Source organism: Bombina bombina, chromosome 5 (assembly GCF_027579735.1).
Source record: "Bombina bombina isolate aBomBom1 chromosome 5, aBomBom1.pri, whole genome shotgun sequence".
Classification (NCBI taxonomy): Eukaryota; Metazoa; Chordata; class Amphibia; order Anura; family Bombinatoridae; genus Bombina; species Bombina bombina.
This window is the reverse complement of record NC_069503.1, coordinates 835,977,661-836,255,784: the sequence shown is the minus strand read 5'-3', so window position 1 is coordinate 836,255,784 and position 278,124 is coordinate 835,977,661. Positions and strand designations below refer to the sequence as shown.

General features: G+C 37.8%; 1 protein-coding gene across 1 annotated transcript; it reads right to left on the bottom strand.

The window, feature by feature from the left end:
* Positions 1–44,067: 44,067 nt before the first annotated feature.
* On the bottom strand, positions 44,068–241,804 carry LOC128660878 (mitochondrial enolase superfamily member 1). Its single transcript, XM_053714960.1, has 16 exons — positions 241,654–241,804; positions 215,831–215,939; positions 184,056–184,171; positions 183,382–183,468; positions 180,822–180,848; positions 179,604–179,676; positions 179,475–179,513; positions 120,566–120,648; positions 111,479–111,513; positions 110,302–110,389; positions 95,019–95,153; positions 79,163–79,204; positions 77,166–77,295; positions 72,197–72,296; positions 60,425–60,506; positions 44,068–44,302 (listed from the first exon to the last, which is right to left on the bottom strand). The coding sequence occupies exons 1-16, from the start codon at positions 241,735–241,737 to the stop codon at positions 44,195–44,197; spliced, it is 1,338 nt and encodes a 445-aa protein (XP_053570935.1). The 5' UTR covers positions 241,738–241,804; the 3' UTR covers positions 44,068–44,194.
* Between the last annotated feature and the right edge of the window lie 36,320 nt (positions 241,805–278,124).

Genomic DNA, 278,124 nt, shown 5'->3' with positions numbered 1-278,124 from the left:
TTTAAACTATAGTCACCACTGCACCCTATGGTTTCTCCTTTCTCTTGCTTGTCCTTCGATCGAATGACTGGAGATGGCAGTTAGGGAGGAGCTATATAGACAGCTCTGCGTGGGGATCCTCTTGCAACTTCCTGTTGGGAAAGAGAATATCCCACAAGTAATGGATGATCCGTGGACTGGATACACCACAAGAGAAATAAATTTATCAGGTAAGCATAAATTATGTTTTTTTCAGTTCTTTTGACAGACTTGCAGTCTAGGCCAATCAGTGCCTGCTCCCAGATAACTTCTTGTGCACGAGCACAGTGTTATCTATATGAAATACGTGAACTAACACCCTCTAGTGGTGAAAAACTGTTAAAATGCAATCTGAAAAGAGGGTGGGCTCAAGGTCTAAGAAAATTAGCATATGAAACCTCCTAGGTTAAGCTTTCAACTAAGAATACCAGAGAACAAAGCAAAATTGGTGGATAAAAGTAAATTGGAAAATTGTTTAAAATTACATGCTCTATCTGAATCATGAAAGTTTATTTTGGCCTAGACTGTCCCCTTTAAGAATTGACTATTGGTATAATAATGAATATTCCAGCATAAATGTTAGAAATATGTTAGAAATGTAGGAAATGTAGTTTCTATTGGTATGTACTATTCCAGAGAGGGGGCATAATAACCCCATGCAATCCACTAGTGAAAAGGAGAAAGTGCAAACAGGGATTCAAAGGGTTAATACACGAGGGGAAAAAATGAATGTGCCCACAAGAGGAGGGCGGAGACTACAGGCAATATAAGAGGAGCATTTTGGATCCAAAATGGCATCTTGATAAAGGCTTTGAAGCCGAAACAACTTGAGGAAGCCATACGTTTGATCTAATTTCCATAATGGAACTACAAGGAGTACACTCGCAAAGAAGTGTGGGATCTTCAAGTTATACAGTGAGCGCTCACATAAATAATTCCCAAATCAATCAAGGGGAAACGAAAATTTTAAAGAAACCTGGAGGATCCAGACAGGGACGTAGGTGAACCTAGGGACTGATTAGCTACCCGCGTCATGTGATCCATCCAGGAAGTACGGAGGAAGACGGAACAGAAACAAAAGTACTCGCTACATATCGCATCCAACCGAGAGGTAAAGGATTGAGACGACCGAAGGACCTACGATATAACAGCACAGTGGATCCTACACAGCTGTGTATTGACATGGTCACGACGGTAGGAGAGAACGTGGTAATTCACGGACGCCAAAGAATGGCTGACTGACAGGTACTGTTTTTTTTCCTTGCTGAAACGGAGCAGAACAAGTAAAAAGTGAAAAGTACTTTTTTAAGATACGAACATTCCCTCTAAAGGTTTTTTATTTGGTCTTGAGTCCCCTGCACCTGTAATATTGAAGAATAGAATCTGATAGAGACTGACAACTAGGAAACTAAATGAAAATTAATGGAAGATTAGGTGTCTGGTGGCATTGCGTGTAGCATATATTGCAGATTTTGGAGTTTTTTATGTAATTGGCTTTCTTGATTAAGGTTTGGATGAGAGTGTGAATGTGAACATCGGTGAATGAACCCTTCATTATTATTATTTTAAGTCAATGCTTATTGCATTTAAAAATGTTTTTAAACATTTCAACACATTGGAGTATTTTTTAGACATTTATTTTTTAGACATTTATTTTTTAGACATTTATTTTTTAGACATTTATTTTTTAGACATTTATTTTTTAGACATTTATTTTTTAGACATCTATTTTTTAGACATCTATTGCATGGAAATAGATTTTGTATAATACATTTTCACATTAACTTTATCATTAAATGAGTTATAGATTTACTTTGTAGCTCTCAGATTAGAGCATTTTTCTCACATTTATTAACCCTTTCCAGCAAGGAATGCACCATCTTTTGTGATTATTTGTACTTGTTTTTTACAAATTAATTTTGGGATAATTTGTATTTTTTAGGTGGCAGAGTTTGGGTAACTTTGGATTTGTAGAATAGAAATACCCCAACTTACTTTATACCGAATGGGGACATGACTATTGGCAGCTGTGGGGGAGACCCAGATATAGATCTCATGGCTTCTGTGTCCTGAATCACAAATTACTGAGGTATGGTTCGAAGATCAAGGGGATACTCAAGAGGGAGTTTAATAGATGCATTGACAGCTCCTTGGCAGTACAAACATAATATACTTATTTCCCTCCGATTGTGCTTCTTCCAAGTGTGGTAGCAGCTCTCAATCAGAAGCATGTTCCAACTACTTCTGATAGCTTTATCATGGCCTTGCAGGACCTGGTTTGCGGATCTAGTGAGGATGTCTAGTCTACCATGCCTCCTTTTGCATCTACCACTGAGATCCGACCTGCTGTCACATGGTCCCGTTCTATTCAAAACCTACAATCTCGTCAACCTAACTGCATGGAGATTGAATGGTTGATTCTTTCTCAGAGAGGTTTCTCTGATTTGGTGATTGGTACATTGATAAGACCCATAAGCCTGTCACTAGAAAGATTTACCATAAGGTATGGAAAGTATATTTGTCCTGTTATTCTAAACAGGGTTATTCCTAGCATTCTGAACTAGTACGTTGAATCCTACAGTTTTTTGGCCTTGTCTGTATTACTACACTGAAAATTAGCTTGATTGCCTGACATTCAATCATTTGTTCTGGCTTTGAACAGAAATCATCCGCTCTTCCATGGAGTTTAAATCTAATTCTGAAGGTTTTACAACACCCTTATTTGAACCTACGCACAATTTGGATTTAAAACTACTTACTTGGAAGGTACTTTTTTGTTGGCTTTTCTGCACAGAGAGTGTCAGAATTATTGTCCCTTTCTTTCATGTAATTGGCAAGAGTCCATGAGCTAGTGACGTATGGGATATACATTCCTACCAGGAGGGGCAAAGTTTCCCAAACCTCAAAAATGCCTATAAATACACCCCTCACCATACCCACAAATCAGTTTTTACAAACTTTGCCTCCTATGGAGGTGGTGAAGTAAGTTTTTGTGCTAAGATTTCTATGTTGATATGCGCTTCTCAGCATTTTTGAAGCCCAATTCCTCTCAGTGTACAGTGAATGTCAGAGGGATGTGAAGGGAGTATCACCTATTGAATGCAATGGTTTTCCTCACGGGGATCTATTTCATAGGTTCTCTGTTATCGGTCGTAGAGATTCATCTCCTACCTCCCTTTTCAGATCGACAATATACAGGGAGTGCAGAATTATTAGGCAAATGAGTATTTTGACCACATCATCCTCTTTATGCATGTTGTCTTACTCCAAGCTGTATAGGCTCGAAAGCCTACTACCAATTAAGCATATTAGGTGATGTGCATCTCTGTAATGAGAAGGGGTGTGGTCTAATGACATCAACACCCTATATCAGGTGTGCATAATTATTAGGCAACTTCCTTTCCTTTGGCAAAATGGGTCAAAAGAAGGACTTGACAGGCTCAGAAAAGTAAAAAATAGTGAGATATCTTGCAGAGGGATGCAGCACTCTTAAAATTGCAAAGCTTCTGAAGCGTGATCATCGAACAATCAAGCGTTTCATTCAAAATAGTCAACAGGGTCGCAAGAAGCGTGTGGAAAAACCAAGGCGCAAAATAACTGCCCATGAACTGAGAAAAGTCAAGCGTGCAGCTGCCAAGATGCCACTTGCCACCAGTTTGGCCATATTTCAGAGCTGCAACATCACTGGAGTGCCCAAAAGCACAAGGTGTGCAATACTCAGAGACATGGCAAAGGTAAGAAAGGCTGAAAGACGACCACCACTGAACAAGACACACAAGCTGAAACGTCAAGACTGGGCCAAGAAATATCTCAAGACTGATTTTTCTAAGGTTTTATGGACTGATGAAATGAGAGTGAGTCTTGATGGGCCAGATGGATGAGCCCGTGGCTGGATTGGTAAAGGGCAGAGAGCTCCAGTCCGACTCAGACGCCAGCAAGGTGGAGGTGGAGTACTGGTTTGGGCTGGTATCATCAAAGATGAGCTTGTGGGGCCTTTTCGGGTTGAGGATGGAGTCAAGCTCAACTCCCAGTCCTACTGCCAGTTTCTGGAAGACACCTTCTTCAAGCAGTGATACAGGAAGAAGTCTGCATCCTTCAAGAAAAACATGATTTTCATGCAGGACAATGCTCCATCACACGCGTCCAAGTACTCCACAGCGTGGCTGGCAAGAAAGGGTATAAAAGAAGAAAATCTAATGACATGGCCTCCTTGTTCACCTGATCTGAACCCCATTGAGAACCTGTGGTCCATCATCAAATGTGAGATTTACAAGGAGGGAAAACAGTACACCTCTCTGAACAGTGTCTGGGAGGCTGTGGTTGCTGCTGCACGCAATGTTGATGGTGAACAGATCAAAACACTGACAGAATCCATGGATGGCAGGCTTTTGAGTGTCCTTGCAAAGAAAGGTGGCTATATTGGTCACTGATTTGTTTTTATTTTGTTTTTGAATGTCAGAAATGTATATTTGTGAATGTTGAGATGTTATATTGGTTTCACTGGTAAAAATAAATAATTGAAATGGGTATATATTTGTTTTTTGTTAAGTTGCCTAATAATTATGCACAGTAATAGTCACCTGCACACACAGATATCCCCCTAAAATAGCTAAAACTAAAAACTACTTCCAAAAATATTCAGCTTTGATATTAATGAGTTTTTTGGGTTCATTGAGAACATGGTTGTTGTTCAATAATAAAATTAATCCTCAAAATACAACTTGCCTAATAATTCTGCACTCCCTGTACTCTCATATTCTATTACCTCTACTGATAAACGTTTCAGTACTGGTTTGGCTACCTACTATATGTGGATGGGTGTCTTTTGGTAAGTAAGTTTTCATTTACTTAAGACACTCTCAGCTATGGTTTGGCACTTTATGTATTTATATAAAGTTCTAAATATATGTATTGTACTTATATTTGCCATGATTTAGGTTTCAGTATATTTTCTTTTGCAGATTGTCAGTTTCATATCTGGGAAATGCATTTTTAGGAAAATATATTTCTTACCTGGGGTATAGTCTTTTTTACAATTGAATGTCATTTTAAATTTGCGGGCAGAATTAGGCTCACGAGGGCGCAAAATGCCAAACTATATTGCGTCATTTTTGGCGCAAGATTTTTTTTGCCGCAAAATTTACCTTCGATGACGCAAATTCGGAATTTCCGGCATCTTTGTCGACGCCGAGTCCTTTCACAAGGTTGCGTCTTCAATGACGCGAGTGTGTCATTTCCCGGATTTTGTTAGCGCCAAAATATGTTCAGTTTAATTGTGCGTCATTCTTGGCGCCAAATATTTTCATTAGTTAAACCCCATTTCCTATATGCCTCTTGCCTTTTTTCTCTATAAGAGGGCTATGCTGTTGCATTTTTTTCCCATTCCTGAAACTGCCATACAAGGAAATTGATAATTTTGCTTTATATGTTGTTTTTTCTTTATATGTTGTTTTGTCAGACTTTACATCCAGGGGAGGGGTCTCTCCATCCAAAAGTGTGTGTTTTCTCAGATTGTTCAGATGTGGGGTCTTTCAGAAATAGATCTGATGGCTTCTCATCTAAACAAGAAAACTTCCCAGGTACCTGTCCAGGTCCAGGGATCTTCAGGCGGAAGCAGTAGATGCGTTGACACTTTCTTGGTGCTACCAACCTGCTTATATTTCTCTTGTAAGGTGTATCCAGTCCACGGATCATCCATTACTTGTGGGATATTCTCCTTCCCAACAGGAAGCTGCAAGAGGATCACCCACAGCCGAGCTGTCTATATAGCTCCTCCTCTTCCTGCCACCTCCAGTCATTCTCTTGCAGCTCTAGACAAACATGGAAGCAGTTAGAGAGATGTGGTGTAATTTAGTTTGTTTTTCTTCAATTTAAAAGTTTATTATTTTTAAATGGTACCGGAGTTGTACTATTTTGGTCTCAGGCAGAAAATAGAAGAAGAATCTGCCTGTGGTCTCTGATGATCTTAGCAGGTTGTAACTAAGATCCATTGCTGTTCTCACACATAACTGAAGAGAGAGGTAACTTCAGCTTGGGGAATGGCGTGCAGGGTACCCTGCTATGAGGTATGTGCAGTCTAAATTTTTCTAGGAAATGTGTATGCAAGAAAATGCTGTTAAATACTGGATTTATCTGAGGTAAGCCTGATTACAGTGATTTAACAACAACTAGTATCATGCTTGCTGTTAGAGGTAATACTCTTATTATTTTTCACAATTCTGACATATAAAAAGTTTGCTGGAAGTGCTTAAACGTTTTTTATATGCATATTGGTGATAAAACTTTATTGGGGCTTAGTTTTTTTCCACATGGCTGGCTAATTTTGGCCTAGGGATAGTTTTTGTTGGCCTCTCACTGTGAATACATGAGTGGGAGGGGCTAATTTCGCGCCTAAATGCGCATAAGATTTTGCAGTCTGAGACATCCAGTTTCCCTGAAGGAGTCCCCTGAATGCTTAGGACCTCTCTGAAGGGTTTTTGGGCTTTCCAAAGTTGATTGAACGGGAAGGTAGGGCCACAGCAGAGCTGTGGCAGTTGTGACTGTTAAAAAATGTTTATTTCGTTTTTTTGATCCGTTTTTGAAACTAAGGGGTTAATCATCCATTTGCAAGTGGGTGCAATGCTCTGTTAGTCTATTATACACACTGTAAAAATTTCATTTGATTTACTGCTTTTTTTCACTGTTTTTCAAAGTCTAAGCTTCTTAATATTCCCTTTAAGGGGCAGACCCTATTCGGGCCTGGTTTGAAGGAGATCATTTCTGATATTACGGGAGGAAAGGGTCATGCCCTCCCTCAGGACAGGTCTGATAAATCAAGGGCCAAACAGATTAATTTTCGTGCCTTTCGAAACTTTAAGATGAGCGCGGCATCAACTTCCTCTAATACAAAACAAGAGGGAACTTTTGCCCAGTCCAAGTCGGTCTGGAGACCTAACCAGGCTTGGAACAAAGGTAAGCAGGCCAAAAAGCCTGCTGCTGCCTCTAAGACAGCATGAAGTATTGGCCCCCGATCCGGTGACGGATCTAGTAGGGGGCAGACTTTCTCTCTTCACCCAGGCTTGGGCAAGAGATGTCCAGGATCCCTGGGCGTTGGAAATTGTATCCCAGGGATATCTTCTGGACTTCAAAGCTTCCCCTCCAAAAGGGAGATTTCACCTTTCACAGTTATCTGCAAACCAGATAAAAAGAGAGGCATTCTTACATTGTGTTCAAGACCTCCTAGTTATGGGAGTGATCCACCCAGTTCCAAAGGAGGAACAGGGACAAGGCTTCTATTCAAATCTGTTTGTGGTTCCCAAAAAAGAGGGAACCTTCAGACCAATCTAAGATCTTAAGATCTTAAACAAATTTCTCAGGGTCCCATCATTCAAGATGGAGACCATTCGTACCATCCTACCTATGATCCAGGAGGGTCAATACATGACTACAGTGGATTTAAAGGATGCTTATCTTCACATTCCGATACACAAAGATCATCATCGGTTTCTCAGGTTTGCCTTCCTAGACAGGCATTACCAGTTTGTAGCTCTTCCTTTTGGGTTAGCTACAGCTCCAAGAATCTTTACGAAGGTTCTGGGGTCACTTCTGGCGGTCCTAAGGCCGCGGGGCATAGCAGTAGCCCCTTATTTAGATGACATTCTGATACAGGCGTCAAATTTCCAAATTGCCAAGTCTCATACGGACATAGTTCTGGCATTTCTGAGGTCGCACGGGTGGAAAGTGAACGAAGAGAAGAGTTCTCTATCCCCTCTCACAAGAGTTTCCTTTCTGGGAACTCTGATAGATTCTGTAGAAATGAGGATTTACCTGACAGAGACCAGGTTATCAAAACTTCTAAATTCTTGCCGTGTTCTTTATTCTACTTCTCGACCTTCGGTGGCTCAGTGTATGGAATTAATCGGCTTAGTGGTAGCGGCAATGGACATAGTGCCTTTTGCCCGCCTACATCTCAGACCGCTGCAACTCTGCATGCTCAGTCAGTGGAATGGGGATTACACAGATTTGTCCCCTCTGCTAAATCTGGATCAAGAGACCAGGGATTCTCTTCTCTGGTGGCTATCTCGGGTCCATCTGTCCAAAGGTATGACCTTTCGCAGGCCAGATTGGACAATAGTAATGACAGATGCCAGGCTTCTAGGCTGGGGGGCAGTCTGGAACTCCCTGAAGGCTCAAGGATCGTGGACTCAGGAGGAGACCCTCCTCCCAATAAACATTCTGGAATTAAGAGCGATATTCAATGCTCTTCAAGCTTGGCCTCAGCTAGCGACAATGAGGTTCATCAGATTTCAGTCGGACAACATCACGACTGTAGCTTACATCAACCACCAAGGGGGAACAAGGAGTTCCCTAGCGATGTTGGAAGTTTCAAAGATAATTCGTTGGGCAGAGTTTCACTCTTGCCACCTATCAGCTATCCATATCCCAGGTGTAGAGAACTGGGAGGCGGATTTTCTAAGTCGACAGACTTTTCATCCGGGGGAGTGGGAACTCCATCCGGAGGTGTTTGTACAATTGGTTCAACGTTGGGGCGAACCAGAACTGGATCTCATGGCGTCTCGCCAGAACGCCAAACTTCCTTGTTACGGATCCAGGTCCAGGGATCCCAAGGCAACGCTGATAGATGCTCTAGCAGCGCCTTGGTCCTCCCACCGTTTCCTCTGCTCCCTCGTCTGATTGCCAAAATCAAGCAGGAGAGAGCATCTGTGATTTTGATAGCGCCTGCGTGGCCACGCAGGACTTGGTATGCAGATCTAGTGGACATGTCATCTCTTCCACCATGGACTCTGCCTCTGAGACAGGACCTTCTACTTCAGGGTCCTTTCAACCATTCAAATCTAATTTCTCTGAGACTGACTGCCTGGAGATTGAACGCTTGATTTTATCAAAGCATGGCTTCTCCGAGTCAGTCATTGATACCTTAATTCAGGCACGGAAGCCTGTCACCAGGAAAATCTATCATAAGATATGGCGTAAATATCTTTATTGGTGTGAATCCAAGGGTTACTTATGGAGTAAAGTCAGGATTCCCAGAATATTATCTTTTCTCCAAGAAGGATTAGAAAAGGGATTGTCAGCTAGTTCCTTAAAGGGACAGATTTCTGCCCTGTCTATTCTTTTGCACAAGCGTCTGGCGGATAGTCCAGACGTTCAGGCGTTTTGTCAGGCTTTAGTTAGAATCAAGCTTGTGTTTAAACCAGTTGCTCCACCATGGATTTTAAATTTGGTTCTTAAAGTTCTCCAAGGGATTCCGTTTGAACCTCTTCATTCCATAGATATCAAGCTTTTATCTTGGAAAGTTCTGTTTTTGGTAGCTATTTCCTCGGCTTGTAGAGTTTCCGAGTTATCTGCCTTACAGTGTGATTCCCCTTATCTGATCTTCCATGCAGATTAAGGTAGTTTTGCGTACCAAACCTGGGTTTCTTCCTAAGGTGGTATCTAATAAGAATATCGGGAGATTGTTGTTCTGTCATTGTGTCCTAAGCCTTCTTCAAAGAAGGAACGTCTTTTACACAATCTTGACGTGGTTCGTGCTTTAAAGTTTTATTTACAAGCTACTAAAGATTTTCGTCAAATATCTGCTTTGTTTGTTGTCTACTCTGGACAGAGGAGAGGCCAAAAGGCTTCGGCAACTTCTCTTTCGTTTTGGCTAAGGAGTATAATACGCTTAGCTTATGAGACTGCTGGCCAGCAGCCTCCTGAAAGAATTACAGCTCATTCTACTAGAGCTGTGGCTTCCACATGGGCTTTTAAAAATGAGGCTTCTGTTGAACAGATTTGCAAGGCGGCGACTTGGTCTTCGCTTCATACTTTTTCAAAGTTTTATAAATTTGATACTTTTGCTTCTTCGGAGGCTATTTTTGGGAGGGAGGTTTTACAGGCAGTGGTACCTTCCGTTTAAGTTCCTGCCTTGTCCCTCCCTTCATCCGTGTACTTTAGCTTTGGTATTGGTATCCCACAAGTAATGGATGATCCGTGGACTGCATACACCTTACAAGAGAAAACATAATTTATGCTTACCTGATAAATTTATTTCTCTTGTGGTGTATCCAGTCCACGGCCCACCCTGTCATTTTAAGGCAGGTATGTTTTATTTTAAACTACAGTCACCACTGCACCCTATGGGTTTCTCCTTTCTCTTGTTTGTCTTCGGTCGAATGACTGGAGGTGGCAGGAAGAGGAGGAGCTATATAGACAGCTCTGCTGTGGGTGATCCTCTTGCAGCTTCCTGTTCGGAAGGAGAATATCCCACAAGTAATGGATGATCCATGGACTGGATACACCACAAGAGAAATAAATTTATCAGGTAAGCATAAATTATGTTTTTCTCCCGCCTCTAGTTCTTCTTCCAAGAGCGATATCCATAATTATCATGGAACAGTCATTTGTATTGCTGGTAGTTCCAGCATGGCCTCACAGGTTTTGATATGCGGATCTTGTTCGGACCTCTTCCATTAAGGTCGAATTTTCTGTCTCAAGGTCCGTTTTTCCATCAGGATTTCAAATCATTAAATTTGAAGGTATTGAAATTAAACACCTAGTGCTTAGTCATAGAGGTTTCTCTTACTCAGTGATTAATACTATGTTACAGGCTCGTAAATCTATTTTTAGAAAGATTTATTATCAAGTTTGGAAGACTTATTTGCATCGTGTTCTTCATATAAGTTCACTTGGCATTCTTTCAGAATTCCTAGATTTTTACAGTTTCTTCAGGATGGTTTAAATAAGGTTTTGTCTGAAGGGACAAATTTCTGCTTTTTCTGTCTCATTTCACAGAAAGATTGATAAGCTTCCTGATATTCACTGTTTTGTACAGGCTTTGGTTTGTATCAAGCCTGTCATTAAATCAATCCCTCCTCCTTGGAGTCTTATTTTGGTTTTGAAGGATTTACAGGCTCTTCCATTTGAGCCTATGCTCTCTTTGGACATTAAAATACTTTCTTGGAAAGTGTTGTTCCTTTTGGCCATCTCTTCTGCTAGAAGAGTTTCTGAATTATCTGCTCTTTCTTGTGAATCGCCTTTTCTGATTTTTCATCAGGATAAGGCGGTTTTGCAGACTTCATTTAAATTCTTACCTAAGGTTGTGAATTCTAACAACATTAATAGAGAAATTGTTGTCCCTTTCTTGTGTCCTAATCCTAAGAATTCTTTGGAGAAATCTTTACATTCTTTGGATGTGGTAAGAGCTTTGAAACATTATGTTGAAGCTACTAAAGATTTCAGGAAGACTTCTAGTCTATTTATCTTTTCTGGTTCTAGGAAATGTCAGAAGGCTTCTGCCATTTCCTTGGCTTCGTGGTTAAAGCTTTTGATTCATTCAGCTTATTTGGGGTCGGGTCAAGCCCCGCCTCAGAGAATTACAGCTCATTCTACTTGATTAGTCTCCACTTCGTGGGCTTTTAAGAATGAAGCTTCAGTTGTTCAGATTTGCAAAGCAGTAACCAGTTCTTCTTTGCATACATTTACTAGATTCTACCGTTTTGATGTATTTGCTTCTTTAGAAGCAGTTTTTTGGTAGAAAAGATTTTCAGGCAGCCGATTCAGTTTGATTCTTCTGCTTACGTTTTAAGTTTTTTCTTTTCATTTTATGAGAATTAACTTAGATTTTGGGTTCTGGATTAATTTTTTCAGCCAAAAATGCCTGTTTTTATTTTTATCCCTCCCTCTCTAGTGACTCTTGCGTGGAGTTCCACATTTTGGGTATTGCTATCCCATAGGTCACTAGCTCATGGAATCTTGCCAATTACATGAAAGAAAACATAATTTATGTAAGAACTTACCTGATAAATTCATTTCTTTCATATTGGCAAGAGTCCATGAGCTAGTGACGTATGGGATATACAATCCTACCAGGAGGGGCAAAGTTTCCCAAACCTCAAAATGCCTATAAATACACCCCTCACCACACCCACAATTCAGTTTTACAAACTTTGCCTCCTATGGAGGTGGTGAAGTAAGTTTGTGCTAAGATTTCTACGTTGATATGCGCTTCTCAGCATTGTTGATGCCCGATTCCTCTCAGAGTACAGCGAATGTCAGAGGGACGTGAAGGGAGTATCACTTATGAATACAATGATTTCCCTAACGGGGGTCTATTTCATAGGTTCTCTGTTATCGGTCGTAGAGATTCATTTCCTACCTCCCTTTTCAGATCGACGATATACTCTCAATTTACCATTACCTCTACTGATAACTGTTTCAGTACTGGTTTGGCTATCTGCTATATGTGGATTGGTGTCTTTTGGTAAGTATGTTTTTTATTACTTAAGACACCTCAGCTATGGTTTGGCACTTTATGCATTTATATAAAGTTCTAAATATATGTATTGTACTTATATTTGCCATGAGTCAGGTTCATGTATTTCCTTGTGCAGACTGTCAGTTTCATATTTGGGTAATATAAACATTTTTTGAAGAAATATATTTCTTACCTGGGGTTTAGTCTTTTTTTCAATTGACTACTTCTTGCAAATTGCGGGTGGTATTAGGCCCACGGGTGCGTCAAATGCTAAACTTTATTGCGTTATTCTTGGTGCGAAAAAATACATCTATGACGCAACTTCGTCATTTCCGGCATCATACTTGACGCCGAGACCTTTCACACAGTTGAGTCATTAGTGACGCAAGTGTGTCATTTCTGGTTATTTTTGGCGCCAAAAAAGTTTGTTACGTTGTGCGTCATACCTGGCGCCAAACTTTTTCATTATTTCAATACTCCATTGATGTTTGCCTCTTGCCTTTTTCTCTATCAGAGGGCTATGCTATTTGCATTTTTTCCCATTCCTGAAACTGTCATATAAGGAAATAGATCATTTTGCTTTATACAGTATGTTGTTTTTTCTCTTATATTTTGCAAGATGTCTCAATCTGATCCTGCTTCAGAAGTTTCTGCTGGAACATTGCTGCCTGACTAAGTGCATTTGTTGTAAAATTGTAGAAATTATTTCACCGAATGTCATTTGTAATAGTTGTCATGATAAACTTTTACATGCAGATAGTGTATCCATCAGTAATAGTACATTGCCAGTTGCAGTTCCTTCAACTTCTAATGTGCATGATATACCTGTAAATTTTAAAGAATTTGTTTCTGATTCTATCCTGAAGGCTTTGTCTGCATTTCCACCTTCTAATAAACGTAAAAGGTCTTTTAAAACTTCTCATTTAGTTGATGAAATTTCTAATGACCAACAACATAATAATTTATCCTCTTCTGATGAGGATCTATCTGATACAGAAGATCCTTCCTCAGACATTGACAAATCTACTTATTTATTTAAAATAGAGTATATGTGTTCTTTATTAAAAGAAGTGTTAATTACTTTGGATATTGAGGTAACCAGTCCTCTTGACGTTCAGTCTAATAAACGTTTAAATGCTGTTTTTAAACCTCCTGTGGTTTCTCCAGGGGTTTTTCCTTTTCCTGAGGCTATTTCTGGTATGATTTCTAAGGAATGGAATAAGCTAGGTACTACTTTTATTCCTTCTTCAAGGTTTAAAAAATTGTATCCTTTACCAGCAAAATCTATAGAGTTTTGGGAGAAAATCCCCAAAGTTGATGGGGCTATTTCTACTCTTGCTTAATGTACCACTATTCCTATGGAAGATAGTACTTCCTTTAAAGATCCTTTAGATAGGAAGCTTGAATCTTATCTAAGGAAGGCCTATTTATATTCAGGTCATCTTCTCAGACCTGCAATTTCTTTGGCTGATATTGCGGTTGCATCAACTTTCTGGTTGGAGAATTTAGCGCAACAGGAATTGGATTCTGACATATCTAGCTTTATTCGCTTACTGCAATATGCTAATCATTTTATTTGTGATGCCATTTTTTATATTATCAAAATTGATGTTAGATCCATGTCTTTAGCTATATTAGCTAGAAGAGCTTTGCGGCTTAAATCTTGGAATGCTGATATGACATCTAAATCTAGATTACTATCTTTCTTTCCAAGGTAATAATTTATTTGGTTCTCAGTTGGATTCTATTATTTCAACTGTCACTGGGGGAAAGGGAGTTTTTCTGCCTCAGGATAAAAAACCTAAGGGTAAATCTAAGGCTTCTAACCGTTTTCGTTCCTTTCGTCAGAATAAGGAACAAAAACTCAATCCTCCCCCCAAGGAATCTGCTTCCAATTGGAAGCCTTCCTCAAATTGGAATAAATCCAAGCCATTTAGGAAACCAAAGTCAGCCCCTAAGTCCGCATGAAGTTGCGGCCCTCATTCCAGCTCAGCTGGTAGGGGGCAGATTAAGGTTTTTCAAGGATATTTGGATAAAATCTGTCCAAAATCAATGGATTCAGAGCATTGTCTCTCAAGGGTATCGAATAGGATTCAGAGTAAGACCTCCTGTGAGAAGATTTTTTTCTCTCACGTATCCCAGCAAATCCAGTAAAAGCTCAGGCTTTCCTGAAGTGTGTTTCAGACCTGGAGTCTTCAGGGGTAATCATGCCAGTTCCTCTTCAGGAACAAGGTTTGGGGTTTTATTCAAATCTATTCATTGTCCCAAAGAAGGAAAATCTATTCAGACCAGTTCTGGATCTTTTTGAATCGTTATGTAAGAGTACCAACTTTCAAGATGGTGACTAAGGACTATTCTGCCTTTTGTTCAGCGAGGACATTATATGTCCGCAATAGATTTGCAGGAGGCATACCTTCATATTCCGATTCATCCAGAACATTATCAGTTTCTGAGATTCTCTTTTCTAAACAAGCATTACCAATTTGTTGCTCTTCCATTTAGCCTAGCAACAGCTCCAAGAATCTTTTCAAAGGTTCTGGGTGCCCTACTCTCTGTAATCAGAGAACAAGGTATTGCGGTGTTTCCTTATTTGGATGATATCTTGGTACTAGCTCAGTCTTTACGTACTGCAGAATCTCACACGAACCAACTAGTGTTGTTTCTTCGGAAACATGGTTGGAGGATCAATTTACCAAAACGTTTCTTGATTCCTCAGACAAGGGTCACCTTTTTAGGCTTCCAGATAGATTCAGTGTCCATGACTCTGTCTCTAATAGACAAGAGACGTTTAAAATTGGTTGCAGCCTGCCGGCACCTTCAGTCTCAGTCATTCCCTTCAGTGGCTATGTGCATGGAAGTTTTAGGTCTCATGACTGCAGCATCGGACGCAATCCCCTTTGCTCATTTTCACATGAGACCTCTACAGCTTTGTATGCTGAACCAATGGTGCAGGGATTATACAAAGATATCACAATTAATATCCTTAAATCCCAATGTACGACACTCTCTGACATGGTGGATTGATCACCATCGTTTAGTTCAAGAGGCTTCTTTTGTTCGGCCAACCTGGACTGTGATCACAACAGATGTGAGTCTTTCAGGTTGGGAAGCTGTTTGGGGATCTCTGACAGCACAAGGGGCGAGATTACCAATAAATATTTTAGAACTCCGTGCAATTCTCAGAGCTCTTCAGTTTTGGCCTCTGTTAAAGAGAGAACCGTTCATTTGTTTTCAGACAGACAATATCACAACAGTGGCATATGTCAATCATCAGGGTGGGACTCACAGTCCCCAAGCTATGAAAGAAGTATCTCGGATACTTGCTTGGGCGGAATCCAGCTCCTCTCTAATCTCTGCAGTACATATCCCAGGAGTAGACAATTGGGAGGCGGATTATCTCAGCCGCCAGACTTTACATCCAGGGGAGTGGTCTCTCCATCCAGATGTATTTTCTCAGATTGTTCAGATGTGGGGTCTTCCAGAGATAGATCTCATGGCCTCTCATCTAAACAAGAAACTTCCCAGATACCTGTCCAGGTCCAGGGATGTTCAGGCGGAAGCAGTGGATGCGCTGACACTTCCTTGGTGTTATCATCCTGCTTAAATTGTCCCACCTCTAGTTCTCCTTCCAAGAGTGATCTCCAAAATCATCATGGAACAATCATTTGTGTTGCTGGTGGCTCCAGCATGGCCACACAGGTTTTGGTATGCGGATCTGGTTCGGATGTCCAGTTGCCCGCCTTGTCCACTTCCGTTGCGGCCAGACCTACTATCTCAAGGTCCGTTTTTCCATCAGGATCTCAAATCATTAAATTTGAAGGTATGGAAATTGAACGCTTAGTACTAAGTCATAGAGGTTTCTCTGACTCAGTGATTAATACTATGTTACAAGCTCGTAAATCTGTCTCTAGAAATATTTATTATAGAGTTTGGAAGACTTACATTTCATGGTGTTCTTCTCATAAATTCTCCTGGCATTCTTTTAGAATTCCTAGAATTTTACAGTTTCTTCAGGATGGTTTGGATAAGGGTTTGTCTGCAAGTTCCTTGAGAGGACAAATCTCTGCTCTTTCTGTTTTATTTCACAGAAAGATTGCTATACTTCCTGATATACACTGTTTTGTACAGGCTTTAGTTCGTATTAAGCCTGTCATTAAATCAATTTCTCCTCCTTGGAGTCTTAATTTGGTTCTGAAGGCTTTACAGGCTCCTCCATTTGAACCTATGCATTCTTTGGACATTAAACTACTTTCTTGGAAAGTGTTGTTCCTTTTGGCCATCTCTTCTGCTAGAAGAGTTTCTGAGCTATCTACTCTTTCTTGTGAGTCTCCTTTTCTGATTTTTCATCAGGATAAGGCAGTTTTGCGAACTTCTTTTCAATTTTTACCTAAGGTTGTGAATTCTAACAACATTAATAGAGAAATTGTTGTCCCTTCCTTATGTCCAAATCCTAAGAATTCTTTGGAAAGATCCTTACATTCTTTGGATGTGGTAAGAGCTTTGAAATATTATGTGGAAGCTACTAAAGATTTCAGGAAGACTTCCAGTCTATTTGTTATATTTTCTGGTCCTAGGAAAGGTCAGAAGGCTTCTGCTATTTCCTTGGCTTCTTGGTTGAAACTTTTGATTCATTCAGCTTATTTGGAGTCGGGTCAGGCCCCGCCTCAGAGAATTACAGCTCATTCTACTAGATCAGTCTCCACTTTGTGGGCTTTTAAGAATGAAGCTTCAGTTGATCAGATTTGCAAAGCAGCAACTTGGTCTTCTTTGCATTCATTTACTAAATTCTACCGTTTTGATGAATTTGCTTCTTTGGAAGCAGTTTTTGGTAGAAAAGTTCTTCAGGCAGCTGTTTCAGTTTGATTCTTCTGCTTTTGATTTTAGTTTTTTTCTTTCAATTATGAAACTAAACTTAATTTTTTGGGTTGTTGATTATTTTTTTCAGCGAAAAATTATTGTTTTTATTTTATTCCCTCCCTCTCTAGTGACTCTTGAGTGGAGATCCACATCTTGGGTATTGTTATCCCATACGTCACTAGCTCATGGACTTTTGCCAATTACATGAAAGAAAACATAATTTATGTAAGAACTTACCTGATAAATTCATTTCTTTCATATTGGCAAGAGTCCATGAGGCCCACCCTTTTTATGGTGGTTATGCTTTTTTGTATAAAGCACAATTATTTCCAAATTTCATTTGTTGATGCTTTCTATTCCTTTCTTCATCACCCCACTGCTTGGCTATTCGTTAAACTGAATTGTGGGTGTGGTGAGGGGTGTATTTATAGGCATTTTGAGGTTTGGGAAACTGCCCCTCCTGGTAGGATTGTATATCCCATACGTCACTAGCTCATGGACTCTTGCCAATATGAAAGAAATTAATTTATCAGGTAAGTTCTTACATAAATTATTTTTTATGTAAGAACTTACCTGATAAATTCATTTCTTTCATATTGGCAAGAGTCCATGAGGACTTTCTTCATCACCCCACTTCTTGGCTATTTGTTAAACTGAATTGTGGGTGTGGTGAGGGGTGTATTTATAGGCATTTTTGAGGTTTGGGAAACTTTGCCCCTCCTGGTAGGATTGTATATCCCATACGTCACTTGCTCATGGACTCTTGCCAATATGAAAGAAATTAATTTATCAGGTAAGTTCTTACATAAATTATGTTTTCTTAGGGGGTTCCTTATTTAGTTTGCCATCAGGATAAAACAGTTTTGAGGACAAAATCGGGTTTCCTTCCTAAGGTAGTGTCAACTTGAAATATCAATTAGGAAATAGAACATTTTACCAACGACATCTAAAGATTTTGGTCAGTCTTCTAGCCTATTTGTGTTGTTTTCTGGTAAACGTAAGGGTCAAAAGGCCTCAGCTGTGTCCTTATCTTTTTGGCTGAAGCTGGCCAAGAACCATCTGTCAGAATTACTGCTCATTCTGCTCATTCAGTATCTACTTCATGGGCTTTCAAGAATGAGGCTTCTGTAGAACAAATTTGCAAAGCTGTGACTTGGTCTTCTCTTCATACCTTTACAAAATGTTACCATTTTGATGTCTTTGCCTCAGCGGAGGCTGCCTTTGGTAGAAATGTTCTTCAGGTGGTGGTGCCTAGTAAATAGGTATCTGCCTTACTTTTTTTCGCACCCATTATTTTTTGTGGACTTCACAACTTGGGTATTGGTTCCCAAGAGTAAGGATTGTGGACTTTCACTACCATTAGAAAGAAAAATAATTTCTTTCTTGGTAGTGAGAGTCCATGAGCTCACCCCAAAAAAATTTTTTTTATGGTGACTGCAGTCCTGGTTACTCGTTACCCTACTGTGTTTCTTACTTTCTTCTTTCCTCGGCTATAAATACTACTGGGAGAGAAGGGGAAGTAGGAGGGATATATGTAAAAGCTCTGGTAGGGTGATGTAATCCCAAGACTGAGGATTGTGGACCCTTATTATCAAGAAATAAATTAATTTATCACGTAACTATAAATTATGTTTTTTTGAGTTATCAAGGCTCCTGAAAATGTATTAACTGCATTAGAAAGTAATCTCCCTAACATACAAGATGGGGATAATATTGTGCCATATATTTCTAATTGAAAGGTGCTTCTATGGGCAAACTGGTAATCCCTCTCCATTGGAGACATGTTTTTGGGATCATGCTTTGAATGCTAAGAAGATGATAGCTACAAACCTGTGCCCTTATGGTTTCAACTTTAGGAGGCAGATTCTAGTTCCAAAGTTAACCTGTTTAATTTACAATTCAAACTGTCTATGTTTTTGTGAAAATAATTTTAACAATAAAAGGAAGTAAACATCCATTTTTTTATCTTAGGCTTTTAAAGCTAAGAAAATCAGTCTCCTACTTTTACTTCCAACATCAGTAATTGTGTGACAGCCCAGCTTCTAAAGAATCATTTCATTCTGTAGGTTGGAAACTATGGGCCAGATTATGATTAGCGCAAGAGATAAGGAGTTTGTTGCGGCTGTTTGTGCACGTCAGGATTTTTGCTCTTATTACAAGTTGAAAGTAAATGCGATCGCTTGAGCTCAATTGAAGTTAACGTGGGTCAATTTAGAGCGATCACAGAGCTTTGGTTAACTGTTTCACAAAACAAAAAAGTGTCACAATACACATCAAAAGTATAATTACTGTACAATTATAATAACACCATCTAATAAAATTATTTAAAAAATATTGCACAAAAAAGTTATATGGGGTCAAAGATATTAGGTCTCATATACATGTCTAAAGATGGATATGTGTGCATATATATATATATATATATATATATATATATATATATATATATATATATATATATATATACACACACAGATATATATATATATATATATATATATATATATATGTATGTAGTTACAGTATATTTGTATGTATGTATTTACACACATATATACTGTACACATATACATATATACTGTATGTACACATATTTAAGTGCATTAGAGCCCTTTTCAGTTAAGTAGATGAAAACAGTATAGATATATATTTTAGCAAAATACAATCATATATATGTAGAAACATGTATTTATGAATACATATAACATATTCTTCCATGTGAAGAACATTGTAATATGAAATATTCTTATTTTCATGTCGGGTTAGTGCACTTGAGAATATGCAATCAGGTTTGCGTGCGAGTAAGGTGTTAGATTTTCCCACTTTTTTGCTCCATTGACCTTCATGGGGGAATAGGTTATTGTGTACGCAATATCCTAAATTTAGCTTTTTACATGCCTCGGGTTAGTGTGCGAGCACATTTTTTTTACTTTCCACGCAACCTGACGCGCAAAAAGCTTACTTCTAGCGCAGTTAACGCTCGAGCAGGAGCGTTAAATAGAGCTCCACTTGTAATCTGGCCCCAATGTGTGTAAGCAAACGTTAGGCCCTCCTCATCATGGTCCAGTATAGGAGCTAGTTTATCAAGCTTCAAAAATATTTGGGCCTGGTCAATCTCAGATCATTTGGTACTAAATGTCATCTCAAGAGGTTACTAGCGGAAATTTAAAAAAAAAATCTGGGACAGGGGTTCTTGAAACTTTGGCTGCGCTACCATCAGGTTAACCATTATATCAATTCACATAAGTATAGGTCAAATTTTATTAGACACCTAACCAGTTTTAAAAAAAATGTGTAGTACTGAATTTCCACAAAAATGAATTATTTCTCTCCTATATAAATCACTCCAGGTTAATTCTACCTCTAATCCACAATGATTCATAAAAGCATGGGAAAGCAAACTTGGGGAATCATTCTCACCAAAAATATGGCAAAACATATTTCGAAACACTGCACAATCAACACATTCCACACGAGCATTAGAAACTAACTATAAAGTAACTTATCGTTACTCCTTCTCACTCTCCACCTGCACTGTTCATTAGCCCATCTCTCTTAAACTCACATTACTTTTGTACTCATGAACTTTACCTATTCCTAAACACTCTCTCACCCCCCTGCACCTTGTCTCAAAAGCAGTCTCACTACTACAAATCTGTATCTCATCTTATGTCACTCTCCCTCTTGCTTCTACTAACTGCTGGTGAAATCTCCCCTAATCCTGGTCCCCAACAACTGCCTAGCCGTGCACATCCATGTATACCATCCCACAGACTCAAAAAACAAAACTCTGACAACCTTACTCACATTCCTCTTGCATCAAAAGCCACTTCCCCTTTCACTTGTGCACTTTGGAACTCTCGCTCTGTTTGCAACAAACTCACTTCTATACATGACCTCTTTATCTCCCACTCCCTCAACCTTCTGGCCCTAATGGAAACCTGGCTCTCTCCCCTAGACACAGCATCCACTGCTGCTCTGTCACATGGGGGTCTCCACTTCAGCCACACTCCTAGGTCTGGTAATAGACAAGGAGGTGGTGTAGGTATTTTACTTTCCTCTCATTGCACCTTTCAACAAATACATCCCATCTCTTCCCTCACATTTTCCTAATTCGAAACCCACATGATTCGCTTATTCTCTCCTCTTTCTATACGTGTCGCAGTCATATACCGTCCTCCTGGCTCCTCAACTCAATTTCTAGATCACTTGGCTGCATGGCTACCTTATTTCCTTTCCTCAGACACCCCTTCCCTCATTCTTGGTGTCTTCAACATCCCTCTTGACAATCCCACTGCCTCCTCTGCAAAACAACTTCTGCAACTCACTTCCTCTTTTGGTTTGTCACAATGGACTGATTCTCCCACTTACAAAGATGGTCACTCCCTTGACCTGATCTTTAGCTATCGATGCACCCTCTCAAACTTCACAAACTCCCCCTTTCCTTTTTCTGACCACCATCTCCTTACTTGCAACATATCATCCCTCCCTACAACTCTCCCTCCTTCTGCTCCTCACACCAAACTTCACAGAAGCATTACGTCATTAGATCAACAACAGCTTTCTAATTCCCTCAAACCTCTCCTCTCATCCTTCTCCTCCTTTTCATGCCCTGACCAATCTATCTGCCACTATAATTCCACCCTTACATCCGTCCTTGACAATCTTGCCCCTCTTTCCATAGCTCGGAAATTAAACACTCATCCTCAGCCCTGGCATACTCCTCTGACACGATACCTACGCAGATGTTCCCGTACTGCTGAGTGGCACTGGAGAAAATCTAGGAGTTCAGCTGATTTTCAACACTACAAATTTATCTTGAACTCCTACTACTCTGCTCTTAATTTCCATAAGCAACACTACTTCTCTACTCTTATCTCTAATCTTTCTTCAAACCCAAAACGTTTGTTCTCCACTTTCAATACTCTTCTCCACCCTCCCCACCTCCTAATACAACTTCTCTGTCAGCTCAAGACTTTGCCAACCACTTCAATAACAAAATCAACTCCATCAGAAATGAAATCAGCTCTCAACATAATTCCATTCTCTCACCCCCTCAAATGCTCTCAATCAACCACAACCCACATAACCTTAAACTTAGCTCATTCTCCCCTGTTACTGAGGAAGAAGTTTCGGCACTTATACTGCACTCTCACCTCACTACCTGTCCCCTTGACCCTATCCCCTCACAGCTACTCCCCTCCCTCTCTGCCACCCTTACCCCTATACTCACACACACTTTTAACCTCTCCTTCAGCACCGGTATATTTCCCTCATCGCTGAAACATGCACTGGTCACACCTATCCTCAGAAAACCTTCCCTTGATCCTACCTCCCCATCCAACTACCGCCCTATTTCCCTCCTGCCTCTTGCATCAAAGCTTCTAGAAAAACTAGCTTATGCACGCCTATCCCATTTCCTTACAATAAACTCCCTCCTTGACCCATTGCAATCTGGATTTCGTCCCCATCACTCCACAGAAACAGCAATTGTTAAGGTTACCAACGACCAACTTACAGCAAAATCAAAAGGCCACTTCTCTCTGCTTATTCTCCTTGATCTGTCCGCAGCCTTTGACACTGTTGACCACCCTCTCTTGCTCCAAACCCTCCAATCCTTCAGCATATGTGACACAGCCCTCTTGTGGCTCTCTTCCTACCTGTCAAACCGTACCTTTAGTGTAGCCTTCTCTGGGGCCTCCTCTGCCCCGTCACCACTTTCTGTCGGAGTACCGCAAGGCTCTGTCCTCGGTCCCCTTCTCTTCTCAATCTACATGTCATCACTAGGTTTCCTAATAAAGTCCCATGGTTTACAATATCATTTGTATGCCAACGACACCCAAATCTACTTCTCTGCACCAGACCTTTCTCCTTCCTTGCTAACCCGTGTCACTAACTTTCTTTCTCACATCTCCAACTGGATGTCCTCTCACTACCTCAAGCTAAATCTCTCCAAAACTGAGCTCCTTATTTTCCCCCCTTCTTCAAACCTCTCCACCCCCAATCTCTCTATAACTGTCGACAACTCCATCATTACCCCTACCCTGCATGCCCGATGTCTCGGGGTCACATTTGACTCAGATCTTTCTTTCACTCCTCACATTCAGTCTTTGGCTAAAGCCTGCCGCTTCCACCTTAAAAACATCTCTAAAATTAGACACTTCCTTACACAAGACACAACCAAGATTTTAATCCACTCTCTCATCCTCTCCCACCTCGATTACTGCAACTCTGTCCTCTCTGGTCTCCCCACCTACCGCCTAGCTCCTTTACAATCCTTAATGAATGCCTCTGCCAGACTCATCTTCCTTACAAGTCGCTCTTCATCTGCTGCACCTCTCTGCCAATCTCTTCACTGGCTTCCTCACTCTGACATACAGAGCCCTCAACTGCACTGCTCCCCCCTATATCTCAGATCTTGTCTCCAGATACTCTCCCTCCCGTCCCCTTCGCTCTGCTCACGACCTCCTACTCTCCTCCTCTCTTGTCACCTCATCACACTCCCGTTTACAGGACTTCTCCAGACTTGCTCCCATCTTGTGGAACTCTCTGCCTTGATCCACAAGACTCTCTTCTAGTTTTAAAAGCTTCAAGTGCTCCCTAAAGACTCTACTGTTCAGGGATGCATAAAACCTATGCTAACCTTTCTTTATACCAGTTCCTCTCCTCCATTGCTATCCCCTGAACCCCCCTAGCATGTAAGCTTAAGAGTCCAGCTGTTTGTTGATCACCTTCTCAAGAGCTGACTACAACAGTGCAACTCTTGGCAGGGCCCTCTACCCATTTGATCCCTATAACTGTTTTTTTTGTACTCCGCCTTTATTAATAGCGCTGCGGAATCTGTTGGCGCTCTACAAATAACCGATAATAATAATAATAATAATCGTTGGTACTTAACACCAAAGAGAATTACATTTATGTTCCCCAGGGTTTCTGATAAATGCTGGTGGTGCCAATCAGCTAATGGGAACATGGCCCATATATGGTGGACATGCCACAGAGTTAGAGACTTAAAAGAAATCAACTTAATACTATCTAGCGATCTATCACTTAAACCGCAAATATGCCTATTTAATATGTTGATAGACATAAAATGTTCCCTTAAAAGAAAACTTTGACAAATATTACTTTATGCGGCAAAACAACTCATATCTTCCAAGGGGAAATTAGCAGACACTTCTACATAAGATATTTGAAAGGAAAATGTACAGAAAACCCTATTACTCGAGAGATACCATTATTTTAAGACAAACCGTTTAAACACATACAATGACCTCATGTTTTACTGGGAATCTTACAGGGGACAATTGGACAAAAAAAATCTACTATTTGATCTCATCCCCAAACTCTGTCTTATTTAACAAACAATAAAAAAAACTATAAAAATAGCCAAGCTTCCCCAATCACTTCAGTTTTCAAATATAAGAGTACAAAAATGAGGGGAGCGCTACAAAAAAGCAGCTATATAAGAGATTAATAGTGCTAAGAAATAACACTATATATACAATTACAAAAAATCTTAAGCAATACATACATACAACATTAATTAATCTATTTATAACAATATTACATATAACCACTGGTGGTATGAAATGTATTAAAAAATGTATGGCCTCTAAAAAATATATTTTCCTTAAAAGTCAATCAAAAAGATGTAGGCTTTCCGATTGTTAGACACTCAATGTCCAAACATGTGTTCTAGAACAATTTCATGAATCACTGTAAGCATGTGATCTTTAGTGGTATTCCCATATAGGTAGCATGTAAGAGGGTATATGGGTGAAAGTTCTGCTGTTAATAAATGCAATTTAGTGTGATACTTGGTTTCAATACTTAACGTTCCTGATGTCTGCTGAGTCCGTGGCTCTCACTTTCCCCGGAATCCGAAATCCCTATCGATGTCTGCGCTCTTCGTGTTACGTGACTTGGCTGCCCTTAGATCCGGCGTCCGGTGTACCACCTTTCAAGATGCTGCCATTTTCTATTGCGGTTAATTGTTCCAGATCCTAGTTCCGGGTCACGTGTTTCAGTCACAAGTTGCGAATGAACAAATGGAAGGAGCGGATTACCGGGTTGATGAAAGATGATCCTTAAGTAAAGTATACAAAGTGTCCAACGTGAATGTATCAAACACTTATTGCATTGAACTCATCAGAACGCTCTGATCCTGGAGTTAGAAACAGCTAATCATCATCTACGCGTTTCAGCTTTACAGCCTTTTTCAAGATGGAACTTTTCTTACACATACTCCCCTATTTATCTGTCAATTTCTTAATTGATGATCTTCTTTCATTCTTTCTTAAAGGTGTAGTCATTTTTTATAGTCACACTCTGAAAGTTTTTCCTAGGGCCAAAGAACTTATACCATTCAGTCCTTTTGCATGTTAAAAACAACTCTATCAAAGACAACTCTTACAGAACAAATATATTAATAAGAGAAGGGGTTTAAAACGGTTAGATATATTCAAATGCTAATACAATAAAAAAGATGATAGTGGGCTAAATATTCACAATAAAAAAATCTTAATTTTTAAAAAATTTTTTTTATAAAAAATTAAAAATAATGAATGAAAATAAATTCATGTCTTTATAAAAGTGAAAATCAGTGGTTTGTGAATATATTAAAAATACTAATGATAATATATTGATCTTGTAAAATTATACTTGTATGTATAAGAAATATATATATATATATATATATATATATATATATGTGTACATAAATATTTGAACTAAAGTTTTATTTTATTTTATTTCCTCAATAGTGTGATAAAAAGTACAAGTGCTCGAAATGTGACATTCCCTCTATTTATATTGATCATTCCATAATGGAATTCAAATCCAGCTCTACATTAAGTCCCCGTGGTTTTAAACTTTTAAATAAGAAAATTTGTTCCGCTTCTGCCCTTAACAATTTTTTATTTACATCTCCCCCCCTTGGGTCCCCTTTAATTTTTCTTATACCCCAGTATTTAAAACCCCTTGTACTCTGGTTGTGACACTCTTTAAAATGGCAGGATAGCAAATGACCCTCAAACCCATGCTCTATATTGAGGAGATGCTCCCTTATTCTATCTTTCAGGGGGCGGGATGTCTCCCCATAATATTGTTTTTTACATGGGCATTGTGCTAAGTACACCACATTCCTGTCTATGCACCTGATGCAATCTCTTATCTCATACTCTTTGTTTGTTGTGCTTGATGTTACCTGTTTAGATTTATTACTAAAACTACATGCTTTACATGCATATGCATGGGAAAACCCCATCAGTTTTTTATTGTACATATCAACCTCTATATATGTATTGCTTGACTTCCTCGGAACACTCGGTGCAAATATAGATTTTAAATTCTTGGCCTTTTTAAAAACTATCTCTGGTCTATCTGCAAGGAGTTCACCCATAATAGGGTCCCTTTGGAGTATGTACCAATGTTTATTAAAAATATTTCTTAGTTCTTGTTATGTTATAATCAGTAATGAAGGGTATCCATAATGTATCCTTTTAAGGGCTATTTGTAATTTAGTGTAGGGTAGGGCTTTTCTTATTTTGGGGGGGGCTTTTTTATTTTGTTAGGGGGATTAGAGTAGGCGTAATTAGTTTAAAAATCTTGTAATTTCTTTATTATTTTCTGTAATTTAGTGTTTTTTTTCCGTACTTTAGATAATTTTATTTAATTGTAATTAATTTATGTAATTTAGGGAATTAATTTAATTATAGTGTAGTGTTAGGTGCAATTGTAACTTAGGTTAGGTTTTATTTTACAGGTAAATTTGTCTTTATTTTAACTAGGTAGTTATTAAATAATTAATAACTATGTAATAACTATTCTACCTAGTTAAAATAAATACAAACTTGCCTGTATAATAAAAATAAATCCTAAGATAGCTACAATGTAACTATTAGTTATATTGTAGTTAGCTTAGGGTTTATTTTATAGGTATTTGGTTTTAAATAGGAATAATTTAGCTAATTGTAGTAATTTTATTTAGTTTTATTTAAATTATATTTAAGTTGGGGGGGTTAGGGTTAATATGTTTATTATAGAGGCAGCAGATTAGGGGTTAATGAGTGTAGGTAGGTGGCGGCGACATTGGGGGTGGCAGATTAGGGATTAATAAATATAATGTAGGTGTTGGTGATGTCAGGGGCGGCAGATTAGGGGTTAATAAGTGTAAGATTAGGGGTGTTTAGACTCAGGGTTCATGTTAGGGTGTTAGGTGTAGACATACATTTTCTTTCCCCATAGGAATCAATGGGGCTGCGTTAGGAGCTGAACGCTGCTTTTTTGCAGGTGTTAGTTTTTTTTTCAGCTGGCTCTCCCCCATTGATTCCTATGGGGAAATCGTGCAGCGCTGGTATTAGAGTGAGATGTGGAGCTAAGTTTTGCTCTCTGCTCACTTTTTTGCGGCTAACGCCGGGTTTGTAAAAACCCGTAATACCAGCGTTGTCTGTAGGTGAGCGGTGAGCAGAAACTGCTCGTTAGCACCGCATAGCTTCTAACATAAAACTCGTAATCTAGGCGTTAGTTTCCAGGCTTGTTTATGTTCATTCTCTAGTGGTGTAAATCTATTCTTTGTTGGAATTCTACAATTACTGTTACTTTTATTAGGTCCTTGTTTAAACCCTTTTCTTGGAGTAATCCAATCTTCTCTTTTATTGAATTCATTTACATCTGGCCTATCATAATGTATATGTTCTCTATCTTTGTTTTCCCTTTGCTGTCGATTGTCATATGTGTTATTTGTCCATTTATTAATGTTACCTTCCTTTCTCCATGTGTTTTGGTTACATCTGGATTGATACTCTCCAAAATACCTTCTACCATGATGGAATGCCTTATTATTACTTCTCTTATAATTATCAAATTATTTATCTCCTCTATGCTCCCTTATTTCTTTCTTAATTTGATTTTTTTTTAGAAAAAAACTTTCCAATTATCATTTTGTATTTCCTGTGAAATGTCTATATTTTCCCTTTTTTTTCTTCTGGTTTTTCTATAGAATTCCTAGGAGTGATGTCATTATCAGATTTACTAAGGTTATTATAATCTGAGGAGTCTCTGTTCATCTTTTTATTTTTTATCTCTAGAGTATCTTTTTTATTGATTTTAAATGTGTGATAATTTCTTTCTCAATGGATTTAAACTCTTCTTCTTCTCTAAAAGGAGATAATTAATTACTAAAATATTCAATTGTATTTTTAAAATCTCTTAGTGATTTAATGATAATTTTTATTGTTAGTGGAGGCTTCCCTTAATGTTACATACCATTCTTTCTGTAGGTTTTCCTGCAACTCAAATGTACAATCCTTTATTAACCTTAGTCCTCTCGGGTTCATATTTAAAAAAAAATAATAATTATTTTAATGGTCAATTTTATCTCCAATTTTATCTCCAAGTTCAGGGTACAGCGATAGGCACCAAGTTTGCCCCAAGCTACACAAACCTATTTATGGGTTATCTAGAAGATAAGGTCGTGTTTAGCAAAGCTTGGGTGACAAACTTGGTGCTCTATCGCAGATTCATTGATGACATTTTTATTATTTGGCGGGGTGACATAGAATTATTCGAGTATTTTTATGGATGATCTTAAAGATAAATATTTTAGTCTAGATTTTACCTATGAAATCAGTAAAACCCATATACATGATTTAGATATATATATCATAGATGGCAATTTATACACTAAAACTCATTTTAAAGCAGTTGATTCAAATAATTATGTACATAATGACAGTTGTCATTTTAAAAGATGGGTCGAAAATATACCTAAGAATCAGTTCACAAGAGTGAGAAACAGCTGCTCTAGACTCATCGACTTTGAGGCACAAGCTGATCAACTAGAAATTAAGTTTGAACAGAGGGGATATGCTAGGAAATTGATAAAGGAAGCTAGGGAATTAGCAAGAGGAATGGAAAGAACTGAATTACTTAAAAGGAAACCCAAAACAGATAAAATTAAGGATACATTATGGATACCCTTCATTACTGATTATAACATAACAAGAACTAAGAAATATTTTTAATAAACATTGGTACATACTCCAAAGGGACCCTATTATGGGTGAACTCATTGCAGATAGACCAGAGATAGTTTTTAAAAAGGCCAAGAATTTAAAATTTATATTAGCACCGAGTGTTCCGAGGAATCCAAGCAATACATATATAGAGGTTTATATGTACAATAAAAAACTGATGGGGTTTTTCCCATGCATAGGATGTAAATTGTGTAGTTTTAGTAATAAAACTAAACAGGTAACATAAAGCACAACAAACAAAGAGTATGAGATAAGAGATTGCATCAGGTGCATAGACAGGAATGTGGTGTACTTAGCACAATGCCCATGTAAAAAACAATATTATGGGGAGACATCCCGCCCCCTGAAAGATAGAATAAGGGAGCATCTCCTCAATATAGAGCATGGGTTTGAGGGTCATTTACTATCCCGCCATTTTAAAGAGTGTCACAACCAGAGTACAAGGGGTTTTAAATACTGGGGTATAAGAAAAATTAAAGGGGACCCAAGGGGGGGAGATGTAAATAAAAAATTGTTAAGGGCAGAGGTGGAACTAATTTTCTTATTTAAAAGTTTAGAACTACAGGGACTTAATGTAGAGCTGGATTTGAATTTAAATTATGGAATGCTCAATATAAATTGTCACATTTTGAGCACTTGCACTTTTTATCACCCTATTGAGGAAATAAAATAAAACCTTTAGTTCAAATATTTATGTACACAAATATATATATATATATATATATATATATATATATATATATATATATATATATATATATATTTCTTATATATACAAGTATAATTTTACAAGATCAATATATTATCATTAGTATTTTTAATATATTCACAAACCACTGATTTTCACTTTTATAAAGACATGAATTTCTTTTTATTCATTATTTTTTATAGAAAAAAAATAATATTTAGCCCACTGTCATCTTTTTTATTGTATTAACATTTGAATATATCTAACTGTTTTAAACCCCTTCTATCTCTTATGAATAGATTTGTTCTGTAAGATTTGTCTTTGATAGAGTTGTTTTTACATGCAAAAGGACTGAATGGTATAAGTTCATTGGCCCTAGGAAAAACTTTTAGAGTGTGACTATAACAAATGACTACACCTTTAAGAAAGAATGAAAGGAAGAACATCAATTAAGAAATTGACAGATAAATAGGGGAGTATGTGTAAGAAAAGTTCCATCTTGAAAAAGGCTGTAAAGCTGAAATGCGTAGATGATAAGCTGTTTCTAACTCCAGGATCAGAGCGCTCTGATGAGTTCAATGCAATAAGTGTTTGATACATTCACGTTGGACACTTTGTATACTTTGTATATGTTAATTAAGGATCATCTTTCATCAACCTGGAAATCTGCACCTTCCATTTTTTCATTCACAACTTGTGACTTGAACACGTTACCCGGAACTAGGATCTGGAACAAGTAACCCGCAATAGAGAACGGCAGTGTCTTGAAAGGTGGTACACCGGACACCGAATCTAAGGGCAGCCAAGTCACGTAACACGAAGAGCGGAGAAATTGATAGGGATTTCGTATTCAAGGGAAAGAGAGAGTCACGAACCCAGCAGACATCAGGAACTTTAAGTATTAAAGCGAAGTGTATCACACTAAATTGCATTTATTAACAGCAGAACTTTCACCCATATCCCCTCTTATATGCTACCTAAATGGGAATACCACTACAGATCACATGCTTACAGTGATTCATGAAAGCTTGCGTCTTTTTTATTGACTTTTAAGGAAAATATATTTTTTAGAGGCCATACATTTTTTAATACATTTCATACCACCGGTGGTTATATGTAATATTGTTATAAATAAATGAATTAATGTTGTATGTATGTATTGCTTAAGATTTTTTGTAATTTTATATATAGTGTTATTTCTTAGCACTATTGATCTCTTATATAGCTGCTTTTTTATAGCGCTCCCCTCATTTTTGTACTCTATCTTATTTAACCATTAGAACAGATCCTAACCTAGGGATAATGTATATAAAGTCCAGATTCTCTACTCTAACCAACCAAGTTTCTTATAGGTTAATAACATAATCATATAGACATGGTTTCTTTCCTTGATTGAACACTGCTACCTTTCTCACATTATAACAATGCAATTGTTGACTGCAATGCATCAGAGTTTACTATTTATTTTATGGTTTTGTTCATATTTTTCCCCACTTTTTATTAAAGTTCTTTGTTCTAAGTTTTAAGGTTTATATGATCTAAGCGGAGTATCCAACAGAAACATTTAACTCACTTCTTCAAATCCTTATATGACTTCTTTGTTCACTTATCAAAACATTTCTGTAAAGAACATAAGCTCTGTAACCTTATATCTCTGTAATTGCGATTATATTTCAATAAAAAAAAAGAATTGCAATATATAGCAAGCCTTGTAAATTCAACACTTTTAACAGGTGCAGAGAAAAGAGCCAAATAATATTCCAACTGTGATCAATTTTAAAAGTAATACAAGACGTTAAAAAGGTTTTAATGCTTCACTTTATCTGTTTAAGAAAAGGAATTGATTTTGAAGGCCAGTCCTAGACTTGAGACGTTCGGGTCCATTTAAGAATGGACGGACAAGGTCGGACATCTCCACCCCTGTCCACCGGGCATCATGGCTAGCGGGCAGCAATATTCTGCTTGCATTTATCATTGCACAAGCCCCATCCTCATGTGCAACCTATCACAAGCAAGCAGGGTCTTTCAATTACTGCAGTAGACAAGTTTGGGGAATTCAAAAATGCCAATATGGAGTTGGTGTAGTAAGTTAAGAAGCAGTGGCCTAATTGCTGCCATTTATTAACTATTGGCTGCAGCCATAGATGCTCCAAAGCATTTGTAGCTTCTTAAATGGAACTTTGAATACATTTTTGGTGATAAAAAAAAGTCTAAATGAAGTCAATTATAACTGTCATGAAAGTTTCTTGCAGTGGGGGGTTGTGGAGGTTAGGGGGGGGGGGTGGCGGTCTAGAGATTAATAGGTTAGGGGGTTTCTTGTGGTGTGGGGTTATGCCGGATTAGGGGTGCATAGGTATATTTATTAGGCTATCATAAGGCTATATTTCAAAGCGATCCTTTACTATACATCGTTAATATGGGTGGTGATGCTCATTGGAATATATTTTGCCAGCACCGCAACCCATTGGAATGAATAGTAAAACGCCTCTCTGCAAAACTGCCTGTTAACAATGATGTCGGCAAGTTGGAATATTTCACTGGCTTGCTCGACATCGCTGCAGATCCCTTTGGAATATTTTGCCATCTCTGCACTTTCGATCATAGGAGCCTAAGTATTTTTGCATTATCTTTTTATTATGCAATGGTTGATTATGCAATTCTACTACATTTAATGGTCAGTTTGTCTATAGGAAACTGATTTGTGCAGTACCTCCAGTTCACATTAGGAACACAGCATTAGAAATGTGTGGCTTTTATATTTTGTATTTCCTAGACTCTGAGGATTTTCACAAATACATTGGTACCTCTAATTAAAGAAAATCAGAAGGGATTTTTTTTAATTCACTACCTGGACAATATTCTGCTTGCGGCCAACTCAGAGAAAGTATGTACAGACACATGAAGTACTGAAAATTCTCTTGCTTTGACAGATGGAACATGAGCCCAGAGAAAAAATGGGAAGTCCAAAACTATCTTCAGTATCTGAGAAGGTGTTTCTTCCAAAATGAAAGATTCAGGTTGTAATTTTTACTTGACCATAAATCTTTCTCTTGGCCAAGGTCTGGATAAAGATGCTATTAATTATGAATTTAAATGAATGGTCAACTGGCAGGTGCATCCATTGCAGTAGTGTTTCCTTAAGCAATGGGATAATAAATCAGTCTGTCTATGAGAGCTCCCTTTCTATCTCAAGATGCAGAATTACAATCTCAGAACAGGCTTTTTATTTTCAGATTCTAGAGGAACATCTTTTCTGGGATAATACGTACAAGAAAAATGGAACCAAAAAAGATTAATTTTGTTCTCAAACATTCTGAATTCTTCAAAATGTGTATATTTACAGATAGTTACACAGAACTTACAGCTGAGCTGAGGAGATTGTGAGGTAAAATAGCTTCCTTTTTTACATAGAGATGCTCAGGTGATATTTTCCTGTCAGCTTTTTACAGTTATACTGCATCAGTTTCAAGTGATTTAGCATATGAGTATTATGTCCCTTTGTTTGTTTAGTTTTAGTAAGTTTCTGCAATGGTTTTGTTAGTTTATTTTAATAAACAGATTTTCTATTTCCTTTTTTAAATATTTTAATTTTTTATTTTAATTTTGGTTTTGATTTTAATGATTAGTTATTTACATGAAATTTGCCAGACCTTAGAATTTGGGATTGACAAAACCTGATAGAGGAGCATTTAAATACACTTAAAAAATGTATAGGAGAGGGGGGGTGGCATGTCTGCACTGCATTCTGGAGAGGATGCTTATCCTTACAGCTCCTGATGAACTTTCTTTAATCTGCTAATTTTTTAAAGATATTGGCAGTATCTTATACAGAAACAACATCCCTAATATCTATTCACTTTGTGGGGAACACATCATTTGGGCATTATTTGCTGTGTGCATGAATCAGAAAATGCGGATCGGACAACTTTGGCCTATAGCGCCGGCTATCTACTAGGCAGCAACTCCCCCCCCCCCACAGCACTTAAAGCATTCACCTCACTTGTTTGTAGTGAGCATACGTAGCATACATACCAGCAATAAAGATAATGGCAGCCATGAGGAGTAAAACATTTACAGAGCCAAATCGATGGGATCTACTCAAATCTTTAAAATCTACTGCTCTCTTTGATAGAGAAGTCACTGTCAACTCGATCACAGTTCTAGAGGTTGTACTTAATTATAATATAAGAGTGGCGGAGAGTGCTGATCAACCAGGCCCTCTAAACAGAGATCCACTGCTAAAGATCTTTGAGATGGATAAGCTTGGGGCCATTATTTATCTCACCAAGACCTGAAACTGCACTTATAATTAAGGAAGAAAATATCTTTGCAACCCAATAGTTATTTGATCCTGTTTCTTCCAGACGCCTATAGCTACAATATAAATAATAATTATATTGTAGCTATCTTAGGATTTATTTTTATTTTACAGGTAACTTTCAATTTATTTTAACTAGGTACAATAGCTATTAAATAGTTATTAAATATTTAATAGCTACCTAGCTAAAATAAAGAGAAATTTACCTGTAAAATAAAAACTAACCTAAGTTACAATTACACCTAACACTACACTACACTTAAATAAATTATTCCTATTTAAAACTAAATACTTAGCTGTAAAATAAACCCTAAGATAGCTACAATATAATTAATAATTACATTGTAGCTATTTTAGGATTTATATTTATTTTACAGGTAACTTTGTATTTATTTTAGCTAGTTAGAATAGTTATTAAATAGTTATTAACTATTTAATAACTACCTAGCTAAAAGAAATACAAAATTACCTGTAAAATAAATCCTAACCTAAGTTACAATTAAACCTAACACTACACTATCATTAAATTAATTAATTAAATAAATTAAATACAAATAACTACAATTAAATACAATTACATAAACTAACTAAAGTACAAAAAATAAAAAAAGCTAAGTTACAAAAAATAAAAAAATAGGTTACAAACATTTAAAAAATATTACAACAATTTTAAGCTAATTACACCTAATCTAAGCCCCCTAATAAAATAACAAAGCCCCCCAAAATAAAAAAAATCCCTACCCTATTCTACATTAAAAAAGTTCAAAGCTCTTTTACCTTACCAGCCCTTAAACGGGCCTTTTGTGGGGCATGCCCCAAAGAATTCAGCTCTTTTGCCTGTAAAAGAAAAATACAACCCCCCCAACGTTAAAACCCACCACCCACATACCCCTAATCTAACCCAAACCCCCCTTAAATAAACCTAACACTACCCCCCTGAAGATCATCCTACCTTTAGTCGTCTTCACTCAGCTGAGCCACCGATGGAACCGAAGAGGAGATCCGGAGCGGCAGAAGTGATCCTCCAAGGGGCGCTGAAGAAATCTTCCATCCGATGAAGTGATCCTCCAGGCGGCTCTGAAGAAGTCTTCCATCCGGGCGATGTCATCTTCCAAGCGGCACTGAAGAAGTCTTCTATCCGGGCGATGTCATCTTCCAAGCGGGGTCTTCAATCTTCAATCTTTATCCCGCTGACGCGGAACATCCTTCTTTCCCGACGGACTACCGACGAATGAAGGCTCCTTTAAGGGACGTCATCCAAGATGGCGTCCCTTCAATTCCGATTGGCTGATAGGATTCTATCAGCCAATCGGAATAAAGGTAGGAAAAATATGATTGGCTGATTGAATCAGCCAATCAGATTGAGCTCGCATTCTATTGGCTGATCGGATCAGCCAATAGAATGCGAGCTCAATCTGATTGGCTGATTGGGTCAGCCAATCGGATTGAAATTCAATCTGATTGGCTGATTCAATCAGCCAATCAGATTTTTCCTACCTTAATTCCGATTGGCTGATAGAATCCTATCAGCCAATCGGAATTGAAGGGACGCCATCTTGGATGACGTCCCTTAAAGGAGCCTTCATTCGTCGGTAGTCCGTCGGGAAAGAAGGATGTTCCGCGTCGGCGGGAGGAAGATTGAAGATTGAAGACCCCGCTTGGAAGATGACATCGCCCAGGTAGAAGACTTCTTCAGTGCCGCTTGGAAGATGACATCACCCGGATGGAAGACTTCTTCAGCGCCGCCTAGAGGATCACTTCATCGGATGGAAGATTTCTTCAGCGCCCCTTGGAGGATCACTTCTGCCGCTCCGGATCTCCTCTTCAGTTCCATCGGTGGCTTGGCTGAGTGAAGACGACTAAAGGTAGGAAGATCTTCAGGGGATTAGTGTTAGGTTATTTTAAGGGGGGTTTGGGTTAGATTAGGGGTATGTGGGTGGTGGGTTTTAATGTTGGGGGGGTTGTATTTTTCTTTTACAGGCAAAAGAGCAGTTTTCTTTGGGGCATGCCCCACAAAAGGCCCTTTTAAGGGCTGGTAAGGTAAAAGAGCTTTGAACTTTTTTAATGTAGAATAGGGTAGGGAATTTTTTTATTTTGGGGGGGTTTGTTATTTTATTAGGGGGCTTAGATTAGGTGTAATTAGCTTAAAATTGTTGTAATATTTTTTAAAAGTTTGTAACCTATTTTTTTATTTTTTGTAACTTAGCTTTTTTATTTTTTGTACTTTAGTTAGTTTATGTAATTGTATTTAATTGTAGTTATTTGTATTTAATTTATTTAATTTATTTAATGATAGTGTAGTGTTAGGTTTAATTGTAACTTAGGTTAGGATTTATTTTACAGGTAATTTTGTATTTCTTTTAGCTAGGTAGTTATTAAATAGTTAATAACTATTTAATAACTATTCTAACTAGCTAAAATAAATACAAAGTTACCTGTAAAATAAATATAAATCCTAAAATAGCTACAAAGTAATTATTAATTACATTGTAGCTATCTTAGAGTTTATTTTACAGGTAAGTATTTAGTTTTAAATAGGATTAATTTTTTAAAGTATAGTGTAGTGTTAGGTGTAATTGTAACTTAGGTTAGTTTTTATTTTACAGGTAAATTTCTCTTTATTTTAGCTAGGTAGCTATTAAATAGTTAATAACTATTTAATAGCTATTGTACCTAGTTAAAATAAATTGAAAGTTACCTATAAAATAAAAAGAAATCCTAAGATAGCTACAATATAATTATTATTTATATTGTAGCTATATTAGGGTTTATTTTATAGGTAAGTATTTAGTTTTAAATAGGATTCATTTAGTTAATAATAGAAATATTATTTAGATTTATTTAATTAATATTTAAGTTAGGGGGGTGTTAGGGTTAGTGTTAGACTTAGGTTTAGGGGTTAATAAATTTCTTACAGTGGCGGCGGTGTAGTGGGGGGCAGGATAGGGGTTAATAAATGTATTATAGGTGGCGACGGTGTAGGGGGGGCAGATTAGGGGTTAATAAATTTAATATAGGTTGCGGCGGGGTCCGGGAGCGGTGGTTTAGGGGTTAAACTATTTAGTTGCGGCGAGGTGCGGGATCAGCAGGATAGGGGTTAATAACTTTATTATAGAAGGCGGCGGTATAGGGGGGGCAGGATAGGGGTTACTAGGTATAATGTAGGTTGAGGCAGTGTCCGGGAGCGGCGGTTTAGGGGTTAATACTTTTTTATAATTGCGGCGGGGTCAGGGAGCGGCGGTTTAGGGGTTAATATGTATAGAGTAGCTTGCGGTGGGCTCCGGGAGCAGCGGTTTAGGGGTTAATATGTATAGAGTAGCTTGCGTGGGCTCCGGGAGCGGCGGTTTAGGGGGTAATAACTTTATTTAGTTGCGGCGGTGTGTAGGGGGGGACAGATTAGGGGTGTTTAGACTCGGGGTACATGTTAGGGTGTTAGGTGTAGACAGCTCCCATAGAAATCAATGGGATGTCTGGCAGCAGCGAACTTGTACTTTCGCTATGGTCAGACTCCCATTGATTCCTATGGGATCCACCGCCTCCAGGGCGGCGGATTGAAAACCAGGTACGCTGGGCCGGAAAAGTGCCGAGCGTACCTGCTAGTTTTTTGATAACTAGCAAAAGTAGTCAAATTGTGCCGCACTTGTGTGCGGAACATCTGGAGTGACGTAAGAATCGATCTGTGTCGGACTGAGACCGGCGGATCGAAGTTTGCGTCACAAAATTCTACTTTTGCCGGTCTCTAGCCTTTGATAACTAAGGCGAATCAGCCTCGCCACAAATACGCTGCAGAATTCCAGCGTATTTGAGGTTGACGGCTTGATAACTACCCCCCTTTACATGTTATTTTGGGGGAAATTGGGGGACAGTTATTATTTTTATTATTTATTATTAATATTTTTTATTGCAATGTAAAAGAGCTGGTATCTTTGGGGCATTGCCCCGCAAAAGGCCCTTTTAAGGGCCATTGGCAGTTTAGTGTAGGCTAGGTTTTTTTTATTTTGGGGGGCTTTTTATTTTGATAGGGCTATTAGATTAGGAGTAATTCATTTTTATTTTTGATAATTTTGTTTTTTATTTTTTGTAATTTAGTGTTTATTTTTTTTGTAAGTTAGTAAATTGTATTTTATTAATTTAATTTATTTCATTTTATTGTAATGTTAGGTTTTAGTCCAAGGCAGGTTAGGTTTTATTTTATAGGTAACTTTGTATTCATTTTAACTAGGTAGTTAGTAAATAGTTAATAACTATTTACTAACTAGTCTACCTAGTTAAAATAAATACAAACTTACCTGTGAAATAAAAATAAAACATAAGATAGCTACAATATAACTATTAGTTATATTGTAGCTAGCTTAGGTTTTATTTTACAGGTATGTATTTAGTTTTAAATAGGAATTATTTAGTTAATAATTGTACGGTTTATTTAGATTTATTTTAAATATATTTAAGTTAGGGGGTATTAGACTTAGGGTTACGTTAGGGTTAGGGATATGTTAGGGTTAGGATTAGGGTTTAATATATTTATGTAGAGTTAGTGATATGGGAGGTCAGAGGTTTAGGGGTTAATAATTTATTTTAGTATATTTTATTGTGGGGAGCTTGCGGTTTAGTAGTTAATAGGTTTATTAAAGCGGCGGTGTGGGTGGACGGCAGATTAGGGGTTAATAATATTTAAATAGTGTTTGCGATGCGGGAGGGCGGCGTTTTAGGGGTAAATAGGTTCATTATAGTGGCGGCGATGTTGGGGAGCGGCGGAATAGGGGTTAATACATTTTAATAGTGGTGGCGATGTCCGGAGCGGCAGATTAGGGGTTAATAAATTTATTATAGTGTTTGCGATGCGGGAGGGCCTCGGTTTAGGGGTTAATAGGTAGTTTATGGGTGTTAGTGTACTTTTTAACACTTTAGTTATGAGTTTTATGGTACAGCTTTGTAACTCATAACTACTGACTTTAGATGGCGGTACGGATCTTGTGGTTATAGAGTGTACCGCTCACTTTTTTGCATCCCAGGCAAACTCGTAATACCAGCGCTATGGAAGTCCCATTGAAAAAGGACTTTTTAAAAAGTGCGGTACTGACGTTGCATGACTGCCAAAAAGGTGTGCGGTACACCTATACCTACAAGACTTGTAATACTGACGTTAGGGAAAAAAGCAGCGTTATGGGCCATAACGTTGCTTTTTCAATCATAACGCAAAACTCGTAATCTAGCTGATTGTTCCAATTATCACCCAATATCTTTAGTCTGAATCTCTAGATGAAAATACAGGTACAAATCCCCAAATCAGGAATTCCAAAATCCAAACATTCTGAAATACAAAATGTTTAATTAAAGGGATAGTAAAGTCCAAATTAAAATTTGATGATTCAGATAGGGCATGTCATTTTAAACAACTTTCTAATTTACTTTTATCATCAAATTTGCTTTGTTCTCTTGTTATTCTTAGTTGAAGGCTAATACTAGGTAGGCTCATATGCTAATTTCTAAGCCCTTGAAGACTACCTCTAATTTGAATGCATTTGACAGTTTTTCACAGCTAGAGGGCGTTAGTTCATGTGTTTTATATAGACATTATATAACATTGTGCACATGCACATGAAGTTATTTAAGAGTCAGCACTGAAATGCAAGTCTGTCAAAAGATCTGAGATACGGAGGCAGAAGTTTAGATACAAGGTAATTACAGGGGTACAAAGTATATTTATATAACAGTGTTAGTTATGCAAAACTTGGGAATGGTAAATAAAGGGATTATCTATCTTTTTAAACAATAACATTTTTGGTGTTTACTATCCCTTTAATATTTTTTAAAAATAAAAAAAATAATATTATTTTTCTCATCCTGTAAGTCACAATCTTTTTTGCCTGAGTCTTTGGTTTGGTTTTTGTGTTCTAAAATGCAACTGCTAGTCTATATTTATTTAAAACAACAAATATTACCTTTGTGATTACAGTACTGTGCTATCTTTCTGAGGGTACTGTGTATACAAAATATAAAACGACCTTTAGGTTACATGTAGAAGCTGTATTATTACATGTAATTATCCTAAATGACATAAGATACTATTGTTTATACTTGGTTTCATCTCCTCTCTAAATTGTCCCATTTTACAGATACAAATATATACAAATATTCCAAAATGTAAACTTCTCCAAAATCCAAACCATTTCAATTTTTAAGCAGTTTGGATAATTGGTTTTCTACATGTATTGCCATTAAGATTAAATCCAATACTTTTCAAGCTAACTGGTAATTATTTGGTTTATTGATTTAGATTTGTTCCCTCAACACCAGGATGTTCTAACTTTGCTTCTCTTGTTAGATGCAAAATAAGGGGCCGATTTAACAAATGTCTGTCCGACATGATTCGCTCAGCGGATCATGTCCGACAGACATCGCTGGGCATTTAGCATTGCACAAGCAGTTCTGGTGAAATGCTTGTGCAATGCCGTCCCCTGCTAACAGGTGGTGTCAACTGTCAATCAACCCGATCGTATCTGATCGGGTTGATTGCTGTCCACCACTCAGAGCAGGTGGACGAGTTAAGGAGCAGTGGTCTTAAGACCGCTGCTTCTTAACTCCTGTTTCCGGTGAGCCAGAAGGCTAGTGCGGAAACAAGGGGAACAGGGGCCATTCGGCCCTTGTTAAATCAGCCCCCATGTGTGACAGGAAGGACATTTATAAGAGCTTTGGTTCAAAGGCCATTTTATGCCTATTATATGGTTCACTTTATACACATTCATCCTACTGCATATGAGCGTATGAGAAACTTGCTTTCAATCCAAAACTGTACACATTGACCTGATATGCAACAGGGTATTTCACTTTGATAGTTGCTTAGCGTATAATTGCCTTTTTGTGCATTAAGATCTCAAAGATATATTCTGGGCATAACCATATGACCAAACAATGTAAAATTGTCTTATTTGTGTATTATACTCACCAGTCCGTAACCTGTTAATTCAAGTTCAAAATTGTAGAATGCATTGCTTCCAGATCATACTTTTAAACTATAATAGTGTTTTTTTTTATTATTTTAAATGGGCTATCTGCAGTGCTAAACAGGTTGTTTAAAAAAACAAATACAAGACAGAGAAAGGGTTATACAGTCCTGCGCTCTCTCTATAGAGATTACAGTTTTTGTAGATGGGACCCTTTCTCTACTGATTTTTATACTAATGTTTCTTAAGTGCTCAAATCCTTCTTATATGTTTGCTTTTAAATATTTTCCTATATCAGAGGCTTAATCATTGTGACCGAATCATCTGTGATCAAGTGGGGTAATCAGTCAAATCGCTTCTGTTAAATGGATAGGAAAGTCAACATTTAACTTGCAGGATTCAGATAGAGCATTTTCTTTTAAGATACTTTAAAATTCTCTTCTATTTTAAAATGTGCTTCGTTCTCTTGGTATCCCTTGTTGAAAAATAATACGCACATATCCTCCACTAGTGGGAGCGAGCTGCTGATTGGTGCCTGCACACATTTGTCTCTTGTGATTGGCTAGCTAGATGTGTTTAACTAGCAGCCAGTAGTGCAATGCTGTTCCTTCAGCAAAGAATAACAAGATAATTAAGCAAATTTGATAATAGAAGTAAATTGGAAAGTTGTTTAAAATGTTATGTTCTATCCAAATCATAAAAGAACATTTGGGGATTTCCTGTCCCTTTAAGTGAATATTATGAACACTGATCTATAGCTCCAAATACTCACAAATGCATTCATATCTTCTTCCTTTACAGTACATTGTATTGTACCAATGTTTCTTAACTCCAACACTCAAGTGCCAATATTAAGCCAGATTTAAATGATTTCCCTGTCTGAGCACAGGTGACCAAACTTAATGATAAAGTTATTGAACACCCTCGGACTGAAATACTTAAATTGATAATGTGTTTAAGTAAGCTGCTAAGTTTATTCAAAGATGCTGCAGAAGCATCCTTTCAAATTGGCTAGTTGCTTTCCTTCTGCTCCCCCACACACTTGAAGGTGTTTTCTATAGCCAATTCTGCAGTTTTGAAATTTTGAGGTATTTATTAAGTGATAAGATAGAGGTAAAGGAGTTATTTGTAAATAAATATAAAAAAAAAACGGTCAATTTGTATTAAATTAAAGTGGAGAATATTTTACTGTACAATGTTCTTTTAAAATATGGCCAGTTAAAGGGACATAATACTCATATGCTAAATCATTTGAAATTGATGCAGTATAACTGTAAAAAGCTGACAGGAAAATATCACCTGAGCATCTCTATGTAAAAAAGGAAGATATTTTACCTCACAATTTCCTCAGCTCAGCAGAGTAAGTTCTGTGTAAAAAGTTATACTCGGCTGCAGCCCAGCTGCAGGTAATAAAAAATGAAGAAATGAACAGCAGCCAATCAGCATCATCAGTGCTGAGGTCATGAACTCTTTTATTGTGATCTCATGAGGTTTGACTTAACTCTCATGAGATTTCATTGTAAACTTCCTTACACTGAATAGGGAAATAACATGAGAGTGCACGAGGCTCATCCCTTCGGCTGTCCCGGGACAGACATACTGATATGCTGCTTAGAAATCCTTTACGATGGATGTGGCTACTGAGGAACTTTTGAGGTAAAATATCTTTCTTTTTAACATAGAGATGTTCAGGTGATATTTTCGAGTCAGCTTTTTACAGCTATACTGCATCACTTTCAAGTGTTTAAACATTTGGGTATTATGGCCCTTTAAGGACACTTGAGGACTGGAGTTGACAATTTTTTTTTATACTCAGCTTCTCTCTTTGCCTTTTACACTCAAATAGCAGGCAACCAATAGGATATTTAACCTTCAACTTGCTGTTGACAGTTTCCTGTTTCTTTACATCTAAATTTAGTTATGCTAAATCATATTTTATAGATAATCTCCATTTATTTATTTCAAACACATTGTTCAGGAAAGGCTGAACTAGAGGTCAAGTCTACCAAACATATAAATGGACACTAATCTTTTGATGGTTCCTTTATGTCAGTCATATTTTTGGGGTTTTCTTAAAGGGACATTAAACACTAAATAAATGCTAGATAGAATGACACATTCAAAGAAAAGATTAGTCTGAGAATAACATGTTGATGTGTTTTTAAGGTTTCATTAGTTGTTTAAATATTTACCTTCTCTGCTATGGCCAGTTAAGGACGGTTATAAATAGGTCACTAAAGTGTGCAACCAATGGCTGCATAGAATATAACATTGTTCTGCACTTCCATTTCTAACAGGAACAGAAAAGCAAGCAATTTCAGAATGGCATTACAGGAAAAGGGGACAAAATAAATAATGAAAGTATGTTCCAGATTTTTATTTATATATACAATTTATCATTTAATTTTACCATCTCAAAGTGTTCAATGTGTCTTTAAGGAAGAGAAAGCAAGAGAGTAGCCTGACCCTAAATCTCTATATTAATTACAATGTGAAAGGACTATTATAGTCTAAACATTTTCTGAGTATCGACCCTGGTCTACTGTGTATTGTGATTATGCACTATCTCAACACTTAACTGACAACTTGTAATATGAGTGTAATTAGCGAGCTATTACCACTTCCCATTGAAAGTATAGGGTGCACTATATAAGTATCAGGAGGTTTAAACATAGTTTGGTTAAACATTTTAACAACGGTAACTTTTAATACCCAATCGTTCATTATTGTTTGTGCAAGCAAGAATCAGAGCATGTCATTTTGTCACTATAATATTTATTTAAGCAATATTTTTAGCTCAAACTTTCAAAGTAATATATAAAAGTATGAAGTCAAATATTGCCCCCGAAATGAATGGATCAGAGTGTCTGTAACTATTTAAGGTTTCAGTAATGAGTTTCTATAAACATCCATTTCTGTATATTGTTATTGTAAAATGATATGAAGATCTATGTATATATTGGGCATGGTTTTAAAATGTGGAACCCTCATACTTATGTTTATTTAACAGGGTTTGAATTTAATTAAACATTTGTTGGTATTAGATAAAAAAATCTAATTTAAGCAAATGAAAACAAATTCACTGAAATTATTTTCCTAAACCTGTATATTTTTCTCAAAAATAAGCTGCTGCCAAACATCTCCTTCAGGGAATTGATACTGTGTTACAGACCCTTCTTTCATTTCTGTCGAATATCCTGGATCCTTTGAAGAAAAAATAAATAAATAACATTATAAATATTTATGACAAACTTGAAGATTTGATTTAATTTAGAAAACTTCTCACTGGTTTTATGTACAAAAATCTTCCAATGCTTTAATGTTATAGAAAAAAAATGTGTAAAAATGTACTCAAAAGTTCTCCAATTCTTTGGGGCTCATCCACTTAGAGTTGGCTTGGGCTTTAGGGACATTAAACACGTTTCATGCACCTCCCTCTAATCATGGGTGCTGCCATTTTGGAACCTAGGTTACACTACAGTTATCTGATGGAGAGTTGCTGCATATGTGTAAATACATGTAGTGAAATATTTCAACAAGGAGGCATCCATGACTAGAGGGCGGTGGGGAATAAACTCAATACTATGTTTATAAAATGTATTTAGTGTTTAATGTCCCTTTAAATCAACCCCACAAATAAGATAGAAATTGCAAAGCTGTCACGCTGCTGAGTCAATGGGGCCTATCTATCAAGCTCCGAACGGAGCTTGACGGACCGTGTTTCTGGCGAGTCTTCAGACTCTCCAGAAACAGCAGTTATGAAGCAGCGCTGACACCGCAAACACCGCTGCTCCATAACCCTGTCCGCCTGCTCTGAGCAGTACGAGTACGATCGGGTTGCTTGACACTCCCCTGCTGGCAGCCGATAGGCCGCGAGTCTGCAGGGGGCGGCGTTGCACCAGCAGCTCTTGTGAGCTGCTGGTGCAATGCTGAATACGGAGAGCGTATTGCTCTCCGCATTCAGCGAGGTCTTGCGGACCTGATCCCCACTGTCGGGTCAGGTCCGCAAGACCTTTCATAAATAGGCCTCTTTGAATTTAAGTAAATCAATGCACATTAAACACCTTGAGATTTAAATATAACGTTTAGTTATTTGCAATCTACTTTTATTATTTATTTCCCCATTTTCATGTAATTTAGCTCTGTAAATTGGGGATTGTCTCAAAGTTGGGAAAGAACCCTGCAAGACAACAGGCATGTCCATCTAAATCAGTTTTAAATCATTCTGATGTAAACTGTGTGTTTGATCATATAGGATCTCATGAAATTATTATAACAGACAAAATATTCTGACTGGAACTGATTGGCTTCCCTTGTACAATATGCAGTTGTTTCCTTAAAATATTACATAAAAGTGTTTAATATAGATTTTAATATAAGATTGTATTCTATATTTGAACACAGAAATATACTTGCATTATACCACATCTGTAACAAATAGAGATTTAAAAAAAAACCTGCATAGGGGTCGATAACAATCCTTTATAAAAGTTTATCAAATTATTTATCTACAAAAATCCCCACAGACATTAATGGCGGTTTTCTGTAGAAAAACATTAGATATCTTTTTCTAAAGTATTGTTATCAACCTGATAGATAGATATATAGATAAATAGATAAACATTCAGACATTTTACACAGAAAAGTTAAGTTACATCTAAACTAACAGGACATAGCTGTTAACAATTCATTTACAGGATAGTTGTCAAAGCCCTAAGCATGGCCAACGCTAAGCTATATTTACAAGATTGCAGCACGATCAGGGCCGCAGTGTGTGGAAGTCAGATGATGCATCACACTAAAAGTTACACTCTTCAGAGGTCCAGGGCTGGCAGGCATACTGAAGATGGAGATACTGTTGCTGCAGGAGCCAAGGGCTGCACTAAATAGGTTCAGATTAGTGCAGCCAGCTCCCTAGATGCTACTCATGCCTGCTCTGAACTTTTGTTGTGGAGCTGTGCACTGTTAGCACTCTTTTTATTAGCAGAAAAAATTCCAGAAACGTTCCAGCAAGAAACATAAGTGCTTGTTCAATAAAAACAGTTCTTTATTAGGACATGATAAAACAAGTACAAAAATAGGCAGACTCCATACAAACGAAGGGAGTATCAAAAATAGGTCTGACCGGTTTCAGCCATGCTGGCTGTAGTCATAGACATGTTTCACCTGTGCAGGTGCAATAATTTAAAACCCTTAGCTCCTCCCTAGGGAGGTGGTAAAAGAAAATGTAAAGTATCTCCCAACGTTAACCCTTGAAAGAGACTTATAACATGGTGCATATAAAACGAACTGATATCAGTAAGCATCCCATATGGATGGATACTGTGTTACTTAGAATATGACCAATAAACACAGTTAGCTGATATGTTAAAGGGGTACAAAGTCTAATAAAGATAATAATGTTAGTGATGCTAATGTTATAAGTGGTTAAATGAGCACTTAAACCTATAAACTAGTAAGCATCACAGAGTATTAAGACTCGATGGAGAAAGCCCTTATCTGTGTTGTCAAAAAATGTATATATGTGAGGATAGATAGCATAATAGAGAACTACATAATAGTGAGGATAACAGAGGTGTATATATGAATCATATTTATATTATGCACTTGCACCTCAGATGTGAAAAGAATGTAAAAAATTAAATTGAATGTAGAACATTGAAAGAATAATAAAGAAGAAGAACAACAGTCAAATTGGCATATATATAATTAGTCTAAAAGTTGTTTCGTATGTTATAACCTGTACGTAATAAAGGGAACAACCCTTAGATACTACCCTGTTGCTTACAGGGGCAAATAGACCCTAAGAAACTGACCTGATGCTAGAAGGGGCAAGATGATGTTAAGCGAAAAGAGTAGGTAGAATGCCCTTTAAAAACCCTAATTCCAGGATTGAGTGTTAATACTCATATATAAAAGAAAGAAATAGGGTTCATCAATGTTGCCAGTAGTTTATAATGTCAAATTCTGAGTTGAATCCCCCAGGTAGCAGGCAACCGAGTTTGTGTATCCAATAGATCTCTTGTCTACATAGTATGCAAAATTTGTCACCTCCCCTAGGGGGTCTGACTATTTGCTCGATTGCCTGCCACCTGAAGGACCCAACTTGACCATGATGGACTTCCAAAAAATGTTTAGACAGAGCGGAGACTGCTCTATCATGAGAAATATGAGCTAAGTGCTCTTTAATTCGTGTCCCTACCTCTCTGGTGGTTCTACCCACATACTGCCGTTGGCACAGGGTGCACTCAATGAGATACACCACAAATTTACTGCCACACTTCACGCAGCCCTTGGTCTCAAAAGTTTCAGCCCCGGTGGCTGAAGTGAAGTGTGTAGCAACTTTGATATGGTCACATGAGCCACAAGACCTCTTTCCACACCTAAAGGTGCCCTTGAAATGAAGCCAAGAGCTCCTACTGGGTTCTTCCTTCAGTAAACTAGGGGACAGCAGATTCCCTAGAGTCAAGTTCCTTCTATATACAAATTTACATCCATCTGTTATCACTTCACGTAGGGTTTTGTCCCAACGCAAAATAGGAATGTTCTTTCTGACTATGTTGCATACTTGATGGTATTGATTGGAGTAAGCTGTAATAAGAGTTGGGGCATTACGTGCTCTAGGTGTTTTGGATGTATCCCTATCAGAGTTTTTAGTTCTATGGAACAATCTTGATCGATCTATCTGGTTTACCTCTTGTCTTGCCCTCCTGACTACCTTTGCTGGATAATTTCTTTCCAGTAGACGTTTATTTAGGTCCTCACTTTCTCTGAAGTAGTCCTCTCCCCGGGAACAATTGCGTTTTGATACGCATGAATTGACTTTTTGCAATTCCTCTGAACACATGTTTAGGGTGACTGCTATTTGCATGTAACAAGGTGTTTCCGGAGATAGGCTTATGATAGAGAGATGAGGTAATTGTGTGTGTGTCAACATCACCCACCAGTGTCACATCCAGATAGTTCATAGTTGTATTGTGCCACTGGTAGGTGAATTTTAGACCCACTTCATTAGAATTCAATTGATCCACCAATTCTCGTGCTTGTTACTCACCCGAGGACCAGATGATCAAAAGATCATCTATGAACCTCAGGTATGTCTTGATGGACATAGAGAAAGAATTTCCACCCCCATAGACGTGGAACCGCTCCCACCACCCCATAAAGAGGTTGGCGTAAGAGGGGGCAAATTTTGCCCCCATTGCGGTTCCACGTCTCTGGAGGTAGAAAGAGTCAGAGAACTTGAAGAAATTGTGTTGTAACAAAAACCTGATAACTCTCAACACAAAGTCTTTGTGCTGAGAGTCCAGGTCCATGCACATATCCATAACAAGCACTTCTGTTTCTTGCTGGAACGTTTCTGGATTTTTTTCTGCTATTTTATATGGAGTACTGGGACTCCATTCCTACATTTAAGTTCACAGCAAGTCTGGACTGCCTTGCCGGGTGACGTCACAGCCGGAGGAGGAGTTGAGCGGCGTGTCACTACAGTGGAGACCAGCCGAGCAGAGTTGGAGCCGGATACACAGCGCCAGAGACCACAGCTGAAGCACTCCAAGTAACAGCCAAATAGTCCAACAGAGTACGAAGACTGGGTAGTGAGTAACAGTTCATTGGTTATTATTACGGATTGGAGCATATTGTATTATACCACCAAATGTGGGCCTGATTACACTTTGCCATTACATCTTTTCCAGCCAATCGGAACCTGGTTTTCCGCAACAACTGTTCCCTACCTCATGTATGGACTCTAAATTAATTAAAAAATATATGGTATTAAACTATTGCATGAACAGTTCGTCAGCAACACATGCTTCTTATGCTTGTCTCTGTATTAACAGCCATGATTAGCGCTTAAATGATTAGTATGGTATCTGCAGCATGATTTGAAGCAGGATTACACGCTCCGCATTTCTTTTCTTTTCCTTTTGCTTATTCACACATATCATGGTTTGTGGTTTGGATGATTCAACACACCGAATGTGATTACAAGCATTTATATATGCGGCATATGTGTTCCTTCCTGATACCTGCTCTAATACCATTTCTCTATGCATCATTTCATTGCTTTGCTAAATCAAGCTGTGACTCTTTACTCATACATCATATGGATGCTCTTTATGTGATATACAAGAAGTGGTAATATTAACCCTTAAATGTTTAACTCACTCTGCATGTTGCGACAGTAACAGCTAGGTCTCCACTCACGCCTGCTTATTTCATCTGCATCATTTGCTTGTTCTCTGTTTCATTGAATTTTTTTCCCTGGATTGGTGCAGTGAACTTTATACATATATATTTCTACATTCTTATATGTGTATATATATACCCCCCGGAGTGACCAACATTTAGCCTTTTTCCTGCTGAACTATTAGGCTGCCCAGTTTAAATATATATATATATAATTATTCAACTTTTGATATAATTATTCGAGTGTCTTTTATATATCTATGGATAATATGGCAGCAACAGACTCCTTTTACTCCCTCAAAGAGTCTGATGATGAGGATTTAGATTTACTGGAACTACAGGATGTGTTTGATCGTGATACACCCAATACCAAATTAGGGGACAACTTTTATGACATGGAAACACTTAAACTAAAGGAACAAAGACTCAAATGGGACAAGTGGATTCTTTCTAAGTATATCAATATGCAAATGGTGCCTAGGGGATTAAGGATTAACAAGTTCCCCACCTATGATATCAAAGATTTGGACTTTATTGCACGCTGGAATCAGACTCTAACTGACTGTTCCCTAAAACTAATCGCTTTACTAATTGAATACAAAGATATGTTACTCAAAGAGGTTAAAAATAAGATCATACTGCTCCAAGCAGATATGAATAAGTTTAAACAACATGAAATCTACCCTCAATTTGATGAAACTCTTAAGAAAGTGATTGAAGAGTCTAGAAAGCTTATTATTCAAGTGAAACATACTAAGTTCCTTAGGGACCAGAAAGATTACTCTAGGGGTATGGTCTATATATGGAGACGTAAAGAGAAGGGTAGGATTTTGTCCCAGACACATACTAACAGATCAGATAATCAAGCCATAGGTCAAGGGGGACACCAGGACTACCCACAGAATAAAACACAACAACAAAAGGTTAAAACCACTAAGAGAGTTGCCTTCTCTGACTCAGAGCCAGAGCTGACAGACGAGGAGAGGTTTGCCTCCAGCTTTGATTCAGATGGATGCTCTGGCTCTGAGGGGGATGAGGCAACACTAACCAACCAATTATGTACAGCATCTAACCTGATGGTAGATATACCTCCTAGAGGCATACTTAAGGAACATGTGAATCCAGGGGCTGTCCCCAAAAGGGGTAGGGGCAGGCGCCAAAGAAGAGGTAGTTCCCATTATAATATGACCGCTAATCCCCAAGGAACTGGTGAGAGTTCAGATACTACTCATCAGGTTTTTCAGTGGGCCCCGAGACGACCCAGGGGAGGGGGGCGGGGCAATACACAGAAACTCAACACTGGGGACTTCCAACAGCAGAGATACCCAGTGAGGGAGAACAGGGGAACCCCACACCACAGGTATCAATGAAGGATAATACTGTCATCAATCTGTCAACTTATGACCTTACAAACCTCGAAAGAAAAGTGTTAAGCTATGGCTTGGGATTTGTCCCCTCCAGGAATTTCGACTTATTTCAGACTATCCTGGACGTAAATAGATTGGTCAGGGACTTAACTCTTAGAAAATTCTTTCCAGAATCAGAGACAGATTGTTCCCACTCCATCACCGACCAAACAACAGAAACATCTAATTATGCTAATCATGTTGACGATATGTCCTTCACTGACATATGTGCACTCACAAGTCTAGAGGACTTATCAGGTAGTATTAGCCACAAATCCCTGGACAATCCACACAAACATAAACTTAAATCAACATCTAATTTTTATCCCTTACAAGCTAGGGGTAAGAGCCTTGAGGTGTTCCATAAAAGGGTTATGGAGGACCTCACTACTCTCTCTAAATCAAACAATAATCATACCTCAAACTTGAATAGAAAGGAGAGAGAAGCCATTACCAACCTACAAAATAACACTAACATTGTCATTAGACAATCTGATAAGGGCGGTAGCATCGTCGTTATGGATAGGGACGCATATGTTGCGGAAGCCCTGAGACAACTGAGTGACAATGAAGCATATTCTACTTTGTCCAGGGACCCCACCAATTCATTTGGTCATATCTTGAGGGACCTTCTGGATGATGGGTTGGAGATGGGCATCATAGATAAACACACGTTTGATTGTTTATCAGTTGACAATCCGGTGATGCCCATCTTCCACCACTTCCCGAAGGTCCACAAGAGTCTTCAAAACGTACAGGGTAGACCCATCGTGGCAGGTATTGGCTCATTATTGGAGCCACTATCAAAATGGGTCGACAACTTCCTTCAACCATTGGTACATAGATTACCCAGCTATGTACGTGACACAGCTCATGCACTATCCAAACTAGAAAAGATCAGATGGGAGCCAAACTACAGCTGGATTACCATTAACGTGGTGGCACTGTATTCCAGTATTCCCCACGAATTTGGACTCCAAGCTGTCAAATTCTTTTTGGATATGTGCATGGACCTGGACTCTCAGCACAAAGACTTTGTGTTGAGAGTTATCAGGTTTTTGTTACAACACAATTTCTTCAAGTTCTCTGACTCTTTCTAACTCCAGAGACGTGGAACCGCAATGGGGGCAAAATTTGCCCCCTCTTACGCCAACCTCTTTATGGGGTGGTGGGAGCGGTTCCACGTCTATGGGGGTGGAAATTCTTTCTCTATGTCCATCAAGACATACCTGAGGTTCATAGATGATCTTTTGATCATCTGGTCCTCGGGTGAGGAACAAGCACGAGAATTGGTGGATCAATTGAATTCTAATGAAGTGGGTCTAAAATTCACCTACCAGTGGCACAATACAACTATGAACTATCTGGATGTGACACTGGTGGGTGATGTTGACACACACAGAATTACCTCATCTCTCTATCGTAAGCCTATCTCCGGGAACACCTTGTTACATGCAAATAGCAGTCACCCTAAACATGTGTTCAGAGGAATTGCAAAAAGTCAATTCATGCGTATCAAACGCAATTGTTCCCGGGGAGAGGACTACTTCAGAGAAAGTGAGGACCTAAATAAACGTCTACTGGAAAGAAATTATCCAGCAAAGGTAGTCAGGAGGGTAAGACAAGAGGTAAACCAGATAGATCGATCAAGATTGTTCCATAGAACTAAAAACTCTGATCGGGATACATCCAAAATACCTAGAGCACGTAATGCCCCAACTCTTATTACAGCTTACTCCAATCAATACCATCAAGTATGCAACATAGTCAGAAAGAACATTCCTATTTTGCGTGGGGACAAAACCCTACGTGAAGTGATAAAAGATGGATGTAAATGGGGTGGTGGGAGCGGTTCCACGTCTATGGGGGTGGAAATTCTTTCTCTATGTCCATCAAGACATACCTGAGGTTCATAGATGATCTTTTGATCATCTGGTCCTCGGGTGAGGAACAAGCACGAGAATTGGTGGATCAATTGAATTCTAATGAAGTGGGTCTAAAATTCACCTACCAGTGGCATAATACAACTATGAACTATCTGGATGTGACACTGGTGGGTGATGTTGACACACACAGAATTACCTCATCTCTCTATCGTAAGCCTATCTCCGGGAACACCTTGTTACATGCAAATAGCAGTCACCCTAAACATGTGTTCAGAGGAATTGCAAAAAGTCAATTCATGCGTATCAAACGCAATTGTTCCCGGGGAGAGGACTACTTCAGAGAAAGTGAGGACCTAAATAAACGTCTACTGGAAAGAAATTATCCAACAAAGGTAGTCAGGAGGGCAAGACAAGAGGTAAACCAGATAGATCGATCAAGATTGTTCCATAGAACTAAAAACTCTGATCGGGATACATCCAAAACACCTAGAGCACGTAATGCCCCAACTCTTATTACAGCTTACTCCAATCAATACCATCAAGTATGCAACATAGTCAGAAAGAACATTCCTATTTTGCGTGGGGACAAAACCCTACGTGAAGTGATAAAAGATGGATGTAAATTTGTATATAGAAGGAACTTGACTCTAGGGAATCTGCTGTCCCCTAGTTTACTGAAGGAAGAACCCAGTAGGAGCTCTTGGCTTCATTTCAAGAGCACCTTTAGGTGTGGAAAGAGGTCTTGTGGCTCATGTGACCATATCAAAGTTGCTACCACCGGGGCTGAAACTTTTGAGACCAAGGGCTGCGTGAAGTGTGGCAGTAAATTTGTGGTGTATCTCATTGAGTGCACCCTGTGCCAACGGCAGTATGTGGGTAGAACCACCAGAGAGGTAGGGACACGAATTAAAGAGCACTTAGCTCATATTTCTCATGATAGAGCAGTCTCCGCTCTGTCTAAACATTTTTTGGAAGTCCATCATGGTCAAGTTGGGTCCTTCAGGTGGCAGGCAATCGAGCAAATAGTCAGACCCCCTAGGGGAGGTGACAAATTTTGCATACTATGTAGACAAGAGATCTATTGGATACACAAACTCAGTTGCCTGCTACCTGGGGGATTCAACTCAGAATTTGACATTATAAACTACTGGCAACATTGATGAACCCTATTTCTTTCTTTTATATATGAGTATTAACACTCAATCCTGGAATTAGGGTTTTTAAAGGGCATTCTACCTACTCTTTTCGTTTAACATCATCTTGCCCCTTCTAGCATCAGGTCAGTTTCTTAGGGTCTATTTGCCCCTGTAAGCAACAGGGTAGTATCTAAGGGTTGTTCCCTTTATTACATACATAACATACGAAACAACTCTTAGACTAATTATATATATGCCCATTTGACTGTTGTTCTTCTTCTTTATTATTCTTTCAATGTTCTACATTCAATTTAATTTTTTACATTCTTTTCACATCTGAGGTGCAAGTGCATAATATAAATATGATTCATATATACACCTCTGTTATCCTCACTATTATGTAGTTCTCTATTATGCTATCTATCCTCACATATATACATTTTTTGACAACACAGATAAGGGCTTTCTCCATCTTATATACTCTGTGATGCTTACTAGTTTATAGGTTTAAGTGCTCATTTAACCACTTATAACATTAGCATCACTAACATTATTATCTTTATTAGACTTTGTACCCCTTTAACATATCAGCTAACTGTGTTTATTGGTCATATTCTAAGTAACACAGTATCCATCCATATGGGATGCTTACTGATATCAGTTCGTTTTATATGCACCATGTTATAAGTCTCTTTCAAGGGTTAACGTTGGGAGATACTTTACATTTTCTTTTACCACCTCCCTAGGGAGGAGCTAAGGGTTTTAAATTATTGCACCTGCACAGGTGAAACATGTCTATGACTACAGCCAGCATGGCTGAAACCGGTCAGACCTATTTTTGATACTCCCTTCGTTTGTATGGAGTCTGCCTATTTTTGTACTTGTTTTATCATGTCCTAATAAAGAACTGTTTTTATTTAACAAGCACTTCTGTTTCTTGCTGGAACATTTCTGGAATTTTTTCTGCTATTTTATATGGAGTACTGGGACTCCATTCCTACATTTAAGTTCACAGCAAGTCTGGACTGCCTTGCCGGGTGACGTCACAACCGGAGGAGGAGTTGAGCGGCGTGTCACTACAGTGGAGACCAGCTGAGCAGAGTTGGAGCCGGATACACAGCGCCAGAGACCACAGCTGAAGCACTCCAAGTAACAGCCAAATAGTCCAACGGAGTACGAAGACTGGGTAGTGAGTAACAGTTGATTGGTTATTATTACGGATTGGAGCATATTGTATTATACCACATGGGTTGTGACCACCAAATGTGGGCCTGATTACACTTTGCCATTACATCTTTTCCAGCCAATCGGAACCTGGTTTTCCGCAGCAACTGTTCCCTACCTCATGTATGGACTCTAAATTAATTAAAAAATATATGGTATTAAACTATTGCATGAACAGTTCGTCAGCAACACATGCTTCTTATGCCTGTCTCTGTATTAACAGCCATGATTAGCGCTTAAATGATTAGTATGGTATCTGCAGCATGATTTGAAGCAGGATTACACGCTCCACATTTCTTTTCTTTTCCTTTTGCTTATTCACACATATCATGGTTTGTAGTTTGGAAGATTCAACACACCGAATGTGATTACAAGCATTTATATATGCGGCATATGTGTTCCTTCCTGATACCTGCTCTAATACCATTTCTATATGCATCATTTCATTGCTTTGCTAAATCAAGAAGTGACTCTTTACTCATACATCATATGGATGCTCTTTATGTGATATACAAGAAGTGTTAATATTAACCCTTAAATGTTTAACTCACTCTGCATGTTGCGACAGTAACAGCTAGGTCTCCACTCACCTGCTTATTTCATCTGCATCATTTGCTTGTTCTCTGTTTCATTGACTCTTTTTATTACTTTGTTTCGGAAGTGACCTTTGGCCTTGTTCCTGGTGCCAAGACCAAATGGGAGGTATTAACGGACACCTCAGACTCCCATTTAGTGCTTGATTTTTTTTTTTTCATGTGAAGACCAAAGCATTCTTGTTCCTTGCCCATTATGCTGATCTTGACCTTGGCAAAGTTTATGGATTGTGCTACCTATTTTACCCTACCATTGAGATACACTACCTAAGGACTGACCATCTAGCTTCTGAACCTTGGAACCATGACCTGACCACCGCTTCTGCTTTATCCTTCTACTTTGACGCAAGTTTTGGACTGATCTCCTGGTTTTGACCCCTTGTCTACTGATTGTTTCCCTGCTTAATTACTGCTCATTCTTTGTACAAGTGGTTACTGCCAACAAACCAAGTAATTTACCTATTATATTATAAAATAACTAAGTCAGTATGGATCCAGCAGAGATGGTGAATATTATTACCATGCTGTCACAGCAGCTTTCTACTTTGACACATACTATGTAGGATTCACAGGCCTCACAGATAAACTTGTTACAGTGAGTGGAGAGTTTCCAGACATAAAATGTGACTGTGCTTCTAATGTGTCTCCAGCCACGGCTTCTGCAGCTGCAGAGGGGCCTAGTTTGTTGCCTGCTTCCAGTCTACAGCAAATCCAAAAATGAGATATGGGTGACAGCAAAGACATTTTATTATATGTTACAAAGACAGAAAAATAGTGACCGTTTCAGGAGCCAATCCCTTAGTTATGACTAAAGGATTGGCTCCTGAAACATCGCTATTTTTCTGTCTTTGTAACATATAATAACATTTCTTTGCTGTCACCCATATCTCTTTTTTGATTTGCTGACTTTGCTGGCTTAGTTGGCAGTAGCCCATGGTTGACGTGCATGTATCCCGAGTGCTGCATTACTTGTGTTTTTTTATATTTTCCAGTCTACAACAATCCAGCTATTTTTCTCATGATGATTTAAGTCTACTTTTACCAGGAAAGTTTAATAGAGACCTTAAATGTTCCATTCCTTCATCCCAGCTTGTCAAATATTGTTCTGTCTTAAGTCTGGTACCTATTCTATAGACTTTGTTAAGGTCCGTACAACCTTAGCTTTGCTTCCTGGAGAACCTCAGAGCTGGGTCCATAATTTAGTACAGAAGAACGGTGAGATTCTTAATACTTGGGATTGCTTTGTTACTGCAATGAGTGTTATATATGATGCGCCAAACTGAAGTTCTTCTGGTCAGTCAGCTCTAATAGTTTTTCATCAGGTAAGAGACCTGATGGTTGTGCTTTGGGAGGGGGACTATATGAAAGACCTAAAAGGGGCACAAGCTATGCTATACTTACAAGATTGCAGTGCAGTCTGAGCCGTGTTGCGTATGCTAGAGGTCAGATGTTACTGCACGGTAACTGCTGTTCAGAAATCCTGGGCTGGCCGGTGCACTGAAGATGGAGAGATGGTTGCTGCAGGAGACAGGGGCTATGCTAAACAGGTTTGTGTTAAAACAGTCAGCTCCCTGGACGCTACTTATACCTGGTGTGAACTATTGTTATGGAGCTGTTCGCTAAGTTAGTGCTCCTTGTATTACTTTGTTTCGGAAGTGACCTCTGGCTTTGTTCTTGGCACTTGGTTACTTTTGTATGGAGACCAAAGTGTTCTTGTTCCTCGCCCATTAACCTGCTCTTGCCAAAGTTTCTGGATTATGCTACATGTTTTACCCTTCGATTGAGATAAACTATCTAAAGAATGACCTTCTGGCTTATGAACCTTAGAATTGTGGCCTGACCACAGCTTCTGCTTTATCTTTCTACTTTGGCGCAAAGGTTTCAGGCTGATCTCCTGGTTTTGAACCCCAATTTGTTTTCCTGCTAACCTGATAATCACTCGCTGTGCAGTCTCTGCACAAATGGTCCTTGCCAACAAACCAGGTTATTTGCCTATTACCTTATAATGGTTTAGTTACTGGCTAATACAACAGCTCAAACAACCCAATTAGCAGACTGTGGGGAACATACAAACTAAACATATACTGTTTTACAGCAGAGGATCATTATTGTTTATTTTTTAATTAAATAAACAAACAAATAAACAAAAAATACCTTTTTCTGCAGTTATCCATGTAAAAATAGGATATGGTTGATGTACTAATCAGACAACATATCGGGGCCCATTTATCAAGCTACGGATGGAGCTTGAGGGCCCGTGTCTAAAGACCGCTGCTCCATAACCTGTCGGCCTCCTCTGAGCAGGCGGATAGACATTGCCGCAATTCAACCCGATCGAGTACGATCGGGTTGATTGACACCCCCTGTTGGCAGCTGATTGGCCACAAATTTGCAGGGGGCTGCGTTGCACCAGCAGTTCACATGAGCTGCTGGTGCAATGCTGAATACAGAGAGCGTATTGCTCTCCGCATTCAGCAAGGTCAGGCGGACATTTTGTTTTTCAAATACTACTTCAAATACTTAAATACTTCTTACTAGAGTAGACAAGACACTGTCATTTTGCTTGTAAAAAATGCTATGTTTTGAATCCCATTGCCAAATGACATGTATGTAGTAGGGTTATGATTGTAAAGTCAGGAAAATTGATAAAAATTAAATAATAAAAATATTTAGCAAATAATTAAGCATTTTATATTACAATCTCAAAGTGTTTCACATCCCTTTAGTTATTACTTAAACATTGTGGTGCATTGTTTTCATTTTTTTTAATTAATCAGGATACATTTGTCTGTCTCAAAATTTATTTGTATTCTTGATTAATTTACTGCTTATTACTCAGACAGAAAATATATTACTATTGTCTGTAAGAGTAAATTACATGTGCTCTTAATTAAGCACCTATTGCTCTCTTCCTTCACTTTGCCTTTGGGGACGAATTATCAAAGTGCGAGAGAACATGATCCTCTGTAGCGGATCATGTCCGCCGCACATCGATAAATGCCGAAAGCATACGCTGTTGGCATTTATCATTGCACAAGCATTTCTAGTGAAATTCTTGTGCAATGTCGCCCCCTGCAAATTCGCGGCCAATCGGCCACTATCAGGGGGTATCAATCATCCCGATCATATCTGATCGGGATGACTGCTGTCCGCTGCCTCAGAGGTGGTGGACGAGTTAAGGAGCGGCAGTCTTAAGATCGCTGCTTAACTCCTGTTTTCGTCGAGCCTGAAGGCTCACGTGGAAACATATAGATTTGGCCCTATTGACGGGTTGATAAATCGACCCCTATGTATTAATTTGAAATCTCTTGATCCATTTAAATTTGACAATTTTCTCTTACTCTAAGGGCAACAAAATCAATATGTACACTTTATATTGTCTTCAAAGTTATTCACTGAATGGTCTTAACTTCTATATTTATTTATTTATGCATTTTTACATCATATACAAATATTAAGGGCTAGATTACAAGTTGAGCACACACTTCTGTGCGTTTGGGCAAATTTGCGACTTTACGGACACACCCGTAATTTTATTTATATTACAAGTTGTGAGTAAACGCAATCGTTGTTCGTGCTTTGGTTAACACTGCTTCTGAAAAGCTGGTGTTAACCAAAGCGCGAAACCTAAAATGTTTCACAAAACACTGTCTGATAAAAATTATAAATAAATTGTATTGCATTAAAAAGTTATAAGGGACAAAGTTATGATCCATAGGAATCCATTGGGACACATATATTAATATTTATATCTCTTAAAACATACACAGTATGTACAAATGTATACATATATATTTATGTATTTATATGTGTATATATATATGAATATACATATATATATATATATATATATATATATATATACATACACATAAAAATACATATGTATACATTCGTACACATATATATTTATGTACTATCTAGAAAAAGAATAAAAATTGCACATGGTGGTGACATTATTAAAGACAGGGAATACAGCACTCTTTTAAAAAATACAAAGACACTTGTATGTTGAAATTGCACACCCACCCTCTTAGGGGTCTGAGCTGACACACAGCGCAAGATTAGACAATAAAGAAATGTCAAAATTATACCATAAACTCAAACATAAGATAGAAAAAATAATAATGAATATAATACCTCATGTGAAAACATTCAAACACCAAAATAAACAATAGGACCGGCCCTATGACAATCCAGACTATACAGTGTTAAACAGCAAAGGCTGTTAAAAAGTAAGTACCCAGTGTAGGAAACATGCAAGTGAGAATATTGTTCCTCAAGATAGTATTCAGACCATGTCGGTTTTAGTGTAAACTGAACTTTTTAAAACATGATTAACAAATCTCACTTGCCATATCATACCTAGATAGATACTACTATAGAAACAGGTTATGCGGAACTTGAGCAAAACAGCATACGTAACATTTAATTATGCATGGATATGAGTTTGCAAGAGCGGATATATCAAATAGCATAACTTAGTAAATTATTGCAACATTGTTACACATAAGCTGTGGTTGTGTGGCTGTTATCATGAAAACAAGGCTCCATTAAACTCTATGGGTTTGCATCCGCAATTACGCTTTGCGTGCGTAATGCGTTTGCGAAGTCGTGAAAAAATAACTTTCAACCCATATTCTCGAGCTCAGTACCGCTCACATAAAAAAACAAAAAAACGAATTGCAGATTACTGGTTTGCAGAAGCACAAAGTTGTGCTCCATATGTAATCTAGCTCTAAATAGGTAGAAAATTATTTAGCACATAATAGTGGTTCCCATAGGAAATGAGGGCAACATCCTCTCTAGCATTCTATATATTTGTTTCAATACTGAATTATTGAGACTGTTTATATTTGAGAGCTGACATGTTCATTTATTATTAAATTACCTTGGGGGGTATGTAAGCAGCCCTGCTAATCGTCACTGGGTATTTAAAGTGTTCGTGCAGATGATCTACATATTCACACATCCTAAAATGGCATAAAAGAAAGGATATAAATATTCAATATGCATACATAAAAAATACAAAACAATATAAAATGTAAACACATAAAATCTGAACAATAAAAGATTAAATTAGGTTGATTACTTCCTGCCAGTTTTGCGTTATGAGCGGCTCGGTGCTAACTTGCAAGTTATTGTCACCGCTCACCTCCCTATAGCGCTGCTATTACAGGTTTTCATAAACCCGGCATTAGCAGGCAATATGTCAGCGTTGAGCAAAATTGAGCTCCATACCACACTCCAATACCAGCGCTGCTTTGCTTAACGGTGAATCAGCCAATAGGATTGAGCTCAATCCTATTGGCTGATTGGATCAGCCAATAGGATTGAAGCTCAATCCTATTGGCTGATTGCATCAGCCAAAAGGAATTTTTCACCTTTAATTTCCGATTGGCTGATAAAATTCTATCAGCCAATCGGAATTCAAGAGACGCCATTCTTGGACAGAAGAGGATGCTCCCCGCCGGATATCTTGAAGATGGAGCCGCTGCGCGCCGGATGAAGATAGAAGATGCCGTCTGGATGAAAACTTCTGCCAGCTTGGATGAAGACTTTGGCCCACTTGGATGAAGATTTCTGCCACTTCGTTGAGGATGGATGTCGGGTCTTCAAAAACTGTAAGTGGATCTTCGGGGTTAGTGTTAGTTTTTTTAAGGGTAAATTTGTATTTATTTTAGCTAGGTAGCTAGTAAATAGTTAATAACGTTTTACTAACTAGTCTACCTAGTTAAAATAAATACAAACTTAGCTGTGAAATAAAAATAAAACCTAAGATAGTACAATGTAACTATTAGTTATATTGTAGCTAGCTTAGGGCTTATTTTATAGGTAAGTATTTAGTTTTAAATAGGAATTATTTAGTTAATGATAGTAATTTTTATTTAGATTTATTTTAATTATGTTAAAGTTAGTGGGTGTTAAGGTTAGACTTAGGGTTAGGTTTAGGGGTTAATAACTTTAGTATAGTGGCAGTGATTTTGGGGGCAGCAGATTAGGGGTTAATAACAGTAATGTAGGTTGCGGCGATGTTAGGGACAGCAGATTAGGGGTTAATCATGTTTAACTAGTGTTTACAATGCGGGAGTGCGGCGGTTTAGAGGTTAATATGTATATTATAGTGGCGGCGATTAGGGGTTAACAATTTTATTTTAGTGTTTGCAATGCGGGAGGGCCTCGGTTTAGGGGTTAATAGGTAGTTTATGGGTGTTAGTGTACTTTTTAGCACTTTATGTTACGCTTTGTAGCGTAAAACCCATAACTACTGACTAAGTTTACGGTACGGATCTTGACGGTATAGGCTGTACCGCTCACTTTTTGGCCTCCCAGGCAAACTCGTAATACCGGCGCTGTGGAAGTCCCATTGAAAAAGGACTTTTTGAAAGTTGCGGTAGTTACGTTGCATTACGGCCAAAAAAGTGAGCGGTACAGATACACCTGCAAGACTCGTAATACCAGCTGCTTTTTCACTCATAATGCAAAACTCATAACCTAGTCGTAAGCTAATAGAATCTTGCACTTGTTTTCCACAGATAACGATTTCTAAATTTCAGGTGATATTGTCAGTGTGTTTTCCACTAAACGCAATCCCAAAATACTTTGGCTGTTTAGCACCTCTGATGTTCGAAATCGTTGCCTCTAAAAAATACCACAAAAAAAGATATCTGTGTGATTAAAGGGACATGAAATCCAAATTTTTTCTTTCATGATTTAGGTAGAACATACAATTTTAAACAACTTTCCAGTTTACTTCTATTATAAAATTTGTTTCTCTTGATATCATTTGTTGAAGGAGCAGCGATGCACTACTGGTTTCTAACAACACATCGGTGAGCCAATGACAATATATATATCTATATATATATATATATATATATATATATATATATATATGCAGCCACCAATCAGCAGCTAGAACCCAGGTTCTTTGCTGTTCCTGAGCTTACTTAGATAAACATTTCAGCAAAGGATAACAAGAGAAGGAAGCAAATTAAATAATAGAAGTAAATTGAAAAGTTGTTGAAAACAAAATGCTCTGTCTAAATCATGAATGTCTAATTATGATTTGGGGAGTTTACCAATTTCAACCGCTCCAAAACCATAGAGATTTGAACAGGGGCATTATGGGGTAAGTGGGCATATGTATTTGTTGTGTTATTAATTTAGCTCATTTTTATTAGTTTAAAAGTGTTTATTATTAATTTTGTAACTTTAACTGATTTAGGAGTAAGTATTGTATCTAGGGTTTTATGGTGATTTATGTCTTATTTTTATTTCTGCTGTCTTTTTTCAACGTTATTTACTATGTCACTATGTTACCATGACACCATACCTGACACTAGCTTGTGTATGTGTATATATATATATATATATGTGTGTGTATATATAGCTAACACAGAAGTACAATTGAACGGAGGCTGTTTTCACACACAAGAAATTGCTAGGGCTGTCTCCTTAGAATGCCCATGTGGGAATAACAGCTGGGAATGGGTGAGATGCTATTACCAGGTGTGAAGGCCTGGGGGGTATCAGTGGCCCCTTAAAACTTTTGGCAGGCAAGGAAAGTGGTGGTGGGTGGTTGAGCCAAAGGCCAGGGGGCTGGGTTCCAGGGCTGGTTTGATTATCCAGTTCGGCCCTGAGCCAGTACGAATATTTAGGATCCAAACAAACTTTTAGTAGCCAGGCAGTAGTATTTGTATATACATATATGGAGAATAACCCAAAAAGTTAGGAGCCAGGGTTAACAAACATACACCGAGTTTACGAGTTTTGCGTTAGCCTTAAAAAGCAGCGTTGAGGGGTCCCAACGCTGCTTTTTATCTAACGCTGGTATTACGAGTCTGACAGGTAGAGGCTCACCGCTCACTTTTCTTCCGCGACTCCAGGCTACCGCAAATCCCCTTACGTCAATTGCGTATCCTATCTTTTTAATGGGATTTGCCTAACGCTGGTATTACAAGTCTTGGAAGAACTGAGCGGCAGACCCTCTCCTGTCAAGACTTCGACCGCATTTAAAAGTCAGTAGTTAAGAGTTTTATGGGCTAACGCTGAAAAATAAAACTCTTAACTAAAGTACTAAAAAGTACACTAACACCCATAAACTACCTATTAACCCCTAAACCAAGGCCCCCCCACATCGCAAACACTATAATAAATTTTTTTAACCCCTAATCTGCCGACCGGACATCACCGCCACCTACATTATAATTATTAACCCCTAATCTGCCGCCCCCAACGTCGCCGCCACCTACCTACAATTATTAACCCCTAATCTGCCGACCGGACATTGCCGCCACTTTAATAAATGTATTAACCCCTAAACCGCCGCACTCCCACCACGCAAACACTAGTTAAATTTTATTAACCCCTAATCTGCCGTCCCTAACATCGCCGACACCTACTTACATTTATTAAACCCTAATCTGCCACCCCAACGTCGCCGCTACTATATTAAATTTATTAACCCCTAAACCTAAGTCTAAACCTAACCCTAACCCCCCTAACTTAAATATAATTTAAATTTAACGAAATTAATTTAACATAATTAAATAAATTATTTCTATTTAAAACTAAATACTTACCTATAAAATAAACCCTAAGATAGCTACAATATAACTAATAGTTACATTGTATCTATCTTAGGATTTACATTTATTTTACAGGCAACTTTGTATTTATTTTAACTAGTGGTAGTAGGAATCAGAGTTGGCGCTAACTAAAAATCCTATAAGCCTAGTTAAAAAACTACTCCTCCTCAGTAGTTTAAGTGAAATGTAGAAAACCAAAAAAGAGAACCACTGGCGCTATTTAGAATAGCTAGGATTTTAACTACCATATATGTGTGTGCATATATCTTTAAAACCTCTTAATATATACTGCGGCTGTGTGGCCGTGTGAAAAAATATATATATAAAGAAGTGTCTATAAAGGGTGATAAATATCTAAAGATATAATAGATGATGGTGATCTATTTCAACAAAAGTGAACACTTGTGGAAGTGATAATAATGATAAGATGGAATAAGTACAAACGATGTAAAACAAATTGAATCTATATATAAAACAACATAGTCAATGAAACATCATTTATATTAAAACATTAAATCAATGCGAAAATAAAAGAAGGGAAGTCTCCCTTAAGAATATATCTGAATCACGAAGTCTGACTGACTCGGATAAATGTATGATAAAACCAGAGATAATGGTAAATACGGCGTATCTATAAAAATCAAAGTCACAATTACTGTGAATGGTAAGGTACCTTACTGCTGTCTGTTACGATAAAAACGGCCTCCAGGCCGATGTACAGCTCCTTAGAGCGTTAGACGTGTGTGAAAGTGTAGACAGTTACAATAAAAATAACTGAATTCTCCTTGTAGTTAGAGCGACTGTTCTTATCCCAAATACTTGAACGGGCTTGGGCAAATAAACTTGCAGCCTTTAAAAGTTCCGATGTAGATGCGGTGATGATACTTGATAGCTACACTTGTTAGTCGCTGTTCAGATCCCTGGTCCTCAAAGTGGCTTTACCTCTAAACCGCAGCGTGTGCTGTCACATCTCGACACTTCCAGTTATTTTAACTAGGTACAATAGTTATTAAATAGTTATTAACTATTTAATAACTACCTAGCTAAAATAAGTACAAAATTACCTGAGAAATAAATCCTAACCTAAGTTACAATTACACCTAACACTACACTATCATTAATTAAATTACCTAAACTACCTACAATTAATTACAATTAAATTCAATAAACTAGAGTACAAAAAAAACAACACTAAATTACAGAAAATAAAAAAAGAATTACCATAATTTTAAACTAATTACACCTAATCTAATCCCCCTAATAAAATAAAAAAAGCCCCCCCCCAAATAATAACATTTCCCTACCCTATACTAAATTACAAATAGCCCTTAAAAGGGCCTTTTGCGGGGCATTGCCCCAAAGTAATCAGCTCTTTTACCTGTAAAAGAAAAAACAATACAATACCCCCCCAACATTAAAACAAACCACCCACACACCCAACCCTACTCTAAAACCCACCCAATCCCCCCTTAAAAAAACCTAACTCTAACCCCCTGAAGATCTCCCTACCTTGAGCCGTCTTCACCCAGCTGGGCACAAGTGGTCCTCCATACGGCAGAAGTCTTCATCCGCTCGGGGAAGAAGAGGTCCTCCAGATGGCAGAAGGCTTCATCCAGGCTGCATCTTCTATCTTCATCCTTCCGTAGCGGAGCCATCTTCTATCCAGCCGACGCGGAGCCATCCTCTTCAAACGACGTCCTAACGAAGAATGAAGGTTCCTTTAAATGAAGTCATCCAAGATGGCGTCTCTTGAATTCCTATTGGCTGATATGATTCTATCAGCCAATCGGAATTAAGGTAGGAAAAATCCTATTGGCTGATGCAATCAGCCAATAGGATTAAGGTCGCATTCTATTGGCTGATTGGAACAGCCAATAGAATGCAAGCTCAATCCTATTGGCTGATCCAATCAGCCAATAGATTTTTTTCCTACCTTAATTCCAATTGGCTGATAGAATCCTATCAGCCAATCAGAATTCAAGGGACGCCATCTTGGATGACGTCATTTAAAGGAACCTTCATTCTTCGTTAGGACGTCATTTGAAGAGAATGGCTCTGCGTCGGCTGGATAGAAGATGGCTCCGCTCTGCTCCGGAAGGATGAAGATAGAAGATGCAGGCTGGATGAAGCCTTCTGCCGTCTAGAGGACTTCTTCTGCCCCGATCGGATGAAGACTTCTGCCGTATGGAGGACCACTTGTGCCCGGCTGGGTGAAGACGGCTCAAGGTAGGGAGATCTTCATGGGGTTAGAGTTAGGTTTTTTTAAGGGGGGATTGGGTGGGTTTTAGAGTAGGGGTGTGTGGGTGGTGGGTTTTAATGTTGGGGGGTATTGTATTTTTCATTTACAGGTAAAAGAGCTGATTACTTTGGGGCAATGCCCTGCAAAAGGCCCTTTTAAGGGCTATTTGTAATTTAGTATAGGGTAGGGAAATTGTATTATTTTGGGGGGCTTTTTTATTTTATTAGGGGGATTAGATTAGGTGTAATTAGTTTAAAATTATTGTAATTCTTTTTTTATTTTCTGTAATTTAGTGTTTGTTTGTTTTTTGTACTTTAGTTTATTGAATTTAATTGTAATTAATTGTAATGATAGTGTAGTGTTAGGTGTAATTGTAACTTAGGTTAGGATTTATTTTACAGGTAATTTTGTACTTATTTTAGCTAGGTAGTTATTAAATAGTTAGTAACTATTTAATAACCATTGTACCTAGTTAAAATAAATACAAAGTTGCCTGTAAAATAAATATAAATCCTAAGATAGCTACAATGTAACTATTAGTTATATTGTAGCTAGCTTTGGGTTTATTTTATAGGTAAGTATTTAGTTTTAAATAGAAATAATTTATTTAATTACCGGTATGTTAAATTAATTTAGTTAAATTTAAATTATATTTAAAGGGACAGTTTACTCAAACTTTTTCTCCTCTTTAATTTGTTCCTAATGATCCACTTTACCTGCTGGAGTGTATTAAATTGTTTACAAGTAGCTCCTTTAACCTTATATTGGCATTTGAAATTGTTAATTTAGCATGTGGTATCCCCACCTATTCTGAAAGTTTGTGGCCGCACGTACCAGCTATAGATAAGCTTTGTAAACACAGCCAGCAGAAGAAATTACACTCCCAGTGCGATATAGCAGAGATAAGGTAATAAAATGTTGATTTTTCCATTGTTCTCTCAAAGTACTGGTGATTGTTTTAAGGACAGATATAAGATAAAGAAGCAGGTATATTTGCACAATGTGATACAGTAATGAGATCGGATTATACCTACAAGCTCAACCTATTTTATTAGGTTGTGGCTTCAAAACACAAAATCAGAGCTTTAATATACACAAATAAGCCTTAAAAAGCTAATTTTTATACATTTTATACTCTGCAGTTGGTAAAAAACGCAATAAAATTTAACTAGTGCTTGCGAGGTGGTAATGCGGCGGTTTATGGGTTAATACATTTATTAAAGTGGCGGCGATGTCCTGTCGGAAGATTAGGGGTTAATAATTGTAGGTAGATGGCGGCGATGTTGTGGGCGGCAGATTAGGGGTTAATAAATATAATGTAGGTGGCGGCGATGTTGAGGGCAGTATATTAGGGGTTCATAGGGATAACGTAGGTGGCGGCGGTGTCCGGAGCGGCAGATTAGGGGTTAATAATATAATGTAGGTGTCAGCGATAGCGGGGGTGGCAGATTAGGGGTTAATAAGTGTAAGATTAGGGGTGTTTAGACTCGGGGTTCATGTTAGGGTGTTAGGTGCAGACATATTTTTTATTTTCCCATAGGAAACAATGGGGCTGCGTTAGAAGCTGGACGCTGCTTTTTTGCACGTGTTAGTTTTTTTCCAGCCAGCTCAGCCCCATTGTTTCCTATGGGGAAATCGTGCACGAGCACGTTTAGCCAGCTCACCACTGAATTAAGCAACGCTGGTATTGAGGTGAGATGTGGAGGTAAATTTTGCTCTACACTCACCTTTTTGGGGCTAACGCCAGGTTTAAAAAAACCTGTAATACCAGCGGTGGCTTAAGGGAACTTTAGAAAAAAAAGCCTTGTTAGCCCCGCACCCCTGTTAACGCCAAACTCGTAATCTCGGCGATAGTGACTCCGTGGCTCCTGTTTTTGTTGAGCCCTGAAAAGCAATATGAATAGATGATCTACAGGGAAGTGGAAGCTATAGAGAAGTATAAGACTTCACCAGTACAGAAACATCAGGTCCGCAAGCCCTTTGATAAATGGGCCCCGTAGAGTTCTGTGGCCAAAGGGGTGCGTTAGCTATGCATGCTTTTTCCCCCCCGCACCTTTTAGAGTTCACAGAAGGGCTGCGTTAGGCTCCAAAAAGGGAGCGTAGAGCATAATTTACCGCCACTGCAACTCTCAATACCAGCGGTGCTTACGGACGCGGCCAGCTTCAAAAACGTGCTTGTGCACGATGTCCCCATAGGAAACAATGGGGCAGTTTGAGCTGAGAAAAAACCTAACACCTGCAAAAAAGCAGCGTTCAGCTCCTAACGCAGCCCCATTGTTTCCTATGGGGAAACACTTCCTAAGTCTGCACCTAACACCCTAACATGCACCCCGAGTCTAAACACCCCTAACCTTACACTTATTAACCTCTAATCTGCCGCCCCCGCTATCGCTGACACCTGCATTATACAATTAACCCCTAATCTGCCGCTCCGTACACCGCCGCAATCTACGTTATCCCTATGAACCCCTAATGTGCTGCCCCTAACCCCCGCCGACCCCTTGCATTCTATTGGCTGTTCCGATCAGCCAATAGAATGCGAGCTCAATCTGATTGGCTGATTGGATCAGCCAATCGGATTGAACTTCAATCTGATTTGCTGATTCCATCAGCCAATCAGATTATTCCTACCTTAATTCCGATTTGCTGATAGAATCCTATCAGCCAATCGGAATTGAAGGGACGCCATCTTGGATGAGGTCCCTTAAAGGAACCTTCATTCGTCATTAGTCCGTCGGGGAAGAAGGATGTTCCGCGTCGGCGGGATGAAGATGGATCCGGAAGAAAGAAGATTGAAGATGCCGCTTGATAGAAGACTTCAGCCGGATGATGGACCTCTTCAGCCCCTCTTCAGTAGGTGTAATTAGCTTAAAATTGTTGTAATATTTTTATAATGTTTGTAAATTATTTTTTTATTTTTTGTAACAGTTCTTTTTTTATTTTTTGTACTTTAGTTAGTGTATTTATTTGTATTTATTTGTAGGTATTTGTATTTAATTTTTTATTGATAGTGTAGTGTTAGGTTTATTTGTAGATAATTGTAGGTAGTTTATTTAATAAATTTATTGATAGTGTAGTGTTAGGTTTAATTGTAACTTAGGTTAGGATTTATTTTACAGGTACTTTTGTAATTATTTTAACTAGGTAACTTTTAAATAGTTATTAACTATTTAATAGCTATTGTACCTGGTTAAAATAAATACAAAGTTGCCTGTAAAATAAATATTAATCCTAAAATAGCTACAATATAATTATAATTTATATTGTAGCTATATTAGGGTTTATTTTACAGGTAAGTATTTAGCTTTAAATAGGATTCATTTATTTAATAAGATTTATTTTATTTCGTTAGATAAAAATTATATTTAACTTAGGAGGGTGTTAGTGTTAGGGTTAGACTTAGCTAGGGGTTAATACATTTATTAGAGTAGCGATGAGGTCCGGTCGGCAGATTAGGGGTTAATAATTGTAGGTAGGTAGCGGCGACGTTGGGGGGGGCAGATTAGGGGTTAATAAATATTATGTAGGTGTCGGCGATATTAGGGGCAGCAGATTAGGGGTACATAGGGATAATGTAGGTTGCGGCGGTGTGCGGTCGGCAGATTAGGGGTTAAAAAATTTAATAGAGTGGCGGCGATGTGGGGGGGGCTTGGTTTAGGGGTACATAGGTAGTTTATGGATGTTAGTGTAATTTAGAGCACAGTAGTTAAGAGCTTTATGAACCGGCGTTAGCCCAGAAAGCTCTTAACTCCTGGCTTTTCTCTGCGGCTGGAGTTTGTCGTTAGATTTCTAACGCTCACTTCAGCCAAGACTCTAAATACCGGCGTTAGAAAGATCCCATTGAAAAGATAGGCTACGCAATTGGCGTAGGGGGATCTGTGTTATGGAAAAGTCGCAGCTGGAAAGTGAGCGTTAGACCCTTTCCTGACTGACTCTAAATACCAGCGGTAGCCCAAAACCAGCGTTAGGACCCCCTAATGCTGGTTTTGATGGCTAATGCAGAACTCTAAATATAGGCGTAAGAGAATTAAACAAATTTGATAATAGAAATAAAATGGAAAGTTGTCTATCCAATCCATGTAAGTTTAATTTTGACTTTACTGTCTCTTTAATTAACAAGCCAAAAAGTGTCAGAATCAGCTATAAGTCTGTGTTAGTTTTGCATTTGTTGTAAACTTAACTGAAAAGCAAATTACACCCGCAGTTTCTAGATGGAAAGCCATCTGTCTACTAAGCCAGTTTCTCCAGTGAGATCACTGCAGACTCCTTATATTCTCACCTGGCAAATTAGTACATTTGTGTGCTAGGATATACTAGATCTGTAAAAAGTGACTCCAGTTTTGATACATTTTACCTTTACCTGAATTTTATTTCCCGATCTCTGTCTACCTGCTGGTACACGTTATCATCTTACCATGTATCTGCTGTATTTATTTACCCTGTTTGTAAGCTTTGCTGTCAGTAAGGGCAAAATGTATTAAGCCTTGAAAAATGCATTTTAAAAGTTGTGATTATTTCCTCAATAGTTCGCAATGTGCGAAGTAAAAAATGTCACCAGTATTTTTTTAAATTATATTTAAAATTTTGGGGGAATTTTTTTTTTACAATGTTAATCGAATGTCGATGTCAAGCGAATCTTAACTTTAGCCACCGGTAAATGGTTTTATTGTTTTTATCCTTTTATGATAGAATAAATAAATCATGTGATTGTTTGTAAGAATGTAATTTCTTATATATTATTAAAGTTATTTTTATTTTGCCCCCTCTTTGGCGCTCTTTCATCGAGGAAAGTTGCCCATTTATTGTAGCTTATCTTTGTTCTTTTGAGTACACTTATTTCAATTGCTCTTTAAATTATTTAACTTTTTTATAAATCTGTATATACTTTTTTGTTATTTAATTAATTAAAAAAAAAAAAATATATATATATATATATATATATATATTTATATACACAGTATATTAATCTTCAGGTTCTGCGCCTCGTGGGCAGTTTCTAACCCTAAATACAGCCATTACGGCAAGAAAACAATTTTTTTCCCTCCAAACAAACAACAATATCGCTCTTTCTCTTTCACTACCTCACAACCTACAAATTGGTGCGATTAAAAAAACTGAATATTACATGCGTCACTTTTCATAAATATATGAGAACTGCGAATATATACGGGCATTTTAAAATGCCAATAGAGATTAATACAAGAATTTCCAGACAACTTATTCCCATATATTAAAGACTGAGTTTATTTGTTTGCACATATGAAAAGTTGCAACTTTATTGGCGCATAACCTTTCATAAATATGGTGAAATACTTTTTTTTACAACAAAGTGAGAATTTTCTTATTCCCACTTTGATACATTTTGCCCTAAGCCTACTTTGCTCCAAGACTCCAGCTTCTCTGCATTGTCTCCTCTCTGTCTTCTTTGTTATGCACAAGACAATTCTTAGTCCTGTCTTTGCCTGCTTGCTCTGTTGTCTGTATGAAAAGTCTGAATACCGGACTCATCATAATGCATTTCCTGTCTTGCCTGTCTGCTTTTCAAAACAGTTCTGATTTCAGGACTTCGGCCTCTCTATGTTAATCATCTGCCTGCACAGTATGCTGGGCACAAGCCAAGTCTGCATCATTCTCCCCTGGCTACACTGGGGTCCTAGGTCTGACAAAATGTAGTATTTGGTGGATTAAAAGAAAAAACTTAAATAGGATATTTATTTTCAAAGTTTACGGAGCTTTTATGTTAATTAAAACTAGTTTTCCATATTTAATAATATAAATTATGATTTAATGTGTTTATTTCATTTTACAAAATACTTCCATTTAAATAACTTACCTGTTTTCTAGACTTCCTGACACTGAAATGTAATCAAATATTATCAGATGTTGTACCAGTTCACAAAGCCCAACTCCTCCAGCATGAGGACAGACAGGAACTATGAAAAAAAGTAATTTAAAGATCAGCTATATTTCAATTTATATTTTATATATAGGTAAATAAAAGTCCATGTTAAAGGGGATAGAAAACTGAACTATGCAACCTACTTTCATTAGCAAAAATACCTCTAGTTAAAGTTATTAGTTTTTTTAGTGGGATACCCACATATGCTGTGAGGGCCCGTGCACTCATATTAAAACACCAAACCATCTCAGAAAGTCAGCAGTGGCTTGTATGACACAAATTAAGTTTTTACAGATGCAGTACGCACCACCGCCAGCTCTCGGAGCTTAAATACTAAAGCACGAGCACTCATAACAAATGTGCGTATGCCATTGAAAAACAGTAATCATTTTACTAGCAGCATTTTTGCTAATGGAAGTGTATTGCGAAAATTTTTCTATTTAAGATTGTAATGCACCCATGCACATTTCGTATTTGAAATATAAACTTCTGCAAGCTTTGATTCCTTATTGATACCAAAACTGAAGTTAATTCAATAATGTTCTACATCATATAAAGTGGTGTTGATCAAACAGCTGGTTATAATGCCAAATAACTTATTGTTATTATCGCTCTGTTGTAATTTAATAACACTTCTATTAGTAAATTATGGGCTACATTACAAGTGGAGCACTTTCATTTGTGCGCAAGCGATATCGGGTTTTCAATGCCGTTTGCGCACAAGCTAAATTCCACCCATATTACAAGTTAAAAGTACTGTAAATGCAAACGCGTCAGCACAATCATGATGTACGCTAGAATGAATACTGCCACTCATAATAACACTAATAAAAATTGCTTTTTAAAACATTAGAAGGACTGCAAAGATACATACTTACACATGTCTAAATATCTATATGTATGTGTGGATATATATATACTGTATATATATATATATATATATATATATATATATATATATATATATATATATATATGTGTGTGTGTGTGTGTGTAAATATGTATTAATGTATTTATATTTGTATATTTGTAGTTTAACACACATATACACATATAAACACATACATATATATGTACCCACATGTATACATATATTAATGAATATTAGAGCCGTTTGCAGTCAAGTAGATGAAAACATAAATGATCATATTTATGCAATTTTCATATTTAAAAAAGTGTTATACTGTGTATGTACTGTAAATATTTTACATTCCAATGTTCTTCAAATAGATATTCGTATATATATCTGTATATATCTATACCTATAGATCCATCAGATATATATTTGAATATATCTTTAAGAATAAATAGAACATATTCTGCTTTATGCAGAACATCGGATTATGAAATATGCAATATTATCTTTTTATGTTGCGCTTTTAAATAATCGCGATCGTCTTTGCATGACTTGTGACTGTTTTTTTTCCAACTTCTTCGGCTCCATTGAAGTTTATGGGGGAATGTTATTTAGCTTTTGCGACTTCTCAAAGTCTATGGGGCCAATTTACTATGCCCCGAATGTGGCCAACTGAAGGCTCGCGCGGAAACAGGAGTTAAGAAGCAGCGGTCTTAAGACCACTGCTCCTTAACTGGTCTGCCTTCTCTGAGCGGCAGACAGCAATCAACCCGATCGAATACGATCGGGTTGATTGAGACCCCCTGCTAGCGGCCGATTGGCCACGAATCTGAAGGCGGCATTGCACAAGCAGTTCACAAGAACTGCTTGTGCAATGATAAATGCCAACAACATATGCTGTCCGCATTCATCGATGTCTGTCGGAAATGATCAACTGAGCGGATCATATCAGACAGACCGATGATAAATCGGTTCCTATTTGTCATCGCGACTTTGCAAGAGCGCAAACTTTTTACTACCAACTCATAATACAAGTATGAATCGCCAAGCGAAAAAAAAATTATTCTACCGGTTTTAACGTTCGAACGCAAAGCAACCACTCCAATCTAGCCCTATATTTCCAAGCATAAAATCATAATACAACAGTAATAAATAGAGCAGGAATTATTATTATAATTTATTTATGAAGCGCCAATATATTTTGAAGCACTATGATGAATAAGACTATTATATAAACGATAAAAGCTTAGAGAGCTTAGCCTCTAAGTTACCATCTGATCTATGCTACCTTCACATGTTCACTATGGTTAAAAGTGAAATGTGCATAAGAAGAAATATGTTTTCAATATATTTTTATCATCAAAAACGCATCTATTAAAAGTTATTTTTGTTTGTAGTGGCATACGTATATGGTGTGTCTGCCCTGGGTACCAACATTCAAACACCACTTTTGCTCTGAGAATCAGCAGTTGCTTGTTTTATGAAAATACGTTATCGCTGACACAATACCCACCCACCCCCAGCTCTCTGAGCGGACACAGCGTGTGAATGTGTACAGTAATAATTGTCAGGATCCCCTAAGCTCTGTTTGTTCTTAAATGCAAACCACACAGAGGGGACATTGCTGGTGACCCCCCTACTGGGCCCTGCCTGGGATTGAACCAGGGACTCAAGGTTCTGAGTCCAGTTTCCTCTGTCTGTACCACTGGAGGATACTTACTTGTGATAATCTCCCATAATTACAACACTGGTATTAGTAGCCTTTCATATTTGCATTAGTAGTTGAGCCTCCTCGATGTCACTTATGTTGGGGGGCTAGTAATATTTTCCCCCCACTCTTTATTTCAACCCACAGTGTCTCTACATTATCATAGTAACATTTGCAAAGCAAATGTATGGGAGTGATTTGTATGTTAGGACCTAGATTTTAAATTTGAATCACTTCAATTGTGGGGGACTGCACAATCCATTTATACACACACACACACACACAAACATTTATATATACAATGATACACACACATCTATATATACAGTGATATACACACACACACACACACACATTTATATATACAGTGATACACACACACACATTTATATATACAATGATACACACACACACACACACATCTATATATACAGTGATACACACACACACACACATCGCTATATATACAGTGATACACACACACACACACATCTCTATATATACAGTGATACACACACACACACAAACATTTATATATACAATGATACACACACAAACATTTATATATACAATGATAGACACACACACACACACATCTATATATACAGTGATACACACACACACACATTTATATATACAGTGATACACACACACACATCTATATATACAGTGATACACACACACACATTTATATATACAATGATGCACACATATATATATATATATATATATATATATATATATATATATATATATATATATATACAGTGATACACACACACACATCTATATATACAGTGATATACACACACACACACACCTATATATACAGTGATACACACACATCTATATATACAGTGAAACACAGACACATTTATATATATACAGTGATACACATACACACATCTAAATATACAGTGATACACACACACACATCTATATATACAGTGATACACACACACACACATCTATATATACAGTGATACACACACATCTATATATACAGTGAAACACACACACACATTTATATAAATAGTGATACACATACACACATCTATATATAGCGTGATACACACACACCTATATATAAGATCTGGAATTTTGGATACCTATATATATATATATATATATATATATATATATATATATATATATATATATATATATATATACAGTATATACAGTATATATATATATATATATATATATATAGAATGATACACACACATATATAAAGTGATATCATACAACCCACACACATCTATATATACAGTGATACAAACACACAATTATATATATATATATACAGTTATACACACACATTTATATATACAGCGATACACATACACACACATCTATATATACAGTGATATACACACACATTTATATATACAGTGATACAGACACACACATCTATATATACAGTGATACACATACACACATTTATATATATATATATATATACACACACACACACACACAGTGATACAACACACACACACACCTATGTATACTGTGATACACACACACACACACATTTATATATATATATATATATATATATATATACAGTGATACAACACACACGCACACATCTATATATACAGTGATACACACAAATGTATATAATTGCCCAGGACCACATCAAGGTCTCTTCCTCACTGGGTCCCTAACCTATAGCCACACAGGCTATAGCCACACAATGCATGCCTTCAACCAAACACACTGAGATACAAACAAAGGGGACACAGCCCCTTTGTAATTTCCTTAGACACATAGAGAAACACAGAAATAGACTGCACTCTTAAACAGGACAGGGTACACATCATATGACCCTGCAAAACAGAAAAACCCTGGGTGCTCACCAGCACTCACAGAAAGTTGCACAGGTTTCAGGGACACAGGCAGTTAACCCCAGACAAGCCTGGGTGCAAAGCCCATAGGGAAAATTGTAAAACAAAATAATTTACAAAGGGCCTGTGTCCTCCTTCTTTGTCTCTCCTTGTGTTTAGTTGAAGGCATGCATAGTGTGGCTGTAGGTTAGAGACCAAGGAAGGGAGAGACCTTGACGTGGTCCTTGGCCTATCACCATTTGGCCAAATACTTTAACTCTTCCATTTTGCTTTTAATCTAGCTGTGTGCTTGCAAGAGAGTGCCAGACTGTGTGTTGTGTTAATAGTTTTGTTTTGTCATTTTCCCTATGGGCTGCTGTGAGAAGAACATTTGACAGAAGCTAATAAAAGTTCAACAGTATTGTTCTGTTTTAATAAAATACCTATTTGACATCTGTAAATCATCCCTGCTCATTTTGAAATGTACCCTAGTAAACATGCTCTTACCATTAAATTTCTTTGCCATGAGTAGAACAGCCAGATTTTCATTTACACTTCCCAATCTACAACTGTCAATCTGCAGATATTGTAGAGCATTGGCTTGGAGAAACTGTTTAAACATAACCCTGTTGTGGCACTAAAGATAAGTAAGGAGAAAACTATTATAATACAATTTAAAAAAATCACCACAATCTAACAATTAAGTTTAAAACAAAGATTTATCCGAAGTAGAGAGGATTTATCCAGTCTTAAATTAGAGATATTGGGGCCGATTTATCAAGAGCTGAATAGCCCCTGATGCCCCTGTTTCCGTCTTAAGACCGCTGCTCCATAACTGGTCTGCCGCCTCTGAGGCTGCGGTCTGCAATTCGCCCGATCCTATACGATCAGGTTGATTGACACCCCCTGCTAGCGGTCGATTGGCCGCAAATCTGCAGGGGGCGGCATTGCACAAGCAGTTCACCACGCTGTTGGCATTCAGCGATGTCTGTCGGACATGATACGCTACAGTGTATCATGTCGGACAGGCATTGATAAATCGGCCCCATAAAGTGATGTTGAAATGATATTGTCCTACATTATTGATACACTGTTTTATATTCAAAAAAATCACATACAATATTGGATTTTTTATGTATTCATTATCACATTATGTTTAAGAAACAAACAGTGCTTACAGGGATATGAAACCCCAATTTTTTTCTTTCATGATTCAGATAGAGCATGTGATTTTAAGCAACTTTATCATTTACTTCTGTTATCAATTTTTCTTTGGTCTCTTGGTATCATTTGTTGAAAAGCAGGGGCGTATGCGTAGAAGCCGGCCCATTTTTAATGCACATATGAGCGCAGTTTTGCTTGAATGTTATCTATTTGCAAGAACACTAGAAAGCAGCATTATTTCCTGCCATGTAGTGCTCCAGACGCCTACCTAGGTATCTGTTCAACACAGAATATCATGGGAACAAAGAAAATTTAATAATAGAAGTAAATTGGAAACTTGGTATGCGCTCTGTCTGAATCACAAAAGACAATGTTTGGGCTTCATATCCCTTTAAAGGGCATTATACACTAAATACATTTTATAAGAATACTATTGCCTCCCTCTAGTCATGGTTACTGCCATGTTAAAATCTTACCTTTGTTTTGAGGGAGGTGCATGATATGTTTTAGTGTTTAGTATCCCTTTAATAGATGTGATAATGAAGAGTACTTTAAAACAACATCATCAAACATAAATACATATAAATATATGTAAAAAATAATATATATACAAAAAACAAGCAGGTCTTTAATCCTTATAGCAGAAGAAATCTGCAAATTTCAAATAGGTTTTGTAACATTTTCAGTAATCTATTGTGTGATTAACTGATTTTATATGAATGAAAAAAGTGTTCTTGTTTATTAATTAAAAATAAAGCTTTCTTCCTATATTATCACTTCAAAGCACACATTGTTAGTATTAATCATATAGTCTATGTGCAATCTGGTAGAGTAGATGTCACATAATCTGCATTGTAATCCATTTAAAAGGACATTAACACATTGTAAATACAAGATTTGACTGCAGTCTTGCATTATTAACATAGTGGTGAGCTTTACAATGTTTAAATGCATTAACATCCTGTTTGCTGCAATTGTTTTTCAAAAGCCAAACTCCACCCATCAATTGCCTTAATTGGAGAAGCCAATCTAGACTTAAGTTAACAACATCTTAATTGATGTGCAGTTCATTATCTGATAATCTCTGATGAAGGCAATGAGAACAGATATGTGTATGTGCCAAGGTTAGGTTTATGAAGCTTGCTGTGCGTTCTACCATTTGTCAGGATTGGAAAATTCATCATTTTAATTTTTAAATTACAGGAAAAAGGGGCAAAATAAATAATACAAGTATATTTCAAAGTTGTTTTACTACATATAATTCAACTTTTCACATCAAAATCTACAAGTGTTTACGGTTCCTTTTCAGTTGTTAGAGACGACAAACAGAGTAAACTTACTTGCTCTCCTGTAGCAACACCAATCCCAAGAGGCGCACATGCCTAATCAGAATACAAAATTTCAATAAAGCATTGATATGTTGTAAAAAAATATGCTGTATTCAAACTATATTGCATTTTCAAGTTGCACTTAATTACAGTCTAGGTTCTCATGAGATTGACAGCACATGAACATCATCTTAGCAATCGGTTGTAGCCTCTTTTCAACATCCTGCAGTTTATTGAAGTTTTTTCCCTATAAATTACATCACTTCCCACCAAGCTGTCAGGGAAAGAGGATTTATATAATGTATAGTAGAATTGTCTAGATTACAAGAAACAAAAAAACAGTCACGTTTGAAAAAGAGATGTGTGTTTTCCTCCCACTTTTGCCACATAATTTTAAGAAAGATAATATATATATATATATGTATATATATATATATATGTGTGTGTGTGTGTGTGTATATATATACTATATATATATATATATATATATATATATATATATATATATATATATATATATATATATATATATATATAAAATCTTGTGTCATATTGTCTAATAACAATACATGGGTGTAGATCCTATGACAGCTGCAACTAATAGCAACATAACTGCAACATTGTGGATTCCATGTTGCTATCAATAGCAGTGGGTTAAACAATGCATGTGAGCCACACAAAATATAAGTGGGTCTAGACTTGTGGAAGCTCCCAATTATAAGAGACAGTTATTATTTAGAGATGCTAGAATGTAATATTATTATTCTTCTTTATTTATAATGCGCCGACAGATTCTGCAGCGCTGTTCATGGGTAACAAAGATAAAAGTACAGTACAATATGATACACCAGTCAAAATTTAACAGACAAATACAGGGGGAACTGGGAGACCTGTTCCCATGGGAACTTACAGTCTAGATGGGTAGGAGGGTAAGAAACAGCAGGTGGGGACTGCAAAGGTGGGAATGATGTTAGTGTGGAGTTAGATGAGGGCAACTATTAGGCAAGTGGAAATCATTAGTTACTGATGTGGTGATAGGCTTCCCTGAACAAGAAGGTCTTTAGGGAGTGTTTAAAAGAGGAGAGGTTGGGGGAAAGTCTGACAGCTCGAGGAAGTGCATTCCAAAGTGTTGGTGTCGCACAAGAGAAGTCCTGTAGTCTAGCATGGAAGGAGGTGATGGTAGAATATGCAAGGAGTAGATCATTGTTGGATCTTAGGGGGCGGGCTGGAGTATATTTGTTGATGAGTGAGGACAGGTAGGGGGGGCTGCATTGGTAAGGGCTTTGTAGGTCAGAGTGAGAATTTTGAATTTAATTCTGCTGTCAATGGGGAGCCTGTGAAGGGACTCACAAAGGGGTGCAGCAGATACAGAGTGTCGGGAGAGGTGGATTAGCCTAGCAGAGGCATTTAGGATGGATTGAAGGGGGGGAGAGGTGGGAGAGAGGAAGGCCAGTTGGTAGGTTATTACAGTAGTCAAGCCTGGAAATTACTAGGGAATGGATTAGCTGTTTAGTAGTTTCAGCACTCAAAAAAAGACAAATTTTGGAGATTTTGCATGGGTGTTTGCGACAGGATGAAGAGTGCAATTGGATGTGGGGTATAAAGGACAGATTGGAGTCAAGTGTAACTCCTAGGCAGCGGACTTGGCATGATGGGGAGATAGTGGTGCCGCCAACAGTGATAGTAAAGTTAGAAACTGGAGTAGAATTAGATGGGGGGATTAGAAGAAAAACAAAAAGAAGCAGTGCTACGGGATAAAATTAAAAGTCCAAAATTACTTTATTGGTTTGTACCACAGCATGGAACAAATAAAACAAACACTTGCAAGTGCAAATTAAGAGCTTGACGCGTTTCGGCTTACGCCGTCATCAGAAGCTTTAACTCTATAATCCTCCATCTATCCTTATAAAGGCTCTACTTCTTACTGATTTGTTAACAGATGTATTACATCACCAGATGATTAACACAGTAATTAACCTCTTACAAACTGTTTTTCCATGTTCAAAAACCTCCTATACTGGTGTGTTCATTACCAGAAAGTCTAAATGCTCTTGTTAATACATATGAACTTATGTGCTATATATCAATGTTAAGTTTATACTGTATCCATTTTATTTGTATTTTTGCTTAGGTATAAGCTTAGATAACATACTTGATTTGTTGAGCATATCTACATATGTACTTAAGTGTTGTATATCTCTATTAAGTTTATACTATATTCATTACATTTGCTTTCTTACTTAAATAAGCTTGGGTAACATACTTTGTTTATTCTCCCCTAAACTTTTGCTTTATGCTATATAAACCACCAGTTAATAGGAACGGTCTTATTTTTTATTTTTTATATACAAAAACTCTTTACCTCCATACATTAATTAAATCTGCTTCAGTGTTGAAACCTAATGGAAGGCGAGTTTGCATGGAAAATATCCAAAATGCCTCTCTTTTGGATAATAGCAAGTCAATATTTCCACCTCTCTCTTTAGGGCACACTTTTTTTATCACTTGCCACCTGAAGGTCTTTACATTTTCGTTGTGATATGTTATGAAGTGTGCTGCTAGTGCAGAACACGGGGTTGCGGTAGAGATGTCATTTAAATGCTCTCTAATGCGCTCTCTCACCTCCCTGGTGGTCATGCCCACGTATTGCATCTTACATTCTGTGCATTGTACCATGTAAATAACATATTTGGATCTACAGTTTGCACAACTTGTGGCCTCATAAACACGCTGTGTTGTGCAAGATTGAAATCGTTTAGATACAACTGTATGCCCACATGCTTTGCAATTAGGGTTGTGACATTTAAAGTGTCCTTTGCATGTTAACCAACTACTTTGTCCTACTTTCTTCTGGTTGACTACACTAGGAGATAGATAATTACCAAGAGTGCGGTTCCTTTTAGACACAAAACAACAGCCTTTCTTGACAGTTTCGTATAAGACATTATCTCCTTTGAGAATTGGAAAATGTTTTTCCACTATTTTTACAATTCTGCCGTACTGGTTGCTATATTTTGTTATAAAGGTGGGCATATCTTTATTGCGTTCCCTTCTAGGTTTAATTTTGTCCAATAAGAGCTCCCTTCTATCTAAACCTTCCAATTTAGATAGAAGGGAGAAGAAGCTCAGTCTTAAACATGTTGATTTTTAGGTGGTGAGAGGCCATCCATGAAGAAATGCCAGATAAGAAGTCGCTGATGTGGGAAAGGACAGAAGGAGAGAGTGCAGGGGTGGATAGGTAGATCTGAGTATCATCAGCATAGAGGTGATAGTTGAAGCCATAGCTACTGATAAGTTTACCCAGTGAGGAAGTATAGAGAAGAGTAGAGGGCCTAGAACAGAGCCTTGAGGTACTCCAACAGACAGAGGCAATGAAGAGGAGGAGTCGCCAGCAAATGAAACAGAAAAGGACCTATTAGAGAGATAAGAGTGGATCCAGGAGAGGGCAATGTCACAGAGCCCAAGGGAGCTTAGAGTCCGTAGGAGGAGGAGATGGTCAACAGTGTCAAAAGCAGCAGACAGGTCAAGTAAGATAAGTATAGAATAGTGGCCATTGTTTTTAGCAGAAAGAAGATCGTTAGTAACCTTGGTGAGGGCAGTCTCAGTTGAGTGTTGGGAACGAAAGCCAGATTGCAGGAGGTCAAGCAATGAGTTGGAGGACAGAAAGTGGGTTAGGCGTTAGAAAACTAGTTTTTCAAGGACTTTTGAAGCTAGCGGAAGCAGTGATATGGGGCAGTAGTTTGCAGGATAATTGGGGTTGAGGGAGGGTTTTTTGAGGATGGGGGTGACCTTTGCTTGTTTGAAGGAAGATGGAAATGAACCAGTAGTAAGGGATCGGTTGAATATGTGAGTAAGAGCTGGAGTGAGGGTAGACGACAGAGAAGGTATTAGATGTGAAGGGATAGGGTCAAGTGGGCAGGTAGTGAGGTGTGAGGAAGACATTAGGGAACTCACTTCATTCTCGGTGGTTGGGGGGAAGGTACTGAGAGTGGTGGAGGGGGTGACCGGGGGCGGAGATGGAAGGTTGCAGTCTTGTGTTGGGATGTTACTTCAGATGGTAAGTGTTTTGTTGAAAAAGTAGTCGAAGAGACATTTAGAGTTTAAGGAATGAGAAGATATAAGAAAAGAGAAGTAGTTTTGCTTGGCTAAGTGAAGGGCAGAGGAGAAAGAATAAAGAATGAACTTATAGTGGAGGAAATCTGGTTCAGAGCAGGATTTCCTCCAGGCATGTTCAGCACCATGGGAGCATTTTTGTAGGTAGCATGTTTGCTGAGAGTGCCAGGGCTGGAGCTGACGACGTGGGGTTTCGCGTATTTGTGGAGGAGCAAGGGTGTTGAGTGCAGAGGAGAGAGTATTGTTATAGTGGGTTGTAGCAAGATCAGGGCAGGATACATCTGAAGTGTGGGGGAGGCATTTTTGAATATGGTTGAAAAGTTGGAGAGGATCCACAGTGTGCAGATTTCTACAGGTGCGGGAACGAGGGAGAGAAATAGGTTTAGCATGTACATTAAGATTATAGGTGAGCAGATGGTGGTATGAAATGGGAAATGGGCGACAGGTGACATCAGAAAGGGATCAGAGGTAGGAGAATACCAGATCAATAAAGTGTCCGTCGAGGTGAGTAGGGAATAGGGTGGATTGTGAGAGACCAAAGGAGTTTGTGAGTGAGAGAAGTTTAGAGGCAGCAGGGGCAGATGGGTTTTCAATAGTTATGTTGAAGTCCCCTAGGATTATAGCAGGTGTATTTGTAGAGAGAAAGTGAGAAATTCAGGCAGCAAAGTTGTCAAGGAATTGGGAGGTTGGTCCAGGGGGGGGGGGGGGGCGATAGATAACTGCCACTCTGCATGAGAGGGGGGAGAACAGGCGGATGCAGTGGACTTCAAAGGAGGAGAAGGAGAGAGATGGATGAGGATGCAGGTGCTGATAGGAGCAGGAGGGGGAGAGTAAGATTCCAACACTGACACCATGTCTCTCACCTGGCCTAGGTGTGTGACTAAAATGGAGACCGCCATGTGTGAGAGCAGCAATGGAAGCAGTCAGAAGAAGATAGCCAGGTTTCAGTAATTGCTAGAAGATTGAAAGCATTAGAGACAAAGGTCATGAACAGTTGAAGTTTGTTACAGACAGAGGGAACATTCCAAAGGGCACAACAAAAGAGAGGGGATAAGCGCTGTGGGTAATGGAGATTAGATTGTTAGGATTGACAGTGTCCTATAACGTTTGCTTATATATTATGCATTGCACAGTGCTCCCACTGACTCATTTTTTATAACAACTCTCTAAAACAGTTATTTACCTGCTTCTAGCTTTCTTACAATTGCATTTAGATTGATAAAACTCAGTGTGGAGAATACAAAATAAATTATAACCAACACTGAGTTGATCACTTTAGAATGGTTTTTCCTGACTGCTCGTCACTGAACATCACCACAACTAATTCTAACCATGACTATCCACCACTCCAAAAAACCCGTCCCCAACTTTACTATCCTTAAAGGGACAGTCTTGTCAAAATTAAACTATCATGATTCCGATAGGACATGCAATTTTAAACAACTGTCCAATGTACTTTTATCATCATATTTGCTTTGTTCTCTTGGTATTCTTTGTTGAAAGCTAAATCTAGTTAGGCTCTTATGCTAATTTTTGATCCCTTGAAGGCCGCCTCAGTGCATTTTGACAGTTTTTCACAGCTAGACAGTGCTAGTTCATGTGCACCATATAGATAACATTGTGCTCACTCACCTGGAGTTATTTATGAGTCGGCACTAATTGGCTGAAATGCAAGTCAATCAAAAGAACTGAGATAAGGGGGTGGTCTGCAGAGGCTTATATACAAGGTTATCACAGAGGTAAAAAGCATATTAAAATAACTGTTGGCTATGCAAAACTGGGGAAAGGGATTATCTATCTTTTTAAACGATAACAATTCTGGAGTAGACTGTCCCTATAATGTGATCACCTTGTTCTCTAAAAACTCCTCTACACAATCGCCCATTGGTATTGGGATTTGTAGAAGTAGCAATCTTAGTTGGAATAACTAATTTCAATATAGGGTACAAATGTTTATCAGTAAGATAGGTATAGAACTGTCTCATTTATCAAATTACTATTCCATTTATGGCCAATACACTCATATCCCTCAGGGAAGTGTGGGGGGTGCCCTAGTGGTTAATACATAGGATAATCAAAAAGAAAGAAAAAATAAAAACACTATATGGCACCGACTTAAACACATAGGTAAATCTACAAAGAGGGAGACAAAAATTAAAACGTAACTTTCTTTTACAAAGATATGACGAGTCCACGGATTTCATCCTTACTTGTGGGATATTAATCTCCTGCTAACAGCAAGTGGCAAAGAGCACCACAGCAGAGCTGTATATATAGACCCTCCCCTTCCCCTCCACCCCCAGTCATTCTCTTTGCCTGTGTTATACTAGGAAGACATGGTAAAGTGAGGTGTTAGTTTTAGTTTCTTCAATCAAGAAGTTTTTTATTTTAAATGGTACCGGTGCGTACTATTTTCCTCAGGGGGATATTTAAGAAGATTTCTGCCCTGAGGTTTGATGATCTTAGCATTTGTAACTAAGATCCACGCTGGTTCCTACAAGACTTCTGAAGGTAACCATGAGACATCTTCAGTGTGGAGACCGGTTTCATGCTACAAGCAGCATTAAGGTATGTGCAGCATTTTTTTCTGAGGAGACTTGGTGTATCAGAACTGGCTGGCATTATTTCTCTGTATGGGGATGGGGTAAGTAGTAAAACCTATTTTAATAAGAGGGGTGTTACTGGAGTCCCTATATTATATTTATCATTAGTTGATATTTGGGCATTATGTGACATGGGAGAAAATGTAAAAAATTATGTTTTATGTTTTTTATTTTTGGCACTTAAAACTTATTGGTTTTATGCTTGAGGGTTGTATTGTGTGTGTATTTCTACTTTAGTGCAAAACTGCATTCCCATGCGGTGTTGTTTGGGCCTACTCCAACTTTTGACCTTAAGGGGCGGAGCCTATTTTGGTGCATTTCCTTCAGACTTAGCAGCAGCAAACAGTAACTCGGTGGCTCCTGGACTGTGTAGCTGGTCTGAAGGGTTGGAAACTTGATTCGAAGTACTCTGGGGGCAGGAAGGCGCCACAGCAGAGCTGTGGCGAGGTGTAGAGGGTATTTTTTATCTATCTTTTGACTAGATGTTGATATAAGTACTTCTAAAGCCTTATTTCTGCCCTTGCTTCTGGGAAGTAATTTTTGGATTAACCAACGATATTTAAGTTAAATTTGGGAATAATTTAACGTTTTTTGTGCATTTTGGAAAAATTGTTCACTTTTTCTTTTTTTAAAGGCACAGTACACGTTTTTTCTAATGTTTATTTTATGCTATAAATAAGTGTTTAAACAACTTTTGTGGTATTACTAGTCTGTTCAACATGTCTGACATTGAGGATTCTCATTGTTCTATGTGTTTAGAAGCTATTGTGCAACCCCCTCTAACATTGTGCAACTTTTGTACTGAAAGGGCTTTACAATGTAAAAAGCATATTTTAAATAAAGTAAGTGTGCCTAAGGATGATTCTCATTCTGAAGAGAATCAGGATATGCCATCCAATTCTCCCCAAATGTCACAACCTTTAACGCCCACACAAGCGACGCCTAGTACTTCTAGTGCGTCTAATTCCTATACTCTGCAGGAGATGGCTGCAGTTATGTCAACTACCCTTACAGAGGTATTGTCTAAATTACCAGTGTTGCAGGGTAAACACAGTAGGTCAAGTATTAATGTAAATACTGAATCCTCTGATGCTTTATTAGCTATTTCCGATGTTCCCTCACAGTGCTCTGAGTTGGGGATCAGGGAATTACTGTCTGAGGGTGAAATTTCTGATTTAGGGAATGTTTTGCCTCAGACAGATTCGGATGGTATGTCATTTAAATTTAAGCTTGAACACCTCCGCCTGTTACTTAGGGAGGTTTTAGCGATTCTGGATGATTGTGACCCTATTGTGATTCCTCCAGAGAAATTGCGTAAAATGGATAAATATTTGGAAGTACCTACTTACACTGATGTTTTTCCGGTTCCTAAGAGAATTTCGGAAATTGTTAGAAAGGAATGGGATAGACCAGGTATACCGTTTTCTCCCCCTCCTAATTTTAAGAAAATGTTTCCCATATCAGATACCAGTCGGGACTCATGGCAAACGGTCCCTAAGGTAGAGGGAGCTATATCTACCCTAGCTATGCGTACTACTATACCCATTGAGGATAGTTGTGCTTTCAAAGACCCTATGGATAAGAAATTAGAGGGTCTTCTAAAGAGATTATTTGTTAATCAGGGGTTTCTTTTACAACCTACGGCTTGCATTGTTCCAGTAACTACTGCAGCAGCTTTTTGGTTTGAGGCTCTAGAAGAGTCTCTTAAGGTTGAGATTCCATTAGATGACATCTTAGATAGAATTAAGGCTCTCAAGCTAGCTAATTCTTTTATTACTGATGGCGCTTTTCAAATTGCTAAATTAGCAGCAAAAAATGCAGGATTTGCTATTTTAGCATGTAGGGCATTGTGGCTTAAATCTTGGTCTGCTGATGTGTCATCAAAACATAAGCTTTTAGCTATTCCCTTTTAAAGGTAAGACCCTTTTCGGGCCAGAATTGAAGGAAATCATTTCTGATATTACAGGAGGTAAAGGCCATGCCCTACCTCAGGATAAATTGGTTAAAATGAGGGGTAACAGAATAATTTTCGTTCCTTTCTGAACTTTAAAGGAGGACCCCCCGCTTCTTCTTCTTCCTCAAAGCAGGAAGGGAATTTTACCCAATCTAAGTCATTCTGGAGACCTAATCAGAACTGGAATAAGGGTAAACAATCCAAAAAGCTCGCTGCTGCTCCTAAAATAGCATGAAGGGGCGGCCCCCTATCCGGGACTGGATCTAGTAGGGGGCAGACTCTCTTTCTTTGCTCAGGCTTGGGCAAGAGATATTTAGGATCCCTGGGCACTAGAAATAGTGACCCATGGTTATCAATTGGAATTCAAGGCCTTTCTCCGAAGAGAGAGATTTCATCTTTCAAAGTTATCTGCAAACCAGATAAAAAGAGAGGCATTCTTACGCTGTGTAAAAGACCTTTCTACTATGAGAGTAATTTGTCCAGTTCCAAAATTGGAACAGGGGCAGGGGTTTTACTCAAACCTATTTGTGGTTCCCAAAAAAGAGGGAGTTTTCAGACCCATTTTAGATCTCAAGTGTCTAAACAAGTTTCTCAGGGTCCCATCGTTCAAGATGGAGACTATACAAACAATCTTTCCAATGATCCAGGAGGGTCAATATATGACTACCGTGGATTTAAAGGATGCTTACCTTCATATTCCAATCCACAAGGATCATCATCGGTTTCTAAGGTTTGCCTTCTTGGAAAAACATTATCAGTTTGTGGCTCTTCCTTTCAGGTTGGCCACAGCACCCAGAATCTTCACAAAAGTACTAGGGTCTCTTTGGGCGGTTCTCAGACCGCGAGGAATAGCGGTGGTGCCTTATCTGGACAAGATTCTGATTCAGGCATCAACATATCATCTGACAAACTCTCGCACGGACACAGTGTTGTCTTTTCTGAGAACCCACGGCTGGAAGGTGAACATAGAGAAGAGTTCACTTGTCCCACAGACAAGGGTTCCTTTCTTGGGAACTCTGATAGACTCGGTAGCCATGAAAATTTTTCTGACGGAGGTCAGAAGATCAAAGATTCTAAATACTTGCTGAGCACTTCAGTCCATTCCTCGGCCATCAGTGGCTCAGTGTATGGAGGTAATTGGATTTATGGTAGCGGCAATGGACATCGTTCCGTTTGCTCACTTTCATCTCAGATCACTGCAACTGTGCATGCTCGGACAGTGGAATGGGGATTATGCGGATTTATCTCCTCAGATAAATCTGGATCAAGAGATCAGAAACTCTCTTCTTTGATGGTTGTCACCGGATCATCTGTCCCAAGGGACTTGTTTCCGCAGACCCTTGTGGGTGATAGTGACAACAGATGCCAGCCTTCTGGGCTAGGGTGCAGTTTGGAACTCCCTGAAGGCTCAGGGTGTTTGGACTCAAGTGAAGTCTCTACTTCCAATCAATATTCTGGAACTGAGAGCAATATTCAATACGCTTCAGGCATGGCCTCAGTTGGCTTCGGCCAAATTAATCAGATTCTAGTCAGACAACATCACGACTGTGGCATTTATCAATCATCAGGGGGGAACAAGGAATTCCTTAGCGATGATAGAGGTATCCAAGATAATCAGTTGTGCGGAGGCCCACTCTTGTCATCTGTCAGCATTCTACATCCCAGGAGTAGAGAACTGGGAAGCAGATTTTCTAAGTCAGCAGACTTTTCATCCGGGGGAGTGGGAACTTCACCCAGAGGTATTTGCCTCATTGATTCTCAGATCGGGCAGACCGGAATTGGATTTGATGGCATCTCGACAGAATGCCAAGCTTCCAAGATACGGATCCCGGTCAAGGGATCCTCAGGCCGAACTGATAGATGCCTTGGCAGTGCCTTGGTTGTTCAGCCTAGCTTATGTGTTTCCACTGTTTCCTCTCCTTCCACGCGTGATTGCTCAAATCTAACAGGAGAGAGCTTCAGTGATCCTGATAGCGCCTGCATGGCCACGCAGGATATGGTATGCGGATCTAGTGGACATGTCCTCTCTGCCACCGTGGAAACTTCCATTGGGACAGGACCTTCTCATTCAAGGTCCTTTCCAACATCCAAATCTAATTTCTCTGCAGCTGACTGCGTGGAGATTGAACGCTTTATTTTCTCAAAGCGAGGATTCTCTGATTCGGTCATCAATACTTTGATATAGGCTAGAAAGCCTGTCACTAGAAAAATCTATCATAAGATATGGTGTAAATATCTTTATTGGTGTGAATCCAAGAGTTACTCATGGAGTAAAGTTGGGATTCCTAGGATTCTGTCTTTTCTCCAAGGATTGGAGAAAGGATTATCAGCAAGTTCCTTAAGGGGACAAATTTCAGCTTTGTCAATTCTGTTTCACAAACGTTTGGCAAATGTACCAGATGTTCAGTCTTTTTGTCAGGCTTTATTTAGAATTAAGCCTGTATATAGACCCATTACTCCTCCCTGGAGTTTGAATTTAGTTCTTTGAGTTCTTCAAGGGGTTCCGTTTGAACCCATGCATTCCATGGATATAAAATTGTTATCCTTGAAAGTTCTGTTTTTAGGTTGTTTCAAATAAGAATATTAATCAGGAAATTGTTGTTCCTTACTTATGTCCTAACCCTTCTTCTAAGAAGGAGTGTATGTTGCATAATTTGGATGTGGTCCATGCCTTAAGTTTTACTTACAGGCAACTAAGGATTTCCGTCTATCTTCTTCTTTTTTCCTTGTTTATTCTGTAAAGCGTAGGGGTCAGAAAGCTACGGCTACCTCTTTCTTTTTGGCTCAGAAGTATCATCCGCCTGGCATATGAGACTGCTGGACAGCAGCCTCCTGAAAGAATTACGGCTCATTCTACTAGGGCTGTTGCTTCCACATGGGCTTTTAAAAGCGATGCATCTGTTGAACAGATTTGTAAGGCTGCAAATTGGTCGTCCCTTCACACTTTTTCCAAATTTTCCAAATTTTATACTTTTGCTTCTTCTGAGGCTATTTTTGGGAGAAAGGTTCTTCAAGCAGTAGTGCCTTCCGTTTAGGTTCCTGTCTTGTCCCTCCCTTTCATCCGTGTCCTATTGCTTTGATATTGGTTTCCCACAAGTAAGGAGGAAATCCGTGGACTCATTATATCTTTGTAAAAGAAAACTAAATTTATGCTTACCTGATAAATTACTTTCTTTTACGATATGACGAGTCCACGGCCCACCCTGTTCTTTTTAAGACAGTTTTTCTTTATATTTTTTGTAAACTTCAGTCACCTCTGCACCTTTTAGCCTTTCCATTTTCTCTTCCTATACCTTCAGCCGAATGACTGAGGGTGGAGGGGAAGGGGAGGGGCTATATATACAGCTCTGCTGTGGTGCTCTTTGCCACTTCCTGTTAGCAGGAGGTTAATATCCCACAAGTAAGGATGAAATCCGTGGACTCTTCATGTCATAAAAGAAAGCAATTTATCAGGTAAGCATAAATTTAGTTTTTACTCTCAAAAATTAAAAGGCAAACATCCTACATGGGAAGAGTATAAAAAACACACATTTAAAAACAAAGTAGCACTGGATTAGACACACAGCAATGTGTCATTTCAAAATAAAGCAATCAAGATCAAAGTTTGTAGTTTCCAAAATTAAGCAGGTTTCAGCACTGTCAGAGGCCCATTGTAAGATGCCCACTGAGTTAGAAAAAGATCCCTAGTAAACTACTGACTATGATTAGATGATACCCACAAAGGTGGGTAAAGGGTTGGGCTTAACCGACAGTAGACAGTAGACAGCTACTTACAATTATTGTGAAAAATGTATGGGCTTGCAGTGACCGTGGAATAACCAAATTATCAATTTAACGATCAAAAATATACACAAGTAGAGGATAACGAAGTCCAGATTACTCACAGACAGGCGAACACCTAATGCACGTTTTGTCTGGGCTTTCTCAAAGCCTTAATTGGTTCCTTTCATTGGATACTTTATTTTCCCAATAGCCAATCAAATAAGTGGTATAGGTATCACACCCTCTATCTGAGCGTCAGTATAACCGCATCACATTACACGCGATCACATGACACTATTCCCCATCATATTGGGGGGCGTGTTCTCATTGTGATGCCGCTTGTGTCCAATAGCCCATATGTTCAGTGCAGACTATTACAAACTGGCAGTAACACAGCATCACAATGCACGAAATCACGCGACATCCCAACTCATCATAGAGGGGGGCGTGTTTTTACAGTAGACTGTCCCTTTAATGTGATCACCTTGTTGCAACCCTCATTAACTCTAAAAACTCCCCTACACAATCGCTCATTGGTATTGGGATTTGTAGAAGTAGCAATATGAGTTGGAATGACTAATTTCAATATAGGATACAAATGTTATACAGATTTAAAAAACTGCATTCAATAGATACAGCCAGTTAAATTTAGTCTATAAGCTACATTTATAGACACTCATGTTTCTGATAAGGGCTCTTCAAAGGCGAGACTATATTCGAAAATCCATTGAGGCTCTCTTCACCTATCTTTACCAGTCTATCACCAGAGGGTATTCCTGACATTAATATATATAATTCTTTTAATGGCCTCAATATATGATATATCGCACATCAAATAAGAGCAACTATCAATGTGGAATTACAGAAGCAACACTTTTTGGCAAAATTTGCAGAACGGGTTCTCTTAATGAGTATAAGAGGTTGATTTATCATATGTCGAGCAGACATGATTCACTATATAAATACGCTGTCCGCATTTATCATTAAACAAGCATTTCTGGTATAATGCTTGTGCAATGCCGCCCCCTGCTTACTGGCAGGCAATTGGCCGCTAGCAGGGGCTGTCAATTATCCCGATCATATCAGATTGGAATGATTTCAATCCGCCACCTAAAAGTGGTAGACTGGTTAAAGGGATAGTGAACACCAAACATTTTATTGTTTAAAAAGATAGATAATCCCTTTATGTACCATACCCCAGACTGCCTCCTTATCTCAGATCTTTTGACAAACTTGCTTTTCAGGCAATTAGTGCTGACTCTTAAATAACTTCACGTGCGTGAGCACAGTGTTATCTATATAAAACACATGAACTAACACCCTCTAGCTGTGAACAACTGTCAAATGCATTCAGTTGAGAGGCGGCCTTCAAGGGCTTAGAAATTAGCATATGAGCCTATTTAGGTTTAGCTTTCAACTAACAATAACAAGAGAACTAAGCTAATTTGATGATACAAGTAAATTAGAGTTTAAAATGACATGACAGTTGTTTAAAATGACATGCCCTATCTGAATCATGAAAGCTTAATTTGGACTATACCTTTAAGGAGCTGCTGCCACTTAACTTCCGTTTCAGGCAAGCCTTAAATGATGAGCCTGAGAAGGAGTAATCACTGCTTATTTAAATATTAAATATTTGCACGTCTGTTATGTTATGTTACAGTTGTCTGCTAGGATAGAACATATTTCAGCAATTTTGTAGATACCAATGAGGGGTTGACTAGGAGTTTTCTGATGTTTTTGGGTTGTACTTAAAGGGACAGTCTACACCAGAATTTTTATTGTTTTACAAGATAGATAATCCCTTTATTACCCATTCCCCAGTTTTGCATAACCAACACAGTTATATTAATATACTTTTTACCTCTGTGATTATCTTGTATCTAAGCCTCTACAAACTGCCCCTTTATTTCAGTTCTTTTGAAAGACTTGCAGTTTAGCCAATCAGTGCTGGCTCCCAGATAACTTCACGTGCATGAGCACAGTGTTATCTATATGAAACACATGAAATAACACCCTCTAGTGGTGAAAAACTGTTAAAATGCATTCTGAAAAGAGGTGGTCTTCAAGGTCTAAGAAATTAGCATATGAACCTCCTAGGTTAAGCTTTCAACTAAGAATACCAAGAGAACAAAGCAAAATTGGTGATAAAAGTAAATAGGAAAATTGTTTAAAATGACATGCCCTATCTGATTCATGAAAGTTTATTTTGGACTAGACTGTCTCTTTAAGGCATGGAGGCATATTTATCAAATGTCTGTCGGACCTGATCAGGATCAGGTCTGACAGACATCTCTGAATGCGGAGAGCAATACGCCACCAAAAAAAAAACGCCGCCACCCTGCAGATTCACGGCCAATCGGACGCCAGTAGGCGGTGTCAATCAACCGATCGTACTTGATCGGGTTGAATTGTGGCGATGTCTGTCCGCCTGCTCAGAGCAGGCAGACAGGGTTATGGAGCAGCGGTCTTTAGACCGCTGCTTCATAACTGCTGTTTCTGGCAAGTCTGAAGACTCGCCAGAAACACGGGCCCTCAAGCTCCATTCGGAGCTTGATAAATAGGCTTCATGGTCTGAATTTTCACCAAAACTTCAACTTAGTGTACACGATTGCCCTTGTGAAGTATCTAATCTTACAGTTGTGTCTCACTATTTCAAAGCTGACAAAGTTTGTCTTGTTTTTATTTCTTTTTCTTTTTTTCAATATTTATTCATTTGTTTTGTAAGGTTGCAAATGTATTTTGTGATGCCAGTTTCCTTGACAGTGGCAAGATGTTGACTGTTGCGAGATAGAAGCGACTCTTTTGATTTCAGTGGAGCTAAATTCGCCACTTACTGATCTAACAAGGGGCAGGTTCAAATCTTTATCAATTCCATGATTTGTAAGTGACAAAGTTGCAGCAAGTTTTTTCAACAAGATATTCATTACAGGAACAACTTTTATTAGTCGTGATGATTGACTTTATTGAAGCCACAATAAATTTTGGAAAATAAAACTAACTTTTCATCATATGTTTCTAAGGTTTATGTATATATATTAAAGTGTTTTTGAATTTCCAGATTGCTTGACATTTTCAGAATATTGGAATGTTTTTTTTGCGTGAATTGCTATGACTCCATTATCAATGAGCTTTTGTTTTTACAAAGATGTTAGCTACAATAAGCTGGTTGTCAATAAAAAGCAGATTTTATGTTTTTTTGCTTTAAATTTTATATTTTACGCAAATAAATTATAGGTGTATTAACAAATAATTGTCACATAGTACTTTTCCTGGATTCAGTAAATAAATCTGTCATCCTGGATGATCTGGAATATGGTGCTTATGTTGCTTAAAAAGAACTCAGACTGGAAGAGATTTTTTGCACCAATTTAACTGAACAGAAATCATAAAGACAATTGTGAACGCAAAATGTCAGTTAATATAGTTATTTTACCTTTGAAATAGTTGCATGGCCAAGGATATCATCTGGTGATGTAGGCTCCTCAATCCATACAGGTTTAAATTCAGCTAAAGTTGAGACCCAATCAATAGCTTCATGCACATCCCACCTCTGATTTGCATCAAGCATCTGAAAATGAAATATGAAATAAAATTATGTTACCCATTCCAATCAATTAGAGATTACCATTTAAAAACAACTTATAAAGCTCAGACAAACAATGTTTTCATTTGTTTTCTAGGGTATTCCAATCCATTAGAACAGCCATTGGTTGATTTAGTGAAATCTCCTTGCTTACATGCACCATATAGCTAGTTCGTTGATAATGGCTTACAAATGGATTAATGCATGAATATGTAGCTAATGGACTTTTTGCAGGCTTTTTATTAACTTATGGCTAGATTTAGAGTTTTGTCGGTAACGACCCGCGTAGCTAACGCTGGCTTTTTTCTGGCCGCACCTTTTAAATAACTCTGGTATTGAGAGTTCACAGAATGGCTGCGTTAGGCTCCAAAAAGGGAGCGTACAGGCATATTTAACGCCACTGCAACTCTCGATACCAGAGTTGCTTACGGACGCGGCCAGCCTCAAAAACGTATTATTATTATTTTGGGGGTCTTTGTTATTTTATTAGGGGGCTTAGAGTAGGTGTAATTAGTTTAAAATTGTTGTAATATTTTTCTGATGTTTGTAAATATTTTTTTATTTTTTGTAACTTAGTTCTTTTTTATTTTTTGTACTTTAGTTAGTTTATTTCATTGTATTTATTTGTAGATATTGTATTTAATTAATTTATTGATAGTGTAGTGTTAGGTTTAATTGTAACTTAGGTTTGGATTTATTTTACAGGTAATTTTGTAATTATTTTAACTATTTTAGCTATTGTACCTGGTTAAAATAAATACAAAGTTACCTGTAAAATAAATATAAATCCTAAAATAGCTATAATATAAATATAATTTATATTGTAGCTATATTAGGATTTATTTTACAGGTAAGTATTTAGCTTTAAATAGGAATAATTTATTTAATAAGAGTTAATTTATTTAGTTAGATTTAAATTATATTTAACTTAGGGGGGTGTTAGTGTTAGGGTTAGACTTAGCTTTAGGGGTTAATAAATTTATTAGAATAGCGGTGAGCTCCAGTCGGCAGATTAAGGGTTAATGTTTGAAGTTAGGTGTCGGCGATGTTAGGGAGGGCAGATTAGGGGTTAATACTATTTATTATAGGGTTAGTGAGGCGGATTAGGGGTTAATAACTTTATTATAATAGCGGTGCGGTCCGCTCGGCAGATTATGGGTTAATAAGTGTAGGCAGGTGGAGGCGACGTTGAGGGGGGCAGGTTAGGGGTTAATAAATATAATATAGGGGTCGGCGGTGTTAGGGGCAGCAGATTAGGGGTACACAAGGATAACGTAAGTAGCGGCGCTTTGCGGTCGGCAGATTAGGGGTTAATTATTGTAGGTAGCTGGCGGGGATGTTTTGGGGGGTAGGTTAGGGGTTAATAAATATAATACAGGGGTCGGCGGTGTTAGGGGCAGCAGATTAGGGGTACATAAGGATAACGTAGGTGGCGGTCGGCAGATTAGGGGTTAAAAAAAATTAATCGAGTGGCGGCGATGTGGGGGGACCTCGGTTTAGGGGTACATAGGTAGTTTATGGGTGTTAGTGTACTTTAGAGCACAGTAGTTAAGAGCTTTATGAACCGGCATTAGCCCAGAAAGCTCTTAACTACTGACTTTTTTCTGCGGCTGGAGTTTTGTCATTAGATTTCTAACGCTCACTTCAGACACGACTCTAAATACCGGAGTTAGAAAGATCCCATTGAAAAGATAGGATACGCAATTGACGTAAGGGGATCTGCGGTATGGAAAAGTCGCAGCTGAAAAGTGAGCGTTAGACCCTTTCTTGACTGACTCCAAATACCGGCGGTAGCCTAAAACCAGCGTTAGGAGCCTCTAACGCTGGTTTTCATGGCTACCGCCAAACTCTAAATCTAGGCCTTTGAGAGACAAGACCGGATGGAATCAGCCAATCAGATTGACCTCGCATTCTATTGGCTGTTCCGATCAGCCAATAGAATGCGAGCTCAATCTGATTGGCTGATTGGATCAGCCAATCGGATTGAACTTGAATCTGATTGGCTGATTGAATCAGCCAATCAGATTTTTCCTACCTTAATTCCGATTGGCTGATAGAATCCTATCAGCCAATCGGAATTCAAGGGACGCCATCTTGGATGACGTCACTTAAAGGTACAGTCACCTAGTCGTCGGATCAAGAAAGAAGAGGATGCTCTGCGTGGGATGTCTTCAGGATGCTGCCGCTCCGCTCCGGATGGATGAACAGAGAAGATGCCGCCTGGATCAAGACTTCTGATGGATGGAAGACCTCTTCTTGCCCCGCTTGGATGAAGACTTCTGCCGGTCTGGATGTCATCTTCTGCCCGATCGGATGAAGACTTCGGCCCGCTGGGTGAAGACACGGTAGAGAGATCTTCAGGGGGGTAGTGTTAGGTTTATTTAAGGGGGGTTTGGGTTAGAGTAGGGGTATGTGGGTGGTGGGTTGTAATGTGGGGGGGGGTATTGTGTTTTTTTTTACAGGCAAAAGAGCTGTTTTCTTTGAGGCATGCCCCGCAAAAGGCCCTGTTCAGGGCTGGTAAGGTAATAGAGCTGATTACTTTTGTAATTTAGTATAGGGTAGGGCATTTTTTTATTTTGGGGGGCTTTGTTATTTTATTAGGGGGCTTAGATTAGGTGTAATTAGTTTAAAATTCTTGTAATTTTTTTTATTTTTTGTAATTTAGTGTTTGTTTTTTTTGTACTTTAGTTTAGTTTATTTCATTGTATTTAATTGTAGGTACTTGTAGTTAATTTATTTAATGATAGTGTAGTGTTAGGTTTAATAGTAACTTAGGTTAGGATTTATTTTACAGGTAATTTTGTAATTATTTTAACTAGGTAGCTATTAAAAAGTAAATATCTATTTAATAGCTATTGTACCTAGTTAAAATAAATACAAAGTTGCCTGTAAAATAAATATAAATGCTAAAATAGCTACAATGTAACTATTAGTTATATTGTAGCTATATTAGGGTTTATTTTACAGGTAAGTATTTAGTTTTATATAGGATTAATTTATTTAGTTAATTTAATGACAGTGTAGTGTTAGGTGTAATTGTAACTTAGGTTAGGGTTTATTTTACAGGTAAATTTGTATTTATTTTAGCTAGGTAGTTATTAACTATTTAATAGCTATTGTACCTAGTTAAAATAAATACAAAGTTGCCTGTAAAATAAATATAAATCCTAAAATAGTTACAATGTAACTATTAGTTATATTGTAGCTATATTAATAGCTAGTAGGGGGCTTAGATTAGGTGTAATTAGTTTAAAATTATTGTAATATTTTATTATTCTTGCTAATTTAGTGTTTGTTTGTTTTTTTGTACTTTTCTGATGGATGGAAGACCTCTTCTTGCCCCGCTTGGATGAAGACTTCTGCCGGTCTGGATGTCCTCTTCTGCCCCATCGGATGAAGACTTCGGCCCGGCTGGGTGAACACGACTCAAGGTAGGGAGATCTTCAGGGGGGTAGTGTTAGGTTTATTTAAGGGGGGTTTGGGTTAGAGTAGGGGTATGTGGGTGGTGGGTTGTAATGTGGGGGGGGTATTGTGTTTTTTTTTACAGGCAAAAGAGCTGTTTTCTTTGGGGCATGCCCCGCAAAAGGCCCTGTTCAGGGCTGGTAAGGTAATAGAGCTGTTAACTTTTGTAATTTAGTATAGGGTAGGGCATTTTTTTTATTTTGGGGGGCTTTGTTATTTTATTAGGGGGCTTAGATTAGGTGTAATTAGTTTAAAATTCTTGTAATATTTTTTTATTTTTTGTAATTTAGTGGGGGGGGTTTTGTACTTTAGTTTAGTTTTTTTAATTGTATTTAATTGTAGGTACTTGTAGTTAATTTATTTAATGATAGTGTAGTGTTAGGTTTAATTGTAACTTAGGTTAGGATTTATTTTACAGGTAATTTTGTAATTATTTTAACTAGGTAGCTATTAAATAGTCAATATCTATTTAATAGCTATTGAACCTAGTTAAAATAAATACAAAGTTGCCTGTACAATAAATATAAATGCTAAAATAGCTACAATGTAACTATTAGTTATATTGCAGCTATATTAGGGTTTATTTTACAGGTAAGTCTTTAGTTTTATATAGGATTCATTTATTTAGTTAATTTAATGATAGTGTAGTGTTAGGTGTAATTGTAACTTAGGTTATGATTTATTTTACAGGTAAATTTGTATTTATTTTAGCTAGGTAGTTATTAAATAGTTATTAACTATTTAATAGCTATTGTACCTAGTTAAAATAAATACAAAGTTGCCTGTAAAATAAATATAAATCCTAAAATAGCTACAATGTAACTATTAGTTATATTGAAGCTATATTAATAGCTAGTAGGGGGCTTAGATTAGGTGTAATTAGTTTAAAATTATTGTAATATTTTATTATTTTTTTGTAATTTAGTGTTTGTTTTTTTTTGTAATTTAGTGGGGGGTTTTTGTACTTTAGTTTATTTAATTGTAGATAATTGTAGGTACTTGTAGTTAATTTATTTAATGACAGTTTAGTGTTAGGTTTAATTGTAACTTAGGTTAGGATTTATTTTACAGGTAATTTTGTAATTATTTTAACTAGGTAGCTATTAATTAGTCAATAACTATTTAATAGCTTTTGTACCTAGTTAAAATAAATACAAAGTTGCCTGTAAAATAAATATAAATGCTAAAATAGCTACAATGTAACTATTAGTTATATTGCAGCTATCTTAGGGTTTATTTTACAGGTAAGTATTTTGTTTTAAATATGATTCATTTATTTAGTTAATTTAATGATAGTGTAGTGTTAGGTGTAATTGTAACTTAGGTTAGGATTTATTTTACAGGTAAATTTGTATTTATTTTAGCTAGGTAGTTATTAAATAGTTATTAACTATTTAATAACTATTGTACCTAGTTAAAATAAATACAAAGTTGCCTGTAAAATAAAAATAAATCCTAAAATAGCTACAATGTAACTATTAGTTATATTGCAGCTATCTTAGGGTTTATTTTACAGGTAAGTCTTTAGTTTTAAATAGGATTCATTTATTTAACTATAGTAAACTTATTTCGTTTTATTTAAATTATATTTAAGTTAGGGGGTGTTAGTGTTAGGGTTAGATTTAGGTTTAGGGGTTAATAACCTTATTATAGTAGCGGCGACGTTGGGGGCGGGAGATTAGGGGTTAATAATTGTAGGTAGGTGGCGGCGATGTTAGGGAGGGCAGATTAGGGGTTAATAAAATGTATTATAGTGTTTGCGAGGCGGGAGTGCGGCGGTTTAGGGGTTAATACATTTATTATAGTGGCGGCGATTTGCGGTCGGCAGATTAGGGGTTAATACTTGTAGTTAGATTGTGGCGACGTTGGGGGGAGGCAGATTAGGGGTTAATAACTATAATGTAGGGGTCGGCGGTGTTAGGGACACCAGATTAGGGGTTAATAGCTATAATGTAGGCGGCGGCGATATCGGGTCGGCAGATTAGGGGTTAATACTTGTAGTTAGATTGCGGCGACGTTGGGGGGGGCAGATTAGGGGTTAATAACTATAATGTAGGGGTCGGCGGTGTTAGGGACAGCAGATTAGGGGTTAATAGTTATAATGTAGGCGGTGGCGATATCGGGTCGGCAGATTAGGGGTTAATACTTGTAGTTAGATTGTGGCGACGTTGGGGGAGGCAGATTAGGGGTTAATAACTATAATGTAGGGGTCGGCGGTGTTAGGGACAGCAGATTAGGGGTTAATAGCTATAATGTAGGCGGCGGCGATATCGGGTCGGCAGATTAGGGGTTAATACTTGTAGTTAGATTGCGGCGACGTTGGGGGGGGGCAGATTAGGGGTTAATAACTATAATGTAGGGGTCGGCGGTGTTAGGGACAGCAGATTAGGGGTTAATAGCTATAATGTAGGCGGCGGCGATATCGGGTCGGCAGATTAGGGGTTAATACTTGTAGTTAGATTGCGGCGACGTTGGGGGAGGCAGATTAGGGGTTAATAACTATAATGTAGGGGTCGGCGGTGTTAGGGACAGCAGATTAGGGGTTAATAGCTATAATGTAGGTTGCGGCGATATCCGATCGGCAGATTAGGGGTTAAATAATGTTATTATAGGGTTTGCGATGTGGGGGGGCCTCGGTTTAGTGGTTCATAGGTAGTTTATGGGTGTTAGTGACTTAGTGTACTAAATGGGTGTTAGTGTACTAAAAACATACCGAATTTCGGAACGGAATAGAACCGAATTCAGCCGAATCCGAATAAATCCGAAACGAATTTATTCGGATCCGAATAAATCCGAAACGAATTTATTCAAATTTTGCCGAATCCGATTCGATCCGAAACGAAATTCGAAAAGTCCGAATTGATCCGAACCGAAAACGAACCAAATTTTTTAGCCGTGCACATGTCTAATCTTCATCCAAGTGGCATCTTCTATCTTCATCCATCCGACGAGGAGCGGCTCCATCTTCAAGACCTCCAGCGCAGAACATCCTCCTTGACCGACGACTAGACGACGAATGAAGGTTCCTTTAATTGACGTCATCCAAGATGGCATCCCTCTATCAGCCAATCGGAATTAAGGTAGGAAAAATCTGATTGGCTGATCCAATCAGCCAATCAGATTCAAGTTCAATCGGATTGGCTGATCCAATCAGCCAATCAGATTGAGCTCGCATTCTATTGGATGTTCCAATCAGCTAATCCGATTGAACTTGAATCTGATTGGCTGATTCAATCAGCCAATCAGATTTTTCCTACCTTAATTCCGATTGGCTGATAGAATCCTATCAGCCAATCGGAATTCGAGGGACGCCATCTTGGATGACGTCACTTAAAGGAACCTTCATTCGTCGTCTAGTCGTCGGTCAAGGAGGATGTTCCGCGCTGGAGGTCTTGAAGATGGAGCCGCTCCTCGTCGGATGGATGAAGATGTCTGCTGGTCCGGATGTCCTCTTCTGCCCGGATAGGATGAAGACTTCTGCCGCTCTGGATGCCCTCTTTTGGTTCATCGGTGCCCGGTTGGGTGAAGACGACTCAAGGTAGGGGGATCTTCAGGGGGTAGTGTTAGGTTTATTTAAGGGGGGTTTGGGTTAGAGTAGGGGTATGTGGGTTGTGGGTTGTAATGTTGGGGGGTGGTATTGTGTTTTTTTTAACATGCAAAAGAGCTGATTTCTTTGGGGCATGCCCCGCAAAAGGCCCTTTTAAGGGCTGGTAAGGTAATAGAGCTGTTAACTTTTGTAATTTAGATTAGGGTAGGGCATTTTTTTTATTTTGGGGGGCTTTGTTATTTTATTAGGGGGCTTAGATTAGGTGTAATTAGATTAAAAATCTTGTAATATTTTTTATTTTTTGTAATAGTTTTTTTTATTTTTTGTAACAAGGTTTATTTAATTGTATTTAATTGTAGGTATTTGTAGTTAATTTATTTAATTTATTTATTGATAGTGTAGTGTTAGGTTTAATTGTAACTTAGGTTAGTTTTTATTTTACAGGTAAATTTGTCTTTATTTTAACTAGATAGCTATTAAATAGTTATTAACTATTTAATAGCTATGTAGTTAAAATAAATTTAAATTTGCCTGTAAAATAAAAATAAATCCTAAAATAGCTACAATATAATTATTAGTAATATTGTAGCTATCTTAGGGTTTATTTTATAGGTAAGTATTTAGTTTTAAATAGGATTAATTTAGTTAATAAGAGTAATTTTTATTTAGATTTATTAAAATAATATTTAAGTTAGGGGGGTGTTAGGGTTAATATTAGACTTATGTTTAGGGGTTAATTAGTTTAATATAGATGGCGGCGGTATAGGGGGGGCAGGATAGGGGTTAATAAATTTATTATAGGTGGCGACGGTGTAGGGGGGGCAGATTAGGGGTTAATAAGTTTAATATAGGTGGCAGCGGGGTCCGGGAGCGGCAGTTTAGGGGTTAAACAATTTATTTAGTTGAAGCGGGGTACGGGATAGGCAGGATAGGGGTTAATACATTTATTATAGGTGGCGGCGGTATAGGGGGGCAGGATAGGGGTTAATAGGTATTATGTAGATGGCGGCGGGGTCCAGGAGTGGCGGTTTAGGGGTTAATCAGTTTATTAGAGTGGCGGTGGGCTCCGGGAGCGGCGGTTTAGGGGTTAATACATTTATTATAGTTGTGGTGGGGTCTAGGAGAGGCGGTTTAGGGGTTAATAACTTTTATTTAGTTGCGTAGGGCTCCGGGGGCGCCGGTATAGGGGTAGAACAGTGTAGTTTAGTGTGGGTGCTTAGTGACAGCTTATCAATAAAGCTGGGAAAAAGCCGAAGAGCAGCAAGATCGGATGAGTGATAACTATCACAGTCCGCTGCTCATCGCCCCGTACTTGGTGCACGGCTTTTTGACAGCTTTTTTGATAACTTTGGCGAGCGTATTCAGGTCCGCGGCGGCGATGTGAGGCGAGCTTAGGCGGGCGTATTGGGGCCGGCAAAGGCAGGTAAGTAGACACGTTGATAACTAGAGGCCATTATCTTCTGCAACGGAAATGTTTTTTCATTGTAAGAGCAATAAAATTGTGGAACTTTTTACTAAAGGAGGTAGTGAATGCAAATACCCTAGATACATTTAAAATCGTTTAGATACATTTCTGGCTAGAAACAAAATTCATGGATATGATTGCTTGTATTAAATGGGTCACTATTTAGTGAGATTAATTTAAGCTTAACTGGAGCTTTTTGTAAGTATATTAGATTTGTATAGGTGGAACTCGATGGTCTTTTTTCCACCTTATTTACTATGTTACTATGTATTACACATGCACACATGTATACGTTTTATACTGTATATATATATATATATATATATATATATATATATATATAATTTATTTAATTAAACATATTCACTATTTTATTATATATTTACATTAAAAAAGTGAGTGATGTTGTTAGAGTGTGCTGTTAGTAGAGAGTGCAGGAAAATATGAAAAGAGAAGGGAGTTAAAAGATAAGTGAGTAATGGTGTGGGGGTTGATGATGGAAGAAACATAGTAAGAGAACATGAGTGAGAAGGGGATTGAGAGGAGGGTGATAGATAGTAAATGAGAGTAGGAGAGAGATGGGGATGAAAGAAAGGACTATTAGGAATTGGATAGAAGAGATTGTGAGGAGTATGAGGAGAATGAGATTGTGAGGAGTATAAGGAGAATGAGATTGTGAGGAGTATAAGGAGAATGAGATTGTGAGGAGTATAAGGAGAATGAGATTGTGAGGAGTATGAGATTGTGAGGAGTATGAGGAGAATGAGATTGTGAGGAGTATGAGGAGAATGAGATTGTGAGGAGTATAAGGAGAATGAGATTGTGAGGAGTATGAGGAGAATGAGATTGTGAGGAGTATGAGATTGTGAGGAGTATGAGGAGAATGAGATTGTGAGGAGAATGAGATTGTGAGGAGTATGAGGAGAATGAGATTGTGAGGAGTATAAGGAGAATGAGATTGTGAGGAGTATGAGATTGTGAAGAGTATGAGGAGAATGGAGTATGATTGTAGACAGCGTGTAAGAGATATGGGAGGGTAATGTGAGAAGAGGGTTAGTGGCGGTTAAGAAAGGAGAAGGCAGCAGATAAGTTATGAAAGGACTATTCTTAGTGAGAAAAAGAATAAAAATGGGACACATCAAAACAATTTAAAAAAAACACAACATTTATAGATAGGTATCACTCCCTGGTGCCAGACAGTCAGGAACAGAGCTGAGGTGAAGCCAGAATCACAACAACCCCCTAAAACAACCCCTAAAAGATATTTTTAGATTTAACCATGAGGGGAATAAAGGCTTAATTGAGCATAACAAATAACATATTTGCAGCACCAGAAAATAGGCTTAGGAATTTAGTTAGGTAGCTAGGATTCAAGTTAAAAGAATATCTATCTATCTATCCCTGCATTTATTTCAGTTATTTATTGAAATTAAGGCAGCTTGGTTCTCTCTACCTTGGGGGTGACCAGAAAGTGTGGAGTTGCTATACTTTTGCATAGAGATTTGGATTATAAGATAGTGTTGAAGTTGACCCAGAAGCTAGATTTATTTTGCTTCAGATACAAGTAAAAATTTGGAATTTAGTCATATGTAATGTATATGCCCCAAATGATTTTTCAGTTGAATTCTGGGATAAGATGAAATTAAAGTTATTCCCGTTTGTCACAGAAAATCTGATTTTAGGTAGAGATTTTAATGCAACTCTTAGTCCAGAGCTTGACAGATTTTTTAAAAAAAAATATATCGACTAATACTAGATATGCTAAATATTTAAGACAATTTTGCTTGAGGTTAAAGTTGGTAGATGTGTGGCGGTTTAAAAACCCAGATGTATTGGCATTTTCATGTGAATCTAAAGCACACCGCACTTTTTCTAGAATAGATTTTTTTCTAATATCTGAAATACTCCTATTGCAGGATTTAGAAAGTACAATGGGAGAGATTTGTGTATCTGATCATGCTATAGTTTCATTTTCCCTACTTTCAGGTAATAAAGAAAGAGGGCGAATCCCTAGATTCAATTTTCCCCGTCACTTATATACTAATCCTAAATTTGTGAATTTTTAAAAAAAAGTATGGCAGCACTATTATAATGAGAATTTAAGTAGTCTCTATAAAATAGAGAATTTTTGGGAAGCATTTAAAGCTGTTATCCGGGGAGAGATTCAAGCGTTTGTGAGCATTGGAAAGAAAAAGAATAGAGCGCGAGAAATTCAAATTACAAACCAAGTTAAGAATGCTTATAGAAAATATTGCTCTTACCCAACAGCGGCTAATTGGGGGAAATACAGAGAAAATAGAAAAGAAAGAGATCTCTTTTTAAAACAAAAATTACTAGACGAAGAGACAAAAATTAATTTGCATTTTAGAGGAGTGCATGGTTGCTCCGCGAAATATTTAGCTAGATTGTCCAAAGTGAGGCAAAAGAGAAATCTCATTTTGTCTATTAAATCAGATGCAGGTAAAGTTACCGAAACTAATAGAATTGTAGAAATATTTCATTCATATTATCAGCAGTTATACAATCAAATTGAAATTGATAATGAAAAGCAAGAGTTGTTCTGGAACACGATAGAGGTCCCAAAAATATTGTCTGATGATTTAATGGTAATTAATGCTCCAATTACCTTGGCAGAAATTAACAAAGCAATAGATAAGCTAAAGCTAAATAAGGCAGCAGATCCGGATGGACTTCCGGCAGAGTTCTATAGATGTTTAAATACAGAGATATCTCTAATTCTAGAAAAGCTTTTTAATTCTTATTATTGTTCTCAGAGCTCTATCTCTAATTATTTTTCTGCAGCTAACATCTCACTCATCTTAAAAAAAGATAAAAATGCGGAAGACCCGGCCTCTTATAGGCCAATCTTGGTCTTAAACACAGATTATAAAATCTTAATGTCAATTATTGCATCTAGGCTATCTGTCTCGCTACATAAAATTATCTATCCAGACCAAACCGGATTTATGACGGGGAGAAATCCCTCGAAAAATATACGTAAACTGGTTAATTTTATAGACTACATGTGGAATGTGGATAAGAGCAAACAGAGACCGTCATGGCAGAAAGCATCGATCTTATCTCTAGATGCGGTTAAAGCTTTTGACTCGATTGTATGGAACTACTTGTTTCGAGCATTAGATCAGTTCGGGTTTAAAGGTGAATTTGTACAATTTATATGTAAAATATATCATAACCCTATATCCTATATTTTAATTAATGGGATTCTATCTTGGAAAATAATACTTCAAAGAGGAACCAGACAGGGATGTCCTTTATCCCCGCTACTTTTTAATATCGCTTTAGAGCCTTTAGCAATACAGCTCAGGAAAGTATTACCGGGAGTTTTGGTGGATACCCAGCCGCTTAAAACATTATTATATGCAGATGATGTGCTATTATTTTTGGCAAATACACAACAATCTATCCCACTGATTCTGCATACGTTGGAAATCTTTAGCTCTTTCTCCGGGTATAGGATAAATTTAGAAAAGAGTGAATTAATGTGCTTAAACAATACTCAGGCCAAAGTACCCAACAGTCCATTTAGACAAGTTGACGGTATTAAATATCTGGGTTTGCTTCTACATAGAAACCCTAGCTACTGGTATAAAGATAATTATGGGCCACTGTTTCAGAAAATTATTGCAGATCTTCAGGTATGGGCTGCTTTTCCACTCCCTTTGACAGCGCGTGTCAACTTAATTAAAACTATTGTCTTTCCGCGGTTGTTGTATCCGTTGCAGAATCTCCCGTTATTTCTTCTAAATAAGGATATAAAATTATTGAATATTGCTTTTTCCAAATTCATTTGGAATAATAAAAAGTCTCGAATTGGTTTGGAAAGATTAATGCAAAAAGTAGACATAGCAAATTTTATAACATAGTGGCTTTGGCTAAAATAGCGGTAGATTGGATAGCTGGATCTAATATAGTAGCTTCTGAAGAAGTAGATTTGCTTCTAATTGTGCCATTTGCATTGAAGGCTATTATACATATCCCTGTTCAAAAGCTGCCACAGAATATTTGTTGTCTCATCTCTATTAAGAACATTGTATCTGCATGGCAGAAATTTTGTAATTTGCTAGATCTGGATTTTTCCATCTCTGAATTTTTACCGATTGTAGGTAATCCAAGCTTCCCACCAGGATTGTATCAAAAAACATTTAGAGAATGGGCTGGAAAAGGGTTACAGTATGTAAAACAAGTTTTAGATTCAGGTGGCCAAATGGTATCAGCAGAAGATATCTTTAGCAAATTCGGGATTAATAGAGTTGATCTATTTGCCTACTTCCAAATTCGGCATTTTGTCACAAGCCAGAAGTGGCGCACGTTGACCACAATGATCTGGGCGGACATTAAATTATGTATTCAAAAATTTATTGCAGGAGATGCGTCGATTTCTCTAATGTATGATATCCTGTTGAGTAAACAGAGCCAGCTTATTCTGGATAACCTTTGTAAAGTATGGATTTCAAAATTCCCATCAGTAGATTATGATTCTGTTAATCAGAGTTTTAAGGCTATGAGTAAATGTAAAATACCTATATCGCGGAAAGAATCGCATATGAAGATGATTAATAATTTTTATTTATCACCTTGGAAAATATCTAAATTCTATCCAATGACAGCTAATTTATGTCCACGTTGTGCACACGGTAAGGCAGACTTACTCCATATGTTCTGGACCTGCCCTAAGGTTAGACAATTATGGTTGAAAATTATCTATTGGTTCAATAAATTTTATAAAGTAACAATAGCATTAGAGGGGAAAGACATTATATTCTTGGTGTCATCAAACGATGTGATCAATTGCAACACCATAAATAGTTTAAATACAATTATATTAGCTGTTAGACATTGTATTTTGAAAAACTGGAAAGCTAAGAGGATACCTGGTCTAACTATGGTCTTTAGAATATTACAAGATCAAATAGTGTTTGAATCATATCAATTATATGACGCCTCTGAGAAACAAATACAGAAGTTTCTTTGGAAGTGGTCTCCAGTCATTCTATCATACCCTAGATCGTCACAAAAGATGATTCTTTCCCCCTTTTTATCTTCTGTAAGCTTTGCTGAGCTAACATTATTGAATGTATTTCCTCATGATTGGTTAGAGTGACGCGGAGGAATTGGGGGATGGGAGGGCCAGAGCGGCGAGAGGTAAGAGAAAAAATTATATTTATTTTTCTTCTTTTTTTTTTTTTTTTTTTTTTTTTTGTGTCCTCCCATCTGTCTTTATGATACGAATCTTTCGAGTAGTATTATGCATATTTGATGGTTTAAATTGATTATGGGTCCAAACAGGACAAGAGAGCCATTGTAGAGAAAGAAGAAATTGGGTTATTACTTTTTTGTTTATGCTGTTTTGTTGTTTTCTTGCTTTGCTGAAATTGCAAGATAAACAGAGCTTGTTTTGTATTCCTTCAATGGCAATTCCGTTTTCAGTATTTATGAATTGTATTTTGTTGTTTTTTTATATATGTGTTGATTTCTGTGAGGCTGTATATATTGTAAAAAATTAATAAAAAGCATTGCAAAAAAAAAAAAAATACAGCAATGTAATCAGAAAAAAAAAAAAAAAAGAAATTAAGGCAGCTTAATGTCTCAGTGTACATAGCATAGTGTACATAGCATAGAACAAATATGTTACATTTTTGACTCTTCAAAGTAGCCATCTTTTGCAGATAAAATAGCCAAATGCACTTGTGGCATTCTTTCTACAATGGAAATCAAAAATAGTTTAGAACGTTCTTTTCAACACTGTAGCATAAGTTCCAATAAATGTTATACCTGAATGGTGCCTTGTTTTCACCCTTCTGTCCAGTTAATACCAAACCAGCTTGATAGGATTCAAGTCTAGAGAATGTGCTGGTCATGGTTGCAAGGTATTGCACAGCGCTGTAAAATTCTGTGGCAATCTTTTTAGTTCAGGGTGCCACTCTGTGCAAGTTGCTGACTCTGGATTCAGCAAAAGAGCCCCAGACCATGATGCTTCCTCCCTGATGTTTTACAGCTGTGTCACACAATGAGTAACTATTCTATTGCCTTCTCAAATCCACATTAAAACCTTGCATGATGAACAAAAGATTTAATCTTCCAGCATCCAGTAGTCCACTGGCGGTGCTTCATGGCTGTGACAAGCCTCTATTTCTTATTTTGCCATCTTAACAACAGCTCTCTTACTGACACTCAACCTGTCCAACCTGCAGCTCAAAGTCTTCTGAATCTATTGTAGATTTGGGTCAGCAAGACTTTGTCCTGTCTGCGTTTCCTCCAAGTGTCTTTTGATAGTGTAGGAAACTGTACTCACAGACACCAAATAATGCTAAAGAGGTTGTAGCAGCACAGATTGCAAGTAATACAAACCTGTAGGAATTATAAGCATCAACTTTCAAGGCCTAATTTACTTCCATTGCTGCAGAGCAGCTGTAATTTGTTTCCATAAAAAGGTCCTTTTTTTATAGTGTCCATTATATTTCAGTTTTTGGTAACCTAAACTTGTTTCTTTAACCTGTGACAGTTTAACATTCATCTTTATAACATATCTGTGTTATAAAGAACTTACATAAAACAAATTACATACTCTGGTGTATTTAAAAGATCCAGCTTCCCAATATTGAAAATATGTTTCTACGACTGATTTTTATATTTACCAGCTGGTTTTCAGGCCCAATCATCTGTCTCATGAGTTTACATCTTCGCTTGTCATCTTCTTTATCAGCCCCAACTTTTACTTTGAATCTGAAACAATCAAATATACAACAGAAACAGTTAAATTCATTGGACATAAACATTCAGTTTGAGTTTTAATTTTGCCCAGAAAAAAACACTTATTTAGTTCTATAAAATGTTGTTTTTTCTATTTCTCACAAGAGGATGAAGTGCAAAAGACGTCAGAAGCCAAACTCTGCTACATTCTACATAGTGATTGCTTAATCTGTGCAGGAGCTCAATTAAACATATCTTTAATTGGCAACAGTAGACAAAATAGGATAAAGGACTTTTCAGATAATATGATGGTGGATTACTAATTAGATTACATTAGAACAAATCTTGTTTGTAAGTTGTTATAATTGGTTAAGCTCCACCTAGGTTTTTGAAGTCTGCCATGTGTCCTTTTAGTTTTAAGGACTGAAAAATACACAATTTTCAGACTTAAATGACAGAAAACGGGGGCAAAATATATAATATAACTACATCACAAAGTTGTTTTATTGTGCAAAAATAAACATTTTAAATTACAATCTCAGAGTGCTTTCGGTTCCTTTAATAGAAAGGGCTAATCAGCCAATGATCATCAGCTGTATTAGTTTCAATTTCAATGTTAACAGCTTTTATTTCACAATTTGTTTCTTGAGACAAAAAAAAAGAAAAGTAAAGGGCCTCTATTTAACAAAGTCTGGCGGACCTGATCCGACAGTGCGGATCAGGTCCGCCAGACTTCGCTGAATGCGGAGAGCAATACGCTCTCCGTATTCAGCATTGCACCAGCAGCTCACAAGAGCTGCTGGTGCAACGCCGCCCCCTGTAGACTTGCGGCCAATGGGCCGCCAGCAGGGAGGTGTCAATCAACCCGATCGTACTCGATCGGGTTGATTTCCGGCTATGTCTGTCCGCCTGCTCAGAGCAAGCGGACAGGTTATGGAGCAGCGGTCTGAAGACTCGCCAGAAGCACGGCCATCAAGCTCCTTTCGGAAGCTTGATAGATAGGCCCCAAGGAATGTTAAGATGTGGCTTTTCCATATGGATGACAGAAATATGTTGTGAACAGTGTCCTTTTAATGGTGCACAGAAACATCTACAAAAACAATATTATTTCAGCTTGCTCACCTTGTCCAACCGTCTTTAAGTGCATCTGTACATAACTAAAATATGAAAGTTATAATTAGTACAACTGAAAATGCCTGTCGGTCACAGATTACAATTTATTAATCCACAAATTCAAACCCACTAGTCTTGAAAAAACATGATCTAATGTTTTGTTTGCATATCTTTACTGTTGAACAGCAATGGTGACTTTGAGTTGTCATGTTGTTTGAGGTTATGCTAATGCCAGTGGCCCTGGAGATACATTTAGGAAATGAACATACCAATAAAAAATTAATATGACCAGAACCAGGTTTATCTTCATGTAGATTGTTTAAATTAACTCAAACGTACACCAAGATTTAGATGACATTTTACAAAATTAGCTTTTTTAGAAAAGGATCCCTTTCAGTCCAGGTATGATCTAGTTTCCAACTGTTTTATTTAATTATTTTAAGGATCCTAATTGGTTAAATTATTAGGGACATTCAAAAAAAAATGAAACCTTAATGATTCAGAATTTGCAATTTTAAGAGACTTTTCAATTTACTTATATTATTAAAATTGGTATCCTTTGTTGGAAAGCATAAACAGGTAGGCTCTGGAACACCAGTTAACTACTGGGAGATGACTGGTGATTGGTGGCTACACACAAATTCCTTTATTCAGCTAGCTCCCAGTAGTACATTGCTTCTCTAAAGCTGACTTTAACTTTGCAGGTGTTAACAAATGTTATACGCGACTAATGGTGTATACAGCGTGTGACATCACATCCGGTCTTGCGATCTTGGAATTCAGAGACCTATACCGGCAGCTGTTTTCTTCATTCCTCCATTACGGAATACTTCAAGTTTCCACCACAATGAGAGACACTGAATCACAGGATTCTATATCAGAGCTGTTCTCTTCATTTCTCCACAACTGAACATTTGGAGTTTCTACTTGCTATAAGAGAGACTGAAGCACAGGACTCTGCATAGCAGATGAGTATATATCGATCAGTATACAGCAGACATGTCCAAAGTCCGGCCCGCGGGCCAATTGCGGCACGAGTACTGGACTGATATGGCCCCACAGATAATTTATACAAATATAGATGATACGGCACCCCAGTGAGTCCCCGACCGCCGCTCAGTGAAGTCCCCAAGCGCCGCTCAGTGAGTCCCCGAGCGCCGCTCTGGTTTGACGTCATCAGCCGGCACAGGAAGAAGGGGAAAGCCCAAATCTTGCGAGATCTCGGACGCATAGGAATCTGGCCAATTTTAATAATGGCAACTATAAATAAGAAAAGAAAAGTTGACAGTGAGAGACGCCGCTTCCAAGACAGGTGGAAAGTGGAATATGTTTTCACTGAAATACAGAATCACTGTGTTTGTCTGATATGCCAAGAGACTGTGGCTGTTTAAAAGGAATTCAATGTTAAGAGACACTACCAGTCGAGACATAGCACAAATTATAACAAGCTAACAGGGCGTGACCGCAGTGAAAAATTGAAGCAACTTGAAGCTGTTTTAATGTCACAACAGCGATTTTTTTACAAAAGCCCGTGAGTCAAATGAAAATGCCACAAGGGTTAGCTATGAGGTGGCAACGTTAATTGCTAAAAATTGCAAATATTTTGCTGAGGGTGACTTTATCAAAGAATGCTTTATGAAAATGGTGCAGAATATCTGTCCCGAGAAGAAGCAGGAGTTTTCCAAAATTTGCCTGGCTCATAGCACTGTAGCACGGAGAATTGAAGAAATTTCATCAGATATTAAGAGACAGTTAACGTCAAAAGGAGTTGAGTTTGACTTCTTTTCAATAGCCTGTGATGAAAGCACGGACCTCTCTGACACAGCTCAGTTGCTGATTTTTCTGAGAGGGGTGGACGATAAAATGAATATGACTGAAGAGCTACTTGACCTCCAGAGCCTTGAGGACCAAACAAGAGGAAATTATTTATTTGTTTCTGTTAGTTCTGCCATAGATGACATGAAAATGCCTTGGAACAAAGTTACTGGGATTATTACTGATGGGGCACCTGCCATGGCTGGTGACCGAAGTGGATTATCAACCCTAGTCTGTAACAAGGTGATCGAAGAAGGTCGCAAAGCTATTAAACTTCATTGTATCATTCATCAACAAGTTATCTGTGCTAAACATCTCAAATATGATCATGTTATGAAACCGGTGCAAAAGACCATTAATTTTATTCGGTCTAAAGCCCTGTGCCACCGCCAGTTTAAACAGTTTCTACTGGATATCCAGGCTGAATACGAAGATGTTTTATATCATAATGATGTAAGATGGCTCAGTCGGGGATCTGCACTGCAGCGTTTCTACTCTCACAGAAAGGAAATTGGAGAATTCTTGGAAACAAAGGGACAACCGATGCAAGAACTATCTGATCCTATTTTTCTGGCTGATTTGGGGTTTCTAGTCGACATAACAAAGCATCTGAATGTACTGAACACAAGTCTTCAGGGCAAAGATGCAGCGGTGAACCAGCTTTATTCACACCTCAAAGCCTTTGGAACAAAGCTGCAACTTTTCCTAAGGCATGTGTCACAAACAGAGCCAAATACTATTCATTTTTCAGTGTTGCAGGAAATAATGAACAGTTTTCCACATGATGATATCAGTGCGCAAACGAGCAGGTATGCAGCAGACATCACATTTCTGGCTGGGGAGTTTAAACGGCGTTTTCAAGATTTTGCAGCTATTGAAAAGGAGATCAGCCTTTTCTCCTCTCCATTCTCTGTTGACCCCAACGATGCTCCAGATCAGCTGCAGCTCGAGCTCATTGAGCTGCATTGTGACAGCGAGTTACGCAGTCGTCACCAACAGCTCTCTCTTGTGAACTTTTACCGCCAACTGGATAAGAGCCGGTTTCAAGAGATTTGAACATTGGCTAAGAAAATGCTGAGCTTGTTTGGCTCAACATATTTGTGTGAGAAGACATTCTCTGTTATGAACTTTAACAAGAACCGCGTGAGAACAAGACTAAGTGACTCTCACCTGCGTGACATTTTGCGCATCAAAACCACGGCCTTTGAACCAGACCTAGTCTATGTGCTGCAGTCCAGATCTCACCCTTTTCACATTAGTGCAGGCAAGTTTTTTTTTTCCAATTGAGATGAATACATTGTAAAATCTCGGTTAATGTCAGTTGGTCTAAATCAGTTATAAATATATTTGAACACATGTATACATGTGTTATGTTCCTGTTCACATTTTCTGAACTTAAAAATTGACAGACAACCTTTATTACTTTGTGTAATGTACTTTACAATGTTCCTGACATATTTCAGCTTCCTGTTTTTTTATATTAAAGGCAGAGTGATTTAACACCTGTTTAGATTTGTCACCCAAGTCACAAAATGTAAAAGTATGCTGTTTTCAATAAACTTTGCATTAAATAGTTAATTTGCATTTATTTTAAAATGGTTCAAAGAATGTCAGGCAAAATGGTCGGCCCTCGCACATGTTCACTTCATCAAATCTGGCACTCTTCCAAAAAAGTTTGGACACCCCTGGTATACAGCTAAGATGATTGTTTTGTCTCTTTTTGCACCAACTGAACATTTATTGACTATTTTGGAAGCTGACTACTTTTTTCTGAATATTATTTTACGGAGTCTTTTAAGACTAGGATATTGTCCAATTAGACTTCTCTGAATGGAATTTTAAACAGTTACTTTTAACCAGTGAAAAGTGTTTTATTTTAACTTTACTCTACTCACATTTGTATAATAGTAAATGCTACTCTACCACAGTGAGGATTATACATCCTATCCGTGCTTATTACATACCTCATATTGATGAGGTTGAATCCGGTGAACACAATAAACCTCACATCTTTACATCAAAATATTGACAGTATTACACTATTATGTTGTTTTGTCTTTTTTCTATCATCTTGCTCTAATCCTCTGGCTTTTGGCAATACCATCTCCCCCCTTGAGAGCGCTGTCTATAACCACCTTTTTGCACATTAACTTTATATAGACTTCCTTTATTCCAGTGACTTTAAAGGTTCAGTCTATCTTCTAGATAGCAGCATTCTAGGGGCCTAATAGCTAGTTTTGCTCTAAGAACCACTAAATTGGTTTTTGGGATCCTTTCTTCAAAAGTTTTATTTAATATCTAGTCATCTGTTATATATTTTAACTCTATCTCTTATTTGTATATGTATATATGTGTTTATATTTGTATATATGTATGTATATACATAAAAACATAAATACACATGTGTACATACATATACAGATGTATATATACATACATACACACATATTTAGACATGTATATGTATGTATATATACATTATAGCCATTTCTATTTAAATATCTTGTGAAATACCATATACTTTATAACTTTTTTAAATATTTAGATAAATAATTGTTATTAGATATTGTATATATGAGTGAACACTTTATTTTAATGTATTTATGTTCTATTTGGTGCAACTTGTTTTCTCGCCCTAATCCTTTACGCAAGGATCTCAGTCGCTCTAGCCCGACGATCGCAAATAGGAAAATATATTGCTTTGTACCATTATGGGGTATAGTACAATCCATTGAAAGAGCTATGCATAGTATTTTGGATAGGTTTTTGTGAGGTTTTCTAATTCAAGGCCATTCAAATCTATCAGAAAACCTAGAAATCAAAAGATTTTGCATCCAGAAAACACTATTCAAGCATCATGTTTGGGCTTTTCTCTTTCAAAAGCCTTAAAGGGAAGCAAAACCCAACATTTTTCTTTCAGGATTCAGATACAGCATACAATTTTAAACAACTTTCTAATTTACTTTTATTATCAAACATACTTTGTTCTTTTAGTATCCTTTGTTGAAAAGCACGTCTAGGCTCAGGCGCAGCAATGCACTACTGGGAGCTAGCTGCTGATTGGTTGCTGTATATATATATTTGCCTCCTCCCATTGGTTTACCCAGTGTTCAGTTAGCTCCCAGTAGTGCACTGCTGATCCTTCAACAAAGTATACCAAGGGAATGAAGCAAATTTGATAATAGAAGTAAATTAGAATCTGAATCATAAATAAGGGGTCTCATGTCCCTTTAACCTCTTGAAAATCCATTTAGCATCTTCTGGTAAATCTTGTTTTTCTTTTATCAACTTTTTTAAATGATAACATTTCCATGCATGCTCATTTCACATATTTAAATTGTCTTGTCTAAGGCTAAGAAAACACTGGATTTTTACTATGAACAAAGGTCTCAGTTGTAGTCCTCTAGATCTTCTTCATCTTCCAAAGAGTCCCTTTGCATCCAGTTTTGGAGGCGATTCTCAGCTGCAAAAGAAAGAGGTTAGGAAAAATCTACCCCTATGCAGTCTGTCAAATCACAAAGATGGTGTCTCTTCCCAAACAGTTCCTGTAGGAGCAAAGTTAGCCCAGACCAAGAAAGTTTGGGCAAGAACTATTTCCGACCGATGGGTCCTGAATATTCTCAATCAAGGATATTGTCTGCATTTTAATGGCAAGTTCCCTCCGTACCAATTTGTCAAGTCCTCAATACCAAAGGCAAAGTTGAAAAAGATGACACTTTTATAGTGTGTCACTTAACTTTTTCACTTGCAGGTAATTCAGTAAATATCCAACCTCATGGACTTTATTCTCATCTACTCCTAATAAGGAAGAAAAATTGTTCTCAGAGGACAGTGCTGGATTTAAGGGCTCTGAATCTATAATGTTGCTCTCTTAGTGTCCATAGACCTAAAATATGACACCCTTTTCACATTCTAGTTGCTGCATCTCATATGCTATTCTTGAGATTTTCAGTGGGTAACTGTCACTTTTCAATTCCGTGCTTTTCTGATTGGAATATCAACAGCTCCAAGGACATTCTCCAAGTGTTTGTTCCCTTAGTAGCAGCTATTCACAAACAAGGAATTAATATACTTCATTATTTAGATGACATGCTTCTAGTTGCAAACTCAGAACAGGAGGTTATTCTTCACACACACAGCAAGTTTTGCAGATTCTCCAAGTTAGCTTTGGGGGCCCTTTCCGACACTAAAAAAAGTATGATGCATCTTCCTCAACAGAAATCCTTTGAGTTAAAGGCACATTGTGCACTAGATTTTTCTTTGCATAGATATTTTGTAGATAATCCATTTTTATGGCCCATCTGGGAGTGTTTTTGTAACAATGTATAGTTTTGCTTATTTTAAAATAACATTATGCTGATTTTTAGATTCCTAACCAAACTCCAAAGTTTTTTTTTATGTATACTGATGTCTACAGATTCAAGTGTGATCCTGTTTATCTAATGGGTCTTTTCATATGCAGGGAAGGGGGGATGGGGTAGTTCCTGCTCATCCTGATTTTCCAGACCCTTTTACTGGGTGTCCCAGCCTAACCTCATCAACAGTGCTAAACTGGGGGCTTCTAAAGAAGTTTTATATTGGATTTTTATATAATTTTCGGTGTATATTATTTGTTATAGTAGTGTCTGTTACATGCAATTATATGAAAATTGGTGTATACTGTCCCTTTAATTCATTATCTTCTAAAATGAGACATCATAATTTCTAAACTCTCTGAATTAAAGAGACAGTCAACACTTCATTTAACATGATTGGATATTGAAAATAAAAAACCTAAGATCCGCCTGCACTATACCCCTCCTGCCTTGCCGCCTTGCTTCTGTCCTAATCAGCGTCGCTAACCTCTCTAATAACCGGTAAATATGGCGTGCAATTTCTGTCCGAGGACTAGATTCTGATTTGCTTATCAGTTGAAGAAGAAGGCAGCTACGTAACGGTGGGGGGAGTTCGGCTGCCATATTTACCGGTTATTAGAGAGGTTAGCGACGCTGATTAGGACAGAAGCAAGGCGGCAAGGCAGGAGGGGTATAGTGCAGGCAGATCTTAGGTTTTTAATTTTTAATATCCAATCATGTTAAATGAAGTGTTGACTGTCCCTTTAACAGTTAAAATGGTGGCTTAAAATCTCAGATTTGTCCCAAATTTGTCTATACCCACAGTGGATAGAAGTAAATACATATTCCAACAGATTCCCTCCCATGTCCTTTATCTAATGATGGACAGGACTAGGTATGAGGAAGTAGATATCATGTAGACTTCTTAAAGGTAAAAGGGGCCTGGTATATATTTGTGTCCATGCCCCCTGGGGTGTCTAACTTGGTATGTACTAGATAGGATAGAGCCAATGCTATTCTGCTGTTGGTTATTTAATTTCCAATTACCTTTTTGGAATCAAAGGGCATTTTAATATCTGCTTCAGTTGTTTCTGGGGTTTTTTTTGTGTTTTTTTCTTGCAGGACATGCCCCTCAATAGAGTTGTGGGAATTTTGCTTCTCAGCTGTTTAACTTCTATCCCACAGACAAACATCGCAGAAACATTCACTTCCTTTTAGTTTCAAAGTCAAAAGTAACAGCTTTAACTTAACACTTTCTTGCACAAAATATATTTCATGTGCACTGTCCACCTACAAGCTCCCTATAGATCTTAGTATATTCAGTGGTCGGCTAAAATTCAGAAGTGAAAACCCCCCCAGAAAGAATGAATACAATTTTCAAACGTTATTAAATAATATTAAATGTAAAGCTCATGAGGAATACAGCCTAAAGGGCCTTCACCGTCTTAGTCATACTTGATTCTTAACTCTCATTTAAACTATGTATAAAAGTGCCTACCACATTTTTATGTGCACACCTATGTGATATCTCTAGAATATGCCCTTTCCTTACCCAAAACACTACATTGTTAATTAACTCACTCTTTTCTCACTGTTGACTACTGCAACCTACTCCTACGTGGCCTTTCCCTCCTCTCCGTCCTCCAATATATTATGGATGCTTCAGCTAATTTGATGATCCACAAAAGCTGTCCTGCTCTGCCAGTCCCTACACTGACTCCTAATATGGTTTAGAATACAGTTTAAAAGTCAAATTTTGTCTTTTTTTTTTTTTTTTTTCTCTTTCTTTCTTTCTTTTTTTCCTTTTTCTTATCTCGTTCTTCTGAGAAATTAAAATGACGAAAACTACCAACATATGGTGTGGGAACAAGTTACTATGAGAAATATAGAAATTCAGGATTCAAGTGTGAATTTATCATTTACATGACTAAATGTAAATTTGGAACCCTGTAGAAGAGCGACCTTAATTTATGTATTGGCGCTTCTTCTTTGATGATGTTATTGGTCTTCTTTGTTGTTTTTTTCTGTATGTCTCGCTTCTCATAATATTGTCTTACAAATGTGTTGGTTACAAATAAAAAAAAAAAAAAAAAAAAGAATACAGTTTAAAATATTTACTCTAACCTATGAAGTTACCAACAACCACGCACACACATCCTCACTTTATTTGCAGATTGCCACCTTCTATCAATCTCTATCCTACCTTTTTTCTGTTCCTATATTTACTACTTCCCTCTCTTGCCTTCAAGTGTTCTCACATACTATTTCTGGAACTGTTTTCCCGACTCAATCAAACAATTTCTAACCGTGTATAGCTTTAAACCTATCTATTTAGAGTGGCTTACCCACTATCCTCTAAAAGTCCCTCTTTATCCTGGCAAAATTAGTCTTTGCCTGACTTGTCTCACTGCTGCAACTGCAATCCACATGACCAATTAACCCACAACTTTTGTCTACCCAACCTTCAACCTGTAAACCTTCCTTATAGAAAGATCTTTAAAAAGACTTAGCTATGCCCAAATCTGCAAATTCCCTGTCTAGTAATGCCCACTCCCTGTCAAGTTCTGCCCCTGGATCTCCCTGATTAAGCGATCAGCCTCCCATCCTGTATAATCTCTGGGAAATGCTTTCTGAAAAGGCACAGTGTTTAAAAGCACTAGTACACAGTAAAAGTTATCACTAAAGCTGCAATAGCTTTTAGTAGAACCATTATTGTTATTACAAGCATACTGTAAAAAATGTTTCTATACAAAATGCATATTCTAACAAAGACAGTGTGAAACTAAAGTTGATAGGTCCAAGGGTACTATCAAAAGCATCTCAGTGTGTTTGATGCAGTATATGACTGAAGGCACATAGTCATTAAAATACAGAGTTGATAAAATCATTCTTAGTATTTTGCTTTTCAAATACATCACAACAATGGTAGAATATAAGGAGTCTATACCTTTTGTAGTTGCTCATCTGAATATCCTAGCCAGGCGCATGATGTGGTATAAGCAGGATATCCATTTTTTAACACATATTCTTCTGCAACATAAACATATTTAATGAACTGTTCAGTATTTCCTTATATAACCGTTTTTAATCTATCAACATAAGCTGTTCACTGTTATTGCTTTCTAAGCATGTGCAGTCTATTTAGCCACATAAATCAATTGAAATTTTCGTAAGTGTTAAAAAACCTGTTTCATTGGGCGAGATAACATATGCTGCGCAGGCTTCAGCGTAACTACTGAAACCTGTGTCGCCCGTAATTTCCGCTTGCACATCGGGGAATCACATATACGGCACCAGCAGTTCATAAAGTGCCGTATGTCACATAAACTAGGGATGTCCAGAAATGTGCTTAAATACAAATTTCTGGAGTCGCCAGTGACTTACGGCATGTTAGAAACTGCCGGCGCCTAAGAAAAGCAAAACATGTTAAATCTCCCGTAAAAGTCTAACACACCTCCCAAAAATAAACCCGACACGTCAAAACCCCTATATCCGCCATCACCCCCATATCGGAACTAATAATAAATGTATTAACCCCTAAATCCGCCAACCCCAACATCGCAAACTACCTTATAAAATATATTAATTTCTAATCATTAACCCACATCGCAATAAACCTAATAAATGTATTAACCCCTAATACGCCATTAACCCACATCGCAATAAAGCTAATAAATGTATTAACCCCTAATCCACCATTAACCCACATTGTAATAAACCTAATAAAACTATTAACCCCTAATCCGCCATTAACCCACAACGCAATAAACCTAATAAAACTATTAACCCCTAATCCGCCAAACCCCCAAAACGCAAATAATTAAATTACTAAGCCCCAACCTAACACCCCTAAATTAACCAGCTGGTGCAAAAACCTTTTATTGTGCAAACAGGGATACAAACAAAGCAAAGCAACGTTTCAGGCTCACAATCAGCCCTTTCTCAAGCTTGTCCATAAATGAGTGAACAAATATTTAAATAGCCATAATGGCGCCAAATATTGTGACACTGTTGCCATCTAGTGAACAGCAACAATATAACATCCAAACATGTATTAAAGTGCATTTTGATGACTGAATATATCGCCACCTAGTGAGCAATCATCATACTGTCAAACAGACATATATTTAACATATGAGAAAAAATTAACATATATAAAAATAATAACTGTGAATCAATTTATCAATATATAGGTGACAAAAAATAAATATATTCCATTAAATAAAATTTAAAATGCATTGAAAATTCAATTATTCATTTGATATAATAACCACAATACATCGAATTAAAAAACATATATCAAATGTGTCAATCTACCAATAAACAGAATATTTCTATTTTGCCTATTACATTAATTTTATGCTGTCTTAATTTATTGCATATTAAATCAGTAGACTGACACACTTGCGTCTTGGTCAGTATTGGATATTCAACACTGTATGCACACACATACACCCAGAGACACAAAGTCTCATATTTATGCGTGTATATGGGCACACATATGTACACATATAATTTGATCAGTACAATATCTATGTAAAAAGAGACTTTTAATATCATTCTTATTTTGTTGAATTACCAAAAGGCAGTCCAGTTACATTCTCTATTCAAGCCTCTCAGCCATAAAGTGCACAATTCATTTATCCAAAATGTTTCACGTCTACTTAGTGTATTCTCCTTATCACCCCCTCTTCTTGGTGTATTAACCCTCTCAATGATTTGAAAGCGAAGTACCAGGTCCTGCTCTGTCTGAAATTCTGCTGCTACTTTCTAGTTCTGTCCTCCGTTACTTGTCACCAGGCTCTGCTGGGTGAATGGTCTGGTGTTGTTGTTTTTTCCCAGGGCCTGTTACTGCCCTTCAGGTTCTTTAACTTACTCTGTACCAGGCTTTGATGCTGCTCTCTGATACTTTCTCTGACAGACTAATATTAGCTATACTTTGTGCTAGTTTCTGCAGTTTTCTGTCCCCAGAATTTGTTGTCACCAAATTGTGCAGGTCAGTGCTGTTGCTGCTATACCAGTCTCTGGTTGCTGTGTAAGGCGGTACAGAGCCTGCAGGTTCTGCCGCTGTCACTGTCCCAACTATTTGCAGTAGTCTTCAGCTAGTAGAAGACAGATGGAGACCAGCCTTCAGGACCTGCCCTCTAATCAACCTGACATGGTGTCCAGCCAATAAAATTACTTTGTAGAATGAGTCTGTCTATGATTGGCTGAGAATAGTTCATTGTCATCTTTGTACCTGGGCTGTGGGTTTCCCATGTGTTCCAGGCTTGACTACTCCGCTAGCCCTAGACTTGAGCCGTCTTGATTGTGAGACTACTTATTCATACGCAGGCACGGTACACAGATAAGGTTGCTTGACCATCCCAGTGTGACTTAAAGAGAGAGCTCTCGCAGTAAGTAAAAAGCATGGCTGTATTTATTATTAAAGAACGCGGCTGATTTTTAAAGCTGTATTATTTGTGGCAACAATACAATTTTATTACAAGACCAGAGACTCATATTTTGCATTCTCTCTCTTTACTACTCAAATGCAGTTTTTTAAAGTATACATAAAAATACAATAAACTGTCAAAATTTTGAAAATGAGACAGTAAAACAAATAACATATCAGTGACCAATGAAATTAGAGAACTGATTAAACTAAAACCACATAGCCAATCAGGTTAGTAATGAATCCTATAAACTGTCCAATATACAGTAAGATATCCTCTTTCTTTTACTGCTCAGGAAAAGATAAGTATTACGCTCTGTGTTAATAAACATTATTTGTTGTATCTTTTTATCATATTTTATTTCCTATTTTCATTAGTGTTTCTATATAATATATTTATTATTATTCGTTTTTTCGTTTTTATTTTATCTTTTTCGTTTATATTAAAATAAATATTTCGTTGGTTATTCTCTATATTTCTTTTTCGTTGGTTGTTTTAATTTACTTGCATTGTTTTTCTTTTTCTATGCTCGTTTACCTTTTCCCTTCCTGTTTTAAGTACCGGCGTTTCCCTTTCTTCTGCGCTAGCTCCGACGTCCATATTGTGGTTGTCGGCTTTGTTGCGCATGCGCAATATCTCCCTTCTCCTACGTAGTTGTCAGCTGCGTATTTTCCCGCCCTCTTCTTTATAACAGCTGTTTGCCGTTACTGTGAGGGCTGAAAAAATACTTTGTTGCGATCCGGATTGTTTACTCTTTAATTTTACCTTACTGTTTAAACTTTTACAAGGTTTTGTCTCCATCTACTGTTGATTTAATTCCATTACATTTAAATACCCTCAATTTTATTGTTTTATTTCATACTTTGGGGTCATTTCTATTTATTATTATTTTATTAGAAAGTCCAAATAGTTGAATTTATTATTTTAATATATTATAGATTTTATTATTCATAACATTATTATATAAAAAATTTATATATTTAAATTTTTATTTATATTTTATTCAACATGTCTCAATCCTCAGACATTAACCCTTCACTTAGTTGTGAGAGTGTACAAAAAATGATTGATACCTCCATGAACTCTATGCTGGAAAAAATTACATTTTTAATTGATAATTCTTCAAAAAAGGCTACTAAAAGAAAAAGAACAATTTCAAGTGGTATCAAAACGAGTAAAAAATTGGTAAAGAAATCTCGCCAGCTTGTTTCTGGCTCTGCTGTTCCTTGCAGGAAAGGAAGAAAAACACCTGCTATTTCCTCTACTCCCAAGAGGTCACTAATGGGAGAGGCTTTGGCCAATGATGATAATTGTGAAATTTGTTCAGATACAGAAATTAATTCAGATTCATCTCTGAATTCAATTCAATCTGAGGATGATTTATCTCATTCCTCATCTGAAAATTCTTTGGCCTCTCCAAAGATTAAAAAATTCAAAAAATCACTTAAAAAATCTAAACATTTGGAGTCTAAAAAAGTAGAATTTTTTGATTGTCTAGGTAATCCTAGGTTTAATGCGGATGATTTACATCATCCTAGATCTGCAGAATGGTGCCCCTCATCTGATATTGCAGACTTTATTGATTACCAGCTTCGCCAACCTTTAAAAAGAGATTCTAGAAATAAAATGAGGGCTGAATGTCCTAGACCAATTCTTCCCAATAATTCAAACATTACCCCTGAAGTAGATCCAAAGATTTTAAAATTTATAGGGTCCCCAGGTTTCAAATTAAAGAAAGGTATGGACAGGGCCTGGAAAATTTGTCAAGATAAAATGCTTGACACAATTGGTCCTTTAGCAAAACTTTTTGAATTATCGGAACAAGCTGTTTATGACAATACTCTTTTAGACCCAGTCATCGTTAGAGAATGGCTTCAGAGAATGCTCTCATTTTTAGGGAATGCCAATTCTGCGATATACACTGAACGCAGACGTAATATCCTTAGAAGAATTGACCCCAGGGTTTGCGATTTTGCAATTAACGAAATTCATTCTGATACAAATGGCCTTTTGTTTGGAGACACTTTTATAAAAGAGTTAAATAGTTATGTAAATACGTTCTCCAATCTTAATAAAGTGAGAACATCAATGAAAAAGATCTTTCACCAGGATCGTTTTTCTGAGCAGGCTGGGAAAGGTAGAGGCCGCTTTCCCGGCCGTGCTTCATTCCCAAACAGGTCTCAATTTGCCTTTCAACAATTTCACAATCAGAGACAATTTCAGAATCCAGTCTCCTCAGGCTTCTTTCCATCTAGAGGAAGATTCTGGAACCCAAGAATTCAACGTTCGAGGCAAAGATCCCGCACACCTCAAGGTAAATCTTCTTTTTCTTCCTCCTCAGGTTTCTTCCCAAAACATAATAGGAGGCAGATTATCTCTTTTCACACACAATTGGAACATGATAACTTCAGATCAATGGGTTCTTCAAACTGTTTCAGGTCTTTTTATAGATTTTATTTCTCCTCCATTTCAAAATTCTATTCCCCTTCCAATAAAGTTTTCTGTTTCAGACAGAAATTTGGTTCAAAACGAAATTTCAAACCTTTTATTAAAACAAGCAATAGAACAAGTTTTAAATCCTCAAAATTGTTTTCTCAGCAATCTTTTTCTCGTAAAAAAGAAAAACGGCCTTTTTCGTCCAGTTATAAATCTAAGATCTCTCAACGCCTTTGTTGCTTATCAACATTTCAAAATGGAAGGTATTCATCTTCTCAGAGATTGCCTTTTAGACAACGATTTTCTAGTCAGATTAGATCTGACAGATGCTTATCTGACAGTTCCTGTAGCTCAAGAACACAGGAAATTTCTAACTTTTGTTTGGGAAGAAAAGTATTGGAGTTTCACTTGCATGCCTTTCGGTCTATCTTCAGCCCCTTGGATTTTTACCAAAATAATGAAACCTATAATTACTTGGCTTCGTCTTCGAGGTGTTCGACTCATCATCTATTTAGACGATATCTTGATTATGAATCAGAACTCTGCCACGTTAAAGTCTCAACTCCAACTTACTACTTTCATTTTAGAAAATTTAGGTTTCTTGATCAACAAAGAGAAATCTGTTCTTCTTCCAACCAAATCTCTAACCTTTTTAGGTTTCAAAATAGACACTTCGAAAGCTACATTAAGTCTTCCCAGAGAAAAAATTGTGAATATCAAGAAAGAGATTTCAAGAACCCTTTCTTTACCATTGGTTCCCATCAGGACTATAGCCAGAATAGTTGGGTTACTTTCATCCTCTATTCAGGCTATTTTCCCTGCTCCTCTTCATTACAGGGAACTTCAACGTTTAAAAATTTTTCATCTCCAAAAAGGTCTTTCATATTCCCATCAAATCCCTCTTTCTTCAGAAGCCAAAGAGGAACTTTTATGGTGGCTATCCCATATAGAAGCTTGGAACGGGAGAGCCATTTTCGGAAAATCTCCAGATCTTATCATAGAATCCGATGCCAGTCGCTCGGGTTGGGGCGCTCGTTGTGGTCCCTCAATCACAGGAGGAAAATGGTCTTCAGAAGAAAAGCGTTTTCACATCAATTGCTTAGAACTTTTGGCAGGCTCTTTTGCAGTCAAGAGTTTTGTCAAAAGTTCTTCTCCTGTGTCCATTTTACTCAGAATGGACAATATTTCTGCAGTTCGCTATTTGAATCGCCTCGGTGGTACAAAATCGAGGGATTTGTCAATTATTACGAAAGAATTCATTCATCTTTGCTTGGACAGAAATATTTCTGTAAAAGCGGAATACATTCCAGGTTTATCCAATATAGCGGCGGATTGGGGATCTCGATATCTGACAGATTCAAGCGATTGGAAACTTCATCACCAAGTTTTTCTTTCGCTTCAATCTCTCAGAGGTCCTTTTTCAATGGATCTGTTTGCTTCGAGACTGAATCATCAGATTTGTCCTTATTTCAGTTGGCGTCCAGATCCAGAGGCATTGGCGATCGATGCATTTCTCCAACCCTGGCCTCTCCAGACAGCTTATGCGTTTCCACCATTCTCCATGATTCAGAGAACCATATCAGTAGTCCGTCGGGATCTTCTTTCAATTCTCCTAATCACTCCCCTTTGGCCATCTCAACCCTAGTACCCATCTCTTCTAGAATTATCTGTCAACCATCCTCTTCTTCTTCCGGTTTTTCCGCTTCTCTTGTCAGATCCAGAAGGTCTTCCTCACGAACTTATTCTTCAAGGATCTCTTCGTCTCATAGCATGGTCAATTTCGGGCAATCTTCATTTCCCCAAGGTTTATCACAACAAGCTCAAGAACTCCTCGCAGACTCATTGGCCCCCGGGACCAAAAAATGCTATTTTTCCGCATGGACCAGATGGTCTGGCTGGTGCGTGGAAAGAAGTTTGGATCCCCTTTCAACAGATATAATCTACATCATTAATTTCCTAACTTCACTTTTTGATTCAGGTTTAGCTTACAGAACCATCAACGTTTCTAGATCTGCCATTTCGGCTAAACATTCTTTTATAAATAATTTTCCTGTAGGTCAACATCCTTTAATTTGTAAATTAATGAAAGCAATCAAACTCAAAAGACCTCCGACTCCTAAATATTCTTCTTTTTGGGATGTTGATCTTATTTTTTCTCTTTTTAAATCTTGGCCTTCTAATGAATTTTTATCATTGAATCAACTTACCTCTAAATTGGCTACCCTTTTATGTTTAATTTCTTTTCGTAGAGTTTCTGATGTTAGAGCTTTAGATTTTAATTCTAAACGTTTTACCCCTGAAGGTGTTACTTTCTTCATATCTAAAAGAACTAAATCTTTTTCAACCTCAATATTCTATCCTTACTTACCTTCTGAACCTCTTCTCTGTGTGGTTGTATGTCTCAAAGAGTATGAACGCAGAACTTCTTCTTTTCGTATTCCTACTTCCAATCAACTTTTGTTATCTTTTATTCCTCCTCATTATCCTGTATCCTCTACTTCTATAGCCAGGTGGGTTAAATGGGTTATGAGTGAAGCAGGTATTGATGTTTCTTTTTCCGCTCACTCTGTTAGAGGATCAGCCGCTTCTAAAGCATTTTTGAAAGCTGCCACCCTTCAACAAATCTTGGATGCAGCTGACTGGTCTTCTGATTCTATTTTTAAACAATTTTACTTTAAACCCATTGAACACGCCTCGCTTAATTTATTTTGTTAGTTGCTTTAAACTAGCAAAATATGAGTCTCTGGTCTTGTAATAAAATTCGGATTATCCTAAGTTATGAAGGTATAATCTAGATTTTATTAAAGACACAGAGACGAGTATTTTCCCTCCTCTGATTATATTATTATATGGTTTTGTTCCCACCCTTATTTGTTTTATCTTATTACTAACATATCTTGTATATTTATTTCAGTTACCAATCAACTATAAAGATATTATCCTAAGTGGTTTTGCTCCATCTCATCTCTGTGAAGAGACGAAACTTCAAGAAAGTTTTCCTCATTCTATACAGTCTTCAAGAGGATTTTCATTCTTTCCTGATAAGATGGAGTTTTCTTCATGGATGATTCTTCAATTCAAAGTTCTTCTCTTCATGGTTGTCTGCTGTCTTCTCGTCTGGAACTACTTCCTCATTATGGACTTCTTGTTTCCTTCTACAGTTACAAAGAAAGAGGATATCTTACTGTATATTGGACAGTTTATAGGATTCATTACTAACCTGATTGGCTATGTGGTTTTAGTTTAATCAGTTCTCTAATTTCATTGGTCACTGATATGTTATTTGTTTTACTGTCTCATTTTCAAAATTTTGACAGTTTATTGTATTTTTATGTATACTTTAAAAAACTGCATTTGAGTAGTAAAGAGAGAGAATGCAAAATACTCGTCTCTGTGTCTTTAATAAAATCTAGATTATACCTTCATAACTTAGGATAATCCGAATTTTTAGCCAGCAGGTCCTGTTTGAGGCAAAAATACAATTTTCAGCCAGCGACTGGTGTTTTTTTTTGTTAGGTGATCACGTTACTTGGAATAAAATAAGAGGTAGCCCTTGCATTACAAAAGTCTGCCCACCCCTGTGTTAAAGGAATGACAGTAATTGAATATTTTTTAGATTTTTAAACTGATTTTGAGCCAGTAACTAATTTTTTCTTGTTTAGAGCAATAGAATTTCTGTTGACACATAATTTTTTCAAGTTCCAGTCTGAGTTCTACCTCCAGAGACGTGGGACAACTATGGGTATGCCAACCTTTTCATGGGTTGGTGGGAGCTGTCCCATATCTATGAAGATAGAAATCCATTTAGAGATCGAGTTGTCCACTTTCATCGCTATATTGATGACCTCTTCTTTGTATTCGATGGGAATGAAGAGGAGGCTGGCAAATTCTGTGAATATCTTAACCACAATGATTGTGGTATAAGTTTCACAAGTGAACAGAATGAGAAAAGCATTATTTTTTTGGACTTAACCATTTCAGCTGATGAATTAGAACACAGTGTAGATACAATCACATTCAGAAAACCTACAGCAGGTAACACTATCCTCCAATACAATTCTTGTCACCCCAGACATGTTGTCAGGGGAATACCTAAAGGTGAATTAATTAGGATAAAGAGAAATTGCTTGAAAGACTCAGAGTATCAGAGACAGGCAGAAGAAACGATGACCAGGCTTAAACATTGAGGGTATACAGAAGAAGTTTTAAATCAAGCCAAAAACACTGTTGACAAAATATCTAGAAAAGATCTTTTGACATATTAAAAAAAAAAAAAAATAGGACTAAACTCACGACTCACATTTCACTGAGGTACATATTCACTTTTTTAATGATTATAACACACACACACATTTCAGACATTTTTTATACAACCCTTTTTTTTATATACATTCCCACCCATACAATTACTTTGGGACAGATATTTTGTGTACATCACAATCAATATTATAAATATTATTTTGTTTCTGTGGGTTTTGTTATGAAGGATGTCTTTTTCGCAGTGATTACATCCTTTATTTTGCTTTTAACATTTTAGATTCTGCTTTTATAAGTTAAGTGTCCGATCTATATGTAGCTAAGTTAAGCAATACATATTGTATCCGACACAGTTTTAATAATATCGTTTTAACAATTATTGTACCCATTGCTATTTTATATACTTTGTGAATTGTTTATTTTTATCATATTGTACACAATGTAAAACATTTTTTGGCTAGATCGATATGCAATGTCAACATAATTGACCTGATCTTTGCTAATCACTTCCAGGTCATTTTAGGTTTAAATAGAGATTGTTGGTTTTCAATTTTATGCCTGATGAAACGGTCTTACATTGACCGAGAAACGCATTGCAAATAAAGAAAGATTTTTAACCACAACCTGGTTTTGTGGTTGTTACATTCTGTCCATACATTTGAATCTTGCCCTGCAGCCTTTTTCAATGGTTGTAGCTGTGTAGCCGATGGTTGATCCCTGTGCCTGAGAGACGCCTGTATTTTGCTTCATCTTGCTGGATATGCTACACACCCGCTATTTGCTACCAGTATCAGAGGGCGGCTGATTGACTACCTGAGATCACATTTGCCGGGTTAGATACACAGAGACCTACAGCAAACTGACTGCTGTTTAAACGTCAGCCTGCCTGCCTTATTCATTTAAAATGCCACTATCCTTGTGAGTAGTTTGTATACTTCTCTTTTGATTTCATATTTAAAAATACAAGTTACACTATGAGGAGCCCCTTGTCTTTTTCTTTATCCAAAGCATGCAGAAACCCAAGTTTATAACGGCATATAGTCTTGAATTTAATAAAATTTGTGGGATAATAAAAGAATCAATACCCATATTATACTCTGATCCTATACTTAGGGACATCATACAGGGAAGATGTGACTTTATCCCTAGAAAGGGTAAGACGTTAGCTAATCATTGTCTCCCTCAGACTTGAAACCAAAAACAAACAAATGTTGACTCCAAAAAAAGAAGGGGATTTCTAAATGTAGGAGGCCTGTTTGCAGAACCTGCGGTTTTGTGTCAGAAGGTTATACATTTGAATCTACTGTCACACATCAAGAACATGAGATTATTTTTTCTATTAATTGTGCAACTACACATGTAGTTTATCTCCTTACCTGTAAAATATGTTTAGAACAATATACCGGTAAAATCAAGAGACCACTAAAAGAAAGATTTTTGGAGCATTTACGCTCCATTGAGGATGAGGAATCAGATACTCCCATAGCCAGGCATTTCAAGCAATTACATGATTCAGATACGTCTGCATTATCAGTACAGGGTATAGATTTTATACATATATGGAGAAGAGGTGGCAACAGGGAAATGACACTTAACAAGAGAGAAATCATTTGGATGTTTACCCTCCAGACGAGTTACCCACTATTAGGTATTAATATGAGAAGAGATTTAGATCTTTTTATGTAATTATTTGTTTTGAGTATATTAGGTAGCAATATACAGGGAGTGCAGAATTATTAGGCAAATGAGTATTTTGACCACATCATCCTCTTTATGCATGTTGTCTTACTCCAAGCTGTATAGGCTCGAAAGCCTACTACCAATTAAGCATATTAGGTTATGTGCATCTCTGTAATGAGAAGGGGTGTGGTCTAATGACATCAACACCCTATATCAGGTGTGCATAATTATTAGGCAACTTCCTTTCCTTTGGCAAAATGGGTCAAAAGAAGGACTTTACAGGCTCAGAAAAGTCAAAAATAGTGAGATATCTTGCAGAGGGATGCAGCATTCTTAAAATTGCAAAGCTTCTGAAGCGTGATCATCGAACAATCAAGCGTTTCATTCAAAATAGTCAACAGGGTCGCAAGAAGCGTGTGGAAAAACCAAGGCGCAAAATAACTGCCCATGAACTGAGAAAAGTCAAGCGTGCAGCTGCCAAGATGCCACTTGCCACATTAGGTGTGGTCTAATGACATCAACACCCTATATCAGGTGTGCATAATTATTAGGCAACTTCCTTTCCTTTGGCAAAATGGGTCAAAAGAAGGACTTGACAGGCTCAGAAAAGTCAAAAATAGTGAGATATCTTGCAGAGGGATGCAGAAGCGTGTGGAAAAACCAAGGCACAAAATAACTGCCCATGAACTGAGAAAAGTCAAGCGTGCAGCTGCCAAGATGCCACTTGCCACCAGTTTGGCCATATTTCAGAGCTGCAACATCACTGGAGTGCCCAAAAGCACAAGGTGTGCAATACTCAGAGACATGGACAAGGTAAGAAAGGCTGAAAGACGACCACCACTGAACAAGACACACAAGCTGAAACATCAAGACTGGGCCAAGAAATATCTCAAGACTAATTTTTCTAAGGTTTTATGGACTGATGAAATGAGAGTGAGTCTTGATGGGCCAGATGGATGGGCCCGTGGCTGGATTGGTAAAGGGCAGAGAGCTCCAGTCCGACTCAGACGCCAGCAAGGTGGAGGTGGAGTACTGGTTTGGGCTGGTATCATCAAAGATGAGCTTGTGGGGCCTTTTCGGGTTGAGGATGGAGTCAAGCTCAACTCCCAGTCCTACTGCCAGTTTCTGGAAGACACCTTCAAGCAGTGGTACAGGAAGAAGTCTGCATCCTTCAAGAAAAACATGATTTTCATGCAGGACAATGCTCCATCACACGCGTCCAAGTACTCCACAGCGTGGCTGGCAAGAAAGGGTATAAAAGAAGAAAATCTAATGACATAGCCTCCTTGTTCACCTGATCTGAACCCCATTGAGAACCTGTGGTCCATCATCAAATGTGACATTTACATGGAGGGAAAACAGTACACCTCTCTGAACAGTGTCTGGGAGGCTGTGGTTGCTGCTGCACGCAATGTTGATGGTGAACAGATCAAAACACTGACAGAATCCATGGATGGCAGGCTTTTTAGTGTCCTTGCAAAGAAAGGTGGCTATATTGGTCACTGATTTGTTTTTGTTTTGTTTTTGAATGTCAGAAATGTATATTTGTGAATGTTGAGATGTTATATTGGTTTCACTGGTAAAAATAAATAATTGAAATGGGTATATATTTGTTTTTTGTTAAGTTGCCTAATAATTATGCACAGTAATAGTCACCTGCACACACAGATATCCCCCTAAAATAGCTAAAACTAAAAACAAACTAAAAACTACTTCCAAAAATATTCAGCTTTGATATTAATGAGTTTTTTGGGTTCATTGAGAACATGGTTGTTGTTCAATAATAAAATGAATCCTCAAAAATACAACTTGCCTAATAATTCTGCACTCCCTGTAGATATAGACATACCAGTGTATTTCTTTTAACTGTGAAGTCTATGCCTAATTTTCATTTCTGTGTAACATTTGACAGTCAGTCTTAAAATGAATTGTTACAATGTACATAATAGGTTGCCCTTTAGTGTAGCGTTGTTTCAGGATGATAACAAGAGAAATGCTAATAAGAGGTACATCCCTTTAATTAATTTTTGCTTTAACTATGTGAAGCGCAGGTACACAGTTGAGCAGTGACCAAGTGCCCATGTGCATGAAACGCATCTGCTACGCTGTGTACCTGCATATCATTCTGGCATTATTCTTTTACCTGACCTATGTTTTTAACTTTTGAGTATTGAAATAAACTTTTTTTGTATTTTATTTTTGGGAGGCTTAGGCCTAGATTTGGAGTTTGGCGGTAAAAGGGCTGTTAACGCTCCGCGGGCTTTTTTCTGGCCGCACCATAAATTTAACTCTGGTATCGAGAGTTAAAACAAATGCTGCGTTAGGCTCCAAAAAAGGAGCCTAGAGCATTTTTACCGCAAATGCAACTCTCGATACCAGAGTTGCTTACGGACGCGGCCGGCCTCAAAAACGTGCTCGTGCACGATTCTCCCATAGGAAACAATGGGACTGTTTGAGCTGAAAAAAAACCTAACACCTGCAAAAAAGCAGCGTTCAGCTCCTAACGCAGCCCCATTGTTTCCTATGGGGAAACACTTCCTACGTCTGCACCTAACACCCTAACATGTACCCCGAGTCTAAACACCCCTAACCTTACACTTATTAACCCCTAATCTGCCGCCCCCGCTATCGCTGACCCCTGCATTACACTTTTAACCCCTAATCTGCCGCTCCGTAAAACTCCGCCACCTACGTTATCCCTATGTACCCCTAATCTGCTGCCCTAACATCGCCGACCCCTATGTTATATTTATTAACCCCTAATCTGCCCCCCACAACGTCGCCGACACCTACCTACACTTATTAACCCCTAATCTGCCGAGCGGACCTGAGCGCTACTATAATAAAGTTATTAACCCCTAATCCGCCTCACTAACCCTATCATAAATAGTATTAACCCCTAATCTGCCCTCCCTAACATCGCCGACACCTAACTTCAATTATTAACCCCTAATCTGCCGACCGGAGCTCACCGCTATTCTAATAAATGTATTAACCCCTAAAGCTAAGTCTAACCCTAACACTAACACCCCCCTAAGTTAAATATAATTTTTATCTAACGAAATAAATTAACTCTTATTAAATAAATTATTCCTATTTAAAGCTAAATACTTACCTGTAAAATAAACCCTAATATAGCTACAATATAAATTATAATTATATTATAGCTATTTTAGGATTAATATTTATTTTACAGGCAACTTTGTAATTATTTTAACCAGGTACAATAGCTATTAAATAGTTAAGAACTATTTAATAGTTACCTAGTTAAAATAATAACAAATTTACCTGTAAAATAAATCCTAACCTAAGTTATAATTAAACCTAACACTACCCTATCAATAAAATAATTAAATAAACTACCTACAATTACCTACAATTAACCTAACACTACACTATCAATAAATTAATTAAACACAATTCCTACAAATAAATACAATTAAATAAACTAGCTAAAGTACAAAAAATAAAAAAGAACTAAGTTACAGAAAATAAAAAAATATTTACAAACATAAGAAAAATATTACAACAATTTTAAACTAATTACACCTACTCTAAGCCCCCTAATAAAATAACAAAGCCCCCCAAAATAAAAAATTCCCTACCCTATTCTAAATTAAAAAAGTTACAAGCTCTTTTACCTTACCAGCCCTGAACAGGGCCCTTTGCGGGGCATGCCCCAAGAATTTCAGCTCTTTTGCCTGTAAAAAAAACATACAATACCCCCCCCCAACATTACAACCCACCACCCACATACCCCTAATCTAACCCAAACCCCCCTTAAATAAACCTAGCACTAATCCCCTGAAGATCTTCCTACCTTGTCTTCACCATCCAGGTATCACCGATCCGTCCTGGCTCCAAGATCTTCATCCAACCCAAGCGGGGGTTGGCGATCCATAATCCGGTGCTCCAAAGTCTTCCTCCTATCCGGCAAGAAGAGGACATCCGGACCGGCAAACATCTTCTCCAAGCGGCATCTTCGATCTTCTTCCATCCGGTGCGGAGCGGGTCCATCTTGAAGCAGGCGACGCGGATCCATCCTCTTCTTCCGATGTCTCCCGACTAATGACGGTTCCTTTAAGGGACGTCATCCAAGATGGCGTCCCTCGAATTCCGATTGGCTGATAGGATTCTATCAGCCAATCGGAATTAAGGTAGGAATTTTCTGATTGGCTGATGGAATCAGCCAATCAGAATCAAGTTCAATCCGATTGGCTGATCCAATCAGCCAATCAGATTGAGCTCGCATTCTATTGGCTGATCGGAACAGCCAATAGAATGCGAGCTCAATCTGATTGGCTGATTGGATCAGCCAATCGGATTGAACTTGATTCTGATTGGCTGATTCCATCAGCCAATCAGAAAATTCCTACCTTAATTCCGATTGGCTGATAGAATCCTATCAGCCAATCGGAATTCGAGGGACGCCATCTTGGATGACGTCCCTTAAAGGAACCGTCATTAGTCGGGAGACATCGGAAGAAGAGGATGGATCCGCGTCGCCTGCTTCAAGATGGACCCGCTCCGCACCGGATGGAAGAAGATCGAAGATGCCGCTTGGAGAAGATGTTTGCCGGTCCGGATGTCCTCTTCTTGCCGGATAGGAGGAAGACTTTGGAGCACCGGATTATGGATCGCCAACCCCCGCTTGGGTTGGATGAAGATCTTGGAGCCAGGACGGATCGGTGATACCTGGATGGTGAAGACAAGGTAGGAAGATCTTCAGGGGCTTAGTGTTAGGTTTATTTAAGGGGGGTTTGGGTTAGATTAGGGGTATGTGGGTGGTGGGTTGTAATGTTGGGGGGGGGTATTGTATGTTTTTTTTTACAGGCAAAAGAGCTGAAATTCTTGGGGCATGCCCCGCAAAGGGCCCTGTTCAGGGCTGGTAAGGTAAAAGAGCTTGTAACTTTTTTAATTTAGAATAGGGTAGGGAATTTTTTATTTTGGGGGGCTTTGTTATTTTATTAGGGGGCTTAGAGTAGGTGTAATTAGTTTAAAATTGTTGTAATATTTTTCTTATGTTTGTAAATATTTTTTTATTTTCTGTAACTTAGTTCTTTTTTATTTTTTGTACTTTAGCTAGTTTATTTAATTGTATTTATTTGTAGGAATTGTGTTTAATTAATTTATTGATAGTGTAGTGTTAGGTTAATTGTAGGTAATTGTAGGTAGTTTATTTAATTATTTTATTGATAGGGTAGTGTTAGGTTTAATTATAACTTAGGTTAGGATTTATTTTACAGGTAAATTTGTTATTATTTTAACTAGGTAACTATTAAATAGTTCTTAACTATTTAATAGCTATTGTACCTGGTTAAAATAATTACAAAGTTGCCTGTAAAATAAATATTAATCCTAAAATAGCTATAATATAATTATAATTTATATTGTAGCTATATTAGGATTTATTTTACAGGTAAGTATTTAGCTTTAAATAGGAATAAGTTATTTAATAAGAGTTAATTTATTTCGTTAGATAAAAATTATATTTAACTTAGGGGGGTGTTAGTGTTAGGGTTAGACTTAGCTTTAGGGGTTAATACATTTATTAGAATAGCGGTGAGCTCCGGTCGGCAGATTAGGGGTTAATAATTGAAGTTAGGTGTCGGCGATGTTAGGGAGGGCAGATTAGGGGTTAATACTATTTATGATAGGGTTAGTGAGGCGGATTAGGGGTTAATACATTTATTATAGTAGCGCTCAGGTCCGCTCGGCAGATTAGGGGTTAATAAGTGTAGGCAGGTGTCGGCGACGTTGAGGGGGGCAGATTAGGGGTTAATAAATATAATATAGGGGTCGGCGATGTTAGGGGCAGCAGATTAGGGGTACATAGGGATAACGTAGGTGGCGGCGATTTGCGGTCGGAAGATTAGGGGTTAATTATTGTAAGTAGCTTGCGGCGACGTTGTGGGGGGCAAGTTAGGGGTTAAGAAATATAATATAGGGGTCGGCGGGGTTAGGGGCAGCAGATTAGGGGTACATAAGTATAACGTAGGTGGCGGTCGGCAGATTAGGGGTTAAAAATTTTAATCGAGGGGCGGTGATGTGGGGGGAGCTCGGTTTAGGGGTACATAGGTAGTTTATGGGTGTTAGTGTACTTTAGGGTACAGTAGTTAAGAGCTTTGTAAACCGGCGTTAGCCAGAAAGCTCTTAACTCCTGCTATTTTCAGGCGGCTGGAGTTTTGTCGTTAGAGCTCTAACGCTCACTTCAGAAACGACTCTAAATACCAGCGTTAGAAAGATCCCATTGAAAAGATAGGCTACGCAAATGGCGTAGGGGGATCTGCGGTATGGAAAAGTTGCGGCTGAAAAGTGAGCGTTAGACCCTTTAATCACTGACTCCAAATACCAGCGGGCGCCCAAAACCAGCGTTAGGAGCCTCTAACGCTGGTTTTGACGGCTACCGCCGAACTCCAAATCTAGGCCTTGGGGCTCCATGTACGAAGCAGCGAAAGCTGCTCCGGAGCCTTTGCGGGGCAGGTTCGCATATGCGAGCCTGCTTCCCGCAATGTAAGAAGCAGCGGTCATTAGACCGCTGCTTCCTACACCCTACGCCACCTCTTAGGTGGCGAAGCAGAATCACCGAGAGCTCGCTCGCTCTCGGTGATTGACAGCCCCTTCAGTCGCGTGATTGGTCGCGCGACTGAAGGGGCGGGCATTACACACTCCGCTGAGTGTGTAATGATACATACGGGCAAGCGGATCAATAGATCCGCTGCCCGTGTGTAGCGGAGGCGGGCGGACAGCTTTGCGAGTTAAGAAGCTGTCCGCCCGCCTCTTAGTACATGGAGCCCTTAGTGTGCTTTCTTTTCCGGACTTTTGTTACATTGTTTAGCGTGTGGAGCGGTCATGCTTAAAAAGCAGCCTCTGCCTTATACCAAGGAAGGGAGGAAGTTCCCACTCTCTCTCCATTGAGCCGTGTTTGGAGTTTTATCATCGGATGGATCATTTGCGAGCGCTCCGTTGTGCAGGTTTTCTTTGTACATACCATATTTTAGATATTAGCTGCAAAAGGAAAAAGATTTTATTTCTAGGTAATATGTATATTAGCCTGGTGTAGGTATATCCAAAATCGAGGACCAGGAAACAAATTGTTTTAATATTACAAGATACAAAACTCACTTTGTTTTTTGTTCCTTTGACCTATTTATTTAGTAATGTTTAGTTATGTTAGAAATTTCTCGCTCTGTGCTGTTCTCTGTTTCTTCTCCTTGCTTCTAATTCTCTAATTATTCACTAGACCTACTTTTATTTACTCAAATCGGAATCTGTTGGCGCTCTGCAAATAACCGATAATAATAATAACACCCATAAATCCTCATTTCTGAAAACGTTCAATGTATTATAATTGTCTTCTAAATCAGAGCTTTAATTGACCCAAATGATCTATATGGACCTATTAGGAACTTAAAATAGACTATACATTTTACTGTTGCTACATTTTCTGCTTCTTTTTACATAAAATATTTGGTTCTTTGCTGTTCTCACAACTTAAACATAAATTCTCCTTTTGATTCTTATCAATTACCCCCACAGAACTCTATAGAAAGCACAATTTCTGTCATATTAAACATCTAAATTAACTGAGCAGATATTAAAGAAGGCACATTAACTATCTTTTAGTTAGTTGACCTACATGTAAAAAAAAATCTTACATTGTGCTAGCTGCTGTTTGCTTTCTATAAATATCTTTATATGTCTTTTCCAGTGGTCTGCATATAAATTGGAGATACAATTACTCACTGTGTTTCAATTTCTTAATCAACATTCCAATTTCTGTCACTATAATATTGTGAAATATTGCTTCAAGTGAGATAGTTTACTTTAAATCGTCTTACACACAGTCTAGCACAGGGTTCTTCAAACTTTGTTTCCTAGGACCCAGTGCCATGATGCCACATACCTTCCCAACCCTATTATGCTTGGTCTGAAAATGTCTGAAGTAATATACAACAGGATAGCTGCAATTTTTAGCATGTGACTAAAATGTGTGTACTTTATTCCTGATTGTAGTCAAACTTGAAACTGCTGTAAAAGTTGATAACACACACACTACACTCGCATACAACACACACACCAAAAAACACTTTCATACAACACACACACTCATACAACCCCCCCCACACACACACCACATACTCTCATACAACACATACACAGTTGTGACCCAGTAAACTTGGTGTTGTGACCCAGTAATGGATTGCGACCCATGGTTTGAAGAACCCTGGTCTAACAAACACTGCATCTTTTAAATAAAGTATGTGTGCCTGAAAAGGATCTGTACTCTTGTAAATTAATATCTGTAATATGTGTGTGTGTGTGTTTGATAAATTGATTGCTATTTGTGAGAATAAGGACTTACTTAATTTGATCAATGTTTTACTAACCATGGGTATATTATGGCCTAGGCACACTAGAGTGGTAAAATGTTGGCATAGCTGATGAACTCATGTATTAGATCAAAAAGCATCACATACTGAAACTGAAATCTAACATTATTTACTGAATATTGTCACTTGACTCTAAGATGAAGGAATATTGTGCAACATATTTAAGGTCAGCAATGTAACACTTTAAATCACAGAAGTCATAACAGGGGTCAAGTCCTGCCAAAAAAAAGTGTGGGAACTCACCAAGACTTCCACTCCCTCACAATGAACATTGTTTTATACACACACATTTACATATACACACATAATGTATTTATATGTATATAATCTATATACTCTGGTTAATGAAAGCAAATTGAAACCAATTAAGTGCTGAATGGTTGCCTTTGGGCTTGAGGATGGACACCCATGATTAAATTTTTACATGAGAGGGGGGAATTTGGTAATTTAGGATTCAACTTATACTGAATACTGAAAAGCCAGACACATACTTTTTAGAACACATGAAGAGACATTTGTATATAGATGATGATAAATAATCCAAAAAGCTAAAATTTAAGGAAATGTTACTCCCTGGCTCTCAGGATGTGTAAGGCTTTGTCTGGATAAGGTTTGTGTGTGCACTCACTCTGCAGTAAAAAAACAATGATAATGTGATTTAAAGTAAAATTATGGTCACAGGTGTCTAAGCGTCATTTTCTTTAACCATTAACACATATACCAAGTAACTGTGAAGCAAATAACACTGACAGAGGAAGCAGGAGGCATGAGGGCACAGTAACATTGAAAGCAAAACAAGGTACCTTGCACTTTGGAATAAAACTGGCAAGGTTGAATCAGCAGCAAATACATTATATTGCACAGGTCAGCATTCTACAGAAAATCTGGCTTGCTGACCATAAATTGATAGACATACAGACACCAACATAGATAAACATAGCGCACATACTATTGGTGTATAATATAAAGTAATTATGCTTATCCTACGTCAAGATGTTTCACAAACACCTAACTAAACTAAAAGTAATCCCAATGAGAGAGAAAGCAGGAAGCTAAAAGGACATGACTCTTCCCTGCTTGATGAGCAAATATTTTTCTTTGGTGAAACACTGAACTTTTTTTAAAACAACTTTAAAATAGCTAAACTAGACACACATGAACAGCTGTTTAATGTCAAGATTCAAGCTGTCCATATTTTGTTTTTAACCCACATGGTGCATAGCCAGCTTAGATTCAGTTCCTCACACTCTTCTTCCTCCCCTCTCCTTCCTTTCCAGGTGTCAGGGTGCCAGGAATCAGACTGAGACGAGAAGTGCAAAAATAATCACATCTTTATTAATAACTAAGAAATAATAAAAAGTCCACAAGTCAAATAACAAGCCAGGAATTAAAGTCATAGTCAGACGAGCCGAGTCAGGAGCCAAAGCGAGTAGTCAGACGAGCCGAGTCAGGAACCAGGAGGGACATCAGGCAGCCAGGTAATATACAGGAAAATTAACTCACAAACAGGTTTGAGACAACGCAAGGGCAAAACATACTGAACAGAGGCCCTTTAAATAAGTGATGACATCACAATTCTAAGACTGCAACCTGTCTCACAAGGATGATGTACAACAGTCTGGCCATAAGAAGGCATGCAGGAAATGAGCAGCATCACACACTCTGCACCAAATTCAGCAAGAAAAGATGAGCAAAATGGCTGCCAGCAGCACATGGCAAACAAAGCAGGGAAAAAACTTTGACAGTACCCTCCCCTCAACGACCCCTCCCCCGCGGGAGGACAAAAGGTTTATTGGGGAAACGGGCATGAAAAGCACGGAGGAGGGCGGGAGCATGAACATCAGAGGAGGGAACCCATGAATGCTCCTCAGGACCGTAGCCCCTCCAGTGAACCAAATACTGTACACGGCCCCTGGACATACGAGAGTCAATAGTGCTGCTGACCTCATATTCTTCATGGTTGTCAACAGAGATAGGATGGGGACGAAGCAACACAGTGGTAAACCGATTAAAAACCAATGGTTTCAAGAGGGAGACGTGAAAAACATTGGAGGAGGAAGGTCAAGAGCGTAAGCCACAGGATTGACCCATCGGAGTATTCGAAAAGGACCAACATAATGAGGAGCCAGTTTATTGGAAGGCACACAAAGGTTCAGGTTTTGAGAGGACAGCCAAACCCTCTCACCAACCTGGTAGGAAGATGCAGGCAGACGCCTACAATCAGCCTGGAACTTTTGGCGCTGCATAAAATGATGAAGGCAATCCTGAATCTGCACCTATGTGGAACAGATTTGCCAGAGATACTCCTCCAAAGACGGAATACCCTGAGACATGAATGAATCGGGCAACAAGGAAGGTTGAAACCCATAATTTGCCATGAACGGGGATAACTGGGAGGAAGCATTAATAGCACTATTACGAGCGAACTCTGCCCAAGGTAACAGTTCAGACCAATTATTGTAGTGATCTGAGACATAGCAACAGAGGAACTTTTCCAGAGCTTGATTAGACCATTCCGCAGCCCCATTGGATTGAGGGTGATATGCCGAGGAGAAGGAAAGCTGGATCCCCATTTGAGCACAAAAGGAACGCCAAAATCTGGAGACAAACTGGATACCCCGGTCCAAGACTATCTCCTTGGGTAACTCATGTAAACGGAAGACCTCCCGGGTAAAAATTTAAGCAAGCTCCTGAGAAGTAGGCAGCTTCTTCAAGGGAATGCAATATGACATTTTAGAAAAACGTTCAACCACCATTAGGATAACAGTATTGCCATTGGAAACAGGGAGCTCGACAATGAAGCCCATGGAAAGGTGTGTCCAAGGACGCTCACCATTAGCAATAGGTTGAAGAAGACCCACAGGAAGACGTAGAGGAGTCTTATTCTGTGCACAAACTGAGCAGGAGTCAACATACGCAGCAACATCAGAACGAAGACCTGGCCACCAGAATTGTTGAGTGACAGACCAAATCATTTGGTTCTTGCCCGGGTGACCTGCGGCTTTAGGATAGTGGTATGTGTGCAAAAGTTTAGTTAGAAGATTCTCAGAAACAAAGCACTTACCACTAGGTTTCTCAGGAGGTGCATTGGTTTGTGAAGCCAGGACCTTCTCCCCCAAGGGAGAAGTCAAATTAGTACGTATGGTAGTCAAAATATGATCAAGAGGTATAACTGGAGTAGGTACAGACTCCTCCTTGGACAGAGGCGAAAATTGTCGAGAGAGGGCATTAGCCCTAACATTCTTACTATCAGGCAGGTAGGAGACCACATAATTAAACCAAGACAAAAATAGCACCCATCTGGCCTGTCGGGCGACAAACGTTTTGCTTTGGATAGATAAGTTAAATTCTTGTCATCAGTAAGAATGAGCACTGGTACTCTAGTACCCTCGAGAAGATGCCTCTATTCCTTGAGTGCCAAAATTATGGCCAGTAATTCCCTGTCACCAATTTCATAATTGCACTCCGCTGGAGACAATTTCTTAGAGAAGAAACCGCATGGATGCAAGGAACCGTCAGGCGTAGGGCATTGAGACAAGATGGCACCTACTCCAGTCTCAGATGCATCAACCTCAAGAACGAAAGGCAGGACAGGGTTAGGATGAGCCAGTACTGGAGCAGCAGCAAAGGAAGTCTTAAGACTATCTAAGGCCTTAATGGCAGAAGGTGACCAATGGAGTGGATTATTCTCTTTACGGGTCATGTCTGTGATAGGTTTGACCAAGGAAGAAAAGTTTTGAATAAACTTTCTATAGTTATTGGCGAAGCTCAAAAAACGTTGAATAGAGCGAAGACCAACTGGGCGAGGCCACTGCAGACATCTTGTCAGGATCCATGGAGAACCCTGCAACAGAGATCACATAACCTAGGAAGGTTACTTGAGTCTGATGGAATTCACATTTCTCGAGTTTACAAAACAGGCCATTCTCACGTAGTCTCTGAAGTACCCGTGAGACATCAGAACGATGAGCCTCAAGTGTGGGTGAGTGTATGAGGATGTCGTCTAAGTACACCACAACACACTGTTGCAACATATCTTGTAGGACATCATTAATACATTTCTGAAAAACAGCAGGAGCATTACATAGGCCAAATGGCATTACAAGATATTCATAATGCCTCCTGGTGTTAAATGCTGTTTTCCATTTGTGGCCCTCCTTAATCCTAACGAGATTGTACGCTCCTCTCAAATCAAGTTTAGAAAAGACCGTAGCTCCCTTGAGGCGCTTAAAGAGTTCCGTAATGAGCAGAATAGGGTAAGCATTCTGAATGGTAAGATTATTAAGACCCCTATAATCGATGCATGGTCTTAACTCGCCACCCTTTTTCTTCACAAAGAAGAAGCCAGGCCCTGCGGATGATCCCCCGCGACAGAGCAACAGCAACATACTCCTCCATAGCACAATTCTCTGCAACAGACAGAGGGTAAACCCGGCCCGAGGAGGAATGGCTCCGGGTTGCAGGTCTATGGCACAATTATAAAAACAGTTAGGAGGCGACGTACCGGTATGAACCTTGTCAAAAATGTCTAGAACCTCTTGGTACTCCTCTGGCAATTGAGATACCGAAGAAGTGCACAAGACTTTGACTGGTTTCCAAAGAAAAGTGGAAATACATTATGGAGACAATGACAAAATTTCAGACCTGCGCCAGTCGAGACTGGGATTGTGCTTTTGGAGCCAGGGATAACCCAGAACAACCGGAAAATACAGAGAGTTAATCACCTGATACTGGAGGGTTTCCAAATGGAGAGCCCCAACAGCCATGGATAACGGAGCAGTTTCGTGAGTAACGAGTGTGGGCTGAAGGGGCCTGCCATCAATGGCCTCAATAGCAAGTGTAACGGACCGAGGCAATACAGGAATGGAGTACTTTGATACAAAAGCACTGTCAATAAAATAGCCTGCAGCACCGGAGTCAACAAGAGCCTGGGTGACTTTAGCGGTTCCAGGGACGAGGATAAACCACCCAAGGTCTGCCCCTGACAGGACCTTAGGTGCGAGCGTTTTCCGGCCGTATAGGACAACACTTTTAAAGGTGGCCCTGTAACCCACAATAGAGGCAGAGCCCCTCCCTCCTCCTAAAGGCCCTCTCTGCCATGGAGAGACGCGTGAATCCCAACTGCATCGGCTCAGCAGTACCTGGTGACTCGGGACCAGGAGGCATGGGAGGAGAGGGAGGCATGGGTGGGAATGAACATGTAGGAGACAATGGAACAGGAGGCTTCCGCAAGCGCTCCTTGAAAGAGGGCCTATCTCTGAGTCTGATGTCAATTAGGATAAAAAAAGACACCAATGCCTCGAGATCCTCTTGTAAATCTCTGGCAGCAACTTCATCTTTAATCGCATCAGAGAGCCCATGAAAGAAGGCGGCAACAAGGACTTCATTGTTCCAACCTACCTCTGCGGCAAGCGTACGGAACTCAATGGCATACTGAGCAACAGATCTCGTACCTTGCTGAATGGACATGAGTCGTTTAGCAGCAGAGGAGGAGCAGAGGAGGAGCGAGCCGGAACATCAAATACCCTTCGAAAGGAGGCCACAAATTCAGGGTAATTTGAAATCACAGGTTTATTAGTCTCCCACAAGGGATTAGTCCAGGCAAGAGCTGTGTCAGAGAGTAACGAGATGAGAAATCCCACCTTAGCTCTGTCAGAGGGAAACGCCTGAGGTAACAACTTAAAGTAAATGCCCCCCTGGTTCAAAAACCCTCTGCACTGAATAGGCTCTCCTCCATATCGCTGAGGTAAAGTTGCAAAACCGGACATGCTCCTGGTAGGACTAGGTGCAGCAGTGGAAACAGGAGCAGCCATAACTTGTGGGACACTCTGGTCCAAAAGTGCAGGGTTTGCAGCGCTAGCGCAAATTGATCCAAGCGATGATCCTGTTCATCCATCCTGGAAATGATGGTACGTAAAGGTGGATTAATAGCACAATCAGGATTCATGGCCCTTGCGTAATGTCATGGTGCCAGGAATCAGACTGAGACGAGAAGTGCAAAAATAGTCACACCTTTATTAATAACAAAGAAATAATAAAAAGTCCACAAGTCAAATAAGCCAGGAGTCAAAGCCAGAGCTGGTAGTCAGATGAGCCGAGTCAGGAGCCAAAGCAAGTAGTCAGACGAGACGAGTCAGGAACCAGGAGGGACGTCAGGCAGCCAGGTAATACACAAGGGCCATGCATACTGAACAGAGGCCCTTTAAATAACAAGTGATAACATCACAATTCTGAGACTGCAACCTGTATCACACGGATGATGTACAACAGTCTGGCTATAAGAGGGCGTGCAGGAAATGAGCAGCATCACACACTCTGCACCAGATTCAGCAAGAAAAGGTAAGCAAAATGGCTGCCAGCAGCACATGGCAAACAAAGCAGGGAAAAATCCCTGATACCAGGACAGGGTGTTACTACCCATTACTTGAGGATCTCACTATCCCTCTAACCAGACTGTGCTCCAGCTACTTCCACCAGTAGCAGCATTGTTTACTGAAGCATTTCTGTTCCTCTCCAGGGGAACTTAGTTCCTCCTGCAAAAATAGTGCAGGAACTCCATTCCCATGCGTTCCTGCTTGACTTGAACCCCTGGGTCATAATAACCAATATTTATTACACAATAAGCTAAAACCACCATAACTGGAACCTAGGAATACAATTTCAGAGGAATACTAGATAGATCTTTTATTAGCAAAGCCCTTGGGGCATATTGTTTGCTCCCAACCTTACCACAAATTATGTAATGAATGCCTAGAATGGTATAGTGTCCTGTGGGTTGAGCGATTATAGACTCCCCAAATACATTGGTGTTTAAAAACATATTAAAAGTGTAGAATGTAACCCTTAGTCTCCCTACATCCAGCAGGACACAATACCATTCTAGGTATTCATTATACAATTTTTATTTCCTGGATCAGTTCTCTGGAGGGGCACTATTACATTACAATGGGGGTTGTGGAAGTTTAAGGGTTAATAGTCTAGTGGGGTTATATTACAATGGGGGTTGTGGCAGCTTAGGGATTAACAGTTTAGGGGTTTTATATTACTATAGGGGTTGTGGCAGTTTAGGGGTTAATAGTGTAGGGGGTTTATTGTGTTATTTGTTTTTGCAGTAAAAGAAAAACAACTAAACAAATTTATTAAAGAATTTTGTTAAGACATCCTTTCCTTATTCTTTTAATTTGTGTAGGCTGCTGTTCATTAATTTGATTATGTACCGAATGCACAAATTAGGCAATGTACTTGTCTAACATGTCTAAAAGGGATAATTTACATTACATTTTCAATGTAGATGGCGATGCTGTTTCGCCAGGATCAGAAAAGCATTGCTACCCACAGAGATGTATAATAAAACTCCTCTTAGCGAGACTGCCTTCAAATACTGATTTCAGCCCTTTTTAAAAGTTCACTGGCAATCTTAATCATACAACTGATCCCTTTTTAAAATACCACCATTATCATAATGCTTTTAAAATCAGGGTCTAGAAGTGGATAATAGCTATGGCACTTATGTGGAAACAAAGATACTCTATGTTGTGAACCAAGAGTTTGAGTTCCGGAGCAACTTACTGTCTCTAGGTCTCCCAAGACAACCATGCACTCGCCAACAATACAGCTCACAGAAGAGCAGCATACAACAGGAAGTCTATGATAAAGTAGACTTTGGGGAATAAATTCCCTTCCCACCACTGAGTGCACACCAGCCTTTTTGTGGCATATAGGTCAATGGATGCAAGATATTCTCTACTCTACATGGCTTCACACCTTTGGCTATCTATGTTTGGATCAGCTTCACAGATATTGTCCTCCAAATAACTTTTACTTGGTATCTTTTCCAGCTGAGAGTGTGGGTAAGCTTTTTTATTAAATGCTAGTGTCAGAATCAGTATTATTAATTTCTAATTGGTTTCTCACCTTTAGGCAATCATTCTTGATCACTAATAATCTTTGGATTTAAAAATATTGCAACAAAGCAAACAACACAGTAAAGGCGAATTCCTCTTCTTGCAGTCCATAGCTGCTCTTTATTTCTTTTGATGAACTCAATTTTAATATTTCTGGGTAACAGCATGCAGCTGCCTATGTGGACCTGACTGAGCATGCCATTTTTGACAGCTTTGAAGGATCTCATCTCAAGTAATATCTAAGATGAATGCTAGCTGATATTCTTTTACTACTAACAGGGTTGCAATTTAAATCTTTTTTGTCTCAACTGATAACCATCCATATTATGAAAAGCTATTTTTATTGCAGCAGTGGATAGGCCACTTAGCCAGTATGTATAGATATTTAGCGTGACTTCAGAGCTCTGGTAACTTACTTGAGACAAAAAGTACAGTTACACTCATAATAACATTGTCTGATAAAAATTACATTAAAAAGTTATAAGGGCTCAAATGTATGAGCTCTCAGGTGTTAGGAAAAAAAGGCATACAAAGGGTTTTAACATAGAGATACATACATATACATGTGTAAATATGTACATGTATGTGTGTGTATATATATATATATATATATATATATATATATATATATATATATTTGTGTGTACACATCTATTTATGTGTTTTTACTGTATATTTACTGTCCACATTCCAATGTTCTTCATTCACAGGATACTGTCCTTTTTATTGTAAATACATATATATATATATATATATATATATATATATATATATATATCCTGAGATATGACAGCAATTCATTATATATTGTACAAAATAGTTACATTTTACATAGCTATACACAGACAAAAGGTAGGTCTTTTTATAATTGTTCTTTTTCAAGGATCTCAGGTTGCTAGAAGATTTGAGAGTCAGTTTAGTTATTTGAACTTGTCACAATGATGAGTGTTGTAATCACATTGCAAGACAAATCAGCATAACAAGTTATAGAGAGTTGCAAGTTTACTGAGATGGATCTGAGGTGCAGATGCATACACATGTCAAGGTATTTGAAATATTATTAAATAATATATAGAAGTATATTTATCTTTAATTAATAAATCTGTGGATGTGCACATGGTCTGTAGACAAAGGTTTGTTTCTAAGAGATCTCCCACACTCATTATGTAAAATTATGCTGAACACACAGGGGGAGACAATGGAACATTTGGCCTGCTAAATTTTAGTACAGTCACTTAGAGGAATGTTGGGGAAGTAATTTTGAAAGAGAACAAAGGTTGTGGCTTGAGACAGGACCAAAACCATTTGCTCTTTAATTAAAAATACAAGCATCATTTAACCCCATACAGTTAATAAAAACATAAATGTCTAAGGCTGTTGATTTAGGAGATAATGAGATGAGAATTAGCAGACTGGAATCAGGATACCATTTATTTTTCAAACTGAAAAGGTGTAATAGAATCTCAGAAGTAACATGTTTTATGAGAGTTTTCAGCATTTGCACTTAAGTGCAGGGGACCCCATGTAGTGAGTATGAGACAAAAAGTCTGGCAACTGAATACTGAAAGGACAATGGGGGGAATGTGACACAAATGGAGTTAAGTACATTTTGCAAAGGGAACAATGCCAGTTTTCCATGTATGTTTAAAATGATTCATGCTATATATATTGAAATTAAACACATTATATTAAATAGATAATTGCTGCAGGGGATATTTATATAGGAAATAAATTCAGATATACATAGAAATGATATATATGTTTTGAAAACATAAAAGGTCGTACTTAGCCTCTGGTTTTTAAGAATATTTGTGGACCTAAAAGTAAATGATTAATAATACTTAATCTTATTTCAGATGGACCATAGACATATGAATGCTTAGATAATTTCTAATAATTGTTTCCATTTCTATTGCAGGCATCAATTCATATATGCAGAAATTGTCGGAGACATAGAACATATTATATTAAGTGAAAGAAAACATATTAGAATATATAAATGCCATTAATTTCAGAATAATTATCAGTATAAACTAATATAATACAATATAAATAATGTTAGACACATGTCTCATATCAAAATGACCAGAAAGGTAATATGATATTATCAAGCTGCGATTGGTATTACAAACTTATTAATATGAAGAAAATTATGGTAGTTATTATACATTTTAAAGAAAGATGTTTAAATGTATAACTGTATTTCTTTGTCATGCTGCATTTGTTTGTGCTGTCTAATTGTAATGCTGCCACCCGGTGTTGCCATGAGAGAACTACAGCCAGAAAGCTTTTTGGCTGTTGGAAATGGGATATTCAGATTATCCAATAGAGGGACAAGGTTTCGAAGGGCCACCCATATTTCACACCAATGATTACACTATATAGTGCTATGCAGGAAAAGGAGGAAAAAAGGACTGGCTGCAGAGTTTTGTAACTGACTGAAACTGTTTTGCGTGGAACACAGTCAAACGATGAAAACAAAGTGGGCCATACTTCTCCTATTCCATTGCAATTACACTTATTTTATATGAGGTGTGAAAAATCTTGAAGCCGGATATCATTTTGGTAACGTATATATAGAGTATAAGAAAAGGGCTGCTAATTACATGTGATATTTTAAAGTCACTGCAGTTTAAAGATACAGTTTTCTGGGTTTTGTAAGATAAGTTATATGCATAGTCAATTTGTATTTAATAGATTTAAAGAAGCAGTGTGTTTTTCCAAGTTAGCATTTCACATATATATATATTGTTTAAATCTGTATCTGATTGGCTGAGTAACTCATCTGTGCAAGTTCTGAGATTGTAAGTTAATTTTGTATTAGGATTGCAGTTAAATAGCAGAACATATATATTATCCTATTGTTTTATAAACACTGTTTAGAATTGTATTGCTTGGATGTTAAAGGTTTTTAGTCCCATTGTGTTAAATAAATAAAGACTATTTATAAATAAGGTGGGTTTTTAATATAAGCGTGTAGGAATTTTGCATAGCATATTTAAATAGTTTTCAAGCGCATATAATATTATTTCATTTATGTTTATTATTTACTAATAATAAAGAATTCAGATATTTAGATTAATTTTATTATCTTAGCAAATGTATGTTTGATTGCAGGTTTAGTTTAAAGCATAGCATATTTAAATAGTTTTCAAGCGCATATAATATTATTTCATTTATGTTTATTATTTACTAATAATAAAGAATTCAGATATTTAGATTAATTTTATTATCTTAGCAAATGTATGTTTGATTGCAGGTTTAGTTTAAAGGAAGATTGTTAAATATATTCCCTGCCATATACTTACACATTGTTTAGAGAATACTGCTAAGATTTTCATAAATATACTGACATATTGTATGGAGGCATTGCGCGAGATATTATAAGTAATTATCATATTGATATAGTATATTTGTGGTAAATAGAAATTATTATAGAAGAGAGAAGAAATTTAATATTTCTAATTGATATTTTGAAAATATAGAAGTTTTTTTTTGAAAATTGAAATATTGATTTTTGTGTTCAAGATTGATATTAATATTTTGAAATATTATTAAAAATTAATTTTTGAAAAATTGATAAAAATATAAATTTTTCATATTAAAAAAAATTAGTCAAAAATATTAATTTTTCATATTTCAAAATTCGTAAAAATATTAATTTTTCATATTTCAAAATTCATAGAAAGATTAATTTTTCATATTTCAAGATTAATAAAAATATTAATTTTGTCATATTTCAAAGTTGATATTGATATTTTGAAGATATAATTTTTTTATTTCTCTCTCTTATTGGTCAAAATTGTATTAGCGTTTTATATTATTAAGTACAAACACTAAAATAACGATGTCTTCAGCAAAAAGTAATGCTAGCGTTTCTGTGCAAGATGAAATTGTGTCCTCCCCAATGTCCTCCGTCAATGAAGTGATTCAGAAAAAAACGCTCAAATTAGACGCCATGAATCACATCATGACTAGACTTGATATTGGGGACGATGTCTCCAGGTATATTAATGAGTGTAAAGATAAGGCCAAAGATTTAGTTAAAGATATGTGGTTTGAAGATGGGGAATTATACCAAATGTTACTGCAACTTATTAGATGCACGGAACTTAGGGGGCATGATGAATTAATTTTCTAAACTTGTATTTGAGCTATGAAATGTCTAACCAAATGGCAGGACAGAACAGACAATTAGGGCGGCTAAGGGATGAAAATAATTCATTACGAGAATTTCAAGATGCCTTTATTCAGACAAAGACAGAGGTTTTCCATATTAGCCAAAAGGCTTCTGATTTAGATAAATATAATCAGGAACTAATGGCTGATTTTAAAACTTTCGAAGAAGAATATCAAAAGTGCCAAGATGAAAATAATACTTTAAGAGCTAGATATCATGAGGCTGAAAAAGCATACGAGCATGCAATAAATAAATTACAGAGACAAATTAGCAGCAATAGGGACTGGGACAGAAATGATAGTCAAGATCCCAGGCGGGAGGATAGACAAAGATACCCAAACTATAGCCCTAATTCAGGCCCAGAGATAACTTTTTCCCCTAGACAACTACATAACTCTGGGGGACCAGAAAATTATTACGCTTCAAATGAAAGGCACTCTAGCTCAAACAAATAATAAGTCCCCAGTAAGGTCCAGTGATATACCAAATAAAGTGTATGACACCCCCACAATAATTAAATTCCTAAAGAATACAGTACGCCCATTTTCTAAAGGGAGGGCCACTTCCATAATTGACCACTTAGAGGCCTTTGAAAACGCATTATCTATAATGAGTGTTACAAATGAGCAATTAAAAATTGAATTTCTACCCTGGGTATTTGAAAGTAAGCATCACAAATTCTTTGCTTCACTAAAGGATATGAATATTCGTTCCTGGAGTGAAACAAAACGACAATGCAGAAAGGAATTCGGACAACATCGCACTAAAACGGCAGTGAGAATAGCTGTATATGGTTTAAAATGTAGTGCGAATCAAAGTCCAATCGAGTTCCTTTCTGTATTGAAGAATGCGTACAGCATGGCTGAAGATGATCCCATATTTGAAGGTTCAGAGTTTATGAATATATTTTTTGAAGCGCTCCCCACACCCATCAAAATCAACTTAGCTAGAGATTTTGAGGAGAACTGTTCATTGGAATGGCTGATCAAAGAGAGTACAAAGTTATACTCTATTCAGCAGTCCAGTGAACAGGGGGAAAAAAGGGAGAAAAAGCCCAATCCTAAAATAGTGGCCGAAACTAGGGTGTCACCTGAACCCCTAAATTTGGAGTCTAAAAAGAAAACCTATGCGGAAGTGGCCAGAGAAAACGGGCCATCTCCACAGAGGTTTAACTCTACCCCTCCCCCAACACGGGATGAGACGCTGAGAGACTATAGCCAAAGCGGGGGACATACTCAGGCGAATAATTACGCCCAAAGAGAATACCCACAGGATAATGGGTACCCGCGCAAAGGTAGATACAATAGACGGCGAAGGTATTCTCAGGATAACCAGACACCCCAGGTATATAATGCTCCCCAAGGTACTAGTACTGAGCAAGCTGAACCCTAGGGGCAACCACGCCAGAATAGAAATAGTGGCCCTGATTCTGAGGGTGCCCAATGGTCCAGGAATCATTACAATGGGGCACCAGGAGATAGACCCAGGGGTAGAGGTAACTTGTACAATCAGGTAGATATGCTGTTTACCCAGTTAAATCGGTTGAGCGAACAAATCGCTAATATGAGTCAAAAATCTACGGCTCAGCAACCGAACAATACTTTTTTAGGGGTACAGCCAGTGGTCAGCAGTGGACCACAGGCACAGTCATAAATACTGCAGCATCACCTGAGGGGGAGGGGAGAGATATACAAAATGTAATAATAAATATCAATGATACTAATCATATTCTCTCCCCACAGATCGAAAACGGACAATTTAGCTGTGATGACAGGCAACCTCATCCGGGAAAAATTAACAAAACTCTTCCCTTGCAGCTCTCTCCTAACCTTATCTCCACAGATGCAGTACACAAGAATCCAGCCGACCCTGTCATAGAGGAAACAGGTAGGTATGAAGCTTCCTCTGCACAGGAAAACGTGGCGAATGCAGGTAACACGTGGCGAAGCCCACAGATGTGTGAGAATGCAAATTTTATGTGTGAAATGGTAGAAACTGCAGGAAGATATTATGTATTAGTTAAGCTGCAAGATTCAGTCTCCAATCCTATCAGGGGATTAATTGACACTGGGTCACAGGCAACTATCTTATCCCACAGGTACTACACACAGCTAAATGAGCTAACACCCCACAAACCGAAAATAAAAGAATTTGAAGGTTCTCTAATAGGTGTTGGGGGTGACTCCCTAAAAGTCTACGGTACTGCCTGGTTAAAATTTAAACTGGGGAACAGGGTCATAAGACACCCTGTCATTATAGTGGATCTGCCAACTGATCGTTTAATTATTGGTAGTGATCTCCTGAAGCGATTAAGCACCATAATTGATAGCATAAATAATGTAATTTGGTCGCAAGTTAAACGGTCTATCAATTATGAAAAATCTGATATATCTCGCACCCGACATAGCTGTCACGTGGTGGAAGAGAAACCAGATGCTGTGGAGATTCATTTCAGAAATAACTCTATACCTGAAATCACTATTCTACAAATAGATGATCAGACTCCTTTTAGTGGCTCTGATGGTAATACTTTTAAAATTTCGCCTGGAAAGATAACGAATATTTCCCTAGATGGCGATGTATTAACCATATCACTCCACAAGGGGGATCATAAAATCCCTAAGGGGGGAGGCCACGCTCAATACCTCACAGGGATTGAGAGAGTTAAAGAGGATCTATTTATCCCTATACAAGTACATGACCTTGGTAAAACCAAGTATGCTAAAATAAACTTAAAACAGGAAGCTAGCTATATAAGTGAAGGTTTATTAGCGCAAATAGCTGAACCTAAAGTGATTAAATATCTTTCTCCCCAAGACCACTGTGTCAACGGCCTGGATGACAGGTCTGAAAGCTATAACATCACAGCTAAGTGCTTATTATCTATCTCTATTGGCAATAAGTCAGTGAAGCACCTGTTTTTAGTTTTAAATACTCCCCATAATCAAATATACATTGGCAATGATATCTTACATAGATATGCCATACAAATAGATTTGATTAATTCTTGCCTCTGGAGCAGGTTAAAGGGGGACCCTGAAGTATTTCAGGATGAAAATGCAGCCCTGAAATCAAACCAGCAATTGCCATATGCCGTGAATATGCAGGTATCTAGCGATGTTATAATTCCTGCTGGGGCTGATAAATTTCTTTTACCCTTACAGGTAAGGAGAGGTCAGAAATTAAAAACTTCTGAAACACTAATTTGCCTCTCCCATAAAATACAAAATCTGGGTGTCACAGTAACCTACACTCCTATGGTGAATATTGGAACTGTTCCAATACATATTGTTGTGCATAACATGACCCCACAGGATATAACATTATCCAAGGGAACTACCATAGGATATGCACTGGAATCAAGTTATTACACTTTTGGATTCCAGAATAATGTAATTGGGCTAATACCTGAAGGATACTTAACTGAAGAACAATTAATAGAACAATCCTTTGCATCTATGCCAGAGGGTCTATTTAATATTCAGTCTATTTATCCCTTCAGCTCAGAGGAAGACATCTGTAAAATTGAAGAAGCCTCTCTAGTGTTTGATCAGCCAATCAAACAGCAAGATTACCCCAATACCCAGAGTCATGGGAGCAATGTAAACTATAATCAAGGGGATCTCACCTCTAGGTTGGAAGAAGCCTATGAAATAGGACAGCCTGAAATCTTTCCAGGATTTCAGCAAATAGTCGAAGAGCAAATATCCTTAGCTAATGGCTGTTCCAGCGATGATGAATGCCAACAGCTGCGAGAACTCCTGATGGAGTACAAGGATATTTTTGCTAAGGATTCTTATGACTGTGGTACTACAGACTTGCACATTGCAAGAATACAAACAGATCCCGATGCGCCACCTGTATTTATCAAACAATACAGACTTCCCTTAGCCTCATATGATTCTCTTGCAGAGATCATAAGGAATTTGGAAGAAAGAGGTATTATCAGACAGGTGCACAGCTCTTATAATAATCCTATTCTAGGTGTCCTTAAGCCCAATGGACAATGGCGTTTGTGCGCTGACTTAAGACAGCTAAACAAACGAGTATACATGTCTGGCTGGCCTGTACCATACATTGACCAGTGCCTAGCACAAATGCAGGGATCCAAGATATTCACTGCCATTGATTGTGCACAGGGATACTGGACCATAAAGGTACATGAAGAGGACCAATATAAGCTAGCATTCTCCTTCCAAAAGGTCCAATATGCATTCCAGAGACTTCCATTTGGATACATAAATTCTAGACATGAATTTGCTGTATTCATGCATAAGGCTATGCCTGATGCACTGGAAAGGGGGACCTTATCTTATGTTGATGATGTTTTAATCAAAAGCACAGACTTTGAAAAACATGTCGCAGAGCTTAAACACGTCCTCAGCCAACTTAAAAGGGCAGGTGTCAAATTATCCCTACAAAAAGCTCAATGGTGCCGCACTCGTGTAAACTTCTTGGGACATGAAGTTACCTCTGAAGGATTAAATCCCCAAAAGAAAAAGGTGGAAGCTATAGTGAATTCTAAAAACCCAACTAATTTAAAGGAATTGAGATCATTTCTGGGTATGACGAATTATTCTCGCAAATTCATTGATAATTATGCGGAATTAGCTAAACCACTACTACTTCTTCTAAAGAAAGATGTGAAATGGCACTGGAGTGAGTCTCAAGATACAGCCATCAGAGAGCTGAAGAGAAAACTCACTCAAGCACCTTGCTTAGCGTACCCTGAAGGTGGTAAACCTTTCTTCTTAGAGACAGGTTACACAGATATAAGCATGAGTGCTGTTTTATACCAAAAGCATGATAATTTGAACAAAGCCATTGCTTGTGCGAGCAAAAATCTATCCCCAGTAGAAATAAAATTTAGCGACTGCGAAAAAGCCCTCTTATCTACTGTATGGGCTCTTCAAAATTTCCGCAGCTATATACAGGGCGAGAAAATAATTGTAGAAACGGCCCACCAGCCTTTGCTATATTTGCAAAGTGAGAGAATAAGAGATGGGAATTTGTCTAATAGCCACATAACAGCGTGGACTCTTTCCTTACAAGGCTGGCCACTAGAAATTCGCTACAAGCAGAATAAAAAGAATCCAGTCGCACAAGGGCTTGCTGAGCTCCACGACTGTACTGCTAGAGATCCTGGGGAAGAATTATCAGAAGATTATTTTCTGGAGGAACAATTGCTTTCCCCATATAAAATATACAATGAGGACCATTGTCAAACACTACCTTGGGTGTATGTTGATGGTTGTCCTTACCATGCCACTATTGATAATGAGCGCAGATTAGTCGCTGGCATTGGTATAACTGGGGTAAATGGATTCCCAAATATATCTATAGGTTTCAACATTGGACCAAGATCAAGTCAGGTTGCAGAACTAACTGCTGTTTTCAAAACCATTGAAATGGCTATTGAGCATGGTATTCATGAATTTGTGATCATAACTGACTCAAATTATGTGCGTGACAGTTTTGTTGAATACCTGCCAACTTGGAAAAGAAATGGCATGCAGAAAAGCAATAACAAACCAGTCAAGCATGGCAAGTTGTTCTGCGAGATTGATAATCTGGTGGTATCCAATGATTTAACCATACACTGGAAAAAGACCAAGGGTCATTCCAGAGTTCTAGGTCCTGATAAGGAAGGCAATGACCTTGCGGATTCATTAGCCAAACAAGGAGCCATAACTGGAGAACTCCTTAATATTGACCACTTAATGGGTGCAATTCAGATAGAAGTCATTACCAGAAACCAGGCAAAACAACAGAGTGAGCCTAACTTGGTACAATGGAGTCAGGATTCTCCTAGTGAGGACCTGATCACTAGTCAAAAAGAAGACCCCATTGTAGGCATCGTCTATAAACACATAGAAGATCCTGAAAGCAACCCCATCTCAAAAGATGATTGTATTGGCAAGGAAGAACTTAGAATCTTAATAAAATCTACATCACAATTCAAGTTACAGGATGGTTTGTTAATTAGAACTTCCAAAACTGGCATCCAGCAGTGGGTAGTACCCATCAAGTTCAGAGGTCTAATGCTTCAACATGCCCATGATGCTCCCACATCTGGTCATCCTGGTGCCAAACTCACGTATGAAATATTACGTGATTATGCTTTTTGGCCACACATGTTGAAAGATGTTCAAACCTACTGTCAAGGGTGTTTAATCTGCCCACAGTTTCAACCCACTGCACCAACGCATAGAGCGCCATTGCAGAAAAGGGGGATGGTAATGCCATGGTCAGATATACAAATTGATTTTATTTGTCCGGTAACAAGGTCATCAAGAGGTAACAAGTACATGTTAACAGTGACATGCCTGTTCACTAAATGGGTAGAGTGCATTAGTGCACCTAACAATAGTGCTGAAACATGTGCAGCATTGCTCATCAACCATGTATTTTCCAGATTTGGTTTGCCCCAAAGAATCGAATCAGATCGGGGGACCCACTTCACTAGCGAAGTGATGACCAAAATGTGGAAAATACTAGGGGTTAAAAGAAAGCTCCATATTGCTTATAGAGCTGCCTCAAGTGGTGAAGTAGAGCGTTACAACCAGTCCATTGTTAAAATCCTCAAAAAGTTTGTGAGTGAAACGGGTAAAGACTGGGATGTAAAACTACCTCTAGTCTTAATGGCATTAAGAGCAACTCCAAGTAGTGCTACCAAGATGTCACCTTTTGAACTGATGACTGGTAGAAGACTGGTTCTACCTCAGCATCTGCTATACCGTACATCAGACCAAAACTTGATAAACGCTGCCAATACACATCAATATGTGGAGAACTTAAGAAAACATCTGCAATATGCATTTGCATTTGCTCAAAGGAATTTAGAATGAGCCGCAACTGCCACTAAAACATACTATGATCTCAAAACGTCCAAAAAGGAATATGAAATAAATGATAAAGTTTATCTTTATAACTTTGGAAGAGATCAGGTTAGGGAGAAGAAATTTCTTCCCTCATGGAAAGGACCTTTCGTCATTACTGACAAAATATCTCCAGTGGCCTATAAAATACGGATCCCCAAAAATGAAAGTTTCATAGATAAATGGGTCCATATCAATCAATTGCGAGCGTGTCATCCCAGATCCCAACTACAAGTCATAGAGGGAGAATGAAGTGTCATATCCCCAAATGAACTAAAGACATACTGTAGTTTAAAGATGCCTAACTGATAAACATGAAGGCTCAAAATTGACAGACTATCTACATAGAAGACTGTCCATGATGTGTACGGTCAACATCCTCACCAAATACCACTAACTTTGATCCAATTCAAATACATGTGTCCTACATATTTTTTAATTTGAAAGGGGGATTTATGTCAAGGTATTTGAAATATTATTAAATAATATATAGAAGTATATTTATCTTTATTTAATAAATCTGTGGATGTGCACATGGTCTGTAGACAAAGGTTTGTTTCTAAGAGATCTCCCACACTCATTATGTAAAATTATGCTGAACACACAGGGGGAGACAATGGAACATTTGGCCTGCCAAATTTTAGAACAGTCACTTAGAGGAATGTTGGGGAAGTAATTTTGAAAGAGAACAAAGGTTGTGGCTTGAGACAGGACCAAAACCATTTGCTCTTTAATTAAAAATACAAGCATCCTTTAATCCCATACAGTTAATAAAAACATAAATGTCTAAGGCTGTTGATTTAGGAGATAATGAGATGAGAATTAGCAGACTGGAATCAGGATACCATTTATTTTTCAAACTGAAAAGGTGTAATAGAATCTCAGAAGTAACATGTTTTATGAGAGTTTTCAGCATTTGCACTTAAGTGCAGGGGACCCCATGTAGTGAGTATGAGACAAAAAGTCTGGCAACTGAATACTGAAAGGACAATGGGGGGAAGGTGACACAAATGGAGTTAAGTACATTTTGCAAAGGGAACAATGCCAGTTTTCCATGTATGTTTAAAATGATTCATGCTATATATATTGAAATTAAACACATTATATTAAATAGATAATTGCTGCAGGGGATATTTATATAGGAAATAAATTCAGATATACATAGAAATGATATATATGTTTTGAAAACATAAAAGGTCGTACTTAGCCTCTGGTTTTTAAGAATATTTGTGGACCTAAAAGTAAATGATTAATAATACTTAATCTTATTTCAGATGGACCATAGACATATGAATGCTTAGATAATTTCTAATAATTGTTTCCATTTCTATTGCAGGCATCAATTCATATATGCAGAAATTGTCGGAGACATAGAACATATTATATTAAGTGAAAGAAAACATATTAGAATATATAAATGCCATTAATTTCAGAATAATTGGCAGTATAAACTAATATAATACAATATAAATAATGTTAGACACATGTCTCATATCAAAATGACCAGAGAGGTAATATGATATTATCCAGCTGCGATTGGTATTACAAACTTATTAATATGAAGAAAATTATGGTAGTTATTATACATTTTAAAGAAAGATGTTTAAATGTATAACTGTATTTCTTTGTCATGCTGCATTTGTTTGTGCTGTCTAATTGTCATGCTGCCACCCGGTGTTGCCATGAGAGAACTACAGCCAGAAAGCTTTTTGGCTGTTGGAAATGGGATATTCAGATTATCCAATAGAGGGACAAGGTTTCGAAGGGCCACCCATATTTCACACCAATGATTACACTATATAGTGCTATGCAGGAAAAGGAGGAAAAAAGGACTGGCTGCAGAGTTTTGTAACTGACTGAAACTGTTTTGCGTGGAACACAGTCAAACTATAAAAACAAAGTGGGCCATACTTCTCCTATTCCATTGCAATTACACTTATTTTATATGAGGTGTGAAAAATCTTGAAGCCGGATATCATTTTGGTAACGTATATATAGAGTATAAGAAAAGGGCTGCTAATTACATGTGATATTTTAAAGTCACTGCAGTTTAAAGATACAGTTTTCTGGGTTTTGTAAGATAAGTTATATGCATAGTCAATTTGTATTTAATAGATTTAAAGAAGCAGTGTGTTTTTCCAAGTTAGCATTTCACAGCCTATATATATATTGTTTAAATCTGTATCTGATTGGCTGAGTAACTCATCTGTGCAAGTTCTGAGATTGTAAGTTAATTTTGTATTAGGATTGCAGTTAAATAGCAGAACATATATATTATCCTATTGTTTTATAAACACTGTTTAGAATTGTATTGCTTGGATGTTAAAGGTTTTTAGTCCCATTGTGTTAAATAAATAAAGACTATTTATAAATAAGGTGGGTTTTTAATATAAGCGTGTAGGAATTTTGCATAGCATATTTAAATAGTTTTCAAGCGCATATAATATTATTTAATTTCCTTTTATTGCAAATATATTTCAATATGTTTATTATTTACTAATAATAAAGAATTCAGATATTTAGATTAATTTTATTATCTTAGCAAATGTATGTTTGATTGCAGGTTTAGTTTAAAGGAAGATTGTTAAATATATTCCCTGCCATATACTTACACATTGTTTAGAGAATACTGCTAAGATTTTCATAAATATACTGACACACAACATCCCTGTAATCGATTGCCGGGATCAGCATTTGTTGTAGAATACGTTTCCTAACCTCAAGATTTAGACATGATTTATTTCTAAAAAGGGCTCTAATTTTAGGGTACAGTTTGGACATTTGTCAATATGAGCTCCAAACAACAGGTTAGGATCAAGCCAGATACTTAAAGCCAGGCCCGGCACTTGGCATAAGGCAGCGTAAGCAGCCGCCTTTGGGCCCACGGAGCGGGGCGCAAAGTTAGAGCGGCAACACCGGCAATTATATATGATGAATGATATTATTTAAAAAATATATATTAGTTGCTTGCTGCAGAGCGCAAATTGCAGAGTGATAGGGCTCAGGGCCAAGCCAGCTCATCAGTCTGTAGTTTGTTTGTATAATTTGACTGACGTGCAGACTGCAGAGCCCAATGCCGGTACAGAACACCAGAGCTAAAGTGTCAGGCCCGCCCACCCTGGACACCGGACAAGCTCCGAGCAGCAGCAGAGATGCTTGTTTCCGGCTGCAGGTCGGTGTTACATGTGCAGCATGCTGCCCTTCCTTACTCTGTGTAGTGCTCCTTGGAGACAGTGCATGCTAAACCGGGGCTTGTATTTTACAACTTTCTCAGTCTGGACACCTAGCAGCAGCATGATCAGGGGGACATCTTGCAGCTTGGGCTCAGCAGAAGGCGTTGCAGCAACAGCAAGTTTCTTAAGTAGGTTTAATGGGTTTTGTTTTTTTTGTTTTTTTTGCCATTAAGGGTCTGGTATTAATTAGCTTATTAATTAAACTAAGAAATCATTGTAGCATGTTGCAGGGTTCGTTAAACTGCAGGATTCTTAAACGGACATTAAACATAAAACATTTAAAACATGCACATTAAGTGCACCCTTTATATGGCAATTTTTTTTTTATTAAAGGTGTTTGAAATGATTTTGAAATGAGCAGGAATGATTGCTGCAGTGACCTGAATTCTATCATATGAACACTTTAGAAGCTCATAACAACGGGATATTGGGTAAGGATGCAAATATATGATAGAGATGTGCTGGCATTTGGGTTAACGTTAGCATCCCAATTTAAATAGTGACATGTTATCAATACAAATCTCTAACAGGCATGCAGTAGCCCTAATTACTTTTTATAGTTGCTGGCAGCTCTGAGGTGTTGCTCGCACCAATCAATTCACCTCCTATTTCCTAGACTAAATAAATTGGACATTTATTCCTACTTACAGCAACTTTACTTTCCAAACTTAATGTAGAGTGTTGATGGCAAAAGGGACCTAATAAATGAAAAATCAGCAAATAGCTCTAATGTGTATAATTCAAACTATTGATAAAAAAACAAGTAGATATGATTTATGCATTAATTTGCAGGCAGTTGCCCAAGTCTACAGACTACCCTCTAATACCTGTACTACTTATTATTAATCTACATGAAACTATTTGGACTTTAATAGATTCATTTGTAGTAAAATGCTTATGTTCATGTTCAGCTAGAATAAAATATATATCTCTAGGTTTTTAGAATGTACATGCATGATATTCTCTGTAGGAATGTCATTTATTTTTAACCAGGTGTGACTCCATACTGCTGCAGTACATATTACATTTATTTTCACTGTATATTAATGTAGGTATATATATATATATATATATATATATATATATATATATATAGGGATGGTATGTAATCTTGGGTTGTGGGGGCGGCAAAATTTATCCTTGCCTGTGTGGCCAAAAATCCTAGCACCGGCCCTGCTTATAGCAGTTGACAGGGGCCAGCCTTCCTTTTTTACTGTTTGATAATGTAATTATGCTTAGCTCTGCGTTATACAGGTATAGATACCTATTAGAGAACAGAGATAATGGAGAGGCGCCTCATGTGTGCATCAGTATGTAAAGATGAGTCAATCAAATAGGCAATGCCAAATGGATACTCACATTTAACCCAAGTATACTTATGTACTGGTAGAAGCAGGCTGGTAACTTGGGGTGTACCAGCTAACCTTCTCCTGGTGAAGGATGGACGGTGTAGGGTGATCCTTCCACACTCAGTGTGTGATAGATAGCAGTGGTGATACTGCTCAAGAAGGTGCTAAACCAGAGCTTGTATAAAACAAGTTAATTTATTAAAAACAAATTAAAAACTGCATAATACACCTTCCAACTGATAAAATATTTAAACTAAATCCAGCCAATAGAGAACAAGGACACACCCATAATGGGCGTGCAGATATACGTATATATGGAATATTAAGATTTTTTTAGTACATATATAATTATTTACATTATTTATTAATATTTTTCAATATTTTATATTTAATAAATGCATAACACACCTCAATATAACTCATGTTGGGTTAGCTCACATGAAGAATTAGGGTACTCCTGTCGGGTTTAAATGTATGTATTTAGTGTATCTATAATAATTATTAATATTTTTTTTTTTTTAAATATATTTTTTTTATTGAGGTTTAGCATGATAAACATAAAACAAAATACGCCTTTTTGATAGAATGAAAAAGGTACAAACAAAAATGGGCATAACAATTCAGTAGTTATACATAACAATGGTAGCAGGCTAATGACACCTCGATTTTTTTGATAGAATAGCATAAATGACCGACCTATTGGTACCAGATTTCTAGGCCCAATGGGCCACAATTATACAAAGTAACTAATGACCGGGTATATAGGTCGGTAGAAGCTCCCGAAGGAGAACATATATATAGTAAGAAAAAAGGGGGGGGGGATATTCAGCGGGTAAGCACCGCTATGCATATTGGGGGGAGGAGGGGGGAGGGCGGAGCCAGATATGAATAAATACACAGATGTATTTGGGTGGTACCTTGGTTATAAATCTTAATCGTGCTAGCGAAACCAGATAGATGTGCCATGGGGATGTGCTATCTAACTGTCTGTTATGGGCCATGCGTAATGCTATAGAAACCCTTCCGGGACAGCACATATAATCAAGCAATAAATAATCTTCCTGTATTTTGCCGCTAGTGTATTATGTACAAAAACAAGCAGGGCTGAACTTATTCGAGAATACACTATAGCTAAATCGGCAGCAATGGGGCGCCGGGTAAGAAAGGAATGCATATGTGGTGTAGTTATAAGGTGTGTGGAAACCCAAGCTATTAGACAAGCATAACATGCATACATATATACACACATGGGCAACAAAAGCGATCAGTATTACGTAATAAGTATTACCTATGTGTTATACTAACTTTCCCCACATGAGCATAAAAGAATAAAGTATCAGTGTAATCCTGAACAACAATAAAGGTAAGTACTAGGGCTTCATATTAGCATAGGAAAAACATCCATAAATAAACATTCTATAGAAGCTGAAACTGATAGATAATATGGATTAAGGTAAGCATTGCATTAACTTCAAATTCCAAAGGTGAGAGATGTCCCCTCTAGAGTTAATAATTTTGGAAGGTGACTATGACATTAGCATAATCAAATGAGTAATATTTTCTAAAACCTAGACCCTATGTTAGTTATAATATAATATTATATTGGGGGGTAATCTAGGGCAGATATAGGAATTAGACATTTGGGATAAATATAATAGGGATAAATAAGCCTTCAGATATTAAGATTGCAATACTACTATACTAATATGGACATATATTAATATGCAAAACATTATATCAGACCCCCACCTATCAGCAGTTGTGGAAACTAGGCTCAGAAGCAAGTGTGATGTCAGAGATAGATCATATAGCAAGTTAGGAGCTGTGCTACCATCGAAATTATGGTACTTAAAGTAGTGGACATGTGCCCCTCTAAGACTTACACTATGAGTAGGTACTCTGCACACAATAATATCAGGATATGTAACTATTAAGGGATCCTAAAAATAGTAGGAACCTATAAAGGTCTAGGAACATAAAAATAAAAAATAATATTTTAGAACAACTATCTCTCAGCCTCAGATATTGACATTCCTAGGACACAAAAACTTGTATAGTAGTATAAGGTATATCATTAAGTGCATACTGAGATCATCAATACTATAAACAGATGTATAACAAAGGGAATCAAGTCTAATACTAATCAAGTCAGTAGAGATTGCAGCAAACTCCCATAACATTAGAAATGAGCCTGTAAATAGGTAGGTATTAGATTCAATAATATTGACAGATAAGAAACCTACATGTGGGAGCTCAAGCATTTTTATCATTGGGGAGTTTTCCACATTGTGTAGGAATATATGAGACATAAACTAAAAAACAAAAACAAACTATGCAGCCAGGCAGTGTAGGTGTAGCGTGGTTACCTAATATACTTTGAACATGCAAAACAGACCTAAAGCTAGACAACACCAAGTTATAGAATAAATTATTATGTCCCCATTCTTCAGGCTACAAGCCTTCATTCAGGATACTAACAATCTCTAAACATGGCATAGATTTATGTTCAAGACATACAGAGTTTAAAGTCTGATAATATAGATGAAATATTGATATTTACGCCTCGTGGGGCACCCCACGAACAGATAGCCCAGAAACAGTCTGAAGTCCAACCTGAATCATCCCACTCCCATTCTCGCTAGAGCGTGGGGTAGATTATTGTATCTAGAGCAGGATTCTCTACCGCCATTTGCTCTCATGTTGTAGCGATTCCGATGTTTACCCATTTGGAGCGAGCAGGTTTCTGAACACTGAGTCACCCCCGTGCACACTGGACTCAGTATCTGCAGTATTAGAGGGGACCTAATTGAGACTGAGTCTTCATGCAGATCTTTTTGCGACGTCGGACAGCCATCCTCACCTGTCCCCACTAGTAGCTGTGCTTCTACAGCCATGTCGCTCAGTGCACTTTCTTTTAGGGGGTTAGACTCTTTTGAGGTAAGGGAGGTCAGGGAATAGGTGGGTATAAGCGCTTGGGTTATCGGCGCTATCATCTCCTTTTGCTGCACGGTACTTGGTCTTGGGAGCACTCGTGAGGTATCCTTAATCTCAGCCAATTCAGCAGCGGACATCTCCTTGCTTCTACGAACGTTCCTGATCTCAGACCTTAGGCTGTGGAACTGAGTTGTCATCCGGAGATCCAAGCTCTGCAGCATAGCTCTCAGTTCAGTATAATGATCCTCCATGGTGAGGCGTTAAAGTTGGCGGTATATTGCCGGCAAAATAAGCATGTAGTTGGGAGGTATCTCATGTAAAATGGCGTTTCTCACAGCATGGCCTCCGCAAACCGAGTGAGTAAGACTTCAGGTTATCAACGCAATAAAGTGGATTTTTGTTGCTTGTGAGAAATTAGGCAAGAGCTAGAAGTCTGTAGTAGAATAGTGTAGAAATCAATCGTATTTAAAGCATACATCCATTAGTTAATCTATGACCTCCGCAGTTTTAGTAGGCCTCATATACCTGCATGGGATCCAGATACAGAGGCCGATACTTAAGGTCAGCAAAGTAACTGTCAAGTAGTGTAGAGATAGTCCTGCTTGGACATAAGTAAGTATTTGGAGCAAATTACATTAAGAAAACTGCAATTAGCCGTTATTTTATAAATTTTTCAGCAGGAGCTCTCTGATACACGTCCTCTCTGCCCAGCTGTTGGCTCCGCCCCTCCATTATTAATATTTTTTAATATTTAATATTTCATTTTGCACATAACGTTCCTTAAGATAACTCATTCTTCATATGCACTTATCCGACACTGTGTTAGACCTATATAGCGAAACCCGAAGCATGTTATGCATATTTCACATCACAATGTTCTTCAGATAGAATTTTTTTATTAAATATATATTTTTATATATATGTTATAATGTTAATGTAAAATCTATACCTATACATCTATCATAATAGATATATAGGTGTATATATAGGAAAATATCACTAGTATGTATTTTACTTATTTTTTATTTTATTTTCAGGTGTGATATTTTTAAGACTTAAATTGGATATTAGTGTAATTCACTAGACTTACAATTTATTTTTCCTTTATTAAATTTTAGTTGTCATATAATTAAAGTTATAATTGGGACACTGTACACACAATGAATGGACACTATCTTTGCTCCTATTGGTTGATTAAGACTTGCCCTAAAATGTCACCATAATGAAGAATGATGATTGGAGTTAAAGTTGATGAAACATTAACCATACCAGAAACAAAGCTATTGAGCAGTAAACAACATATGATATTTATATTCACTGGACTACCTGAGAGGGGACTTTAATAAAAGTTCAATGCCAGGATCTTTAAAATGTTATGTTATAATATCATTAGTCTATATATTCTATTTAAATTGTTTCTTTATAACATGCATTTTAATATTTTTAATATTGTAAATCATTTGCCAAGATGAATTTATGACTACATTTAAAGAAAATGTTAGTGTTATGAGAATATAAGATATATCATTAAATCAATTGTATTTAGAAATTTTTTTCTTGGCAATTGATAGGTGATGGCTCCTATGTGACGTGCTAAGTTTAAAGTTAATATATATATATATATATATATATATATATATATATATATATATATATATATATATATATATAAAAAAATTGTACCCAAGGAAGTACCCCCCCTAGCCCCCCCACCCTCCGCCTCCGCCACATACCAAAAAACGAAGGCTGCGCTGCATCCAATATCCTCCATCCATATTACGCAAAGAAGGAGAGGCTGTGAGCCGTTCAGCTCCCCCTCCATTGAGCAATATGGATGCTTTAGTGATATTTTGAGCTGCTAGAGACTGTGCCACCCAGTGGTGTATTTAGTTTATATAGCACAAGCGCTCTAGTCTCTTACACTCATGTTTGCCAGCTTGCGTGACTAAGTTCACATTGGTTACCTATGGCTTCAGTGTTTTTCACTACTCCCTTCCTAATAAGGCTGTGCTCACTGCTCAGAGCAGGTCCGGTGCACTGCAACTGCAATCTGCCACACTCCCACTGCATCCATTAAATTAACCCCTGTAGTACGACTGACAGTCATGAGTCCAGACCCACCCATCAGGTCACTCCCACAGGGACCCAACTTCAGACAGGTTGTGTTCTTTTTTTCATAAAAAAATTTTTGCGGGGACCCAGGAGGGGGGTTGTCGCGGGTGCCACGGGGGGTGTTGCAGCCGTGTCAGGTCTGGCTAGAGTGGTGGAGAGATGCTCCTAAAAATGTTGCCTGCCTATCAGAGGGTCTAGTGGGGGTATCATTTTATTGCTGGGGAATCATGTATTGCAGCAGGGGAGCTGAGGGAATCATTTTATTGCAGGGGGGCTGGTGGCATTATATTTTTGTTGGGGGCATCATTTTATTGCAGGGGAGCTGAAGGAATCATTTATTGCAGGGGGCTGGGGGCATCATTTTATTGCAGGGGCTGGGGCATCATTTATTGCTGGGGCATCATTTTATTGCAGGGGCTGGGGTCATCATTTATTGCTGGGGGCATCATATTATTGCAGGGGCTGGGGGCATAATTTATTGCTGGGGGAATCATTTTATTGCAGAGGGGCTGGTGGCATCATATTATTGCAGGGGCTGGGGGAATCATTTATTGCTGGGGGCATCATTTTATTGCAGGGGTCTGGGGGCATAATTTATTGCAGCGGGCTGGGGGAATCATTTTATTGCAAGGGGGCTCAGGGCATAATTTTATTGCAGGGGGGCTGGTGGCATCATTTTATTGCAGGGGGGCTGGGGGCATCATTTATTGCAGGGGGCATCATTTATTGCAGTGGAGCTGGGGACATCATTTATTGCAGGGGGGGCTGAAGGCATTATTTTATTGCAGGGGTGCTGGGGGCATCATTTTATTGCAGGGGCTGGGGGCATCATTTATTGCAGGGGGCATCATTTTATTGCAGGGGTCGGGGGGCATAATTTATTGCTGTCAGGCTTTTGGGTGTACTGTTTCCTTAATTAGAGTTCAACCAATCATATCTTACTTACTCCCATAAAACACCTGTTCACTAAACACACCTTGCTTAGTATTTTGTTATTTTCCTCAGAGTAACACTGAGCCTCTCTGATCTCTGGAAGGTTATAATTGAGTCTTAACTTATCAACAACTGAAGTTATTTCATTCAAGATCTTTCTACTACGGATCTCATATTTATTTCCATCCTGTTGCAACATCTTTATTATTGGAAATCTTACTTTGGCAAGTACTTTCATTTATTCAAGATTGTCTGTTATTTGTGGAGTTACGTTACCTGTTTCATCTTATCAGCTCATATTATTTTCCAAACAAGTCTGTGGCACCCATAAAGAATAACCGGTTATTGAAGCTCTAAACTGTTAAACTTATTTGTTCTGTTACATTAACTTTATGTTGTTTTCTGCTGCACCGGAGAATCGTGACGTCACACGCTGACAGTTAGCCGGCTTCAGCGTGTCTCAACTCCTGCTGCACTCGCAGCGTACAGAACCCGGAAGTGTTTGTCTTTACTTACCGCACTCACAGTTTTCAAGGTACATTACCACGTTTGTATTTATAACTTTATCTGCAGAAGTTCTCCATTATATGAATCTATCAATATTACATTGGATAAGACTTACTTGCTGTGTATTTAATATCTCATGTTACGCATTCTATTGTAACTACTCCTTACTTAATTATTTAGAAAGTTTCACCTATTCCAAATCCTCTTGTATTATACAAGCCTGCTTATTTCTAAGATTTCTTTCGATATTGTTCCTATCTTGCAGATAATACTTTATTGTGTACTTTTTGCAGGGAAACATTAATCTTAGAATAACTGCACATATATCCATATGGGTTTACCAAGTAATAGTACTCTCAATTGATATTGTGCTACATACCTAAATCACTTGTAATCATACTAAGCAGGTTTGATTGTTACATAATACTAAGCCATAAAAGAAAATGGAACCTGCTGAAATTCCCCAAGTAGTCTATAACCTGAGTCAAAAGGTAGACAAAATGGGACAGGCTATCCTGGACTTACAGCTAGAAAATCAGGTTCTCAGAGAGCTTATAAAGGAGGTAAAAGAACAACAAACCCCCAGTTCTGAACCACAGATAAGCTTGCCAGAATTATATAATGGTGATAGGAAAACCTACAGGCAGTTTAAAAATGCTTGCTACCTGCTTTTCAATTTAAAACCAAAAACTTACCCCACTGACAGGGTAAGGGTTTTGTCCACAATATCTTTTCTAAGATCTGAACCCAGAATTTGGGCAGATCATTTGTGTGAAACAAATGACCCCCTACTAGATTCACTAACAAATTTTTTTCCAAGCTATGGATGAGCTATATAGAGATACTGACATTCAACTAACGGCTGAACAAAAGATGAGGAGCTTAAAACAAGGAAAAAAGACAGTGGAGGAATATACCACTGAATTTAAGCTGTACGCATCAGACTCTGCATGGAGTTTGGTTTCTCTTAGAAACCAATTTAGATTGGGACTGTCTGATCCTGTCAAGGATGAGCTAGCACGTATAGAGCTTCCAAGTACCCTGGATGCATTAATAAAAGTCTCAACCCAAATCGACCGAAGGCTCAGGGAACGCAAAGCTGAACGTGGTCATTCAGATTCAACATTTAAAGCCACTATGTCCACCTTTGCACATACAAAATCACCTCCAACGGAGCATGTCACCCCCATGGAAATAGGAGTTATACGTGGACCATTAACCCCTGAAGAAAGGATAAGAAGAAGAACCAATCACCTCTGTATGTATTGTGCAAATCCCAGTCATACAGTTATGAACTGTCCAACATTACAAAAAAATAAAAAGAGTAAGTTTGTTCATATTAACAATACTCAAAGTATAGATAAACAAATTTCTTATTGCAAACTATCTCTCCTTTTGCAGTGGGACCTTAAGAGATTGTCTACTTCTGCCATAGTTGACTCTGGAGCCTTTGGAAACTTTATAGACAAATCTACTGTATTGAAAAATAAAATACCTATTGTATTAAAGAAAACACCAGTCTCAATCAAAGTTATTGATGGCTCTGTGATTGCAAATAGTCCTATAACACACAACACAATACCTATATTAGTTATTACTGAAGATGGTCACACCGAATATATAACATTCGATGTAATTCCATCACCTCATTTTCCTATAGTATTGGGTTTATACTGGCTTCAGACACACAATCCCCAAATTGATTGGTCCACTTTAACTGTTGCCTTCCAATCAAAATTCTGTGAAAACACATGCTTCCCACATCATAAAATACTACACACAGAATTAGAACAGATACAAATACCGGAACCATACCAGGACTTCATAGAGGTCTTTAGCAAAGTTGAGGCAGAAACTCTTCCACCCCATCGGGTTTATGATTGCCCAATTGAATTAATTCCAGGTGCAACATTACCGGTTGGTCATTTGTATCCATTGAGTCACCCTGAGTTGTTACATTTAAAACAATACCTACAAGATAACCTTCGGAAGGGTTTTATCAGACCCTCATCTTCACCCACAGCAGCTGGAATGTTCTTTGTAACCAACAAAGACACTTCCCTTAGGCCGATAATAGATTATCGAGAGCTTAATAAACGGACGGTAAAAAACCGATATCCGTTACCTCTCATTCCGGAATTAATTGAAAGATTAAGTAATGCTACCATCTTTACTAAGTTGGACTTGCGTGGGGCATACAATCTCATACGTATAAGGGAAGGAGACGAATGGCTCACAGCATTCAGAACTCGGTATGGACTCTATGAGTACCTAGTGATGCCATTCGGTCTCTGTAATGCCCCCGCAACGTTCCAACACTTTATTAATGATATTTTTCGGGATTTATTAGACATATGTCTAGTAGTATACTTAGACGACATCTTAATTTACTCCAACAATTTGTCAGAACATATAAAACATGTCCGTTGGGTATTAGCTCGGCTACAAACACATAAACTATATGCCAAATTAGAAAAGTGTTCATTCCACAATACCACTATCTCATTCTTAGGCTATACTATATCTCCTGCTGGTATCCAAATGCAAACCGAGAAGGTTGATTCAGTGAAAAATTGGCCAACTCCTAAAGATAAGAAGTCTCTCCAAAGGTTTTTGGGGTTTGCCAATTATTACAGAAAATTTATAAAGAATTTCTCATCAATAGTGAGACCACTCACACAACTTACTGGTTCAACCCAACAATTCCATTGGAATCAAAGTCATTCCAAAGTATTTGACTTCTTGAAACAAACTTTCACAGAAGCACCCATACTCAAATTTCCGAATGTTGATTTACAATATGTATTGGAAGTTGATTCCTCAGACTTTGCGATTGGCGCAGTACTTTCACAACAGAAAACACCCAAAGATCCTCTACATCCAATCTCCTACTTTTCAAAAAGTATGACATCAGCAGAGAGGAATTACGCAATAGGAGACAAAGAATTACTCGCCATCCGCAAATCCTTAGAATTTTGGAGACACCTACTAGAAGGCGCAAAAATGCCCTTCATAATTTACACGGACCACAAAAACCTCCAATACCTGCAAAATAACAAGACTCTATCAGCTAGACAGGTACGGTGGAGTCTTTACTTTGCAAGATTCGACTTTCAAATCCTATACCGCCCAGCAAACAAAAATGGAAAAGCGGATGCACTCTCTCGACAACTATCCGAACCTATTCCTAACGAAAATCCTACTGCTATAATTCCTTCTGAACGCTTCATCGGATTAACTTCAGACTTTCTAACTGATATAAAGAACTCTTCAAAAAATTCACCCACTGACACTAAGGTTCCTTTGGAATTGAAAGACGGATTATACTACTACAAGAATATGATCTATATTCCTAAAGATTTGAGACAACAAATCCTACAACATCACCATGATTCACCCTTAGCTGGACATCCAGGGGAATCACGCACCATCGAACTTATAACAAGGACATATTGGTGGCATCATTTGAAGGAAACTGTTTCAAGTTATATAAAGAGTTGTGTTACTTGTCAAGTATGCAAAACTGAGCGGAAATTACCTTATGGGCTTTTAATATCAATTCCAACATCTGACAGACCCTGGAAACAAGTAGGAGTTGACTTCATTGTGGATCTACCTCCGTCAAAGAATTATACCACTATCATGGTAGTTGTTGACAGTTTCACCAAAATGTCGCATTTTATTCCATTTCATAAGCTTCCCACTTCAGCAGAAACAGCTAACTTATTTATACAACATGTGATTCGGCTTCATGGAGTACCAACAGTTTTGATATCTGACAGGGGATCCCAGTTCACATCTAAATTCTGGAAAAGTCTCTGTCAATCTCTTAACATAACCCATCAATACACAACTGCATTTCATCCACAAGCAAACGGACAGGTTGAAAGAATCAACCAATGGTTAGATGAGTACTTAAGATGTTTTTGTTCCTACCAGCAAGACAATTGGATAACATACTTACCCTTCGCTGAATTTTCCTACAATAATCTAACCAATTCATCCACAAAATTATCTCCGTTCTTCGCAAATTATGGGTACCATCCAACCATCACTTCAGTTAGTACTACCCCTTCCAATTCTCCTCTGGTTGATGAATGGAATAATGCACTTCTAGACAATTTTCGGGTTATCAAGGAAAACATTTCAAAAGCTCAGAACTCCCAAAAGCACTATTATGATTTGAGACACAGACAACCACCTTCATATCAAATTGGAGACCAGGTATGGTTGTCAACGAAAAACCTAAAGCTACATCTTCCTAGTAGAAAAATGACACAAAAATTCTGTGGACCTTTCCCCATTACTAGGGTAATAAATCAGAATGCAGTCACTCTGGATTTACCATCATCTATGAGAATACATCCAACTTTCCATGTTTCCCTCCTCAAACCATACGTTCCTACTAGAAATAACACACCCCAATTACTGCCGACCAGTTCCATCCAAGACTCAGAAGTCTATGAGGTGAAAGAAGTACTTGATTCAAGGTTTTCCAAGGGAATTCTGGAATATTTAATTAGGTGGAAGGGATACTCAGAGGAAGATGACTCCTGGGAACCCGCATCTAATCTTAATGCACCTCGACTTGTTTCCCAATTCCACAGGAGATATCCAGATCGCCCCAGACTTCAAGCTGAGGATCAGCTTGTTTGAGGGGGGAGTCATGTCAGGCTTTTGGGTGTACTGTTTCCTTAATTAGAGTTCAACCAATCATATCTTACTTACTCCCATAAAACACCTGTTCACTAAACACACCTTGCTTAGTATTTTGTTATTTTCCTCAGAGTAACACTGAGCCTCTCTGATCTCTGGAAGGTTATAATTGAGTCTTAACTTATCAACAACTGAAGTTATTTCATTCAAGATCTTTCTACTACGGATCTCATATTTATTTCCATCCTGTTGCAACATCTTTATTATTGGAAATCTTACTTTGGCAAGTACTTTCATTTATTCAAGATTGTCTGTTATTTGTGGAGTTACGTTACCTGTTTCATCTTATCAGCTCATATTATTTTCCAAACAAGTCTGTGGCACCCATAAAGAATAACCGGTTATTGAAGCTCTAAACTGTTAAACTTATTTGTTCTGTTACATTAACTTTATGTTGTTTTCTGCTGCACCGGAGAATCGTGACGTCACACGCTGACAGTTAGCCGGCTTCAGCGTGTCTCAACTCCTGCTGCACTCGCAGCGTACAGAACCCGGAAGTGTTTGTCTTTACTTACCGCACTCACAGTTTTCAAGGTACATTACCACGTTTGTATTTATAACTTTATCTGCAGAAGTTCTCCATTATATGAATCTATCAATATTACATTGGATAAGACTTACTTGCTGTGTATTTAATATCTCATGTTACGCATTCTATTGTAACTACTCCTTACTTAATTATTTAGAAAGTTTCACCTATTCCAAATCCTCTTGTATTATACAAGCCTGCTTATTTCTAAGATTTCTTTCGATATTGTTCCTATCTTGCAGATAATACTTTATTGTGTACTTTTTGCAGGGAAACATTAATCTTAGAATAACTGCACATATATCCATATGGGTTTACCAAGTAATAGTACTCTCAATTGATATTGTGCTACATACCTAAATCACTTGTAATCATACTAAGCAGGTTTGATTGTTACAATTGCAATGGGGCTGGGGGAATCATTTTATTGCAAGGGGGCTCAGGGCATAATTTTATTGCAGGGGGCTGGTGGCATCATTTTATTGCAGGAGGGCTGGGGGCATCATTTATTGCAGGGGGCTGGGGGCATCATTTATTGCAGTGGGGCTGGGGACATCATTTATTGCAGTGGGGCTGGGGACATCATTTATTGCAGTGGGGCTGGGGACATCATTTATTGCAGTGGGGCTCAAGGCATTATTTTATTGCAGGGGGGCAGGGGGCATCATTTATTGCAAGGGGCTGGGGGCATCATTTTATTGCTCTTCCTAATACTACCATAACTGGGTTAATAAATAGTTGAATAACCACACATTATATATAAAATAGCCAGACTTAAACCTTATTTCTGTGGTAAAATTGTAACTGCTCTGTGATGTCTCTGCAAGACTTGCAGATACAGTACATCAATGAGCTATTACATTTTACCACCGAAATTAGATTTTAGACACTAAGGCAGGCTTTTTTTTTATATATAATGTGTGGTTATTTAGTCAAGTTATGGTACTAGTAGGAATGATCCAGCTACATAGCCTAATAGTGCAAACTGCACTAGGCATCAGTCTTTGATTGTATTCACCTGCCACAATCTTTTTGTACAACATTATATATTTGATTTTGCACAGGTTGGCAGGCGGGCACACATTGTTCTGGCCTTTGTTTTCTCAGTAACAGATGGTTAACTTAACCTTTTTAGCTTGCACAGTGCAGTGCAAGATCATTTATTTAGTGAGTAATATAATGCAATATATTGGTAGTTTATTTTATAGTCTATGGTGATATATAGTATATATGTATATATATTATATATACATACATACATACATACATACATACATAAGTGTGCAAGCAAAACGCCTCCTATAAGAAAAAAATTGCTTCCATCAACCACTGCTTATCTGTCTAAACGTAAAGGTTGTACAGTGCTATAGACAATTTGATATTTCATACTATTGTGCACTTACTAAGCATCAGGCTGGCATATCCTGATAATGCTGATCGGACAAAAGAAACTAACCTGCTTGCACTTATTTTTTTGTGAGCCAGGCAGCTTATGAAAGCAATCAAATTGTTATCAAGGTGGTTAGAATTCTGCTTACTGTTCCCACTCTTTCTATAACCATAGTGACGTATATGAGCTCAGTTACCAGATTGATGTTTGCCTGTTTGCTGACTATAGGTAGACACATAAATATAACAGTACTCTGTTTGGAAGTTTGTAGAGAGAATGCATATTCCTATAACAATATTACTCTTAGTATTCTGTCCATCTATAACTGCTTTGAAACTTATTTGAGGTTAAGAAAACATGTTGTGTCTCCATGATGTGCATTTTTGTTTTGTGTGTCACTGCAGTATGTATGACTAGTACTACCATGCTTCTTGTCTTGTGTGTATCCAATGGAGTAACTAAATCTGGGAAATCTTTCTAGGTGAGGACGGCCAAGCAAAGAAAGCTTTTGGAGGTGAAGAGACACAGGCCCCAATTGCATATCTTAGTTCATGTAGTAAAAGTTCTGGTATCCTTTTGTGCAACCCCTAATTATTGTGCTGCCCGGTGCGCTGCATGTTTTATTGTCAGCTCAAGAGTATACTTTTTGACCTTTTTTCTACCATGCTTTTATAAAACCATATTAGTATTGGTAGGTATATGGACAGGACGCTCACTAGATTAGGTAGGAAATTTCTACCTAATCCCGTGTCCATACCTACCAATACAGATATGATTCTATAAAAGCATGGTAGAAAAAAGATAAAAAAAAAGTATACTCTTGAGCTGACAATAAAACATGCTGTGCACTGGGCAGCACAATACTTAGGGGTTGCATTAAAGGATACCAGAACTTTTACTACAGTAACTAAGATATGCAATTGGGGCCTGTGTCCCCTCACCTCCAAAAGCTTTCTTTGCTTTGCAGCCCTGGCTGCTTCACTATTTGTGCAGCATATCATGTATCTTCTTCTAGTCTTCTCCTCTTGTAAGGCTAACTGTGTATGATGAACAAAACAATAAGGGTTAACAAAAAAACAAATGCCTTCCAAAAATATGAGAGGAGTAGATACCCCCTACATATAATCTTGTTTAGTAGGCACTGGCAGTGTAAGATATAAAGCAAATTTACAAATGTTTAGCAGGAGCATAACAGAGTCATCTCTCAAGGAACTGCTGTGAGATGGGTTCATGGATGCGCTGCTGAAAGGAGTAAGGAAGCGCTGTGTCTAGTGCATTACTGTCCTCTGTATTATAGTGCAGGCTTTTGAAACCAGCCTAATTCTTCAAGTTCTCACTGCATTAGTGAAGCCCCTGACCCTTTTCACTGTCACAGCAGTTCCTGGTTAAATGTGAAAAACAGTGGAGGTGTTTGTCGTGTCTGACAAGGGTGTATTGGCTTATATACATAGTTTTGCTTGCTGTGTATTGTTAACAAAAGTCAATATCATAAATAGTTTATAAATCTGTATAACTGACTGCTTTAGATTTGAGTTTGATCAGTATAAGATTGTGTGTGTGTTTGTGTTTGTGTATCTATCTGAAAGTGTGTCTGTGTATGTTTATATGTGTATCTCTGTGTTTGTGTAATTCATTAAAGCAAGTTATTTTAAGACGCTGAACCACTATGTGGTTAACCCCAGGCAAAGAGGTCAAATACATAGTAGAAGTAACACTTAGGCTTCAATGGAAACTGACATTGATCATCAGCACTAGAGGCATCATTCAGCCGTGTAGCTAGCATTGCTAATTGTATTAGCGGCAGTGCTAGTTAGAGGGGTATCATATGGGTAGACTTGATGGGCCTTTTGGGTTCTTATCTACCGTCAAATTCTATGTTTCAAAGCCAGTGCCTCACCAGCCTCTGACCTCACCGCACGTCACTGCCATACACCTGTTAGGTATAAAGGTGATTGGTAGGAGGAGCTAGGAGGGAATATAACATTTATGAGTTTGTAAATATATGGCTGTTTTATTTTGATTTATTTGCTATTGAAAAAGGCGGTTTATCTGCTGAAACACGGAGCTGATTTTAAAGAGATTTTTAATTAAAGCATTTGAAGACCAATCTGTCAAGAGTTTTGAATAAAATCTTCTGAACCCATTGCAGCTTCTCCTAGTGAATACATTTACTTTTGAAGCAGGTGTTGCGTAAAATGTTACTGCACTATTGTCTCTGGCCTGAAGATTGGAATTGTTACCTCCCGAAAAAAATAAATCATAAAATCATTATCTGGGTCGTTAATCTTTCAATTTTGTAATACAAACATTAAATGTGCATGATTATTGCAAAACAAAATGGAAATTGTGAGGGTTTATTTATTACATCACAGGTTGAATTGCCTTTATGTTGAATTATACCTTTTAATAGTATGTATTATAATTATTTGCTGACGTGTCCAATTAGCCTTTTGTGCTAGAAAACCATCAATATATGTGTTTATGTCTCTTTAAGGGCTTTGAACTGGGACCGATCCATAGTTGCAGTATTTCATGGCTTCGTTTCAATAAACCTGATATGGAAGATTGGTGCTGCTGCTTATTAAAGGGACATTAAACCCAATTTTTTTCTTTCATGATTTAGAAAGAGAATGCAATTTTAAACAAATTTGTAATTTACTTCTATTATCTATATTGCTTCATTCTCTTGATATCCTTTGCTGAAAAGTATATCTAGATAGGCTTAGTAGTTGCTGATTGGTGGCTGCACATAGATGCCTCGTGTGATTGGCTCACCCATGTGCATTGTTATTTCTTTAGCAAAGTAAATTGGAATGTTGTTTACAATTGTATTATCTACCTGAATCATGAAAGATTTTTTGGGGGTTTAATGACCCTTTAAGTATTTCTACTGTGAACTGTCAAGTAACATAGTATAAAACAATTATAAAATAAAGCCTAGTAGATGCTTTACAGTACAAAGTTTAAACTAACCTTAATAGTTTAGTTACCTCTTGCCTTTTGCCCTTGTTTTGCATTTTCAAGAATTCCTGTAAAATTAAAAAAATGCTAGTTAGGAATAAAGGGACAACACTTGTTTATTTTTTAATACAATATAGAAATAAAAATAGATTTCTCACCACATGCTTCTTCCTCAGTTAATGCATCAGTTATGTATCTGAAATCTATGCATGACAGCAACTGTTTTGGATTCTGTCAACAGAAAGTCCCACACAATTAAATAAAAGCATGTTTTCTTCACATCATACATATATGTCTCCTGAATATGTTAAATAGGATTAATTAGCTAAAATAAGGTAACATTTCACTCAATGTTGTAAGTAAAGATCTGTCTTCACCCTCTCCCTCTATCAAATGTCAATAGCCAATTAAAAAATAATATATATATATATATATATATATATATATATATATATATATATATATATATATATATATATATATATATATATTATATGAGAAATATATAAAGGTTTAGTTATGAGTGTGGATTGTGATTAACCAATCGAAAGAATGAATGGGTTAGATTTTGAAAGTGAGCCCATCAATAACTAATCCTTATTGGTTTATTTGACCTTAATTCAATATTTTGATTCCTATAAATAGGATGGAACCATTTCTATCACAATAATCCACAGTGGCATGTATATCAGTAATGCAGAGTGGTAAGAAGAGGACCAGTTGCTGCGGAGGCTGAATAAACATCCATCAACTGGTAAATAGACTTTGTGTATTCCTTATTTTATTTGAAGTGATACATTTTAAGGGCAGTGTTTTTAGGTCTTGGTGGTTGTGGAAAGGGGTGGAGTAGTTGTGACAGGGCAAGTTGGGGTATCTTACAATGGGGCTACTTTACTGAAGAGGAGATTGGGGATAATTGTGGAGGGGGAGCACATGGTTTCATGTGAGATGGCTCTATTGAAATGGGTGAATCTTTAAGGTTTAGGTAGATTAGACTGTCACTAAATATTAGAGATGTGAGATTAACCAAGTAGCCAACACAGAGCCACTATCATAAATCTGGTATCAGTGGATTTTTATAGAGGTTCCATTATAGAGACGTTTATAGGCTTTAGCTATTGGTGTACACAGTAGAAGCACAAATGTAAATGTACACAACATTTAACAAATACCTAACAAATGAATTATATATTTCTACTTTCCCTCAATATCTTAGGTCTAAATTCAATAGATTGTGGTATTCTAGTCCCTCAAAGACATGAAAAACAAGAACAAACAGTTTTATGTAACTTCTATGCCAAAACTAAATAGGTGTAATAAAGGTGCTGCTAAATGTTTTTAATTTTAAAAAGCAGAATAAGAAAAGAATCACTTACCATATCAACCAACAGTTTCCACAAAGGCTGGGGAAAGAATATTGAAAGTTAAATACTGTTCAAAGTACCTACAACATTGTGAACATTGTTTAATAAGACAGAATTTCCATTTATTAAACATATAATAAATCTAAAAGCCCCTTTATCTCTTAACAAATACTAAAATATAATTAATAATATACAAAAATAACAAGGTTTAAAGAAATTAGAAATACCACCTAAAATTATTACCATACTATCCTCTGCAAGAAACTTCACCAATATATTTCCAGATCCATTATTTATTATTTCATTAGTAGCTCTGTGGCTACTATTAGTAGACCTATAAGTTTTGAACATTGAACCCTGTGTTTCCACCCCCCCCATGTTTGGTTCTTGGTAAAGGATATGGATATTTATAGTTAACATTAACAGAAATATGTATTTATATATATGACATAGTCATCAATACTGTATTAATTAGCTAGCCAGGATTTTTCACTTGACTTGACTGGACATGCATTTTAGCCTCTATGAAAATCCTATTGAAAAGCCTAATTACCTCTTCTTCTATACTTTACTTATGTTTACTAATTTTTTATGTCTATTCTAATTGATTAGAGTGCAATAGAAATAAAGCAATAAAACAATATTGCAATTCAATACCACACAACAACATAGGAAATCTGGTCAAGGAAGCCTTATCCACAAATGCTGTCCAGCCACTCACAGTTAGAAATATTTGAGTTATGGCAAAATATCATCACAATTAATGACATTCCTGATGTTATATAATGTACAAAATGTATTGTTTTTATTAAAAAACAGTTCCAACAGGAAAACCGTGTAACAATCTTTCAATTAAACCACTTGTTATGCAGTAGTGATAAAGGTTAAAGGACCAGTTAATTTAAAAAAGTAAAAAAAAACACAAACCTTATGAACAGCATTTCCACTGATTAAAGCAACTATAATCAGTTTGAGATTTTTATATTTTTTCTAATACTGTCTGTTTGGTTTCAGTTTTATGCTATATAGACAGTGACTTTCCAATTTCATTATGATATTTCCAGTGCAAGTATCACTGTTTAGTATTTTGTTATTGTATATCCAGTATTTTTTTTCCATTAAATGCTCTAAAAATATTGAATGAGTTGAGAATCTTTATTTGATAAGCGTTGACTCTTATCCCCCTCTCCGAAGGGAGATAGTTAAAGGGACACTGAACCCAATTTTTTTCTTTTGTGATTCAGATAGAGCATGACATTTTAAGCAACTTTCTAATTTACTCATTATCAAATTTTCTTTATTCTTTTGGTATCTTTATTTGAAATGCAAGAATGTAAGTTTAGATGCTGGCCCATTTTTGGTGAACAACCTGGGTTGTCCTTGCTGATTGGTTGATAAATTCATCCACCAATAAAAAAGTGAATTCCAGAGTCCTGAACCAAGAAAAAAGCTAAGATACCTTCTTTTTCAAATAAAGATAGCAAGAGAATGAAGAAAAATGATAATAGGAGTAAATTAGAAAGTTGCTTAAAATTGCATGCTCTATCTGAATCACAAAAGAAAAAAAAAATTGGGTTCAGTGTCCCTTTAAATGTTTTGTAATATAAAGTGTTTAATTATGTGTAGTAGAAAAAACTTTACAGTATACTTTCATTATTTATGTTGTCCTTTGTTCCTGTAATTTATCTTTTAAAGTGATGGTTTTCTCAATTCCAATGAGCTTCTATAAAGTAATGCAAACTGCCCTGTTGATACCTAGGTTTTCCTCTTATCTATTTCTTCTGCTGAAGACAGTTAGGGACAGACATAAAAAAACAGGCAATAAAAGATAAAAAGGCAGCCTGGAAGCCCTGTTACTTACTTTAAATTCCACAAAGCTTTGTCTGCAAACTATTTTATTGCTCGTTTTATATCTGTCTCTAATTGTCCTAAGCAGAAGAGATAGCCAAGGAGAAGAGTTCTGCATGACCTCCTCCATTACTTTATAAAAATTAAAGGGATATGAAACCCTTTTTTCCCCTTTATGATCAGATAGAGCATGCTTTTTTTTAACAACTTTCTAATTTACTTCTGTTATCAAATTAATTTGTTCTCTTTGTATCTTTTGTTGAAAAGCAGGGAGGTAAGCTCAGGAGCATGACATTGTCTGGAACACTGTATGGCATGTTATCCATCTGCAAAAGCACTAGATGGCAGCACTTTTGTCCTACCATATAGTGCCTAGATGCCTACCTAGGTATCTTTTCAACCAAGAATACTATGGGAACAAAGCAAATTTGATAATAGCAGTACATTGGGAAGTTGTTTAAAATTGTATGATCTGTCTAAATCACAAAAGAACATTTTTGGGGTTCATATCCCTTTAAACAACTATAATGATTTTTTTAAAAATACACCTACAGTACATATTATTCTAAGGCTAATCTTTGAGTTGAATACATCTTTATAGCTAACATTTATTAACTGTTTAATATCCCCTTAATTTACCCAAGCTGCTAGGATTTTAATATGGAATATTAGCTAATTTAACTCTTACATTCTTGTTGTGTTTAATAATGCAGAGGATACCTGCCTTCTTTTCTTTCTTGGCCCATAAATCCCATACAGCATTGAGAACAGCAGCTGTGGCCAGGTGAACTGCTCCTTTTTCTGGACCTATCTGATGAAATACAGAAACTTTATTTCAAAAAAGTTGTACAATGCTAAACAGTGCTTTTTCCTATATGATTTTTTTAAAGAAAAAAAATAATATATTTGCTTTCAAGAGCTTACAAAAAAAATAAATGAAATTAAAATTATACAATTTGTACTGAGAATGGCAAATGTCAACTTGTAGTCAACAATTAAATACATCTCAAAGAAGTAAAAGCCCAAATCAAATTCTAAACACAAGAAATTACATCATAACTACTTAAAATATTGAACAGATTCAACAAATGGCATTTACTTGTAAAATGATTTAATCAAGTTTTGTATAAAACATAAAACGCGTTGCTGTATAACAATGATTTATGCTATATAATGAAATAAATTAAAATGAAAAAAGGTTTTTGTTGGTCTATTTTGTTTGTAAATTATGTTTTTGTTGTTATTTTAAAGTTTGAAAGTATTTCATACATACAGTTATTGCAACAGGATATGAATATAAGTCAAAGTATATATATGTATTTATAATTACAATGTTATTTTGAAAACATAAAATATACAGCTAATGGTTCTGAAATGTAATGTGTTTATTAATAGTACCCATCTGAGTTGTCCATCGCTTGTGAGTTGCCTGTAGAAATCTCTAAAATTATTCACAATATCATCAAGTAATCTGCCCACAACATGTCTTGAAAGAGCTTTCACAGCACAAACAACTGCAAAACACAAACAAAATGATAGTTATTCTTATAACCTATAATAGGGCTTCTATAGTACATAAATCTTTAAAGATTATTTTGTGTTTCAATAATCAACTCACTATGGAGAAATAAGAAAAAGAAATCTCAATTATTGATGTACGGAGGTGGTTCTAGACCTTAAAAATGGTGGACTCTGACAAAAGCTGCCAGAATGCTACACTAAAGAGACTATGGCCTCTAGTTATCAAGCTGTCAACATTCTTGCATTCAACGGCACCAATACGCTCGCCTAAGATCGCCTAACATCGCTGCCGCGGACCTGAATATGCTCTCCAAAATTATCAAGAAAGCTGTAAAAAAACTGCGCACCAAGTACGGAGCGAGGAGCAGCGGACTGTTGTTAACTAACAGTCATCGATCTCGCTTCTCTTCGGCTTATTTGCAGCTTTCTTGGTACCCTGTCACTAAGCACTCACACTATACTATACTGTTTTACCCCTATACCGCCGCTCCCGGAGCCCACCTACATTATATGTATTAACCCCTAAACCGCCGCTCCCGGAGCCCTCCGCAACTAAATAAAATGTTTAACCCCTAAACCGCCACTCCCGGACCCCGCCGCCACCTACATTATATGTATTAACCCCTAAACCGCCACTCCCGGACCCCGCCGCCACCTACATTATATGTATTAACCCCTAAACTGCCGCTCCCGGACCCCGCTACAACTAAATAAAATGTTTAACCCCTAAACTGCCGCTCATGAACCCCGCCACCACCTACATTATATTTATTAACCCCTAATCTGCCCCCCCTACACCGCCGCCACTATATTAAATTTATTAACCCCTAATCCTAAATCTAACCCTAACACCCCATAACTTAAATATAATTTAAATTAATCTAGATAAATATTCCTATCATTAAATAAATTATTCCTATTTAAAAATAAATACTTACCTTTAAAATAAACCCTAACGCCTAGATTACGAGTCTTGCGTTAGCCTTAAAAAGCAGCTTTGAGGGGTCCCAACGCTGCTTTTTAACGCCCGCTGGTATTACGAGTCTGGCAGGTACAGATGTAGCACTCACTTTTTTTCCGCGATTTTTGCATACCGCAAATCCCCTTACGTCAATTGCGTATGCTATCTTTTTAATGGGATTTTCCTAACGCCGGTATTACGATTGCTGGAAAAATTGAGCGGTAGACCCTCTCCTGTCCAGACTCCTACCGCATTTAAAAGTCAGTAGTTAAGAGTTTTATGGGCTAACACCGTAACATAAAACTCTTAACTAAAGTGCTAAAAAGTACACTAACACCCAGAAACTACCTATTAACCCCTAAACCGAGCCCCCCCCCCCCCACATCGCAAACATTTAAATAAAAATTTTAAACCCTAATCTGCCGACCGGACATCGCAGCCACTGTAATAAATATATTACCCCCTAAACCGCCGCACTCCCACCTTGCAAACACTAGATAAATTTTAATAACCCCTAATCTGCCGTCCATAACATCGCCGACACCTACCTACATTTATTAGCCCCCAAAGTCGCGCTACTGTATTAAATGTATTAATCTCTAAACCTAAGTCTAACCCTAAGTCTAACCCCACCTAACTTCAATATAATTTAAATAAAACGAAATAAAATTAATACAATTAAATAAATTAATCCTATTTAAAACTAAATACTTACCTGTAAAATAAACCCTAAGCTAGCTACAATACAACTAATAGTTACATTGTAGCCATCTTAGGATTTATATTTATTTACAGGCAACTTTGTATTTATTTTAACTAGGTACAATAGTTATTAAATAGTTATTAACTATTTAATAGCTACCTAGTTAAAATAAGTACATATTTACCTGTAAAATAAATCCTAACCTAAATTACAATTACACCTAACACTACACTATCATTAAATTAATTAATTGTAGAGTCCATTGTCATGTACATGAGATTTATTGATGATTTGATATTCATAGTGGATGAAACAGTTAATGAGAATACATTTATGGAATTCCTGAATGACAATAATTTAAACTTAATGTTTGTCGGGGAATGTAGACATGACACAATCAATTTTCTTGATCTTAAATTAATAGGAGACACTAATACTGGTACTATAACTGATACTTTTCGCAAACCCACTGCTGGTAACACCATTCTTCATGCCAACTCATGTCATCCACCACATATATTAAAATCAATACCTAGGGCACAATTTTTGCGACTTAGGAGGAATACCAATTCGGATGTTTTTTTTAGGAAACAGGCGACTTTATTAAAAGAAAGATTAAGCGAAAGGGGCTATAGTGAGAAATTACTTGATACCAGTTTCATCCAAACGAGCAGTCATACACAGCAATGCTTAGGCCTAGATTTGGAGTTTGGCGGTAGCCGTGAAAACCACGTTAGAGGCTCCTAACGCTGGTTTTAGGCTACCGCCGGTATTTGGAGTCATTCAAAAAAGAGTCTAACACTCACTTTTCAGCCACGACTTTTCCATACCGCAGATCCCCTTACGTCAATTGCGTATCCTATCTTTTCAATGGGATCTTTCTAACTCCGGTATTTAGAGTTGTGGCTGAAGTAAGCGTTAGAAATCTAACGACAAAACTCCAGCCGCAGAAAAAAGTCAGTAGTTAAGAGCTTTCTGGGCTAACGCCGGTTCATAAAGCTCTTAACTACTGTGCTCTAAAGTACACTAACACCCATAAACTACCTATGTACCCCTAAACCGAGGCCCCCCCACATCGCCGACACTCGATTAAATTTTTTTAACCCCTAATCTGCCGACCGCCACCTACGTTATACTTATGTACCCCTAATCTGCTGCCCCTAACACCGCCGACCCCTATATTATATTTATTAACCCCTAACCTGCCCCCCACAACGTTGCAGCCCGCTACCTACAATAATTTACCCATAATCTGCCGACCGCAAAGAGCCGCCACCTACATTATAGCTATGTACCCCTAATCTGCTGCCCCTAACACCGCCGATCCCTATATTATATTTATTAACCCCTAATCTGCCCCCCTCAACGTCGCCTCCACCTGCCTACACTTATTAACCCCTAATCTGCCGAGTGGACCTGAGCGCTACTATAATAAAGTTATTAACCCCTAATCCGCCTCACTAACCCTATAATAAATTGTATTAACCCCTAATCTGCCCTCCCTAACATCGCCGACACCTAACTTAAATTATTAACCCCTAATCTGCCGACTGGAGCTCACCGCTATTCTAATAAATGTATTAACCCCTAAAGCTAAGTCTAACCCTAACACTAACACCCCCCTAAATTAAATATAATTTTAATCTAACGAAATAAATTAACTCTTATTAAATAAATTATTCCTATTTAAAGATAAATACTTACCTGTAAAATAAATCCTAATATAGCTACAATATAAATTATAATTATATTATAGCTATTTTAGGATTAATATTTATTTTACAGGTAACTTTGTAATTATTTTAACCAGGTACAATAGCTATTAAATAGTTAAGAACTATTTAATAGCTAAAATAATTACAAATTTACCTGTAAAATAAATCCTAACCTAAGTTACAATTAAACCTAACACTACACTATCAATAAATTAATTAAATAAAATACCTATAATTATCTACAATTAAATCAGCCAATCGGAATTAAGGTAGGAATATTCTGATTGGCTGATGGAATCAGCCAATCAGAATCAAGTTCAATCAAGTTCAATCCGATTGGCTGATCCTACCTTAATTCCGATTGGCTGATAGAATCCTATCAGCCAATCGGAATTCGAGGGATGCCATCTTGGATGACGTCATTTAAAGGAACCGTCATTCGTCGTTCAGTCGTCGGCCAGGATGGATGTTCCGCGTCGGAGGTCTTCAGGATGCTGCCGCTCCGCTCCGGATGGATGATGATAGAAGATGCCTCTTGGATGAAGACTTCAATCGGATGGAAGACCTCTTCTGCCCCGCTTGGATGAAGACTTCTACTGGATGGAGGACCTCTTCTTGCTCCGCTTGGATGAAGAATTTGGCTCGGCTGGGTGAAGACGACTCAAGGTAGGGAGATCTTCAGGGCTGAACTTCTTGGGGCATGCCCCCCAAATGGCCCTGTTCAGGGCTGGTAAGGTAAAAGAGCTTTGAACTTTAGTAATTTAGAATAGGGTAGGGCATTTTTTTATTTTGGGGGGCTTTGTTATTTTATTAGGGGGCTTAGAGTAGGTGTAATTAGTTTAAAATTGTTGTAATATATTTCTAATGTTTGTAAATATTTTTTTATTTTTTGTAACTTAGTTCTTTTTTATTTTTTGTACTTTAGTTAGTTTATTTCATTGTATTTATTTGTAGGAATTGTATTTAATTTATTTATTGATAGTGTAGTGTTAGGTTTAATTGTAGATAATTATAGGTATTTTATTTAATTAATTTATTGATAGTGTAGTGTTAGGTTTAATTGTAACTTAGGTTAGGATTTATTTTACAGGTAAATTTGTAATTATTTTAACTATTTTAGCTATTAAATAGTTCTTAACTATTTAATAGCTATTGTACCTGGTTAAAATAATTACAAAGTTACCTGTAAAATAAATATTAATCCTAAAATAGCTATAATATAATTATAATTTATATTGTAGCTATATTAGGATTTATTTTACAGGTAAGTATTTATCTTTATATAGGAATAATTTATTTAATAAGAGTTAATTTATTTCGTTAGATTAAAATTATATTTAATTTAGGGGGGTGTTAGTGTTAGGGTTAGACTTAGCTTTAGGGGTTAATACATTTATTAGAATAGCGGTGAGCTCCAGTCGGCAGATTAGGGGTTAATAATTGAAGTTAGGTGTCGGCGATGTTAGGGAGGGCAGATTTGGGGTTAATACTATTTATTATAGGGTTAGCGAGGCGGATTAGTGGTTAATAACTTTATAGTAGCGCTCAGGTCCGGTCGGCAGATTAGGGGTTAATAAGTGTAGGCAGGTGGAGGCGACATTGTGGGGGGCAGATTAGGGGTTAATAAATATAATATAGGGGTCGGCGGTGTTAGGGGCAGCAGATTAGGGGTACATAGGGATAATGTAAGTAGCGGCGGTTTACGGAGCGGCAGAATAGAGGTTAAAAATAATATATAGGGGTCAGCGATAGCGGGGGCGGCAGAATAGGGGTTAATAAGTGTAAGGTTAGGGGTGTTTCGACTCGGGGTACATGTTAGAGTGTTAGGTGCAGACGTAGGAAGTGTTTCCCCATAGGAAACAATGGGGCTGCGTTAGGAGCTGAACGCGGCTTTTTTGCAGGTGTTAGGTTTTTTTCAGCTCAAACAGCCCCATTGTTTCCTATGGGGGAATCGTGCACGAGCACGTTTTTGAGGCTGGCCGCGTCCGTAAGCAACTCTGGTATCGAGAGTTAAAGTTGCGTTAAATATGCTCTATGCTCCTTTTTTGGAGCCTAACGCAGCCATTCTGTGGACTCTCAATACCAGAGTTATTTTAAAGGTGCGGCCAGAAAAAAGCCAGCGTTAGATACACGGGTCGTTACAGACAAAAGTCTAAATCTAGCCGATAGTGTCTAAAACCATGAAAGGAAATAATGAATTTAATGATTCAGCTGTAGTCTTTTCCACAGAATATTCCAATCAATTTAATCAAGTATGTAACATCCTGAAGAGGAATTTATATATTCTAAGACAAGATGAGGTTCTGTGTGAAACTATTGATAACTGCAAATTTGTCCCTAGAAAGGCACCAACCCTGTCCAATAGATTATCACCAAGTTTAGTGTGCTCTAAGAAAAATGATAGAGAGAGTTGGTTACATAGAAAGGGCACTTTTAGATGTGGCACAGGACCATGCTTAACTTGTGATATTATTGGTATAGGGGCTACCTTCACCAGTTTTGTTACACAAGAGAATTTTGACATTAAGTTCTATGCGAATTGCAGAAGTGAGTATGTTGTGTACCTTTTGGAGTGTAATCTTTGCAAAATGCAGTATACCGGTCAGACCAGTAGGGAATTGAGATCTCGCATGAGGGAACACATAAATGACACAAAAAACTTCAATAAGGATTCGGATTAAAATTAAAAATTAAAATTAAAACAAAAATTAGAATAAAACATTGCATGAATTTGCAGTACACTATGGTTAAGTCATATATTTCCCTTGTTTGGTCTTTATTAAGTCATGTGTATTGGTAGTACATGTTTAACATCAGTATTAACATTAATATTAATATTATCATTGATTCATTTATTTACTGATATCTTTAAGGTAATATATTTGTACATTAGTACACATTGTCTAACTTTTGGTCATTGTTTATCACACAGCTATAGTTCTTGATCTTCAAATTTATAAGAAGTGGCTTTATATTTTGAATTAGACTACATATCCACGCATATTGACAGGTATCTTTTCTGGTAATATTTTTCTAATGTAGATTGGAACAAACACTCTGACTTACCTTCTAGTTGGGGCTGACATACAAAGTTTTATATGTTCATGACTATGTTCTGCATAATTATATAGTGTGTATTTCTTGCATTTTATAAAGTAGTAATCATATTATACTTGTGCTACCGTACTAGGTCAGAACCATTATTCATACTTGTTGTGTCCTTAAACTAGTAACAGTACATTTCTTTGAACATCACTTACAATCTGTTGAAAATATGTGTTTATTTTTTCATAGTGTATTACATTCAATTATTATAACTAGTTTTTCCATTTATGCAATTTCATTGTTGGGAGATCAAGTGAAAAGATTACACAAATAGAGCAACAAGTTATGGAGATAACATAATATCAATTGTAAATGTTGCTGTCTTTTTCAATATGCTTTTTTAACAATGGAATAATATTGCAACAAACTTGTATTTTCATTTGGATTTTCGTTTTGATCCTTTACCACCTGTTTTCATATTTGTAACACATTCATGTTCATTTGAGCATGCTTTTATGTTTTTGTATTTTAAATTTGTTGTCTGGGTTTTTGATTGGTTGTTGTCCATGTGTAAACACCCATCCCTATGATTAAGTGCCCGTTTGCGGCATGAAATGCTTAAGGGGTTAACCTGCTGTTCTATGCCTTCATTTTTAATCTATTTTTGAATAAACCTATGTTTTAACTTTATAGTGCCTCACGAGTGCTGCTTTCCCTGTGCCTGTGACTACACTATCATTAAATTAATTACCAAAACTACCTACAATTAATTACAATTAAAATAAATAAACTAAAGTACGAAACCCCCCCACTAAATTACAGAAAATAAAAAAATAATTACAATGTTTTTAAGCTAATTACACCTACTCTAATCCCCCTAATAAAATAAAAAGCCCCCCAAAATAATACAATTCCCTACCCTATACTAAATTACAAATAGCCCTTAAAAGGGCCTTTTTCGGGGCATTGCCCCAAAGTAATCAGCTCTTTTACCTGTAAAAAAAAATACAATACCCCCCCAACATTAAAACCCACCACCCACACACCCAACACTACTCTAAAACCCACCCAATCCAAACAGCCAATAGAATTGAAGTTCAACCCTATTGGCTGATCCAATCAGCCAATAGGATTGAGCTTGCATTCTATTGGCTGTTCCAATCAGCCAATAGAATGCGAGCTCAATTCTATTGGCTGATTGCATCAGCCAATAGGATTTTTCCTACCTTAATTCCGAATGGCTGATAGGATTCTATCAGAATCGGAATTGAAGGGACGCCATCTTGGATGACGTCACTTGGGGGTATTTTATTTTTTTTACAAGTAAAAGAGCTGATTACTTTGGGGCAATGCCCCGCAAAAGGCCTTTTTAAGGGTTATTTGTAATTTAGTATAGGGTAGGGATTTTTATTATTTTGGGGGGCTTTTTTATTTTATTAGGGGGATTAGAGTAGGTGTAATTAGCTTAAAAAAATTGTAATCATTTTTTTATTTTCTGTAATTTAGTGTTTTTTGTACTTTAGTTTATTTATTTTAATTGTAGTTAGTTTATGTAATTAATTTAATGATAGTGTAGTGTTAGGTATAATTGTAATTTAGGTTAGGATTTATTTTACAGGTAATTTTGTACTTATTTTAACTAGGTAGCTATTAAATAGTTAATAACTATTTAATAACTATTCTACCTAGTTAAAATAAATACAAAGTTGCCTGTAAAATAAATATAAATCCTAAAATGGCTACAATGTAACTATTAGTTATATTGTAACTAGCTTAGGGTTTATTTTACTGGTAAGTATTTATTTTTAAATAGGAATAATTTACTTAATTATAGTAAATTAATTTAGATGTATTTAAATTATATTTAAGTTAGGGGGGGTGTTAGGGTTAGAGTTAGACTTAAATTTAGGGGTTAATAAATTTAATATAGTTGCAGCGATGTTGGGGGGGCAGAATAGGGGTTAATAAATAAAATGTTGGGTTCGACCATGTTGGGGGCAGCAGATTAGGTATTAATAAGTATAATGTAGGTGGCAGCGGTGTCCGGAGCAGCAGATTAGGATTGAGCTCGCATTCTATTGGCTGATTGGAACAGCCAATAGAATGCAAGCTCAATCCTATTGGCTGATTGCATCAGCCAATAGGATTTTTTCTACCTTAATTCCGATTGGCTGATAGAATTCTTTCAACCAATCGGAATTCAAGGGACGCCATCTTGGATGACGTCATTTAAAGGAATATTCATTCGTCGGGTAGTCGTCGGCCTGGAAGGATGCTCAGCGCAGGATATCTTGAAGATGGATCCGCTCCGCTCCGGATGGATGAAGATAGAAGATGCCGCCTGGATGAAGACTTCTGCCCGTCTGGATGTCTTCTTCTGCCCGGATAGGATGAAGACTTCTGGCCGTTTGGAGGACCACTTCTGCCCGGTTGGGTAAAGACGTCTCCCGGTAAGGTGATCTTCAAGGGGGTAGTGTTAGGTTTTATTAATGGGGGATTGGGTGGGTTTTAGAGTAGGGTTAGGTGTGTGGGTGGTGGGTTGTAATGTTGGGGGGTATTGTCTTTTTTTTTACAGGTAATAGAGCTGATTACTTTGGGGCAATGTCCCGCAAAAGGCCCTTTTAAGGGCTATTTGTAATTTAGTATAGGGTAGTGATTTTTATTATTTTGGGGGGCTTTTTTATTTTATTAGGTGGATTAGATTAGGTGTAATTAGTTTAAAATTCTTGTAATTATTTTATTATTTTCTGTAATTTAGTGTTTGTTTTTTTTGTACTTTAGTTAATTTTATTTAATTGTAATTAATTGTATTTAGTTTAGGTAATTCATTTAATTATAGTGTACTGTTAGGTGTAATTGTAACTTAGGTTAGGGTTTATTTTACAGGTAAATTTGTATTTATTTTAGCTAGGTAGTTATTAAATAGTTAATGACTATTTAATAACTATTCTACATAGTTAAAATAAATACAAACTTGCCTGTAAAATAAAAATAAATCCTAAAAAAGCTAGATTTAGGATTAGGGGTTAATACATTTAATATAGTGGCGGCGGTGTAGGGGGGGCAGATTAGGGGTTTATAAATATAATGTAGGTGGCGGCAGGGTCCGCGAGCGGCGGTTTAGGGGTTAAACATTTTTATTTAGTTGCGGGGGGGTCCGGGAGCGGCGGTTTCGGGGTTAATACATATAACGTAGGTGGCGGCGGGGTCCGGGAGTGGCGGTTTAGGGGTTAAACACTTTATTTTGTTGCGGCGGGCTCCGGGAGCGGTGGTGTAGGGGTTAATAAGTATAATGTAGGTGGCAGCGGTGTAGGGGGGACAGATTAGGGGTGTTTAGACTCGGGGTACATGTTAGGGTGTTAGGTGTACACGTTCCCATAGGAATCAATGGGATATCGGGCAGCAGCGAACATAAGCTTTCACTGCTTTCAGACTCCCATTGATTCCTATGGCATCCGCCGCCTCCAGGGCGGTGGATTGAAAACCAGGTACACTGGGCCAGAATAGTGGCGAGCGTACCTGATAGTTTTTTGATAACTAGCAAAAGTAGTCAGATTGTGCCGAACTTGCGTTTGGAATATCTGTAGTGACGTAACCATCGATCTGTGTCGGACTGAGTCCGGCAGATCGTATGCTACGTCACTATATTCTACTTTTGCCGGTCTGTAGGGTTTGATAACTACATCGAATCAGGCTCGCCACAAATACGCTGCGGAATTCCAGCGTATTTGCAGTTGACAGCTTGATAAATAGAGGCCAGTGTATTGTAAAATGAATTAGTTTCTAATAACTTGTTATACCAGCTGCAGAGTTTGAAATGTATGAGAATATCTCCCTTCGGTTTATTTTACTATATGAAATAGATGTAATTGCTCTTTGAAACCATAGCCAATTTAAAAAGGCTGAGCAGACATCCTTATCTTACCACTCTCTATACACACAAAGGCTCACTAATTGTATCTTTATATGTACATGCAAAGCTTAATACTTAGAGCAATTGAAAATGTACAATTTAATTACACTATATCTCCCACCCTCACTGGGAGTGTGATTTCTTCTGTTGGCTCTTGTTTACATAGCTTTTCTGTAGTCAATACTGCAGTATTTAAATTGTCAGTATATGTGATGGATTCAAAAGGCAAAAACACATATTTCAAATTACAAAATAAAGCTAAAAGAAAGCATTTGTAAACAATTGAAAACATACCGGTGAGAAAATGGATCACTGGAAAAAAACTTTAAAGGGGATAGCATTTTACAGTACACTATCACTTTAACAATTGTGGGGTCTGGTAATGATGGGAGAGTCATCATTTTATACTATTTATTCATGAGTTTATCCCAATTACATTTCACAATGGACTGTCTTGAAACCCCTAGAACTGTACATGTATTCATTGTAATTACTTCTTTTAACATCTGAAGGGTCAAAAGGGCCAGTATGTTACTGACACTTCAGTCTGCCAGATACTGAATTACCTACAGGTGACCAGTCATGAGTAATAGGTGAAGGGGGGTCACAAAATGTTTTGTGTTTTTAAATCTGTTATTTATTTCTTCTTCGTTTAACAGTTGTTCATCGGTCTTTATGAAGGCTTCTATGTAAGCCGAAACGTAGACCTATCCTTATGACTTTCTAACGTTGTTGTTATAAACAATAAACTAACTTTGATGTATATAAATCCTGAGAGTGCCCTCCCTTTCCTAGCTCATATATATATATATATATATATATATATATATATATATATATATATATGTATATATACACACAACTGAGTAATGATTTTTCCATTTGACTGCCAGTTGCATAATAAAATGCAGTAATTTGATACCTCCTCTAGTTGTCTGTAACACACACAAAGCAATAACTTTAACTGAATGGTTGCCAGTAAACAACTAGCAGCCGATATATTATCCCCAGGGGCTGGCAGTAACACTCAAAGCCCAGTATATTAATTCCCTTGACTGCAGTAACACATAAGACAGATTATATTTAGCCTCCTTGGGCACATTGGGTACAGTGGCGCATGTGCAATGTCATATCTGTCTGTCATTACATTTGTAATTAATGGAGACTTTGGGGCCGATTCAAAAAGCAGCTGATGCAGCTGTTTCCGCGCGAGCCTTACAAAAGTTAAGAAACAGCGGTCCCAAGACCGCTGCGCCTTAACTCATCTACCACCTCTGAGGTGGCGGACAGCAATCATCCCGATCAGATATGATCTGGATGATTGACACCCCCTGCTAGCAGCCTATTGGCCGTGAATGTGCAGGAGATGGCATTGCACAAGCATTTCACTAGAAATGCTTGTGCAATGTTAAATGCCGACAGCATATGTTGATCATCTGTTGGTGAAGTAAAATATTTGTTTTAATATTATGTAGCATGTTAATAATTGTCACATTTTATTTGTGGTAGTGGAGTTAAAAATAACAAGTATGTCTGAGAAAATAATAACAACACTTAGCCAGTCTCAACATTATTACTTGGAGATTGTTTTCAGTGTTCAACATTACTATTATAAAATTAGAAGCATTGTATAGTGAGAAGATTACATTACAAGCCATGAAAAAATCCTTATAAATTCTAATACCAAGATACTTCACACAAGATCATTATAAATAATCATTATAAATAACCTGTGTTAAACTGATTAGATTAAAAGCAATTTTAAAGTCAGAACTTACATTAAAAAGCTGTGTGTTTGTTTAAAGATATTGCATCCAGTCAGAACATTTATGGCTATACATAAACACCAGTGGCCTAGACAGGCAGACTGAACTACTGTCTGCACATTATTAATATCAACGTAGCTGGCTGAGATTACCCTAGTGCATGTTTACATTCAAGTAAAAACATATTTCATTAAATTAGGGAATTCATAAATTTGCAAATTAGAGGAGCTAAATTGAGGGTTTAAATTATGTTTTGTGCTAGGGCCAATGGTCTTCCAGGATCCCAGGAGATTTCCAAGTGGGCCAGTGGGCCGCTACAGGGCTACATCAGTTGGGGATCATTCTAATCAGGGGAAGCTGTGTACGCACCGCTGCCTGGATGGGAAGTCCCTTACAGACACAGAAGAGGGAAATCACAAAGCAACCACCTGGCCGACCTAATGTGCACTGTGCACACTGTAGTGCGGCATGTATTGTAGCAAGGCTACTCCCAAGACCTCTCCTTCTCAGGGCAGTACTTTTACAGGGAAGGGAATGGGACCATCTGCACACCCTTCCACCACCATTCCACATAGCAGCTCAGACAGAGAGTACACAGTACTGTGAAAAAAGTGTCAGTATCTATTGGTTTATATATTGGTGGTATAAAACTGTCAAATCTGAATAACTTTTATGGCTGATCAGAAGTTTCATATATATTGGTCACATGTTGCTCTTCTAAATAGTAAACAGTCTCCCTTATGTTAAACCATTGGTGTGGATGGATGCTTAGTTATGTATACCAACCAGAGCTAATTTTAACTATGTGTTTAACCCCATTCTGGGGGTTAAGCACCTAGGTATATTTAAGCCCGGTTGGGTGAAGACGTCTCCCGGTAAGGTGATCTTCAAGGGGGTAGTGTTAGGTTTTATTAATGGGGGATTGTGTGGGTTTTAGAGTAGGGTTGGGTGTGTGGGTGGTGGGTTGTAATGTTGGGGGGGTATTGTCTTTTTTTTTACAGGTAATAGAGCTGATTACTTTGGGGCAATGTCCCGCAAAAGGCCCTTTTAAGGGCTATTTGTAATTTAGTATAGAGTAGTGATTTTTATTATTTTGGGGGGCTTTTTTATTTTATTAGGGGGATTAGATTAGGTGCAATTAGTTTAAAATTCTTGTAATTATTTTATTATTTTCTGTAATTTAGTGGGGGGTTTTTTGTACTTTAGTTAATTTTATTTAATTGTAATTAATTGTATTTAGTTTAGGTAATTAATTTAATTATAGTGTAGTGTTAGGTGTAATTGTAACTTAGGTTAGGGTTTATTTTACAGGTAAATTTGTATTTATTTTAGCTAGGTAGTTATTAAATAGTTAATGACTATTTAATAACTATTCTACCTAGTTAAAATAAATACAAACTTGAAAGTAAAATAAAAATAAATCCTAAAAAAGCTAGATTTAGGATTAGGGGTTAATACATTTAATATAGTGGCGGCGGTGTAGGGGGGGCAGATTAGCGGTTCATAAATATAATGTAGGTGACGGCGGGGTCTGCGAGCGGCGGTTTAGGAGTTAAACATTTTATTTAGTTGCGGCGGGGTCCGGGAGCGGCGGTTTCGGGGTTAATACATATAACGTAGGTGGCGGCGGGGTCCGGGAGTGGCGGTTTAGGGGTTAAACACTTTATTTCGTTGCGGCGGGCTCCGGGAGCGGCGGTTTAGGGGATAATAAGTATAATGTAGGTGGCGGCGGTGTAGGGGGGGCAGATTAGGGGTGTTTAGACTCGGGGTACATGTTAGGGTGTTAGGTGTACACGTTCCCATAGGAATCAATGGGATATCGGGCAGCAGCTAACATAAGCTTTCACTGCTTTCAGACTGCCATTGATTCCTATGGCATCCGCCGCCTCCAGGGCGGCGGATTGAAAACCAGGTACACTGGGCCGGAATAGTGGCGAGCGTACCTGATAGTTTTTTGATAACAAGCAAAAGTAGTCAGATTGTGCCGAACTTGCGTTTGGAACATCTGTAGTGACGTAACCATCGATCTGTGTTGGACTGAGTCCGGCGGATCGTATGCTACGTCACTATATTCTACTTTTGCCGGTCTGTAGGGTTTGATAAGTACAGCGAATCAGGCTCGCCACAAATACAAATTCCAGCGTATTTGCGGTTGACAGCTTGATAAATAGAGGCCAGTGTATTGTAAAATGAATGAGTTTCTAATAACTTGTTATACCAGCTGCAGAGTGTGAAATGTATGAGAATATCTCCCTTTGGTTTATTCTACTATATGAAATAGATGTAATTGCTCTTTGAAACCATAGCCAATTTAAAAAGGCTGAGCAGACATCCTTATCTTACCTCTCTCTATACACACAAAGGCTCACTAATTGTATCTTTATATGTACATGCAAAGCTTAATACTTAGAGCAATTGAAAATGTACAATTTAATTACACTATATCTCCCACCCTCACTGGGAGTGTGATTTCTTCTGTTGGCTCTTGTTTACATAGCTTTTTTTTTTTTTTTTTGTAGTCAATACTGCAGTATTTAAATTGTCAGTATATGTGATGGATTCAAAAGGCAAAAACACATATTTCAAATTACAAAATAAAGCTAAAAGAAAGCATTTGTAAACAATTGAAAACATACCGGTGAGAAAATGGATCACTGGAAAAAAACTTTAAAGGGGATAGCATTTTACAGAACACTGTCACTTTAACAATTGTGGGGTCTAGTAAAGATGGGAGAGTCATAATTTTATACGATTTATTCATGAGTTTATCCCAATTACATTTCACAATGGACTGCCTTGAAACCCCTAGAACTGTACATGTATTCATTGTAATTACTTCTTTTAACATCTGAAGGGTCAAAAGGGCCAGTATGTTACTGACACTTCAGTCTGCCAGATACTGAATTACCTACAGGTGACCAGGCATGAGTAATAGGTGAAGGGGGGTCACAAAATGTCCCCTCCTCCAAGGTTCCTCTCTAGGCCCCATCCTAGACCCTACTATATACAGTATGTATATATATATATATATGTATATATATATACACACACACAACTGAGTAATGATTTTTCCATTTGACTGCCAGTTGCATAATAAAATGCAGTAATTTTATACCTCCTCTAGTTGCCTGTAACACACACAAAGCAATAACTTTAACTGAATGGTTGCCAGTAAACAACTAGCAGCAGATATATTATCCACAGGGGCTGGCAGTAACACACAAAGCCCAGTATATTAATTCCCTTGACTGCAGTAACACATAAGACAGATTATATTTAGCCTCCTTGGGCACATTGGGTACAGTGGCACATGTGCAATGTCATATCTGTCTGTCATTACATTTGTAATTAATGGAGACTTTGGAGCCGATTCAAAAAGCAGCTAATGCAGCTGTTTCTGCGCGAGCCTTACAAAAGTTAAGAAACAGCGGTCGTAAGACCACTGCGCCTTAACTCATCCACCACCTCTGAGGTGGCGGACAGCAATCATCCCGATCAGATATGATCTGGATGATTGACACCCCCTGCTAGCAGCCTATTGGCCGTGAATGTGCAGGAGACGGCATTGCACAAGCATTTCACTAGAAATGCTTGTGCAATGTTAAATGCAGACAGCGTATGTTGATCATCTGTTGGTGAAATAAAATATTTGTTTTAATATTATGTAGCATGTTAATAATTGTCACATTTTATTTGTGGTAGTGGGGTTAAAAATAACAAGTATGTCTGAGAAAATAATAACAACACTTAGCCAGTCTCAACATTATTACTTGGAGATTGTTTTCAGTGTTCAACATTACTATTATAAAATTAGAAGCCTTGTATAGTGAGAAGATTACATTACAAGCCATGAAAAAATCCTTATAATTTATAATACCAAGATACTTTACACAAGATCATTATAAATAATCATTATAAATAACCTGTGTTAAACTGATTAGATTAAAAGCAATTTTAAAGTCAGAACTTACATTAAAAAGCTGTGTGTTTGTTTAAAGATATTGCATCCAGTCAGAACATTTATGGCTATACATAAACACCAGTGGCCTAGACAGGCAGACTGAACTACTGTCTGCACATTATTAATATCAACGTAGCTGGCTGAGATTACCCTAGTGCATGTTTACATTCAAGTAAAAACATATTTCATTAAATTAGGGAATTCATAAATTTGCAAATTAGAGGAGCTAAATTGAGGGTTTAAATTATGTTTTGTGGGGGGGCGGAGCCAGCTATCGAAGCAGCCAGACGTGTTTCTGTGGAGCTCCTAATATAATCCTGGGCCAAATCATTAATATAAATTTTAAAATACCTAATACCGTACTGAAAAACTTCAGGGACACTCTTAATCAACTGAGGGATACAAGGTTCCCGTACTTTGAGAATAGGCAGTCGGCATATACCTTTTAATAACGCCATGTGGTGAGACCCATCATCCTGCCCATGTCTCTAAGCTATCGTACCCTTTCCCGGCTGGGATTCTTGACTCCAAAAGCTGTCTGGATCATATTGTAAACAAGCAAGAATCTGGGGATACCGGCTACCCTAAAAGACAGATATACTGAAGTTACCTGGACAAGACGCAGCATAATCAATATGGAGGCACTAGACGCTTGGGAACAACGCATCCAACAACTTATAGATCGGCATTTTCAGAGCCTAAAAGAGCACTTCATCTCTATTTTGTCCTCTTTGCCGCTCCTGTCGGAATCTACAGCCGACAATACCCACACTGGACAAGGTGCTGAAATTTACGCTAAGCCTGCACGCATGAACGCAGAGAACCAGGGCACTCCCCTAACCAGGCCTGCACTCAATTTCCCGGGCTACCGGCTCCATCGATCACCCGACATAAGCTCTCTGGTACTAGGAGACATGGCAGGGGCTTCAAAAACAGAAGAAGCCCTAAGTTCCAAAATATCCCATATACAGGTGGTCACAGCACCGGGAACCTCTGGCACACAGCACGATCCTCCTCATCTGCTCAGATGTCAAGAAAGGGCTGCAGAGTATGGGTTTACTATGAAGGAGATTCAACTGTACTGCCCTGATGTCGACGAGAGAGCACATGTACATTGGATCCAGGAGAACATTTCCGAGCATTACAGATCCCTAAGTACAATCTTGATACTGCCCCTATGTGAAGATAACGTGCCAGTTCTAAGCAGCCCTTTCTATTCCACAATTGATAATCTGATGCAGGAGACGGTGAAGAGCCAGAACCGCTGCGGTGTTGGCTAATCCTAAAACGTTTTTCCATGTGGCAATATACTCACATAATGCCATAAAACGGCGTGCTTCACATGGTTTTGTCTGTGTTATGGTTTAGGAAGCACTCTTTTATTTTTTCTATTTTAGCTATAGAATGCTTGCTCTCGTATTTGTGACAGGGGTCTTGGTGCCTTGCAGAGGAATAGGCTAGCAAGGTAACGAATCGGTCCCCCTGAGCTACATTTCTATCAAAGATGGACATTTGAAGGAAACATATTTCTAGATCCTCGTATAGTACTTATATTGTTTTCATATGTATTGGGGACTAAAACACTCACTATCAAAATGTCGCTTGTATATTATTATCTACTTGATTTAATGTTATAATTTCCTAAAGATTTATGTTTACTCTCACTTGACTGCAGGTTAATGAGAGCTGATTGGGGGTATAGAAGCTATATTTTCCAATGTTGTTTTTAGATAAAGACGTAGTGGTAAGTTCTGATGCGCTTTAAGGCTAGACAGCCATTTATTTACTATCTAACTTAGGTTAGTCTATTTAAAGAACTACTCCCTCATGGAAGACTAGAACACAGATCTCAGTTGGTCTATAACATAGGGTTTTCCCTTAGCTGCAGCAGCTCTCATTTATATAGGTTTGAGTACCTTAAAGCTTCATGTTGAGAAATTGGCTTCACCCTCTAATTAGAACATCTCACGTTGATACTAGCTTTATTATCCAAACCATTATTTTAGCTTAGAGAGGCACACAAATCAAGAACATACACACACACCACTAGATAATAGAAATGTAGCCTTGTTAAAATATGTTTGATTATCTATGTTATATTTGCTAGAAGTCTCCTACAATTGTCCCTAGTGCTTTGCTTAAGGTTCTTTCTAGATAATATTTGCTATGCAATGTTTTGTAATATAAGCTTTACATATAAGGCAACTACTAGGGCAGTCACATGTGTTTTTTCTGGACTGCCTGACATATGATGAATAGCCAGCTCTGTTTGTATTAAGTTCCTCTGTTCTGTATATTAGCACAGTTTTTGTTATCAGTCTGTTATTACGCTTACCCCAATATTTACTGAAACTTATCACATTACCTGAAGCTCGTCTCCACTCAGTTAACTGTAGGCTTATATGACCACTATATAAAGGGGCGATAACTGTGTCAGGCCTTTCGGTTATATGCTTGTTTTTTTTTTGTTTTTTTTATAATCTTAGTGGTGTAGCCTAGACATAATGGGTGGCCATATCCTCTACAAGCCTTGCTCCTCTATTGTGAAGACCAGGAATATTACCTCTGCACTACTCACTCACTCTGCTATACTAGGGGGTATATAATGACAACAATATTTAGGCTGCAGTGTATTATTATTTGCTCTCTTTGTTATCCTTTGGTACATTTACACTTGCGCAGGGTTCCTTTAAACTCTTTTTCCCTCCCCTCATATATTTGTATATGGCCTCTACCTATGTGGGATCTTGTGTGATGGGCATAGGGCCCATGCCCAATCACCAGGTTTCTACTAATTAAATAGGAAATATGTGCTTCCCAATTGGAAAATAGCTACCCTTCTGTTCCACTTAACATCAGTGAAGATCTCATGACAATGCTATTGCTTGCATAGAAGTAACTAAACCACTACATTTTATGTTTATGTGAGATTAGCCTATAACTACTATCCGTAAATAGATTATTACCATTCACATAAGTGACCCCTAGGTCTAAGCAAGCGCGCCTTTGAACTCTAGCGCTAAAACTCAATTGTGTTTTTTTATGCCAGTCAAATGTCCCTTGTTATTTATTTTGCAGATTTACCCCCTGGAGACGTTAGCTGGTATGACTGTTTAGAATTGTTTTATGCTTAAAAGACTTAAGAGCACTTTTTTTTTTACACTGTATATATGCTTAACTTTTGGGATTCCTCCCCACAGGGTTATAAATATACTACTCCACAATGTCTGCTTGAAGTTGGCACTAAGTTTATATGTTATGCTACATGTGAGCCTCCATTATAGTCACCTTACAGCTACATTTTGTCAGATTTTTGCTCTTCATTAATACCCATATATTACTGTGTGCAATCTACCATCTGCGCATTTAACATGTCTGTTATTGCAGGCTGGTCCTGCTTTATATATGGTTTCCCTCCTCAGGATGCCACAGTTGATCTATGTAACTTCCATTAAACTTATTCCCTAAGATTTTTTTTTAAGCCCTGGTATGTCGGATCTTGCAATGGTACGATGTACACTTGGTCCCTTTCGCATTCATACTGACAATCCATGTTCTTAGTTGATCTCTCGCTTTGATGTGGTACCTTGTTTTGTTAATGAACGCTTACTTTGAAGTATGATATAAAAAGCTTCCCAAGCTGTATGTTTTTCACACCATATATAATTTACCCCCCCCCCCCCCATAATACACCTCCTAATTTAGGAGGGTTAACTATATGGCTTCTCTTTCCTATGCCATAATTTATCTACCTAATTATCATAACTACCACCATAACTATCTATATAATGTATCCTTTTAGATACAACGTACCCACTTACTTTTCCTACTGTCTACAAGTGACCCCTGCTATGTCCCCCTACTAACACATACTAATGTGAATGATCCAAGACTGGCCATTATTTTCCTTCTGGGGACTTATCTTTCTTATACACTGACTCTCGCAAGCAAAGGGTACCTATATTTAAATAATTCTTCTCTCCTACCTTGAGTAAATATATAGGTTAGGTCCAAAAGTGGCCTATTAAGTTAGGAGAATGATGTTTCAAGTTTTTTTGTTCAAGGTGCCATCTTAAATATTGTAACCTATCTCAAATATAAAATGAGGTTTGTCATTGAGGCCTGTGAGTGGTCTCTCCAGATAGCAATAACCTCCTAAACTTGGTATATTTTTGCTTGAGGCCCAAGAGTGGTCTTGTGTGTGAATTTAGAGGAAGGTTGAGTACTAGGCATTTCATACATGTATGTTTAAATTGCATATTACTAGTGTAACCCAATGCTATTCTGTATTACTGTTTCAAGATTTTTGTATGCCTTTTTTTTCAAAAAAACCTCAAATAAAAATTATTTAAAAAAAATTAAAAAAAAAAATTATGTTTTGTGCTAGGGCCAATGGTCTTCCAGGATCCCAGGAGATTTCCAAGTGGGCCAGTGGGCCGCTGCAGGGCCACATCAGTTGGGGATCATTCTAATCAGGGGAAGCTGTGTACGCACCGCTGCCTGGATGGGAAGTCCCTTACAGACTCAGAAGAGGGAGATCACAACGCAACCACCTGGCCGACCTAATGTGCACTGTGCACACTGTAGTGCGGCATGTATTGTAGCAAGGCTACTCCCAAGACCTCTCCTTCTCAGGGCAGTACTTTTACAGAGAAGGGAATGGGACCATCTGCACACCCTTCCACCACCATTCCACATAGCAGCTCAGACAGAGAGTACACAGTACTGTGAAAAAAAGTGTCAGTATCTATTGGTTTATATATTGGTGGTATAAAACTGTCAAATCTGAATAACTTTTATGGCTGATCAGAAGTTTCATATATATTGGTCACATGTTGCTCTTCTAAATAGTAAACAGTCTCCCTTATGTTAAACCATTTGTGTGGATGGATGCTTAGTTATGCATACCAACCAGAGCTAATTTTAACTATGTGTTTAAACTCATTCTGGGGGTTAAGCACCTAGGTATAGTTAAGCAATAATGCAATAAGAAATCATACATTAGAACAATTTCTTTTGTTCCTTTGAAAATGCATTGTGTGGATTTAATGGACTGAATGGAAGGCACACAGGTCTGCCGCAAATAACAACTGCTATGCTACTGAGCAGTATTTTTTGGTTCCTTACTTAAAATGCCCCCTTGATGAAAATGGTGCATTGCAAATTCACGACACACCTTGACGGGCAGGATTGACACTTATCCCTTAGTTGAAGCTGGAAGGGTCAGGCGTCCAGTTCAAAACGGCCGGAGGAGGAAAAGTAAGTCTTTTTACTACACTGTCAGAAAAAATGTTCAAAAACAAAATTTATGCTTACCTGATAAATTTATTTCTCTTGTGGTGTATCCAGTCCACGGATTCATCCATTACTTATGGGATATTCTCCTTCCCAACAGGAAGCTGCAAGAGGATCACCCACAGCAGAGCTGTCTATATAGCTCCTCCCCTAACTGCCACCTCCAGTCATTCGACCGAAGACAAGCAAGAGAAAGGAGAAACTATAGGGTGCAGTGGTGACTGTAGTTTAAAAATAAAAAACACCTGCCTTAAAATGACAGGGCGGGCCGTGGACTGGATACACCACAAGAGAAATACATTTATCAGGTAAGCATAAATTTTGTTTTCTCTTATAAGGTGTATCCAGTCCACGGATTCATCCATTACTTGTGGGATACCAATACCAAAGCTATAGGACAAGGATGAAGGGAGGGACAAGGCAGGCGCTTAAACGGAAGGCACCACTGCCTGTAAGACCTTTCTCCCAAAAATAGCCTCAGAAGAAGCAAAAGTATCAAATTTGTAGAATTTAGAAAAAGTATGAAGCGAAGACCAAGTCGCCGCCTTACAAATCTGTTCAACAGAAGCCTCATTTTTAAAAGCCCATGTGGAAGCCACCGCTCTAGTGGAATGAGCTGTAATTCTTTCAGGAGGCTGCTGGCCAGCAGTCTCATAAGCTAAGCGGATTATACTTCTTAACCAAAAAGAAAGAAGTTGCTGAAGCCTTTTGGCCTCTTCTCTGTCCAGAGTAGACAACAAACAATGCCGATGTTTGACGAAAATCCTTAGTAGCTTGTAAATAAGACTTTAAAGCACAAACCACGTCAAGATTATGTAATAGACGTTCCTTCTTTGAAGAAGGATTAGGACACAGTGACAGAACAACAATCTCCTGATTGATATTCTTATTAGATACCACCTTAGGAAGAAACCCCGGTTTGGTAAGCAAAACTACCTTATCTGCATGGAAGATCAGATAAGGGGAATCACACTATAAGGCAGATATCTCTGAAACTCTTCGAGCTGAAGAGATAGCTACCAAAAACAGAACTTTCCAAGATAAAAGCTTGATATCTATGGAATGCAGAGGTTCAAACGGAACCCTTTGAAGAACTTTAAGAACTAAATTTAAACTCCATGGCGGAGCAACAGGTTTAAACACAGGCTTGATTCTAACTAAAGCCTGACAAAACGCCTGAACGTCTGGAACATCCGCCAGACGCTTGTGCAAAAGAATAGACAGAGCAGAAATCTGTCCCTTTAAGGAACTAGCTGACAATCCCTTCTCCAATCCTTCTTGCAGAAAAGATAATATCCTGGGAATCTGACTTTACTCCATGAGTAACCCTTGGATTCACACCAATGAAGATATTTACACCATATCTTATGATAGATTTTCCTGGTGACAGGCTTTCAAGCCTGAATTAAGGTATCAATGACCGAATCGGAGAAACCACGTTTTGATAAAATCAAGCGTTCAATCTCCAAGCAGTCAGACGCAGAGAAATTAGATTTGGATGGTTGAAAGGACCCTGTAGTAGAAGGTCCTGCCTCAGCGGCAGACTCCATGGTGGAAGGGATGACATGTCCACCAGATCTGCAAACCAAGTCCTGCGTGGCCACGCAGGTGCTATCAAAATCACTGAAGCTCTATCCTGCTTGATCTTGGCAATCAGACGAGGGAGCAGAGGAAACGGTGGAAACACATAAGCCAGGTTGAAGGACCAAGGCGCTGCTAGAGCATCTATCAGTGCTGCCTTGGGATCCCTGGACCTGGATCCGTAACAAGGAAGCTTGGCGTTCTGACGAGACGCCATGAGATCCAGTTCTGGTTTGCCCCAAAGTTGAATCAACTGTGCAAACATATATCGCTCTTAGTTCCAGAATGTTTATCGAAAGGAGTGCCTCCTCCTGAGTCCACAAACCCTGAGCCTTCAGGGAGTTCCAGACTGCACCCCAGCCCAGAAGGCTGGCATCTGTCGTTACTATTGTCCAATCTGGCCTGCGGAAGGTCATACCCTTGGACAGATGGACCCGAGATAGCCACCAGAGAAGAGAATCCCTGGTCTCTTGATCCAGATTTAGTAGAGGGGACAAATTTGTGTAATCCCCATTCCACTGACTGAGCATGCAGAGTTGCAGTGGTCTGAGATGTAGGCGGGCAAACGGCACTATGTCCATTGCCGCTACCATTAAGCCGATTACTTCCATACACTGAGCCACTGAAGGGTGAGAAGTAGAATAAAGAACACGGCAGGAATTTAGAAGTTTTGACAACCTGGCCTCTGTCAGGTAAATCTTAATTTCTACAGAATCTATCAGAGTTCCTAGGAAGGAAACTCTTGTGAGAGGGGATAGAGAACTCTTTTCTTCGTTCAATTTCCACCCATGAGACCTCAGGAATGCCAGCACAATGTCCGTATGGGACCTGGCGATTTGAAAATTCGACGCCTGTATCAGAATGTCTAGGTAAAGGGCTACTGCTATACCCCGCGGCCTTAGGACCGCTAGGAGTGACCCTAGAACCTTCGTAAAGATTCTTGGTGCCGTAGCTAACCCAAAGGGAAGAGCCACAAACTGGTAATGCCTGTCTAGGAAGGCAAACCTGAGAAACCGATGATGATCTCTGTGTATCGGAATGTGAAGATAAGCATCCTTTAAGTCCACGGTAGTCATATATTGACCCTCCTGGATCATAGGTAGGATGGTTCGAATAGTCTCCATCTTGAAGGATGGGACCCTGAGAAATTTGTTTAGGATCTTGAGATCTAAGATTGGTCTGAAAGTTCCCTCTTTCTTGGGAACTACAAACAGATTTGAATATAAGCCTTGCCCCTGTTCCTCCTTTGGAACTGGGTGGATCACTCCCATAACTAGGAGGTCTTGAACACAATGTAAGAATGCCTCTCTCTTTATCTGGTTTGCAGATAATTGTGAGAGATGAAATCTCCCTTTTGGGGAAGAAGCTTTGAAGTCCAGAAGATATCCCTGGGACACAATTTCCAACGCCCAGGGATCCTGGACATCTCTTGCCCAAGCCTGGGCGAAGAGAGAAAGTCTGCCCCCTACTAGATCCGTTTCCGGATCGGGGGCTGATCTTTCATGCTGTCTTAGAGGCAGCAGCAGCAGGTTTTTTGGCCTGCTTTCCTTTGTTCCAAGCCTGGTTAGGTCTCCAGACCGGCTTGGACTGGGCAAAATTTCCCTCTTGTTTTGTATTAGAGGAAGTTGAAGCTGCGCCACTCTTGAAATTTTGAAAGGAACGAAAATTAGTCTGTTTGGTCCTTAATTTGTTGGACCTATCCTGAGGAAGGGCGTGACCTTTTCCTCCAGTAATATCAGAAATGATCTCCTTCAGTCCAGGCCCGAATAGGGTCTGCCCCTTGAAGGGAATATTGAGAAGCTTAGACTTTGAAGTAACGTCAACTGACCAGGATTTAAGCCATATCGCCCTACGCGCCTGAATAGCAAAACCTGAGTTTTTAGCCGTTAGCTTGGTTAAATGAACAACGGCGTCAGAAACAAATGAATTGGCTAGCTTAAGAGCTTTAAGCTTGTCAAGGAAATCATCCAATGGGGTTTCTACCTGTAGAGTCTCTTCTAGAGACTCAAACCAGAAGGCTGCAGCAGCAGTGACAGGGGCAATTAATGCAAGGGGCTGGAGAATAAAACCTTGTTGAATAAAAATTTTCTTAAGGTAACCCTCTAATTTTTTGTCCATTGGATCTAGAAAAGCACAACTGTCTTCGACAGGGATAGTTGTACACTTCGCTAGGGTAGAGACTGCTCCCTCCACCTTAGGGACCGTTTGCCACAAGTCCCGTGTAGCGACATCTATAGGAAACATCTTTTTAAAAACAGGAGGGGGAGAGAACGGTACACCTGGTCTATCCCATTCCTTAGTAATAATTTCTGAAAACCTCTTAATTGGAAAAACATCAGTGTAAACAGGCACTGCATAGTATTTATCCAATTTACACAATTTCTCTGGGACTACAATGGCGTCACAGTCATCCAGAGTTGCTAAAACCTCCCTGAGCAACATGCGGAGGTGTTCAAGCTTAAATTTAAATGTAGACATATCAGAATCAGGTTGAAGTGTCTTCCCTGAGTCAGAAAAATCACCCACAGATAGAAGCTCTCCTTCTTCGGCTTCTGCACATTGTGAGGGTATATCAGACATAGCTACTAAAGCGTCAGAGAGCTCTGTATTTGTTCTAGCCCCAGAGCTGTCTCGCTTTTCTTGTAACCCTGGCAGTTTGGACAATACTTCTGTAAGAGTATGATTCATAACTGCCGCCATGTCTTGTAAAGTATACGCAATGGGCGCGCTAGATGTACTTGGCGTCCCTTGAGCGGGAGTTATAGGCTCTGACACGTGGGGAGAGTTAGTCGGCATAACTTTCCCCTTGTCAATTTCCTCTGGTGATAAATCTTTTAAAGCCAGAATATGGTCTTTATAACTTATAGTAAGATCAGTACATTTGGTACACATTCTAAGAGGGGGTTCCACAATGGCTTCTAAACATAATGAACAGGGAGTTTCCTCTATGTCAGACATGTTTAACAGACTAGTAATGAGACCAGCAAGCTTGGAAAACACTTTAATTAATGTGAAAAAGCAGAATATAAAAAACGGTACTGTGCCTTTAAGGGAAAAAAACAAACACAAAAACTGCAAAACAGTGAAAAAAGCAGTTAACTTTATGAAATGTTTACAGTGTGTATAACAGACTAAAATAGCATTGCACCCACTTGCAAATGGATGATTAACCCCTCAGGCTCAAAAACGAAGCAAAAAAACGGTAAAACCGTTATAACAGTCACAAGCAAACTGCCACAGCTCTACTGTGGCTCCTACCTTCCCATAAAATGACTTTTGTAAATACCCTTTACAGAGGTCCAATATGTCAGGGGACTCCTTCAGGGAAGCTGGATGTCTCAGAATGTAAAAACAACTTCGCAATTAGAGCTCAAAAATAGGCCCCTCCCACCATGCACTCAAAGTGAAAGGGCCATAAATAACTACTCCTAGGAGAAATCTAGTCAGCCATGTGGAAAACTAGGCCCCAAATAAAGATTTATCACCCTCAGTAAAAAAACGTTCTTTATATATATGCAAACGTTTTACATACTAAGCCATAATAGAAAGTAATATGAATATTACCCTTTACTGCAAGCATGATGCCAGTCGTTTATTAAATCCCTGCAATCAGGTTTACCTTAAATATATCAGGCACTGTCAGCATTTTCTAGTTCTTATCATCCTCTAGAAAAAAATATACTGAACATACCTCAGGGCAGTTAATTCTGCAGGCCGTTCCCCCAGCTGAAGTTTCACCATACTCTTCAGTTATGTGGGAGAACAGCAGTGGACCTTAGTTACAACCTGCTAAGATCATCAAAAACCTCAGGCAAAACTCTTCTTCTAATTTCTGCCTGAGGTAAAAAACAGTACAACGCCGGTACCGTTTAAATAACAAACTTTTGATTGAAGATAAACTACACTAATTCGCCACATCTCTCTTGATACTTCCCTTGTTGAGAGCTGCAAGAGAATGACTGGAGGTGGCAGTTAGGGAAGGAGCTATATAGACAGCTCTGCTGTGGGTGATCCTCTTACAGCTTCCTGTTGGGAAGGAGAATATCCCACAAGTAATGGATGAATCCGTGGACTGGATACACCTTACAAGAGAAAATTGTACCTTTAGGGGTACAACAGCTTGTCATTGGGGCAGTACCCTCAAAGCTACATCCGTAGTACCCTTTAAGATGGGTACATATTGGTACCCTTGCAGATTGTACCTTTCAAAGGCAAATATGTACCTTTGGTGACTAAATTGGACCTCAGTGCTATAGTACCATAATGTACCCTTAAAAGATGGTGCAAATCTGGCCTTTTAAGGATACTGTCCCAGTGACAAGCCCTTAGTACCTCATGATGGCAAATTTGTACTCAGCACAGCATATTACAATTACAAAAATGCTGTTCCATTAAATGTATTATATAACATTCAAATATGCATTCATTGTGTACTTTAAACAGCAAATACAAAGACTGCTACAGCTCAGCTGCAGAACCACCTAAACCAACAAGGCTAAGCAACCAGCTCCAAAAAGAGCTATTCTATGTGTTTATTATGACTGTACTAGACTCTAAACAAACTCCATTTAACTTAGGGTGACATGCCACATAAAACATAAATATATAGAAGAAATATAGAAAACAACATAATAAAATATAACTAACAAAAAGAAGGGGGATTCGGGGGAGGGATAAACGATAAAACTCACAACCATACATTAAATTGTCACTCTATGCAAAATATATGCAAATGAGTCTATTTCCCTAGTACACATTTTGGTGATGAACCTGCTACCAATAGATGGAGCTGTGTTACACATGTCAAGGAACTTTCAACCAACAGATGGCGCTATGGCGTGTTACACAATGTCCATGTATGTGACTGGGGAACGGTTACAATTTCATTTTTAAAAAAACTGGTTCTTAAACAGCTCTTGTTTATTTTATTGAGTTTAAAACATTTTTTTTTCTTTGTAATTTTAGTTAATACATTTGCTTTAAGTTTAAGAGTTAACATCTTGATGCTCTGAATATAAACATTAAAATGTTAAGTGCTTGTTTGCTATTTAGAACCAGCAACACAGTATCATTGAATATATGGGTTATTAAAGGGACAGTTTACTCAAACATACTCTCCCCTTTAATTTGTTCCCAATGATCCACTTTACCTGCTGGAGTGTATTCAATTGTTTACAGGTAGCTCCTTTACCCTTATATTGGCATTTGAAATAGTTGATTTAGCATGTAGTATCCCCACCTATTCTGAAAGTTTGTGGCCACAGGTCCAAGCTATAGATAAGCTTTGTAAACACAGCCAGCAGAAGAAATTACACTCCCAGTGGGATATAGCAGAGATAAGGTAATAAAATGTTGATTTTCCATTGTTCTCTCCAAGTACTGGTGATTGTTTTATGGACAGATATAAGATAAAGAAGCAGGTATATGAACACAATGGGATAAAGTAATGAGATCTGATTATACCTACAAGTTCAACCCATTTTATTAGGTTGTGACTTCAAAACACAAAAGCAGAGCTTTAATATACACAAATAAACCTTAAAAATCTAATTTTCATAAATTTTTTACTCTTCAGTTGGTAAAAAGCAATTATAAACACATTAAGGGAAAAACTATTTTACAGTATACTGTCCCTTTAAGTATTTTTTTTACTTTGCCCGCTTCTTGCATATTACCAACAATGATTAAACATGATTATTTTGCTATACAACATGTATGTTGCATTAATTTAGGGTGACTGCCAGTTATGTAAATATGAATAATTGAGGTGTACAAATGATATGGACTTGCAGGGTTTGGCAGCCTTGAACCACCCATCCCTCTCAACCTTTTAGTCACACAAGTGATTGTACCTTTTTTGGGGGATTAAATGGTACAGACATGGACCCTTTGACAGGTGGAAACATATTTATACCTTATTTACCACTAAATGGTACATATTAGTTCCTTAAGGTGTAATTATGATCAATTGAGGGTACAACCACAGCAGTTGTACCCTAAGTGTTCACAAACGGACCCTGACTGTACCCTTTTTTCTGACCGTGTAGCAATGTATATTTGGATCGAAATTGGGGAATGGTTTGCTTTAAACATTGTTAATTACTTTATTTAAATAAGCTATAATACTTTTTGGTCCACTGCTAATTGAGTAATTGAGTTTGTGATGGACCAAATATCTGCTTCTATGAAAGAGGTAAGTAGCAGATCAACACAACAAAGGGCCATGGTGCAAAACTTTATTGCCCCCCCCCCCGAAAGTAACTATATATATACACACACATACACACCCACCCATACATACACACAGGGCTTTTTTGTGGGGGTACCAACTCATAATAGGTAATATTTGTAATCATCATTTAAATGCTCTAGTTTTCATAGGAGGGGCTGCAAAATACATTGTAAATAATCTTGTCCCTTTGCTTTTATCAAAGTTACTGAACAGAATATATCAATTATATAAATTATAAATCAATTATTCCCGGCACCGTTTTTTTTGAGTACCGGCACCTTTTCTTTTACAAAAAAAGCACTGCATACACACAAATATACACACTGATAATGAGCGTGCTGTACTTTATATTTCTACTGAGTATTGTATTCTGTCAAAGAACACACTTACTGCGCTGTATAAATATGATGAGTAGCTATGCATTTATGAGTATGCTCCGCAGTATAATGCTAATGTGTATCTATAAACTGATGAGTATGCTTCCCAGTATAATGATGATGAGTATCTATAAACTGATGAGTATGCTCCGCAGTATAATGCTAATGAGTATCTATAAACTGATTAGTATGCTGTGCAGTATAATGATGATGAGTATCTATAAACTGATGAGTATGCTTCCCAGTATAATGCTAATGAGTATTTATAAACTGATGAGTATGCTGCGCAGTATAATGATGATGAGTATCTATAAACTGAAGAGTATGCTGTGCAGTATAATGCTAATGAGTATCTATAAACTGATGAGTATGCTGCGCAGTATAATGATGATGAGTATCTATAAACGGATGAGTATGCTTCCCAGTATAATGCTAATGAGTATTTATAAACTGATGAGTATGCTGCGCAGTATAATGATGATGAGTATCTATAAACTGATGAGTATGCTGTGCAGTATAATGCTAATGAGTATCTATAAACTGATGAGTATGCTGCGCAGTATAATGATGATGAGTATCTATAAACTGATGAGTATGCTTCCCAGTATAATGCTAATGAGTATGCTGTGCAGTATAATGATGATGCGTATCTATAAACTGATGAGTATGCTTCCCAGTATAATGATGATGAGTACCTATAAACTGATGAGTATGCTGCACAGTATAATGATGATGCGTATCTATATACAGATGAGTATGCTTCCCAGTATAATGATGATGAGTATCTATAAACTGATGAGTATGCTTCCCAGTATAATGATGATGAGTACCTATAAACTGATGAGTATGCTGCCCAGTATAATGATGATGCGTATCTATATACAGATGAGTATGCTTCCCAGTATAATGATGAGTATCTATAAACTGATGAGTATGCTTCCCAGTATAATGATGATGAGTATCTATAAACTGATGAGTATGCTGTGCAGTATATTGATGATGAGTATCTATAAACTGATGAGTATACTGCCCATTATAATGATGATGACTATCTATAAACTGATCAATATGCTGCCCAGTATAATGATGATGACTATCTATAAACTGATGAGTATGCTGCCCATTATAATGATGATGACTATCTATAAACTGATGAGTATGCTGCCCAGTATAATGATGATGAGTATCTATAAACTGATAAGTATTCTGTGCAGTATAATGATGAGTATCTATAAACTGATGACTATGCTGCACTGTACAATGATGATGAGTATCTATACACTGATGAGTATGCTGTGCAGTATAATGATGGTGCGCATCTATAAGCTGATGAGTATGCTGCAATGTATAATGATTAAGAGTATCTATAAACTGATGTGTATGCTGTGCAGTAAAATGATGGTGAATATCTACAACTGATGAGTATGCTGCACTGTTTAATGATGAAGAGTATCTATACACTGATAAGTATGCTGCACTGTATAATGATGATGAGTATCTATACACTGATAAGTATGCTGCACTGTTAAATGATGAAGAGTATCTATACACTGATAAGTATGCTGCACTGTATAATGATGATTAGTATCTATACACTGATAAGAATGCTGCACTGTTAAATGATGAAGAGTATCTATACACAGATAATGACCACTTAGGCACACGCCTTTGTATTGACATGCTGCTATAGACCCTCCCAGCACTTGGGCCCTAGTGCCACTGTACCTGCTGCACCAATGGTAGTTCATTGAGGTCATGATAATAATGGAACAATCCAAAAGAAATTATAATATGTCAAATTAGCAGACAGATCATATAATTACTTTACTGAGCTTCACATGTTCAAATCTGACTTTTAGGCATAGTGGAAGATTTCAGATTAATTTAGTGGAGGTAACAGTGAGTTGACTTTATTGTAAAGCAGCAAAGTAAATATCATGGTAAAAATAAGACAGGAGATTTAAAGAATAATTACACAGGTAAATGACAGAAGGCTATACACAGTGGTCTGATACTTCAGAAGGTAAACTGTGACAACTTCTAGCAGTTTGGCAGAATTACCAATAGCATGCACCTTTAGTAGCAATACTATCTAAAGCTTACCTATTTCAGTGCCTTTCCCCAAAGTAAACGTTAATCCATGACCTTTTAAATCATCTCCGGCACCAGTTTCTATCACAACATAAGCTGCAGAGTAGTCGGGGTCTGTGTGCTGTATTATGATGTAAAAAGAAATACAGAATATTACTACAATTATCTGATTTAAGTAAGCCTAAATCTGTTAAACTGAATGTTCCAGGCCCTGGTTTTTCTGATTTATCCTCTGAGGGTGAAGTGTTTACAGATGATCAAGAAACTTCTTTTGTTGAAGCTTGATCACCTTTGTTCTCTTTTAAGAGAAATGTTTTGTACAGGGGTTCAGGATTCTAAGGTTCCTGAGGATGTCTGTTAAACAGCAGGATTTAATTTTTAAACCCTCTGTTAAGTCTCCTGAAGTATTTCTAGTTCCTGATGCTATCTCTGAAATAATTACTAAAGAGTAGTCTAAGCCCTGTATCCATTTTGATCCTGCTCAATGGTTTAAAAGGATGTTTCCATTGCCTGTGTCTCATTTAGAGCTTTGGGAAACTATTCCTAATGTGGATGTGGCTATTTCTGCTTTGGCTACACATACTACTATCCCACTTGAGGATAGTACCTCTTTATGAGACCCTTTGGATAGGAAATTAGAGTCTTTTCATAGAAGGCCTTTTTGCAAGCTGGTTTTCTTTTTAGACCAGCAATTGGTATTGATTGCATTGTAGCAGCCTCTAACCTTTGGTTTCAGGGTCTATCTGAGCAACTCTCTTAAGAATCTGCTGATCAAAAGTTTTCTAATCTATAAAAACTGCTAATGCTCTCATTTGTGATGCAGTTGTTGATATTATTAACCCCTTAATGACCACAATGTACCCTGTATGTCACTGGTCGTTAAGGGTTTTTTCAGGACATAATAGCACAAGTCTAGCAAGAACACGCTATTAATGCACTCCCTCCAGCAGGCTTTGTGGAATAGAGCAACGCTGGTGGCAAGACCGCGCTATAAAACAATCAAGTCCCAAAAAAAGGCCAGCGACATACAGGGTACGTCGCTGGTCCTTAAGGGGTTAAGATCATTGCTAAGAATATGGTTCTAGCAGTTATGGCCTTCTTTTTGAAATCATGGTCTGCTGACATGGTTTCTAAATCTAGACTTCTGTCTCTTTCTTTTAAAGGGAGGGTGATGTATGGGTCTGCTCAGAATTACATTATTTCTACAGTGACTGGGGGGAAAGGAGCCTTTATCCCTCATGATAAAAAGCCTAAGGGTAAATCTAGGGCTTCTTCTTTATTTTAAATGTATTTTTCATCTGCATTACTCATACAGAGAAATATATGACAATGAAAAGAAAGGATAGCGCTACTATTTGGGATAAACCGATATTGTTAGGCATTCACTATTTTACTAAGTACAAACGATTTTATTTAATGTTATCTTGAAGTATTTATCATATAGATATATCAAATAACATATCAGCTTGTTATATTATCATTTGTTTCAATAACATGTGCTTAACCTTTTGAACAGAGGGAGATTGCTAATCCATCTATAAAATATTGCTTTACGGGTATATATATATATAACATAATTTATGTAAGAACTTACCTGATAAATTCATTTCTTTCATATTAACAAGAGTCCATGAGCTAGTGACGTATGGGATATACATTCCTACCAGGAGGGGCAAAGTTTCCCAAACCTTAAAATGCCTATAAATACACCCCTCACCACACCCACAAATCAGTTTAACGAATAGCCAAGAAGTGGGGTGATAAGAAAAAGTGCGAAGCATATAAAATAAGGAATTGGAATAATTGTGCCTTATACAAAAAAATCATAACCACCACAAAAAAGGGTGGGCCTCATGGACTCTTGTTAATATGAAAGAAATGAATTTATCAGGTAAGTTCTTACATAAATTATGTTTTCTTTCATGTAATTAACAAGAGTCCATGAGCTAGTGACGTATGGGATAATGACTACCCAAGATGTGGATCTTTCCACACAAGAGTCACTAGAGAGGGAGGGATAAAATAAAGACAGCCAATTCCTGCTGAAAATAATCCACACCCAAAATAAAGTTTAACAAAAAACATAAGCAGAAGATTCAAACTGAAACCGCTGCCTGAAGAACTTTTCTACCAAAAACTGCTTCAGAAGAAGAAAATACATCAAAATGGTAGAATTTAGTAAAAGTATGCAAAGAAGACCAAGTTGCTGCTTTGCAGATCTGGTCAACCGAAGCTTCATTCCTAAACGCCCAGGAAGTAGATACTGACCTAGTAGAATGAGCTGTAATTCTTTGAGGCGGAGTTTTACCCGACTCAACATAGGCAAGATGAATTAAAGATTTCAACCAAGATGCCAAAGAAATGGCAGAAGCTTTCTGGCCTTTCCTAGAACCGGAAAAGATAACAAATAGACTAGAAGTCTTACGGAAAGATTTCGTAGCTTCAACATAATATTTCAAAGCTCTAACAACATCCAAAGAATGCAATGATCTCTCCTTAGAATTCTTAGGATTAGGACATAATGAAGGAACCACAATTTCTCTACTAATGTTGTTGGAATTCACAACTTTAGGTAAAAATTCAAAAGAAGTTCGCAACACCGCCTTATCCTGATGAAAAATCAGAAAAGGAGACTCACATGAAAGAGCAGATAATTCAGAAACTCTTCTAGCAGAAGAGATAGCCAAAAGGAACAAAACTTTCCAAGAAAGTAATTTAATGTCCAATGAATGCATAGGTTCAAACGGAGGAGCTTGAAGAGCTCCCAGAACCAAATTCAAACTCCAAGGAGGAGAAATTGACTTAATGACAGGTTTTATACGAACCAAAGCTTGTACAAAACAATGAATATCAGGAAGAATAGCATCACCACCTCCCTTGGAGGCAAAGTTTGTAAAACTGATTTGTGGGTGTGGTGAGGGGTGTATTTATAGGCATTTTAAGGTTTGGGAAACTTTGCCCCTCCTGGTAGGAATGTATATCCCATACGTCACTAGCTCATGGACTCTTGTTAATTACATGAAAGAAATATATATATATATATATATATATATATATAAATATATAAATATATTTTATGGTCATCTAAAAATAAAACATTTAATTTACTAAATTTAATTTGCTTATTTATAATTATTATAATCATTGATGTAAAATAAGACAGCTTCTCCCAATATCTTCAGACAGTCCCACAAATAATGGACCAGATTTGGAGAAGGAAAAGAACACATAGGACAGATGTCTTTAACATATTTTCAGTCAAGTCAAAATTAAACTTTTAATGATTCAGATAGGGCATGCATTTTTAAACAACTTTCCAATGTACTTTTATCATCAAATTTGCTTTGTTTTCTTTGTTGAAAGCTCATATGTTAATTTCTAAGCCCTTGAAGGCTGCCTCTTATCTCAGTGCATTTGGACAGTTTTTCACAGCTAGACAGTGCTTGTTCAAATCACAATTTATTAAAAATAATAATACAATTTTTTTTTTTTTAAAAGTCAAAAGTGCTAAGGACTATAGATCAATAACAGGACAAAGCCTTACACATTTATCTATACAGTACATATAATCAGCAATAGTATGCAATCGGCTAATAATTGTGCAAACAGATATTAGTGCACATCCATTCAAATAAAAACTCCCATCAATCTAGGGCTAGGTGTAAATAACAAGCTTGGCACTAGATCATGCAAACCATAGTCCCAAATCACCTGAATTAATATAAACAATCCAAATGAAGACTCTTATTATTTCTGGGTTGCACATAAGCCAGGAGTAGTTGTAAGCCTAAAAAGAAACGTATACTGTCCTGAAAAAGTGAAAAGTAAATGTCTGTAGACTTCCTTTAGGCTAATGGCATAACTATAAAACACAATACCATGTTCAGGAGTTCATCGGAGTGAAGCACCTGGTGCTGTGTGCAAACCAACTAATCGCCAAGCAGCTAATCGATAATGAGATTGGTTGACAATTATTTTCATAATTCATTATTATCCATTATATCAATTAGTTGTTGCAGCTCTACACCTGATAAATGCTGTGTCCAATTCATGCAGCTGCACATCATGCAACAACGGGAGCTCAGGCTGCTGCTTAGAGAGTAAATAACCGGTGTTGAACAAGAGGAGCAAATCTTGTAACAGTGCCATCTGCTAGCCTTTAATAGAAAATGATATTCAAAACTATGTGAGCAACAAAAGATAGCAAAAGAACCACAGAAATTTGATTATCGAAAATGAAAAGTTTTTTACATTTTTATGCTCTTTCTGCACAACATAAGTAAAGTATAGGATAGAAGATCAGGAGTAATGTCACCAGGAGAGGATTATAGAGTTTGATGTCTTCAGCATGGTCTGAAAGCCAAATGAATGTATCGAGTTTCCTAATGATGTGCATCTCAGGCACCTCAACACCATCTGAGCGCCTCTACTCTGCTGCAGGCAAAAGAGAGTCAGCCTGTGGATACGTTGACATTTTTGCAATTTAATGTAAAGTTTCTGAAAGAATGAATAACAGAATGATATAAACCGTGGCCGGACTTTTAGCCGACGGACATTTGGCAGACGGACATTTGGCCGAAACACAAGTGGCTGTCAGATAACAGTCCGGCCACAAGATAGATTTGATAGATAGATAGATACATAGATTAGATAGATAGATCAATAGATGCAATAGATACATCTGATAGATACGATAGATAGATTTGATAGATAGATAATTTCCCAGACAGAGCATTACAAGACGTGCGGCCTGGGACCCATGGTAAGATTCCCAGAGGCAGTTGCGGTGCCCGAGGCTCTGATTAGAACAGAGCACTCTGGAACGTATCTGCCCTCGGCCTAAATCGGAACATTCTTTAGCTTTCTGTCTGTCAGCCAAATGTCCGTCTGCCAAATGTCCTTCTGCCAAATGTCCTTCTGCATTTTGTCAGAGCACCGATATAAACAGTGACAGTCTACCTCTTTCTAGTTCCACCTCTTTTCAAAACGTTTGTGGTTTTGTTTTGCTTAATTATAAAAATGTGCTTAAAATTTGGACAAACAGCTGTGTTAATGTAAAGTTTTACTCTGAAGTTTTATATTTGTAACACTCCGTATGTTGATTTTATTTTAAATAGAGGGAAAAAATTAATGTTTTTTTTTAATCCAATTAGTTGATTAATCAAAAAAATTATCGTCCGATTAATCAATTATGAAAATAATCGTTAGTTGCAGCCCTAATTAGGTTAGTGGGTTGGCTGTGTTGTTTGGTCTAGAATGGTGCAGGGGGTATTTTTATTTTCATAGGCGTATTAGATTAGGTTTAATTTTTTTATTTTTGATAATTTGGTTTATTTTCTTCTGTAATTTTAGACTTTTTTATTTTTTGTAATTTTAGATTTATTTATTTTAATTTAATTTTATTTTTTATTTTTAAGCAATGTTAGTTTTTTTAAATTTAATTTTAACTTAGTATTTTTTTATTTTATCTTATTGGGGGGTAATTTAGGGGGTGTTAGGTTAGGCGGTTTAGTGATTAAATTAGTTATTTGCGTTGTGGGGGATGGCGGTTTAGGGGTTAATACATTTATTAGATAGATTGCGATGTCGGTGAATTGCGGATTGGGGTTAATAGTTTATTAAGGTATATTGCTTTGTGGGGGGTGGCGGTTTAGAGGTTAATACATTTATTAGTATTTGCAATGTGGGGTGATATGGAGGGCATAGGGATTGTCTTGCACACTGTAATGTGGTTTCTTTTTTGTTTTGTTATGTCATTTTATATCCTGTTAGAAAAGTATTTCCTGACTCACTATACATATTGTTCATTTCACTTTGTTGAATACTTTATATTTAGTATTCTGCAAACTGTTTTACGTATTTTACACTAAGCAGCCAATTTTAAATATGACTGTTTTAATGCATCAGTTATGTTATTAAGTAGAATTGTTAGGCCTCGGTAGCATTGTGTCCTGTAAACAAAGCTCAGGACAATGATACATCATTTACAGGATGCTGGTGTGACATCAGGAAGGCTGGATTGGGACTGTGCATATTATTTAATAGAGCAGCTGACTCATAATGGGCTTGATTACAAGTGGTGTGTTAACTGTTACGGGCAAGCTATATCAATTTTTTCTCCCCTTTGGAAATAGCAAGTTAAAAGTAAACATGATCGCAGAGCGCAATCACATTTTATGCTCATCATGTTAGCGCGACCAAAATTCTTGTGTAAAAGGTTGGTGCATTTAAAAAGTTGCAATAAACACAACCTAAATACATTCACAATTTCAGTTGCACTCATATAAATACTATCTGATAAAAATTTGTCATAAAAATATTTTATATATAAGGTATATAGAAGGTGTTTGACAGCAAAGGGCTATAATGCATATAAACATGTCTAAATATGTATGTGTGTGTGTGTGTATATATATATATATATATATATATATATATATATATATATATATATATATATAAAAATATGTATATATACACATAAACACATACATACATACATACATATTTTAACATTATAATGTTCTTCACATACAGGATAATATAATTTTTATTGTAAACTAGTTGATAAGCCTGCCCAGAGGGCAGTATGTGTGTTAAAATTAAACCCCCCAAGCTACAAAAAATAAAAAAATACAGAAAAAAAATACAGAAAAAAATAAACAAAGCTATCCAAAATAATAAAATTAAACCTAAACTAATATCCCTATAAAAATAAAAAATCCTCCCCAAAATAAAAACAAACCATAATCTAATACTAAACTACCAATAGTCCTTAAAAGGGCATTTTGTAGGGCATTGCCCTAAAGAAATCAGCTCTTTTACATTACAAATAAACAAAGTTCCCTCTAACAGTAAAACCCCACACACACCAAACCCCCCAAAATAAAAAAAACTAACATTAATAAACCTAAACTACCCATTGCCCCTAAAGGGTAATTTGTATGGGCATTGCCTTTAAAAGGGCATTCAGTTCTATTTCACTGACCTTAATTTTTTTTAAAAAACAAACACTAAATCCCCAAATAGGTACTCACGGTTTCAGAAGTCCGGCGGAGAAGGTCTTCTTCCAGGCGGGTCTATCATCTTTATCCACAGAGAAGACGGCGTGGAGGTCCGGATCGGTCTTCCCAGATGGGTGATCCTCGGCGGTGGTTATCTATGGCGGCGGCGGTCCTCGGCAGCGGCAGTCTTCGGCAGTGGCGGTGGTACTGGGCAGCATGGAGGCTCCTCTTCATCTGATGTCCATGGTATACTAAATATTGAATGCAAGGTACCGCAATCAATTTGGGGTACCTTGCATTCCTATAGGCTGAATTTTTCAAAACAGCCAAAAGGATTAGAGCTACTAAAATCCTATTGGCTGTTCAAATCAGCCAATAAGATTTCAGTAGCTCTCATCCTATTGGCTTATTTTGAAAATTTCAGCCAATAGGAATTCAAGGTACATTAATAAATATGGGGTACCTTGAATTCAATCTTCAGTGTGCGGCGGACGATCGCATAAAGAGGAACCTCCACGCCTTTGCCGAGGAGCGCCACCCCCGCCGATGACTGCCGCCAAGGATCACCACTTCAGAGAAGATCGCTCCGGACCTCGCCTTTGCTGTGGATGAAGATGATGGACCCACCTGGAAGAAGACTTTCTCCGCCGGACTTTTGAAACTGTGAGTACCTATTTGGAGCTTTAGTGTTAAATTTTATGGGGGGGGGGTTTGTTTTTTTTAGATTAGGTTTTTTTTGGGCAAATTGCAAAAGAGCTGAATGTCCTTTTAAGGGCAGTGAAAAAGAGCTGAATGTCCTTTTAAGGGCAATGCCCATACAAATGCCCCTTTAGGGGCAATGGGTAGTTTAGGTTTATTAGTGTTAGGTTTTTATTTGGGGGGCTTTGGTGGGTGGGGGGTTTTACTGTTAGGGGGAACTTGGTTTATTTGTAATGTAAAATAGCTGATTGCCCTACAAAAAGCCCTTTTAAGGGCTATCAGTAGTTTAGCAATAGATTAGGGTTTTTTTTTTATTTTGAGGGGCTTTTTTATTTTCAAAGGGATTAGGTTTAATTATTTTTTTATTTTGGATAGTGTTGTTTATTATTTTTTGTAATGTTAGCTTTTTTTTTACTTTCTGTAATAAGATAAATGTAATGTAATATTTTTTTATTTTCTATTGTAATGTAGTATTTTTTTAATTGTAATTAAGGGGTTAATTTAGGGGGTGTTAGGTTAGGGGGCTTAGTTATTAAATTACGCCTAGATTTAGAGTTCTGCGGCCAAAGGGGTGCGTTAGCTACACGTGTATTTTTTCCCCCGCACCGCTGATATTTAGAGTTCTCTGAAGGGCTGCGTTAGGCTCCAAAAAGGGAGCATATAGCATAATTTACCGCCACTTCAACTCTAAATACCAGCGGTGCTTACGGACGCGGCCAGCTTCAAAAACGTGCTCGTGCACGATTCCCCCATAGTAAACAATGGGGCAGTTTGAGCTAAAAAAAAACTAATACCTGCAAAAAAGCAGCGTTCAGCTCCTAACGCAGCCCCATTGTTTCCTATGGGGAAACACTTCCTAAGTCTGCACCTAACACCCTAATATGTACCCCGAGTCTAAACACCCCTAACCTTACACTTATTAACCCCTAATCTGCCGACCCCGCTATCGCTGACCCCTGCATATTATTTTTAACCCCTAATCTGCCGCTCCGTACACCGCCGCAACCTACGTTATCCCTATGTACCCCTAATCTGCTGTCCCTAACACCACCGACCCCTATATTATATTTATTAACCCTTAATCTGCCCCCCCCCAACGTCGCCGCCACCTACCTACAATTATTAACCCCTAATCTGCCGACCGGACCTCACCGCTACTTTAATAAATGTATTAACCCCTAAAGCTAAGTCTAACCCTAACCCTAACTGCCCCCTAAATTAAATATAATTTAAATCTAACGAAATAAAATAAATCTTATTAAATAAATTATTCCTATTTAAAGCTAAATACTTACCTGCAAAATAAACCCTAATATAGCTACAATATAAATAATAATTATATTGTAGCTATTTTAGGATTAATATTTATTTTACAGGCAACTTTGTATTTATTTTAACTAGGTACAATAGCTATTAAATAGTTAAGAACTATTTAATAGTTACCTAGTTAAAATAATTACAAAATTACCTGTAAAATAAATCCTAACCTAAGTTACAATTAAACCTAACACTACACTATCAATAAATAAATTAAATAAACTATCTACAATTATCTACAATTATATCAACTAAACTAAATTACAAAAAAAACAAACACTAAATTACAAAAAATAAAAAAAGATTACAAGAATTTTAAACTAATTACACCTACTCTAAGCCCCCTAAAAAAATAACAAAGCCCCCCAAAATAAAAAAATGCCCTACCCTATTCTAAAATTAAAATTGTAAAGCTCTTTTACCTTACCAGCCCTTAAAAGGGCCTTTTGTGGGGCATGCTCTTTTGTCTGTAAAAAAAACCATACAATACCCCCCCAAAATTACAACCCACCACCCACATACCCCTAATTTAACCCAAACCCCCCTTAAATAAACCTAACACTAAGCCCCTGAAGATCTCCCTACCTTGTCTTCACCACGCCGGGTATCAACAATCCGTCCAGAAGAGGGTCCAAAGTCTTCATCCTATCCGGCAAGAAGAGCTCCTCCAGAGGGTCCAAAGTCTTCATCCTATCCGGCCAGAAGAGGACATCCGGACCGGCAGACATCTTCATCCAGGCGGCATCTTCTATCTTCTTCCATCCGGCGTGGAGCGGGACCATCTTCAAGCAGCCGACGTGGAGCCATCCGTCTTCACCGATGGACTAACGACGAATGAAGGTTCCTTTAAGGGACGTCATCCAAGATGGAGCCCCTCGAATTCCGATTGGCTGATAGGATTCTATCAGCCAATCGGAATTAAGGTAGGAAAAATCTGATTGACTGATTGAATCAGCCAATCAGATTTAAGTTCAATCCGATTGGCTGATCCAATCAGCCAATCAGATTGAGCTCGTATTCTATTGGCTGTTCCGATCAGCCAATAGAATGCAAGCTCAATCTGATTAGCTGATTGGATCAGCCAATCGGATTGAACTTCAATCTGATTTTATGATTAAATCAGCCAATCAGATTTTTCCTACCTTAATTCCGATTGGCTGATAGAATCCTATCAGCCAATCGGAATTCGATGGACACCATCTTGGATGACGTCCCTTAAAGGAACCTTCATTCGTCGTTAGTCCGTCGGTGAAGAAGGATGGCTCCACGTCGGCTGCTTGAAGATGGTCCCGCTCCACGCCGGATGGAAGAAGATAGAAGATGCCGCCTGGATGAAGATGTCTGCCGGTCTGGATGTCCTCTCCTGCCCGAATAGGAGGAAGACTTTGGACCCTTTGGAGGAGCTCTTCTTGCCGGATAGGATGAAGACTTCAGACCCTCTTCTGGACGGATCGGTGATACCCGGCGTGGTGAAGACAAGGTAGGGAGATCTTCAGGGGCTTAGTGTTAGGTTTATTTAAGGGGGGTTTGGGTTAGATTAGGGGTATGTGGGTGGTGGGTTGTAATGTTGGGGGGTATTGTATGTTTTTTTTACAGGCAAAAGAGCTGTTTTCTTTGGGGCATGCCCCACAAAAGGCCCTTTTAAGGGCTGGTTAGGTAACAGAGCTTTACAATTTTAATTTTAGAATAGGGTAGGGCATTTTTTTATTTAGGGGGGCTTTGTTATTCTTTTAGGGGCTTAGAGTAGGTGTAATTAGTTTAAAATTCTTGTAATCTTTTTTTATTTTTTGTGCTTGTTTTTTTTGTAATTTAGTGTTTTGTTTTTTTTGTAATTTAGTTTAGTTGATATAATTGTAGATAGTTTATTTAATTTATTTATTGATAGTGTAGTGTTTAGTTGTAACTTAGGTTAGGATTTATTTTACAGGTAATTTTGTAATTATTTTAACTAGGTAACTATTAAATAGTTATTAACTATTTAATAGCTATTGTACCTGGTTAAAATAAATACAAAGTTGCCTGTAAAATAAATATTAATCCTAAAATAGCTACAATAGGGCCTACACTCCTCACCCTGTCTATAGATGCTGAGAAGGCGTTTGACAGGGTGGGGTGGGATTACATGTTCTGCACCCTGGAACATTTTGGGATCCCTGAGACCTTTCGTGCGGCTATTGCTGCCCTCTACACCTCCCCGACGGCCGTTATAAAAGGTATGGGTTTCTGCTCCCCTAGAATCGTGATAAGGAATGGGACCAGTCAAGGTTGCCCCTTGTCCCCGCTCCTTTTTGCGCTGGTGATGGAGCCTCTCGCGGAGGCCATTAGAGATAGCTCTGTTGTTCAGGGTCTCCAAATCCATGATACCCTCCAGAAATTGGCGCTTTTCGCTGACGACCTCACCCTCTTCCTCACTGACCCAGTGGAATCACTTCCCCATCTCTTTGCGATCTTTGAGCTCTTCAGCAGTATCTCTAACTATAAGATCAATGTCTCCAAAACAGAGGCATATATGATCCATATTCCACTACCAGAACAGAGACGCTTGCAGCAACTCTATTCCTTCAAATGGTCAACAGAGGGGATTAGACACTTGGGGGTCTTCTTGTCTCATGATAAGAATATAGTCCTACAGAAAAACTACACTGTCCTGCTGAGAGAAGTTGAGATGAGATTGGGGTCCAGAAAATACGAAGAAATCTCTTGGATGGGCAGAATTGCCGCTCTGAAGATGATGATTCTCCCCAAGGTGACCTATATTATGAGGTGTATCCCCATTCCTGTGGCGGAAAAAGACGCTGCGAGGCTACCAAATCGCATTCAATTCCTATGTCTGGGATGATAAGCTCCCGAGAGTCGTGGCGGCCATACTTCAGGCCCCGATAGACCGGGGAGGGTTGGGGCTGCCTTCCATCCAGCTGTACCACCAAGCGGCGATGCTTTTGCATGCCTCTGCGTGGGGTCCTTCCCTGCCCCCAACAAGATGGAGGGAACTGGAACAAGCTTCCCTGCCTGCCTATGTTAACCTCTCGGATTTACTATGGGTTCCTCCGCATCTGGCCACACAAATTCCGATTTCTAACCCTCTAGTCAAAGACTGTCAATTGGCCTGGTTCCGACTACGCCACCACCAGCTGATCGCCCCGCATCCCTCTCCTATCCACCCGGTCATGTCACTCTTGCAGAGACTACCCAATACGCGCCTTGTCCCTTGGAGAGATATAGAGATCTTCTCGTTGAGTGATTTCTATTCGGACGATAATCTTCTTTCGTATCAGGATATGATTGCCAAATTCGGTATCCCCCGCCTCCTGGAGTTTGACTTTGCGAGGCTCCAGTCTATGATGAAGACTTGGGGATTCCTGGTCGACAAGATCAGGAGACCCACGATCTGGGAGACTAGATGGGGGGCGAACCTGCAATTGTTCAAACCCCTCACTACCCACTATGGAGCCCTCTTGGGGTCCCCCTCTCTAGTGAAAACTAGACATATGATCTCCTGGGAGACTGAGCTAGGACTGTCCATTACGTCACTTGAGTGGTCTAAAGCGATCCAACTGACTAAAGCCCCGCTCCATTGCACCACAATGTATGAACTTTACTTTAAGATTCTCACCAGGTGGCACTTAGTGCCGACCAAACTCCGTACCCTCTACCCTGAACACTCACCCCTGTGCTGGAGGGAGTGTGGAGAGATAGGGTCCCCACTACATGTGTGGTGGATGTGTGTCAAGCTTCGGCCACTCTGGGCGAGAGTCAGCGCGGCCTGTTCGGCTCTGGAGCTCCCGATCCCGGATACTCCGGGCCTTGCCCTTCTGCATCTGGGAGTAAAAAAGCTCCCAGTACACAAGAGATACCTCCTAATCTATCTGTTGACTTCAGTTAAGTTGTTGATTGCTAGAAACTGGAAAAAGCTACAACCCCCGAGATGGCAAGCAATCCTTGACCATCTGCAATACCTCAAAGCAATGGAGGACTATGTCTTTAGAACAAGGAAACAGTCAGACCTTTTCTCCCTTATATGGGAACCCTGGGAGGCCTACCTAAAACCAAATTCATAATGCCCTACGCCCTCAAAAATTGGAGACCTCCCCTTGACCGTCTTGCTCTCCCCCCCCCCTAGAAAATACACCTTACTCGAGGTGTACTTCACTTCCCCGACCCCCCCCCTTTGTCCCCCTCCCCATTTGCCAACTCTACCTCTTTCCCTTATATCCCCCCTCTTCCCTTTGAGAGAGGTGGGAGACCGATTCCAATCAATAGCTCCCCCAACAAAATATACCACCTCCCCCTACTATCCCACCTCACTTAGATGTCAGGATTATCAGGTATTACGTATGACTTCATGCACTACCTAAATTACAGTAAGCTCACTAAACTAAAATATAAAAAAGGAAACCTACACATAGCTATGCCATTACACATTCCTGGGAAATAGTAATTACACAGCTGAAGTATGACATCAGGGCAAATTGATCTTCCCCTTCTGATCTAATGACTATATCCTGAATGTCTCCTACCCACAGAAAAGTTGCGTGTATTTGCGTTCACAAATATGTCAAATGTCAACTGTGATGTGTTTTGGTTTGGTGCATTCTTTGTTAATAAAAACGTATTTATAAAAAAAAAATAATAAAAAATAAAAATAAAAATAGCTACAATATAATTATTATTTATATTGTAGCTATATTAGGGTTTATTTTACAGGTAAGTATTTAGCTTTAAATAGGAATAATTTATTTAATAAGATTTATTTTATTTCGTTAGATTAAAATTATATTTAATTTAGGGGGGTGTTAGGGTTAGCTTTAGGGGTTAATACATTTATTAGAGTAGCGGTGAGGTCCAGTCGGCAGATTAGGGGTTAATACTTGAAGTTAGGTGTCGGCTATGTTAGGGAGGGCAGATTAGGGGTTAATACTATTTATTATAGGGTTTTTGAGGCGGGAGTGAGGCGGATTAGGGGTTAATAACTTTATTATAGTAGCGGTGAGGTCCGGTCGGCAGATTAGGGGTTAATAATTGTAGGTAGGTAGCGGCGATGTTGGGGGGCAGATTAGGGGTTAATAAATATTATGTAGGGGTCGGCGATGTTAGGGGCAGCAGATTAGGTGTACATAGGGATAATGTAGGTGGCGGCGGCGTGAGGTCGGCAGAATAGGGGTTAAAAAAATTTAATAGAGTGGCGGCGATGTGGGGGGGCCTCGGTTTAGGGGTACATAGGTAGTTTATGGGTGTTAGTGTACTTTAGAGCACAGTAGTTAAGAGATTTATGAACCGGCGTCAGCCCAGAAAGCTCTTAACTCCTGGCTTTTCTCTGCGGCTGGAGTCTTGTCGTTAGATTTCTAACGCTCACTTCAGCCAAGACTCTAAATATCAGCGTTAGAAAGATCCCATTGAAAAGATAGGATACGCAATTGGCGTAGGGGGATCTGCGGTATGGAAAAGTCGCAGCTGGAAAGTGAGCGTTAGACCCTTTCATGACTGACTCTAAATACCAGCGGGCGGTAAAAACCAGCGTTAGGACCCCCTAACGCTGGTTTGGACGGCTAACGCAGAACTCTAAATCTAGGCGTTAGTGTTTTGCGTTGTGGGGGTTGGCGGTGTAGGAGTTAATAGGTAAATTAGGTTTAATGCATTGTGGGGTGTTGGCGGATTAGGGGTTAATAGATGTATTAGGTTGTTTGCGATGTTGGGGTTTGCAGATTTTGGGGTTAATAATTTTATTAGGTAGTTGGGTTTTTTTTCTTAAAGGGACACTAAACCCAAAATTTTTCTTTCATGATTCATATAGAGCATGCAATTTTAAGCAACTTTCTAATTTACTCCTATTATCAAATTGTCTTCGTTCTCTTTCTATCTTTATTTAAAAAGCAGGAATATGATGCATAGGAGCCGGCCAATTTTTGGTTGAGAACCTGGGTTATGCTTGCTTATTGGAGGATAAATGAAAGCATCAAATAAGCAAGCGCTATCCATGGTGCTGAACCTAAAATGGGCTGGCTGCTAAGATTTACATTCCTGCTTTTAAAATAAAGATAGCAAGACAACGAAGAAAAATTGATAATAGAGCATGAAATTTTAAGCAACTTTCTAATTTACTCCTATCTGAATCATGAAAGAAAAAATTTGGGTTCAGTGTCCCTTTAATACTTCTTGCGGGCGGTTAGTTTATTTTTTTCTTAATACTTCGTGCGGGCGGTTATTATTTTTTTAAATACTTATTGTGTGCAGTTGTTGTTTTTTTTAATACTTATTGCAGACTTTTTTTTTTTTTGTTATGCTCCGTTTGCCTTTCACCACTCTCCCATTTTTGGAATCCACCGGGATGCAGCTTACGCCTCGCACTGCCAACATTCCTTTGAGAATGCATGCGCAACTGCCAACACCAACGGACGCGTTACAAACGCGATTATAGTATAGATATACAGTATATTAATATATATATATATATATATATATATATATATACACACATTATATATATATATATATATATATATATATATATATACATATACAGTATATATATATATATAAAGTCTCTGGGGGCTCCGCACTCACTGTATCATTGTCAACAGCCCAGGGTGCATTCAAATCAAGTGATCCAGAATCGCATATCAAGAAGCACTCACCGGGTCTTTTTACTTAATCAATTTAATAGCATAAGTGACGTTTTGGGGCTGTCAACCCCGTCTTCACACTACATAAATAAAAGCAAGCACATACTTTACCTCTCTTATACCCTCCACCATAGCACCCGTGTCGCAAACCGGAAACTCCCCGGCGTTCTAGCCGAACCACTGCGCAGGCTCAACTTGTTACCGTGGTAACCAGAAGCGGCGTCCTTATCGTGTAAAAGAAAACTATGGCTGTTGGTTACAATACTAATGAAAAAGTACATGTTAGCATTACAAACAGAGGCATATTACAAAGACATCTATTTCCACTACTTGATTAGCTTAATCCTAAGGCATACGGTAATATCGATCTGTGTATAAATATGTCATGACTAATGACCTATAGGGAGAAACTTACTGGAAGGGTAGTCTATCAATATAAATGATTACTATAACCAACAAGGGATTAAATCTTTACCACATGTTAACAATTCTAGGCGATGTAGCCTAAAAGATAGCACTGATTACATAATTATTATGTTAAATTAGGACAGAACCCACTATTGAAAAGATCCTCAACATTAACCGAATATCCCTCCTACTAGATAAGGAAAAACAGTATATCACTGGAGTCAATAAACGGATGTTTATATCATCATTTACAAAATCAGTGCTAGTCTTTGTAATATGCCTCTGTTTGTTATGCTAACATGTACTTTTTCATTAGTATTGTAACCAACAGCCATTGTTTTCTTTTACACTATAAGAACGCCGCTTCCGATTACCACTGTAACGAGTTGAGCCTGCGCAGTGGTTCGGCTTGAACGCCGGGGAGTTTCCGGTTTGCGGCGCGGGTGCTATGGTGGAGGGTATAAGAGAGGTAAAGTATGTGCTTGTTTTTATTTATGTAGTCTGAAGATGGGGTTGACAGCCCCGGAACGTCACTTATGCTATTAAATTGATTAAGTAAAAAGACCCGGTGAGTGCTTCTTGATATGCGATTATATATATATATATAGAAATGCAAGAGTCCAGCACTCACTTATAGTTAGAATCCTGGGTGCATCCCAAGTATATCCATTTAAACGATCAAAGAGAGAGCAGTCACCGTGTAGATAATCCAAATTTATTTAAGCATTTTAACGTTTTCGGGGAGTGACCCGTCCTCAGACAAGTTACAGAAACAAGGAGAGTGTAACTTACCAGTGCTACTATTTATGAGGTGGTGTCAGAGTGCCGATAGTAACTGCGGGAGAGCGCCATCCGCCAGACTGGAAGTGGACGTAAAAACTTCATCACGTAGTGCGTTATTGTGTCGGGCTCCAGCGGCATGTCATGACATCATCGACATGTGCGTGGTGTGTGGCCATATTGTGTAAACGATCTCAGGTTGCCATAGTGATATTCGCAGTGTGTCAAATGTGACGTTCAAGTGTGCATATGTGTTACTTACTAATACTTCGTGCACATATATTGAAACAAAGGATAGCAACCATGTTTAGAGATAGTAATAGAAAAAATATTAAAAAACACTGAGCATGTAGAACGGGCCAGAGTATAAGGAAATTGTAAAATGAGAGAGTTAGAATTAAGTGTTATGTCAGCAGCCAATAGTATACTAAATACATCAGACATAGTAATAAGTATGATCGAATGGGGCTGATATGAATATATGTGGGCCTACTGATACAATATTACTAGGTGGAAAAATTATGTATACATTATAGAAAAATAATAATAAAAAAATGTATGAAAAACAGCAAACATTACAAAGAATGGAGAATTAATGCCACAAAGAGAGTGATGTAATATCACACAAAGTATTGAAAAACTGAAAAAACATGGAAAAGCTTCAAAAGAAAGAATAACATTTTTTGAGGAATATTCTTTAAGAAACATATTCTTTGAAAAAAACATATTCTTTGAAAAAAACATATTTTTTGAAAAAAAACTTTCTTATAAAAAGGTTTTTTGAAAAAAATTCCTTTGAAAAAATCATTTTTTAAAAGATCATTGGAAAAATTCTAGATACAAAAGATCATAATCAAGATTGAAACATGGGGAACTGGGAATCCTTCAGTATAGGGCATTTTTGCGATATCATCTAATGTTTCATAGGAAACAGTGCCAGTCCAGATGTGTGTTGAGGCCCATGGGGACCAGTGTTCCCAATTCGAAAGTCCATCTGGCCTCACGTTGCAGTAGTAATTTTCCTCTGTCTCCTCCTCTGGTTAATGGGGGCACATGGTCTATGAGTGTATAACGCAGGTCCTTAACGGTGTGGCCCTTCTGGAGAAAATGCCTCGCCACAGGTTGGTCTGAGTAACCCCTATCAATGGCTGTCCTTATTGCAAACCTATAGTATGCCATTCGAGTTTGGAGGTCATCTATGGTCTTACCTACGTAGAAGAGTCCACAATTACAGTGGAGCAATAAAACTATGTAAGGGGTAGTACATGTAAGCCTATATTTGTGAAAATACTTTTTGCCTCTTTGTAGATGGGTGAAATATGAACCAGTAGTCAGGGCATTGCAGGTAGTGCACCCTCTACATCTGTAAACTCCTGGTCTTCCCTGTAACCACGTTGGTAACAATGTATTGGATCCGTATGTACTAAGCTATCTCTAAGAGACCTCGCTCTTTTGAATCTTATCCTTGGGACCGGCATATTTAGAAGGGGTAGTTGTTTGTCTGTGGCAATGATCTGCCAATTTTTCTGTAAAGCTTTTGATATCCCCTGTTTATCTTGTGTATATGTTGTCACAAAGGTCATCCAAGGCTCACTTGGTTCTTTAATTAATTTGAGGTCCTCTTTAAGTTGTTGTTCTTTAGTCGGATATCCCCGTTGTTCAAATCTATTCTGCATCTCATTGAGTTGGGCTACTGTATTCAGGTGTTCCGTGTTGTTTCTTGCAACCTGCTTTAATTGAGAGATCGGAAGAGCCTTTTTTAGGGCGGGAGGGTGACAACTGGTAAAGTGAAGTAGGGAGTTGCGATCCGTTGTTTTTCTGAATAGAGTAGACTGCAATGTGTTTTCCTTTTTGTAGAGGCAAAGGTCCAAGAAGTTAATAGTTTCTTTACTATAGATAATGTTAAATTTGAGTGCTGGACATACTTGGTTGAGTTCTTGGTACCATTGCTTGTTCCGTTCCTCTCCAGATTAGTATGAGATCATCTATATAACGTCTAAATAAGATGATCCTAGGGTCCTGGAATAGATGAGTATCATTCTCTTCAAATTCTGCCATGAACAGGTTGGCGTACGATGGGGCCACATTGGACCCCATCGCCGTCCCTGTTAGTTGTAAGTAAATATTTCTCTTGAATTTAAAGTAATCGCATGTTAGGCAGAATTCTAATAAGGTAAGAAGTACATCCACCGATGGTTCCACATATGGATACCTTAAGAGTTGATTGATGATGGGTCGTAATCCTAATTGATGAGGTATGACCGTGTACAAGCTTGTCACGTCTAAGGTTACCAGGAGTTCCTTGTCTTGAATGTTGCCTTCTTGTTGGAGGAGATTCAATAGCATATTGGAATCCAATAAGTAGGAGCCCATTCTCTTAACTAGAGGTTGTAGATGAGCATCTACAAAGCAGGCCAGGGGCTGTAAAAGTGATTGTATAGCAGAGACAATTGGCCTCCCAGGTGGTTGTGCATTTTAGGGACCGTGTAGAATACCGGCAGTCTAGGATATGGGGTTATAAGATATTCCTTTTCTTGAACTGTAATTTGTTCTTCCTTCTTTATTTTGTCCAGATAGACATCAATAGTTCTTTTGAATGTTCCTGTAGGATCCATGGGTAATCTACAGTAGACAGAGGTGTCCTCTAGTTGAGATAATGCTTCTAGCCGGTAGTCCTTATAGTTAAGGATCACCGTGGCCCCTACCTTATCAGCTTCGCGTATAAATGATGTCCTTGTCTTTAGCGAGTGTCTTTACCGCCTGTCGTTCTTTGGTTGATAAATTGTTATACCCAAATTGTTATACCTCAAAAATGATTTTTTCAAAGGAATTTTTTTCTAAAAACCTTTTTACAAGAAAGTTTTTTTCAAAGAATGTTTTTTCAAAGAATATGTTTTTTTCAAAGAATATGTGTTTTTCGAAGAATATATTTCTTAAAGAATATTCCTCAAAAAATGTTATTCTTTCTTGTGAAGCTTTTCCATGTTTTTGCAGTTTTTCAATACTTTGTGTGATATTACATCACTCTCTTGGTGGCATTAATTCTCCATTCTTTGTAATTTTTGCTGTTTTTCATACATATTTTTATTATTTTTTTATTATTATTTTTCTATAATGTATACATAAGTTTTCCACCTAGTAATATTGTATCAGTAGGCCCACATATATTCATACCAGCCCCATTCGATCATACTTATTACTATGTCTGATGTATTTAGTATACTATTGGCTGCTGAAAACACTTAATTCCAACTCTCTCATTTTACAATTTCGTTATACTCTGGCCCGTTCTACATGCTCAGTGTTTTTTAATATTTTTTTCTATTACTATCTCTACACATGGTTGCTATCCTTTGTTTCAATATATGTGCACGAAGTATTAGTAAGTAACACATATGTACACCTGAACATCACATTTGGCACACTACGAATATCACTATGGCAACCTGAGATCGTTTACACAATATGGCCAAACACCACGCACATGTCAATGATGTCATGACATGCCGCCGGAGCCCGACACGATAACGCACTACGTGATGACGTTTTTACGTCCACTTTAGGTCTGGCAGATGGCGCTCTCCTGCGGGTACTATCGGCACTCTGACACCTCATAAATAGTAGCACTGGTAAGTTACACTCTCCTTGTTTTTGTCACTTGTCTGAGGACGGGGTCACTCCCCGAAAACGTTAACATGCTTAAATAAATTTGGATTATCTACACGGTGAGTGCTCTCTCTTTGATCGTTTAAATATATATATATATATATATATATATATATATATATATATATATATATATTCCTATACATGTATATCTATTCCTATTGATATATAGGTATAGATTTATATTTTACATTTACATTATCACATATATATATAGAAATATATATTTTTTCATGTGAAGAACATAGAAATGGGAATATGCGTAATGCGCATCGGGGTAAATCGCGGTGTCAGGTTAGCGCACATGAAGAATTACTAATCTTACATTGCTTTATTGAAATATTACATATAAATATTTAAAATATTAATAATTATATATAAAACTATAGTCCTAGAAGTATTGACAGAGATAGGTATGCACTTAAATATCATAAATAGGATAATATCATATATATGTTATATATATATATATATATATATATGTGTGGCCCACAAATGTATATTTGGTATTAGCAAAGTCTTCGGCCCCTCCTAAGATAGTAGCCCTAAAAAGTATTTTAAAGTACACCTTCTTGTATGGAATAGAGATATATTTTTTGGCTGTGACTTTTTCTTCATTTTGATGAAAGTACATATAATATTATATTTTACTAGTGGTAAAGCCCGTGTATACAGGCCAAAATGTTTAATAAAAGAAATATACCTATCCATCCCTATCCCTCTATTCATCTATCCCCCTGTTCCTACCCCACTGTCCCTATCTCTCTGTTCCCCCATCCCCCTATCCCCATGTCCCTATTCCCCTTTCCAATAACTAAAATTACAAAAAAAAAATCTGTTTACAAAAAATAAAAAAAAGCTAAGATTACTGAAAAAAACAAACTTCATTATCCAAAATAAAAAATAAATATTCCTAATCTAATACCCCTTTTTAAAAAAAAAAAAAAAAAAGCCACCCCCCCAAAAAAACCCTAATCTAATCTAAACTACCAATAGTCCTTAAAAGGGCCTTTTGTAGGGCATTGCCCTAAGTTAAACAGCTCTTTCACCAAAAAAATTACTAATCCCCCCCTCTAACATAAAACCCACCCCACCCACTAAACCCCCAAAAAAACAAACTAACACTAATAAACATAAACTACCCATTGCCCCTAAAGGGCATTAAGCTCTTTTTTGTACTGCTCTTAAAAAGGCATTCAGCTCTTTTTCAAATTGCCCAAAAAACCCTATTTAAAAAAATAATAATAAAAAAAAAAAAAACTAACACTAAAGCCCCAAATAGGTACTCATGGTTTCAGACGTCAGTCGGAGAAGGTCTTCTTCCAGGCGGGTCCATCATCTTCATCCACAGCGAAGGCGGCGTGGAGATGCAGAGTGGTGTTCCAAGATGTGGCGATCCTCGGCGGTGACAGTCCTCAGCGGCATGGAGGCTCCTCTTCATGCGATCGTCCATCGCACACTGAAGATTAAATGCAAGGTACCCCATATTTATTGGGGTATCTTGCAATTCCTATTGGCTGACATTTTCACATCAGCCAATAGGATAAGGGCAACTGAAATCTTATTGGCTGGTGAACAGCCAATAGGATGAGAGCAAATTAAATCAAATGAAATGAAGAGGAACCTCCACACCGCCGAGGATCGCCAAATCTGGGAACACTGCTCCACATCTCCGCTTCGCCTTCGCTGTGGATAAAGATGATGGACTCGCCTGGAAGAAGACCTTCTCCGCCGGACTTCTGGAACTGTGAGTACCTATCTGGGGTTTTAGTGTTTGTTTTTATTTTTTTTTTTTAAATAGGGTTTTTTGGGCAATTTGAAAAAGAGCTGAATGCTCTTTTAAGGGCAGTAAAAAAGAGCTGAATGCCCTTTTAAGGGCAATGCCCATACAAATGCCCCTTTAGGGGCAATGGGTAGTTTAGATTTCTTAGTGTTAGTTATTTTTTATTTTGCTTTTTTTTTTACTGTTGGGGGATTTGGTTTATTTTTAATGTAAAAGAGCTGATTTCTTTAGGGCAATGCCCTACAAAAAAGCCCTTTTAAGGGCTATTAGTAGTTTATTCTTAGATTAGGGGGTATTTTTATTTTGGGGGGCTTTTTTATTTTCATAGGGATTAGGTTTAATTTTTTTACTGCATGTTGCAGGGTCATTGGATGTGTACCCGGTCCGGCCTGAGAGTGCTGACCCCACCCGTGTTTTGTATATTTTTGGGGAGATTACATAAGCCTGTGCACCCTCCATTTTTTCACAGTTGTTTGATTGTGAGCCTGCATTATGTGGCTGTTTAGGGACCCAGGTTTTTTTGGAAGAGACCTTGACGAGGTACCTGGGCTTTTCCCATTTGGCCAGATGCAGTAACTAACTCTTCCATTACTGCTTTTTATCTTAGTTGAGAGCTTGTGAGTGCTGGACTTTTTCTGTGTGTTATATTAATGTATTTATGTTGTTATGTTTGCTTGCCAAAAACGTTATATTCAGTGTTTTTTTTGGCTTCACCTTATGGCAACTATTTTAGAAATGTGAATGAATTAAGCTGTGTGAATTACTTATGTAAAATAACTGAAACATCAGGTTTTCATACACACTTGTGAAAAACGATAAGAAACAGACTTTTCTTTGGTGTTTCCACATACCTACATAGAAGCAAATTACATTTGCCTAAGCTAAAGGAAAACAAGGAATTTATTATTTATTATTATTCTTTATTTATAAAGCGCCGACAGATTCCGCAGCGCTGCCCATGGGTACAAGGATAACAGTACAGTAGAGAAACAATACGATAAGACACAAAATTTTACAGACAAATACAGGGGGAATTGAGGGCCCTATTCCTGTGGGAACTTTATGATGATTACCATAAATAATACAAGCGTGCAATTAACAATTTCACATAATTTTGCTTATTTTTTATTTAACAAGCCTTATAATGTTATTTAAGATATGTTTTTAAAGACAAATTTAAATTTGCATGATTCAGATAGAGCATAGAATTAAAAAAAAAAAAAAAACAACTTCCCTGTCGGCTATCAAATTTACTTCTTCTGTTATGCTTTTTTGAAGAGTACATATAGATAGGCAAAGACACGTGCACATATTGAACATTATATGGCACAAGCATATTTCACTTTATATCATTTGTTGAAGAGCATTCCTATTCAGGAACATGCAGGTATTTTAATCACTATAATGTATTGTTACAGCTCACTCAATGTAAATTATGCAAGTTTAAATTTGACTTTTATTTCCATTTAGCTTCAAATGAAAACAAGAAATAATGGTGTTTATTAGCATGTGACCTGAGAATATGTCATATCAAAATAAATATGTAATTTGAAAGAGGCCAACATGAGTTTTTAAGTAGATGATTCTGTTTAATTAGTTAAATACAAAAAACATTAACAACTTTGCACAGCTCTGCTATTGGGGCTTTCACAAACTGAATAGTTAACAACAATCCAGATGAAAAATAATAAAAGATTGTTATAAAATTGGACTGAATATGTATCAGTATAGATACATATTTTTATAAGCAAAATCTAGAATAGGACTTTTCCACAAAATACAGTTTGAATAATACACTTGAGAATCAGCTTTAAAGGGACACTCAACCCAAAATCTTTCTTTCATGATTCAGTTAGAGAATACAATTTTAAACAACATTCAAATTTACTTCTATTATCTAATTTGTTTTATTTTTTAGATATCCTTTGTTGAAGAAATAGCAATGCATATGGGTGAGCCAATCACAGGAGGCATCTATGTGCACCCACCAATCAGCAGCTACTGAGCCTATCTAGATATGCTTTTCCGCAAAGAATATCAAGATAAGGAAACAAATTAGATAATAGAAGTAAATTAGAAAGTTGATTAAAATTGCACACTCTTTCTAAATCATGAAAGAAAAAAATGGGGTTTCATGTCCCTTTAACTTCATCTGTGTAACAACCAACTTGAGTGTTGCTGCTAGAATTGCTGGTGCCCTTGCCTTTAAATAAAAGAGGGATCTGAAATACACAGCATTTGCAACAACAAAAAAAAAAATTAAAAACTTTTAAGGCACATTAAACTGCTGGACCCAAATTTAACAGAGTGGTTATTACTACTCACATGTTAATGTTTTCCTGTGTATGTTATTATTATTATTGGTTATTTGTACAGCGCTAACAGATTCTGCAGTGCTATAAACATAGGCGGCATACAAGATAACATTTACAGGGATCAAATAGGTAGAGGGCCCTGCCGAGAGTTGCGCTGTTGTAGTCGGCTCTTATGAAGGTGAACTACAAACAGCTATATTCAGAGCTGTTCACTTATTTTTACTATCTCTGACTGGTGAAGCTCCATATTTTAATACTAAATGTAGCCATCAATCAGCAGGCGCTACGCAGTGTGCTGAACCAAAAATGGTCCGGCTCCTAAGCTTACATTCCTGCTTTTCAAATAAAGATACCAAGAGAACGAAGGAAAATTGATAATAGGAGTCAATTAGAAAGTTGCTTAAAATTGCATGCTTTATCTGAATCATGAAAGAACAAATGTGGGTTTAATATCCCTTTAGGGTTTACCCTTAAAATAACTTAATTATATAAATAAAAATAAATCTGTATGAAACTTCTTTGAAAAAGTATGCATTTACTGAATAGCATTAATGCCCTTTTAAGAAATGTACATAATGCACTGTCAATAAAACATAATTAAAGGGCCATGATACCCAAATTTTGAAACACTTGAAAGTGATGCAGCATAGCTGTAAAAAGCTGACTAGAAAATATCACCTGAACATCTCTATGTAAAAAAGAAAGATATTTTACCTCAAAAGTTCCTCAGTAGCCACATCCCATTGTAAAGGACTTCTAAGCAGCTAATCAGTATGTCTGTCGCAGGACAGCTAAGGGAGTGAGCTTTCGTGCACACTCATCTTATTTCCCTATTCAGTGTAAGGAAGTTTACTATGAAATCTCATGAGAGTTAAGTCAAATCTCATGAGATCACAGTAAAAGAGTTCATGACCTCAGCACTGCTGATGCTGATTGGCTGCTGTTCATTTCTTCATTTATTTATTTTTTTACCTGCAGCTGGGAGCAGCTGAGTATAACTTTTTACACAGCACTTACTCTGCTGAGCTGAGGAAATTGTGAGGTAAAATATCTTCCTTTTTTACATAGAGAAGCTCAGGTGATATTTTCCTGTCAGCTTTTTACAGTTATACTGAATCAGTTTCAAGTGATTTAGCATATGAGTATTATGTCCCTTTAAGTTGTGATTTATTACTTATTTAGCTATCTTTAGAGACTTACAAGCATTTGCTGTAAACACAGAGCAGACAACCTTTATTCTTACCATGGCATCAGAGCCGTGGTGACCCAGAGAAGTTGGGAAGCGAACATCTGTCACAGTGAGACTTGTGATCTTTCCAGTAATCATGATAGATGTTGATGGCAGATTCTGCAAATAGCAGCAGCTTTTCCGCTTTGCAGACTAACAGTGTTTTGCTTCCTCATATGCAGATAAAGTAATCTATTGACAGGCTCCTCCCTAACTTCTGACTGGTTCCTTGCTAACTGTAGTTGTTGTGTTACGACACTGAAGCCTACTTAACTCTTTGTCTCTGAATGGACTTTTCTGTGGCATTTTGCATGAAGATTACTGTTATTTGCATTAAACTATTAAATAAAATTGTGCATATTGCATGTGCATTTTGATAATAACACAATATGTGTACGTTTTAGTTTTTTTTTTTTTTTTTTTTAAAAGCTACACAAATAAAGTATTTTCTGTGAAAGAAAAATAGACCTTTGTTTTTTGTTTATTTCTTTTTTTGCAGCATAGTGAGGTGATAGTGAGTTGTGAAGAATGTTGTATAGACAGCAGAGGGCAAACTGTACTGTGAAGCAATGATCCTAATATCTGAACTTCAGTGAGTAGTTTTAAAGGCACAGTGTACTGTAACATGTATTCCTCCATAATATGTTCCAGATTACTTGTTATGCCTCCTGCAGAGTATTACATGTATTGGAAATGTTTACTTTGGGGTTTTTTTTGTATTGAAATAGCTGTTTTTGCTCATTAAAACTATCACTGATTGTTCCCAAGGACATGGCCCATTTAAATTAGTCTGCAGGAAAAAAAAAGCAAACCTGCTCATGTTATATTTCTCTATATACAAAGCCCAATAGTTAGGCACTGAAATACTAATTATGGCTGGCAGAGGACAATGTGCAAAACCAGCTCTTTCTAAACCACAAATATCTCCAACCTCCACTTGGAGGTTCATTTTTGCTGCTGTGCTCTGTTTAGTATAGATTTTCTACATAGAATACAGCAGTATACATATTTTCCGTGTTGGCTTCAACAGGCAAAAACAGCCATGTCAAATGACAAAATAAAGGTAAAGCACATGTTTGCAAACAATTGAATACACTCCAGCAAGTAAAATGGATCATTGGGTACAGATTGTACTGGACATCCTGCTAAAATACTGGACACCCTATCTCTATAGCTCAGATAAACTATAATTGATATAAAATTAATACAGACATAAAGGCTTTTAAATGTGGGGACTCTACTATTAAATAATAACAGACCTAGCACCTGTAGTTTCTTAGTTAGCTACACTACACAATTACATATGCTAATTAGTATGGCTGGTAACCCCAGAGGTAATCACATGACATGATCCTGAGGCTCAGCCATAGCTCTGTAGATATTACCAGACCAAAGCAGTTCATGGCATTTTAATAATCTATTCCCAACATATAAGCACTGAAAACTGGGAGTTTTGTTAGAACTTAAAGGGACAGTAAACACCTTGTAATTACAAGACATTTCTGTTACTGTCCTACAGAATAACATATCAGCCAAATGTAAACATTTGTTTAACAAAATAAAATTCCTGTTTACTGCAGTTGGTTTTCAATAGAATAACTACTGCCAACACTGGCCTTATTTGGAGGAGCCAAATAAGTTTGAGTCAGCAGACAATAAGGCTAATCATTGCCATTAAGTTAGTATAAAGTGAATTGTTTTGCAGTTATTATCTATTAACCCCTTAAGGACCGGGAATTTCAGACAAAAACTTCCCCCAAAAAACAGATAATTTTTCGCATTTTTGCCATCACTACATTTAAACAGAAATAGAGCCTTATGTGTTTATATTTCTAGTTTATCTATGTGTATTAGAAAATAACCACTTGTCCAGTCCCTGTATTCATTTTTAGGAACTTCATAACCTACCAATAACAAATCAATATCAACTCTTAAGAGGTTTTGATTGACAGAGATTATTTTTTTCTAGTCAGATGTGGGATGGGGAAAATGAAAAAGGCTTTCAGTGGTCAGTATAGCTGATGCCATCTAAACTGTGCAGCTGTACCACCTTAGATAGGGAAGATAACATTTTGTGGCACCTTTTGACTTAAAATATGTAAATGGAAACTATCTGATCCCTTAGGGGCCGATTAATCAAGCTCCGTATGGCGCTTGATGCCCCTGTTGCCGCGTGAGCCTTTAGGCCGTGGAAAGAAATCAACCCGATTCGAATACGATTGTGTTAATTGACAACCCCTGCTAGTGGCCGATTGGCTGTGAATCTGCAGGGGGCGGCATTGCACCAGCAGTTCACAAGATCTCCTGTATGTCAAAGAGGAGGACTAAAGGTAATTTATAGTTTCATTGTGTTGTTTTTGGGTTTTCCCATAAAATAGAGTAAAAGAGCGTGGTACTTTTAGGCAGGGGCGGAACTATCAGTGGTGCAGAGATCGCAGTTGCGACCGGGCCCAGCAGGTCCAACCCTGGAGGGGGGCCCTCAGCACAACAAAACTTTTTTTCAAACTTTTTACTTTTTTTTTTACAACAAACATTTTTGTTTCAGTATTTTTTTCAGTGGCTGCGTGCCTGCATAATTTGAACAGTTTTAAATCAGAGCGTTGCCGCAGGTTACCATGGCAACGCTCTGAAACATTTGCTGGCTGCTGACTGAGCGGGAAAGAAGGAGGCTGCGACTCTGCGAGGCAGGAGAATGAGCTGACTGAATTTGACTATTGGAACAGCGTGGAAGGTACAGCACATAACACACGTTTCCTGCTGTGACTGAGCTCATGACACAACACAATCTATGGAATAAAGGTGGAAATCACCAGAGGGAGTCAGACTATAAACTAGTATACAGCAGGTGTTAAAAAAAACTGCACGGCATTACTTAAAAAATACTGTCAAAATCGTGCACAATGCTGTAAACACACGGGTTTGTACTTTTATTTCACTCAGTATAAAGTATAATTATTTTGAAACTTACAATCCTATTAAATTAATTACTATTAGAAATCTCAAAATATTTGAACAAGTGTTAGAAATACAGTGTCTTGCATAGAAGTATATGAGTATGGATCTCAAATTGTGTATTGCTTTCATGAATTAGTGACAATCGGGATATACTAAAAAAGCAATGGCAAAAGTTTCATAGCAACAAAACCAGGAGACGTATAACAGAGATATTTGAGAAGGATATAAGTTTAACCCAAGTACAGTAGCAGTGGAGATGTCAGAATGCAGCCAGTAACCCAGAGTACAGGTCAGCTGCATGTTCTGTTGTGGCCCGTGCTGAAAGTAATTTTTCTCCTTAGCTTAGCTGTGGTAGCTGTAGATTCTCCTCTCAAACGCCCCTGTCAAACGGAGCCATTAAGACAGCAGTGGGGGTTGGGCTGATCATGCCTGATAGCATAGAGAAGACAACGAAGAAAGGTTTGTAACCCTTTATTTGCAACTTGCAGTGTTTTTAGGCTGCTGGTTTTATGGCTGTCTCTCTTAAAACACAACTTGATATTACCATGATGAGGCTGAGGGACAATTGCTGGGTGTATGTGATCCCACCAACAGTTTTCATCCTAGCACTGCTGGAATATTTAATACTTGCAGCTTCTCAGATACAACTACATGGTCTGCACCTACTTAAGTGAAGTCCCTTCCCTCCCCCCTCTCTCTGCCCCTGACAGTTTATTTGAGATAAACACTGCACAGTTCAGTCCACATAAATCAATAAACAAAGTTAAGAGGAGTAAGATGCTAGTGCACTAAGTATGCTTTGTTTATTTGCTGTTAAGGGGAAACTTACTGAAAAAAAAAAGCTTTTCAACATTAATTACTATTTGAGGGATGTCTTGCTTATTTTCATTTCACTAAACATGTATATTTTTTTTTTCAATTTTTTTTTATTTCAGGGAATAATACAGGTCCCTAGTTCTGCTGTTCTGAATTGATGTATTTATATTCTAGATGTACTTGTGCAGTTTACGTCCAATCTCTACTGTATCTGACATCTTTCTATGCCCACCTTTTTTTTCATGGGCTTCATTCCACTGCAGTGTTAGTTTAGTGAAGAGTGGTGTAAATTAAAATTGCTGGTGTGTGTTTCTAACTGTATGTGTGACAGTGTGTGTAACTGTGTATGTGGCACTATCTGTATGTGAGGCAGTCTGTGTATGTCTGACTAAATGTCTGTGTGACAGTGCCACATACACAGTTACACACACTGTCACACAGACATTTAGTCAGACATACACAGACTGCCTCACATACAGATAGTGCCACATACACAGTTACACACACTATCTGTATGTGAGGCAGTCTGTGTATGTCTGACTAAATGTCTGTGTGACAGTGTGTGTAACTGTGTATGTGGCACTATCTGTATGTGAGGCAGTCTGTGTATGTCTGACTAAATGTCTGTGTGACACAGTTACACACACTGTCACACAGACATTTAGTCAGACATACACAGACTGCCTCACATACAGATAGTGCCACATACACAGTTACACACACTATCTGTATGTGAGGCAGTCTGTGTATGTCTGACTAAATGTCTGTGTGACAGTGTGTGTAACTGTGTATGTGGCACTATCTGTATGTGAGGCAGTCTGTGTATGTCTGACTAAATGTCCGTGTGACAGTGTGTGTAACTGTGTATGTGGCACTATCTGTATGTGAGGCAGTCTGTATGTCTGACTAAATGTCTGTGTGACAGTGTGTGTAACTGTGTATGTGGTACTATCTGTATGTGAGGCAGTCTGTGTATGTCTGACTAAATGTCTGTGTGACAGTGTGTGTAACTGTGTATGTGGCACTATCTGTATGTGAGGCAGTCTGTGTATGTCTGACTAAATGTCTGTGTGACAGTGTGTGTAACTGTGTATGTGGCACTATCTGTATGTGAGGCAGTCTGTATGTCTGACTAAATGTCTGTGTGACAGTGTGTGTAACTGTGTATGTGGCACTATCTGTATGTGAGGCAGTCTGTGTATGTCTGACTAAATGTCTGTGTGACAGTGTGTGTAACTGTGTATGTGGCACTATCTGTATGTGAGGCAGTCTGTGTATGTCTGACTAAATGTCTGTGTTTCAGTGTGTGTAACTGTGTATGTGGCACTATCTGTATGTGAGGCAGTCTGTGTATGTCTGACTAAATGTCTGTGTGACAGTGTGTGTAACTGTGTATGTGGCACTATCTGTATGTGAGGCAGTCTGTGTATGTCTGACTAAATGTCTGTGTGACAGTGTGTGTAACCGTGTATGTGGCACTATCTGTATGTGAGGCAGTCTGTATGTCTGACTAAATGTCTGTATAACTGTATGTGGCACTATCTGTATGTCTGACTAAATGTCTGTGTAGCTGTGTATGTGGCACTATCTGTATGTGAGGCAGTCTGTGTATGTCTGACTAAATGTCTGTGTGACAGTGTGTGTAACTGTGTATGTGGCACTATCTGTATGTGAGGCAGCCTGTAAGTCTGACTAAATGTCTGTGTGACAGTGTGTGTAACTGTGTATGTGGCACTATCTGTATGTGAGGCAGTCTGTGTAAGTCTAAATGTCTGTGTAACATGTGATTGTGTGTATGTACGAGTTACTGTCAGCATGTCTGTGTAGTGTGTGAGAGACTATCAGCAGACATCAGTGTGACCAAATTGAGAGATTGTGTATTACTGCGTGTGTACATCTGACAGCTTGATTAGCTACATGTGCATAACAGGGGTTAGTCTTTCTGTTTTACCCATTGGTGTTTGTGTGTGTATGTATGTGACTGCGTGTGTATTTATGCATGTGTGTGTATTTATGCATGTGTGTGTATGTATGTATGTGACTGTGTGTGTATTTATGCGTGTGTGTGTGTATGTATGTATGTATGTGACTGTGTGTGTATTTATGCATGTATGTGTGTGTGTATATGTTTTGTGGAACCAGCAAATTACAGACCTTGTTACTACAGCATGGGGGGGGTCAGGGGTAAACAGTGTCACTATACAGTATCACTATATACAGTACGGGGGGGCTGGACCATGTCACAGACTTCTCTGGTCACTTTATAAAGTATTGGGGCGGGTAGGGTCAGGCCAGCCACCTCACCGGCAGATTACAGACTGTGTCACTAACTCACTATATACAGTACTGGTGGGTTAAACAGTGTCAATATGTACAGTAATAGGGGGTCAGACCATCTCACAGACTGTGGGCACAGGGTACCTCATTTTGCAGACATGTAATCTGATTCACATTTTTTTTTTCTGGGTTAAATATTTTAAAAAAAATATGTATCAAATTCACATTTTTTTTGGGTGGGGTAGGGGGGTGGGGGGGCCCTTCTTAGATTCTTGCACCTGGGCCCTGTGGTTTCTAGTTACGCCTCTGCTTTTAGGTTTGCATGGATCTACCGCTTTTCTCCAAGACTCTTACTTGCAAATGGCTACTGATTTGCTGCATTGGTAACTCATAATAATGCTATACATTATGCAGTTTAAAGGGCCATAAACTAATTTGAGATTATAATATAGTGTATTAAAAAAGTTATATGATTTATTTTATCATCTTTTCCTGTAATTTAAACCTGAAAATGTACTATAAAGTAATGAGGGGGGGGGGGGGGGAGAGTGAGGGCCCCCCTACACTACAGAAAACAAAATCTATTAATATAAAATAAAAATGTAAAAATTATTATAATTTGTTACTGGCAGACCAGCTGCCAAATGACTACACTCCATATAAGCTATTACTGTTGAAAATGATATTCCTCCATAACCTGTGTTACAACTGACAGAACCACCATCATTTATATCTATTTTCTTCCCATTCAAAGCATTGAAAGAGTCAGTTGACTGTGGACAATTACAATGATGAGATTTTTCATTTCTGAGTTCAAAATAAATGATCTATGAAATTTAAACTTAAACATTTATGGCATATTTAGAATTTTGAATATATTCACTTTTAACATAATCATAGATTATTATTTTGTGTAAATAATTTGATTTGTAACATGATTTGTTATTCCTGACTCTGTACATCCACTGTCCGTATATATCATTACACACTAGATTGAGTGTGTAATTCTGCCCGTTTCTCTCACACGACCAATCGCACAAGAGAAGGGCCTGTCAATCACCTCAAACAAATGTGTGCGAGTTGACTGATGTCTAGCCCCCAATTTGCAGTTGGCAAAGATGGTATGAAGCAACGTTCATAAAAGTATGTACTACTACCAAAAATGATTGTCCATTATTTTAATATTCTAATTTTCTGATTCATGCTAATATTAGTATTTATGGTAGTAGTCATTCATTTGAACTGCCTATCAGAAGAGGTGGTAAAAACTACTTATATACAAATATCCTAAAGGCAATTCAAAGTATATACTACTACAAAAAAATGATTGTCCATTTTTAAAATACTATTCTGATTCTTGCTACCCTAAGAATTATTATTTAGAGAGATGTGGTAAAAGAAGAAGCAAAAAAAATAGCAAAAAGTACTTAGCTGAGCTAGCTTCACATTATGCACGTGCACTAGCAGACATGTGCACTAACAGGAAGTTGTTGCATATGCTCATAAGAGGAAAAATCATGTGACAGGGAGCAACAGTAGAACTTAAAGTGATAGTAAATTTAAGATATAGTGAAAACAGATTTGAAATGTTTATAAAAATTGATATTTAGTTGAATCCATCGACTATTAGCTAATATACTTGTAATCCTCTGTTATTCTGCTGCAAGGGTTAACTGACCTCAGTACATAGCTCAACCCTGCATCACATGGTTGTGAGAGCCAATCTGACTTTCACTTTCAGAGACTTCCTGAAAGTTTAGCTTTGGTTAGTGCTGTTGCATTAATTGTGAGAGCTGGATGTGTGAAACTTCAGGAGTTATACAGGCCGCATCCAGGAGCTTGCATGCTGTGGAATCTGGATTTCGCTAGCGCATTCTCGATTTAGGCTAAAATCCTTTCTGTGATCTCAGAGCTGTGATTAACTGTTTTGCAAAATTAAAAAGTTACACAAAACATTTCAAAAATACATTGCAAAGTACAGTTACATTCATTAACTCTGTCTAATAAAAATTATTCCCAAAAAATATTGCACACAAAAGATATCGGGTGTTAGAAAAAAAAAAAAGCTGCCGAAGGGCTTTAACACTGAGATACAGGTATACCTCACATTACAGCTAGGGTTGCCACCCGTCTATGGTGTTTGTTGTGATATTATAATATATAATGCTTTCTTCCTAGTTTGTGCTCTGACTTGTAAATGTATATAATTGTTGCCAGTGGCGGCTGGTGAATTATGAAGATGGGGGTGCACTTGGCCCCGCCTCTGACCACACCCCTTGAAAAGCCCCGCCCCTCAGATGGCTCTCTACACATACACACGGAGAGGGGGAGAGAGAGAGAGAGAAAGAGAGAAAGAGAGAAAGAGAGAAAGAGAGAAAGAGAGAAAGAGAGAGAGAAAGAGAGAAAGAGAGAAAGAGAGAGAGAGAGAAAGAGAGAAAGAGAGAAAGAGAGAAAGAGAGAAAGAGAGAGAGAGAGAGAGTATTTTATTATTCAGATAGATGATACAATTTTTAAACAACTTTTCAATTGACTTCTATAATTAAATTTGCTTCATTCTCTTGGTATCCTTTGCAGAAGGAGCAGCAAAGCACAACTAGCTGAACACTTCTAGTCAATCAATCAAAAAGATAAAGCTACAAAAGGTGTCTAGTCAGCAATTACCAGCCAGCTCCCAGTAGTGTAGGATATGTACATATTATTTTTGCAACAAAAGATACCAAGAGAACAAACTACATGTGAAAATAAAATAAATTTTAAAAGTGACTTAAATTTGCATGCTGTATCTGAATCACGCAAGTTTAATTTTTTTCCTATCCCTTTCAATGTCTTATCAAAGGGTATGTCATTGGAGTGTAAACCATATTTTACTAACAAAATGCAGTTTCAATGTTTTTTTAAACATTCAGTTTTCATGCAGATCTTTTGTAATGGAATACTGTATTTATAATATGCACATCTCTTACACTAATGGGGATAGCTGGTGATTGGTACCTACACACATTTTTCTTTTGTGATTTGCTAACTAGATTTGTTCAGCTGTCTGTAGTGCAATGCTGTTCTTTCAGCAAAGGATAAAAAGAGAATGAAGCAAGTTTGATAATATAAGTAAATTGGAAAGTTGTTTTTAACTATTCATGAACACAATAGTTTTAGGAGATTTAAAGGGACAGGAAACCTAAACATTTTCTTCCATGTTCTATCCAAATCATGGAAGAAAATGTTTGAGTTCCCTGTCCCTTTAAATCTCCTAAAACTATTGTGTTCATGAATAGTTAAACAATCCTGAGAAGGCAGTTAGTAAGGGCTCTAAAACAACCCCCCACCCCTTCCCCCTGTCTGTCCACAGCTACACAGCAAGCACACAGATAGTCTACAGAGATGGGCTGGGGGAGGAGGCAACTTACCTGCAGCTACATCTATGCTACAATGACATAGTATAAAGCTAAATCCTGTTAAGACAAATGGTAAGAAACCAATACAAGTGTAACCAGCATAAAATAAAGTACTATAAATGAATGGCCACAGTCCCCAATATATAAAGTTAATCTTTATTTATAATTATAAAACTGAAGAGCAGGTCACTACATTAGGGGAGAGATTTTTTAATAATAAAACCTTAACCCACAGGTTGATGCTCTCATGCAAACACACATGTAATTATCATGTCCTTAAGAGCTCACCGAAAGGGCTCTAACACAAGCAACCTCCTCCCCCTGGTATTTATTACTCTGAAGAGTCCGTCACTGAATAGTAAACACAGTTAGGAATCTTTATGCTGTGTGATTTAGCTTCTGTCTAAACGCTGCCTGACAAGATAAGCAGAGCTAACTCACACAGCATAAAGCTTAGATTCCTCTGTCTAACAGTGCGGCAGGCTACAGAAGGGTGACTGGGGGAGGAGGCCAGTTACCTGCAGCTACGTTGTATTGTTGTTACAGGGATCCCAGAAGCAGAACTTTTTTTAACTTTCTGCGATGATTTTTTTTTTGTCAAAAATTTTCTGCAGGTCATTTTGAAATAGAAATCTGTTTAATTTTGACTTTACTATCCCTTTAAGAAACTTAAATTTTTTATTATGAAATAAACTTTGTTCTTTTGACAACCTTTTTTAAAAATCGATTCATATGTACATATCGTCATGAAATGCGGTTGTATGAACTAGCAGTATCACCCTGGTCTCTTCATACATACCCCCCCTGCATATCAATATCACCATGGTCTCTTCATGCATACCCCCCCTGCAAATCAATATCACCATGGTCTACTCCATGCATAACCAACCCCCCCCCCCCACTGCATATCAATATCACCATGGTCTACTCTCTTCATGCATAACCAACCCCCCCCCCTGCATATCAATATTACCCTGATCTACTCTCTTCATGCATACCCCACTGCATATCAATATCACCCTGGTCTACTCTCTTTATGCATATCCCCCCCTGCATATCAATATCACAGTGGTCTACTCTCTTCATGCATACCCCCTGCAATATATTATATAAACATACTTTTACTTCACATATACCCCACCATACTGATTTTATTACGATTGCTGTGTGACAATATATATATATATATATATATATATATATATATATATATATATATATATATATATACATACACACACACACACACATGTATACATACACACACACATATACATATTAACACCCATTTATTAAAAAAACTAAATCTGGCTACTAAGTATATTGGTTGGCTCCTAGAGTCCTAGAATAATTTTTTTAAAGGGCCAGTGTACTCTAAAATCATGGATAATATATAATACCAGTAATACATTCCCTAATTAACTAAATTAGATATGTATAGGAATTTTGAAAAGCAATGCATTTAGTACATTTTACTTTTTTATTTCCTGCTCCTGAAATATTCTGGATGGTGCTGGCACTCCCCAAAAAAAGGTCTGAGCTGTGCTTTTGGCATTGCACTCCAGCAACATATAGATAGGCATTAGAAAATACAGCAATGGGCATTGGGCAGAAAAATATAGGTCCAAACAGTGCAACAACCTTTATTAATTTAAACAGAATGTATACTTGAATCAGACCAAGTATTTTACTGCATATGTATGTAACCCCAGTCCATCCTCCATTCCATTTAAACAGATGTCTATCGGTGCCAGACAGAACACTGTGTGTGGAGCAGCTCCATATAAAGAAGACCGGCAATGCGTGTTCTACGCAGCAGCTGCCTATGTCATAAACTCAGATTAGATCATGAAGACTATATCATGGCCTCCTTGACACCCTACAGTGTAGCAGCGTTCAGTTGCGATGTGTTTCCTCAATTTGAATTATTTGCCTGCCCACACAAGTTTACTGTGGATCGCTAGCCGGACCTGAAGCAACTCTACTTGTTTCACTAGATGAAGACCATGCTTCACATTCCAGGGCTCCTTGCACAGACCTGCCCCTGCATCAGTGCACAGCAATGGGATACCAGTTCAGAGATTGTTATGCTGTGTCAGTACCTGATGTCCGGTATATAATATCTTGTGAGTCACCATGCTGTGTTCTGATGCAGGGGCAGGTCTGTGCAAGGAGCCCGGAATGTGAAGCAGTGTCTTCATCTAGTGAAACAAGTAGAGTTGCATCAGGTCCAGCTAGTGATTGTGGCAGACAAATAATCTAAATTGAGGCATGAAGGTGCGCAGACAGAGAAGGGAGTGGGAAGTTAGGGTTGAGGATCGTTTCTAAGCAAGCAGCATGGGTTGGGAAAGCAATGTGAAAAAATATATACACACACTTCCAATAAGTTTACCAATTGACTTACATGTATAGCATGATAGATTAAAAACTTTAGCACACAGAAAACCTGGCTGTATATTATAATGTCTGTTTAAGCACTGACCTTTTCTGCAATCCCTCCACACTTGAGTTCAGGAAGAGAAAAGAAATTGAAAACAGAGGAACGTAGTAACTATTTACACCAAGATGGAACCGAACAGTGACACCTGCAGGTAAACATTAAAAGTGCAGGCATTTTTTTTTAGTCACGTCTGGTCTTTCTGCAGACACACTACAGATTCTGCGATGAGATAGTGTTCTGCCTTGGGGACAGGGATCTAGGCTGTGTCTGCCGAGTGCTTGTTTTCCTGCTCCCTTTTATTGCTGGCTAACGTTACATCTTTACACAGGAACATTAACTAGTAACTAAACCACCATGCTGCACTTAGAAACTTCCTAAACACAGATATGCTTTCTATACCATGCTCAGAGTCAGCACGGTATGTAAAGCATATCTGTGTTTAGGAAGTTTCTGAGTGCAGCTGCAGCATGGTGGTTTAGTTACTAGTTAATTAAACTTGTTCCTGTGTAAAGATGTAACGTTAGCCAGCAATAAAGGGGAGCAGGAAAACAAGCACTCGGCAGACACAGCCTGGATCACTAATGAGAAGAAGCAGCTGCACGCAGTGGTTAGGACATTACAATACTAACAGTAATAAAACTTGGCCAAACATTTAAAAATTATTAAATGAACACTTCTTCCTACCTTGTCATGCTCTTCCTTCCCGCCGACCTAAAGAAAATCACTCACCGGCTTAACTCTGGCTGCAGCAGTCACCCCCAGGCCCCAGCCCAGATCAATCTGATGCTGCATTGCCGCATAAGTCACATTCACAGTTTACTGACTCAATCTGTCAACGACACCATCTTGGATCTCCACGCTGTGTTTCCCTGAGATGCTCCTCCTCCCACACACACAGGCACAGCTCTTAGGGTGCGAGTGTCACGTGACAGCTGGCTCTCGCACACTAAGAGCTGTGCTCCTTAAGAAGGCTATGGGCTGGCCTGTAGGTGGCACTGCACTCAATGCAGGCTGAAAGTGGAGAGAGCTTTTGCCTATAATTCTGTCTATCGCACTGCTCAGCATGTGCGATAGTCTAGATAGAAGTATACAGCCCTCTCCACTTTCAGCCTTATTAAGAATTAAAAAGTGCAATTTTAATGTTTTTTAGTAAAAACTGAAGTGGAGAATGGAAGATTTTTTTATTTTATCTGCAAAAAAAGGTTTAAAAATGTAAAAAAAAAAATATTTATTTTCTCATTCTTTTTTTTTTTTTTTTTTTTCATCAGGGGTCAGTTCAGGTCAGGGGGTTCAGGTCAGGGGGTTCACGTGCTCAAGTGCTCCTATAGAGGAGCCTCCACTGATTGTTGCAAAGAAGCAGGGGCGGGGACAGTGTTGTTGAAGTGAGGAACCAGGAAATAAAGTGTGCAGTTAGTTGCTGTATAAATGGACTCTGTGTCAGATATATTTCTAAACCACTTGGATTTACAAACACTACATTTTGGCGACGAGGATTATGTTTGAACCCTATTGCTTTGTCTCAGCAAACAGTGAGTAACCTGCTGCAATACACACACAAGAATGGCTGCATGTAATGAATACAACTTCCCTGTGTTTGATTCTGATGCAGAACTAAGCTCAGTAGGCCCAAGATGGCTAAAATGGATTCAGAGATTTGAAAATTATCTTTTTGCTTTGGATGTTACTGATGCAAACAGAAAAAAGGCTTTACTGCTTCATTTAGCTGGAGAAAAAGTGTATGACATTTATGATACCTTGTCTGCAACCACTGACTCATACAATGATGTTAAAGATAAACTGACAACATATTTTCTCCCTAAAAAGAACACTCAGTATGAAATATACACATTCAGACAGGCAACACAACAGGGTGATGAACCTTTAGATGCATTTCAAACCAGGTTACGTTTACTAGCAAAGAATTGTGAGTTTTCTAATGTTGAAAATGAGATTAAAGCACAGATAATACAAAGCTGCACTTCTTCAAAACTTAGGAAATATGCACTGAGACAATCTGAACTATCTTTAAAAGATTTGCTTGATTATGGCAGAACATTAGAAATTGCTGACAGGCAAGCTGCAAGCATAGAAAATAGATCTACTGAAGATCAGTTTATTACAAATAGAGTTCAAAAAGACAGTTCAACAGTACAGCCCACAAAAAAGAAACAGATCTCATGTGTGTTATGCAGGAACTGTGGGGGTTTCTATCCACATAATGGGACTTGTCCTGCAAGGAATAAGCAATGCAGGGCATGTGGGAAATTTAATCACTTTGCAAAGCAATGTAGAACAAAACTGTATCAAATACCTCAATCACATACTGAGCCACATACATCAGAACAGTGGAAAGTAAATCTAGTCAGATCTCCTGATCAAAAAGGACAATATTCAAACAATGATGACAAATATGTATTTGTAGTAAACAACATGTGTAACCTAACTCAGCCACAAGTTGATGTACTCATTAATGACACTAAAATCACTGCATTGATTGATTCAGGATCTGCTGTCAATTTAGTGGGTGAACAAACATTTCACATGTTAAAACCACAACCACAGTTATTACAGAGTAAAATAAATATATATGCATATGGATCAACTAAACCCCTTAATGTCATTGGTAAATTTACAGCCACATGTGCATTTAAACACAACAAAAGAGCAACTATGTTTTATGTTGTAAAGGGTCAAAATTCTTCTCTTCTGAGTTTTGAAACTTCATCCAGTTTGGGACTTATAAAGCTTATGAATGCAATTTCACCTAGAAAGGACACAGGATCTGTAGCAGATCGGTTAGTACAGCAGTATTCCCATTTGTTTAATGGCATTGGTAAATTGAAAGATTTTCAAGTACAGCTGCATATTAATCCACATATAAAACCTGTAATACAACCACATAGAAGAATTCCATTTCATCTAAGGCACAAGGTTGATGCTGAACTCAGGAACCTTGAAACACAAGGAATCATCGAAAGAGTGCAGGGGCCAACTCCATGGGTCTCCCCAATAGTATCAATGCCAAAACCCAAAGACCCAAATAGTGTAAGAATTTGCATAGACATGAGGCAAGCCAACACTGCCATTATCAGGGAGCGCCACGTTACTCCAACATTAGATGATATAATTCATGATCTCAACCAGGCAAAAGTTTTCTCCAAACATGATTTAAAATCAGGCTATCATCAACTGGAATTGGATCCAACAAGTAGATATATAACTACATTCTCAACGCACACAGGATTGTGGAGATACAAGCGCCTAAGTTTTGGTGTTTCTTCTGCTGCTGAAGTATTTCAAAATGCAATACAGCAAACATTATCTGGAATTCCAGGAGTTAAAAACTTCAGCGATGATATCATTGTGTTTGGAGCTACTCAAGAGGACCATGATAAAAATCTCACAGCAGTTTTTGAGCGACTTCATGAGAAAGGACTTACCTTAAATTGTAGTAAGTGTGAATTTAACAAAACTAAACTAGAATTTTATGGATTTGTTTTTTCAGCTGAAGGCATATCAGCAGACCCAAAGAAAGTGGAAGCAATTCAGAATGCAAATCCTCCAATAGACGCCAGTGAAGTCAGAAGTTTCCTAGGGATGGTAAACTACTGTTCTCGATTTATCCCTAATTTCTCTACTATTGCCACACCTTTAAGAGAGTTAACAAAGAAAAGTGTGCCATGGCATTGGACTGAAACTGAACAACAAGCTTTTCAACAACTGAAACAGAGTTTGACCAGTGACAAGACAATGTCCTATTTTAACCCTCAACGGCAAACTATTCTTTTAGTAGATGCTAGCCCTGTTGGTTTAGGTGCTATTCTGGCGCAGAGAGACAAAGGCAAGCATTATATAATTGCTTATGGTAGCCGTTCTTTAAATGATGTGGAAAAACGTTATTCTCAAACAGAACGTGAAGCTCTGGCAATAGTTTGGAGTTGTGAATACTTTCATTTATATTTATATGGTTGTCCATTCACACTGATCACAGATCACAAGCCTTTACAGTTGATCTGGAACAATCCAAAATCCAAACCACCCGCTAGAATAGAAAGATGGGGTTTAAGACTACAACCATATAATTTTACTGTGGTTTACAAATCTGGAAAAGAGAACCCAGCAGACTATATGTCTCGACATCCTATATCAACAGATTCATTCACAAGTTCACCAAGTTCCATGGATGCAGAGGAATATATCAATTTTGTTACTAATCATGCTATACCTAAAGCATTGAGTTTAGAAGAAATACAACAAGCAACATTAGCTGATCCTATACTGCAAAAACTCGCTGTATTAGTTCGGAATGGAAAATGGTACACAGCTGATTCTGACAAAATACATGGAAAAGAGTTGAAGTCATTTGCAAGATTTAGCAAAGAACTCTCAGTGAATAATGACAACAGTATTATCTTGCGAGGTAATCGACTAGTCATTCCGACATGTTTACAACAGCAAGTATTATCCTTAGCACATGAAGGTCACCAAGGAATAGTTAAAATGAAAAGTTTATTGCGAGAAAAAGTGTGGTTTCCATCAATAGATCAACAAGCAGAAAAGTTGGTGAGAAATTGTATTGTGTGTCAAGCCACAACTCCAGGAGCTCACAAAGAACCTTTAAAAATGTCTGCATTGCCTGAAGCACCATGGTGTAATGTGAGTATAGATTTTTATGGTCCATTACCTACTAGAGATTATTTGATGGTGATTATAGACGAATATTCAAGATACCCGGTAGTAGAAGTTATCAGCTCAACATCTTCAGTCACTGTTATTCCGGTTTTAGACAAAGTTTTCTCTTTATTGGGAATTCCTAAAATTGTTAAAACAGATAATGGTCCCCCATTTAACAGTACTCAGTTTAATAAATTTGCTTCATATCTTGGATTTAAACATAGGCGCATTACTCCTTTGTGGCCACAAGCTAATGCAGAAGCTGAAAGATTCATGCGTTCTATGGGGAAATTTCTAAGGGCAACTACAGCGCAAGGTAGACCATGGAAACAAAATTTATACTCTTTTTCTGAGAGACTATCGATCAACTCCCCATTGTACTACTGGCAGATCACCTGCAGAGCTGTTATTCAATCGCAAACTTCGGATCAAAATTCCGGATATAAATGATTCGCTAACAGAGACACTCAACAAGGACTTAATACAAAAAGACAGTCATGCCAAAGCCAAGATGAAAGCTTATGCGGATAAATATTATCATACCAAATCTGCTCCTTTTGCTGTTGGAGACAGAGTCCTGTGTAGGCAAGATAGACGACACAAGTTGGATACTTTATATGATGTCATCCCATATACAGTTACAAGAATTCAAGGATCAATGATCACTGCAGAAAGAAATGGACATACAATTACTCGGAACTCTTCTTTCTTCAAGAAACTACACAAAGAACAGGACACTGAAGTATCTGATGCAGAAGATGATGATTCTGATATACCCAAATTATTTCAAGAACATGATGATAATATGAATAACTCAGAGAGCAGTGAGGGGGAAGAAAACATAGCATATGATCAGTCCTTAGATACTAATCGAAAATACCCTCTCAGAGAAAATAGAAGACCTCCTGAATACCTTAAAAACTATGAAAAATAATGTGTTTTCATGTAATGTATTATGTCATCATGCAACTCTTTTATGTGAAATATAGTTGGTCTTATTTCTAGATATTAAGCATAGTATATATATATAGTTATATTTATGTTTAGTTTATTTGTTATGTTTCTAATCTAAAGTAAGGGAGAGATATGGTGTTTTATGTGATATTATAATATATAATGCTTTCTTCCTAGTTTGTGCTCTGACTTGTAAATGTATATAATTGTTGCAAAGAAGCAGGGGCGGGGACAGTGTTGTTGAAGTGAGGAACCAGGAAATAAAGTGTGTAGTTAGTTGCTGTATAAATGGACTCTGTGTCAGATATATTTCTAAACCACTTGGATTTACAAACACTACACCGTCCCTTAAAATACAGAACACTTATACGTTACACATGCTGCAGGGTGTGCAGGGAGGAATAAGAATAGTGCTGTACAGAAACACAATACATGTTCCTCCCTGCACACCCTGCAGCATGTGTAACTCATAAGTGTCCAGGAAAACATGACTGAGGTGGCAACCCTAATTACAGCGCTTCACTTTACAACGCTTCGCTAATACAGCGCTTTGTGGAGCTGAAGTACAACCTCCATGGATTTTGAAACAGTGCTGTAATTATCCTGAGATTGCAATAAAAGTGAATGGCACCATTTGTTATGTACAATTCACCCTTTTTACAGCATTACAGTGCAATCTGTGTCTCGGTGTTGTAGTCTGGCAAATTTTACTACAGTAATTGAGGCCTATTTACTAAAGGTCTTGCGGACCTGATCCGAAAGTGCGGATCAGGTCCGCAAGACCTCGCTGAATGCGGAGAGCAATACCGCCAATGGGCCGCCAGCAGGGGGTGTCAATCAGCCCGATCGTACTCGATCGGGTTGATTTCCGGCAATTCCTGTCCGCCTGCTCTGAGCAGGCAGACAGGGTTATGGAGCAGCAGTCTTTGTGACCGCTGCTTCATAACTGCTGTTACTTGCGAGTCTGAAGACTCGCCAGAAACACGGCCCTCAAGCTCCATTCGGAGCTTGATAGATAGGCCCCAAACATATTTTCAAGTTAAACACACTGGCAAGTGAAAAGAAAGCTAAAACCACATTGTTTCACTTTAAGGCGGTTTTCACTTTACAGCGGGGCTCCGGTCCCTAACCCGCTGTATGAGTGAGGTATACCTGTATATAAATATACATTGCTAAAGAGGGATATGTATGTGCAAGCCCCGAAACGTCACTGGAATAAAGAACACTTTTTGAAGTTAAGCCCAGTGAGTGCTGTCTCCTTCTACATATATTTGAAATTTTACTCAGTACCCTGGCAAGTGTATCCTGTTTGTGAGAGTGCACTCGTCTCTACCTCTATATATACAGTATGTCTATATATGTTTACATATCTATTAATGTATTTATATGTTTATATATGTATGTATTTATATATATATATATATATATATATATATACATATACATATAAATACATTAATATATATGCATACACATATAGACATATATATAAGTGCATTAGAGCCTTTTGCCGTAAAGTAGATGAAAACATGTAAAAGCATATTTATGCCATATTTATTTTTAATAAAGGTTTAAACTTTGTATTTATTGTAAATATTTGACCTTCCAATATTCTGCATATAGCAGAATATGTTATATGTATTTCCAAATAGATATTCCTATATATATATATATATATATATATATATATATATATATATATATATATACAGGTAGCCCTCAGTTTACGCCGGGGTTAGGTTCCAGAAGGAATGGTTGTAAATCGAAACCGTTGTAAATTGAAACCCAGTTTATAATGTAAGTCAATTGGAAGTGAGGGAGATAGGTTCCAGGCCCCTCTCAAAATTGTCATAAGTAACACCTAATACATTATTTTTAAAGCTTTGAAATGAAGACTTTAAATGCTAGACAGCATTATAAACCTAATAAAATAATCACACAACACAGAATATATAATTAAACTACGTTAAATGAACAAAAATATTTGCTAAACAGCATTATAAACCTAATAAAATAATCACACAGCACAAACTTCACTTGCATTTTTCTGCAAACAGTTCTTTCTATGCATTCTAATCTGGACATTATTAGACATGAAGATCTTGTTCCTTTGAAATCTGCTCGATAGCTCAGGTCTGGTTAAACTGATTAATTTCAGCTTGCTTGGCTTTTCTGCAACACAAGCGGACAGCTCCACCTACTGGCTATTTTAATAAATGTACTGCTTCCCGATGCTTTTCAATAGCAGTCACATGACTGGAAAAAAAGGTTGTTATTCTGAAACGGTGTAAATTGAACCGTTGTAAAACGAGGGCCACCCTATATCTGTATAATTCTATACCTATATATAATCATCTATGTATATAGGTATAAATATATATTTGTGCAAAAAAAACCATCAAATATATGTAGAAATATTTATTTATGAATACATAGATCATATTCCGTTACTAAAAGAACATTGGAAAATGAAATATTAAAAATTTCATGTCGGGTTAGCGCTAATAAGAGTATGTTATTGTGTTTGTGCGAGAGAGTGGGGTGTTTTTTTTTTTACTTTTTTTCTCCAATGACTTCTATGGGGGAATGCGTGAACATGATTGCAATTTTCGAATTTCAACTTTTTGCGCAAGTCGGGTTACTGCTGGAGAAAAAACAGTGGGAGGAAAAAAGCCAGAAGACCAAGCCTTATCCAGATCATTCAGCAAAAGGATTCAGGTAGTGGAACATTTGCATTTAACCCCTCACCCTAAATGAATAGCGCTATCTGCAACTAGGGTTGTCAGCTGTCCTCCATAAAAATACCGGACGATCTATAGGTGACTGGACATGGGATGTAGCTGGGTTCACACAATGTCCCCACAAAAGCTCAACCTTAGGCCCCACCCTTGATCCCACCACATTTATTTTTCACCCCTTGATTGACGGTAACACATGTACGTAGTAGTGATGTGACCCCCTTGGCTGCCAAAAGTAAACAGCCAGCAATGATTGAACACCGCCATGGTTGCCTGTAACACATATAATAGAAAATGCACAGTGTAACTTTTTTTCAGCCATATTTCTAATGCATAAAGGCCTAGAAAGCCCTTTACATTTAGCCGACAGGTGTCTTTAAGTGTCCAGTATTTTTGTACAGATTGTACTGGACAGCCTGCTAAAATACTGGACAACACTCTATCTGTATAGTTCAGATCAAATATAATTAATATAAAATTAATACAGACATAAAGGCTTCTAAATGTGGGGACGCTACTATTAAATAATAACAGACCTAGCACCTGTAGTTTCTTAGCTACACTACACAATTACATATGCTAATTAGTATGGCTGGTAACCCCAGAGGTAATCACATGACATGATCCTGAGGCTCAGCCATAGCTCTGTAGATATTACCAGACCAAAGCAGTTCATGTCATTTTAATAATCTATTCCCAACATATAAGCACTGAAAACTGGGAGTTTTGTTAGAACTTAAAGGGACAGTAAACACCTTGTAATTACAAAACATTTCTGTTACTGTCCTACAGAATAACATATCAGCCAAATGTAAACATTTGTTTAGAACAATTTTTGATGCAGAGTTAGCTCTGAAATTCAACAGGATGCAGTTGCAACTCAATGTACAATTTTCAAAGCTAAATTACATGAAAAGGAGCAAAACAGAGTATATTACAAAGTTGTTTTATTATGCATAATTAAACATATTATGTTAAAGCTACACTAATCACATAACTTAAAGGGATAGTCTAGTCAAAATTTAACTTTCAGGATTCAGCTAGGGCATGGCATTTTAAACAACTTTCCAATTGACTTTTATCATTCAGTTTGCTTTGTTCCCTTGGAGGTATTTTTGAAAAGCTAAACCTAGGTAGGCTCAAACTGATTTCTAAACCGTTGAAAATCGCCTCTTAGCTCAGAGCATTTTGAACGTTTTTCACAGTTAGACAGTACTAGTTCATGTGTGCCATATAGATAACATTATGCTCACTCCCATGGAGTTATTTAGGAGTCTGCACTGATTGGCTAAACTGCATCTCTGTCAAAAGCACTGAGATAAGGGGGCAGTCTGCAGAGGCTTAGATACAAGGTAATCACAGAGGTAAAACATATATTAATATAACTGTGTTGGTTATGCAAAACTGGAGAATGGGTGATAAAGGGATTATCTGTCTTTTTAAACAATAAAAATTCTGGTGTAGGCTGACCCTTTAAGGCTTAACTGACAGTCATGGTATAATGTGATGCCTAGTTGTCATGGTGACAGCCTTAGGGGAGTGGCTTATGTGATGCAGCAGCTATGTCATAAAACAAACTGACAACACAAAGCCACCACCCTCATAACTGCTGCTCACTTTACTAGAGTTGCCAGACTGATCCTGCTGAGCTTCAGTAAGCACTAACATGTAAATATTAGTTATCTAATATCTTTATTTCACAGCTAGAAAATTACACTACAGAGTAATTACAGTGCTTTACAACCACAGCTCGGTATATGTGCTGGTAGTAAGAACAGTGACTACCTCCAACACAATGCAAATGGCATCCAGTGGGAGCTGCATGTATGAACACCAATGACTACAGGTAGTGTTACCATGATCACCCCAACTCAGTAACTGAATAATACTAAATCACATTTATATACATTGTAAAATAATACAGATAAATGACAGAAGTAATAGCTTAAACTTCCTATGGGCACCAGTACTCTGAGACAAAACCTAGCATGCAAACAATACATAATAAGGATCAATATTATCTTCACACCTTTATTTAAAAATACATATTATTTAATACATATTACAATTTTTAAAATAATTATTTTAAACATATTATAAGCATTATAGCCATAACTGTAGGACACACCAATGCCTCTATGTGCTTCCTCTACATATCTTTATAAGACTTTAAACCAGCTTTAAGGATGGTAAGAATTACTGCATCATTAGTCTACAAATGCTCGAAAGCAAGGACTTCTAGTAAAGGTCTAGAATAAAGACCCCACGGCATGGGTCTGCAATTTATATGCTGCAAACTTATTGGTGCTGGGACCTCATTAAACATCTGATGCAGCTGTTTTTTCTGCTTGACCCAGATAAAGAATAGGGAACTGGCTATCTGAAATAAATTCATATCAGACTGATGCACATCTGGCCAGCAGTATAGTCACTGATGGCAGATGCCCTCACACTGCAAACTCACTGGTGCTGGTCTGGAAACCCTCATTAAACACTGTACTGTAAGATGCAGCATCTGATGCAGCTGTTTGTTCTGTTTGACCTGGATGAAGAAAAGACAACTGGCGATCTGAAATAAATTCAGATCAGACTGATGCGCATCTGGCCTGCAGTATATGCGCTGATAGCAGATGTCCTTCAAGGATTTTCATATTACTAAACTGTAAGTATCTAAGGTAAGATTTTCTGAGATTAACAAGTTTGTAAGCTCTTTGAGCAAGACATCTCATTACCACACTAGATTGTAAATACAGATCCTGCTCCAAGAGCCCAAAGACATGTGCAGTGAGGTCAGATAATTCCTCACATTTCTGTTGTGCTTTTCCTTTACTTTCTCATTTCATAAAAATCTTTAGCCTTAATTTGGTTCTGCATGTTTAAAGCTTTCTGTACTTTTCAAGGCTTGTTGATATAAGATATACAAATCATCTCTGTGACACTAGAACTTGAATCATAACACCAACAATAAAGCATAATTACAATTACACTGCTATAACTTTAATAAAATGATATTAAATCAAATTTAATGGCTTAAATCCACTCTCACTGCACATATCTGTATAATGTAATAATGTTAAGGATGTTAGCAAAGAGAATATAATGATATGATTAATGTGTTTGCACTTATATACTCAATGCAATGCCTTGACATACGGACACCAATAATACTACTAGGTTATAAGCACCTAGCAGGTGGTTTACAATTTTATCTGAGAACTGCAGCACCCTGGGGCAAGGACTACCATGTCTGTGACACTAAACTTGAATGTCTACAGTCACCATGGGACAATTACTACTGTTGGATTTTTGAAGCAGAGAGTCCTAGTGAAGCAAAAGATTTGATACGTCATGGGATGTTCCTGTATTTTACACCTCAGATTAGAAACTGAAATAAATACAGTGTGTCATACACCTATCTTCTTGCATTGGATGAAAAATCCTTACAAGATGTGCATAGACTGATTCATACCTGGCAAGCTGTGTAACGAAGACTGGAATACTCTATGGCAGTGGCAGGAAGATTTCAGAGGGACTAGTGTTATGTCACATGCTGAGTGCAGTCTTACATCAGGGATTTATTTTATTTCTCTACACTGTAAGTAGCCAGAGGTAAGTTCTCCTTGTATACAAGATTGTAAGCTCTTTGAGCAAAGCACTGAAACACTAGATTGTAAGCTCCTTGGAACAGGGTCTGCACTTACACCCATGGAAATCCTTTAGAGCAGGGACTCCCATTGTATCAAATAAAATGTATTTTTGTTAATAGAGTGAGATAAACCCTCCTTTTAATTAGTTCAGCAAGGAATAAATATACAATGGATAGAATATACAAATTTTCCCACAGAGTGCATTACTAATTTAAAATGCATTTTTAATATGGCACCCCTTATGTTCCTGTCAGTTTGAACCAGTAGTGTAGCAAACTGTGAAATATATGAGGCTTAAATAACACAGCATCAACCATAGGCAGCCTGTTTCGCTACTTTGGGACTCCCTCATTCAAGTCATTATGGTTGATGCTGATGTCCTCGAGCATTCCACCCTTTGCTATAGGGCTGCCCATTATATTGAAATTAATTTTCAATTATAAGTGTTGCAATTTTGCACAGATAAGTATATTTGTTTTTTGCTAAGATTAATACAATATAGGGATGAGCCCCAAGCGGGCCAAACAGGCTGTCTATGGTTGGTGCTGCTGTTCTGCTCAAGCATTCATTTCACGCTTTGTAAGTGTGGTTAGGAAAATTAATTTAATCATCAGCAAATCTGGCATATAGCGGTAAACCTAAAATCAATGCTTGAGTACAATAACATAGAACCTACATCATACTGAAGAGTCCCAACGAGGGCGAAACAACCTGCGTATAGTGAAAAAACACTTTACATTTGTAGTATTACAATATATTATTCCCCTGCAAGACACCACTCTTTTTGTTCTGGGTTTGTATGTAAGCAGAACTACTATAGAATAATAAGATTCAAGATTGTGCCTGATTTCCAAGTGCCCTTGACATATTAAAAGGGTTCCTACTTAAAACTATTAAATAGTCAGATGTTCTGCATATATCTGCAATAAAAAAATGTTTGTTTATTTATGAGGACATAAATAATATCTGTTAATGATAGCAGCAACTGGATCATCCGAAAACCCCTAGCAGTTATGTCCATGCTTATTTCAGTGCAGGCCTCCATTACCCAAGTTGCCTACTAATTGCCTAATATAATGTTCTAATTCTTGAGAGCATTTATTGTTAAATGTTTGCAGTACACTACAGGTTACATCATTTGGGACCTACTAAATGGATATGAAATCCATTTTTGTTCATTCAGGATTCAGATAGAACATTACAGGCAATTTTAAACATTTTTTTAATTTACTCCTATTACCAAAGGGGCTTAATTCCCTTGATATACTTTTCTGAAGTCACAAAACACATCAACATTTAAAAGTAGAGTTTTACTCATAATAGTACTATCTGTTAAAACAAATATTAAATAAAAATATTGCATTAAAAAGTTATAAGGGCTCAAAGTTATGAGGTCTCAGGTGTTAAAAAAAAAGTCTGCAAAGGGCTTTAACATAGAGATACATACATATATGTGTGCCATATAGATAACACTGTGCTCATTCCCGTGGAGTTACCTAGGAGTTACCTAGCACTGATTGGCTAAAATGCAAGTCTGTCAAAAGAACTGAAATAAGAGGGCAGTCTGCAGAGGCTTATATACAAGGTAATTACCGGGGCTAAAAAGTATATTTATATAACCGTATTGGTTATGCAAAACTCGTGAATGGGTAATAAAGGAATTAGCTATCTTTAAACAGTAAAAAATCTGCAGTTGACTGTCCCTTTAAAACTGTTCTCCTTCAAATGTTACAAAATCAGTAAATGCAGTGGTTTAAAAATATGTCATAATGTATAAAATAATTGCACAGAAATTTATTAGCTGTCACAAAAAGAAATATACACAAACTTCCATTTATTTTTGTTAGAATGTTAATGGAAAATAATTTTTATTGGGTCATATTTTTAAATTGGAGTCCGAACATTACACTGCATCTCCCTTTTAAATAATTTACATTCTCACTATAATCTTAATGTAACTAGAGGGTATTTAGGTTTATGTCATTTGGAATCAGGCAGAAACTTCTCAGGAGTCTTCTGATTCCCTTTTCCTCCTTCTGCATATAAGCCAACCATTTAAGTCAACCATTTAGTTCTGTTTTCCCTATTTGGAATACAGTAACATAGGATGTAAATCATGATTCCAAGTCTTTTGTTTACCTTTCCCAATTGCTGATATTCTTTACTTCACAGTGGTATATGTGTTTATATTTCTAGTTTATCTATGTTTATTAGAAAATAACCACTTGTCCAGTCCCTGGACGCGATCCGATATACAGCGCAGGTTTTGGAGCAAGCGAAGGAACCCGCGCCACCCGTAATTTCACCTCGCACATCGGGGTATTACATATACCCCGCCAGCAGTTCCTAAAGTGCCGTAAGTCTGATAAACTAGCAATGTCCAGAAATGAGCGTAACTACAAATTTCTGGAGTCGCTAGTGACTTACGGCACTTTAGAAACTGCCGGCGCCTAAGAAAACTAACTAAAATTTTAAATCTCCCGTAACTGTCTAACACGCCTCCCAAAAATAAACCCGACACGTATACCCCTATATCCGCAATCCCCCCTCTCACTCCTAATAATAAATGTATTAACCCCTAAACCGCCATAGCCCATACCGCAATAAACCTATTCTAGTATTAACCCCTAAACTGCCATAGCCCACACCGCAATAAACATATTCTAGTATTAACCCCTAAACCGCCATAGCCCACATAGCCTATTAAATCTATTGACCCCTAATCTGCCGCCGCCAACGTCGCTGCCACTATAATAAAGTTATTAACCCCTAAACCTAAGTCTAACCCTAACACCGTCCCTAACTTAATTATTATTTAAATAAATCTAAATAATATTACTATTATTAACTTAAGTATTCCTATTTAAAACTAAATACTTACCTATAAAATAAACCCTAAGATAGCTACAATATAATTAATAATTACATTGTAGCTATTTTAGGATTTATTTTTATTTTACAGGCAACTTTGTATTTATTTTAACTAGGTACAATAGCTTTTTAAATAGATAATAACTATTTAATAGCTACCTAGTTAAAATAATTACAAATTTACCTGTAAAATAAAACCTAACCTAAGTTACAATTACACCTTACACTACACTATCATTAAATTAATTAAATACATGTAATGAATCCACACTTAGTAGCCAAACTTGCTCTTTTGTGAACACACCCTTCAATAAACTGTATTAAAGGTTGAGACACAGTGAGCGGTTTTAATGCACAGCAGGATGAATTACTGTGAAACAAGGCAGAATGATTGATGTACTTCACTCTAATTATGACTAATGTCAGAGATGATAAGGTAAGTCACAAAGAGATTATTCAAAGGATATTTGTAATCCTAATGTGGTAGTTTGGTATCTTCACACACACTCACTCATATAAAATATATACACAAGCAGACATTCCAACGATGGTTCACTCAATTATAGTAAGTACAGCTTTGGCTCAGGATGATGAACAACGCTATGAGAAGTACCAAAGTAGCGAGACAAATACCTGAGTAATCCTTAATTATAAAGCAATGTCAGTAACGTGTCTTTAGTGTAAAAGAATTTACAAGGAGTCTTGTAAGCTTAAGTTTTACCTCAGAGGGGAGCGGGTCTTGTACGCTGTGAGCTGCAGTTCAGTGAGAGAGTGTGCGACTCACTTCCGGTCCTGCACGGCAGCGTCTCCTTCCAGCTTATTCAACAATGCTTCTCAGAATGGATCTCCTGAAAGTTCCGTGGTAAGTGGTGAGTTCCACAAAGTGAAGCTAATAAGATAATCCTGTAACTAGATAGAAAGTCAGAATAATGTTGGTAATAGAAATAGCAGTTGTACCACTTTAAACAAGTAAGACCTGGAGTCTCAGATTACACAACCTCCGGCAAAGGCTGTGTGTCTTCAATAATCAGGCACTGAGTTGGAGTTAAGAACCTCCTTATAAAGGAAATAGAGGAGTGGGAGGGATATACCTTAAAGGTATATCACATATCCCCCCCCAAAAAAAAACTCAGCCCAACGAGCTTGCCAGGATAGCGACGATGGAAAGCGGCCAAGAGGTCGGGGGCATGCAAGTCCTCCTGTAATTCCCAAGAGTTGTCCTCGGAACCGTAACCCTTCCATTTAATCAAATACTGCAAGCGTCCTCTTCGGATACGAGAGTCGAGAATCCGATCAATCTCATATTCCAAGTGATCACGAAGAAGAACGGGTGGAGGAGGAGGGCAGACACCACGGGGAACACCTCTATACGGTTTTATCAATGAAACGTGGACTGACGGATGTACAGCATACGTTTTTGGCAAAGTTAATCATACAGCATTCTCATTGATAACAGTTTCGATAGGAAATGGACCTATAAACTGGATAGCTAGTTTTTTGCTCGGTACATGAAGCTTTAGGTATTTGGTTGAGAACCAGATCACCTTTCCTATACCTAGGACTAGGAGTATGATGCAAGTCGTGATATTTTTTCTGATTAGCTTTAGCTTCTAGTAAATGAGATTTAAGAAGTTGAAGCCTGTCCTGTAGTTCAGAGGCAAATGTTGCGGCAGCAGGGGAATTGACCACAGTTTGGGAAATGGCTATGTTTGAGGGGTGATAACCATAAGTGGCGTAAAATGGTGACAGTTTAGTGGAAGATGAGATGGAATTATTGTAGGAGTATTCCGCCATAGGAAGGTAATCAGCCCAATCATCTTGAAGATGTGTGAGATAACATCTAAGGTACTGTTCGAGTGTTTGATTTAACCGCTCAGTCAGCCCGTTTGTCTGAGGGTGATATGCAGTAGAATACCTTGAATCAATTTGGAGAAGTTTACACAATGACCTCCAGAATGCTGAGGTAAACTGTGTACCACGGTCAGTGACTATTATTTCTGGCATCCCGTGTAATTTAACTATGTTGTTCAAATAAACCTTGGCTGTGAGCATGGCAGTGGGTAATCTTTTAAGAGGTATGAAATGACCAAGTTTAGTTAAGTGATCTACAACTACTAATATTGTGTTGTATTGGTGAGAGAGTGGCAAATCTGCAATGAAATCCATTGAGACGGTGGACCATGGCATACCCGGAATTGGTAGTGATGTTAGATACCCAATTGGTTTTCTGTGTTCTGATTTATTTCTAATACAGACTTCACAGGTATTAATATATTGAATGATTGTTTGTTCCATGGAAGGCCACCAGAAATAAAGTTTAATTAGGTCCATGGTTTTTTGTATCCCTTTATGTCCAGATAGTACATTGTCGTGGTGATACTTTAATATTGTAGGTCTGATTCTTTTAGGAATGTACAATTTGTTGTTGTGAAGTAACAGTCCCGTATTTGGGTCTGTTATGCAGTCGTGTGGCTGATCTTGATCTACTTGAAGCTCTTCAAGAATTTCTTTTTCCAAAGTCGAAAGTGTCCCGATAAACTTGTCCTGGGATATGATTGGGTTTAAAGGTACAGTAGTATTAGTTAGATCAAAAATTCTTGAGAGTGCGTCAGCTTTAGTGTTTGCATGTCCAGGTCGATAGGTAATGAAGAAATTAAATCTATCCAAGAATAATGACCATCTGACTTGGCGAGAAGACAAAGTTTTACACTTTTTTAAGTACTCAAGATTCTTATGGTCAGTGTATATTTAAAAAGGTTCATGAGATCCTTCTAGGAGATGTCTCCAATGCTCAAGTGCACTTTTAATAGCTAAGAGCTCCTTATCACCAATGCTATAGTTTGATTCAGCTGGTAAGAGAGTTCTTGAATAGAAAGCTGTAGGATGAATTTCCTGAGTCTGTTTGTTTAGTTGGGATAATACAGCTCCTATGCCTGAGTTAGAGGCATCTACCTCTACTATGAATTGAGATTTGTAATCAGGTAACATGAGTACTGGTGCTGTTGTAAACTTATCCTTTAAAGTTGTGAAGGCATTTTGAGCATCTTCAGACCAAATAAATTTGCAATTTTTTCTTGTTAGTTGGGTTAATGGACGGACTAAACAGGAGACATTTTTAATAAACTTCCTGTAAAAGTTCGAAAACCCCAAAAACCTTTGGAGTGCTCGTATCGTCCTAGGTCTAGGCCATTCCTGAATCTTGGTAGTTTTCTCTGGATCCATCTGGATCTGATTTGGGTAGATGATATAACCCAGAAACTTAGGCCTAGATTTGGAGTTCGGCGGTAGCCGTGAAAACCAGCGTTAGAGGCTCCTAACGCTGGTTTTGGCCGCCCGCTGGTATTTGGAGTCAGTGATTAAAGGGTCTAACGCTCACTTTTCAGCCGCGACTTTTCCATACCGCAGATCCCCCTACGCCATTTGCGTAGCCTATCTTTTCAATGGGATCTTTCTAACGCTGGTATTTAGAGTCGTTTCTGAAGTGAGCGTTAGAGCTCTAACGACAAGATTCCAGCCGCCTGAAAATAGCAGGAGTTAAGAGCTTTCTGGCTAACGCCGGTTTATAAAGCTCTTAACTACTGTACCCTAAAGTACACTAACACCCATAAACTACCTATGTACCCCTAAACCGAGCTCCCCCCACATCGCCGCCACTCGATTAAAATTTTTAACCCCTAATCTGCCGACCGCCACCTACGTTATACTTATGTACCCCTAATCTGCTGCCCCTAACCCCGCCGACCCCTATATTATATTTCTTAACCCCTAACTTGCCCCCCACAATGTCGCCGCAAGCTACTTAAAATAATTAACCCCTAATCTTCCGACCGCAAATCGCCGCCACCTACGTTATCCCTATGTACCCCTAATCTGCTACCCCTAACACCGCCGACCCCTATATTATATTTATTAACCCCTAATCTGCCCCCCTCAACGTCGCCGACACCTGCCTACACTTATTAACTCCTAATCTGCCGAGCGGACCTGAGCGCTACTATAATAAAGTTATTAGCCCCTAATCCGCCTCACTAACCCTATAATAAATAGTATTAACCCCTAATCTGTCCTCCCTAACATCGCCGACACCTACCTTCAATTATTAACCCCTAATCTTCCGATCGGAGCTCACCGCTATTCTAATAAATGTATTAACCCCTAAAGCTAAATCTAACCCTAACACTAACACCCCCCTAACTTAAATATAATTTACATCTAACGAAATAAATTAACTCTTATTAAATAAATTAATCCTATTTAAAGCTAAATACTTACCTGTAAAATAAACCCTAATATAGCTACAATATAAATTATAATTATATTATAGCTATTTTAGGATTAATATTTATTTTACAAGCAACTTTGTATTTATTTTAACCAGGTACAATAGCTATTAAATAGTTAAGAACTATTTAATAGTTACCTAGTTAAAATAATTACAAATTTACCTGTAAAATAAATCCTAACCTAAGATATAATTAAACCTAACACTACCCTATCAATAAATTAATTAAATAAACTACCTACAATTACCAACAATTAACCTAACACTACACTATCAATAAATTAATTAAACACAATTGCTACAAATAAATACAATTAAATAAACTATCTAAAGTACAAAAAATAAAAAAGAACTAAGTTACAGAAAATAAAAAAATATTTACAAACATAAGAAAAATATTACAACAATTTTAAACTAATTACACCTACTCTAAGCCCCCTAATAAAATAACAAAGCCCCCCAAAATAAAAAATTCCCTACCCTATTCTAAATTAAAAAAGTTACAAGCTCTTTTACCTTACCAGCCCTGAACAGGGCCCTTTGCGGGGCATGCCCCAAGAAGTTCAGCTCTTTTGCCTGTAAAAAAAAACATACAATACCCCCCCCCAACATTACAACCCACCACCCACATACCCCTAATCTAACCCAAACCCCCCTTAAATAAACCTAACACTAAGCCCCTGAAGATCTTCCTACCTTGTCTTCACCATCCAGGTATCACCGATCCGTCCTGGCTCCAAGATCTTCATCCAACCCAAGGGGGGGTTGGCGATCCATAATCCGGTGCTGAAGAGGTCCAGAAGAGGCTCCAAAGTCTTCCTCCTATCCGGCAAGAAGAGGACATCCGGACCGGCAAACATCTTCTCCAAGCGGCATCTTCGATCTTCTTCCATCCGGTGCGGAGCGGGTCCATCTTGAAGCAGGCGACGCGGATCCATCCTCTTCTTCCGATGTCTCCCGACTAATGACGGTTCCTTTAAGGGACGTCATCCAAGATGGCGTCCCTCGAATTCCGATTGGCTGATAGGATTCTATCAGCCAATCGGAATTAAGGTAGGAATTTTCTGATTGGCTGATGGAATCAGCCAATCAGAATCTAGTTCAATCCGATTGGCCGATCCAATCAGCCAATCAGATTGAGCTCGCATTCTATTGGCTGATCGGAACAAGATGCCGCTTGGAGAAGATGTTTGCCGGTCCGGATGTCCTCTTCTTGCCGGATAGGAGGAAGACTTTGGAGCCTCTTCTGGACCTCTTCAGCACCGGATTATGGATCGCCAACCCCCCCTTGGGTTGGATGAAGATCTTGGAGCCAGGACGGATCGGTGATACCTGGATGGTGAAGACAAGGTAGGAAGATCTTCAGGGGCTTAGTGTTAGGTTTATTTAAGGGGGGTTTGGGTTAGATTAGGGGTATGTGGGTGGTGGGTTGTAATGTTGGGGGGGGGGGTATTGTATGTTTTTTTTTACAGGCAAAAGAGCTGAACTTCTTGGGGCATGCCCCGCAAAGGGCCCTGTTCAGGGCTGGTAAGGTAAAAGAGCTTGTAACTTTTTTAATTTAGAATAGGGTAGGGAATTTTTTATTTTGGGGGGCTTTGTTATTTTATTAGGGGGCTTAGAGTAGGTGTAATTAGTTTAAAATTGTTGTAATATTTTTCTTATGTTTGTAAATATTTTTTTATTTTCTGTAACTTAGTTCTTTTTTATTTTTTGTACTTTAGATAGTTTATTTAATTGTATTTATTTGTAGCAATTGTGTTTAATTAATTTATTGATAGTGTAGTGTTAGGTTAATTGTAGGTAATTGTAGGTAGTTTATTTAATTATTTTATTGATAGGGTAGTGTTAGGTTTAATTATATCTTAGGTTAGGATTTATTTTACAGGTAAATTTGTAATTATTTTAACTAGGTAACTATTAAATAGTTCTTAACTATTTAATAGCTATTGTACCTGGTTAAAATAATTACAAAGTTGCCTGTAAAATAAATATTAATCCTAAAATAGCTACAATATAATTATAATTTATATTGTAGCTATATTAGGGTTTATTTTACAGGTAAGTATTTAGCTTTAAATAGGAATAATTTATTTAATAAGAGTTAATTTATTTAGACTCGGGGTACATGTTAGAGTGTTAGGTGCAGACGTAGGAAGTGTTTCCCCATAGCAAACAATGGGGCTGCGTTAGGAGCTGAACGCTGCTTTTTTGCAGGTGTTAGGTTTTTTTTCAGCTCAAACAGCCCCATTGTTTCCTATGGGAGAATCGTGCACGAGCACGTTTTTGATGCCGGCCGCGTCCGTATGCAACTCTGGTATCGAGAGTTGCATTTGCGGTAAAAATGCTCTACGCTCCTTTTTTGGAGCCTAACGCAGCATTTGTTTGAACTCTCGATACCAGAGTTAAATTTATGGTGCGGCCAGAAAAAAGCCCGCGGAGCGTTAACAGCCCTTCTACCGCCAAACTCCAAATCTAGGCCTTAATTTGCTGAACATGGAAACTACATTTTTCCATTTTGGCGAATAACCTGTGTTCTCTTAGTCGGGTAAGAACCCATATTACATGTTTTTCATGTTCTTGGATGTTCTTCGAATAGATAAGAATGTCATCCAGATATATGATGATGCAAATGTCAGTGAGATCCTTAAATATCTCATTGATAAAGTGCTGGAAAGTCGCGGGTGCGTTGCTTAACCCGAAAGGCATTACGTTGTATTGATACAACCCATATCGTGTACGGAATGCAGTTTTCCATTCATCTCCTTTCTTAATACGTATTAAATTATACGCACCCTTTAAGTCCAATTTAGTATAAATAGTGGCATCAGTCAACCTTTCCAGGAGTTCTGGTATCAATGGTAGTGGATACCTATTTTTAACTGTGATGGCGTTTAGGGCTCTGTAATCAATTATAGGCCGTAACGACAGATCCTTGTTTTTTACAAAAAATATCCCAGCTGCGGCTGGGGAGGTGGAATGTGATATGAAGCCTTTCTTTAAATTCTCATCTAAGTAAGTTCTTAAATGCGTCAATTCGTTTTGTGACAATGGATATATCTTCCCATAGGGAATCTGGGAACCTGGAATGATTTCTATTGGACAATCGAATGGTCGGTGGGGTGGTAAACACTCAGCTTCTTTGAGATCGAAAACATCAGCCAAATCCGAATACACCGATGGAACACCACTCTCAATTTTTGCTATAGTACAATGTGGGTAACAGGTAGTGAGGCAATACAGGGATGTGAACTGAAGTTTGTTACCTGACCAATCAATGTTCGGGTTGTGTGTGGCTAACCAAGTGTACCCCAGTACTACAGGATGTTTTTCAATAGGTATGATATCATATGATAAGTATTCGGTGTGACCCCCTATAGAGGTAAGTAAAGGAATTGTGTGGTGAGTAGTTGGTCCCCTTTGTATCAAAGATCCATCAATTAATCTAACGAATACAGGTTGCTTTTTACACTCAGTGGGTATTTTATTATCTTCTACATATTTTACATCAACATAAATGCCAGATGCCCCAGAATCAATAAGAACGTCACTCTGGATATGTAGTTGGTCCCACTGTAAGGAGAGAGATAGAGTGAGTTGAGAGGGATTAGAGTGGTTACAAACAGATATCATGTCAAGAGGCTTACCCTTCTTTTGTTTTGCCAGTAAAGGACAAGATGCAACAGTGTGCTCTTTGTGAGCGCAATACAGACACAGATTAGCGAGTCTCCTTCTGGTTTTCTCCTCCTGGATCAGAGGTCCTTTTATTACTCCTATCTCCATGGGGGTGGATTGATTGGAGTTTCTTTCAGGTCCAGGGGGTGATGAGTATGGGCGTCTCGTAGAGTTATCGAATAGATCTTTTTCTGCTTTCATTTCCCTTAATCTCCTGTCCAACGTGGTGCTTAGTTTGATTAATGCCGAAAGCGTATCAGGGATTTCTAATCGTTAAAATTCATCTTTTAAAGCCTCTGAGAGCCCCAGGCGGAACTGATTCTTAAGACTGATCTCGTTCCACTGAGAATCAGGAGCCCACATCTGAAACTCAGTGGTGTATTCTTCCACAGTCCTTTTTCCCTGTTTGAGGGCGTGTAACTTCGTCTCAGCACAGAGCTGGGTGTTGGAATCTTCATAAAGACTGGACATGGCTGAAAAGAAATCTGTTAGGGAGTCTAATATGGGATTATCATTTTCAAAGAACCTGTTTGCCCAGGTACGTGGTTCTCCAATCAAGTATGATATGGTAGTGCAAACTTTGATTTGCTCTGAGTGATACGTGCGAGGTCTGAGGGAAAACATCAGATTACAAGCGTTTTTAAAATCACGAAAATCTGAGCGTTTTCCTGAGAAAGGTAATGGCGTTTGTACTTGTGGTTCAGGAATTTCCTGTTGCTTAGATGAAATGCAGTCTTTTAATAAAGTTTTAATGGTTGTATTTTCTGCTTGAACCTCTTGTAGTGCACGGGCTAGATAATCTAGCTTCGGGTATATATTCGTGAATTCATTTTTTATTTCAGCAGGATTCATATTCAACTTAGGTAGTTAAATAGAATTTGCAATATGGTCTGATTATTCTGTAATGAATCCACACTTAGTAGCCAAACTATGTGAAAAGTTTGTTTTGTTGCTCTTTTGTGAACACACCCTTCAATAAACTGTATTAAAGGTTGAGACACAGTGAGCGGTTTTAATGCACAGCAGGATGAATTACTGTGAAACAAGGCAGAATGATTGATGTACTTCACTCTAATTATGACTAATGTCAGAGATGATAAGGTAAGTCACAAAGAGATTATTCAAAGGATATTTGTATTCCAAATGTGGTAGTTTGGTATCTTCACACACACTCACTCATATAAAATATATACACAAGCAGACATTCCAACGATGGTTCACTCAATTATAGTAAGTACAGCTTTGGCTCAGGATGATGAACAACGCTATGAGAAGTACCAAAGTAGCGAGACAAATACCTGAGTAATCCTTAATTATAAAGCAATGTCAGTATCGTGTCTTTAGTGTAAAAGAATTTACAAGGAGTCTTGTAAGCTTAAGTTTTACCTCAGAGGGGAGCGGGTCTTGTACGCTGTGAGCTGCAGTTCAGTGAGAGAGTGTGTGACTCACTTCCGGTCCTGCACTGCAGCGTCTCCTTCCAGCTTATTCAACAATGCTTCTCAGAATGGATCTCCTGAAAGTTCCGTGGTAAGTGGTGAGTTCCACAAAGTGAAGCTAATAAGATAATCCTGTAACTAGATAGAAAGTCAGAATAATGTTGGTAATAGAAATAGCGGTTGTACCACTTTAAACAAGTAAGACCTGGAGTCTCAGATTACACAACCTCCGGCAAAGGCTGTGTTTCTTCAATAATCAGGCACTGAGTTGGAGTTAAGAACCTCCTTATAAAGGAAATAGAGGAGTGGGAGGGATATACCTTAAAGGTATA

Excerpts from the sequence above, each read along its gene's own strand:
- LOC128660878 (XM_053714960.1), bottom strand. The coding sequence starts at position 241,737 with ATGATTACTGGAAAGATCACAAGTCTCACTGTGACAGATGTTCGCTTC. Across the intron at positions 183,469-184,055 it reads GCGATGGACAACTCAGATGG|ATAGGTCCAGAAAAAGGAGC; the intron begins GTACTATTAATA and ends GTATTTCATCAG. Across the intron at positions 180,849-183,381 it reads GGGCCAAGAAAGAAAAGAAG|CCTTTGTGGAAACTGTTGGT; the intron begins GCAGGTATCCTC and ends TTCTTTCCCCAG.